General features: G+C 53.3%; 26 protein-coding genes and 3 long non-coding RNA genes across 57 annotated transcripts in view; 14 read left to right on the top strand and 15 right to left on the bottom strand.

Moving 5' to 3' along the window:
- The window catches only part of RCAN3 (RCAN family member 3), a 10885-nt gene extending 10837 nt beyond the window's left edge, over positions 1-48 (bottom strand). The window contains exon 1 of one of the 2 annotated variants that reach the window (XM_068657498.1): positions 1-48. This exon is cut by the window's left edge and continues 111 nt beyond it. The gene's annotated coding sequence lies outside the window, so the exon portion shown is untranslated. The other variant, XM_068657497.1, reaches the window with a different exon arrangement.
- A 1040-nt stretch (positions 49-1088) lies between these two features.
- On the bottom strand, positions 1089-13971 carry NIPAL3 (NIPA like domain containing 3). Of its 2 annotated transcripts, none has more exons than XM_068657490.1 (12): positions 13820-13971; positions 12921-13326; positions 11012-11080; positions 10742-10913; positions 10573-10632; positions 9733-9854; positions 8885-8981; positions 8514-8649; positions 7773-7861; positions 6501-6564; positions 5336-5430; positions 1089-4677 (listed from the first exon to the last, which is right to left on the bottom strand). In XM_068657490.1, the coding sequence occupies exons 2-12, from the start codon at positions 13017-13019 to the stop codon at positions 4478-4480; spliced, it is 1203 nt and encodes a 400-aa protein (XP_068513591.1). In that variant the 5' UTR covers positions 13020-13326; positions 13820-13971; the 3' UTR covers positions 1089-4477. The 2 variants fall into 2 exon arrangements, with proteins under 2 accessions (XP_068513591.1, XP_068513590.1); XM_068657489.1 differs by having other exon boundaries at positions 9733-9878; positions 13820-13970.
- Positions 13972-14095: 124 nt separating this feature from the next.
- STPG1 (sperm tail PG-rich repeat containing 1) lies at positions 14096-26730 on the top strand. Of its 5 annotated transcripts, none has more exons than XM_068657492.1 (8): positions 14096-14189; positions 15001-15104; positions 17278-17379; positions 18157-18330; positions 21015-21126; positions 21822-21987; positions 23433-23623; positions 23715-24750. In XM_068657492.1, the coding sequence occupies exons 1-8, from the start codon at positions 14162-14164 to the stop codon at positions 23762-23764; spliced, it is 927 nt and encodes a 308-aa protein (XP_068513593.1). In that variant the 5' UTR covers positions 14096-14161; the 3' UTR covers positions 23765-24750. The 5 variants fall into 5 exon arrangements, with proteins under 5 accessions (XP_068513593.1, XP_068513596.1, XP_068513597.1 ...); XM_068657491.1 differs by lacking the exon at positions 23715-24750 and adding an exon at positions 26459-26730 and having other exon boundaries at positions 14097-14189; XM_068657495.1 differs by lacking the exons at positions 18157-18330; positions 23715-24750 and adding an exon at positions 26459-26730.
- LOC137842889 (uncharacterized) lies at positions 14719-28355 on the bottom strand. Its single transcript, XR_011089268.1, has 3 exons — positions 28180-28355; positions 16048-16113; positions 14719-15971 (listed from the first exon to the last, which is right to left on the bottom strand). It is a non-coding gene; the product is annotated as an uncharacterized lncRNA (long non-coding RNA).
- A 73-nt stretch (positions 28356-28428) lies between these two features.
- On the bottom strand, positions 28429-56689 carry GRHL3 (grainyhead like transcription factor 3). 3 transcript variants are annotated; one of them, XM_068657941.1, is made up of 16 exons: positions 56505-56689; positions 46315-46501; positions 45548-45609; positions 43644-43980; positions 43269-43348; positions 41811-41964; positions 40883-40994; positions 40088-40182; positions 38165-38323; positions 37451-37529; positions 36901-37034; positions 35995-36029; positions 35184-35272; positions 34954-35039; positions 33734-33798; positions 28429-29924 (listed from the first exon to the last, which is right to left on the bottom strand). In XM_068657941.1, exons 1-16 carry the CDS (start codon positions 56519-56521, stop codon positions 29810-29812), a joined length of 1806 nt encoding a protein of 601 aa, XP_068514042.1. In that variant the 5' UTR covers positions 56522-56689; the 3' UTR covers positions 28429-29809. The 3 variants fall into 3 exon arrangements, with proteins under 3 accessions (XP_068514042.1, XP_068514041.1, XP_068514043.1); XM_068657940.1 differs by lacking the exon at positions 56505-56689 and adding an exon at positions 48544-48667; XM_068657942.1 differs by lacking the exon at positions 56505-56689 and adding an exon at positions 48579-48656.
- Positions 56690-78186: 21497 nt separating this feature from the next.
- Positions 78187-78961, bottom strand: LOC137843156 (uncharacterized). The gene is made up of 2 exons (XR_011089389.1): positions 78790-78961; positions 78187-78421 (listed from the first exon to the last, which is right to left on the bottom strand). It is a non-coding gene; the product is annotated as an uncharacterized lncRNA (long non-coding RNA).
- A 6836-nt stretch (positions 78962-85797) lies between these two features.
- Positions 85798-91130, top strand: IFNLR1 (interferon lambda receptor 1). The gene is made up of 7 exons (XM_068658058.1): positions 85798-86010; positions 86681-86804; positions 87058-87239; positions 87670-87812; positions 88345-88501; positions 89242-89369; positions 89591-91130. Exons 1-7 carry the CDS (start codon positions 85953-85955, stop codon positions 90497-90499), a joined length of 1701 nt encoding a protein of 566 aa, XP_068514159.1. The 5' UTR covers positions 85798-85952; the 3' UTR covers positions 90500-91130.
- Positions 91131-91365: 235 nt separating this feature from the next.
- Positions 91366-96917, bottom strand: LOC137843164 (uncharacterized). Its single transcript, XR_011089390.1, has 3 exons — positions 96474-96917; positions 91943-91990; positions 91366-91505 (listed from the first exon to the last, which is right to left on the bottom strand). It is a non-coding gene; the product is annotated as an uncharacterized lncRNA (long non-coding RNA).
- Positions 93072-99940, top strand: IL22RA1 (interleukin 22 receptor subunit alpha 1). Of its 2 annotated transcripts, XM_068658056.1 has the most exons (7): positions 93074-93281; positions 95456-95588; positions 96284-96465; positions 96927-97111; positions 97580-97715; positions 97949-98070; positions 98436-99940. In XM_068658056.1, exons 1-7 carry the CDS (start codon positions 93239-93241, stop codon positions 99444-99446), a joined length of 1812 nt encoding a protein of 603 aa, XP_068514157.1. In that variant the 5' UTR covers positions 93074-93238; the 3' UTR covers positions 99447-99940. The 2 variants fall into 2 exon arrangements, with proteins under 2 accessions (XP_068514158.1, XP_068514157.1); XM_068658057.1 differs by lacking the exon at positions 96284-96465 and having other exon boundaries at positions 93072-93281.
- A 2540-nt stretch (positions 99941-102480) lies between these two features.
- Positions 102481-129191, top strand: MYOM3 (myomesin 3). Of its 2 annotated transcripts, none has more exons than XM_068658055.1 (37): positions 102481-104519; positions 106592-106718; positions 106880-106954; positions 107651-107810; positions 108052-108209; positions 109013-109108; positions 109535-109623; positions 110805-110849; positions 111051-111191; positions 111769-111930; positions 112215-112356; positions 112449-112648; positions 112980-113033; positions 113362-113489; positions 114365-114548; positions 115439-115613; positions 116253-116374; positions 117043-117230; positions 117406-117532; positions 118046-118224; positions 118301-118415; positions 118633-118789; positions 119141-119250; positions 119748-119792; positions 119922-120058; positions 121687-121831; positions 123045-123104; positions 123790-123857; positions 124146-124256; positions 124883-124970; positions 125301-125339; positions 125762-125867; positions 126676-126839; positions 127460-127496; positions 127622-127644; positions 127735-127790; positions 128484-129191. In XM_068658055.1, exons 2-37 carry the CDS (start codon positions 106612-106614, stop codon positions 128778-128780), a joined length of 4290 nt encoding a protein of 1429 aa, XP_068514156.1. In that variant the 5' UTR covers positions 102481-104519; positions 106592-106611; the 3' UTR covers positions 128781-129191. The 2 variants fall into 2 exon arrangements, with proteins under 2 accessions (XP_068514156.1, XP_068514155.1); XM_068658054.1 differs by lacking the exon at positions 102481-104519 and adding an exon at positions 106361-106470.
- Positions 129192-130632: 1441 nt separating this feature from the next.
- On the top strand, positions 130633-133199 carry LOC137843163 (fatty acid-binding protein, liver). The gene is made up of 4 exons (XM_068658066.1): positions 130633-130791; positions 131787-131959; positions 132253-132342; positions 133089-133199. Exons 1-4 carry the CDS (start codon positions 130725-130727, stop codon positions 133137-133139), a joined length of 381 nt encoding a protein of 126 aa, XP_068514167.1. The 5' UTR covers positions 130633-130724; the 3' UTR covers positions 133140-133199.
- Positions 133200-133875: 676 nt separating this feature from the next.
- On the top strand, positions 133876-144485 carry SRSF10 (serine and arginine rich splicing factor 10). Of its 6 annotated transcripts, XM_068658174.1 has the most exons (7): positions 133881-134171; positions 135823-135929; positions 137616-137717; positions 139384-139546; positions 139855-139908; positions 140080-140181; positions 143275-144485. In XM_068658174.1, exons 1-7 carry the CDS (start codon positions 134107-134109, stop codon positions 143291-143293), a joined length of 612 nt encoding a protein of 203 aa, XP_068514275.1. In that variant the 5' UTR covers positions 133881-134106; the 3' UTR covers positions 143294-144485. The 6 variants fall into 6 exon arrangements, with proteins under 6 accessions (XP_068514273.1, XP_068514272.1, XP_068514275.1 ...); XM_068658172.1 differs by lacking the exon at positions 143275-144485 and having other exon boundaries at positions 133876-134171; positions 139858-139908; positions 140080-142297; XM_068658171.1 differs by lacking the exon at positions 143275-144485 and having other exon boundaries at positions 133879-134171; positions 140080-142297.
- Positions 144486-146247: 1762 nt separating this feature from the next.
- PNRC2 (proline rich nuclear receptor coactivator 2) lies at positions 146248-149065 on the bottom strand. The gene is made up of 3 exons (XM_068658178.1): positions 148893-149065; positions 147946-148151; positions 146248-147172 (listed from the first exon to the last, which is right to left on the bottom strand). Exon 3 carries the CDS (start codon positions 147152-147154, stop codon positions 146729-146731), a length of 426 nt encoding a protein of 141 aa, XP_068514279.1. The 5' UTR covers positions 147155-147172; positions 147946-148151; positions 148893-149065; the 3' UTR covers positions 146248-146728.
- Positions 149066-151516: 2451 nt separating this feature from the next.
- Positions 151517-161512, top strand: FUCA1 (alpha-L-fucosidase 1). Its single transcript, XM_068657500.1, has 10 exons — positions 151517-151962; positions 154574-155694; positions 156430-157129; positions 157552-157686; positions 157918-158055; positions 158726-158831; positions 159059-159259; positions 159466-159653; positions 160486-160585; positions 161260-161512. The coding sequence occupies exons 2-10, from the start codon at positions 154638-154640 to the stop codon at positions 161398-161400; spliced, it is 2766 nt and encodes a 921-aa protein (XP_068513601.1). The 5' UTR covers positions 151517-151962; positions 154574-154637; the 3' UTR covers positions 161401-161512.
- A 295-nt stretch (positions 161513-161807) lies between these two features.
- Positions 161808-165517, top strand: HMGCL (3-hydroxy-3-methylglutaryl-CoA lyase). Of its 2 annotated transcripts, none has more exons than XM_068658063.1 (9): positions 161808-162031; positions 162412-162495; positions 162575-162682; positions 163076-163171; positions 163563-163711; positions 163838-163901; positions 164231-164419; positions 164557-164682; positions 164998-165517. In XM_068658063.1, exons 1-9 carry the CDS (start codon positions 161981-161983, stop codon positions 165097-165099), a joined length of 969 nt encoding a protein of 322 aa, XP_068514164.1. In that variant the 5' UTR covers positions 161808-161980; the 3' UTR covers positions 165100-165517. The 2 variants fall into 2 exon arrangements, with proteins under 2 accessions (XP_068514164.1, XP_068514163.1); XM_068658062.1 differs by lacking the exon at positions 161808-162031 and adding an exon at positions 162046-162202.
- A 301-nt stretch (positions 165518-165818) lies between these two features.
- Positions 165819-168572, top strand: GALE (UDP-galactose-4-epimerase). The gene is made up of 9 exons (XM_068658061.1): positions 165819-166068; positions 166656-166771; positions 167003-167116; positions 167194-167370; positions 167470-167650; positions 167731-167816; positions 167936-168013; positions 168130-168244; positions 168341-168572. Exons 1-9 carry the CDS (start codon positions 165948-165950, stop codon positions 168394-168396), a joined length of 1044 nt encoding a protein of 347 aa, XP_068514162.1. The 5' UTR covers positions 165819-165947; the 3' UTR covers positions 168397-168572.
- A 348-nt stretch (positions 168573-168920) lies between these two features.
- On the bottom strand, positions 168921-173732 carry LYPLA2 (lysophospholipase 2). 2 transcript variants are annotated; one of them, XM_068658064.1, is made up of 10 exons: positions 173655-173732; positions 172844-172949; positions 172428-172459; positions 171842-171907; positions 171642-171689; positions 171390-171460; positions 171224-171297; positions 171033-171134; positions 170722-170898; positions 168921-170628 (listed from the first exon to the last, which is right to left on the bottom strand). In XM_068658064.1, the coding sequence occupies exons 2-10, from the start codon at positions 172919-172921 to the stop codon at positions 170578-170580; spliced, it is 699 nt and encodes a 232-aa protein (XP_068514165.1). In that variant the 5' UTR covers positions 172922-172949; positions 173655-173732; the 3' UTR covers positions 168921-170577. The 2 variants fall into 2 exon arrangements, with proteins under 2 accessions (XP_068514165.1, XP_068514166.1); XM_068658065.1 differs by lacking the exon at positions 173655-173732 and adding an exon at positions 173315-173440.
- PITHD1 (PITH domain containing 1) lies at positions 173544-177070 on the bottom strand. Its single transcript, XM_068657507.1, is given in 8 exon segments — positions 173544-173726; positions 174017-174125; positions 174511-174537; positions 174539-174613; positions 175533-175610; positions 175703-175746; positions 175850-176181; positions 177037-177070. Coding segments are annotated over 8 exon segments (801 nt in total). The 3' UTR covers positions 173544-173624.
- On the bottom strand, positions 176359-185441 carry ELOA (elongin A). Of its 2 annotated transcripts, none has more exons than XM_068657801.1 (11): positions 185278-185441; positions 183968-184024; positions 183291-183409; positions 181266-182475; positions 180262-180376; positions 179737-179892; positions 179403-179500; positions 178958-179138; positions 178388-178499; positions 177966-178117; positions 176359-177393 (listed from the first exon to the last, which is right to left on the bottom strand). In XM_068657801.1, the coding sequence occupies exons 1-11, from the start codon at positions 185347-185349 to the stop codon at positions 177332-177334; spliced, it is 2334 nt and encodes a 777-aa protein (XP_068513902.1). In that variant the 5' UTR covers positions 185350-185441; the 3' UTR covers positions 176359-177331. The 2 variants fall into 2 exon arrangements, with proteins under 2 accessions (XP_068513902.1, XP_068513903.1); XM_068657802.1 differs by having other exon boundaries at positions 179737-179889.
- A 733-nt stretch (positions 185442-186174) lies between these two features.
- On the bottom strand, positions 186175-188800 carry RPL11 (ribosomal protein L11). Its single transcript, XM_068657647.1, has 6 exons — positions 188683-188800; positions 188271-188421; positions 187887-187993; positions 187365-187496; positions 186866-186976; positions 186175-186250 (listed from the first exon to the last, which is right to left on the bottom strand). Exons 1-6 carry the CDS (start codon positions 188686-188688, stop codon positions 186221-186223), a joined length of 537 nt encoding a protein of 178 aa, XP_068513748.1. The 5' UTR covers positions 188689-188800; the 3' UTR covers positions 186175-186220.
- A 482-nt stretch (positions 188801-189282) lies between these two features.
- On the bottom strand, positions 189283-192864 carry LOC137842937 (probable small intestine urate exporter). 3 transcript variants are annotated; one of them, XM_068657643.1, is made up of 11 exons: positions 192686-192864; positions 192429-192583; positions 191989-192222; positions 191824-191911; positions 191625-191711; positions 191147-191387; positions 190798-190871; positions 190491-190623; positions 190261-190408; positions 189829-190107; positions 189283-189341 (listed from the first exon to the last, which is right to left on the bottom strand). In XM_068657643.1, exons 1-9 carry the CDS (start codon positions 192765-192767, stop codon positions 190282-190284), a joined length of 1221 nt encoding a protein of 406 aa, XP_068513744.1. In that variant the 5' UTR covers positions 192768-192864; the 3' UTR covers positions 189283-189341; positions 189829-190107; positions 190261-190281. The 3 variants fall into 3 exon arrangements, with proteins under 3 accessions (XP_068513744.1, XP_068513741.1, XP_068513743.1); XM_068657640.1 differs by having other exon boundaries at positions 190798-190959; positions 191147-191265; positions 192686-192854; XM_068657642.1 differs by having other exon boundaries at positions 189294-189341; positions 189829-189919.
- Positions 192865-193012: 148 nt separating this feature from the next.
- Positions 193013-196979, top strand: PPT1 (palmitoyl-protein thioesterase 1). Its single transcript, XM_068657646.1, has 9 exons — positions 193013-193173; positions 193279-193388; positions 194023-194150; positions 194428-194498; positions 195271-195373; positions 195449-195539; positions 196015-196113; positions 196293-196364; positions 196796-196979. Exons 1-9 carry the CDS (start codon positions 193068-193070, stop codon positions 196916-196918), a joined length of 903 nt encoding a protein of 300 aa, XP_068513747.1. The 5' UTR covers positions 193013-193067; the 3' UTR covers positions 196919-196979.
- Positions 196980-197583: 604 nt separating this feature from the next.
- Positions 197584-207405, bottom strand: CAP1 (cyclase associated actin cytoskeleton regulatory protein 1). Of its 2 annotated transcripts, none has more exons than XM_068657644.1 (13): positions 207249-207405; positions 205068-205179; positions 204768-204868; positions 204178-204255; positions 202536-202679; positions 202343-202428; positions 201704-201809; positions 201420-201597; positions 200567-200754; positions 200238-200361; positions 200053-200135; positions 199359-199502; positions 197584-198993 (listed from the first exon to the last, which is right to left on the bottom strand). In XM_068657644.1, the coding sequence occupies exons 2-13, from the start codon at positions 205159-205161 to the stop codon at positions 198910-198912; spliced, it is 1410 nt and encodes a 469-aa protein (XP_068513745.1). In that variant the 5' UTR covers positions 205162-205179; positions 207249-207405; the 3' UTR covers positions 197584-198909. The 2 variants fall into 2 exon arrangements, with proteins under 2 accessions (XP_068513745.1, XP_068513746.1); XM_068657645.1 differs by lacking the exon at positions 207249-207405 and adding an exon at positions 205420-205442.
- Positions 207406-208709: 1304 nt separating this feature from the next.
- Positions 208710-217324, bottom strand: MFSD2A (MFSD2 lysolipid transporter A, lysophospholipid). Its single transcript, XM_068657777.1, has 14 exons — positions 217169-217324; positions 216893-217015; positions 216364-216488; positions 213278-213401; positions 213081-213159; positions 212317-212627; positions 212144-212234; positions 211459-211580; positions 211250-211333; positions 210451-210534; positions 210086-210198; positions 209778-209921; positions 209395-209571; positions 208710-209143 (listed from the first exon to the last, which is right to left on the bottom strand). The coding sequence occupies exons 1-14, from the start codon at positions 217256-217258 to the stop codon at positions 209086-209088; spliced, it is 1725 nt and encodes a 574-aa protein (XP_068513878.1). The 5' UTR covers positions 217259-217324; the 3' UTR covers positions 208710-209085.
- Positions 217325-222135: 4811 nt separating this feature from the next.
- On the top strand, positions 222136-225836 carry MYCL (MYCL proto-oncogene, bHLH transcription factor). The gene is made up of 2 exons (XM_068657778.1): positions 222136-222808; positions 224235-225836. Exons 1-2 carry the CDS (start codon positions 222304-222306, stop codon positions 224792-224794), a joined length of 1065 nt encoding a protein of 354 aa, XP_068513879.1. The 5' UTR covers positions 222136-222303; the 3' UTR covers positions 224795-225836.
- A 2014-nt stretch (positions 225837-227850) lies between these two features.
- Positions 227851-239936, top strand: TRIT1 (tRNA isopentenyltransferase 1). Of its 2 annotated transcripts, none has more exons than XM_068657855.1 (11): positions 227851-228060; positions 231415-231512; positions 231946-232042; positions 232242-232390; positions 233198-233340; positions 233602-233713; positions 233994-234106; positions 235000-235077; positions 236461-236570; positions 236895-237012; positions 239341-239936. In XM_068657855.1, the coding sequence occupies exons 1-11, from the start codon at positions 227884-227886 to the stop codon at positions 239565-239567; spliced, it is 1422 nt and encodes a 473-aa protein (XP_068513956.1). In that variant the 5' UTR covers positions 227851-227883; the 3' UTR covers positions 239568-239936. The 2 variants fall into 2 exon arrangements, with proteins under 2 accessions (XP_068513956.1, XP_068513955.1); XM_068657854.1 differs by having other exon boundaries at positions 231370-231512.
- A 2355-nt stretch (positions 239937-242291) lies between these two features.
- On the bottom strand, positions 242292-249646 carry LOC137843079 (CYFIP-related Rac1 interactor A-like). Of its 7 annotated transcripts, XM_068657907.1 has the most exons (13): positions 249493-249646; positions 246882-246960; positions 246354-246434; positions 245131-245210; positions 244661-244782; positions 244489-244594; positions 244186-244322; positions 243914-243991; positions 243684-243800; positions 243434-243513; positions 243213-243339; positions 242955-243025; positions 242292-242861 (listed from the first exon to the last, which is right to left on the bottom strand). In XM_068657907.1, exons 4-13 carry the CDS (start codon positions 245201-245203, stop codon positions 242798-242800), a joined length of 975 nt encoding a protein of 324 aa, XP_068514008.1. In that variant the 5' UTR covers positions 245204-245210; positions 246354-246434; positions 246882-246960; positions 249493-249646; the 3' UTR covers positions 242292-242797. The 7 variants fall into 7 exon arrangements, with proteins under 7 accessions (XP_068514008.1, XP_068514013.1, XP_068514010.1 ...); XM_068657912.1 differs by lacking the exon at positions 245131-245210; XM_068657909.1 differs by lacking the exon at positions 246354-246434.
- Positions 249647-250815: 1169 nt separating this feature from the next.
- Positions 250816-254845, top strand: HPCAL4 (hippocalcin like 4). The gene is made up of 4 exons (XM_068657805.1): positions 250816-250932; positions 252623-252792; positions 252937-253152; positions 253374-254845. Exons 2-4 carry the CDS (start codon positions 252631-252633, stop codon positions 253569-253571), a joined length of 576 nt encoding a protein of 191 aa, XP_068513906.1. The 5' UTR covers positions 250816-250932; positions 252623-252630; the 3' UTR covers positions 253572-254845.
- Positions 254846-255603: 758 nt separating this feature from the next.
- On the top strand, positions 255604-266660 carry NT5C1A (5'-nucleotidase, cytosolic IA). The gene is made up of 6 exons (XM_068657804.1): positions 255604-255723; positions 261550-261717; positions 262490-262619; positions 262827-262949; positions 263398-263582; positions 263858-266660. The coding sequence occupies exons 1-6, from the start codon at positions 255619-255621 to the stop codon at positions 264221-264223; spliced, it is 1077 nt and encodes a 358-aa protein (XP_068513905.1). The 5' UTR covers positions 255604-255618; the 3' UTR covers positions 264224-266660.
- Positions 266661-267225: the final 565 nt, after the last annotated feature.

Here is a 267225-nt window from a genome sequence, read left to right as displayed (position 1 = left end):
CCGCGGGAGGGCAGCGGCGCGGGGCGGGAGCGCGCAGGCGTGCGCATCCCCGCGGCTCCCCGGGGAGCTGCGGGGGGGGGGGGCGGCGGTGACCCGGATGGGGGCGGCTCTGCGCATGCGGCAGGGGCCGGGGGGCAGCGGCCGCCGCCTCAGCGCGGTCCAGGGGTCGGGGGGGCCGCGCTCGAGCCCGGGCCCGATCCGGGGTGGCCGGGCGGGAGCGCGCATCGCCCTCAGAAAGCAGCAGAGCCGCCTCCACACACACACACAGAGACAGACAGACAGACAGACAGACACACACACACACCCCCTGTTGAATTCCCCTGACGCGCAGCGAGCAGCTCGGTCCGCCCCTGTGGGTGAGGTGTCGGTGCTACACCACACGCGTGGTTTGGGACCCCAGGAGATGCATTTAACGAGGAGCATCCTGAGGGTTATCTTCTGCATATCCCTCTGGACTAAAACCCAGATGGTGAGTGTTAATTAGGTTGGCAAGCATTCAATTAAGCTACAATGCCAGTATTCTAAATTGATGGCCGTCTATTTCACTTGAGGCCATTTCCTAACAATGCCATTAAGCGTCTGGTACTGCAATCACCCACACCATATCCTGTATCCTGCAGCGTGGTGTTCCCAGCTAGCAGCAGAGGCCTCTGCTGTCTCACAGAAACACGCTCGTGTCTCAGTTTCAGCACTGAGGTGGCAGGCATGCATGAGTCAAGCCAATAACAACGATTTTGTTATTGTGATTTGTCTGATCTCCTCAATCCCTCACTCCTTTATGTTATACTTAGGTCACGTTTTCAAGCTCTTCTCTAAAATATAATGAACAGTAAGATTTCTTGAAAGCCCTCTAAAACCAATATTTCTAAGTAAACACTTAGAGTCATGTAAATTTGCAAGCCTTAGTAGTGCTGCAGCCCCAAAGATCAGTTGTAGCAACCTGCATTTTAATTTTTTTTTTATTTTTTTTTAAAAAAGATGGTACTTTGGATGAACATAGTACCTAGGGTTACAAGCTATTACTGTCTTAACTTTCCTTTACTTACAAACTCATGAAAGCTATAGCAAGAACACTTAGCAGACCAGAATTCTATAGATTTCATAAAGATCTTTTATTAATTTTCCATTTCCAAAGTTCTCACCAAAAAGACAAAATTAAATAGACATGCAACATTGCTTATGAAAAATTAAGCAGTCATCCTAGCTTTACAGTGTTGGACCATAAGATTTATATATACTTTTTAATGTGAACAAGAGAACATCATAAGCAGATCATTTTGTACATTCAGCCAACATTGGAGTTGTAATCCACAGCATAAAGTTATATGCAAGATATGCAGTGAGAACAAAGTAAGTGCTCTGGTGCATTGAAAAGCCACACAGTGTAAAGGCAATAGATGTCAGTTCACATTTGATAAGGAAACTAGGAGAGCGAGCAAGGAGATATTCTCCCAGATTAGTAAAGGGGACAGTCAGCTGATTTCTGTGCTCACTTTTTCAGCTTTTGAGTTTTGAAAAAATGCTGCATATTTGGAAATCTAAGCACACTCCGCTGTTTACAGTGCCCTGCCTCTCTCAGGATCAGTTCTTGATAAACTGAAGCTTTGACATACACATGTTCAAGTGTGCTTTACACCAACTGATCACTTTTCATGCTGCAAGAATAATTAGCATGTGATATGGGCTCCTCTCCTTTAAATCTTCACATGTAGTTTAGCTGTGTTTGCTGCAATCCTGGGCACCATTGTCACCTCAACCCTACAAATACTCTGTTAGAAGTATAGATCTGAGGGTACAAATAGCATCCTAGGAACTCCTACTCATGCCTGCTCAGCAACAGAGCAGCTGTAAAACTGTGCTGGAGAGCAGAAAGTAAGTTCTTCTGAAAGCTTGGAGAATGAGCAAGAAAGGGAGAATATATAAACAATAAAACCCACAAAATCTAAAATTCAAGTATTGAACATAGGCAGCAAGCAGGGGCGAGGTACGCCCTGGCAGTCCTAGCTCCACGCTTACAGTGGCTAACAGACTGGCAAGAATGCAGCTCTCACAACATCAGTGCACCACTGAGGCCGACAGCCCAAGGAACACCTCAGGCTCTGCTGATGTGGCACAGCTGAATGATCTGAAATATTATGATTTACGTGCTCTACAAATAAACTTCACCTCCTTTGAAATCTTTTGTCAGAAAGCTTCGAAAAGCAAGCCTCGCTGAATGTAAAGGTAACTGTCACTATCAGGTAGAATTTCAGGTAGAATTACTGAAACACGCACAAACCAAACAAATGAGACGTGATTACGTAAAACGCAGTAGCAGGGCTCTTGCCTGCAGAGACTGTGAAAGGAAAGAAACAAAGTACCACGGCAGTTTAAAAGTTAAGGTTCTGCCCCCTCACCCAGAGCCTCTGACTGAAAGGTGAGAGAAAGGGAAAGCCTGTATACTTGTACCCTGCCCAGCCAGACTCCGCTGTACTACTGGTTGTAATTAATGAACAGAAGCGGCATGTAAATTCACAAAATCGATTACCGGGGATATAGAGCCAAAGGTAGAAAATCAGTGTCACTGCAACTTCAACGAGATTAATGTACTGGTAATATTAGCCCATTAACATTGTTATCTTACTTAAGCACACAAAGTATTGTGGGCAAAAGAAAAGCTGATCTTTCTTTAGTTTTCGTAAGCTGTGGTGTATGTGATGCCACTGATAAGATTTAAATTGTCAGATATACCAAGCTGGTGAGGAAACTTCACATACAGACATGTACGGCCACTAAGCAACTGCTCTTCGCAGAGGAAGGTGGTGGTGTTTGTTTTAAGCTGCACAAAAACAACAAAGCAGTCTCAAGTATTTCCAAATTAAATTGGTATTCATAGCTGGCAAGGCAAACATGCAAAAGAATAGTTCTGTTGTCATCTACAACAGCAGGAATTGGGAATAGCTATATACAAGTCAGTGGAGCTCTTGGGAATTTTTGGTAGTAGGAACAGAACCTGGCCATGAGTCAATTTAAAAAAAATAAAATAAAAGAAATGCAGAAAGCCACTGTTGCAAGCCCAACATCCTTCCAAGCCCTTTGGAACCAGAGTAAGCACTTAAAAATGCACAAAACACATTCACTATTCATTTCAAATTAAGCCTTCTAAGGTCATTTGGAGATGCTCTTATATGTGTACAGTCCAGGATACACCAAGCAGACTTAAAATTCTGTTTCCAAGTAAAACAACTGCTCTTAGAGAAATGAGGGTATCAAAACATCAAAGTAACTTGCATATGCCAGTAAACCTATGTACTTTGTCCCCTTCACTTGATACGATTCTATGATTCTAAGTTCCCCCCCCTTGTGTCTATTCTCCCTTTGTATCAGTTTACAGCCTTCTCTTGGCAGCTGGAAAGATAAATATTGTGAGTACACAATGCTTCATTATTCTTTCAGTACTGAGTGCTGGACTCTGTATGCTTCTTTCTTCCTCCCAGGTCACTCACAGTATTAGGCCAGTACCTTTCTTATTTTTTAGAAAAAAAGGGACACAAAAGGGCACCCCAACCTACAACACTTAAACTTAGCTTTTTAACACTGCCAAAGGAATGTTGCCTCTTTTAAGCATTTAAGATCACTAGACAAAATTGTAAATCCTGCCTCAACCACAGAGAAAATAAAAATAAAGAATTAGGACCTCTTCAAGAACTACAAAAATATACCCTTTAGTCAGGTTACTATTCTCTTTTCCTCCTTCTTGTACTTCACAATGTTCCTTCTGTACCATTTGATCCAAATTGAAGTTTTTGCTATGAAACCAGAAAACTGGCAAACAATCTTTGTTCTAAACTGCCATATAATCCAGTGGTGCTATAAAAATAATTAATGTGCTCAGTGCATATGTTCAATGGTAGCTAGAGAACAGTTATACCAGAAGTGCCCAAGAAGACAGAGTAAGTTCCACTATTCATGCTTGAAAGTGATTACATTCTATTGCCATGTTAAGGTAGTAGCTTGGTGGTTATGTTAGACACATGAGGATTTACAACTTCTAGAGAGAGACTGATGGTTTTCTGGAGAAGAGATTAAATCTTTCCCTCCTCTCACTGAGAGTAACTCCTGAAAATTTCTATTTGGAGATAAACTCTCTGCCAGCAGGGCTAAAAATTGCACGGTCACTCCTCTTCCCACAGCTCTGCATTTCTACAGCGTCTGTCATCCCATCGGTTTCATAAAGCCACGACACCACAGTCTGCATTTCACACTCCCAGATAGCAGCCTTGAATGGAGAACTGGGATTTTCTTCTTGCTAAGATGACCACTTTCAAATTCACAACTATAGAGAGCTGTTTATTTTAATAATCAGCCTTGAAAGTTAAGTTTGAGACAAGCTTTAAACTATACCAAGGTTGGTTTTACACTTGCTTATGTTTTAACAGGTAAATAAATAAAGGTCATACTTCTGATGATTCAAATCAGTTCCTTGAAGATCAGTCACTCACTCCTTTTTGCTGTGCTCCAGCACCCGGTAGGGTGGAGCAGAAACTCCTCTGGAACCATGTTGCTCCTGCACTATTGGCAACGTAGCTGGAGTATAAATTTCCGGCATGTTGTCATTGTTCTCTAGGGCACCATAGGAAAAGGAAGCTTTGAGGTCAGGCTGAACTGCAATCCCCTTATCATGCACGTTTTGCATGCCTGAAAAGTACAGAGACAGAATAAATGCTTAGGAACAGAAGTGGTGCATTCAATCTACACTATTAAATCTGCAAATTCTATGGTCTCGGAGTTAGCAATATATGTGGCTCATCAGCTCCCTGAGTGTTAAATGAAAGACAGTGTTCTTCTGCTTAGCTCTAAAACAACTAATGAAGAAATAATGCTCAAGTGAATGAGAGATGGCAGTCATTTATCAAATGCTGCATGTCTTTTACACAGATCACCAGAAAGACATTTAGCTGTTACTTCCTAAAAATAAGTTTCTGATCTTTCTGGCCTCTACCTCTTGCCACGTACCTCAGTCATCCCCAGTAATCGGTTCCCCCTGCTTGATGAGAACTGATTTTGAGCATTTGCTTGGGATTGGTTATCTTCCCAGACAGCAGCCACCTAGACAAGACTGTTCTGACACTATCCCTGGTGTCAGAGGACCCAGAAAAAGAGTACTGAAGAGGAACATCTCTTCTCTGCTTCATGAAAAACATGGATGTACCCCTCACATTGCACAATCAACCAAAGAGAATGAAAAAACATAAAACAAAACAGCTGCCTGATATATCAAGATGCTTGAGAAACTGAAGCTTGAATTTCCATTGTGAAGCCCAAGACCAAAGAGACAGCAATAAACCACTGTTACCTGGCATAGCATCCATTGATATGTAAGGTTCAAAGGGTACAGATTTCTTCCTATTTCTTGTGATCAGGAAGACACCTAGAAATGCTATGAGGCACCTGAGGAAAAAAAGACAAGTTCTAGTGAGACAACTGTGAAAAGGGAGAGGAGATAATGTTGCACGTTGATTTTTCTGAAGGCCTATCATATAGCACAGTAAAGAATTCAGAACCGAAAGAGAAAGGTCTATGAAGTCAGAATTACAGGGAACTCCCAGCAGAGTAACCTTCTTTGACAGTATTGAAATTCACCTAGCAATCACAGTTTCACTTCTATAAAAATGCTGAAAAAAGTTCATATTAATTAATTGATCTTAACTAAAAGTAGAAAGCAAGCATATCAAAATTTGATTTGCTTTCATGAAATTTCAGGATTTAACAGCCTGAACTTTCCAATATTTCCCAATTGGTAAACACACAAACAACTGCTGATTGATTTTTACAGTATGTTGACAGAGAATGGCACAGTTCATAATACTGAACTCCAAGATATTGTTTTTTTCCTGCACTAAACGGGAAGACATTTCAGACCATCCCCTGCTTATGGAAAGTTAATCACATCAAATGCTGTATACTAGGACTAAATGCTGAGTTACATAGCGAGTTTTACTGATTATATCTGCATTGTGTGAATGGCCACAACCTAAGAAACAGGGCTCCTGAAGTCCCATAATTCAATGAAGGCTCAGTGCAAAACCTGAAACAGATCCCTTACAGATGGTTGCTTCTAGTTATTTCACTGTTCTTTTAGATTCATAAGCTGCTTGACAGCATTCCAGCTCACCTTACATGGAATGGCTACATTTGGAGGAACAGGCCATATGCCTCAACATCCAGGCTGATCACCATTCAGTCAGTAAAAAGATTTAATAAGGGGCACAGACCTTTTACAGTTATGCATAACCTAGCATGACAGAATTCTTCTACAGCATGCACCATTACTCAGACAAGGCACTGACTCCATGGGCCGCTGTCTGCTCTTACCAGAGAAAGTGTATTCAGTTCATCCTCCTCTCCAGCAGGCCGTGCGTCTCACACACGTACATAAACACATGTAACTTTATAGTTTTTAGATTTATACATCTGAAGAAACACTTTTCAGTTTTCCATCAAGGAACCTTAAGACTTACCCAAGTGCAAACATGCATATATGGAGAACATCTTCGCCCGTGAAGTCCAAGTAGAAAGTTGCTCCTTGAAAAAGAAATAATTCATGCTTTTCTTCCCAGCTAACACGAGCGTTTAGTGCTGCATGACAAGCATTGGTCCCTCCAGAAATCAAGTCATTAAGATTACTATTTATGTTGTCAGCATCTTATTTGTTTATAGTCTTAAAATAGATTAATATGCCCTATTAATATTTCCACTTTAACAGAAGCTGTGTATGTACAAATCTTCACACAGCAACTAGTACAAGTTTTTCGGTATGGGGGTAGGGTAGGAAATAGCACTGGAACTACTGCAGGTCACTATGCAAATCAGCCTGAGTTCTCACCATATAGCAGTGGTTACCATATAAACATATTTCTGACATCTGAACAACAGACTGGATCTCTAACTCCAACAGGAACCCTTGGCCCCAGTCAAGTATACAAAGCCTAAAATTGTAAGATGGCAAGCATCCTTGGCACCCTGGATGTCACAAGGACAAGCAGCCCAGTACACACGTTCTAGCTGTTACTCTTTACAATTCTTATTGATGTAAAGTAAATAAGCTGATGAATCTGAGAGCAGCATATGGCTTCGAACACCCCAGGAAATAAACATTAGCTGAAGAGCAGGCCACAGTCTCTCACGACATTGAAGAAGCGCATTAAAAAGCGATGTGTAACTTAAGGGGGGGAGCTATTGCCCCTATACCCCTAGAAGAGAATTACTAGTTTATGTGGATGGTTCATCTGCTTGACTGCAATGAATGATTTCTCCAGTGTTTTTTTTCCTTCTAGTTTTGCTCATACATCTAGCTACTGAGGACAAGATATTTAAAAGGATATCTTTAGGTTTGAAGTCTAAGGGGGTTTAAAATGCTTATCTTTGTTCATAAAGGTGAAATTTTTCCTGTGTGGGCAAGGGCTGAAATTGGAATAATCTGTACAGCAAGAGAAGTGCCTATACAACTGTGTATCCTAAATACAAACAAGAAAAATCAGGAAGAGAACTGTAACACCTTTTTCCAGAGGAAACAAATACGTTTAACAAAAAGACAGAACTTAACACAGTCTAAATGGGTAATTCACATCTTGGGAGAGGAAAAAGAAATAAAGCCAGCTCCAGAAGAGAGATGACATGAAAATACAAGTCATCATCTTGTGAGTATTCACCTTCCTCAGCTGTGAGAATTATTTTCCAAAATCTCTTGCCCATCTTTTAGAAAGGACCAACACACTGTTTTGTGCAATTACCTGCTGTGATAGCTATTGTTGTGGACAGGATATAGCCGATGCTAGCAATCTGAGACGAGTCATACAGCTGTGAGGCTTGAGCTAAAAACCTGCAATACAATGACAGATGACAGGTTGACTTGGGACAGATACTCAAACTGTGTAGCAGTTACCACAGACTCATATAGTTCTCCTTTCTGGAAGCACCTTTCAAATCAATGGCAAGTAAGTTTATGAAACAGTGTTCTCAATAAACCGGCATCAGCATGCTTTGGAATTAATACAAATGATTGAGGAATAAACCTTCTAGCCATACTCACTAAAGGCAGTGAAATTACTGCCATTGACCTTGAGGCCAGAATGCCACCCAGATTTTGAATAGCTCCTTATCCTTGTTCCTACTGCTCCTACTTTTTAATGTTATCACAAGAACAGAGGGGAAAGAAACAACAGAGCACTGATTTTGGCCTGTGCAAAGATACTCTATTTGATTTGCCACCATTTCAATCATACCACTGTTTTGCAAATACTTTTCTGATGTATAAATTTGGGATCAAAACAACTTGGCCATGTCACTACATGGAAAAGCAAAGAAAAATGCTATCCCAGGCTCCTGTGACATGGGTTTGAGTACAGGTCATAGAAGAGACCAGGAATTCTTCCCGCTAAAATGTGATCAGCATTCTTTAAATGGATAACAAACATTAATTACTGACCCACTAAATCCAACAGTTATAGACAAAGAGAGGGTGAGCATCTTACGTTGCTTGAAAGACTGCTGTAGCAATCATGCACACCAACATAATATAAAATATTGGGTAGTCGAGCTGGAGGTTTCCTTGTATTGAGACAACAATCATGCCAGCCACAGCTTTCACGGTCACAACAGTCATGGAACCTGTGGATGTTTGCAAAAGACAAAGGTGACAATTCAACAATCATTTGCAAAGATCCTAAGCATCACTGTAAAATAGCTTTACCTAATTTGTAGCAAAGTTTCTGGAATAGAGTGATACATTTTATGACATTAATTAGGCCAATAAAATTCCTTACATGCTACAGATACATCACTTTACTGTAGATTAGTGTTTTAAGCCACAGTAGAAAGATATTTTAAGTCCATATCAACTTACCCAGCAAAGCCACAAGCAGGAGAATAACTACAATGTAGTTTGCATTTTTCTCCTTGTAAAAATACAGTAGCAGGCAGAATACGATGATCTCCAAAAGCTACAACAAAACAGAAGAGAGAACATTAGATATTGAGTAAATAGCATTGGCAGCAGATGGGATTCTGAGCCAGTCAAATATCAGAATCATACAACAGGACAAATCAAAGGAAAATGAGGATCTGACACAGTTCCATATCAAATTTAACATGACCATAGATTCTAACGAGACAAGATATTCAGTAGGTTTTTGCAGTACAGGAAACATGGGACATCTTTGACATTGCATTCTAGGTAAAGAAGCAGATCAAATAATCCTGATTTAATATTCACATCACAGATCCCAGCCTACTTTTTATTTTCCTACTTTCTTTAAATGACCCCTACAGCACTCATTTTATTTAACGGCCAAACTTATCTTTATTAAGGAGCAACAGATTGCACAATATTATCAATGAGACAATGATGACTCCAGAGGAAGTCAGCCTAGGAAAAGAACAGATGCAAGCACAATGTTTGGGCACCTCTAGAAAAACTGTTCTCAGCTGCCCTCAACACTGCTGTCACAGGCTGAGGCTGACAAATCAGGGAAAGAGCAAGCTATTTAAAATTTTTAAGTTAAAGATATTTAAATTCTAAGTTGTGCATGCAGGTGTCCACATGCGCTGTGGAAGTGACACTAGCAAAAGCTGAAAACGGTCCATTAGCAAATAAGAAACATTGCTAGTCCCCATAAATAAGAACACTTTAAACAAAACTCCCAAATCAGGCATACAGCAGAAAACTGTCCCACATGTTACGGGCCATCTTACCATATACAACAGAAATGGCCAGCTCACTAAATGCCTAGTGATATTTTCTCCCGTCATCTTCTCATGACTATTAGGTCCAAATGTTATCAGTAGATAAGTTCCAATAATTGCCAAACCACAGCCTACAAAGGATAAAACATAGCGCCCTTTGGCGACCAAAGGACAAAAAAAGGACAGTTAGAGGGTTAGTATGGATGCATGGAACTAACATCGCACATGCGCAGCAGCCATGACATCATGCATATTCCTTCAAATGACTCATTCCTCTGCCATTCATGCCCCACTTTCAAAACTTAGAAGTAAAAATAACCCTAAGCAATATGTGTGGTGTGAGTTGAGAAAAGAACTCATACCAGGACACCTGGTAGCATCTGTGAAACCAACAGAAGTTGTCAGATCTACATCTGGGGCTTGTCATGCCTGCCTACAGCCCATTTTTCAGGAAATAGCAGAATGAATGCCCCAGTTCTGCAAACAGCTGCACACATACAAAATTCATCTGATTCAGTTGTGTGTAAGCTATTACAGAGTCAAGGCCCCTGGCTCCAGCTTCAGCTCAGAGAACTGTGATTCTCAAATTTGCAAACAAACATGATTTCTATGTATTCTGAAAAAAACTATGAAACAGCAAGATAAGGTTCTGAAAGCCTGGCACCAGACATAAACAAAACACAAAAAAAATGAATTTTTAACAAACAGTGGATGAGATGACATTTTTTTTGAAGAGGTACTATAGTTAATGCAGACTTTTCCATCTCTCTGTGACTCTTAGGAGGCCATGCTATGTGCATGATAGCTTGTAAACAGAAGGGAAAAATTAAAAGGAACTGTGGAACTTACTCAAGAAATCCTTGGGCTTCCATTTTTCTTTAATAAATATGATTCCTATGATCGCACTGGCTATAGGAAAAAAAAAGAAAGAGAAACAGGATGATGTACATATTGACCCAGTCACCAGCAGTATCACAGTGCAACACACTCAGACATCAGTCATCTCCTTCTTCCTTACCTATAACAGACACTGCACTGAGAGGCACAATCAGTGAAAGAGGAGCAAAAGCGTAAGAGGAAAACACTCCCAGCTCTCCCAGCACCAGCAGAAACAGTCCACACCACCATGTCTTGGTTTTGAAGTAAGCTCGGGGGTCTTTGGAGCCTGCCAGCCGGATGTGGCTGTATTTCTAGAAAACAGAATAAAGGTACAGAAGCTTTGGCATGCTTGATGCTTTTTAATGCAGGATGCTTGAGGCAGGATCAATATTTGTTTCATGATACCCACCTGAAGGTTGAGTGCAATACTGATAACAAGATGCCCAAAAATAGCTAGTAATGCACCAATCAAGTTCTCCTGTAAAAAAGTAAATACACAGATATTAAATTTACCCACTGGACCTTGAAGAGAGTTCGGGCTTTTTGCACAATCTGGAAGAGAGAACACTTTAAAATCTGTTCCTAGATCAACTGTCAATAAATCATTGTTTATCTTCTCTACATGACCTAAGATAATTCAAGTAACTTCCTTGTGGCTCCGTTCCAAATCTATGAAACTTAAGTGAAAGATAACCCTTCCTCAACTAACACTTTATATGAGAGACAAATTAGCATGCATGTATTCACATTTTTGTGGTTTCTTAGAGGGAAAGGTCGAACTGCTAAACACAACAACCTGTTCACTCCTTCTTCCCTTCAAAAAATCTGTTTTTTAATATCTTTAGCAACACCCTTATGAAATCTGTTTTCATAAGGTTGGCCTGGCATTCAGCAGCATATGGATCAGGAACCTCTGCATTCTGTGGGTCACCTTTCAGTAACTATTTTGCTCTTCTCAACCTATACCACCTGCTGGTTTGGTGAGCAGTTCGGCCCATTTAATGGAGCAGTCAATTATCACAGATTTTATGCTGCTTTTTACATGAACCAGACACTCCAAATTAAAAGGTAACTACTAGCAACTCCTATTAAGTTCTTAGCACATTCCACATAAGCGTTACTAGCTCAGCAGTAATTTTCATAGTCCAGAGACAGAGCTTGAAATAAAAAATGTAAAGCAAGCTGAGTCACAAAGGAAATATACATTAGGAGCAAACAGAAGAGCATGAACTCAAGACAGGCCATTTAACACTTGTGCTCCTTCAACAACTGTCTAGATCTCATTAGATGTCACTAGCACTTTTCATCTCAGTGCAGGTCACCAAGACACAGTGGAGTACTACCTTTGATTGATTTGGGGTAACTGAGCTCACATTTGTATTCCTCTCTTAACTGTAAATTTACAGTTCTTGATTTTAACAATGACTTTAGAGTTTCAAGTTTGTATCAGTGAAACAAAAAGCTTTGTCAGGCTGTGAGAAAGTAAGATTCACCCAAGCAGTTTCATTCAAAAACACAAGATGCTTTCCCCACAAGACAGTAAAGTTGGCCCAAAAACATCACTGTGTGATCACAGAGAAAGCCACAGAAAATTCAGCATGGTTTCTGGGTTCAGTCTGGACGACCGCGAGGAGGAAGCCCTTTCAGCTGAGGCACTGTAAGTAGAGCAGTGTGACTGGCTTCTGGACCGAGAGCTTGCAAGCCTGCGAAAACCTCATGCCAGTCTGACTAATTTTTACAATGCATCTTGGCCTGTGTTCTCAAAGTACTTTTTATAGTGGAAAGAAAAAAAAAGGGGGGGGGGGAAGGAGGGAAAGCCCTTCTCGCAGGGATTTTCCAAGCACCTTCAGAATGATGGATTTGTAGGAGAGTGATTTGGGAACAGTTCCATTTACAGTTGGAGAATAAGGAGGAATTATTGCAACAGGTCCTACCTTGGCTACAGGCTCTGAGAGATCATGGGCTGAAATGTAAGCACTCAGATACTGCAGATGAGAACATCTGGTCTCAATCACTGATGTACAGAATAGTTTGAAGAGTTACCTAGCAAAATTTATTGCTCCTAACCCATTTTAGACAGCTATGTGATCTTTTAACTGCCAATCATTCTTTCTTCACTTTGTCTAGCTCTTTGAGACGTAGGATTTCTTTCTCCCACTGCTTATATACACAGTATATAATACGCTCAGGCCTGCAGGCATGGCTAAATACAAAGCCTGTGCACTTTCTGCAAAAAAAAAATAACCAAAATAAGTGGCATTATCAGCTTACTTGAATAGTTAAGGCCTTCTAGGGGTAGTCTGGGGTAGAAACCTGACCTTGTAAGAAAAGGAGTCTGTGTGTGGCTGCACAGAAACCGCTGCTGTGGCCAGTGGGAGTTGCTGAAGTTGCAGATTTGGACTGTTGCCTCCTTCCATTTTTGTTTACTGAAGTGTTTGGTTTTCAGCCTCTGAGATGCCAGAACTTCTCTTTAAAGAAGAAACTTGGACTCTGCTAGAACCATGTTATCTGGAACTTAGTACCAGTCCTTCTCATCCATCCCGCTTAGCGTGGACAAACGATTACATCCATGAGGCACAAACAAGCTCTCTGTAATCTATCTGTTGCTCTTCTTCCTCCACTGGGCTGCACTGAGATAGAATAGGCACTGCAGGCAGAGGTGGAGATGAACCAATATTTCCAGTGAGTTAGTGGGGGGTAACGTTATATTCCTCCAAGATGAGGCTGAATAAAGGAAAAAAAAGTAAATAAAAGAAGAATCAGGTCAAATGAACTCAACTGTCCAAGAGCTGCAGTGAAATGATGCTGATTCCACAGAAAACTCCCCGGAATCAAACTAACAGCTGCACACAGCAGCAGAGAAGGAGTTTCAATCCCTTCTCAGAGAGTCCCGTGCACAGCAGCTCGCAGAGCCGCCTGCTCACTGCAGCCCACGGGCTGCCTCAGCCCCAGGGGCGCGGTACCCGCCGGCATCTCAACGGGCTCCTCTCAGCAAGCCCCGGCCGTGCTCCGAGCCCCGCTCCTGGTGTCCCTGCTCCCCGCTGCTCGCTCAGCGCCCCGCCAGCACCGTGCCGGGCTCGGCCCGTGCGGCCGGACACCGGGCCCGAGGCAGGGCCGGCGGGGAGGAGGCCGCTCGGAGCCGGGGCAGGGCCGGGCCCTGCCGGGGAGGTGCCCGCGTTCCGCGGAGCCCCGGGCCGGGCCGTGCCCGCGCACTCACCTACTGCCTCCGCGGCCCCATTGCCCGGCCGCCTCGCCCCCACCTCCTGCCCGCGCCCGGCCCCCCCCAGGCCCCGAGGCGGCGGCGGGGGCGCTCCCGGTCCCGGCCGCCAGCGCCACCTTAAGGCGCGTGCGCGAGGGGCCGGCCCCGAGCCACCTTAAGCAGCCGCGCGGAGGGCGGTTCTGAGAGCTCGCCTGCCATTGGGTGCCTGCCGGAGGGCTCGAAGGAACAGGCCCGCCGATTGGAGGAGAGCTGGGCGGGCCGTTGTAACCGTGAGGGGAGGGGGGGGCGGGGGCTTCCCCTGCGCGGTGCCGGTGGCCGCGGGGCGGGGCCGGGTTCGCCATGGGCGGCCGCAGCGGCGGGGCTCGAGGTACAGTGAGGGGGGGGGGGCGCTGCCGAGGCACAGCGAGGCCCCGCTTCCCTCCTGGGGACGCCCGGGCCGGCACCGCGCCCTGCGCCTGGCTCCCGGCACGGCAACCGCCGCCAGGCCGCCACCGTCCCCCCGCCACCCGCCCTCTGTCCCGTCACCACCCGCCTCCAAGCCCGGAGCCCGCCCCGCGGCCCCATCGCCCTCCCTCAGGAGCCCGCACACAGTCACTGAGCTCCCGGCTCAGCACCGTGCACTCTGTCGCTGAGGCACTGCACACCGGTTGTCGCGGAGCCCCCGGTACCGTTCAGCTCCGCAGCGCAGCTCCGTGCGCGGCAGTAACCGCAGCGATCCCGAGGCGATGCAGTGCGGCCGGGCCTGGCCCCGTGCGGCACCACCGCCGTGCAGAGCGGGGCCGCTCGGGGGGCACCAGGCCCCAGCTCGGCCGCACCCCGCGTCCTTGGGCTCTGCCTGCGGGGTCTGACTCCGGAGGGGTCAGTGCCGTGAGGGGGGTGCTGGGTTACCTCAGTAAAGGAGGAAAATCTGCAAAAGGGATCAAACAGCACGGAGTCACCCGTCGAGTCCATTTATCAGCACTAGTGCTTCAACGTGTTTTGTTTTGTTTTGTTTTTTCTTCCCTTTTCTTTTTAAATAAACGCAGAAATGACAGCTGGTTTCTTGGCTTGTACACACCGTTGATGTTAGATGTGCCCTTAAGTTCTACATCCTATTTAAAAAGAAAACTGGTGTTGTAGTTACATTCCTCCTGTATCTTCATATTCAGAATTTTGTTACTATTGGCTGTTCCTTCTAGGTTTCCAGATTTCCTCCAGTCCTTATAAGCACCATGGTAAAGTAATCTCAGACTCAGAAAAGAATGGATTTAATTCTCAATCAAAGCGATTTCAGTATAACCAGGTGAGTAACAAAAATGTTTGAAGTTCATGTCCTCATAATAAAAAACTAAACACTAAACTGCAACTAAAAATATGGCAAATAAGCAACTAAGTCTAGATTACGGTTGTTAAATTTGTTTTTTAATCACAACTCATAACAGTATGAAGTAAATGGTAAAGCAGTGTTACTAATTTAAACCTTAAAATTACTCCACATACATCACCCTTGTCCTTACCATCTTCCTACATCTCTCCCACCCAGCTTTGTCCCTGGTCCCTTTTCCAGTCTTGAACCCTCATGGACACAAACATATATCTTGCACATATTGTGAAATTCAGGAGCAAATTTAAAGAAAGCAGTAGAGTTAACACTTGTATAATGGTAGGAGAATATGACCCCTTCTATCTTCGGACACTCTTCACCCTGATCCCTGATTTGTAGGAATTACATTGGTATATGTTATCTGGCCAGCAGAGGGAAGCAGAAAGATATGTTAAAACCATGCTGTTTTCCCAGCCTGCGCTGTGCAGGGTTTCTTTGCAAGTCTGGCCAACACTCAGAGGTGCCATGGGCCTCCTGGGCTTTCTGGATGCAGCTTTCAAGCTACATCCTCTGCTGGTGGAAAGAGGATGCCCATGGCCCCTGCTGACTGTTTCCTGTGGTCTGGTGACTATGTGGTAACACCAGAACTCTGAAAACTAAGTATATTCTGAATTTCTGAAGCTTTGGGTGCCAGGTATGTAAAGTAGGTAAATCTCGGAAGTATTCGTCTTCTTCCCTCTTTCTTCTTTTGCCTTTGGCATCTTCTCTTTCTTCTCCTTCCTTTGATCTCTTCCTCCTTGCTTGTCTCTCCCATCTCAGTGATATCAGGAACATATTATCTCGGGACTGAATAACAACAATCAAGGACGTAAAGGACAAAAGATGAGGGAAAATGATCAAGGTAGAGAAGTTGCTTAAATACCTTAAGTAGGCGCCATCAGTCTGTCTGGTCAGCTTCCAGGAGTTCCAGATGACCTGATGCTAAGTTCTGAGTAAAAGAGAAGAGGCAGAGTCTTAAGGTAGCTTCACAAAGCACTCCCTTCCCTTTGAGAATTTCCTGCTTGAAGGGCAGAGCAGGCAGGAAGCCAAACCACAAGCTATACAAGGGCTTGGCTGATTCTTTCTTAAGCTTTACCCTAGAGAAAAGTTACTGTGCTAGGTAGGGGAGGGGAAGCATTAGGTCGCTTAATACTAGGCCTTTTTGCAGTTACTGACTTATTTTCTTCCACCAGTGCTTGATTGTGTTCTCTTCAGCACAAGCCATTTTGGAGCACATTCCTTTAGCAGGGTAGTCAGGGATAAATGAAGTTTACCAGTACACGAAGTTTACCCACCTATAATGTAGGCAATGTAGAGAGCTTATTTGCTTCTTAGTACCTGACCTGGAATAATTACCAAGTGAGTTGACCCACTTTTGTAACTGTGCCAGTTTACCACTGTATTCACACAGCCCCACAGGTGCCTGAACACCGGAGTTTGGAAGGCATTTCTGGTGGATTTACCACACAGCTAAATCCTCCCTTATATTCACCAGAATATAGTTCAAAGTATTCAAAGGACACAGAGGTGTGCAGTCACTGTAGCAGGAGGTAAATTTCCAAGGGTGTGTAGATGTCTAATCTCCAATTACTTTCAACAACACTGACGTGGTGATGTGCATGCCAAACCAGAGCTAGATGCAGTGGATGGGAGAAGGGCTCTGTAGTTGGTTCCCTGACACGTGCTGTCCTGGAAGGTGCTAATCACGAACGTGCTGTCAGAGTAGTAACTCCCCTTTATGGGGCAGGGTTGAGCATGGGATTCCATCCAAGCCTCAGCAGGCTGGTCAGCAGGAGCAGCCAAGCCTGGGCAACACCAGGTAATTGAGCTTGCAGATGCAATTTTTTTTTTTATCATCTGCTTTGGAAACCCGCTGCACATTTAATAGCTGGTTCTAGCAAATTGAACCAAACTTGCTTCCCTCAGCACAACCGTCTTCTCCATGGAGCACAATTTGGAGAGCCTCAAGTATGTGGCAGAAAGATGAGGTACTGGGGAAAGGAGCTGTCCCATTAGCATCAGTATGAGCCTATGCCTGTATTTCATTGCCTTTGCCCCAAGAGAGAGGTGATCAATACAGCTTGGTCAATGTGTGTGGTACTTCTCTTGCTAGAGTGAAAATCCAGGCCCAGGATTCTATGATGTCACTCATCAGTCTCCAGAGATCAACAGCCCTTCGTTGTCAAAGAAAGGAACTGGATACTTTCCTTCACTGGTAAGAGGAAGCATTTGATTTCAGACTGATTTCCAAAGCTGCTAAAATCACATAGTCCCTCTGTAGTGACTTCAGTGGACTGTGGATCTGGTCTGTAAGCTACTTTGTTGCCTGTCTGCAGTGTCTATTTAGGGTTGTACTGGGGATGTTTCTAAAATCCAGCCAAGAAGGAAAATCATTTTTCACTGTCATCAGACAGAGTTATAATTAAAGTGGAAGTCCAACGGCTATTCTAAGCTGCTTTTTCATCTTTTGTTCTCTTTTAAATTCAGTTTCCATTGGGGCTGAATTTTTTTCTGCTCAGTCTCACCCAGAGGTGGTCCCTTTTCATCTTGCATGAACCTTTTCAAACCAAATTGGTAGAGCTGTTGTTAACTTACAAAAGTGTAAAGGAGGATACATACACACATGCTTTGTGGACTCATTGAGAGCGTTGTATCAGGCTACCTGAAATGCATAGTTAAAGTGAATAATTTCATGATCTGTTCTCTCTAACAAAAGACTTAAAAAAAAAGAAGTTTCTTTTGCCAGCTGATGAGCATCTGCCCCTCAAAAGAAGAAATCAGCAACGCTTATTACTTGAAAAAGTCATTCTCATTCCCATTTAATCTCACAGAACTTGCAACTGTGAGTGCTGTATACCAAAGTTTCTGCTATTTTAAAATGATAGAGGTGATCTGTCCTTAAAAATTACATTTGGTAAATCCAGGCCTCAGTCATTTCACAATTTCTTTTCAGCTCAGCTACTGACAATTTCCTTTCTCCCTCCCTTTCCAGGTTCCACGCACTGCACACAAGAAAATCTCCAGCTTTCCAGCTGCAAATGCCTATAACATCCTATCACATTTTCAGTCCAGACGAGACTTTAGCATGGGAAACTCCAGTGTGTTTCAACAACCTATTTCTAGGAAGACTGAGAAAATCCCTACTCCAGCCCCCAATCAATACCATGTAAGGAGATTTGGAAGGGAAGACAAGGCAGGCAGCAAGGCACAGCTAACTTAATGCTGGTGAAGTCAGTTTGATGTTCCAGGTGATGCTATGAAGTTCCAGAAAACACAGCAACTAGCTGTAACTGAGCTAGTTCAGGTACAGCTCTCAAGGTAGCTGTAACAGCCCAGAGCTTTGCATTAAACACTTATTCTGTGCCTGATGGCTCTGAGGTCTGTTCCACTGCACTCAGTATTTAAACGAATGAGCACGAACCTAGCTCAGGTATCTCTGCACGATCTGCTATCTCACCTCTGACCATGCTGCAGGTGTACCCCAAGGTGTTGTGAAATGAGCACACGTCAGGCAGTAACTTTTCAATACCAAGGAAGGAAAAATACATCCCTGACCCTGGGATGGTGGCAGCCTCTGCCCTCCTTGCAACATCACTGGCTTTGATACTGGAAGACCCCACCACGTCCCATGAGTTTTCATCCTAGAACTCTAGCCTCTGTTGGTTGGCTACAGGGAACTTCTGCCAAGAAGCTCAAGGCAGGTGAATTCTACATCTTTAACAGGTACTGGGTTTTGAGGTTCAACCTCAGAGCTGGGAATCAGGTTTGAGTATGCTGAACTAATGTAATTGGCTGTGCCCTTCCACTTGCTGTGGAGCTGTGCCAGTTTATATCAGCTGAGGACCTAGCCCTCAGGTTCAGTTCCTGAACCTCCTCCTGATTCACCCTTGTGTAAGTCACTTAACTGTTCCGTGCCTGATGCTCCCCACCCATGCCACAGTGACCAGGCTTCACTGGGGTGTTGCAAGCCTTAGTCCACAGGAATTCAGAGTGTGTTTTGAGATATGGAAGATGATAACAAAACACAAAGTGTTATTAACAACTGTCAGATAGTTTATAATAATACGCACTCAGCTAATGGACTTTTTTGTCCTTTCGGTGTTGTGCTGCTTTAGCCATATTTACTTTTTGATTTTGTTATTCTTTAGGGAGATTTTTTTTTTTTCTGCACAGAATGTCTACATTGCAGCCATTTCCTACTGAACTTTTCCCTTTCAAATCATATTTTGATGCAGGATACATCCACTGTGATTGAGGCAGAACATGTTGACTCTCCGTAACATTTGATGACATCGCATAGCTTTTTAAGGCAGAATGAACACGACACAATTTAATAAGCTTAATAAATTGCTACTCATCAGCTGAGACATCTTAACTGGCTGCATGCATGTTCTTGAAGCAATTCATGCTTTTATAAAGTAATTTGATACAGTTTAAACATCAGCAAAGGTGTCTTAAACAAACATGTCTTGCCTCACAATTTGGGTGTGCAAAGAGCACACGTACAGAGTTACTGAGACTCAGCTGACATGGAGTAATCATGTTCGCTCGTACAACCTATACACTAAGACTGTGAACTTTCTTATGATGACTCACTTCAGCTGAGTATCTGCCCCGGCATGTTCTAGGTTGATTAAACTAGTTTGCAGGCCATAATTATTTTCTATATCATAGTATAATGGATTCACATCATATTATTTTTAACATTGTAAGAATTTGCTTCTGGGAACGGCCTTCTTGAATTAATCACTGACTCATGATTTACTGTAGGAGATACTATCTAACCTACAAGAAGCAGAACAGGAAACTATCTATTTAAAAGATGGCAGTGTCTGATAATTTATGACTATAGACAAAGAGACATCTGAGAAGAAAAGAAGTCCAGATCCTGCTCTCTTTATGCAGCCACTGCTCTTAGGCAAAAAGGAACTTTTGTCTAAGAACTGGAGGATCTGTTTTTAAGGTGGTTACAGATGAAAATTGACAAATGTTCTGGGGAAAATGAGTGAGCAACAAGAAAACAATATCCTAAGTTGTCCTCAAAGCTATCTTCAGCTCTGTGACCAATTCTCTCTTTGAGTGTGAGCTCCTTAGGAGCTGTGAATTAAATGTGTTCCTTTGTATATTCTGTACAAGAGCTGCTGTGTGTACCTGGGCAGCGAGTGTGGCAAATAGCTGACTGCTCCACGAGAGCAGCATGACCTCCTCCCCCAGGGACTTTTGGCACCTCTGTCCAAGTTAATTAGCTTGGGGACTGCTAGCAGTAGAACTGCAGTGCTGCACACCAAGCTTGGTGCAAGCTGCTGGAAGGCACAACCACTCCAGCATTATCTGCAGGCTTGAATGAACTGAAGTGCAGATTCTTCAAGTCGTGCTTAGTTTAAGGCCACTAGCCCACACTGCAGTCCCAGCAGTGACAGCCACAGAGACAGCCCCTATTCACTGCAGCACTTTCCAGGGGCTGTCTTGCAGGTGGCCTTTGGTGTCTTGGCAGTGCCACCTCAAATTCTGGGCTGTCAGCAGCTTGAGCCAAACAAGACACTTAAAGCTGACATTGGAGAAGTCTGGAGATAGCAATTAAAGCCAAAAGCCACATTTTCTGCACGAGTTTCATGTCCTCAGTGTGTGTGTGTAAATGCAACCCTTACATGCTGGACTGTCACAGAGACCTACCTACAATTGGTAAGCACTCTGATATTTTGGTCCTAATTCCGCCTACAGTTGCATCATTAGAATCATTCACGATGGAGACAACTGGATTTTAAATGTGGGTTTTCCTTCGTTGGTAATTACCCACATGTTAGGTCAATTAAAGACATTCACAAGCCCTTTTTCTTTTTTCTGCAACAGACATCTACAGATTTCTGCAAGCAAAGCAACAATGTTTCTGCCCATGCAGTGTTTGTGTCGCGAACCACAAGAGGATTAAATTTGGAAAAAATTGGAAAATGGCCTTCTCCATGTATGTGAGCCTTGAGCTGGAAGAAAGATGTTGCTGGTGATTTTGGTTCTGTTCCGTCAGCGTGCAGAGCACCACTGCACATCAATTCAGGTCACTCTGAGCTTTTCAAGGCATATGAGATTTGAGCAGGTGTCAGAACACCAGTGTGCCTCCCTTCCAAGTGCTATGGCTTGATCTCATTGAGTCTCTGCTGAGACAACATTCCAGAAACCATCCTGACAGTTTTGAGTAGCCTTAAGGAATCACTAAAAACCCTGCAACTCTTGTGTAGATGCCAGAGGTTCCTGGAGAAGCCACATTAGTGTATAATGTACCAAGCTCCATGGTACTCTAGCTGCAAAAGAAGCCTACTCCTGGCCCATAGCCTGTTGAGGTTTAAGACCCAGAACATGAGGGCACATATCATGCAGTTATATCACGTGCAAGTTCTCCTCCTGTTTGATTCTTTAAAATTGCTAATGTCTCCATTTGTGCCTATGCTCAAGACAAAGTTTGGTGTTGCCTTATCAGTGTCCCTCGAAATAAGCTCTGCCCAGGATAGCACTTCTCAAATCCAGAATTGATTTCCCCACACAGTCCTGTTATACCGGTTCTTTTTCCTTCTGTTACATTCACTGACTGTTGCACTCTCATTTCTCAGCACCAGTGTTGCAGCCATGTTTGGTGTTTACATTTCTTTCCTGTTTGTTTTGTAGGTCACTACAACATCAATGATTCCTTCACCAAGGTGTCTCCCAAGGGTATAACATCTTGCTTCAAGTCAAAGACCTCCCACCTGACAAGGACAGACAGAATTACTGCAGAGCCCACAATCTATCAGCCATATAAACCCACCAGGGAAGCAAAGAAAACTCCTTTCAAGTAAGTCCAGCTCTGGAAGACATGCTACTTCCATGCAACATCTGAAACAAGGTCAGACAGCAGAGTGATCCCACAGTATCCCACTATATCACCCGGTCCAATTTGGCCAGTTATTGCCACAGATTTACAGGAACTAGCTCAGAGATGGAAGTGTTACAGAGCATTGCCTTGAAGGGGAGTGTGGGCTGATAACATCCTGGAGCAGTGTATCAGAGGTACCTTTATCATATGATCTCTCAGACATTTACAAACAGTAATTAAATACTGCACCACCCTTATGATGTAGGGGTAATATCTTACCCCCATTTTACAGAGCAAGAAGCCAAAGCACACATGACCTGGAAAAGGTTCCTTCAGCTCTTGTAGCCCAGGCAGGGATTTTAAGCACGAGGCTTTGCTTCTTTTGCATTGCCAGTGCCTAAACTCACCCCCAGAGTAACACTAGGCATAAAGGGTCAAATCCAGGAACCACTGAGCAGGAACACTGAGGGTTGCTCACAGCAGTACAGCATCTCAGACAACCTACGGGGTAAATCGTGGGCATTTTGCTACCCCCTGCTATGGTGGGAAGTAGGGCTGAAAGGAGGCTTAATAAAACTCTCAAGTACTTCCTTCAAGTCAGAACTGCTGTTCCCACCTATCCCATCCTACCACTTGTTTCAAAGGGATTAAAGGCATGAAAGGAAACTCCTTCCCCTTCATATCCTTATGAGAAGGCAAATAAATCTGCCTATCAGCAAATTGTTCAAGTAAATTTATTGTCACCATGCAGTGACTTTGCCTGGCCTAAGATTAAGATCAACAATAAATTCCTGACCATGGAAAAGAATGAGAACATGAGAAGGCCCACAGCACTCCTTACTCAACAGGTGTATCTACTACATCTCTCAGCAGCTGTATCTTTTAGCAGGGGTTTTATATAAAGAGTGGGAAGCTGTAGGCTGAGAGGGAAGCAATGCCAAGTGGCATTTGATAAGGACAGAGGGCTAGAGGGAAGGGCAAATTAAATATGAGGAGAGAAGATTGCCAGTCTGTAACATCAGAAGACACAAAAACACTTCACACCCAGCTGCTGGGGTTAGAGCCTGCGCCCTCTCCTGTTTCAATCAGTGGGAGAGAATGGGAGGAACTCCCAGTTGGAGTTACTTGGCATTGTTGCTTTGCCTTCAGTGCTGGCTTACTCTGGAGCAGCTAGGTCTCTGCAGAAGCTGGACCAGTGACAAGTCCTTGTATTTCACAGTAAATAAAGCAGGCTGACTATAGCATTGAAATTGGACTTTTTTTTTTTTTTTTTTTTTTCCTCCTAGATAATTCCCCAGAGGTTTTGGTTTAGGAGGATTAAGCACTGACCTCTCCTGGGTACCTGGCAGAAACAACAGCTTTTATTTCGTGACAAAACTCCACCACTATGGGACGAGCTTCTTAAGCCTCTTCTCTCTTGACAGACAGAAATTCTGCTTGACACTCTGTGCTCCAGCAATCCCACCTTGTAAAGATCCACCTTTTCCTGGACCTGGGCAGTACAACCTCGTGGATTATGGAGGATCTCTAAAGCAGAATTGCTCAAGTGCTGTGTTTGTCTCAAACACGGAGCGATGGATGGGGGGTGGATCACAGGAAGGGTTCCCCGGACCAGGTAAAAATAAGAATTATTCTGAAGTACTTCTCACTGCTAGAGATGTGAGGCTTACAGATGTGACTAAACAGCACTATTGCCCATTCAACAGGAAGGAAACAAAGCACAGAAATTGGAGAGCCCACCTTCAAAGGCATGTAGACACTTGAAGACACACGCCATTTCTGAAAGGCATTTTACTCAGTAGCACGTGTCACATAGGATCTTTTGGATATTGTGACCGTAGGTTTATGATGACCACCAAGCAGCTAAATCCTTTTTAGATCAGAGCATAGTGTCCCCTGCTACCTTTCGCTGGTCTAGTATTGAAAATCTGGGCTAAATTGATCTCTGTTGCACAATAGCAACGTGGCCAAAGCAGGACTGGAGTCCTGACTACCAGCGCTATAACCAACTTGCTGTTCCATATTTTACAATATTATTTTTTAAAGGCAAGATAGAAAAATTCACGTTTTCAAAGTAAAGGCCATTAAAATATCACCAGCTGTCTGTCAGTGTATTTGACAAACAGGTTCTGTGACTTACAGTGCGTGTGTAAAACTACCACATAATCTCATAATTCTGGCTGTTGGTGCAACACACATTTCACCTGCAACACTTTTCTGTTCAACTGGGAGAGAAGAGCACTTGGAACAGGAGAACAGGAAAGAAACAACATCCTCTTAAGATAGAGAAAGCCTCCATGCCCCATCTAGAGAGTAACGTTATGCAGCACCTCAGCACAGTGTCTTTAGTTTTATAACCCTCCGGCTGTTCTGTCCTCAGAAGGATTTGCCAGAATTTTCCTGATCTAAACTTGAGTAAAACAAGAAAAGAAACGTGCCCAGTAGCTTGTAATCAGGAAACATATGGTGAAGGGGTAGGAGGGACACACTGCCATTGAGGAATGGGTTAAACACGCCAGGCTGACATCCAGCAACATGCATGGGCACAATTGCCACCAGTCTGTCCAGCCAGGACTGGTGGGCCCTGCCTCACCCCTGCCAGCAGTGCTTGCAGTGGGAGCTGTTCCTCAATGGCAAAGGGACAGCTTGCACCAGGAAGCATGCCCAAATTTTGACCCTCTGCCATTAGCGATGATAAAGGAGGCAGATACAGGGACGAATCCTGCTGCAGTCTCCTTGTGCAGAGCAGTTCTTTCATATACAGGCAGGGAGCTAGTCACGGGGCGGAGGTGGAGCTCAGCTCAGCCCTGGTGGAACGTATCCGTTGGCTGATTGTTTCTAGGCATGAATAGCATTAATTTTTTTTTTTCAGTTAAGACTCATACTTCTTGCCCTTTTTATTTCTTCTAAGATTCTGAAGTTCTTCTAGGTGGTTACCAAAGGACTGGAAAAGCAGTCAATAGCAATACTGCTGTTACTTCTGACGTATGAACGTTCCTAGATACAGAATTTGTACCATCCACAGAGAGCAAGAGAACATGCTGGTTGCATTAGTCTCTCCAGGGCCCTTGAGGCAGCACAAACTGGGGTAATGGGCTTTACTGGAGCTCCATCCAGATCATATCCCAGACTTGCAAGGTACTGTGTCAACATGCCAGCTCCCTGAGAGCTGTTCTGCTGACTAAGCTAGGACAAGATCCCCAGCCAGAGTAAATTAGTCTGTCTCAGTTAAAGGTACAGAGCTAGGCCAGTTTATTTACGCTGAAAATCTGGCCCAAAATTACTGAGGATGGTTACCAAGTTAATTAAAGAGGGAGAGAATGTACTACAAATACCTTCTGCAGATGGTGAAGAAATGCCATCTGTCATTTTCATCAGTCCTTCATGCCAAATTGATTAGAAACCTATGCAATACCATGTTAGTGCATGAAAAGAACAAGGATACACCATCATCACATAACCATGCATGCAGTCTTCTCTTTGTTGTTAGGAAAAAACAAACAAACACCACAAGAACAACAACAAAACACACACAGATCTCCTTTCTATCCCAGTCTGAAAAGTGGGGAAGAAAATTCCACAGGATCAAAACTCCAAGTCATGAGATTAGAGGTGACTTAAGCCCTTCCCCACAAGAACACACAGTACGTACAGAAATATTCAGCACTAGACCACAAGGAATAGAACTAAATCAGCTGGTAGCTGATAAAAAGCAACAACTTTAATAAAGGCTGGTTATTCACCAGTTGTTGATGCCTGGGCTTCTTTGGAGCTCAGTGTTTCAGGAAATCTGGGTAGTCCCTTACATAGGAGTCACAGGTAAATTTACAGTCAAGACAACCTTCAACATACTAAAGCTACCCCAAAGTCTATGTACACCAAATGTTAGCACAAAATTTTAATTCTATGGCCAGAGACACTTTACAGAAGATACCAGGACATTCACACAGGCTGAGGATTTTAGTACCTTTCTCATAAATCAGTAATTTTATAGAAATACAAGGAATTTTTCAGGAAAAATGTGAAAAAGCAGAGTGGAGGGGACCCCTCAGTGACTTCATTAAAGCTTTCCACATTGTGAAACAGATGCAAACAGTTTCAGTTTCCTGTGTCTTTGATCCTTTCCGATATCCAACACAGTGCCAGGGAATCTCCAAACGTGATGTGTGGGTGTTTTAACAAAACACAGGATGCTGTTTTGCCCTTCATAGCAATGGAGAATCACACCACACACCAAGATCCTCAGCTGCTTGGTTGATGATGCAAGGAATGAATAAGCATGAATAAAGACATAGAAACCGGGTGTTATTTGTACAGCTGAACAGCAGAGCCCTCCACCCAGCACTGTGGATACCAGAGCTCTTGCAAAATTCAGCTCACACACTGCTATGTTTCTCTCTCTCTCTCTCTATTTTTTTTTTTTCTCATTAATGCATATCTGTCTTTGCAGGTGCTTATTCACCCAGAGCACTTGGGAAGTATTCCTTCATCTACAACTATGATCAGAAGTGGGTCCCAGTGCTGTGAGCAGCGGAACCCAGACACCAGAGCAAAGCTCCTCAAACAGGACTTCTTTCAAACTCTGCAAAGTGCATGCTAACTCACAGTGCTGTCCTCAGCCTGCCGCGGTTGGCTCGCTGATAGTCCAGCAGCTAATTGGTGGTACTTCATGCTGTATAATGGAAGATATTAGCTAAAGCTGACATAAAAGCTTCCAATTTCCTTTGTGTTGAATAATTACTACAATTATTGGGAGTTGCAGAAAAACTCCTCTTGGTGCTATCATCTGATAAACCAAAAAATAGGTGGTGGAAACTGACCATGCCCATAGGAGACATCGCCCTGGCTGGAGAGTCCTTTATTATTGGGGTTGAAATATGTGAGAAAGGGGAATGTGGGCAAATCCTACACCTCTGCTGCGTGCTTGCTCAGGGGATGGACACTTGGGTTTGCCAGCACCAGGCCTTGGTGCAGCTGAAGCACAGTGCCTGCACAGAACGCAGAGCCCAGCGTGGGTGTGCACGCACGTGTGCATAGACACTCTCTGCTGCACACCTGCCAGGTACATTTTACAAGCCAGTCAAGAGTCAGCACAAACCAGCTGCTGACTGTCCAGAGCAGATACTGCTCCAGAGGAAGCTTCTCTCATTTGTCAGTGTAAGGCCTTTGCAAAACACAAGTGGGTTCATACTTTCACACGACCTTTGCTCACTCAGAGGTGAATCGCCTTCATCACTCGTATCTTAATCTTCAAAAGGAACTGGTGGGCTCCGGGCAAAGAGTCAAGAATGCTTTCACATATTTGGGAGCTCTGCTTTACGCAACCTCTACAGCAACTCGCCTTTGCTGGAAGGGATGAACGATACTAAGCCAGTCAGCAAAACACCCACCCTCAGCAGTGGTGGCAGGGGGCGGTGACTGTACCTGCGCTGACGTTGGCATGAATCAACCAGCACTCCCCGCACACGGTGGAGTTACTGTGATTTAAAACCCAGCAAATTCAGGCTAACTCAGGACCTGCACAGGAAGAATTACCCAGTCCTTTGCCTCCTTCTCCTGAGCAGAAAGGGAAGTCATTTGAATGGTGCAGACAAGCTTAGCACCAGCCACGGCAGTTCTCACACTGCAGAACTTAGGAGGGATTTGTCTCTGGGAGTGCTGTATGTTCCCTCTCCCACAAGCAGCCACAAACCTGTGTTCTTCCCTCAGCAGCCAGCACTTACCCATGGGTCAGGCAGTGCCCACCCGCACTCCCCAGGACCAGCCCTGTGCAGACAGCAGCGGCAGGGTGCCCAGCACCAGGAGTCCTGCTGCAGAGATCCCCCTGAGGAGAGCAGAGCTGAGTCCCTGGGCCTGCCTGATGTGTCAGGATGATGAAGGCACCTGTCGGTTTCACAGCCACCTTTACTAAGCACTGGGGAGCTCTCGGTGTGCCTGTTTTTAACTTGAGCTGAAATTCTGCTATAGTAAGACTGTAGGCCCAGACCTGCAGAACTAACACTGAATCAGAGAAATCCTGTTGAAGAAGGAGTTTATGATATGAAGATGAAGGAGTGTAGAGTGCCAGAAGAGATCGTCAAAGGTTGATAAGCCTTCAGACTTATCTGAGTCTCATCTAAGAGGCCCTCCTCATAATGATAACAACAATTAAGTAATCAAAAATTCACCAACCTGACATATTTCAACATTTCAAAATCCCCTTCACAGTGGGAGTAGAGCTTCTCTCTCGTCTGGTTATAGGACTCACATTCATTTCACTTTGATATAGACAGGAAAAGCAGAGGATTGAAGCAGATAAAGAAAGAGGAAAGTCCACAGATCTCAACCATCACAGGATTCATGGGAAAATGGAGGACTCCCCCTTGATATATATATAAATTATTTTTAAACCAAAAAGCAGTTGCAGACAATTTTTAGCACAGGAGACACAGTGGTGGAAGCTTGGTGTTTGAGAGGCAGCAGGTGAGAGGAGTTTGGGCAGCCAGTGCAGCACAGGTGGAGGAAGGTACTCAGCTGGCTACCTGATAACACTGCCGTGCCCAACAGATGGAGGCTGCGCTGCTCCTCCTGTGAGCAGAATTAAAAGGGGCCTTTCTTTGTGACTTGCTTAAAATTTCAGCAGATCTGTGGCAGGTAACCCCTCTGAGTGTTTATCCCTCCATCAAAGGGATGTGCCCAGAACTGCTCAGTCACCTCCACCCACCCGCAGCACCGTGACAGCACGTCTGCAGCAACCAGCACAGAGCTGGGAGGAAAGCCCAGCTGTGGGTCTGCGTGCCTGACGGGAGCTGTTGCTGCAGCTGTACACAGACAGGCAGCATTTGCTGCCTCGCACCCCTTTATGAAGAGGCAGTTTAGGCCGACAGTCTTCTTGAGCTGTTCAACAGCATGTGATGCACAACCAACCTCAAGCCCTTTCTGTGCCTCCAAGGTCACCTCTCTGCCCTGGCTCCTACCCAGCCCTTCCTGAAGGCCTTCCCAACTCAGACCTCCAGAGCTGGGTGAAAACAGTTCACTTTCTGTCTTTGAACCTTTATTATTATGGAATATCCAAAACAACAAATCCAACAACACAGTTACAAAAGGAGTTCACGGAGAAATGTGAAGCAGCCTGTGTTTGAAATGCTCTGTGTCACCGTACTGAGTCAAATATAAAACAATGCATATTTATACATATATAAAATATAAAAGGAACAATACATCAGAAATGTATAAACAAGGGCTATGGAGGCCTTTGTGGTATTTACAATCAGAGACACAGCAGGGTGGGGGGTGTGGGAGCAGGCAGTGTCCGTTCAACAGTGAGTTTTAAATGCATCTGTGAAAGTCTCTGTGGACAGAAAAGGTCAGAGCTGGGCTCAGCTCTGCTGGAAATGGTTTGAAGGTTCTGCATGACTGATGGTTTGGGAGAAAGCCAAAGCCTATGGCTGGATCAGTCATGGGCTAAGGCAAACAGTGAGCAGAGGCAGTCCCCTGCCGCTGCCTGGGTTCTGACAGCCATCTTAGTGTAGCTGCATGTTCCCAGCTGTAAAACAGAAGGTCAGGCCCATTGCCAGAAGAGAATAAAATAAAATAAAATATAAAATAATAATAATAATAATAAACTCAGTAGAGAGAAGTTCCACGTTCACATCAGTAACAGATCTTCCAAGCAGTCTCTGGCCAGGCACCGTGAGGCCGAGTCCCTCCCCAGAGGCAGTGTATTCAAGTAAAGGCAACAAATCGAGGCCCTAGGCTGAGCTCCGTTGGGTCAAACTTGCCGTCTTTGAGAGAAGTCCCAGTAAGTGCTGCCTGCGGCTCTTTATAGCTCCTTGAGGATGACCTGGATCTTGTCTTCTGCTTCCACCATGTCCAAGAGAAAAGCCATATGGTTGCTGTAGTGCTGGATGATGTTGTTGTCCATGTTCACCAGGATCCTACAGGACAGTGAGGATGTCTGGGTCAGACACAGCACGTTGAAAAGCCTTGTTGGAATTTGAGTACTGTGTGCTCAGGGTCCCCACAAAGCCTTGCGGCACGGGGTGGCCCTCCCTGAAATTTCTCCACACAAAGTTTGTGTTAAAAAATCACCCACACCCCCCGTCACTGCTCCGTCAGCGCTGCGTTGCCGCAGGAGCTGGGCCGCTCCCGGCATCACGGCCCCACAGCCTCTGCCTCTCCTGGTCCGGCAAGCTCAGGGCATTGAAACTCCGAAACAACACGAAGAAACATCCTGCAGTGCTTTTTGCAATTCTACCCTCAACATGCCTAGGCCCAGTGTTTGCTACACAGGCAAATTAATCTGGATTACAGGAGGGCGTGAATTTGGAGCAGAACTGCTCACTCCTCACTTCTTGCCTGGGTGTTTTTAGGGGTGCATTATTCTGAACAAGCTGAGACTGCTTTGGAAGCAGATGTAAGTGGTTTGGAATAGGATGCCCTTCTGTTCCAGAACAACCTCCCATGCAGACATGCCCTCAGCATTGCCTGGGAGCCCTTTCCACGAGGAACACACGCAGAGAGCGTGTGGAGCCAGCTGGGCCGGCCGCTGGCAAGTTCCTCCCTGTGCTCTGGGGCACACCTCCAACCCTGCTGCAGATCGTGCAGCTTCTCCGACCTAGGCTCAATCACACGGAGAGATGGGGAGAAGGAAACATTTCAACAGCCGACTTAAACCCAGGACTGCAGTTCTGTGCCAGGCAAGAGCCCTTCGTTATTGCAATGGAAGTAACGGGGCAGTTTTGCATCACCCCACTGTTTTCCCATAAATCAGATGTGAAATTTGTAATTGTTTGGAGGAAACAAAGAGAACAAATTATCTTTCTTTGCAGAAAGCAAATCCCCTCCAGGTTCCTGCTGGGGTCATTAATGGAGCAATAGCATTAATTGTGTAATGCTCCAGAAGCCAAGATTAAAGACAATAAAAACGAAAGATCGAGCATCTAACAGTTTAACCAGCTCAAACACGGGGCCCTGGTGACCCTCTGGGGGTCGCAGCAGCTGGCTGCTCCCCTTCCACCACCGCACGCAGGGGGAGGCTCAGAGCCCTGGCACGGCGCGCCTCGCGTGTGCGGCGGTGCGGGTGGGAGCTCTGCCCTCACACCACATCCACCCGGGTGACATCTCTCACGCACAAAGGCAGACGGCCAAGACGAAGGGAGGCAACTGCACGTTGCTGCCACTGTACCTGACACCGCACTGCCAAACCCCAAGCACACAATGTGCCAGTGATGGGGTCCTGCTCCTCCACCCCCGCAGGAGCCTCTCTTTTCCCCTGGGCCCCAGGAGTCTGGTCTCCGATGGGTGCCTGCAGAGAGGGACAGTGGATCCCCAAGCAGCTCATCACTAAACACCTTGCAACAGAGCAGCTCCAGCCTTCCCTGGCTTAGTGCGGGAAGCCAGAGAAGTCACCTGTGCCTCTTGCTACTGTGCTTCCATCAGATTTCCAAACCACAGAAGATTCAGGGGAGTATTGATTACAAATCTGAGCCCTGTATTGTTTTTTCCAGTCCAGACCTCAACAAGATACTAAATCAGTCATTATTGCTCTTGAGTAACCCTGAGATTAAGTTCATCTGAATGAGGACATCACACTAAGAAAGCCCAGGCTGATAGTAGGTCCTCACCTACTATCAACCCAGGTTGTACCACTGAGATTCACTAATTTAAATCAGATGAAGATCTGTCCCTCAAGCTGTAATTACCAAGAGAAGACTGTTTAGGGTGGAGCAACAGGATAAAATCATTCAAGGGAAAATTAAATCTGGGGGAGCAGGAAGCAGTGTCTGACCCTGCCATCCAGCAGACTGGAGAAAAGTTTGTATTTCCCCCACACTTCAGCAATCCATGGCATCAGGTCCAGCTTTCATTAAACTGTCAAAATATGTTTTGGGTCTAATTCCCAGGTGTTGCCTTTTCTTTTCATGAGATACTTCTTTGCTTCTCCATTCTGTGGAAAAGATGGAAAAGACACCTGCCTGTTTTCCCTCCCAATCATTATTAAACCACATTCACTACTTATCAGATCAAATAATGACCAAAACCAAAGCAAAACAAAGTAAGGGTGGCCTCTCCCCTGAAGCAGTGCCATTTCCTGGTCCACCTGCAAACTCATCAGTGCTTGGATCTCTCTTGCAGTGCTGTGGCTCACAGTCAGCTGGTTCAGAAACCTGATGACAGTCTGATGACCTGTAATGGCCCCATCACAAGCCACCACCACAGCTGACACACCTGAGCTTTGGCTCAGTCCTGAAGTTGGAGACTGCGATAACAAACTGACCACCTTGTCACTCGCAGTTGTTCGTTGAACCCAGGCTCGAGGCACAGTCTGTTGGGAGGTGTATGGGACAACCCCTCTCTTGGGGCCGTCAGTGCTGATCTTTGTCTTTTCCATTTCTAGGGATATCGGATGAGCAGCATCTGACAGTACAAAGGGACCTGAGTTCAGGAGCAGGTGCAAGAGGCTTAAAATTCAGACCACATTTAAGAACTCTCCTGAACTCAGAAAGGTTGCTTGATGGTGGATTTACGGGTGAGGGGACTGTACTGGTTTCCCACTTCAGTGACACCACATCACAGCGTGGAGGAGAAACTCGGGGGGGCCATGCTAGTGAGAACATGGGACTGCACGATGCAGGACCTGTCATCAGCCTTGCTTTTCTGCTTGTCTCTCCCCATGCTCAGAATTTGGACCAAGGCCAGCAACAACAATGAGTTCATCTCCCAGGCTGTCAGTGGTGCTTGCAAAGCCTGATTGTATCACACTTGTTCTGCAAGAAGAACTCTGGATTTAGCTTTATGAAAATAAGCTTGGGAATTTATGAGTCTTTCCCTTTCCATCAGCTGAAGAGAGAATTTTCTGCCAGAGATAGGCATGACCCAGAAGGAATTCATCAGTCCAGAAAACATTTCTGAAAGTAGCACTTTGCTCCACAACAAGACTGCTGCCCTCCACAGAAGACTCAACAGCTGGTCCTCAGCTCATGCAAACCAGCACCGTTCCCTCTCAGCCATGGGAGAGATCCACATGAATCAGTCAATAATAAAGACCACATTGGAATCACTTGAGAAGCCATTCCACATTTACTGCAAACCTCATTTGCCCACTCCCTGCAGAGCTCCACCTGTCTCCTAGCAGCACATGGCAGGTCTCTCAAGCAGGACCTGCATTTCTGTACTTGGCTGCGCAAGAGCCACCTGTGCCTAGGAGGGTCTGATCCACCTCCCAAAGTCAATGTCAAGTTTCCTACTGACCCCCCGGTCTGGGGATTGGATGGCAAAGCTGGGAACAGAGGATCCTTTCCGATTGCCCCTTGTCTCTACTGGGGCTGTCCACACTTTTATTTAGCTCTAAGATCTGTTTCTGAGCCAGGGACACTTAGGCATTTGGTTTGGAGAAGCAAAGATTTATACTTCTCTGATGGCAGTAAGATAAGTTCTCTAAAACCTCAGGCTTTCAGAATGAGACATAAGGGATCACCCATTAAACTACCCAAACAATTCCTCCTTCATCCAGCTTCCTTTCCTTGAGAGACTTTACACTCCAAACATATATAATACAAACAAGCACTATCCCAAATCTTTAAAGCCCTGAAAGATCTAAGTTTTATATGCTCCAAATAGCACAGACCCCACATGACTTGACTTTTTATTATCTTGTTAAAATGCTATTTCAGCCTATGGTAGGATTCCAAAGAGAATGGGGCTTTAGAGGCACAGCATAAAAGCAGATGAGAGATTAGCTTACCCTCTTTTGCATTTTTTGTAGACTTTATAAATGCTTTCTTCAGGCAGCCCATATTTTTCTGAAATCTGTGAGAGAAAACAGGGCAATTTTTTGTACTTGTAAACTGAAATTCCTATGATAAAAACCAAAGATAACACTGAGCTAGGGCTATTCAGCAGCAAAGGATTCCCCCTCATTTTTACTCAAGAAAAAAGTCTGAAGCGATGATCTGAACATGACAATTTGAACATGTTCGTGTCTTGTAATGAGCAGATAGCAGGCTTTAGCTTGGTCTTGGTTCTCTTTCTGATGGCTACTGACAGGCCACGAACCTTGGGAAATAATCTTTGTTTTCGTTCTTTCATTCCCTGGCCTATTTGGGACTGCTGGGCATAGAGAACACAGCTTTTTGTTATATGATGCATCTGAAGGTGAAAGAAAATGCTACAGAAAGCGTTCGTGTCTGCTGTGGATGCATCTGACCGCAGCTACTGCTTAGGTTTTATCTGACCTGCGATGATTTCCTGCAGAGCTCTCCTAGGCAAGTACAGTTACAGTCTTAGGAAGCTTGGGTGGAAGGGGGGTTTTGTAGCCTTTGCACAAGCATTTTCTGTAGAGTTTTTTTGACTCTCTGTGGTGAGGAATGGGGGAAGGAGAAGATGGCAAAGAATCCTCTGAATCTTCTGTGCTGACATTTTTCAAACTCTAATTTTAAAAGTTTGTAAAACCAACAGAGCCTAAAGTGCAGCCATAAAGCCATCCCAAATCTGGGAGATTTATTGTTTGTTTCCTTCCCAGTAATCCCCAAAGAGAGGTAGGTTATCAGGGATGCTGCTGATAATCATCACAGAAATATGCCTGTGTGCTCCTCAAACACAACACAGGGAATTCCAGCACAAAGCCAGAACTGGCTTCAGACTGCACAGATACAGCTAGAGAATGGAAAGGGTGTTTTACAACGGAAAATATGAATGTGCTGTCACAAGAGGAGACTCATATTATGATCTGAAAAAAGCATCTCCCCATAAAGTGTTTTTTTCCCCTCTGGAGCACTAACGACACGTAGCCCGAGCCAGGAGCTGTGTGTCGAATTCACCTGTACTCACAATTTCCATTTCCATTCTCAGAAGAAAGCAGGCATCAGATATAAGCAGTCTTATATCCAGTTTCTTATATGTCAAGTACCAGCACCCTACTATCTGCAGTGTGTTCGTGTGCCACGATTTTTAGAAAACACTTACAGCTGTTCTGAGGCCCTGGAGATCCGGTGTCTTCAACATGAGAGCATCAAACACTTCCTCTGACTCCCTCCGCACATACAACAACACTGAAACAGATAATGCATAGCATCGAATCAGGGCTCTTTTCAGCATGTTTTCGGAGTTATGTGGCTTCATATAATTGAGGATCAAGAGTTACTTTAGTCAAGTGACACACGGCATTCAAGAACAGTTCCCATCCCAAGGCTTACCTCTCTGAGGATCTTCTTCCTTGGTTTGCTTTGGAGGTATCGGGTCAAACTCATCTGTGAATGAGGTACCACTCCGTTTCAAGGGCAGCCTAAGCAAAAGGAACACAATACTCTCAGGAAAACAGAACAATAGTAGCAAACAAAACAATTCCAGCAATTCTACTTTTGATTGAACAACTGATTATTCCAACAAACATCCCACAATTAAATATTGGTTCTGTAATTATGTCAGCAGAGTATCTACCACAGCTGCAACTTCCTGTCTAATGCATAGAGGGAGGTCAGTGAATGTAGGCAGTGGCTTTGGTATCACATCATAAAAAAAAAAAGCCTTTTGCACCTTCATGTCCTTCATGTTCTTGTTCTCTGTTGATATAATGACAGTGGATCAAGCCTACGGTAAATATCTGGTTCTCCCCACTCTAAACACATTGCAAGTGTGATTTCTACTTCATTCCAAATTCTTTTACAGCAGTAACTGCTTCTGGTTATGTGAATCCTTCAGTGATAGTTCTGTGATTTTTTTTTTTTGTCTTTCAAACTTTGTCTCTATAAGAACAGCAGGAGAGTCAGAGACCAGACTCATGTTGGAGTGTGACACTGGCAGGGGAAGAAGTGTATCTGTGTTTCTGCATCCCTTTAGTCCATTCTAAGCCAAGGTTTTTTGACATTCAAGGGCTTCAGGTAGAAACTCTGCTCTGTTATTTTACACCTATAGATATTGTGCTGCCTATAGATATTAAACCACCATAATGTTCCCAAAGCAATAGAGAAGCAGATGGACAGGAAAGGCAAATTGCTGCAAAATTACCTGTTTGAAGAGTTGGGAACAGCAGGAGGGAGCACCTTGAAATGGAAAGGAAACATTGATCTTTTAGCATACACAGTACCACTGGTGAGGGACAACATGGTGACGTTTTAATGCAATTCCCTTCCTCCCAATCCATCCATTTTTCCTTGAAAAGGCAATTAAACATCTATATGTGTTTCTTAGACTAAATAAAAACTGATATAAAGCCCTATCTAGGTTCTCCTCCTCTGTCTAGGACACACTTAAACATGTATCTAGCTACACCAAAAAGCAGATCAAATTTCATCATCTTCTTGGGATCAAGGACCAGCCATTTCTTGGTCAGTTCTTCTATTGCAAACCAAATTCTTCCGGTCCCTTTTTTTGATGTGATATATCAGGAGAGCAGACACTGCAACGGGATGCTAAAGTATTGTCACAGATGGCTTTTCCCCCAGTTTTGACAAACTGAGACATTGTTTTCTGAGGAAATATTGATGAGCTCTGAAGAAGGCTGAGTCTAGGATTTCTCAGGCTCAAGGGCAGATAGATGGGCAGAGGAGAAGTGAGAGATGTCCCACACATGCAGGGACCGATATGGCTGCATTTTCAATAGTTTATTCTCTGCCAATATTTTTCCCACTACTCCAGTCTTCTGTGGAAGTTCCAGATAATGTGTGTAAATCACAGGAATAAAATCTGTCTGGATGGTACCTGGGAAGGTTGTCTTGCCTATCACTGTTGCATGACTATTCAGACCACTCTTGAAAGCTATGAATTCAAATTCACCACATTTCCAACGAAGAGCTGTGGTTTGATTTTCTCTTTTTTACATAACGCAAGTCATGTCTGGGGGACTGATCAGTTTGGAAGTGATGGGGGTGACTGGTTGATGAGGGCAACAAGTTGTTTTTTGAAGGGACTTACCGTGCCACACCTCTGCTGGTTTGAAAAATGGACATTGGGGATAAACAGGACTGGCTGGGTTTCGAGGTCAGTCTCTGGCCTCAGGAACGTGATTTCATTCCCTCTGAAGCCGGAGAGCAAACAGCCTTTCAGACCTACAAATGGAAAGTCCAGTTCATCTCTGTTCAGATGGCTATTTAAGAGGCAACTATATGCAGAGTGGGGAAAGTGCCCGCCCAAGGTCTCCCAGCAGAAATATTAGAAATACCTCCCATCTGTAGATGGGACCCAGCAGACCCAGGCCTTTAGGGTTAGCCCACTGCTGTCTCCCCTGGGAAGGCTCCCTGCCAAGACCCCAAGACAATTCAGAAATGTTGGTTAGTATTGATAAGAGGCTTTGAGACTCTTGGTAGGAGGAGACCAGGCGGGGACCTGGCTGACAAGTTGTTTCTGGATGGTGCTGATTTCGTCAGGTCTGGCAATACCCAGGGAAGGATTTCATGGAAGTTAACGGACAGGCCCACGGGAATTTCAACGTGCTTCAGATCAGGTAACAAACACTAGCACTGACCATTGTTATTGGAGTCCAGGCATTTTCCTTTCCTTCTGAACTGTTTCCGTTCATCATCCCGCATCTTTCTCTCTGCTCCCTGTGGGGAAGATGATGCAAAAATTAGGGCATTGAAAAAATTTAACATAGCATTGGCAATAGAGGGTTTCCTGGCCATCTCTGGGTGGCAAGCACATTGAAGTAAAGGCAGCCTTTATGAAAAATTATCATCTCAGAGACCTGCTACAGACCATCCAGAAAAAGGAGGTAAGTGTGCACTTTCTGATACTTATACATAAAAAATATGTAAAAATAAATGAATAAATAAATAAATAATAATAAATAAATTTTACGAATGAAAATTGTGGACAAAAATAGCTGTGCAAAATGTTTCTGTTGGAAGATATCTGAGGCTGGGGAAGAACCTCTAAGGGAGATTGTCATCTTTTCTGCTTTTTAAAAACTTGTCAGAATTAGACATTAATTATGAGGCACAGTCCTATGTAGGTCTGATATGAAGAAAACTTTCTCAGGACCCTGTTCTGTAAAGGCCTCGGTAGTGCAGACACATCCCAGCTGTCCTATCTCGCTCATCTGAGGGGGCTGAACAATCTCTGTTCTTCAGCTCTGTCTGCTATGCTGCTCTAACCTCCCACCACCTTTCTTTTTATTCTTGTGGAGTCACTGCAGTTTGAAATTTCTCTCAGACAACCTGGTGGAAAAGCAATGTTCTACCTTATCACAGAATATCTTGATCTGGCAGACAGCACGGTGCACCAGCTGGCTGGTTCCATTGCCATAGTCGTAGGTGTCTATCTGGAGGTTCAGTGGGACACCTTTCACTCCTTTCTGGGAGGAGAAGTCGGTGCTCAGGCAATTTACCCCAATAAATACCTGCAAATAGGAACAGATTTGATATAGCTTGTTGGTGCTTAAAACACTAGCCTCAAACAGAAATAAGAACGGGGGATAGGAACAAAAGCAGCTCCTGAGACATGCTTCCAACCCCCCCAGCCTTGGCCATGCACATGGGCTGCTGGTTTCTCACCTACAGGTCCTTTCTAGCTGCACTATCCCACATCACCTATGCCAGCTGTCCAGGAGAAAGAGCTTTGTTGCGTGGACAGCTCACCCTTTATCATACTGCACTGTTACATCCCTGATTGTCTCTGTTAACACTTCAGCTATCCACTCCCATCAGTTCAGGGAAGCTTAGATCAGATGCAAAGTCTGCCTGGGGATATTCTTGCTGATATTTCTGATCTTTCAGTTGAACAAGGGACCCTCAGACAGCAATGCCCTGGAGGAAGGGAGCAAGGCTAGGCTTCAACTCGAGGAATTACAAATCATTGCTGTTAGTTAAATAAATATTCATCCTACGCTGGTCTCCTTTCACTAGAATGGAGTTACCTCCAATGGGAACTTATGAAGAAAAGCTGAGCACAGACATAATTCACACTGTATCTCCACAATGCCAACTCATTTGTGTGACCCCGAAATTTCCCCTGGGCTCTCGGGACAGATCTGCAGCTGGTGAAGCTCACACAGCTCCTTCAGCAGGGCTTTGGCTGAAGATTACAGCCCTGAAAGCTAGTGTCAGATCTAGTCAATACCTGCATATAGAAAAGAAACCACTTATCTGTGGTGTGAAGTTTAATTGCACAAAGAGAGGTAACAGGTGCCACAGACGACCCAAATACCTGATCCACCCCCCCAGCCCTTGCAGGTCTCTGAAGTCTCACCTTCACTAGCCCCAGGCCAGTGCATGTACAGAGTTTCTGCTAAGAGTTAAATCCAGTTTTACTGAGGTACCCCTGAGGGCTTGCCACATACCTGACATATTTCCATTTCTGACAACTTTGCCTTGAAGACATTTGTTAACCTCCTGGGTTGTAAAAGACCAAGGTCGCCTTTGGGCTAAAAGAATGACTTAATGAAATCCCAAAGCAAACCAGAGTTTTCCCAAGCTACCAGTTTCAGAGAGACAGGATTTATGCTTTTCTTTTTTTCTTAGTTCTTTCCTTTTTTTTTTTTTTTTTTTTTTTTTAATATGCTCTTTTCAATTCACACTAGATAGCAAAGCGCTAACAAGAGACTCTGAAGAGATGCAGAAGAGAAAGCAAAGCTCTTCTTTCGCTACACAGGAAAGATGTCAATATAAGCCTTGCAGATTTTAAGGTCAAAAGGGATCTTGTGACCTGCCTGGCTCCCTTCCACATCACACAACTCACAAAAGGGTGGTCAGTCATTTATGCATCAAAATGCTGCCTTGAAAGGAGGGTCTTTGTTCCCTAAGCTGTGGTTTATTCAAATACATTTCACCCACATGTGAGTAGAGCCCTCATCTAGGCTACCTCCTGCAAAGAGTTTTTTTCAGTTATCCATCAGCACTAAAATAACATCTCTGAGTCAGTCTCAGGTGTAGCTAGAATGTTTATTAGCTAATGGCAATGCTTAAACACACACACAAGCACGGTGTCCTTCCCTGCTGTCCTGGCAGACAAACACTACCTGGGGCCAGTGGAATGGCATTGTTTGGATTTGAAACTCTGCCTTTCAGCTGAGAAGCAGGGGGAGCATGGCTGGGCTGTCAGAAAGCAGGCTACAGTTTTGCTGCAGACCACGGCTTCCCACTTCCCATCCACAGGCAGGTTGTACCTTTGCTTCTTCATGGACGTTCCACACAAAGGAGAGCGCGTTGTAGGCTAACTCCTCAATGTTCTGAACCGTGTTGAAGTTTTCTTTGCAGTCAGCTGAAATGCAATGAAGAAGCAGTTTATACTCTGGCTACAAAACTGTTTGCATTCCCTAGGCTTTCCACTCCCCAAATGCCTGCCTCCCACTGACTGACGACTGGATACATTTTAGTGTGCATAACTAAGGCCAGAAATGACTCGAAGGTCCTGGCTGCTGACTGCTGTTTGAGTAGTGATTTTATGCAAAGTCAGCATACATTGGTTCTGAATTCAAACAAACATGTCTTGTTCCGAGCCACGAGGTGCTTGGCATGGTGCTCAGCAAGATGCTGTGCTGCACAGGCAAAACATCTCTCTGGCCCAGCAAAACTCACTGCAAACCCTGTATGCTGGCAGTGAAGGACAAGCAGTACCAAAGCCTTTTCTAGCTCAGATTTCTAGACTTCAAGAGGACATAGGTCACAACTGTAAGAGCCAAAATAGTTTAGCAGCTTCTGTTCCTCTGACTGAGGCTCTTCTTGATGTATCTTGAGCTCCTCACGTATGTCCCTACACTTGGCAAACACCATCTTAAATCCCCATAAGCTCACCAGACAGAAAGGATCTGAAGCCAGCAGACCAGCCTGCTTCTCCCTGATTTCCCCCAGGCCAGATTTTTGAGCTGCAACCATGTTATTGTGTATTGGAAATTCAGTGAACTGGTGCTAGAAGTTATCAACCCCACCCAGCCATCACAGTCTGACAGCCATGCTCATACCAACGTCAATGACTCTCTGCTTGGCCGTGGGCTGGCGGGAGTGCCAGTGCTTCCAGAACTTGAGCTGCTCCGTCGGTATCTTTTCATTGTCAAAAACAATCATCACAACACTCTGAAACACAGTGAGGATATCCCATATCAGTACACACAGCAAGATAATGCTTGGTGCCCTCACTGCCCCTCTCCATCCAGTGCATACGTGCACTGGCCAAGGACAGCTTAGTGCCACTGCTAATGTTTTATTGCTGGGGGACCTAAGGCAGACAGAGGAAGGGACTTGACCATGATCATACAGACAGGCAACCACAGGGCCAAGAGCAGAACCAAGGTGCCCTCTATGCCCCCTGCTTGCAGTGCCTGTGCATTTCCACCAACTCCAAGGCATGCAAGCATCCTGCATTGGGAAATTGTTAGTAATGCTGCAGTAGGTATTAAACTGAGACATTCTAGAAGATCTTTTCCTACTTTCTAGATCTTTTCCTTCTTCCTAGAAGATATTTTCCTAAATGGATTGGGTTGGAAACAACCTTAAAGTTCATCTAGTTCCAATGCCTGTGCCATGGGTAGGGAACCTTCCACTAGATGAGGTTGTTCAAAGTCTCATTCAGCCTGGCCACTTTTAGGGATGGAGCATCCACAACTTCTCTGGGCAACCTTCCCACCAGAGACCGCAGCCAACCATCAGCTAGGGAGGCATGTTGTGCATCTCTGTCCTGACTGAAAGGTTTCAATTGACAGGTAACATGCAAGCTGTTGCTGTGGATCAGAGGATTAGTTTGCTATGAGTGAATCCGTCCCATTCATTACTTTAAGCCAACATGAGCCACAAAGCCATTACTCTTCATGTTCAGGTCTGTTCCCAGGCCAGCACAATTGCTGGATGTCTGATTATAGCATGTGTCAGCAAAATTGTCAGCTTGTCTCTTACCTTCACTTTATTTGAGGACAAGTGTAAACATTTGCTGTCTCCAGCTGTCCGCAGTGTGATGGGGTAGAACTGTCCTTTGTTGAGGTAGGCCATGGGAGAGTCCCCAGATTTTATGTGAATTGCTTTGGGCGACCCCAGAGTGTATTCAAAGTCACTTGTATGGAACAAAGAGAGAATGATGAGTATGATGAATAAGCACGGACTGCTGTTTCACTTCAAAAGCAAAACAAATGCAAGTCTCCATCTTTACAGGCAACAGACACCGCACATGTAGAAGTCTGCCCTACTCCTCATCTCACAGCTGTGGTCAAGCACCTTGCAGCACAGCACATAGTGATCCTTCCAACACCCTGGGGAACAGCACTTATCCAATATCCTCATTTTACCTTTTGTTTTTGTTTCTGCTTAAAAAAAAAACAATACATTATTGTAACCAGTATACTTCTGTGGATGTCACCAACTCTTTTTCCTGCTTCCACCTCCCCAGTGATGCCATCTCTGAAGACAGACTTGGCAACTCCTCTTATCTAGAGCCAGGAGAGCCAGAGAACTTCAGTACAGGAATAAACAGCAAACAGAAAGCCTCTCACTCATGAGTGTGAGCTGATGTCTGTGTGAAAATCCCCACGTCTGGCAGCTGAGTCACTGAGCCAGGTGATTCAGGAGGCAAATAAAAAGTGGGAGGTGGAATAATGCTACCTACTTGGAGATTTGATGTGATATCTAGAGCAGAAAAGCTCTGCCTGAGAGAGGGATGGAAGAGGATGGAATCTCTCTCATGTTTTAGGCATGTAATAAATGTTCACTAACAGTGCTAAACCCTAAGTAAGAACCTATACTTTAGATTAGGAGGAGGCTGTTTTTCACCCTTATCAGCTGACATCCTCATTTTCTTTGTCATTTACCCCCATTCCAAGTAGCTTGTAGAAAGATGGTGCAGCCACCTGGATCTACACAGGAACCATGCAGTGGTCCCAGAAAGGGGATTGTAGCACCCAACAAACCCTCACATGGGAGACCTCAGTGCCACATCTTCACTTGGGCTAAGGTGCTAAGGAGATGTGACCACAGCAGTGAAAACAGTTGGCACTGGATTTACACCAGGTTGGCCAACAGAGTACAATCTGAACCACACTAAAAGCATGAGCTGGCCCAAATCCATCTAGCAGCTTGAATTTAAGACTGGGTTTTATCCCTTTTCAATGAAACATTTCAAATCCTAATCCCTGCTTCAAATTTCACACACTAAAATTCATAAACTTCTGTGTCTAAAATGTCATGGAAGAGCAACTTGCTTCTAAGACACCAGGGACAAGCATGAAAAACTGTGACATCTCTAAGTTTGCTATGGCTCCTGCCAACACTGGTACTGGGGCAAGGAAAGGGCTGCGGTCTTTCCCCAGGAAACATACACAGCCAAGTGCCCTGGAAACCCAAAGGTCATGGACTGGCAGTTACCTCTTAACACTGTCCGTAGCGTAACTCTCAGGGCAAGGTGGCTCCGGCTGGGGTTTGAGGATATCACTGAAGAGAAGCGACTGTAGAAAAGTGGAAACAAAACAGTCAAAACTAGAAACTTAGATTGCTTTGTTGATTCACCTTCTCCAGTCATTACAACAGAGGCCTCTGTTAAAACATGGAGCCTCATTTCAAAGTCTTATCTTACTTCTAAAATCAGTGTAAACCCCCCAGTAATTCAATGCAAATGGCATCAAGCTTGTAATGCAAAAGCAAAGCTCCCACTGACTCCAGCATGAGCAAACCCCAAATTAGAGACAGCGTCACGCAGTACCCCCTGGGCTGCACTGACAGCATGCAACCAACAGCTCTGACCTCCTGGGGATCCTCTTTGAAAGTGCTGTCTGGCTGCCACCTCTGCTGTGCTGGGGCCACAGGGATGGTCTCGAAGAGGGAGTTCAATGAGCTGTTGTCGTATACATCCGCTGGAGGGACCATGTAGGTGTCCGGTGTGGCATCCAGCTTGCTAACACCTGGTGGAAGCATGGCTGGTTTGTGAGGAGTAGGGATGCCTTCAAGATTTAAGCCATTCTTCTTCTGCGGCTCACAATATTCTTGGGTCATGGAAGTGTTTTCAGACAAGAGCTTCATGAGATGGGCTGAGCCATCAAAGGATGCGATCTCTGGGTCGTATTCCATTCCATGGCAGTGCCTGGTGGAAAAAGGATCCCGTCTCAAACCAGGGAAGAGGGTGGACGACCCCAGCAAGATGCAAATGCCTTAACGCACTGCTGGGAAGCAAACTGCACAGCCTAGCTGCCAGCTGACCTTGAGTCAGCAGCGTACATCTCCTGCTTGATACAGGAGACCTGACAGGCCCAAGGGTCTCCACTCACTCACACACCTCTCAGTGCAATCAGCAAGAGCCAGAGGTGCTCAGCAGATAAAGGATGATCACACAGAATCAGAAAACATGTTTTAGACGTTGTTAGGAGCTGCAGATCCAGGGCCTACATCCATCACTTCTTTATTTAGACTATTAAACACTCAGAGCAGCAGGGAAGATACAGAATATAACTGCTATGTGGTCTTTTCAGGGCTCATTGGCAATGAATTTATTTTATTTTTTAAGAAAGCTGACTTGCACTAGTTCACACAACTCCAGAAACTTAGGAGGCAAAACTCCCACAGATCATGAGATGAGTGAAAGGTTGCAATATTAGAAATGAGATGTATGGCTCAAGCTTCAAATCAGAAGAGACCAAGTATAGGAGCTATCAGGTGATAAAGACATGGACAAAATGCATTCCTGCCGCACACACAAACCATCCCTTGGTGCAGCATCCCAAGAACTGGTCCCTTCTGCAGCAGTGACTGTGATCCTGCTGGCTCTGCAGCCCTTGCTCGGGTGGGAAGAGGTGGTTTATTGCCCCTGTTACCATGCTCAGAAAACAAACCAATCCCCACGTTATCAACCCCACACCTCTTGGCAGCATGAGCTTTCCTAAGGGAAATAAAGCTGATTGCGTAGCTCCCACCCACTCTGCTTTGAGACCTTCACCTTCAGGTATATGGTGAAATCTATGTAGTTAATAAAAAAACATTCCACTGCTATAAATACTGTTCAGAATGCAGTGGCCTTTCAGAGAGGAGAAAACAGCTTAACTCGGCCTACTTATGAAGAAGAAATGAAGTATCTTTTAAGAGGCTTATTCTGTCAGATAGTTACAAACAGACAACCAGAAAAGGTTGCCAAAGTATACAGCATCCAGGAAGAGGAACTGAACTCATAGTGGCAAATGAGCTATTAATTTCATAGTTAATTATCTGAAAACCTCAAAGGACAAATGGGAGTCACTGGAAGAGAATCCTGGGAGACTAGAAGCAATTGGAACAGAAACCCCTATCAGCCCAGTGAACAGAAGAGAACTTTGTCATTCCCCTCTCACTGCCAATGCTTACTCCCTTTCCCCTTTCCAACTGGAACAAAATAGGAAATAAATTCTTTAAATAAATTCTTTAGCTACTGCAAATCAGTGCAACTACTCTGAACACAGCTAGACAGATCCTCAGTTGTGTAAATGGGTGTAGCTCAATTTATACCTGCTTGGGATTTGGCCTAAAGAATTTTAATATATGTCTCAGGGTTAATAACCTCCACTGTTGCTGGTAATAACACCGTGCTTTGATGTTTATTTTATGCAAGCTAAAAGACCCATCATGCATGCAAGCAGCTGCAGGAGAATTAGACTGCTATAGAGAGCAAAAATGAAGCTAACCTCTTTCCTAGTTCATTGCGTCCCATCATACCAGACGGAAGAATCCTCTTCTCCTTTGGGACCTAGAACAAGGCAGAACAAAGAGTTTGTTTATTGTTAGATTTTATTCATGGAAAGCAGAAGCAAAATTAGCCTTGTCTGTGTGGCAAGTGAAGTCTCATAGATAAAACACTGCGTGAATAATAAACACTGGGCGAGGACACGGGAGACCTGGGCTCTCCTGCTGGTTCTACCACGGACTCCCAAGGTAACTTTAGGCAAGCCACACCATCTTGTCCTGGGAATGACTTTTGAAAACACCCAGCTGAATAGGAACATCAGTCTTACTGGTTTCAATTAGGTGTAAATCCTGCCCACGTTTCACTAAGCCCCATCCTGCAGCAGCACTGGAAAAAAATTAAGCTGCTAGGGTCTGCAAAGCACATTGTTGTTTTAACTTCATGTCTCTCAAAGCATACCTATTTCTTACAAGAAAGCTGTCATGTAAAAAGAACACCAGCCTGAGACTCAAGACACCCAGTTTCAGTCTTCCACCCTGTTCTGGTTTCGTTCTACAGTGCGAGGCTCTTTCATGCCTCAGTTTTCCATCTGTGCACTGGGGATAATAGTGGCACTCTATGCCTGTGGGCATTATACAGGGATCACTGTACGAACAACAAAGAGTTCAGGAGGTGGGTACTCTCCTCAGGTGGCTCAGCGTGTTTTACCTTCACACTTGTCCTCTGGGACAGACTCCCCCAAGACAGCCAGCCCCAATAGGAACATACCATGTAGTAGTCATAGAGGAGGCTCAGGGCAGCCACGCTGTCATCGTCTCCATTCACCCTCATCATCGCCTTGGTGGCTGCAGTCAGGGGGTTCTCCAGGTAGGTTTTCCAGGCTTCATCTTCATTGGTGTAGGAGAACTTCTGGAAGTTCATGGTGTCATTCTTCATCAGGCGCACAGATCTAAAACTAAGCCAGACGGAGGAAGCAAGGGATGAAGAATACTAATTTTCCACTGAAATTTCCATGCCACCCAGCTGAACACATGAAGGGCTTCCCAAAGGCACTGCTGGAGTGGAGAAGGGCTGCGTTCCTGGTGCTTAACTCCCAGCCTCATTGGGACTCCTAATCCTGCCTGTAGCTATTGTCAAAAATAGGCCAGAGTGTCTCTGGCGGGCTGCACAGAGGCAGATGTACTTCTGCATCCCTCCTCCTGCCCCAAGGATGAAAAAAAAAAACCACCTCAACATCTGCGATTGCTCCCCCCATACACACATGTACTGGCCAGCCAGAGCACGTGCTGTCAGGGTGGGATGCTGCTCAGTGACCTGGATGCAATACGATCAGGAAACTTTGTAAAATTGTTCTGTGAACTTTGAGGTAAAGGCCAGTGCAGACCACAAAATATCACCCAGCGTTCAGAGAACTTGACCCACCCAGAAGAAAACAAAACTCATTTTTCTTTGCTGTTTATGGGTTTAAAATTTAGCTCCATTCTAAGTTGTTGGTTTTTTTTGTTTTGTTTTTCAATCATCAGTAAATGATTTCACTTTGAGGGAAGTAGACAGGCAAATCACAACATCCTTCCACTAAAACTACATGACAGACGGATGGGACTACATGTGCTGAGAAGCAACGTACAAAAAAATGTCCTGCCTCTTCTCTCTACTGGTACTTTCTCTGGGTCTCTCCATCTTATATTAATAAACTGTCAGGTACATAATTACCCAAATATTGGTCATCTTTCCCTTTCCCCCAGCAAATCCTACTAGCAGGCAGCACAGAAGTGCTTCCACACATCCCCTGGGTGCTCCGTGCTGCAGGTTCACCCCGCTCAGGAGAGGCTGAATCAGGGCTGTGCTCCTGTCACGTCCATCAGCCACGTGTACACGGTGTCACCACCACAGCTCACTGCACTCACCATAAGAAAACAAACAAGCTTTGCAGTCAGAAATGACTTTTTCATCAAATGGAAACTTTCAGGAATGGTAAAATCTTTTTTTTTTTTTTTTTGTTAGTGGAAGAGGCTTAGAAAAATAAGAAGTAAAATGGCTTTAAATCTTCAAAGTTGCCAAGAGCAGAAAGTTTTCAATTGCTAAATTTTCTATGGGAAGGCAAAGAAAATGCACAGGAATTCAGGTAATGAGCATTGCACTTCAATGTCATTTTTATAAGGAATAAGATGTTTCCATTACCTTACTCTCCATACGTTTGTAATGAGGCCTGGGCTTGAATTTTAAGTGAATCACTTGGAGAACAATAATTTATCTTGAAAGGAATTTGGCATCTCTGAAACTCCCAATTACTGCCAACCAGGATAGGCACTGCCAGCCCGTTTAGTGTGAGCCGACAGAGTGAAGAGCCAGGTGCTCAGCAGATGCTCATGGGCTGGAAACTGGAGGGGTGCAGACGTGACCCTGACGTCCTCCCTGAGAGCCCAGCTAAGGCAGCCTGGCTCCTGCACAGTAAGCCAGTAAGGGCACCCCATTCCCACTGGTTTCAGTGCTCACTGGCGGCAGGGGCCTGGGCTCAGGCTGGCAGAGAGAGCAGCAGCTTCCTGGTGGCAGGTCTGTCCCCTGCCAGCTCCCATCGCGCCCCGGAATAACGGCGATGCTGAGCTCGCTCCTCTTCTCCCTCGCACGCCGTGATGATGCGCTAGCACCGGTTTCACCTCATGCATGAAACTTCACCAGGTGTTTTGTGAGTTTCGTTGTCTTTAGCATTTCTCACGCAGCCCTCCCTCCCCTTCAGTGCCGCTGCTGTCTCCAAGGCGAGCAATCGGCATGACTCAGATTTCACTGCTGTCGACTTGGCGATGGGCTGTTCAGTCCTGTCTGGACAGGAATCCTCACCCATTCTCAATCCGATCTTCTCAAGGAAGAATAGGCAGCAACAGAGCTTGCTCTCAGGGTGAGACTCCACTCCTATCACTTGTAATCAACATAGATAAACACACCATGGTAGGATGTAGCAACAAAGCATTCAGGAGCTTAAAAAAGCACAGATATTACCAGGAAAAATGATTTGGAGCTTTCTTCTCCCTCACCCAAGCTCTCAACCAAGGCACTCCTTGTTCTGCGACTCCATTCTGCCTCCCTGCTTTGTCTGTCCGGCGTGGCACAACCACCATAAGCGTGAGCTGCTTTAGGATTTTATCACCTTGTCTACACTTTGGAGGCAGAGGAGCATGGGTGGGGGAGCTCGAGATCACAACCACTTGCAGCTGTGTCCAGCTTACAAAGAATACAAGCTTGAACGGTGCCATAGGAACCTACATCTTATTTCCACATGTGATTTCTGGCTTTGCTGGGTAGCCCTGGCTATGATGCTTGTAGACATTGATACCTCATCCCTGCCCACCTCATGCCTTTTCTAGGAGAAACTGTCTCTGTAGCAGAGGTGGCACAACAGAAAACCCACCCTACCCGAAATCTGTTAAATTAAAGGTGCTTTCTTAAAGCCCCAATGCATGCACTAAACTGGAGGAGACCTAGAACGTGAGCACATGTTGCCTTATGTTACTCCCATTACAGAAGCAGCAAACTCCAGCAGAAAGAAGGGACTGGAAAAGCCCCTGGAAGCCAGGGGGGCAACAGCCCAGCCAACACAGTGGCTCCTGCCATGCTCTGGCAACTGCATCGGTCCCAGGGAGCTTGCACTGATTCACCCAGCTGGGGACCTGGACCAAGTTGACATTATGGGCATCCTCTTTATTCCACTTTGTTTCTTCCATATGAGTTCATATGATACCTAACAGTCACTGAAATTAATTTGTGTAGAGCCAACTATCGTCTCAGACAGAACCCTGCAGCTGGGGCAGTTCTGCAGATGAGACCCACCACAGACCCCATCCCACCTTACTTTTCCAGAGCAGACTGCTCTGACCTTATTCCAAAGAACCAACAGGGTTAGCCAGTGCCTAAAGAAAGAGGGTGATGTGAGGAGATCAGCAGGTATGATGACACGTTTAGAGGCACCTTTTTGACATCAGATGCACATCAGTTCATGCAGCCACAGCATGCCATCACGTTGCTTTGTTTCTACGCCCTACCTCCAACTCAGCATTAGCAATCTACGCAAAGTAGAGACACAGGAAAGATCTGGATCCAAATCCAGATCCAAACACATGTGAACTTCACTTTCATCACTCCCTGTGATGCTTCTTCCATGCGGTTACACCATGTTTGTCCACTGCAAACTGCTCTGTTTGGCAAAACAAACGTTCCTTGGACAGGCAGTTGCCTTGGTGCAGCAGTGCAGACAAAGCGCGGATCGGCTGGTGAAACACAAACACATGGGCCCAGCGGCCGCCCTTCTTGTGTGCACAGACTCACCCCGCTGGGGCCTCGGGGTCATGCGCAAAGCAGGGCATGATTTTGGGAAGGGAGCAGTCTATTTGTTTCCAAACAGTTTAGAATTTGACATAAGGTGATACCAGCCTCCTTTCCATGCTCCATCCCACCCAATCCGTGTTTCCCCAATTTATCTGTCAAGTCTACCATAACAGTGGCCTCCTGATTATGAATAAACACTCAAGGTTATGCTGAAACAGGAGAATATGCCCAAAGGGTCCAGGTGGGGAGATCAGCCAAGCAGGAAAGAAACACTTGTATTCCTTTTGCCTTTTATTGGGTTTCAGTGGGTGGTTTTGCTGGCCTTTAAGCTTTGTGTTGCTTGTCTTTGTTCTCTCCCCATAACTGATTAGGTTGCAACCTAAATATTGGCCATGCCAGATGCTGATGGCTACAGGGAAACATCAAGTTGTCAAAGGAACGGGGAACCCATGGCAACCAGTAGCAGGAATTCCAAGCCTCCTAACAGAGACCCTAGCCCACAGGACTTCAGACATATCCCAGGCCATGCACACGGGGGCTATTATTAGCCCTGGTTTTGTGCATTGCACTCACCTCCCTAATGAGATAACCCTGATGCTCCCCAAGAGTCTCTCATCAGTAGATCCCTGCTACACCTGGGAGAGCAGGACAAAAGCATCAGCATTTACTATATCTGCTTTCTCAGGGTGGAGATGTTAGCCTGTACATCAGGCCCCCTTGCAGAGGAAGAACAACATCCCATCGAACAGCCTAGTTTATAAATCCAAGCTTCTGAGCTATATTCTGATTTTTACTCTATCTTCACAAGTTTAATAAAAGCATATCTAAAGACAATGCGGCCGTACAACTATCTGCATGTGTACTGTCACAGTCGGGCAAAAATCCAGAGAGAGACAGAGCCAGGACAGCAAAACAAAGAAACACACAGACTAACGATGAGAAATGTCGCCTAGACGCCAAGTACAATACAGTGTCGATTCACAGCTGTGAAAGCCCTAAGAGACCTTGAATCTCAGGGCCCTGACCTCCCCTGCCTACAGGCCTGAAGTATTTTCACTGGCAACTGGGTGAAAATGCACCCTGGGCCACTGGATTTCTTCAGGGGCATTTCACCTGCAGGATCGGCCTCTGGCAGTGCAGCACTGAGCCTGGCACCACAGCCAGATGTCTCCTAGCCATCCCTCAGCTCTGTTTCACGCACAGACAGTGGGACAGGGGGAAGGCGCCGTGTCTCGTGGGCAGACACTGGGGGCCGAGAGCCCTGCCCAGCTCCAGGATGCAGCCCCCTCCCCAGCTCGCCCGTGGAGCTGAAGCCACTTGGAGCGGTTTGCAACCTGAGCCCACAGACAAACCTGCCAGGAGCCGGTATGCCCGAGTGACTTGCCAGGAACAAACCATAAATCCTAGATCCAAACTCAAAGTTCTTCCATTTTTCACCAGCTTAACTCCATGCTTTTGGAGCTATTTACTATCACAGGAGGAGAAACAGAGGAACGGGAACTGACATTACAACGACTTGTCCAAGGATGCTCAGTGAAGGTGAAGGAACAGGACTAGATCCGAATCTCTGCTATAAACCTCACAAGCACTGGACTGGTTCCTGCCTTGCTAGCCTGAAGGGTTCCACCGACGATTCGGTGTTGAATGATGCTGGGGGGACACCAGCTGGTATTGTTTTACCTGATAACATCATCCTTGAGCTATCCACCCACACAATCATATTTCACAAATGATTCGTGTTTTAGTGCCTTTCCTGCCTAACATAACAAATTACAGCACAGAATCAGTTTGCAGTTCAGGAATTGCAACTACTTTTTTTTTTTTTTTCAGGAGCTGCTTTGTGATGTCTGATGCTTCAGTTTTGAGGCGCCCGAGTTTCAGGGTGATCTGCCTTCAAAGGGAGAACACAACAAACAGGCCCTGAACAAGGGCCTCTGAGTGAACGTCTGCTGTCACCTGGCATGTCTGAAACACAGCTTCTACTCTCTTATTTTCCCTGTAGACAGATAAGGAGACACCTTGTGTGTACATGTATTCATGAACACAAACCTTCCCCTCCACCAACACCTAACACACACGCACACACTGTATTGAAGCTCCCAGTCCCTCCAACACTGTGAGAAGGCTTACAAATGACAAGGAGGGCTTCATAACTTGGAGAATTGGCTGCTTCCAGTTATTGCTTTTGTTTTCAGTGCTTACAGATTTCCTTCCAGAGCTTCCACATCCAACAACCTAGCTACTGGCTATTTTACTTCTTAATTCTCATCTGCTCACCTCACTCCAAGAGCTGTGACTTTTAAGAAATAATAAATAAATACAAATCACAGCTTTACAAGACTTGGATGAAAAAACCCAATGGTAGCAATAAAGTAATATGCAATCTTTTGAGACAAAGTTTGTTTTCTCCTGCTCTTCAGGTAATCAGGTTTTAATGTAGCAATTACGTGTTGTTTGCACTGTAGCAGGGCCTAGGATCCCAGACAGAGAACAGAGCCCAGTTTTACTCAAGCTTCTGTACTTCCCTCGTCGCATCCTGACAGAGGATCCTGCAGTTACACACTTAATAATGGGGCTGTCTCCTGGAGTTACATTTTCCTGTCTGATGCTCAGCACTCACTTCAGAATGCAGTAAGAGCAGAGACTAATATTAAGCATACCAAAAATTTGCTTTTTAGAGTTACATGTTGAGTCTCAGGCCTCCTTCGTGTTCTGAGAGCAAACAGGACAGTTCAGTCCACCCATTTTAGGCTGGGCTGTGCTGGGCTCTTCCTGCTGACTGCAAACTCAGTCAGCTAACAAACTTGGCACCTGGACTGCAGCTGGGTGAAGGTGGGTGAGATGAGTTCTCCAGTGAGTTGCCCAAGAGGATACAGGAAGCGTGTGTCAGGGCAGGAGAGCTGCCACAAGCCTCACCTGATGCACCTCGCTCCCCTGCCCACCTCCTTGCCTGATGTCTGGCAGCAGACGAACCTTCTTCAGCTGCACTCTGATCTCTCTGCAAACCTGGGGAGAGGCAGCCCAGGTCGGCTCTCCCCATTTGCTTTTCCCTTTCTTCCTATCCTTGAGGGACTTTTCAGGCTGGCCAGTTCTCACTCAGCTGGCAAGATCTCCTGTAATGTGCTTGGCCACAAGAGTACCCTCTGAACATATGTCCCCAAGGCCAGGCAAGCCTTTCACTTTGCTATTTAATCAAAAAAGTTCATGATGTGTTTTGAACAATGCTTTTGCCAAACAAGGATGCTTCATTCCATTCTAGGTATAAGCCCATTAAATAATGCATTTCTTGAGAGTAAGCATCACAGCTCAGATGCTTGGCAAAGACAGAATAAAGAGAAGAAACAAAAACTTAATACAGTAGGTGGCTGGCACCTGGGAGCCAAGTATCTTGGTAAATGACCCCTGCCCCTTTCCTCTGAATACTTCTGGTTATGAACAAGGACCACTTTGGATCATATGTTTCACAGTGTCTAACACCTTGCTACTCTCACCCATAACCACAGCCACCAGCCAGAAAAACGTAACACCTAGAGGAATAACAACAAACAAGCCATCACATTGTCTTATCTTCTGAGCCTTTGAAACTTGGGTATTAGCAACAGAGTTTCAGCCAGAACATAATCAGATGTTAACTCAGTTCCCGGTTAATGGACTTTTCGGCTGTTGCCTTCGCCATCCTTGAGCACACTACGGGAGGACCCGAGGCACAGATCGGGAGCGGTCTCTGCCAGTCAGCTGAAGCGAAGCGCTCGCAGGTGCAGGTCCGTGTAAGTGCATTTCCGGATAAACACTTTGTGCTGATCAACAGCTCGAACGCCAGACTGGACAAGTGGGAGCAGATCCCCATCACTGTAACTGTCTTTGTTCAACAAATTTCATTGGAGTTATGTTGGTGTACCAATCAATTGAAAATGTGACCCAAAGCATCAAAGCAGAGATACTATGTAAATGTTGATTTATCTCTGCTTTGAGTCTAGAGTTTATTCAGAGAGCTTTTACTTCTTTGTTTTGAATTGCATAGCAGCTATTTGGTTGTTGTTTCTTTAATTTACAAATCTCTCTTTCTCTTTATATAATTAAAAAATAAAGAAAGAAAAAAACACATCTCCCTTGAAAGTGTACATTGCTTCAGCACGGTTATCCCGTGTGTGCTTTACTGCCAGGATTTTATAAAAGGGCTTTAACTTTTCATTCACCAGGAGCATAACTCAAGTTTTAATAACACACCTTATGCATGACAAAAATTTGCTTCTGGCGATCATGGTTTCGACCACAAAACCACAACTGGGAGTAACTCCTGGTTAACTCCTTCAAGCCCACGCATTGCAGCATTAGACATAAGTTCAATATAGAAGACTATGGAAATTATCAGTTAGAATATTTTATAATAGGCAAAACATCTCATTCTCTCATGCCGTGCTAGCCTCTTCCCAGTCCTTTCTGAGAAATTAAAGTTGCAAAGGGAAAGATGAGAGATGGTTCTCCCTGTCATTTTGGGTGACAGCACCAGTCCTCAGGGATACCACAGGTTCCTGACAGTCGGCTACATCTGGGCACACGCACAGCTCAGCTCGTTGTGGGGGCTGCGTAAAAGAGCCTCATCTCTGCCAGACGGACAGACAGGCACTGCTGCCCTTACCAGATCCTCTGAAACTGTCCCCAGAGCCCTTCCCTTCCACTGGTGTCCACAAAGCTGCCCCTGTACGACTTTGGCCCAGGTGTTCAGAGGTGAACAACGACTGTGCCAGCCCCATGGCCCAGCAGCTCTTACAGTGCTCGTCTTCCCCCCAGTGCTTCCTGCCCACCGAGGCACAGCACCCAAAACTGCCCAAACCTGGTGGCTGGGCCTTTGGCATCCTGCTCCCTGGTCAGCAGAGCTTTGCAGTGAGGCCCTTCAGGACATTTGTGCTCACGATTTCTTCCTGGGAGAGCTCGCAGGTACCTGCCCCACAGTGCAGCACCAGCACACGCTGCCTGCAGGGCCCACCTGTCTGCAGGGCCCACTTGTTTGCACTTCCCAGACAAATTTTCCCCAGCTGTGGACTACTGAACTAAAGCGGGGTTTTCAGAGATCTGTGAATGTGTCTGTGGGCTCAATCTGGACTGACATTGCAGAGCCTTTTACCTGCCGAGGTAACCAAAGCTCCATGCAGATCTGTGCTAAGGACTGCAAGCAGATAGCAACCTCTGCATCTTTATCAGTCTCTGGCACTGAGATCTGAATCACAAAAGGGATGCTACTCCCATCAGGTCCCCCTTTCTCATGTGAAAGGCACAGGGGTTAACAGTCCGTTAGAAAGAGAAGAGTCAAGCAACCATGTAATTCATCAGGTAACATAATGCCCCAGTCCGTAATTAGTAATACATCAATCTAATGCTGCAATGCTCTGTGTACACACAGAAACGCTCTTTAGCATTTTGAGAGTAAACCACATGGCCTGACTCTAAGTTTAAAAAACACCAACTATAAATTACTCAAAGAGTTCAAAGGTGAAAATTTAAGTCACTGATTCTTAATCGATCCAAGCATACGGATCCCAGTATTTACATAAAATAATAATCGGTGCTGCACCTTTTCAGGGCTCTCAGTTATTAAGAGATTAGCTGTCACAACACCTCCGTCAGGCTTGTAAACATATACAGGTACGTGCTTTTTCTTTCAAAATAAACCTTCTGAAGCACTGTATCTGTACCCAGATATACACATATCTGTGTGTATATTTTTAATAAATTTTATTATTAATACATTTCTTGATTTATTTCATATGGGGCTACATAACTAGATAGCTTTCTAAGACTAGATTGACAGCAGCATTCACTAATTTTCTATATCACAGTTCAATATACCACCAGCCTTTAGCACATCATGTCATGCTATTATGACATTCCTTTGCTTGTATTCCAGAGGTGCAAGGCATGCTAGGCAAATGCATAACCATCAGTATCCAAAGTCCAAAATATTTTGGAGGTCCCAAGATAAGAGGGAAGAGTTATACAGAATCAGCAAAATGTTAAATGCTTTTCCTTGATTTCAAAAAATATATATATAAAAATAATAAAAGATCAAAATAAATGAGTACAATCAGTTACAGTTTGTAACAATTCTATTACTTGATAGAATAATGTGAATCCATTCACTTTAATGTGCTCCCCTCTCTTATGTCCTTACCTCCCCCCCCCCCAAAAAAAAAATATTAAAAAATGCTAGAAACTCATCCAAAACTAGTAAATACTTTGGAAGGTATTCTCTACAAAAAAAAAAAAAAACAACAACATAAGATCACTGTAGCATAAGTTAGATTTTGTTGGACTGAGGCAGAACAGAGTTGCCTCTAGACAAAAACCTAAAGTGTTAAGTTTTAGTCTGGGGGAAAAAAAAATAAAAAAATCATGATTTAAAAAACTCTCTTAAATAACAACAATCTGAAGCAATTTCTCTTAAGAGCAGCAACAGGTTAGCGAGGGACAGAAAGGCTGAAAAAAGTTCCCGTCCGTTTTTTCACTTCCATTTGCTAACAGCTGGACAGATTAACCCGAGGAGTCCAGTTCATTCAGACCTAAAGTCCTTAACCAAGCCTGAGAAAAAGCCCTCAGACTACACGCAGGGGGACCAGGTAAATAAAGCAACCTCTACTTACTCGAGTTCGTTAGACATATTTCCCCAAGTTTCCAAATCTTTGCGGACGGTAAATTCTGACGACTTCTCCCTGCTAGTACCTGCTAAGCACAGACATTGCCTGCGAAGCGCAGTGTTTGATTTATGTCGAGGTTTCGCGTGCAGGTATTTTGCTGACAGGTAGGCTGGCGGCGCGGCGCGGATTGGCTGCGGGCACAGGTGCCGTGGGACAGGTACACCTAGACAGGTGCAGCCCGTAACCCTCTGCGTGCCGGCTCGCGAGGCTGGAGGAGGGCGGGGACGAGGGAGAAGCCCCCAGGGGAAAGAAGATGCGATAAAGAAAGGAGTGGATTCGGTTATTCATCTCTGTGATAATTAGTTTCAGTTTGGTGGACGTGTTCCATGTGCTGCAATGCCAAAGAGCTGTCATTTTTCGGAATCTGGGGGCTGATTTGTCCTTTGCTGTTTCTTTATATATAAATATACAGACAAAAATGCATACATATATATACAGGAATAAATTAAGGAAGAAGAAAAGCCTCTTTGTTTCCTCTCATTCCTAAATAGTAATTGTACCTACAGACTAAGCTTCTCTTTGCTTTTTCTCACCTTCTCTTAGCAGCTCACTCCAGGAAGTTTGTGCAGGTTTGTGTTTTTTTTTTTTTCTTAAGAATTAATTTTAAAAATACAGATTGTTAGATGCCAAGACATGCAGGGAAGCCACTGACTCAGGGGATCTTTTCCATTACAGTGGATACATACAGAGCAGGTTGTGGGAGAACCCTTCTCCGTACACCCGCACACGCTGTCCTGCCTTCACAGCTCGGACGGGAACGATGCAGAGAGGAGCCCGGACACACGCCATTTGGGAACTGTCTGCAGGAATACCACTCAGGCAATAACTCTGGAGCAACTCACCTGCAAGGGGTGAAAAGATTTATGCAATAGAACAAAACTCATCATGGATTCAAGCGCTCCTGTTGGACGGTTTCTGTCATCCGTGTTGCAATGAGGAGGCAAAGGATGGGCCCAGCGGGTGACTCACGTTGACTCGATTTGGAAGGCAGGAGAGGATTTTACGAGACAAGTTGATACAAGCCTTAAAACAAAGGGAAAAAGAAAGGCTTCCACCACTCATTCTCATCCCCCATCACTCTGTCTCACTGAATCTGTCCCACTTGGTGCCCGGCACCAGCAGATGAATACAGGAGAGGAGAACACTTCTAAGTCTTCAGCTCCCCCAGCTTGGTGGCAAATGGCCTTCCCAGCCCGCTCAGGCAGGCGTAAGGCATGTCTGCACAGGCAGACGTGGAGAGAGCATAATAATTTGGGTACAACACCCTTCAAGCACACCTATACGACTCCTGGCCTTACACCAGCTCCAAGTGCAGCCAGACGGACCCTGGTGCTGCTGGGGCCTGCTGTGGGCCCCGGCCCCGCCGCGCCACCCGGGCAGCCAGGGCCCACATCCAGGGAACGAAAGCCAAAGGTGTGGAGAGCACTGGTTGCCAAAGCCTTCAACAGGGGGTAGTGCAATACCCAAAGGCCAGCTGAATGAGGGCTGAATCAAAGCCAATCTAAGCCAGAATCAAAAACCTTGGCAAGTTCATGAAAATTGGGGCTGTAGACCTGGGTACTTGTCCTTTACTTGGATCTAGCCAGGGAGTATTCCACTGGCTCTGGGTAGTGCAAAGAGGTGCAACATCCCCTTAGGGGACCTCCAAGTTTCTTCAAGCCTTTTAGAGAGATTTACCAGATTCCAGCAACAAAAGTGAAGGAGGGGAAAACTGAGCTGAGCCAGACCAGGCAGGGGGATGGCAGGGCACGGGATTCTGACCTCCCTGAGAAAAAAACTGTGTCAAAGAAGAAAGGGAGAAATGTGTCTGACAAAGCTGACACGCTTTGCCTTAGTGAAAGGTGCCCTGTGGGCCTCAGCACGACCATGACTAGGTCAAATCCATGTCCGGATGGAAACGTTCAGGCGTTCAGACTCTGCTTTGTGCATAACAGCACGGATGATACCGTCTGCTGCTCTGCGACAGGGGACAGGAGGACAATGAAATCACCAGACGCCTGCAGGATCCCGAAGCTAAGCCCTTTAAACAGCTGATGAAAGAGCCAGGGAGCCCTGCTCCTGCCTCAGGGGATGTAAGCCCACCCTGCTGCACTTGCAGCTCTCTTGCCATGGCTCAGATGGAAGCAGGGGCAAGCAGGAGCCGTCTGGGCTTAGTGGGCTCTGGGAACTGCCTGCCAGTCAGCAGTGAGGCTGCGTGCCCTGTCTGGCACCACTGTTGCTGGAGTCTGCTGGAGAAGCCACAGGGTTCCTTGGGAAGCTGGGATGGACTGGCAGAAGGGACAAAAGCACAGATTCTCCTTTGAAAAAATTCAGTGGGGCTCCAAAACGGCAGCTGCGACTGTCTCTCTTAGTTTTCCTGCCTCTGTTTTTAAGCGTTAAGTTTCTCCTTTCCTTTGCTGCCACTGACCCAGAACATCATCTGTTTCCTGCAAGGAGCTTACTGCAATGGCAGACAGGGAAACTTTGCTAGCTAGGCACATGCGTGCTCATTCTCGCATGCAGTCTTATTTCTTATGCAATTAGCTATGCACCTACCCAAAGCACCAAGGCGCTCTCCCAGCCTCCAGGAGTTACGGCGCTTCGTTAAAATGGCTCACACCAAAAACATCCCCTTTGTGTCAGCACCACACGTCTATCTGTACAGCAATGCCGGCTGGGCTTTGCTCTCGGGTACTTTTCTGAGGCCAGGTGAAACGTTACCACCACCATTCCCACAGAGGGACCCCCACAGCCGCCCCCCAGCCAGGGTTACCCCACTACCGGCTGTGGAGGATGGCACCGGGCAAGGGGTTGGTGCCCAGGGGGAGGCAGGGACAGGCGCCTGCCAGCTCCTGCCTGGCCCCTGCCATCCTCTTGGGCACCATGGTGTTCTTCTGATAATGTGTGCTTCATGGCACCTGACAGGCTTCCAGGCCTGGACGCCTAGACAATCCCTTTGACTATGATTTCAGTATTTTTAATTATTTTTTCTTTTTTTTTATTTTTTTTTTTTATACCCCACCCTCCAAGAGTATCTGGTGAGGGGGTGGGATAGAAGAAGGAGACCAAGAGATACATTCTCTATGCACAAAACCCTCCCACTTCCCTTCCACTCCCCTGTTAAATATACCTTGGAACAAAAGCTCTTTATGATGCTCTAAAAATAAAGCATGAAGCAGTCAAGACAAACTGCAAAGTTTAAAAGAGAGGGCCAAATTCTGCTCACAGCTACACCCTCTCTAAGGCAACAGGGTTGCATTTGTGTTTGGATTGTTAAATCCTCTTTAAACATCCATGGGCAAGCTGTGATTAGCTGCATTTCATCAGCAATAGATCAGCAGCTCGATGACTGAGGACAGCATCACTCACCAGGTCTCCAGCGCTTGCCCTCAGATGCCGCTGCTGTGCCAGGAGCCAGCTGGGTCTGCGTCTGCAGGAGCAGCCCGAGGCGCGGTGCAGCCCCGTGACATGCCACCCTGATGGTCCTATTTCACCCTCCACCACCAATTCGCAGTGTGACCTTGGATAAGTCATTTCACACTTCCTGTTCCCAGTCTGGCTTCTTTTCCATGTAACATGCAAGTAACCTCAAAGCAAGGGCTCTTATCCCTTGGGATACATGGCTTTTCCCACCGACAGCTGTCAAATATCCTTCCCAGTTGTCCCGCAATGTGCCAGGAGTTTCAGCTGTGCTTGACCAAATGCTATTAAAATACTTCAACAATTAATACGCAGTAAGTGGAAGCAGCCTGAAGCAGGTTAAAGTGAGCTGTTCTCCAAAGGAGATGTGGCTTCTTCAGGTGCTTTTCCAAGGAAAACATAGCTTGCGCCATAAGTGTTTTTATAAACCTTTGATATCCAGACCAGACAGTGCTACCCAGTGAGGCTCCTGCCTCCTAGATCCTTTTTCTAAAGAAGCCAGAAGAAAAAACTGAACCAGAACTTCCTTGGGCTGCAAGCCTGGGTCTGGCAGGACAGCCCTTTTGCTGTTTGTACAACACATAGCACAACAGTGGCCATGAAAAGCCACTTTGTAGTGCTATTGTCATAGCAATAATGAGGAAAAGTACAAAAAGAATTCAATTTTCTGAAGTGAGTGAGAGAGATGAACCCCTCGCTGACCCTTCCCAGCAGCTCTTTCCCAGTTAGGTGAACACCAGTATCTGCAGGGTGTCCGGGAAGCTGGCTGGCCCTGCTGGGTTCCCATACCACTGAACAATACGACCCAAAGCTCACATGTCTTTTTAACAGAGCCAGGCCAGGTTGTTATTACCTGTTGTAGCCCACGGGGCTATAGGACAATTCCTGTTGTCTTTATCTAGTTCTACCAGTTTTTACACAGTGACAAGTTTGGGTTGCAAACAACTGACCCAACGAAGAGTCTTCAGGGCAGCCACCTTCAGATTAAATAAACAAACATGACCCACAGTCTCAGCCTGCTTCTCTTAACTTCACTTTTTCTCACTTACGGAAGGCTCTGAGTGCTTGGCAAATGCATTGCTGAGTGGCTCTGAGGACAAAAGAGTCAGGATTTTAGTCCCGGCAGGACCACAGTTCATGACAGATCAGTGTTCAGGCTGGTCATATTAGAATCATCCAAGCACATTGCAAATTTTAATTGTTTTTCACTTCTGTTCTGTACCCGTCCTTACTCAATCAGTCATGGCACCCTGGTACAGGGGGTGTTTAGGGACCGCCACAACTGGCACACAGCAGCGGTCATCCTGCCTTTCTCCATCTCAGCATTTTGGCAGGAGCTGACTTTCCCACAATACACTGAGAAGGCAGCTGTTGAACCTGATTATTTACAGAGAAAAGGAAGAAGAAGTTGGCTCTGCAATCTTGATTTGACTCTAAAATTGTCCCTGGAGTTGAGATTCCCGTGCTTAGATCCCAGCCCTGGTTCAGAGCCACCTTCCGCTCCCGAAGCATTCAAATAAAAAGGCAAACGTGGAGGGAGGGGAAAAGTAGTGAGGCTGGGCAGGGGCTTGGTACATCAACTGTGGGAACTGAATCTCATTTCCACTGAGAAAACTGGAAACCCCTGCCAAAGGGCCTGCGTGAGTCACTGAGCTATCGTCTCGCTGGCTGGTGCTGTGCAGGTAGCACAGCACAGTTCTGAGCAGCTTCGTGTGGGAGAAGCACCTGGTACCTGGAGCTCTGTTCTCAGATATTTACAGGCAGGGAGGGATTCCCCTTTGAAAATCTCTAGCAAACAAGCCCAGTGTTGGCCCTGCTCCCTCCCCAAGGGCTCTAGTTTTGTCATGCTAACACACGGACATCAAAGGGAAAAGAGCCCCCCTTGCAAAACACCGGAGCCCACCACTGCCTGTCGGTGCTACAGCAAAGCCCAAGCAAAGCTGGTAGTGCTGAAGCCTCCCGTAAAAATGATAGTTCTGGGCTGGCAAAAGGAAAAATGTGAGTTTTCAGACTATCTTATAGTGCAAGCACAGTTCAGAGGAGCTGCTGCAGGATGCCATCTTCGTTTAACAGCACGAGTCAGTCAGGGGCTCTCTGGCTCCTCTTTGGTGCCCAACACCACTTTGGTGCCCACAGGGAGAAACGCTGAGGGGAAAGCTTCATGAGGGCCCTTGGGCCCAGCCTCCTCAGTGCCCAGCCCCTCTCCATCCACACAACAGCCGCATCCAGCTCTGGATGAATCTGTGACCTGGCAGGGACGAAGGGAATCCCAGCCAGGTGTCCTCACCTGCCAGCGCCGATGTGCTGCAGCCCTTGTCCTGCTGACGCCTCTGTCAAAGGAGCAAAGGCTGCAGGGCTCCTGGGCTCCTTCTTGTCTTTCCCCATCAGAGCTACAGTATGTGAGAAGGGGCATGGCATCTTGGAGAAACCCTGAAACTCAGCCAGCATGGTGGAGATAGACTCCTTATGGCTCTGAAAACTAGGAGAGAGAAAAACAGGCACCCATCTACTCCACCCTCTAGTACTGGGCAAGGTCTCTGCTTCTAGCTGGTACCTGTCTATTATATTTGATACCAAGTAAAGGCCCACTTAATTCTGACATGCTGCACCTGCTCAAATTGTACTTTTCCTGGCTAGGCCATAATCCAACATCTAAGGTGAAAAACCTTTCCATCTTAAATGAAACCTAAACTCATATCATACCAGTGCATCTCCCTCTCAGACAACAAATCTAACCAAACCTCATATGAATTTATTAGATCCTTTCTAAATTGTCCAGCGTCTGGTAATCCACAAGCCTTCCTACACAGCAAACCCAGCAGATGAGATTGCTTTCAGTCTGCCTCTGTAGGGGTGGGACTCCCTTCCCAGGGCAGGAGGCTGTGGGGGGATTAACAGAAAGTTCATTGCAAGGTACCAGTTGTCCCATGGAGTGGAAAAGTATCAGGTAGTTTTGCAACATTTAAAGAGATGCACCAAGATTACCTTGGGTGGCAGTTAGCACACAGGGGCTGCTGGCCCTCAGGGGCTTGGGGATTTTCCTTCCCCATAGAAGATGCCTGCTGCAAGAAGCACATACCTATTACAAAACAAACTGCCGCTTTAGCTTTTCTAAATCACTCAATCTTGTTTTACTTCAGGATCTGAGGATCAGCCTCTCTTCTAAGCTGATGCTGCCGTATTTTCCCATAAATACTGCAGAGCACCCAGATACCAGGCACTGATGGCCAGGTAGGCTTCTTGGGAACGGCGAATACGATTTACCTGCAAACCTCTGATGCTGGTTTGAGCAGCATCAGCCCTCATCACTGATATTCAGGGAGGACCTGTTGCCATAGCTCATACCTGAGGCAGCTGAATAGAAGCGGAGACCAAAGCGCTGCTGGCTGCACATCGGTGTGCCTGAGCTTTGCCTCGCACAACCTCTGTGCCTGTTCCAGCGGGAGGCCTGTCTGGGCAGTCCTGTGCTTGGACAGATGCCACCCTGGGCTCTCATGGGATTTGGAGCCATGACCGTACAGCAAGTAATTTGATGCAAGTCTTAGAAAAATTTGCCTACCCTGAGTGTCTAGTCACCCACGCAAACCACTAGTGGAGATGTGACTTATAGCAATGCATTTTTACCCCAGTTTGAAACAAGATCAAACAAACTACTGCGCCAGTGTAAGCCGTGTCTCTGCTGGAGCCGGAACTGGAACTTGTGGCCCAAACCCAAGCACAGCCGAGTCCTAGAAAGGCACAGAAAGGAAGTTACAATTTTATCTGGACCTGAAGGATTTATAGCATGACAGCAAGACCTTTCCCTGTGAGGTCCTACTGTAGCTTGTCGCTGATGAGGTCAGCACTTGCCACTCTGATTTTCAGCATAGAACAAAATCATTTTAGGACAAACTAGAAAGACTCAATTTGGGCCAGTCCTGGGAGAAGCCGTGTTCTGAGCTCAGTTGAGAGTTAAAGCTGAAGGCTGGGTGCAGATGAGGGATGCCAAATGGTAGCCTTGTATGGGAGAGCAGCCGATTAGAAAACCTACGATTCAAATGTATTTTCCAAATCTTGAATAAAGTCAAACAGACGAGACTCAAGGCTCCTGCCTGGCCTACCTGCCTCTCCATTTGGGTTCTTGCACTTGCAGGGGCTCAGCAGGCAGGCAGGGGAGGGCTTGCTCCTTGCCTCAGGTCTGCCCTGCCTTTGTGCTCTGGCCGATGGGACTACTTGTGTTCACTACTTCTCCATCTCAGCCATGCTTTGGAAAGAACTGGGGGACCAAAGATAGGGAAGACAACCCAAGCCAAGGAGCCCTCCTTGCATTCAGCTACTTAATCCCAGCACACCAGAGGATACCTAGGGGATCCCAGTGATCTGGGGAGCAGCACTGAACCCCACGTACAGGCAAGGGCCAAACGGGGTAGCACAGGGCCGCCGTGAGCCTTCCCAAGGGAGGTTTTCTATGGCTTTGGACTCTGGATTGTTCTTTTCCTCCACACAAGGAAAATCTGCCCATTGCAGAGCCTCACAAGGGGAACTGGCATTGGGTAGTAGCGTGCAGGCAAGGGCCTCTGGAGACTGCTCCCCCTTGGCCCGAGCATGACATTTGGCTGATGTTGGTACAGAGCCCATCCCTGCAGCATCAGATCCTCTCTCCCTGTGAACTTCCGTGTCCTACAGACCCCAGGCAGCTCCCCTGGGTAGCATGAACCCAAATCAAATTCTGGCCATTTGCTGCCTGAGGTCAAGCCATAAAACGAACAATCCAAAATTGCCCCGAAAGGCAGATGTACTAATTAGAGAAACCTTGGGTGGCAGTTCTGAGTACGATGCTTTTAATAACTGCAGGGATGTTGAGAAGCAAATAAATTATATGATGAAAGTCTACCAGGCTGCAGAACCCAGATATGTAATAAGCAAGACTGGCACCAGGACCGAAATTTTGCCCCCTGGGCTTGGCATTTCGTCTGATTGCCTTTCCAGATGAGAAGGGATCTGGAGCTTCCGGTCCTGCCGACTCCTTGGCAAAAGGTGTTTCTCAACAAGCACCTGGGGAATCATCCTGGGGAGGCTGGGATTAGAGAGCCAGAACTCACTGGCATTCCGGGAAACACAGCCAGGTTTTCACCAGAAAAAGGTGATCAAGGTTTCTCTCATGAGTTTTGCACTTAAGGTGGGCATATGCCATATGGAAACGTCAGATGCGCTTAATACTGCCAAAATTGAGCTGGTTGGATAAAACCTTCAGCTCTATTCGTTGCCAACACACAGCTTCAGGGGTCTGGACTGCTCCTGGTGCTCCGATCTCCCCGCACACACCACAGCGCCAGCCTCACCCACCCAGTGCTATGGTGAATCTGGAGAAGTCTCCCACCGCTGGCACTGACGCGCCTTTCCCTCACAACATGGCACAGTGCAAAAGTCCCCATGAAGGCAGAGACAGAGACTTTGCCTGAAAGCAAAGCCCCCCCCACCTCTGGACTCCGCTTCACCAGCTGTGACCAGCAGCGAATACCACTCCTGCTGACGGTGCGAGGCCGGCTGCAAGCGTTCACCCGGCCCTCGCCCAGCGCTGCCCGAGAAAGGAGGACACCAGCATACCTCTACGAGCTTCCATTCACTCGCAGGCTGCTACATGTCCCAGACAAGCCACACACAGTTATTTTCAGTGGCAATTAAAGGCTAGCTCTCGTTTCAAGGGCTGGACAAAGAAATTGCAGGAAGAGCTGCCCTGACCCAGCAGCCATTATGTCAATGAATACGCAGGATTGAGAGGTGCTGACACTCACCCTGGCTCCAATTCACTTCTAATTCTGCTGGCTTGAAACCCTGCAGGAGTAACATGGGGAGCTTGTAGCCATTGCATGGGGATTTGGGAGCAGCACCTGTTCCAGAAATAATCATCCCAGCAGGAGGAAAGCTCCTCTCTGCTGGTCTCGGACTATTTACATTTTTGACCCTGTCTCAGCATAATAATAGTGCACTTTGTCAATCTTGCACAAAACCTCGCTGGGCTCTGTGGCTGGTTTGTCCTAACTCCTCTGTGGCTCTATTATGATTTTTCAAAGACCTCCCATAAGGGTTAAATGACCTCACATTAGTGCTAATTTGGGACTAAATTTCCTATTCAGCACATAACAAAGCGATTGTTGTTTACCCAAGCCCCATAAAGTGACAGGGACCACACACAACCTACCTGCCCCTGACAAAAGCCCACCTCGGCCCCTCTGCGTGTTGCCATCTCGCAGGGGGCACACAGGAGGATGGAATGGGAGCGGCTGTTGGAAAATCGCCCCCCGGCCTGTGCCCAGAGCACAACAGGTAGAATTAAGCACCGACAGAGGAACCTGAAGCAGCTCAGCTGTCATCCCCAGCACGACTGCAGTGGCAAGAGACAGCGGCCACCCCTCCCGCTCCCCTGCGTGGCCTAATTGCAACCTGCTGAGTCACAGAGCCATGGAACTTGGCTGCTTCATTCCTTGGCTGCTTTCCTTCTCCACAGGCTCCTTGTGAAGTGAAGTTAACTCATATTAATTTGATGCCAATAAGTGACCCTGCACAGCTAATAAATTAAATGTCTTGTTGACGCTGCTTCTGGGAAAGGAAAGGCTCAGTGGAATGAGAGTGGGGTGCGGGCTGGCTGCACGGCCCGTCGCCACAAAGCGCTCATCCCGTCCCATCACCTCTCCATAGTTAATGGCAGCGCAAAGTAGGGCAGGCTGAACATAAGCACAAACCGTGACTGATGTTCTCAAGCACAGAGCTAGACAGCAAATTGGTGTCATGGAGTGGGATGGCCGATTTTGCCCTGCTGTGGGGCAGCAAGACCAGACACCCTGCCAGCGCTCTCTTGGTGCATCATCCCGCCTCAACAGCACAGGATGGCTGCTGTTTAGCCATATACTCACCCTCTTACCGTTGCAATTAAATAAGGTCAAAAAAAAAAAAAAAGAACACAAACATGTTATTGGCTGAGTGAGTAAACATTTCAGACTCTTTTGCAATCATTAATGATAGTACAAGGGGTGTGTGAACTTCCTGCACACTGTACTACAGTTCATTCTGAATTCACCGATGCAATTAGGGTGTCTTTTAAGCAAGAGCTGAAATTCGCCTAGATTGATTTAACGAGTATAATTTCCTCCTCGGAACTGCTGGAAATTAATCATCACTTCTCCAAGCTCCATCTGGAATTCACTCCGTCAGCATAACACACAGCTATAGTGGTGGCATCCAAAGCGAAACGCATGCTGACTACCTGCTTGTTGACTTTGCTCAAGTATTTCCTATACATAGAATGGGAAATATCTCAAACATGCAGCAAAGACAACTATCCCAGCATGGCGCGTGCTGATTTTTTTCTCTAGTGAAAACCATCACATAGACAGCAAACCCAATTCTCTTCTTGCTCTTGCTAGTTTGTATTGAGGCAACTGTTCCAGCTTAATTGGATTGACTCTAATTTGCAGTAAGTGAAAGTGACAGAAGAAATTGATGGAATATTTTAAAAATAAATACCCTTAACAAGTTATATTTGTAAGAAGCTGCATTCACACAGAAAAATGTCCATTTGTGCATACAAATCAGGTAACTAGCCACCTGATTCCCCCTTTTCATGGTTACCTGCGCAATATGGGTGTCCAGGTGTAGGATTTGGGCAGCTCAGGGAGAAGTGAATGCTGCTGAGGATGCACAGGACAGAATTATCTGGACTCCTATAATTCTCTTCTTTCCTGCCCATCTCAAGCTCAGTGAAAATCTACAGATGGAGTCAGACAGAGGAAAGCAAGGGATAGGGAATTTCACAGTACATAGAGACACCGCTTAAGTGAGTAGCAGCTAAAAGATCAGAATGCTCCAGAAAGAAAACTGTTTTGTTTATTAAAACAATTAATATAGCTTAAAAGGAAGAACAGTGAAGTAGGTGTGAATGAACTGCCCTTCTCAAAACTGAGGTGTGGCTGCTCCGGAGGTTTTCCCAGCATTTTGGTGTCTTTTGATGTAAACCACAGAAACTAAAGTATATGAATTAAAATCAGACCTCCTTAAAATTCACTAGTTCCAGGATTATTCTCGGGAGCTGACCCATCCCTAGACTACCCCACAGGTGTACAGTCACAAAGGAACTCACATGAAAGTTTGAACAAGTCTTTGTTGACTTCTTCCAGCCAGTGTTGACCTATTTCTAGCTATCAGAAGTTTTCAACATTTTTTGACAAGAATCTCTACAAATTTCCCATTATTCTGTATATTAAATACAGAGTTCAAACCAACCAACAGCTTCCTTTTCTCAGTCACCATCTGCAGGCTCACCAGAAGTTATACAAGTCTCCTAGGAGTCTGTGGCTAAAACGAAATGATTCCTGTCCCTTTAATTGCTTCCCCAGCACATATCGTACCCTTCACTCAGCTTCTTAGGAAAAGCCAGGATTTACACCAACGTGTTTTTGCTCCAGCAAGTTAGTTCTGCCACAGAAAGCTGCATATTGGAAGTACTCTACAGGGACCATCTAATTAAAGCTAACAGCATCCCTGGGAGATGTATAAACCCAGATGATTATATCTATCGATAGCTGGGGAAAACAGAATGAAAGGTGAAGCATCTTGCCCAAGAGTACAGCGTGAGAGTGCAGCAGAGCCAAGATAACAAGCACTATTGGTTCCTGCCACACTGTTTGCAGATTCTGGTTGGGACTAGGAAAAAAATAGCTCCTAAAATCTTCCTCATGCTAAGTTTCTGCCCCTCTTTGGAGCGAGGGCGGATGGAAATTAAATGAAAATATCTGTTCTTAGAAGACTTCCATCCAGTTTTGCAAATAAACAGATGAGCAGCCACACAGTGAGGGGAAAAAGATAACTAGTTGGGCACCGGGATGCAGGAAGGTGTAAAATAAATAAATAAATAAATAAATAAATAAATAAAAACACACTTCAAGGATGGCAAAATGGATGTGTAGAGATGGAATTATGGACAATCCTAATAGGAGAAAGGAGGGTTTGAACTTCCTGTGAAAAAGAAAAACCACAAACAAGCCTGGGAGATTCTCAGAGCCATGGGGAAAGGAGAGGCGGGGTAAAACTGCACAAAGCAGGAAACTGCCACAGAAAACTTTGAGCTTTAAAAGTCTTCTCTTTTATCTAGAGAGCTTTGGGGTAAGAATGGAGCAAGAGGGAGTAATAAGCATAGGTGCTAATTGCACAGAGCATCTCCATGGAGCTTTAGATTAAAGACTCCAGCACCTCAGGGGGTGAAGGAATCTGTTGATCTTGGAGACAGTATGTGGGGCAGGCAGCTGCACCCTTTGTTACTAACCTGCCTCCCTTCCCCATCTGATCATGTAAATGCGAGCTACAAATGCTGGAGTTTACAGCATGCAACATCTGAGTTGGGATCTCTGAAGAGACAGGGATGGATTTATTTACATGTTCCGAGTTATCTCTGCAAACCATCTAACAGGGGCCCCTTCACATTTGTAGCATCCTGATGAAAGTAAAAACATTGTACCCAAGTACTTCTGTTTGTGCTTCTGGCACTAAAGACAGAAAGGACGGGCTGTCTGCCTGCTGTACACCCCCTTAGCACTAGGATTTGTTATAGTCTGCTCCTATGAAGCCTGGTGCGTCTCTGGCAATGAATACGTGCGTTTTTCAGAGGAAAACCAGGCTCAGATTCACTCCGACTCACCCGGTGTGTGTCAGTGCAGCCTCAGATCTCCCCCAGGTGCCAGCCCAGCACGGCTGTGACCTGGCCTCTGCAGCGAGGCTGCGCTACACCAGGCAGGGGGCTGGGTGCCAGGCAAGGGCTCCCCACGTCCCCGCCACCTCAGGGAGAAGGACTTCTTCCCCTGCCAGGCAGGGGGGAATGAAGCCGGTGCCCGGCAGCCAGGATCAGCACAGCATCAGCCAGAGCCCGGAGGAAGGCAGATGGAGGACAGCCACCCCTCTGCCAGCAGCAAAGAGGGAAACGACAAGAAACAAAGCCTCGTGTGCTGCAGGGGCAGAAGTGCTTCACCTTCACAAGATTGTCAAAATTGTCACCTTCACAAGATCCATCTTCACATGATTGTCTTAATGTTTCATGGCTATTTGCTGTTTGCTTTCATATAGACACAGAGTCGGCAAACCTTTTATTTTGGAAAAATCCATTTCATCTGAAAAAAAAAAAAATATATCATTCTTGCTAACTGAAAAAATAAAATCTGGAACCACAGAACAAATAAAACTAATTGAGCCCCAGCATTTCTGCAGTGCACTTCCTGACTTTTGGATGTGTAAGGCTCATTTAAAGACCAACAACGACAGGTGGAGATACAGTCAAATTTCCTTGGCAAGTGCTGTGGACAGAGCGTTCAGGGAGCTCTCAGCAGGGCTGCACGGCTCATGGTGGGCACTGCAAAAGCCGCACCCTTGGCCAGCAGAGCCATGGGGATGGGCAAAGCAAGCAGCTCCTGCACTGCCCCAAAGCCGTGACTCCTCCTGTTCCTGTGCGTCTCTTCTCGGACCTGGTAGTGCTAAGGCCAGCCCCAGGCAGCGAGCTCCATCCTACGAGGCACTGAGCACCCTCGGCCAGAGACTGTGGGAAACAGCGGGCTCTGCGTAAAATTACAGGGCAGCACATGGCGGGCTCCTAAAGGAAATAGCTGCGTCCAGCGCATTGCAGAGCAGAGGAATTTGCAGCCGCAGGAAGACAACTGAGACAAACAACGCTGACTGGGTTTCATACTGGGGCTGGAAAATTTTATGACTGCAAATAACACTGGCAGTCATATAAGCCAAAAGAAAAAAAAAAATAGGGGTAATGAAACCTCCTGCTTTAGGGCATGTGCTGGTGGCCTCTAGGGACAACAGAGGAATTTTTCTTCCCATGCACAGCATTGCTCAAGTAGCTGGGTGCATTCTGTAGGGGTTTCACCATCCGTGGAAATACCACGCATTGGCTGCTGATGGTAAAAAAAGATACTGCACTGGACAGGTCACTGGCTTGATTTGGTAAGGATACAGAACGCATAAGCAGGCAACAGCATTATAATGAAATAAAAAGGACATCAGAGGTGAGTCCAGCTCTGGGACCCTAAAGAATCAACAGGGATGCTTTCCAAGGACCAGAGAGAGACAGATCAGACACAGAAAAAAGGAAAGGGGTATGCCAAACCACTGTGTTTTGGCTCTGAGCTGCAGCAGACTATCCAGTGCCATTATACAGGCAAGTGTAATAATACTTCAGTGGAAGTGATTTTAAAATTTCCACATTTGCTGGCTAAAGACTGGGCAGCAAAATCTGTGGTTCTTTCTGGGTTCCCCTTCCCCCTGAACACTGCCAATCTGTCCATGCAGAAGGAAGTTTGCTGGAATGTTCCAAAACGTAGTTATCTCTAGTGGGCAAAACTGTCTCCTAATTGTCAGTCTACTTTGACTCAGGACCACTTTAAATTCACCGATTACAATTTCAATATTGTGCTCTCTCTGAAACAGTTCTCGTTGTCCTAGTGTTTGGACACGCAAGCACACACACAAGTGCACACACACACACGTGCTTTCTGAGGATGCCTCCCATTGCACAGCGGGAGAACGATGGGCTGCACAGTCCTGAAGTGGTACAAAGCTGAGCTTCCCGGGAATCTTATTCCCAGACCTAAATTTGTTTGATGCCACTTTGCAATCTCACTCCCAGCACCCCCGTAACGAGTAGCCTGCAAACCCAGACTACAGGACCCCGGGTCTAGCAAATGGGCACCACAGCATCCCGAGCCCCGTAACACTGCCAGCAGCACTGAGGGCACTGAGATACAGAGGCGTTAGGTGGTTTTATGGCCAAAGCCTGGCAGATTTCCCCCCGGGGCCCCCAGCTGTTTGCTCTGCTGGTCATCATTCCTGTCAGGCTAGTTCAGTGCCTATTCCTTTACTCTTAGTGGATTAAGGGGCGGTTGAGCAGTTATTTTCTCCTGCTTTGTTGCTTGGAGATGGGCCTGCAGAGGGGAATGAGTTACCTCAGATAAATATATTAAAATGTCACTCTGGAAATTACCTGGAAACCCCAGTCTCTCCAGGAAAACAGTATGAATGGCAAAAGAAAGTGCCGCTGAAGGCATCTACCATCATTCACGTGTATAGATCAGCATGGATATTATTTTTCTTCCCAGTAATTAATTTCAGTGTATTATTAATTGTAATAACTAGCAATTTCTAATGAATACCCTGGGCCTCATTGAAATCCGGGCACTTAGCTGTCACAATTAAAGTAACTGTAGTATTCCCTGATCAGCGGGCTCAGGCCTTGAGTAAAACTGCACCCAGAGCGCTTACAGCCCAGAGGGAGTGAGGTGCCTGCAGTGTTAACCCAGCACGTTAACGGGGGCTCTGCTGCAGTTTCCTACAGGATTTTGAGGAAAACTCCTTTCCTCCATCTCGTCCGTGACACCAGTCCTGAACTGCAAGTTTACTTGGAGGTTAGCCTGTTAAAAATACAGGGATGGTTCAGATATTTAGATAATTGGATCCACAACATGGTATCTGCTGAGAGAAAAAAAAAAAAAAAAAAAAAAGCCAACATCTCAGCATTGCTAAACATTGCTAAAATGTCTCCCAAAAAAGACCCAAGTCAGCTTCTAGGTGAGTTAAAGTCAGCACATGCCCTTGGCATATCGGGCAACAATTACACCAGCTGAGAGCTTAATACAGACGCACACAGTGACAGCAACATGAATGTTTGTCATTTCCTCTGCACAACTACACCAATTAGAAACAAAGCACTGGATTGCTACATGTGCCATTAACCTTATACTTCTCACATTACAAGCACATTATAATCAAATATAAAAACACACGTATTGATTACAGCATGGATATCTTAGTCACTGTCCTGAACAAAATAAAATCTGAAAAAAAAATATAATCAAAGAAAAACGTTTTTCAAATGAGAAGCAAAAATCCCACACGGACATAATCCTGACACATCCTGCTGCATCTGTACTCTCTTGGATGGGGACTGCCCTCTGTTCTCAGCTGGTCCAGCACTTAGCCCAGGAGGTCCTGGGATCACACACACTACTACAATAGCAATTAAGTTTCCCATTAAGATACACATACCTTATTATCAAGAGATAATAGTCACCATTACTAGCAAAACACTCAAGGGCAAGTCAGTAAATTATAAATTGTTTTATTTGATTTTACCATTTCCTTAAAAGAACATATTTTGAGAAGGATATCAAGGCTGTAAGAGCCAAAACAGTTAAAAAGATGAGTAATTTTCAAGTCAGAGTTCAGGACATGATGTGACACTGAAGTACCCTTCTCTACGTAGCAGAAATCCTGACACGAAGTGAAGAGCAGAACTGCCAATTTCAAGATTTCCCAGCATGTTTAACCAAGGCAGGATTTGCAGCAAGAGGCATTATTCAGTACGGCTCCTGCTGAGGGCAGTGGAACCAGGATTTCACAGTGTGCTTAAGCAAGGCAAGATTTGTAGTGAAAGGTGTTATCTTTAGTAAACCAGCTGCTGCAGCTGAAAAAAAACAAAGATGCTTTTGGGAGCAATATCCTCAAGCACACCTCTAGACATGATTCAGAAACAACAAATTTCAAGCTACAACCTGGCCAAAAACTCTGTCTTTAAGTTTAACTAGATCATTCTCATCAATTAGAAAAACTGAGAGAAAAAACGGTTAATATTTGTAGCAAGTTTTTGCTTGTTGGCACAAGTTCCCATGATGCTAATAAGGCTGATGGACTTCCAGGCTCAAATGACTTCAGATTCGGTTGGCTCAGGGTATGGACAGAGGTTCAGGATGGCTCGCGCCCATCCCCATAAATACAGCCCAAGCCATGGGCACTTATTTACTTAGTCATTTCCTTGCTGTGACATGATCACAATTTACAGATCATGTAAGGAGGTGTAATGTTATCACCCAGCAATGTTTTTTCAATGAAAATTTTTGGTTCTGGACTATGACCCAACTAAATGGTTTAGAACAACAGGTGAATCTCAGGATCTTGCTGTCGTAACCTTCCTCCTCCCCACGGAGTCTCCTCCCCTTTGTTTACTGCAATTCCTTCTTGTAGTGGTTGCACTTGGGCTGAGAGATCCCGCCAGCCAGCCTTTGTTCAGACTGCGACGCACAAACAGCCATTTGCATGCAGTGGGAGCCTGGCCTGACCCAGGCCTCACTCAGAGCGGTGGGACCAGGACTACACACATTTACATACATGTAAATTCTGCCATTTGCTGTGCAAAAATATCCTGTCTCTGAGATACGGGAAAATATAGTTCTGAGTCAGAACTGATGCTATCTTTCCAGTCAAGATTAGAGTCTAAATTGTGCAATCCCGTTTAGCTCACAGTATCAGTTGCTATGCAAAAGACGGTGTTTCATACAGAGGTGTGGTCTTCCAAGCATTGCAACAAACACAGACCGCAGCTGGCTTGCCATTTAGATCCAATACAGTTGGAAAGCACGGCCATTCAGGTCTGATCCTAAAAGACGCTGATTATTCCTCATAAATCGTCGACTGACCTTATGTCATGGTGAAATTAATGGGATTAAAAGGTTTTGAATGCCTGCGAAGAATCTAAAGAAAGGAGATAAAAAAAAAAAAAAAAAAAAGAAAAGAAAAGCCTTCTTTCCCACAGGAAACTTCCATCACTGTTGTATTTTCCCTAAGGACGTTTCTGTAGCTGTCACTAAAAATTACTGCTGTCAGCCGTAATGCATCAGCACAAACCGGAGGGCTGGGCTTTGGTGGTCTGAAAGGCTATGCACAGCGCAGTTGTTTTTAACCACCACCTCACCTTAGCTCCAGTGAACATATTTATTATGCAATAAATCCAATTTTGTCTGGAGCAAAAATGACGTTGGGCAGAAAAATTGTGTGTTGTTTTCACAAGTGCATGCCTGATGCCTAGTCAGGGCTGAGAGAGACATTTCACTCGCGTAATGCGAGCAGCTGCTGAAGCAGAGGTGAGGGAACTGCATCAAAGGTACGTGATAGGGAAGCAAGTGTAGATGAATGCCAAAACCCTTTGAAGCCCTGAAATAGCAAAACTGTCTCCCATCAGAGCCCCAAAACAAAGGCCTTACAAGTTCAGTAGCAAAAGAAACAAGCCTAAAACAGATTCCCTCTATAGAATGAAATAACCCCCTAGAAAACTACACTACCAATAAAAAGCTATCGAAAATGTCTACTGGGAACAGTTTCTCCCTGCAGATAACTTGTCCCTCCTGCTCTTAATGAATTCACTTGCAATTTTGACATGCTTTTATTACAGTGGCACTCAACACCCTATAATCCCGGCATGCTAGGTGCTGTTCAGAGATGGTCTTTGTCCCAGGGAACATGACGTAGCTCTTAAAAAGGCTGTGATAGAGGCTGCTAATTATTCATTGTTTGCACAGGGAATAAAAAAGGTTTATATGGAACTAACGTAGGGTAAGTGTAAGTATCATTAGCTGTAATTATAGTAACTGCCTCTATGATCCTCCTCTGTTATATTTGAGGCAGACTTCATTTCATAACTACAGGTTTGTCTGCTAAAAATCCTCTTTCACAACAGGCAGCTCATTGCAAGCTGCTTTCATGAATCCTGCTGCTCCGGTGGAGCTGTCATGCAGCACCGAGTGGTTGTCTTCAGGCAGAGACCAGAGGAAAGCCATAGCACAGCTGGGTGCTATGCTCCTTCCCAAAGGCGCCCACCAAGGTCTTTGCACAGAGAGGTCTGAGAGCAGAAACCTGTGGGTTGTCAAATCATCGCAGGGACAGCACAGTGGAAAGCCCTGGCTCCTACTTTTAATGCAGGCAAAATTCCATCTCACTTCGAACTAGCATTCAGTGGGGGCCAGAGGTGGGCAAAAGGTCTCCTGCCCCAGCAGTTCCTGGGGTAAGGGCGGAATTAAATGGGATGCAGAGGGCATGGGCTGCTGGCAGGCACCGGGCTCTCCTGCAGCTCAAGAAGCACCTGAGCTCATGGGGAGCATCACCACTACCCATGGTAGTGGTTTCCTCTCCGTGCCTAAAGAAAGCCAGGAGAACCACGGCTGAAGCAAATTTTGATCCCCGTTGAGAAAACGCAGTGGTGAGAGCGCTCTGCTCAGCTGTGCTCGCTGCCGAACCCACGCAGCGCTCGGGGCGGGTCTGTTTGTTTGGGCCACAGGAACAGCAAACAGGAGAGGAGCGACCGCGGCCGCATCCTCATCACGCCCACGCGCCCATGAGTGGCCTTCTTTCTGGCTAATGAAGTGAGGATTAATTAGAGGAGGTAATGGGCTTCCACGGACAGCATTGTCAAGTGCTGCTTACTGCTGTTTGTTGATGCAGGCAGGCATTTTGTAATCCCTCACATTGTTTAGCAGTGACTACAGGAAACAGGCAGAAAAGACACTCAGCTTTCCTGAGTTCAAGGCCCTTATACAGATCCTTTAGGAGTTACAGTTGATGCTGCATAGCACTGAGCAATACAAACGTACCATTGATCCTTGGATAATTTGACAATAACTTGACAAAAGACAAAGTTACTCTCCTGGAGCTGAAATAACTCTCACCTCCCTGGCTAACCCACCTGGATTGAGGACGCACTCCCCAGTCTTGTAACTCAGAACAAACATGAGGAGGATTAAACTGCCCCACTTCTGTGTTTGGGCTAAGCAGAACTCAGGGCAGGGATCTAATGTTGTCTTTGTGTGTAGAAACACAACACAAAAATAACTGAAACACTGAGTCCTGTTTTTTCCCCTTAGGTCCTTTCAAGAAGGGTTAGCAATTCACCCACCTACTGCAGATGTGGGGCCCCTTTAAAAGCTCCCCCAGGACCGCATTTGCTGCCCAGCAGGAAAGATGACGCATTAGATTTCATTTCATTTTCCCAAGACGTGACATTTTTGTTGGCTCATGTAAGGGGAAAGTATCTCATGCCTTGCTAAAGATCTTCGCATGCATGAGCACACCTCAGGGCAAAGCCCGAGCCGTTCCCAACAGATGCTGTGAGAGGGTGGGAGACGAGGCAGACAAAGAGTCACTTCTCCCCGCTGTAAAGAACCTGCTTGGAGGAGGCGTGCTGGGAAGGAGGGTCTCTGTGCCGTGAGCCAGACCCGTGGTGGCTACTGGCAGCCAGGCAAGAGGCGTTTGGACCTCCTGGGGGAGGTGGGCACGGCGCAGCTTGGGCTCCCCGGGCTGCGGTGCTGCACCACAGGCTGGTTTCCACCATCACTTTCACTCCTGTATCAGCGATGTCAGCAGAGGTGAGAGCTCCACCCCACCTCTTCTGGTGCACATCCCACCCAAGCTGGCTGTAATCATAGGAAACAAGAGGGAAGAGGGAAAGCAAGCTGTGCTCAGGGACACCTCTTGCTCAGAGCCATGAGAGCTCCATGAGGAGAATGCAGCTCAGACAAACCTGAGGCTGATGCCTTTCTGCTAGACCGTGCTGCCTCCTGCTCAGTCATCAGGATTCACAGCATAAACAGCTTTGTTTCTTCTCTCTCAGCACACTTCCTTGGCTCTGTCACAACCATACTGAGACATCTGTGGACTGAAGTTAGTGCCTGTACAGGTTTCCCTCAAGCCTGGTCATAAAGGTTACGTGTCACCACACCTGCCTCACCTGATAGTTGAACACTAGACACAGCCTGCACCATCCTGCAAAGAGGACTCTGTGTAAGAAACGTGTATTTTTAATGCAAACACATTCTTAGGGGCACAAAGGCTCCTGGTGAAGACACTTCCTCATTGCTGGGTACACGCGCCCAGCTGCCATTAGTACTGAAGAGAAATAGCAAGCCTGGGAAGAGCCATCCTCTAGGGTGGAGGCTCATCCTTGCAGCAGGCCACCAGAGGAGATTTTAGGCTAATTCTCAAGGATTAAGAGCTCTTGTTTCAAATCACTAGCACTGGATGTTTCCAGTTCAGCTGCAAACTCATAAAATCACTTCAGAAAGTGAAACCAGGGAACATGAGTACCACAAGAACCAGAAACACGTGCAAGTCCCACCTCAGCCTTGGCAATGCTGAGGCTCTCAGTTAACTGAACTCTTGAGCAATTTTTTTTTATTTTTTTTGTCTCTGACCATTCCCAGATTGGTTTCTTACAACACGAAAGCCAACTGACTGACTTTCTTTCAACTTATCTGATAGAGTTAAAAGAAAACTCCCCGGCGATGCCACTGCATCACAAGACAGGCTTTGATCATCCAAAGCTGCCAACGCACCTCAAAGTGTGCTAAACATATGCGACTCGGCTGACTACATCTGTCTGTTTCTATCAAGTGTAAATGCAAGCAAGCCACCTGCTCCTCAGGCCACTGCAAGGGAGAAATGGCCTGGGTTTGGGGTTCCTGGTTTCTCCATGAGGTTTGTCACAGAGGAACGCAGGAGCTCTTTGTGTTGAGCATGTCACACAGCTGGGGTAAGCAAAGGCCAGGTGGAAGTGCGTTTCTGAGCAAGTTTTCAGCAGGAACTGACCTTTCCAATGTGGTTCTGAATGGAGAAACCTGCCAGCAACAAGAAAGTAAGAACCTTCAACAGCTCCCTCAGGATTTGGGTGCTTGTCTCAGCTCAGAGGAGGTTCAGCTCCTCAGACCGCAGGTGCTACCAGTCCATGCTGGTGATCTGGGCTGTGCCATATCAGGGATGTGCCCCTCCACCCCCTGCATACATCTCTCTGCATGCAAAGATCCTCCCAGATGAAAATGGCTCTAACTCTGCTCAGCTCAAAAATCAGAGCACAGATTTTGGGCTCAGCTTTTAAAGATTATGATTAGGAAAGGAAATACAGACAAGTGCTGGAGTAGGGACACACTGCTGATGAAATGCTAGGATACTTCTACACAAGCTACGTGGAGAGATTACAGAAATTTACTTTTCAGTAAAAAAGTGACCCATTTCCAGTAGTCTTTTGTTTCCTGCTGGTGGTTCAGGACTCTTCCCAGATCTTGTTTGGCACACAAGACACCACAGCCACCTCATCCCCTGCCCGCTGGGCATGTGATTCTGGCTTTGTAGGTTATCTGGGGTGGGGTGGGGAGGAAGCAGGGGAAAGGAATGACGGGGCACAGCGCAGATGATTCTCATTAATTTTGGAAGGAGTTATAAAAAGTAAGCATTAAAGTGTATCCTAAATACAAGGATTCAGCTGATTGAGAACTCATCTGCTTCTATCTCTTGGGTAATCGTGAATGCAGTTCTGCTGTGTCACTTCAAAGGCTCAGCACAGCTGGGAGGGTTTTCATCAAAGCTTCTGCATGTCTGGGGGAGGTTTTCCCCCCCATGAATATACATCACTGGAGGCTCATTTTCCCAGCTTTTCCCATGCCTCTCTCTGATTGATCCTCATTTCATTCAGATGAGCTCTTCCTCTCTGGATGGCTAAAGGGCAAGAGACAGCTCTCTCCAAAGCTTTCCCACTCGCCTGGATGCCTCTCCGAAGCTTTTCCTCCCATCAGAGTGGGGGAGGGAGGGAGCTGTTCAGACAAGAGATTGAGCCTTTAAATTAAATTCTTGTCATCTGAGGGCTGGGCCTGATAGCAGCGGGGGTGGGAAGCATATTCTCCCAGTATCGGGACTCTGGCCAGATCCTCATCTGGTGTAAATGTGTTCTGGGGGACTGATCTCAGCAGTCATGTCATCAGAACTACGAGTCTTAAAACACTCCCTGCTCCCTGCCCCTCTCTGCAAGGCAGCAGCTCGCTGGGTGAAACCAGCATCATCCTCTGTGAGCCCGCTCCGCAGAGTACGTGAGCTCCGCAGACAAGGAACGCTGGCTGAAATTGCTCAATTCCCCTCTTTTTCAGAGGGGAGGGAGGGCTGGGCAGCTTGGTGGAATTTCAAACACTCAGCCACCCTCAACCAGGCTGGGATTTCACAAGAGCCCAGACCCTGTGTGCACCCAGCACGTGTGAAGCGCTGGTGGAAATGTGGGCCCCTGTCCGGATCTCAGACAGGAGCTCAGCCCTCCTGGAAATTCTGGGCCCAGTGCCACTGAGTTACAGCACGTCTCCTGGCTGGTGGCCAGCGCGGAGAGCCTGAACCTCACCCTGGCTCTTCCACCCTCCACCTGCTCGCTGTGTGTCCCCCTGGGCCAAAGTGACCCCAGGGTCCAGCCGCGCAGGGCACTGCCAGGTGATGGGAAGCACACCCTTACGCCGCTGTAAAGCTGCCTGGTTTGATTGACATCATGTCGCTGCTGTTTGGTTTGGTTTAACAAAAAGATGTCACAAATCTCCTCTGCAGTGACCCGTGGAAAGGTGACAGGCCCTGGAAATCCTGTCCTGCACACAGCTGCAGCCTGTAAGCCTCCCTGCACAGCAGCAGCCTCCCCGGAGAGGTATTCACAGCCAGGTCAGTTGTGCTGGCCCTGCATGTGACTGGGACACTTCTTCCCCCCAGACAGGGATGGGGTTTTCCCGCACCAGTCCCCCGAATGGTTAATTGGATCTTGAATGCTTTATCGCTTCTTTCACTGGGGTGTGTGGTTGCATCTACTTTGACACAAGCCCCTTTCTGAATTGCAAGTTGGCAACAATAAAAGGGAGAAGTCTTTAATTAGTTATCTGGCTAATTAACTTTTACGGCACTGTATAGCTTTGGCATCCAAATACTGCAATGCAAAACATTGCAAACATTCAAACAGCGGCTCCCTCCCCACCAGGAAGCACAGATGCTGCCACTCGTGGCTGCCGGGGAGCATCTCGCAGAAGAGGGCACCTCTCACGGCGCCGTGCTCCTCAGACTCCCGCACATCCCCTTCTGCCCCAGCTCACCTTCTGATGGTGTTCAAGTTAGAGACACAGAACATACACAGCTTCCCCATGTCATATTCCCCCACCCAGCATGTGCACTCCCTCTACTCCTGGGTGAAATACACCCAAGACTTTTGTATTTCCTGCTTGAAAGGGCTACGTTGAGATAGATCCCTGCATCCCCCTGCCAGGCAGGGGAAGAGTTTCACAACCAGGGCCAACGTACTGGCATCCTGCCGTCCTGAGCCCACAGAGAAACCTCTCAAATTAGGCAGGGTGCCATCACGGCACACAGTAAGGAAATGCTCCCAAAGAGGGACAAGCTCTGAAGCCTGTGGGATGACCCCCAAGAGCACAGTTTGGCTCAGAGAGTACAACAGACAGGTTGCCAGAATTAAGTCTCTCTCTCTGTTGGAACATGCAGGGTCCCCACCGCTTTTCCCACGCTGATCGGTGAGAGCTAGGGGTTTCGGGAGGCACGGTGCCCCCGGGAGGTTCCCGTGTTGTTATATCTGCACCTTGTGGGCTAGCACATGTTTTACTCTGTGTGCACTGGAGTTTCGCCGTTACTGCATGTCCAGGCAAGCTCCCTAACTGCTTTCAGCATGAATAAAAAGGCACTGTAAAGGGGAAAGGACAGGTTTCAAGAAACACGAGAGAAGAAGCATAAAAGTCTATTGACTCGAGTCCACTGGCTACCAGCATCATCCCACACCGCTGCCCCACTGCTCAGGGAGGCAGAAAGGATGGGAGAGGTCTGACTTCAGGCTGGGGCCCAAAATAAGCTTATTGTAGTTTGGACTTTAACTGAGATCCACGTAACTGCTCTGTTGAATGCACCTGTGGCAGAAGAGTAGCACCAGGTCCAACCAAGGGGACAGGGACGAGCCGTTGCCCCTGCCAGTCGCTGCGGGACGTGGGCGATCAGCGGACTGGCACCTGACGGAACTGCTGCACTTGCTCAAGAGGCAAGTGGTTGCCTTTAACGTTACACAGCTGCCCAGGGAGGGTTGTGTCAGGAGTGTTTCAGTAAAGCAGCGCTGTGTTTGCACACCACAGGGCTGCAAACAAAAAGCAGGTCACCGGGAAGGTAACGACGAAGTCAGCTCAGAGCAGCAGCATGAGTAACCACTGCTACAGGAGAGGGCAAACCCCTCTTGACATTCCTTAAACATGCACCCGAGACTCTTCTGCGTGTTCATTTGCTGTGAACAAACAAACAAACCTGTTGGAGAGAATGATTTCACTGCGTGAGCACAGGGGTTTTGCCTTACTCAGCAGAGGCTCCTCTTTGCTGAGGAAGAAAATAATCTCTGCAGATGTGCACCTGCCAGATGATAAAGCAGGTAGGATGGACGAGATCCCTGCTACAGGAGAAGAGATGAGAGGAAGGTTGTCCCCTCCGGGTACAGGCACGCACCTTACCAGCTCTCTCTGAAACAGGGGAAGACCCGTCCGAAACCAAGCATGGTTTGGGCAGCTTCCCTCCCAAGCGGTGTGGGTGAAGCCCCCACTTTCCCCCAGATCAGCCCTGGCCCATCCAGCCTGAGCTCCTGCATTCTGCTGGGACCACTCTGAAGTTGTCTCCTCCCTCGGTGCCACCGCAGCACCCGCTCTGCCCGACTGCAGCGCTAACGGTACGGAGGCTCACACGGGAGGGCAGCCTGCTGGCCCAGCACTGCTGCTGCCTCCCCACGTCTGAGGCAGCGCTCTCCTCAGGCAGCTCCTGAGGCCTCGCCTGACCTCCCCTAGGACCCACTGCAGGACGGCAGTGTAAGGGGCTGGGACACGAGCCCAGGATTTACACAAGGGTTGGCCTCCAGGGTCCAGCTCGTTACAGGATCACTGTACTCCCCTTACCCTGCAGGAACAGACTGTCAGGTGCTTGTGAGCCTTGTATCTGGAGCTCTATCAGCTCTGGCTACTGTGTACAGGAAAGGCCCTGAGTTCCTTTAAAAACCCTGCCCTAGGAAAAAAAAATAAAAAAAATCATGAAATGATTCATAGCACTTGTATGGGGAACATTTTAAGGTTTTGTTTTTGCTTTTGCTTTTCAATCTAAGTCTTTTCAGACTTGGGTTAAAAAACAAATCAAGCCCATTCTCTTATTTTCTCCTGATGACAGGTTCCCCAGATGCCTGTCTGGGTCAGGGGGACACTGCTGCATGCTATTATTTGGCATTGCTCAGCCTTGTGGACTTTTTAACCTCTTAATTACCAACAGCAAATTGTTCTTTCTAAGCACAAAAAGGAAAACACTTCCTGAGCTGAAGTTCAAGTATCCCCAGTTCCAGGTCAGAGCTGAGCCTTCAACAAAAAGGTTTTCCAGGGATGAGCGAGAAGGTTCAAGTTCACCCAGCTAGCTCAATGAAGACAGGACCAGGCTTGCTGCTAGAGCTCCTTGCCACTGACAGTCTCTGGCTGTCACTTCACATCTCTCCTTCTCTCAGTGCACCCCATGCCAAAGCCACAGCTGCAGCCACTCGGGGGGGCTGGGGCTGTTCCCGTGCCTCGTGCTCCTGATGCTTTGAACGCCTTTGCTGCAGAGCCTCCTGCAGAACTGCCAACGAGCTGGATGCTGTCAGAGGGAGCGAGGTGCCGGCACCTCAGCTGCTAACGAAGAAATGCCATGTGGGGCCAGGGCTGCTCCATAAGCCACGAGCAGGGAGCTCAGCCGCAGGAGCAACGCAGCCAGCAGCGTTTGCAGCATCACGCCCTGAGCGAAGCAGAGACGTTAATTAAACAGCAGGGAAGGAAAAGACCATTTAAAGAGCTTTGAGTCTGAATGACTAAAGGTCTTAGTCACCCATTTACCAGGTTCTCAGCCAAAATCTCCTCTTAAAATAATTTTTATCTGGATCATGTTCCCTTGAAAAATTTGTCAAATCACCCAGCAAGAACCACAGGGAAATGTCACTCAGATTGCCTGCGATTTCCAGTGTCCAGCGTGTCTGTGACAACCGCACCTCCCTGCTGGCAACATTCTCTTAGCCTGAGTGCTCTCACCTAGCACAAGGCAATGACAGCTGGAAGAGAAGAATATTTCAGAAGGAAACAAAAACCAAGTGGGGAAGACACCATGCAGAAGCTGCTCAGAAGGTTGGTTCATGTTTGAAGAAATACTGAAAACATTCCCCCAGTCCTTCAGCGTGGTGGTGCTGGAAATGTGCGAGCACCTCCGAAATGTCCGGTGTGCTGCGAGTGGTGGCAGGTCACCGCCTGCTCCCTGCTCTGAGCTGCGGTTGAGCAATGTTCCTTCATTTTCGCGGCTTGGGTCCCGTGGTGCCACCGCGGCGCGGAGCTGAGAGGCAGCGACACCTCGCGGCACGGCCCCCCCGCGACACGAGACCTGTCGCGACAGACAGCCCCGGTCTCAGGGCAGGCACCCCCCGGAGCGGGGCCGGCCCCGGGTCGCCCCCCGTTTGTTCGTTTTTTTTTTTTATCAGAACCTGGTAAGAAAAGAAAAGAGAAAAGAAAAGAAAAGAAAAGAAAAGAAAAGAAAAGAAAAGAAAAGAAAAGAAAAGAAAAGAAAAGAAAAGAAAAGAAAAGAAAAGAAAAGAAAAGAAAAGAAAAGAAAAGAAAAGAAAAGAAAAGAAAAGAAAAGAAAAGAAAAGAAAAGAAAAAAGAAAAGAAAGAGGCTGCCAGTGTTGTAGGGTTTTGTGTGTATGTGCGAGAAAGAGAAATTTCATATAAAGTAAACAGAGGTAGCAAAAAAGCCAATGAACAAGAAAACTACAGTTGCAGAGGCCTGTGCTATGAAGAATCAGATTTTTGGAGAAAGTTGTGATCAAAGAAACTTGTAGCAGAAACTTGTAGCAGGGTCTCCTCCTATGGCTTGAATCATAGTGTGCTCGGGGAAATGAGGCATTTGGTTCCTCCCTGGTAAATATACACGTACCAGCTTCCACCAGTACAAACCCCAGCTCCATCAGCCGCTCTCCCACTTGGTACCCAGAACCTGACAGCCACAGGGGATGGCGTGAGGCCACCTGCTGGGCTTGGGGAGCCTCCCATCTGGGGAAGACCCAGAAAAGCCCATCTTCTCTGTGCTGCTGTTATCTTCTGTGCAGTAACATCATTTTTCCTTTCCTTTCCCCACAGCACAGGCCTGGAGGTGGCTGTGATGGGAGCAGTCTGGCTAACCAAGCAGCACACACGGTCGGGCTGGTTCCCTGCTCTCACTGCGCACAGGATGCAGCAGCACAGCACGTCCAAGCACATGGCCCTGCACACACTGTACTCAGTGGTGTAGCTCACAGCTGGACCAGGACCTCTCCTGCTGTGTTTCTGACATGCACCGAACAAAACTGCTGTCTCCATGACTTTGCAGGTGGAAGATGTGTGAGGCTGTACCAGCAGCAACTCAGGAACTCGGCTTTGCTCCAGGAGAGCTCTGGAGTTTAAAGGTGTTGTTGAAAATACAAATACCTCAAGAGTTTCATAGCTGCAAATGCCAAGGCCAGCAGCGGACAGGCTCATCGATTTGGAAGTGCAGGAGCCAGGAACCATCTGTGTGTTGGCACAGTCCTGACAACTGGTCCTGATCTTGACTGATAATTTGGGGGTGATGACAAATAATTGGTAAGTGATAACTGAATTAAAACGACAGCAGCACTGGCATCCAACAAAACACAGCCTTTATCAAAGGGATCCTCATCCTTTCGTTCCCCCATACTGTGTATGGGGCAGATCCCTGCCCCAGTTCTGCACTTTGCTTTCCCCACTGTAAAGTGGAGTAAATCTATAACTTGTAAAAAATAGCCTTAACCTCATAACATAAATTGAGAGAAAATCCTTGGCTTCTTATAAACACAAGACTAACATAGTATCACACACTACTGCTTACTGTTTTTATTATTGCTAGGTTATTATCAGATATTTCATGCAATAAAACCTTATTTGATTTCTATTAATATTTGATGGCCAAACAAGCAAATTCCAAAGGTCAATTTTCTTATGAAGTGCCTCACAAGGGAAGGCTAGCACCGTGTTCCTTTTGCACACAGCCTGTGACAGAGAGATCAGGTAAGTTACACGGGAGGGCGTTGTACCGCAATCTTTACAACATTTTTGCTTTCATCAAAAGCAGCTTCACCCCTGCTCCCTTCTTGGCTCGCTGTGCAGTCCTGTACGTGGGTTGTACCAGGAAGTGAGGCTGCGTGCTTCGGTGCAGTTAATTAACTACATGCTCTTCCACAAGTCATACAACTTAATACAGGAAAAAAGATGATGAAAAGGTAGCAAGAAAAGAAATATATTACAAGTGGAAAAGTTCTGCTTCAGCATGTCTGCTTGGAGGATCAGAGTCCTGGTAGCACTGTGCTTCCTGCGGCAGCCGAGAGGTACGGTACTGCTGGCTTTGTTACTTGCATTTCGCCATGCTATGGGGCTTTGCTTGGCAGAGGAAAGACACACAGAGAAGTTTTAAGCAGTGAGAGTGGGAATGACCCACATCAAGTAAAATATTCTGCTGTAAAGAAATGGCAATTCAAAATCTGTCTACAGAACACGTCTCGTTGAAGAGTAGCGATGTATTTACCTGCCGCAAACCATTAGTGCCAGAAAGCACCCCGGCAAGCCTGCGTGCTGCGTCTTGCTGTACTTGTACCAGTCTGCCTTGGGAGAACCGGGCCTGAGTGCTGGGACCCAGTTGTGTCTGCCTCGTCTAGGGGCTCGGAGGTGGGAGCACAAGGGAGTCAGGCTGGAACTTGTGGGGTTGTAAACTGGATCGCAGGGAAATCCGGTGCGACCATGGGGAAAGCTGCTAAAATTATAGAATTGGATGGGTTTCCCACACTTAGGTCCTAATTCTGAAAGCTGTTGAGATGAAGACATTTTATGAGAGATGAGGAAAACACAACTACGACACAGACATACCTGTTTCCAAAACCAGTTTACAGTTAAAAATTGAGCTGCTTAGAACAATTTTGAAATCACCTTGATCAAAAACAGGTGATATTTCCTATCCCCAGAGCCCTGCTTAATCATTACATAATTGTCCCTTTCAATTAGGTCATATTCAGCTTCCCCCTCCTCAGAATGTTACATTACTGTCAAAAGATTTTGACATGATTTTGACATGGACTCCAGGAGAAGGATCTCCACCAGATGTGGCATACACTGTGAGGTATGAAAGGTAAGTGCTTACAGAGGATGTCTCATCGAAAGTATGGCACGATGCAAACATCTGTGGATGTACGTTTAGCAATGGCATTACTATCAGTGACCTGACTGCATTCTTTCATCAAAACCACTCCTTATCTGTCTGGAAAGTGCTCTGAACTCTGAGCAAGATCTGGTGTCTTTCCTGCAAAACACTTCCTTCTCTTGCTCTATGAAGTACAACAAATCAGCATGCTTAATATTGTGATGTTTGTTTCTTCTTTCAGCCAGGAACGCATGGACAAATGGATAAAGGTTCGTCATTGTAGAAATATCCACAGTACCTCTTGCAACCTGACTTGTGTACTTCCAAACTTCTTCATTAAATTCCGGGCTCGAGTAAAAGCTGTTTCTGGAAAACTCCAGTCGCCATGGGTAGAATCCCAGTTCAAGGAATACTATTTGGATGGTGAGTGCCTGTTGGGTTACAGCCTGGCTGAAAGGACACCCCAACAACAGTGCTTGCTTGAGCAAATCAGTTAAACCACATACAGCAGAAAGACAAAGAATAAGAGGCAGCTTTATGAATGCCGGATTTGAGAGTGCACAAACAACAAGCCACAATGATTTGAAAATAAAGTTTGTAGCAGGTATCAGAATTTGTTTCATCAGTGCTGTAGGTAAACAAGCTGGTTTCAAGCTCTCCACAGTGGAAAGACAGCACCAGTGGGGGTATATTAAATCAATTTTTTAAAAAAAGGTATTCCTTTGCCTTCTTTTTTCCTTCATGTCCATCACAGGATGTTAGCTAGAAGTTTAGATCAATCACATAAAATATTACTTCTGTGAAATTATGATGTAAGCAAGCACTATTCTTATGTCTGATTGATCATTTACAGTGGAACTGGCTCCCCCAGTGCTAAATGTGAACGTACAGGAGAACGTACTCCATGTGAATGCCACCTTCCCTTTGGCCACCTGTGTGGAGAGTTTCTCCTGGATGTATGACTTGAACCTTTGGGAAGCTGGATCTGAAGACAAGGTCAGTACAAGTGGCATTTCTTAGATGAAGTGGAGGAATGATGCCCAGCTGAATTGAAATGGCTGCAAAATACTAGGCAGAGAGTGACTGGATCCAGGGCCTAGAGAAACTGAAATGGTCAAACCGGAGTCGAACTAAAGCCAGAGAAGAAATGAGTGCATTACAGTCAGCATCCTTATTTTATCAGTAGCTCCCTCTCTTATTCTATTCCTATTTTTATCAGAGAAAATGTGGTGGTGAGGCTACACCACAGTCAGCATAATAGAGAAATATCTGAGGTTTAAAACAGCGAGTTCAGGTACTGCTAACAGTGTAGCTGTGGCAGCAAAGAACATAACCCACCTGAAATCCCACCCAAGAAACCATAAGGCCTAGGAGAGATGCTTGCTTTTTGTAGCGAGTGCCACTCCACACACCCAACCACTGGAGCCATGCAACATAATGAAGAGAATCATAGGCTCAAAAAGTAGAGAAGCAGCATCTGAATAATGAATCATCTTTCTAACCATCTGTTCTTTTTGTTTCTAAACAGAAGCAATACGAAAGTATCTTTAGGAAGAATACAGTGACTATCGACACCACTGCGCTTAGAGGCAACTACTGCTTGAGTGCCAGATCCTCCTTCCAAAGCATTGGCTTCAAGTACAGCAAATTCTCCCAACCAGTGTGCATGCTTTTAAACCGTAAAGGTATGTCCCAAGGAAGGATGTGTTAAGATGTCAAATGGGAGTAGGGCTAAGTCAAAGATTTCCATCAAATCTAGCTTTTCAACAACAACAACAAAGCCTTCCAGTTAAACAGATTGGTTGGATTTTCTGGTGAAAGGTGACTGCTTTCTATAGAAATGTTTTCGTTAAAAAATTCCACCTCTAATGTATTTCCAGAAAATCTTGAAATATTATACTCGAGTTATGGTCACGCTGAAATTTTGGGAATTTTCAAATTTCTCCAAAAAAAAAAAATAATTAATAAAGTCTCATTTTTGACCTGCTCTAAGTAAGGCACTGGCTGGTATCAACATTCATTTCTATCTGTGACTCTGGCTTAGAGGCTGGTCTTAGGCCAATCTGTTATCTTAATTTGTAAAATAAGGCTCTCGAGCCATAAGATTTTCTGAGACTTCTAAAAGAAAAGCTAAGCATAAGAGCCCATTATTTAAATTTACCATCACTTTAATTTGCTTAAAATGCTATCAACTGAAAAAAAAAATTAGTAACATTGCTATGAAGATGATGCCAGAAGTGACCTACAGGTTCCAGCATCCAAAGCTCTGACCTTAGTGAAATAACCAGTTTCTCCTCAGAGATTATGGAGAAAATGAAGCTACTTTTGATAGCATGCTCTGGTAAAAGATTAGACTCAGCCTGTTTATGTTGAAAGAAAAAAAAAAATAACAAAGAATAAAGGAGATTATTTTGCTCTTTTTCAGCAGTGGAATGGAAGCTCCCATACTCTACCATGATCCCCGTGTTTGTCTTCTCCGTCCTTCTGGCAAGTGCCTTCATCGCCTGGCTGCTGAAACAAGACGCGAAGCACAAGAAGCTGCCTCGTGCTTTGGTATGGCCCAGAGGCTGGGCTGCCGCCCGACTTGATGTCTGGCTGATTTTTGGAGGGTGGCTGGGGAGGAGTGGAGGAGCTGCACGTGTGCCACATTTCTCAGTTCTGCATTCAGACATACCGTTATAAGGCAGCTTTGGTTCTGGCATCTCCTATGTCCAAACTTCTCTTCAAAAAGCACCACCAACTCTCTGATCTGTCTTGTTTCTTTTCCCTGGTAGGATTTATCTAATTTTAAAGTTGCTGGACTACCCTTTCACCGTGAGCTCCGTGAGGAGTTCCTCGTGGATTCTCTGACCTGCACAGAGCAGCCAGTGTCACAAGGGAAGAAAAACAGAACGTCACCAAGAAACAACCCACCATGTGTGGCTTCTCTTCTGTCGTCATCGTCATCAGAAGAGGAGGAGGAAGATGAAGAAGACAGCAGGACTTTCATCCCATACACTGAAATGCGTCACTTTCCAAAGCGATGTCTGAAGTACCAGGCGTCCAGAACTGCTGGGCCAGAAACAGGCACGGCCTCCACATCTGGCGGCCTCTCCGTGGACAGCGGATCTGTGCTGGACTTCACGGCCTCGGGTTTCTCTTTCTTTCCAGTGAGACAGAATGAAGTGGACACCTCAGGATCCCATGGAAGTGAACAGGCATCCCTTCCTCACAGCTCCTCTTTGGGAAGAATATCCCTCACTGACGTGAGATTCCCAGGGCCCGAGGAACATGAACAGCACGATACAGACCCGGAGGACTGCCTGGAAATGCCCCCCCTCCAAATACCGCTGAGCAGGATTTGTGACAGCCTTCCAGCTGACGAGCACTGCCTGCACTGGAAGCATCAGCTCGTCACCACGTGTCACCAGGAACCACTAGCTGATCTGCCCGTCCACGTCAGGGAGAAGTCACAGCTCAGTGTGGATCCCAGCATGGAGCAACTCATCTGCTTTCAGACCTTACAGGTGGCAGAAGATGAAGGTATTGCAAGTGACTGTGACAGTGATCATTTTATAGAAGGGACACCTCCTGCACCCACAGTACTAAGTGATGCATTTGGAACTTCAAATATGGAGGGAAAATATAATCAGGAGTTTAAATTAAAAGGCTATCAGCACACACATTACATGGGAAGAAGCTAGAGTACCCTTCAAGTTCTGTGGTGTGCCTGGAAAGTGGCAGAGAGCTCCAGATACCTGGGCAAGGGTACCTAGACGAGAGCAAGGACAAATAACTGTCGGTGCTGTGTTTATTTATTTATTTATTTATTTGTCTACACAGAGTTTTTTCTATTGATGTCCGGCCTATCAAGGATACGGCTTTAGGGACAGAGGAGGTGTGTTTTTACTGCAACGTAACTAATGGGCATTCCCCGTGCCTCTGTACAATACAGATGTGAGACAGCATTGAAACCACGGCACAAGGCAGGCTGTCTGAACCCAGCCCGGGTGAGGCATGTGTGGTACCTCGTGGAGCTATCACACAGCTAACACACAGCGCCCTGTGCTCACTTGAGAGCAAGATAACTTTTACATGTGAGTTAGGAAAGGCAAAAACGTTTCTGAGATGGCAAAAACATAACCCTGTGTGAAACCATCTGGTGGGTTCTGAAAATGCCGCGTGTTGTGCCCGCATGTTGGTTTGAACCAGGATGAAAACACCGAACATAACATTTGCTTCTGTATAATGCACAACTGCTCTCCTGCTTGGCTGGAAGCACCTTACAGAGACATTTAGCAACCTTTGCTCCTTATGGGATGAAAAGATCTCCCTCTCAATCTACAGAGATCACCTTCTGTGTTTCAGTGGAGTGAACTGAAGTCAAAGTGAGAAATGTGCAGCATGTTTGTTTATTTATTTTGCTTTTTTATACAAATGTATATATATGTACTGATTGCACCTGCTGTGCAGAATGAGAGCTGCTGCATGCAGAGGAAATAATATTTTCATAGATAACTCCGTGTGTGTGTGTGTTTATGTTTCCCAGAACTGCAAAGGGTGACTGCAGCTCATCTTAAAAAGCATATTTGAAAGCAGGACCCCATCATGGGCGTCCCATTTCTACTGCTTTTGTACGAGTGAAGTTCTGTGAAACTTCTTGGCCAGGTCTCCGTCTGGGTCACTGAATGACCAGGAGCGTGGCTGTCTCTGTAAGCAAAGAATCAAATTGGAAGTCCACCTACAAAAGTCACAGGAGGGACAGGACCACTCCTGACATTGATACTGACTTTTGCAGAGTATTTTTCATGTGCACCCTTCACATCCCACAGAAACATATTTTCCCATTTTTTTCCCCAGTAAAAGGAGGAAAGCAAAGCATTTACAGAAAGAGGGAGTCACACAATAGCCATTCCCTGCATTCAGAGAGAGTTGTCTCAGATGAGGGAAGGGTGTTGATTGGGGCTATTAATATTGACATCTTTAGAGAATTGGGAGAAAAACACCAGAAAGAGGTAGGGGGTTATATGAGGTGTTGGGTACTGCTTTGAAGAGGAAAGCAAGACACACTAAGATCCCAAATTAAAAATAAAAAGGGAGGTGGTAGAAAAGATTAATCAACCAGAATTCTCCTTTTTTTTCTTAACCCGTTTCTCCCAGAGTATCCCTAGGTACATCCTGTACTGTAATGCCTCCTGTCAATTTAGAAAGAGATAGATCATCCAAATATAATTACCACCCATTTTCTTGTGCAATCAAGAAAACCCCCTAGGCTTTGGTTTCCAGGAAGCTCAGAAGTTGTGTAACCTCTACAAAATGATTTGGACATGTCACAGCTCTGCGAACAGGGCCCGTGACCAGTTCTTGGTCTTGTCCAGGTCTTCTCAGGATGGAAGCTGGGGAGAAGGCTGCAGGCAGGAGAGCTGTACTGGTGGGGGCAGCATCCCACTCCTAGAGCTTTCACCAGGACTTGAGACCTGCTTTCCACTGGAAAGGGACGAGGGGCAGCCAGAGCTGCCTCTGCTCGAGCAGTCATTCCGTATCCTCCATCCTGCTCGGTGCCTGTAGCTGTGTGACAAGGAAAGCTCCCCATTCTCATCAAGAGATATGATCCAGTCCTCCAAAAATCTGGCCATTGCTCATCTAAGCAGCCACTAAAATTAACTGTAGGTCTACAACTGCCTCTGAGAAAAGCTATGGAGCAACTGGGGTCAGATATGCTCCTGCTGCAGAAAGGTGACCTCCCCTTTCCTATGCCACGTGAAGAACCTCTGCAGCCACCTGGCAGTGCGCAGGCCCTGGCACACCTGAGGAGCTTGTGCTCTGCCCAGGGCTGAGCGTTAGTCAGTTGGCTCCCACCCATGCCCAGCACGAACAATAGAAGAGCTTAAAAACTAATGATCTGCCCGACTCTCATCTTAACAAAATACCCAAAGGTATTTCTTGAGGAAATAGGTGTGTTTTTTTGCAGCAGTTATCAAATCAGCTACGAGCACGGCACTAAATATTAACTTCTAGAGTTCCAAACAGTCAAAGCTATCCAACCAGAAAAGCAAACCCCCAAACTGAGAAACCTCAGTGAGGGCTTTTAGGCAGGAAGCTCTTTATCAGGAAAATGGCATTTGGCTCTCTTTCAAGAAAAACCCGGGGATTTTCTAAGCCTCTGGCTCGTGCACCTTTGTACAGTTAGGTGTGTATGCTCAGAGGGGGTGAGGTGTTCCTGTTGTCACTCTGCTGTTCTCTCTCCTGTGCTTACACATGCGCACAGGTCTTCAGCTGGTGATCTCAGATGAGAATGCAGGCGGGATAGCAGCTCCGCAGCCTGTTACTGGGCAACAAATCCAACTCAGCCTCACAAGCAAGAATTTAGTTGTTGTAAAAGGTGATTCATCTGCACACAGGATCCACTGCCTGCTCTCCCAGCCCGGCTTGCTTAGCTATTCATGAAGAAATTTCTGATCGTCTTGGCTGTGTGTTCAGTGGTCGGTAAGTTCTGACTTCTTTCCTATCACTGACCGCGGGTGTTTCAGTTTGGGCATGTAGTATGGGAAGCAGCTCACTCATTTGTCCTGAAACAAGACCTAGAGAATGAGCTGTTGTTTGGGGTTGTTCAAAAGCTCTCTCCTTTTAATATTTTCAAAGTATTGTTGGTGTGCTCAGTGCTTTAAGGATTAGTAGGGAGAAGAAATGATTCCCTCAACCCGAAGTGTTTGCCACTGGCTTAATGCAACCCAAATCCTACAGGAGTAAAGGATATTCTCTGACTTCGGGGATTTTGGATCACCCCCTGTGTCTTACGCAGAGGCACACAATCAGCCCTAATTTTAAAAGGGGTACAAACAAATAATATATCCCTAAAAGCCATTCAATCCTAAACCAAATGTGGCAAACCCACTCCTGGGTGAATCAAGCATAAACTTGCTATGTTTTCGAATGACAGCTTCTCAGCAGGGACCCTTAGCATTCATCTGCTTCTGCTTTGCTTTTCTGAGGATGTGTCTATGACCTTACACAGTAGGGAAGGTGCCTACAGAAACTTCTGAAGCAGGGGGACTTTCACACCGAAATATCGTGGTTCTTCCTGTCCACGCTGATTGTGCTTGTGTTACACTGGTTTGCATAACCACGTTTTAGTATGGATAAATGTGGGAAGATGGAGATTTCCTACATCTGATACGATCGGGGTACTGGTGACTCGGTCTCAAGGTGACCAGACAGGGAAACCCACCCGCTTTGTGCCGCCAAAGGAGGAGGCTGTGCTCAGCTAGTGTTTGGAGTAGACCTGAGCCTATTTCTGTGTTGCTTCCCTGCCAAAATGACTTACCCAACAAGACTGATAACTGGATCTGTGTCTTTCTGACTAATTCTCCTCCAGTACAGCACAATAGGTCAAACTGCTGCCACACAGTTCTCCATGGAAGCAGCTGGAGGGAAAGCTTGGGGAAGATCCAGGGACTGGATCAGATTCTGAGGGTTACTGCCCGAGGTGCTGTGAATCAGCCTTGAGGAAATGTGGCACTGTGTGTTCTGCTTACAGGAGGGACCCCAAAGTCTCCAGGACACTGCAGCAGCTGCTCATAGCCCGGTGCTGCAGGTGGATCACGGTGGCGTTCTGCTCTGCCGAGGGCATGTTTGCCAGGGCAAGGGACATTTCAGCTTCGTAAATCTAGAGCCCATCCTCTGTGGGAAGAGGCAGGCAACTTGGTCTGCAGGGAGCTGGGAGCTGTTTGCCCTTACCCTGGCACACCCAGATCAGAGTCCAGGTCTCAGGTCTGTCGAGTGTCGCTCTGCACAGGCAGTCTCCATCCCATAAAACATGGACCATGAGCGGCTAATGGCCATCGCCTCTGCAGTGATGTGAGACTGATCCAAACACACTACTTCCCTGAGTCTGGGCAGAAGTGGTGGCATTCACAGATTTGAATCTAGCTTGGAAACCGGTTATTGTTCCTAGTTTTCCAGCCATTTAACTGCTTTAAAAGAAACCTGATAAGAAAATCCTGGATTCTCTTTCTGAGTCTTAGTTTTTGAGGCTCTTCTGTAAAAATTCCTGACACAGATTCCTTTGGGATGAGTCAACAATCTGCAAAGCCTACATGGTGATGTGTGCGTGATCTGAGTTCCTGTTTTGTTCAAGCTTCTGCTCTGCAGCCCCTCTCTAGTGACCTGGAAGTGGCGTGCGTGCTGTTCAGCCTGCAGAAGGGAAGGCTCCAGGGTCCTCACTGCGACCTTTCAGCACTTAAAGGACGCTTATAAAAAAGATGGAGAGTGACTCTTTGCTCAATCAGATAATGGCTGGACAAAGGAGAATGGTTTTAAACTAAAAGATGGGAGATTTAGACCAGAGATTAGGAGGAAATTCTTCACTCAGAGGGCAGTGAGGCACTGGAACAGGTTTCCCAGAGAGGTTGTGGCTGCCCCATCCCTGGAGGTGTTCAAGGCCAGGTTGGATGAGGCCCTGGGCAACCTGATCTAGTGGGTGGCATCCCTGCCCATGGCAGGGGGGTTGGAACTGGACGACCTTTGAGGTCCCTTCCAACCCAAGACATTCTGTGATATGATTCTGTTCACCAAATGGCTGAGCAGTGCTGGATCCATGCTCACCTGAGGGCTGAGATGCCAGAATATGCATTTTAATACCAGTTTCTTTGCTACCCTAGGCATTGCGACTACAGAGAGGTCATCATGTCTGAAACGTGCAGCATTTTCTTCTACAAACTTTGAGAACATCCTGACATGGGAAACTGAAGCAGATATTCCCCCTGGCACCGTATATGATGTCCAGTATAAGCAGTATGTGAAATTTGCTTCTTTTTGGAATACTGTTGATCTTGTGGCCACTGTTCTGAGTAGATTTTGCTGTTTCTGCTGCTTGTCTTGCTTTCATGGAAATGGTTCTGCTTAGGCAAGAACTCAGTAAAGGACAGGATTATTTAAACTGGTGGATGATGCTTAGTTAAGCAAATACTTTTACACCATGGGTTGCCCGTTTTACTCCATTACAGAGCTTTGTCTTCAGCAACTTACTTCTCTCTATTCTGCAGTTTCCTCACCTGTAAATACAGGTAATAGCAATTGCCTTCCTCCAGGTCAGTCACTGGAGCTAAAAGAAATCAGACCAGTGCTACACAATAGCTTTGTTGCATTTGGGTAGTTTGCGAAGTCAGCAATGAATTTGCATGCAGTCATTCAGTGCCAGACTGAGCAAAAAACCCCGGAGTCACCGACTGCAGGACGCTCTTGTGTGTGCCTTGAAAGGAGCTGCACTTCCTCAAAGCCTTATCCACACAGAAACACCAGTGGGAGTGGATTAAGGGCTATAGGCCAGGGGAGGTTTCTCTGCCTTTTCATTCCCAGCCACTTGTTAATCGCAATAATTAATTTAAAAACTACTAGTAGTTGGCAGAGCAGCCTGTCTGGATCATTCCGGAGGATTGTACTGCATCTGCTATACCAATCAGACTAAAAACTATTTTGTCCTGTCTAAGGTATGGAGAGAAAGCCTGGCTTAACAAGCGTGAGTGCCAGAACATCACACAGCCCTTCTGCAATCTCACTCGTGAAACAGAAAACTTCACCGAGCACTACTACGCCCGGGTGAGGGCCACTGGCCAGAACTACTGCTCCTCCAGCTGGGTGCGCTCAGAAAGATTTGAACCCAGAAAAGAGAGTACGTACCTCTGCTGAAATCCACTACATCCTGCTTGCTGGGGATTCATCTCTACTCTCACTGATGTTTAGGACAGTGTTTTCTCTAATTCTAGTATTGCGAGACTCTGTGCTTGCTAGGATGGGAGTGAAAGCTTTCCAGTCCTGAAGAAGGCTTGCTGTTGGGCAAAGAGACAAGTGAGCAAATGGGCAGGGCCAGCCCTGAGGTCTGACGCAGAGTGCAATTAGAGAAGGGGAAAACACTGGCTAAACGGGGCAGAACCCTGAGGAAAGGCATTATCCCCCTTTTCCTGATTTTTCTGTGGTCAACAAAATGCAGCCCAAATACTTTTTTGATAGGCATAATCACAGGCATAATCATTTACAGTCAGTCTGCTGTGTGCATAAGATGTGTATAAAACACTCTGATAACATATTAGCTTTAATCTTAACAATTGACACTTCCTGTTCTGTCTTTTCTAGCTGTTATTGGAGCACCAGAATTAGAGTATGTTCCTTATGTACGGTCCATAAAGTTTCTTATACGGCCCCCCTATACTCCGCTGAGAGGTGAGGATGGCCACCAGCTAACCATAGAGGACATTTATAGCAAATTTGGTCCTGTTGATTATCACTTAACACTGTTCAACCAACGGACACACCAAAAGGTAAAGTACAACCTCAGGCCACTAGCCACTGACTTTTGTAAATCACATTTTGCATAAGGTGGAGAAGGACATCAGAACTGGTACATGATAGAGGAGGTTTCTGATGCACAAGGGAAAGAAACTGTGTCTTTGACTTTCAGCAGACAAGAGAAACTTTAAGCATTCCTCTAAAATTTTGGAAATGAAACTAAAGTCCACCACATTACAGTATCAGTAACAAAAAGTAAAGCTGACAGTGACGGAAAAATAAAGCGACATAGTTCAAGTAGGAATGAAGTGAAATGCAAAAATTAAATACAATAATAGTAGAAAGGAAATTGTGTATTTAGAGTTCCATATATACAGAATTATTACAGTCCTGTAGCACGCTATTAGTAACTTAAATATGCTGAATTCTGCAATCTGAGTTGAGGAAATTGTATGCATTTTATCTTTCTAAAATGTAGCATTTTCCTTTATTTTAAATAGTGGATAAAGAATGAGCACAACAAAGAATTTGAAGTTATCAACTTGGACCCAGACACGGAGTATAATGGAACAGTGTACATACACTTCCGTGAGAGAAGCAGCAAATCCCAAGTATTTTGGGTGAAAACTCTACCAGGTGAGGCTGTTAACTCTGCTCAGCTAAAAGTCTACCTAGGCTACTGGGTGCACAAAAGAGGCCAGTTTTAACTGGTGCTAAATATCATGTCTTTACTAAACATTCTGAAGCAATGCAAAGTTTCCTAATTTAAAAATCGAGTCCTATGAGATCATTTAGATGATGCCATGCATTTTTTCCAACCCAACGCTCTGAAGCTACATTTTCACTTTGTTCTTTTCCTCACTAACCAGACACCACTTGGCTTCTCTACTGCTTTGTTGCACTCGGATTCTGTGCCGGGCTGGTGTTTGCTGCAATTAGCTACGTGATCTATAAATACGTCAAGCAGCACAGTGCACAGCCTATGTCTTTGGTAAGTGTTCTTAAACCATTGCAGCAGAACTTTAAACCGCTCAGGACCATGCAAATGCACCTGAAAACAGCACTAACTGAGGAGGATGAATGTGCATGCGAGGGCATTGTCTAGGCATTCACTGCAGACTGCTGGCAGTTTTAATTTGGTCATCCTTACACACACAGAGAAAATTTCTTGCGGGGAGTTGTAATGTAAGACACCAAAGATGCCTGCAGATTTGAAGGATCTTGGTTATTCTAACAAATGAAATAAATTGTTTATATTGTTCCTAAAGAAGAGCAAGGCTTTTAATTTTTTAAGAATCTAAAGCAAAGTCGCAGACTTCTTGTTAATAGCTCATGTTTGTCTGTCTATTTCAACAGGACTTCAGAGGGATTTCATCATTCCAGCCTCTGACACTGACGGTGGAGCATATTATAAAGCCCATCAATTTATCCAAACCTTCGCTTCTCATCCCTGAAGTGCAGTTAGCGCAGATCAGCCAGCATCTGGACAGAGCCCTGGAGCCACCACGACCTCTGTGCCCACCAGAAGCTACCTACCAGCAGCAGGCTGACGTGCAGGCATCCCAGCTGCCTGCTGAGCCACCCTGCCCGGCAAGCACAAGTCCTGCTTACGCTCCCCAGAGAGCCGAGCAAAGCGTCTCCAGCCTCCCCCTGACCTACGGGGTGTGTGTCGACAGCACGGACCATGTCGACAAGAACAGTTTGCACCCAAAGCAGGTGCTAAAGGAAGTTTCTCCAGATAGCTTTGCTGCTGTGAAGCTTGTAAACCAGGTGCTGGGCAAAAACTGCAGCCACTGGAGTTATAAAGAACAGAGGCCAAACGTGGCCCTGTGGGGCAGCAGTGACGTGGGGGACCCAGCTCTCGTGCAGCAGAGCCCTGGGCAAACGCAGCAGCTGCTGTTGCAGACTGATGGGACTGAAAATAAAGTGCACGCACCCCAGCTGGCGCTGTCTTTGGTGGGACAAGGAGGATGCTATAGACAGCAGACAGCAGAACTGCCGCTGTTGTTGTCTTCGGTGACGGTTGATGGGGACCAGGCTTCAGAGGACGAATCTCTGCCATCTCCATCAGCAGCTCTCCTCCTCTCGGTCAGTACTGACAACAGCTTCCCTGGGGAGAGCAACACGGAGTGGTGGATGTCATCAGGTTCAGTGTCACATCCTGAAAATAAATTTTACTTCCTAGAAACTCAAGAAACACAGAATTTAACAGCAGCAAAGGATCTTAGCTGCACTAAACTGGATAATGTTCTGTCCCAGGACACTATCTCAGACCGGGGCAATGGCTTTTCTCTCACTACACTGTTCAAAGACCTGAACCTGAAAGTACTGTGGGATCAAGAAGATGAAAACGCAGAATTTTATTAAGAAAAGCTAATAATATCAAAATCCAGATTCTGTTTGCTTACATAACATAGTAACATATCCTGAAAATACTACAAGGCAAATAAACATAGCTAATCTCGGATGTATTGTAACAGGGCACTGAGCTGTTCCCACTATTGTTCTCTCATGGGCTCTGGTACCTCACTAATATTATTACTCCCTGGTATGCTATGATACTGTATCTTAGCACTTAATTAGTACATCTTCACTCTGTGGATATTCTTCAGACTGGTTATGAATTGGACTACTTTCAAGCTGAGTTAGGATTCAAGTTCAAATTCCAGATTCAGTTTCCTGAAATCTTGGCTAAGTTCACAATAGAAACTGTATTTGTTCTTTACCAACACCAAACAGCCAGGTCCAAAATATGCCCATGCTTTGAAGAAATTAAAGTGCAGATGTATGCAAAGCTAAAAGAATTCAAACAATGTGGTACAGTAAAAAAATGAAATATATATTTGTGTTCTACCCTTGTATATACATGTATGATTCTTGCAAAGCTACTTCCATAGAATGGACTTTGCCTTTAAAGCAGTCATTGAAACTGTGGTAATAGCTCCTGATGCAGCAGTTCTGAGAAACTAAATGCCCTCTATTCTGCTCTTTAATGATTGTAGAAAGATGAAAACTTTCGTCTGTACAGCAAAATGATGCAGTCTTGGCCCAGCCCTGACATATTTTTCAACTGCTGCTGCTTTCTTTCTCATGAAATAGTCACCCATTCTCTTCTTCCTTAGAAATCCCCAGGGACAAAGCAGCGAGGCTCACACTCCACATAGGCAGGAACACAAGGATTTACACCAGTCTCAGTTCAGCCCCATGAACCCTGAATGAATACTGAGTGCATTACTCTCTAATCTACCACGGAGACCAGGGAGGTGTTGAGCTGCTTCCTCCCATCCTTCCCTGGCACTACCAGCGAGGAACATGCTCCGTGTGAATGATGGAGAGGAATCTACAACTGCAGAGGTCTCCTCTACCTCTGTTACCAGCACAGCCACCTCTAGGGCTGAAATGAAGTGAAACCAACATAAGCTGACAGCCAAATTCCTTTAGGGCTGCAGCTTTGCCAAAAGCAAGCTAAATGGTATTTACCTGGGGGACAGAGATGGCAATTGTTTTTCATTAAGAGGAGAGTGCAGTTCAGCCTGTCGATTTCCACTGGTGCAGTGAATAAGTGCACGTGTCTGATGACCTCAGGTTTTCACAACTGAAACCACATGTAAGAATAAGCCAGGTTTTGAATAGTACGGGGAAGTACTCACTGGAAGCACTCCCTGAGCACTGACCAGAAGCAAAAACTCAGCTGTTCTCACCACGAGTGCACTTAGGTGTTTTCTCAGTCTGGGGAAGCTGAGGCCAAAGGTTAAATTCCACTCTCTTGGTATGATTTTGCAAATAAACTGTAGCTTTATGAAGTAAAGGGGTTTTGATGATTCAACCCAGGATTAAAGAACTAACCGTAAGAATGGCAGACTTCACAGGTAAAGATTCAGGCCCTAACTCCAGCATCAGTAACAAACAAAGCACTGTGGCCATGTCATATGAGGCCAAGAGATGAAATGAGGGATGTGGTAAGAGACACGTAGCAGTTGCAGGAGCTGCAGCAGCCCAGCTCTGTGGCTTCCAGGCCGTGCGAGGCCCGGTCCCATCCTGCCCCACTAACTGCCCCCTGGAGAGGCGGCATTTCAAGGCCATGATGCCAGGGCCTTTATTCAGGGTTGCCGTAGGCTACGTATCCTGTGTCAACAACATTCCCAGTGATGCTACTCAGGGAATAACCAAATGCCACAGCACCAATATTTTGGCTCGTGTTGTGAAACCCAATCCTTGGTGCAGCATCAGTATGGGCAGCACAGTGTGGAAACGAAGGGGGCCTTAGAGCATTTGAAGATACTGCTAAAAAATACAGTATTTGTTACTTAACAACCTTCTCCAATCTCCCTGCAGCCCTCACCACAGGACCTGATCATGTCACAGCCCAAAACGACCAAACGTGTCGTTTTGGTGCCTCAAGAGGAGACATGCAGCTAAGGCAGTGAAACCTAGGACTGGAGTTTTAGACTTAATGTAGGTGCCTAAATATGCAAAGCATGCCGCAGCAGGATGTCAGTCTCTTCTTCAGGCACTTAAATACCTTAAAAGCTCCATTGCCTTTGACTATACAAGTTGATAAAGGCTGCGTATGGCAGAATGGTCTAAAGCCTCACAGCCTAGCTCTCTCCTGTCCTCATCTGTTCTACCCCTACAGCATGAGCAAGGAATGTGGTCAAGAGAGGCACTCTCTGCACCATGTCGTAAGGAGGTGACCTCCTACAGCAATATTCTCAACTTCCTGCCATGACCATGGCTACGTCAATATTTATCTTTTAGGCCTTGCTGTACTAAGCAGGAGGAGATTGCTTCTTGTCTCATGAGTCACCTCTTGGTTTTAAGAGGAAGATCATATTTTCTAAAACCATTTCTTTTTGGAAAAGCTTGGAAAAAGATGTTGATGCTATTTAGCTTTACTGCAGCTGCACAAGCAAAGTGCTCATCCATCCCCCACCAACACACACTGACCTTATTGCCTTCCACTTCACTGCTTTTCATAATCAAATTGATGGCCTTGTTTGTTTCAAAGTGCATCGCAGCAAACAGCTATAGCAGGATCTAATTATCTCCCTCTCATTCGGTGTAAGAACATTTCCAGATAAGCAGCATGATTTCAACATTGTCTCAAAGGTCATCCCGTGCAAGCCATCTGTACCAACCAAGAGACTGCTCCTCATTCATCTTGACGTTTCCAGACAGCGGTGCTGATAGCCCGAGATAACAAAACAGAGAACTGCCTTAGGACAAAGATCGTGCCTGCTCCTAGGCAGATGTCACGATGATGACAGGTGAGCGCTGCAGCTCCAGTTGTCACAAGGACATCGGCGCAGCAGGTGGCTGCTGTAACCCTAGAGCCACGCGTTGCTCTTTGTCTTCTCAGCTAAATCTGGGAGCTGTCACTTTGCCGTTCCCCAAGCCCTGCTCGTAGCTCACCAGGGAGCTTGCACAGGGGTAAACGCGTCGCTGCGGGGTGAGGCTCGCTTTTTCCCCTGTTACCTGTTTTGGCTTTTGGGGCTGTACTGGTGGAAGACCATCTGAAATCATGGGTGATTTTTTAACATGTTCTTTGAGGAAAACCTTGCTGAAGGAACAAATGGGGAGCTCCGCATTCTGGAGACGGGATGAAGCAGAGTTGAGGGGCAGCTTTTAAAGCACCGGGACCCCGACAGAGCAGACTTTACAGCTTGTCTCCAGCATCACGGTGGCCACGCAGTCCTGCTGCTGGAGATGGGAGGTACGGTGCAGCAGAACTGCGTGAAGGAGCCTGCACCACAGACGGATCTCGGTGCTAAGCAGTGGCCTTATGCTTGCACATTCAGAGGATGAAAGACATCCATGCATGTCTTTTCAGACTGAGACAATGAGAGAAGTGAGACATGAAGACAAGAGATTTTTCTAAGAAAAAGGTAACAAAGCGGTCAAAGGTTTGAAACAGCTTCCATATGAGGAGAGCATGACCAGTCTTTTCTCCTTAAAACACATAACAGAGGGTTGATATGACAAGGATGAAAGAAATTATTAATGTTAAGCAGAACAGGCCATACTTACCCATTTCTTCTCATAATACCAAATTCAGGAAAGCTCCCAAATGGCCATGCAATGGTTAAAAACCAATGAGAAAAGTGTTCCTTCGTTTTGACAGCTTCGTTTATACCAAAATGTGCTCAGCTGTTCCTGCCCAGGAATATCTGTTTACTGCTTTATTTGGATGTCTGAGGCAGCCACCAAATAAACTTTTCCCACAGAAGCCCTTGTTCCAGTGCCAATCCTGCTGGAGTTCAGCTTTGCTTCCTTTGGATGGTGAAGCAAACACAGGTGGATCCTACTGATACAATCAGGGTGACTCAAAACCTTGCCAGATGTGATGTTGGGACTCGTTTCCACAAAGTCTTGTGAAGACCAGAATCATTACACTAATTAACAGGGATGGGTCTATTAGCAGCAATAAAGCACGGTGGGTGCTCAGCTCAGAAAAAGCTACAGGCCTCTGTCAAGAGACAGGGCATTGAGCTGAACAGACCTGCAGCTACACCCTGTACAGCAATGTTATTTTTTACAGATCCTCTTTACTGTGATTCTGTGATTCTGGCCACTCGGCGAAGCCCACTGCTGGTGCACTGCCCTCTCATCTAATCAGATGCAGAACACCTGGCTAACAAACTGGCACTGCAAGCCTTCCTTTCTCCTGATATCACAGAAAATACCACCCGCTGCTCACATTGCTGAGAAGGGTTTATTCCAAGTGCTGAAACTGCAAGCCGATCATAAACACGTGGAAAAGCAGCAGCCTCTGTTCTTTTACCCTACTCCAGCCTCCCAGATACTGCCGTGGGCAGCTGGATGTGTAAGCTCACTGTTGTGGTAGCATTGAGCCCTCCTTTGCCTGTAAAAAGGAACATAAAATAATCACAGCCAACCTAAACACATGAACTGTTGTTAGCTCTGATCTAATTATACACTGACATAATTTGCCTGCAGTTGGCATTCACTAAAGTGATGTCAAAATAAATGATTTCAGTCCATTACGCAGCAATGGCAATGTTGACCCAAGGGAAAATCCTGGAGGAGGTTAAAACATTCATTATTCATTTTAGCTGCTTCATGAATGTCTATCCTAAGGAAGCAGAGGATAATACAATGCTCTGATGCCTGAATTTTGGAGGCACCTGTCTTTCCTTATACTATTTGGCAATGGCAATTATTTGGCCAAACAAAAAAGAGTTTGTGATTAGTTGTCACTGCAGTGCACGGCTCAAGCAGTGTAACCCCCGCATGGGTCTCCCCATTGTCACTGCGATGGCATGGTAGGATGCTATATTTAAGGCTCGAGGATGGGCACTCAAACATGGGGAACATTCTTTTGGGGAGAGTCATTCTTAGTGTCGTCAACAGGGAAAAGGAAACGCTCCTTTGTCCTTTCTCTTGCATGAGGACAGGCACTCTCACTGTAGTCTTCACAGGGTGAGTTTGTTTATCTGTAAATAAGCTACTGTTTATAGCAAGATTTTAAAAGATCTTTATAGCAGCATCAGCTATTTTGTATGATCACTTTGTTTGTATTGCACCTCAGAGACAGACTGTGCTTTGTGATTGTATCTGCTTTAGAGAGTCTTTACTGTTTTTTGTGTTGTTCTTATGAAAATATTTTTTTCTCACAAGTGTCTATTCTGTTTATTGATCTGTTCAGAAAAAAATGCATACATCTGGATTGAAAAGTGTAAGCGTTTGTAGATCAGAACTCTGTATCTTCGTAACAAACACCAGATTATAGAGCACTGAAAATTTTCCAGGGAATAATTGAATGTAGTGTATATTAATCATGATTTTGGAACAGTAACTATTCATGAACGTAGAAACAGAGACCTGATGCCCAGTAGTCATTGTACAGCTGCAATAGTCGGAAGAGAGTAGTATTCTAGGAAATTAAAAAGATATTTTTTCCACACAGATGTTTTATTTTCACTTTTTATATTTGCAAATGCTTCTTTGTTTCATCCAAAGTTAGCATCTACTGAGGAAATCTGTATTTTCATATGCATTTGGGAATATTTTGCATTTACCATAACTCTGCTTTTCCATACAACTCTGCTTTTCCATGGACAGTTTCTATGCGATTTGTTTACATTAACAGAAAATCACACTCCTGGAAAAAGTTGTCAGGGGTGTATTTTTAATTGTTTAAGGGTTAGAAAGCAATAAAACTTAAATATATTGAAAAATTTGTCAAGAGAAAATTTCAACAATAGAGCGTGAGCAAAGGAAAGATTTACAAGTATGTTTGAATGAATATTATTCAGCAATGATTACACTTCCAAAGAGCCAATGCGCTTTCATAAAGTAACATAAGCTCCTAGAACTTGAAAATCTGTGCAGTTTACAGAATGTGCTGTTGATTTCCAAACCTCTTGCAAGACATAAGGAGGTACGGGGGAATACCCTGTTAAAAATCACTTCTGATTAATGCCCACTCATTCTCCAGTGCCTAAAAGCAGTACACTTTATTCCCAGAAGGGGGGCTGCAGCAACAGCACGGTCCTTTAGCAGCTAATGCTGGAGGTGGAAGGCAGCCAAGAGCTGCTGCTTGCTCCCCACGTTTCACCTGCAAGAGGGGGATCTCTCTGGGCAGGCTTCTCCACTCCCGCTGGGGAGGGTCCTGCTGTTTACTGAGCAACTCCGTTACGGCTAGTGTTTGAAGGATGCTAGCTTTCTTCACAATTTACCAACTTTTTACAAGATCTAAGAAGAATCTGGAGGCACTCAGAGGACTGGATAAAGCATTATCCCATGGAAGTATTGACTGGAACTGCCAGCAGCTTAAGATACACAGATGGGATATTTGGAGTGAAGAATTGCTCTGTGTCTGCAAAAGATCAGTTTCAGAAAACCCACTTGAATTTTCCAGTTGTCACAGACACCAAGCAATTCCCACACAGCAGCCTGTGATGCAGCAGTGCTGCCTTACCCAACCCCTGGCACATCCAGGCAAGGTCAGAACATGGTGCAACTGCAATCTGGATGTCAGGTCACGGGCTATCTGGCATCGGATACCCCTGTAATAGTTTCTAGACTGAAAATCTGCTTATTTTCTAAACTTTTCCTCTGTATCTCACTATCTAATGTCCCATATCTTATTTTATCCCTGATCTTCTATGTCCCTCTGATCTCCCTTCTCATGATGCTCCTCATTTGCCTGCATGCTATATTGGGGGTCTGATCTAATGGAACACCCTGGAAGATCCAGCAGCTTTAGAGCATCAGCCTTTGGAAAACAAATCTGCCCATAAAATGTTGCCTGCCTTCTGTTCTGTTACAACCTCAGCTGCCTATAAAGACTTATTAATTTGATCATCTGATTCCATTTTTCACTGAACCATCACAAAACAAACTTCTTTCATAGTTCAAATGCCAGAAGGTAGTATTACATGAACTTTCTTTCATGGTCCTTGAACATCAAAGCAAAGCAAGGATTTAACGGTAACTGAAAGCAATACTGTTAAGCTTTGAAAGCCACTTTCTGTTTTACTCTATTCCAGCAAGAAAGTTCATTTCCAGCATGGGAAGTCGAACCTTTTTCCACCACAGAGAGGAGGAGCAAAAGGAGGAAAGGAAACAGAGCTTGCAAATGACCTCCACAACTAGAAAGAAAAGGTTCAAAACCAGGTAAGCCACACAGACAGGGATAGTTCGAGCAAATCCTGTCCAGACAGGACTTTCTACAGCATCACACTCAGTACCAAACACTCACAGATTTGTTGAATGTTGAATTTCTGAAATTATGGACATTTGTCTGGATTCTTTTTATGTGTGTCTGCCTCTGGAAGTGAGGAAGAAGAGACGTTCAGCCTTTCAGAGTTATCCATAGCAGCTGCCCTTGCACTGACCTCCGAGATACCACAGTAAGTCAGAAATCATTATAACTCAAATACAAGCATTGTATCGCCTTTGTATAGGGGTCACAGGTTCCAACTCATTTCATTGGAATCAAAAAGACCAGGTTCAATCAAGAGTTCTTCCTTTAAAAAAAAAAAAAAAAAAAAAAAGACCTCTACAAAAATGCAAAAAAAAACTAAATTACATTGCCTTGGAACCTGTGATGATGAGCCCTCATAAGCCAGGGCTTAAGAGAAACTATATTTCATAGGAATAAATTTAAGATATGGAGTCAGATTAATATCTGTATCTGTATTAATATCTGTATATGTATTAATATTAATGGTAACAGAGGAACTCACCCCTCTTTCCAGAAAATCTCGGCAGCGATCCTGCTGTCCATCCTTCTGTGAAGGCTGAACAACCTACGTAGTGAGCAACACCCCTCTTCTCTAATCCTTCTGCCAATTCCCCATGTGGGATTAAAAGTGGTCAAATAGTGGATTCCCTTCTTGAGTTATTATACTATTATCTCTCGTGGTAGCACTGTTCGCTTTTATGACACACGATTGCCTGTCATCATACCCCATTGTAAATAAAAACCGATGTTTCTGTCCTTAATACTTGTTTGGATTTAAACAAAACTATGTACTATAAAACAATGCAAAAATAAATATAAAGCATTATCCTAAAATTTGTTGGCTTTTAATATACTCTTGCAGAGATCACAAGCTAAGAAGAGAAGCTGCCATCCTAGAGCTTGAGCAGAGGGGGCAAAAGAGGGTTCGGTTTGGAAATGAGATGGAAAAGCTGGAAAAGGAGGTTATTAGGAACTGCAGGCTGCTGCGTGTGAGAGCTGACCGGAAGGCCCTTCGGAGGAAGGTCAGAAAAGATGTCTCTATTGGTAGCAGAAATGCCAACAGGGCTGTAATTGCCAACACGAAGTAGCATTCTGGAGAAGATCCTAAACAGGTGTTGGGACAACCCCTACACCATCAGCAATAAGGACAAGGCCTTATACTCCTGCCCCTGAAGCGTTATTGTACATGTCCCTTGTGTAAGACTTTGTGTAATTGGAAATAATCCCTTTCCATTGCCTTTATTTATTCTATCTTTGTCACAGGCTGTAGAGAAGGCACAGATGGAGAAGGACTACATCGAGCTGCGTTCTGGGCGCCCACCTATGTTCTGGATCCCCCTCCGGGTACACGCTGTGTGGGAGAGGATGGAAGTGACGCTGGCGTGCACAGTCCTGGCTTCGCCACCACCACAGGTTACCTGGTATGTCCGCTGATACCAACAACTCGTCCTGCCCGCGTGGTTGACAAAGTGTGTGCATTTCAGGGGCAGCTGGAGGAGCGACATCTGGGTCCTCACAGAAGGGAGGAAGGGAGAGCTTAAGGATCACAGAAAATACTTTCGGTTTAGGTCCCTTCTTCAGTTTGACTGTTAGGACTGGTACAGACGTGAGGTATTTAGTGGGCCCTGAAGACAGTCGGCAGTCCTGTGGGGCTCCTTTGGGATGGGACTGATGTCCACATTGACCTCCCTGCTTCCCTTGGTGCTCGGAAACCAGAATCTCCTGCCAGCACTCATTCACCCCGCACACGCACACCAGCAAGTCTTGGCTACCTTGGATACCACGCAAGTTCTGGCTTTGATGCCATCAGTCCTACACTTTGTGAAAACTAAACCAACTCTTTTACTTGCTCAGCCCTGCTTATTTATCAGCATGCAGGAGAGGAAGCGTTATGTACCAGGCCTGCCGGCAGTGTTCACCGTTAATAACAGAAGGACAGAAATAAATGAAAGATTGCCTCAGAAAACAATTGGCAGAGTGTTCTTTGATCAGTTTGTTAAAGTGATTGACCATTCCTCCCATGGAAGCTTTGAAGCATGCAAACCTTTGGATTACTGCTGACTTCACAGGCAGCCAACTGCAAGAGGCTGCCTAAGCACTCGTCTACTCCTCTGTACCTCTGTCGTGTTTGACTGTCACTAATTTTAAAATAAGGTGTTAATTTTACCAGCCAGTATCTTCATCCCTTCCTCAGCACCTTTGTGTCACCTTTGTGTTCAACTAGGTATAAAAACGGAGTCCCTATCGATCTTCGCCTAGCCCCGGCAGGAAAATACAAGATAAAAAACAAGTTTGGGATGTTGACCCTGCAGATCAGCAGGTAATGGATATACTCTTGTTTGTGAGGTGTTTTTTTCAGTTGAGTAAGACCTGTTTGCCTGAAACATCCACTCTGTGTATGCTAAACAAAAAAGGATAATTCTTCTGGCATCTGACTCTGCTTGACTTTAGTGTGTTGTACTTGCACTAAGCCTTTGCTATCAGTGAGTGATATCAACGGTTCAGAAGGTTTAAATTTTTTTACAGAAATCTCATAGCGTTCTACAGGTCTTTTGCTTGCTCATGATGTGAAATCTTCTGCTTATTAAAAAAAAAAAAAAATATATATATATATATATATAAGTAATATCCACAATCAAAAGGAAAGACGCTTTCTTGATGAAAAGCAACTATCTGCTTCTAACTGTTGTCCTGTAAAGTATGAATAATGACTGAAACCTTAAATGAAGGGGAAATATTTTTTCAGATGCTCCATGGAAGATTCTGCTGAATATAGTGTCGAAATTAAGAATCAGTACGGCGAGGCTTACTCATTTGCTACAGTGCTTGTCAGGAGTAAGTAGAAAATGTTTTTTAGTTTTAAATTTTCAAATCCTTGAAATTCTTCAAAATAGTTTCAATTCTATATGATAAATCAATTAAAAAAAAAAAAAAGCACTCTGGAAAAACAGAGAAAGAAGTGAGAACTCTGTCAATAAGATAGGAAAATTCCTCTCATTTATTAGTGAGGGAAAAGCATGGCTAAATAAACTAATTTTTAGCAACCACCAATCAATATGTAATGGCTCTTAAAACAACTTCCCTTTCTCCGTCACTTTTGATCTCAGGCAAAATCTTTCAGATTCCATATGGACACAGCTGTCTTTCTACTGTGCTGAAATTGTACTAAATTTAGAAACTCTTTTTTTTTTTTTTCTGGACTGATCTAAAACAGCCAAACATACTCAATGACTACAATACATAACAGGATTCGAAGGAGTGTCTTGCATTTCTAAAATTAAGAAAGAAATTGGTTAACACTTGCTGTGACTTTCATGTGGATCTGTTGGTGCAATACTGCATGGAATACCGTACCCCTCTCTCAAATCAGTAACCACCAGGAGCAAATACAGCAACTGGCATAGACTGTCTGGAGACTGGCACAAGCCAAATTCAGATGTGATGAAAAAAGTAAACCACTGCTACTTAAAAATTGAAATTATATAAAGCTTTAAGAAATATGCAATGAAGTCTCAAAGGATCATAGTTTAGCTGCTCATACTTCCTCTCTCTATATAAACACATATAGATAAAAATTTTGTCATTAAAAAAAAAAATAGACCTACAGAATTGCAGACAACTAAATGCCAGTGGGACTGAGAGTCCAGGGAGCGATTTACATGGTAACAGATGAATAGGAGGTGAAGAGGTTTGCTTTGGAGACCTCACAGGTCATGTCATGAGAGGTGTCTGGCTGAATGAACTGCAAACCCAGGGGTCTTTTTTTGGTTTAGATAGTGTATTTGTTGGTGGTGCTGTAATATATTGGCTCTGTCATGGGTTATTTTATTATCATCTTTACTCTTTGCATGCTGTATTTTGATCACATCTGAATACCATTTGGAGATGCATATGCACACAGAAGAATGTGACTCAAGAATTTTATTTTAAAATGTGCTGATATCGTTGTACACATCTGAGGGGAAGATAAACACTGGCATGAAATTTCCTAAAGGTATTTCCTTTTTGTCTTACAGAGTATTATGGTAAAGAGTCGGGATTTGATTCAGAAATATACAGAAGTAAGTAAATGGCTATTACTCTTATTTCTTTGACTTATATCCTGAAGCAAGCTGGCTTTTCTGAGCTATAGTTTTTCCTATTAGCTTGACTGCAAATGAAAAGTGCAAGGCTCAGATACCACTCTTATTATAATAAAAAAAATACAAGAAAGAAGACTCTGTGAAGTCTTGCTCATGCTGAATTTTATTTTAATTTCATAGGATCCCTTATCGCCAGAGAGGCAGATTTTGCCTTTTCAATGAAACCATTATTTTCAAGAGAAAAGGAGCCATTCACCCTTTCCTGTTACTTCTCCTCTGATTTACTTGAACATCAGCAAGACATTGCCTGGTTCAGAGATGGTTTGTATTCAATAGCTAAGCTCATGTAAGCTTGTATACATATACACATCTCAATATACCATTTAATTTCGCAGCTGTGATCTAATGTTTACAGAAGAGAATTAGAATTCTGAATTCATGAGCTGCTCTCAGCTCTTCTCAAGCTATAGGTGCTATTATTTACTTGGCATGCTTTCCTCACTTGTAAAAGGGTGACAGCACTACAATGGTTTGGAGGTAATGACTTATTTCTGCTTGTAAGAATAGTTTAAGAGCCCTAGTTCTATATAGTGGTAGCTCAAAGTGTTTGCTGTTAAGTCACTGAAAAGACGGAGAAAAAAAAACTCAGGATAAGGTCCACTCTTTCTGCGCTGTGTTTTGTGTACAAAGAGAACACAGAGGGACAGCCACCAAGTAGGATCAGAGTCCAGGACTGTATCTCAGACGCACAACAATCATAGCAGCAGAATTGTCTCGCAGACTCCTTTCTTGCTCTGTTTTGTTGTTATTTTTGGTTTTGTTTTCACATTTGGAAATACAGTGATCCTGACTCCACTAGTTCAAGTGGAGATCCTTTACCCCTTTTCATGCTTCACAGGTGAGTTGCTGCAGAACTCAGAATGTCATAAATTAAAGTACCAAGACCGGGAAGCTTCTGTGACAGTGTCATGTGCTCACAAAGAAGACGAGGGATTTTACACTATCCGCGTCCCCTCACTGGATGGATATAAGGAGCAGACCACTTACGTGTTTGTTAGAGGTATTATCAGGATGCTGTCCTACTTGGAACAAAAAGCTCCTTTCCTGATACCTTGGCATAAAGGATTTCACAGCCTCATTCTCAAGAAAACGTGTCCCAATTATGTGCATGGGTACAATTAATAGAATGTCCAAATCCTGTTTTGAGTTGTGATTAAGGTTCTAGAAAATATGACTTGCACTACTGAGATGTAGGCCCTTTCACACTTAAAATCAAGTTACTGAGGACAAGTTTTAGTACAGAGGAGAAAAAACCTTGACCACCGTAACTTGCTGTTTCCACAGACGCTGCAGCAGAAACGCCTGGTGCACCCGGATCCCCGCTCAACGTGAAATGCCATGATGTAAATAAAGATTGCTTGATTCTTTCTTGGGTAGCACCCAGTGATAATGGAGGAAGCCCAATCCTTGGATATTTTATTGAAAGGTCTGTATGTTGGCCATCTCAGAGCAGGAAAGCTCATCGTTGTGTTGTGGACAAAGACCCGCAGGAACCCCACGGGCTGTGTTCCTTTCCAGGTGTGTTGCTGGGTCGGAGGAGTGGGTCCCGTGCAATGACAGGCCTGTGAAAACCTGCAGATACCCGGTCCTGGGCCTCACTGAAGGACAGACATACCAGTTCCGAGTAAAGGCTGTCAATAAAGCCGGCATCAGTCATCCTTCAAAAGCCAGCGCTCCAGTTACGACGTATGACCCCAGCAAGGACAAGAGAGTGACAGGTACGCTCTGAAACCAGGAGCATGTGCTCTGCAGGTACAGTGTGAGGCTGCAGCTATAAATGAATGCAGTTTGTCCAGATTCGCCCCATTCTCACAAACCTCATTGCAACATACTGCCGTGCTGTGCGTTTGCTGAACCCACCTCAGTACTGTTCTGCAACAGAAAAGATCAACCACTCTTGGGACGTTTCATTAAATGTGTGATGAAATGTATACAACTATGCATATAATTGAATTACACGGTCTGACCTGTCTTTTCTGGCAAGCTCCAAGCATTTTGACACAGTTCTGTATCTCTTACTGGATAACACTGTCCTGTTTAACATTCCAGTTATTCCATATGACGAAGGCAGGAAGATAGAAATTTTCAAGGATGACCTGGAAGGTATGTTCACATTTATACTGAGCCATTGTCTCAGAGAGAAATGATTGTTATAGAGCAACAAGATCAGTACTAACATGACTCAGGACATGGTAAAACATAACTGCAAGCCGCACAAGGAATGGAAAGCACCCTCTCTAACGTCTAATCTAAATCTCCTCTCTTTTAGTTTAAAACCATTCCCCCTCATCCAGTCATTATCTGACTGAGCAAAGTCTCTTCTTCTATACTAAAAAAATCTTACTTTAAAGTGGGAAAACATAATCTGTTTTAAAAGAACACTTTTCTGCTACATTATAACTAAAGCATATTCTATTCTGACTTCCCATAGGACACATTAAAGTTCCTTTGCCACCCACCAACGTTCACGCAAGTGAGGTCAGAGAAGATTATGTGGCTTTGGCCTGGGATGAACCAGACCCAAGAGGCAGAGAGCCACTGAATTACTACGTGGAAAAGGTAGGAAAACATTATCACATGGAAGGGAAACTGCTGCTACTCCTGAACAGAACTGTTTATTTCTCACGTGGCCTATAGCACAGGCCAATATTTATTGACATTTATTAACTGTGAATAACTGCTGGTGGATGCTTACAGTAGTCAGAGAAAATAATTTGTCACCGCTTCTAAGGGAGAGGTTTCCTCCCATCTTAAAAAAATAAAATAATCATGTTTCTCCTAAAAACCTTGGCACAAAGTAGAAGAAGGGAGGCAAAGGAGCTGAATTGCCCTGCTATCCTGGAAATGTGCTCAGTCCCTTACTGGGGTGAGACGCCCCGAAAGGCCGCTCTAAGGGGAAGCTGCCTCTGCTTCGCCAGCACTGCTCACTGCGCAGGGGACTGCAGAACTTTCTCAGCCTCTCTCCAGCTCCACAGCTTACTAGAGCCATGATCCTGACTCTGACACCAACTTACATAGCAATAATTAGCAAAGAATAAATTAGTGAGTTTTACACCATACAGTGGTAGCGGAGTTGTAACAGGACTGTTCCTGCCCTGTGGGCCCCTAGGAGGGGAAGAGCCGTGAAGAACTGCACAGTAGTTCACTTTACTGTTCCCCTCTAACCCCTTTGCTAATTAATTAGTATCTCCTACCGATTTCCTTCTATATGTATTCATTTCCCACCTGCTGTACCATTTCTGTTGCAAAGGGGCCCTCTGTTGCCATGGAAGAAAAGTTTGAGTTTATCAACAAGAAGTATATCATCTATATTTTGGTGTTGGTTGGTTGTTTGGTTGGTTGTTTTAATACTTTCCTATAAAGATTGACTTTGTTATTCCTCAGAAGGGTTTTAAACTTTCACAAGTTGAAAATCATCACCTTTTTCCTTACAGTCAATTGTAGGCAGCAACTCCTGGCAAATGGTTAATCTGGATACGCCAGTTAATTCCCCAAGATTTGCACTCTTTGATCTTGTTAAGGGAAAATCATACTGCTTCCGCGTGCGATCCGTTAACAAGTACGGAATCAGTGAGCCATCCCTGCCCAGTGAACCCATAACTGCTGGAGCCAAACTGGGTAATTATTTCACTAATGTGCACTACACTAATGATATGGAAAAGGAGATGTACTATGAAATTCATGTGTGGGTTCCCCCTGCCTCCACCCTGCTTCCTTTAAATTTCATGTTATATTATTACACAGCAGTTGCTTTGATAGCAGGAAATCTCTTAATGCCTTAAATGCTTGTTTAATTACTTTGCAGTTGGTCAGTGCAGTGTAAATCTAACCAAGCAATGATGGGAGAATTACATTTAATTAAGTAAGGGACAGTTGAAGCCTGTGTTTAATCCAAGTATGCTTCCAGCACTCAAAAAAAAAAAAAAAAAAAAAAAAAAAAAAAAAAAAAAAACAGGCCCGTGTCAGAAGGAACGATACAGCTGTGCTTGCTGAAGGAGCCTGTCTTGGGGGCTTCAGAGAAAGGAGCAGTCCCTGAAGGGCTGACTTGTTCTGTTTCCTTACCAGGAATAACATGACAACAGTAAGAGACGCAAAGACTCATGCACATGTTTCCATTACACAGAGAGGACTATCTCTTTCTCTTATATTTTATTTATCCTCATATTAAAGCTGCCCTGGTGTTCATTAATGCTGTCCTTTTCGTCAAGAGTGAAGCAGGTCCCGTTTCACAGTGGAGTCATGTGAGAGTTAATATATGAGTCTCGTTTGCACGCTGATTCAGAGGTTACGTAGGTGTACATGAGTATGAGGAATCACAAACCCAAACATAAACACTTGGGCTGTAGACCAGGACAATGTCTATGGTATTTTGCTCTGATTTGAAAGTGAAGCTCTGGAAAAGATGAATACCTAATACAGCTCAACTCACTTATGAAAACCTTTGAATTTATAAGTTTTTTACTTATAAACTATAAACTATTTTTCTGTTTTCATTTTTTCTTTTGTAGCTACTCTGCCACCACCTTCTCAGGTTTTAGCTTTCAGAGACACCAAGACATCTGTTGTTTTGCAGTGGGATAAGTTAAAGGATGGTCTGGAGCCTCTTGGCTACTACATATATTGTCGGGAAACTGGGACAGAAGGATGGCAAACCGTCAATAATAAGCCTGTGACATGTAACGAGTGAGTTCAGTTGTTATACTGCACTGAGAGAAGACAGGGTGCCAGCTCGGATTCCTCTGTGTATGGCTGGAGTCGTATTTCAGATAAAAAAAGAACTTCCTTCTCTGCACACACAGGCACGCACACACGCAAACACCACGTCCTCTTTTAGCATGAAGTATTGCTCACATGCTGAAATGCCCAGTCTTACTTTTACATCCAAAGCCAGACTGACAGCAAGGTCTGTGTGCATCTGCAGGCTCTGGGTCTGCAGAAGACAGACCCTGTGGCATGACCAGCAGAACCACATTCCATTTTTCTGCCTGCTTTCCAGAGAGTAAGTTGGTGTCACTCACACAGGGGATTCAGAAAACCTCTCTAACTGTGGGGGCCACATGTCAACCAAAAAGTCCATGAGAAGCCCTATTTATTTTACTGGCAGTGCCAGGCAGCAGCACTGCACCTCTCGGTGTCTGATCTGTACTTACTGTCTGATTTATTGGTAGCCGTTTTATGTGGCACAGTGCTCTTTAATCTGTAACGGCAAATCATGGCTTTGCAAGGAACATTGCCTTATTAAAATATATTGCTGTCTGTTCAGAGGACTGTTTACCTGGACTCTGAAGAGTCAGATACAAACACTGTAATTTTCTCTCCTAGATTTACTGTGCCTGGGCTGCAGCCTGGAAAGGAGTATGTCTTCTGTGTGAAATCTGTCAGCGAGGCAGGACTAAGCGAAAGCTCACCAGAGACGGATCCTATCGTTGTCAGGCCAGCTATTGGTAAATAGTATATACATACACACAAAAAATAAACCCCTCCAAGACGTATCTATCATACATAGCTATTGTGACACACAGTGGTAATAACAGTGAGCAGATAAGCAAACAAAAGCAAGAGGAATGGATTTTCTTGCACCCCCCTGGTTCTGTTACTAATTATAGATGTCAGGGGTGGGCAAAGTTAATTAGCATTTTGACAAAGCAGTGTGTTAACGCTTACAGTATTCATTTGGTACTGGTACAAGTGAACGTTTTAAGTGCAGTTTTACTGGTGTCTTGAAATCAGCAATGTGAATTTCTCCAGAGCAATCACAAAGACCTACCCACCACGTTAAGACAGGAGCCGACCCTCAGCCCTCACCTTTATACCAACTCACTGTGTGCATCTTTCCTAACAGACAAAACATAAAGCGACATGCAAGAAATGCCCTGAAACATTTCCATGACTTTTCTTGTGGCATCTGAATAGGAATCCGCTCACTTCTCAATCCTTTTACGCTGTAAAAGTGGTATTAAGGGGCCTTAATATAAATAGCGTCACATCTGCTCTGCACACACAGGGCTGTCCTCTCCCTGCTTTGCCCAATGCGTACACCTCCTTCCCCAGTCCCCAGACCCCAAGCCCGCACTGAACACCGCCATCCTTCCTCCTTCCCTTTGCTGTGCAGCCCGGCCGTCCGCGCCCCGCGGGTTCGTGCTGCTGAGCTGTGGGAAGAGCGAGATGACCATCGGCTGGAAGCCCCCGAAGCGCCGAGGAGGAACAAAGCTTCTGGGCTACTTCCTAGACCAGCACGATACGTCTGAACTCGACTGGCATGAAGTCAACATTCAGCCAATTCCCCAGCGAGTTTACACGGTATGAATTTCAGATATAACACTGAGCTTCCTCACGCGTAGTGGGAACCATAGCTCCAACACGAGATGAGCTGCTTTTCCTCTACTTCCCCTAGTCCAGAACTTTCCCCATGCCTCATAAGAGTGCTACCATGCAAGGCCATGCCAATAACCTCTTTGTGCTTCTGAACCCAAAGGTTGGCAACCTCAAGGAAGGGCACCTCTATGAATTCCGGGCTTGTGCAGTGAACATGGCTGGTGTTGGGGAAGTGTCTGAACCCAGCGACGCGTTCAAGTGTGAGGAATGGACAATGCCAGAACCAGGTACTGCTCACAAAAAGGACAGGCAGAAGAGTATCACCAGCTACACCAGGTATCACCAGCTACACCAGGTATCTTCTCACTCTTCTGTGACTCCGAGGGACTTCTGAAGACAAAATCTGTACACGGCTGGGTCCCGGTGTACAGATGCACACAACCACTTCTGGGGACCTTCTGATTCAGATGTAGCATATTATTTCTGCATTACACACGTCTAGCATCAAGGTATTTTTAATAATATTGTTTCCAGAGAATGAAGAATCTGGATCAAATACCCTAACATCTTTGTATATTACACCAGAGCACATAACATCAAACCAGCTGATGTATGCTTTTTTTTTCCCTACAACCTATGTTTCTAGAACCTGTATGGTTGAATAGCATAGAAAGCACCACCTGTGGGCCCACTATTCACTTGTTAACAAAAAGCTTTGCTTTCTGATCTCAAACTCAAACGATGTGCACCTGCTTGCATTTCTAACATTATTGCTTGACAGCACACTCTTCTCCGGACAGGCCCTCCTTATGACGTGAAGTTCACAGAAGTAAGAGACTCGTCCCTGATGCTACACTGGCAAGCCCCGCTGTACACAGGCGCAGGTCCAGTTACAGGGTACTACGTGGATGTGTGTGAGGAAGGGTCAGAGGAATGGAAGCAAATAAACAAGCAGCCCGTAGCCACCACCCACATGAAGGTCTGTATGTGCACTTACTATCCAGATGTCGCTTCTCATTCAGCTTTATGTTAATTCCTGTCCCTGGTTCCTACAGGTTTCAGATCTAGAGACAGGGAAATGCTTTATTTTCCGAGTAAGAGCACTGAACAAGGCTGGAATTGGGCCCCCTTCGCTCCCCTCGGATCCTGTGGTGGCTAAAACCAAGCCTGGTATGAAACTGAAGTGGTGAGATTTTAAATATTAGCTACATGTTCCATAGCAAGAAAAAGCCTGAGTCAAAATAAAGATTAGCAAATTAATCTGCCCAAATGAAATTACTCTAGCTGTACACTCTCTGGCCTTTAAGCCAGATGTCCAGATGTTACCTCTTTTGGTAAGGGATGTTTTGCGGTGTTATTTTTTCCTTTGTTTGCTTTTGTCATACAGGCACAAATGAAATCGAACTTGGGGTTGATGAAGAGGGTCTCATTTATATGGCTTTTGAAGCTCCTGAAAAGAATGACTCTTCTGAATTTATCTGGTCAAAGGACTATGAAGGACCACCAGATGCTGACAGAGTTCGGACTGAAGAGAAGGGCAATAAGTGAGTATATTATGCACACTGAGAAAATGAATTGTGGACTGTGGAATAAAGAATGCCTTAAACACAGAGAAAAATGTGAGGGCAAAGGTTTCCCTCTCCTCCCAATATACAAGTAAACTGCTGAACTTCTGCAAATCTCCCCGATTCCCAGCTCTGCTGTCTATGGAATGGGGCAGGCAGGGAAATGGTCAGGTCACAGAAGGGAAACAACATCCCTTATATTGTTCATGCTTTTGCCTTGCTTCTCAGTGTCACATACATGTGATGTTCCACATGTATCAAATGTATTGTATTCTTTTACAAAAAGCATAAATTTTAAACAAAATATTTTTCTCTATTATTACTTTCAAGATCTAAGCTTATACTGACAAACCCATCAGAAAAGGACTTGGGGGTATATTCAGTGGAGGTCACAGATGTAGATGAAGATATCTCTGCCAGCTGCACTTTAACAAAAGAAGGTAAAAACTGATAATTAACAAGCACCAAAATCTAATGTGCCATAATTTTCTAGTATTGAGATGTTTGGAGGAAAGCTTCTCCTAGAGGAATAGTAAGTGACTGATGTCACTTAATGATAGGGGTATCATTAGAAAGATGTTTCTCATTCCCTGAAGGCCGAAGGGCAGTTTCTTTTCCAGTCCCCTACAAAAAGATACCATAGTCCTGGAAGGTCATTTTTCCATTAGAGTTCAGATTTCACACACAGCTACACTATCACAGTTATTTAAATCTTTAAAATATTTCTCAAGTTGATAGAACCAACGTTCTGTTTGGACATAACTAAGAACTGTCTTCACCACCACTTCAGGCCCTCCCTGCTATGGAATGTTTTGTACTTATTATCTTCTTCTTGACGTAAAGAAAGTTCATTGATAAATTAAGCCCAATTTATATAATGATTTTGATTTGGCCTAGTTGTACTAGTCTAAATGATTTCTTATTCTTTGCATTTCAGACCTGGACAAGTTACTGAAACGTAGCCATGAAATCAGGAACCCGTGTAAGTTGAACCAGGCTGAGGCCAGTACCATATATACAGATTCTGAAAGGGGAACTCTGGCATAATCCTGGCTGAGCCAAGTTCTGTGGTTTATATATGAATTCCCCTTGGTGGTTCTTTGTTTTCCAGTGATAAAGCTGATATCTGGGTGGAACGTTGATGTTCTGGAGAAAGGAGAAGTGCGGCTGTGGCTGGAGGTTGAAAAGCTGTCACCAAACGCAGAACTGCATTTAATCTTCAATGAGAAGGAGCTTAAAAGTACTCCAGTACGTTTGGGTATTTTTAATTCTGACTTACTTTCCCCTTGCTGAACAGGGAAGTCGACCAACTGGGCACGTCCCACATTTTCTAAATTACCATCAGACATTTTGATGTGTGCTTTTGGGAGGCTCTGTGCCTTGATTTCCCACTGTGCATAAGCAGAAAGCCAACTGTCTGCTTCTCAAGCTGTCTGGCCTTAGTACCACACACAGCCACAGGACTGACGCTCAGTTAAAGGCAGGGCAGTCCTCCTCAGTGCTACAGCCAGCAGAAACCTCAGTGGTAAGATGCAGAGAACACCTTCTCCTTAGCCAGCATTCCTCCCACCGTGAGAAGCTGCCTCTGCCAACCGTGCTGCAGCAGATTTCCCTTTTACACATGGATTTCCCAACAAAGCCCAGCCATGTCCCATTCATCTGATACTAGATGCACCTGTGCAGGACTGAGAGCTTTCTCTTAGTGAACAATCTGAACTCATTTAAGAGGATGGTAAAGAAATATACCATCTCTGACAATGAGGCAGGATATTTTTTCTTCTATTTTAACAAGCAAAGCTGCAAGGTATCCACCCTCTCTCTTTGAACTGCATACAGATAATGAATTCTAAGAGCAGATGAAAGTGATTTATTTCTCTGGAAATAACTGGAAATAACACTGCATCACATGTTACAATACACTCCTACCTTCTGATATATTTTTTTAAAAGAGTTCTAGCCTCTTCCTTGTCTTCCCATATCAAGTTAATATTTTAACATTTAAAAAGCATTTGGAATGACAGGAGCAGAGTGGAGAACAGTTGAGAATGAAGAACAGCATAAATCATGTGCCTGTCAGTTAAAATGCAGTGTAGCAATGCCAAGATAACAAAAAAGCAAAACAAAACAAAAAACCACCACAGATACAACAAAGGGATAGGAGTACGCCAAAGAATTTCAGAGCTTTTATTGCAATGGTTCCTGGTTTTGGGGGGAGGGCTGTTTTTTTAAAGCAATGTGTAGTGAATTTATTGAAGACTTTTGCCTATTATAAGAACTGTCTTTTCTACACTGGAGAACTGACATAGCAATGCGTGATTACAAAGTGTTTGCCAGGCTCTTTGTAACAATAATATTTGCCTAGAGCAAACAAGGAGGTGAGGCCTAAGGATGGTATTTACATTTAAGGTATTTACATGTAAGTGTCTGGCAGGTTTCGGGGTGTGTGTGTAAAAGATTCAGTAGTGGTTGCACGGTGTCAGAGGGTGGCAATATTACTTATAATTGCCCAAATATGTGATTACTTGCATTATACTAAAAATCATAGAGATCCTGGCAAGGTGAAAACTCTGTAATACGCAACAAGAAAGAATGCATTGTGTCGTGTGGTTCTAACAGAAACTTCCTCCCGGAGAAAAGTTCTGCTGCATGCAATTCTGCTATGCCTAAGTGCACAAGCAAAGAATAGATGAATCACAGAACACAGAATACCAGAGTGCAGTGGCCTCATTACACCTGTAGGATGAGGGAAATATATGAGGATATAATGGGACTCTGATGTCTGAGTGTCTTGTGAAAGATGTGCCAGGATCTAGCCTTCGAACTGCTCCTCTGTGGAAAAGCTATTTAATTTATCATATTTGCTTTGTTTTACACAGACACATAAAATAAACTTTGTCAAAGGAAAAGGTCTGGTAGAACTGATAATCCAGAATTTCTGTGATGATGATAAAGGAATGTACACAGCCCAGCTGCAAGATGGAAAAGCTAAAAATCAATTCACCCTAGTTCTTTTGGATGAACGTAAGTGGAAATTCAGTATCAAATATAGACTGCCATGCTGAGTGGAAATTTTTCAAGGCACTCAAGTATTTCTGACAGCTATACTGGCACACTGGGAATGTGGAGAACAAATTTTAGCATACATTTAAAGTCAATTGTGTAAGAAATAATCTGTATTTCTCTTCTCTTTAACATAAATTGAAGCTTTTAGTCTTACAGATAGGGTCCCTGATGATAAAAATGATCTGCTAAAGTAAAACATCCAGTGAATCTAGTTTAGTTATTGTTTCCAAATGTCTTACATTATTATCTTGCTATGTCAAACTGCCTGTATCTTGGCAGCAAACTGTATGGCAAGTATTATGATACGTACCTATTTATTTCAGGACAGGATCAGGTTGAAAATTCAGCGTATTTAACAGCTGGTCAGTTGCATCAAACCAAATGCGATAAAGAAACTAGTGTCGATTGTAATGAAGGCAAGTCCAAGCAACAAAGATAAACATGAAACATGCAGGGTCCTTGTACGTGCTAGTACAGAGAGACTCTTCAATAAATTACAAATAGGAAGCAACGAGATTAGCATTCAAATTCTTCCCCATACACTCTCTATCTCCATCTTGCAAACAGTTTGATGATTTCAAGCGACCTTACAAAGCTTCCACATTCTGCGAACAGAAAGTGTCTGTACAAATGTCACGTCCGCTTGACTCCCTGTACAACCAGACTCTCGTGGGGTGATCCAGCACACGTTAAGTTCAGAATAGAAAATGAGCTTGACTTGTGCTCTGTAAGTGCACATTTTTCTTTACTGATGATGAAAGAAGTAGAGAAACCTCAAGTTGCATATAGTTGTCTAAAAGTGAGGTAAATTTTATGCTCTCTGCCTTCCTTTGTGTTTCCTACTTTTAAAACATTTTAATTTCAGGGTTTCTAGCCTACATTTTTGTATGGTCAAAAGTCCTATTTCATTTCCTAAATGCCTAATGCTCAGGTCTCCAAAGACCCTTCTGTTCGTGACGATAAATATCACAGAGTCAGCAACCAGTACAATCAAGAAAAGGATGGTACTGATCTGCTCAAGGTTCTGTGAGGCCAGAGGTAACTGGTACTAGAGAAGCCTTATAAACATCTATCACAGCTCTTATGATAGCACCCTTTGCAAACAGAAATCTCTAGTGTTATACTAAGAAACAGGTGCTTTTGTTGACTTTGACAATTACTGTTCTTACAGGCTTTGCTAAAGTCGCAGAGGAGGCTGATGCAAAACGGAGAGAATGGAAGAAAAAGCAGGGTAAGATAAGCTGAAGGTTAATGACTTACCAGAGGAGAAAACAAGGTTCTCTAGACATGTTTAAAAAGATCATGCATCCCACTTTCACTTTATCCCCCATCTTACATTCATGGATAAGAAAGTTTAAAAAACAGTTTCAGAGAAAAAAAATATTACAGTTGGGAGGACGATCATCCCCTTCCAACTGGGATACAAGCATCCACCAGCAGCTGCCATACCAGGGAGGGCTAGGAGCACAGTTGCCTGTCTTCAGAGATGCACAGGATAAGTTTAAGCTGTGTATAAAGCAACTTTCCCCTCAGTTTACCCCTACAGGAATATTCAGGAAGAAAAATTAGACAGTGTACAACTTGTCTATTTTGTTGCACTTCACTCAGAAAATCTCTCTCATATCCCACACTGACTGCATGCAAAGCTGTCATTCAGTAAAGGCATCCTAGGCATCAACACTAACATCATTTTAAGGTATGATTCCTCAACAAACATAAGATCTGTTGCCTTAGGACATTACAAGAGCAGCAAAAATTGTGTGCTGTGAACTGGTGCCTGGTGTATGCAAAACTAAAAAGCGTGAAACTCTCCCAACGAGCACCACTGCTGGGATTCGCCACTAGATGGGGGCATTTCTGCAGCTAGTTAGGAGCCGTGGAACTGTGCAGCAAAAAACATTTATTTTCTTTTATAGGCCCGTATTTTATAGAGAATTTGAGATGGAAGGTTACCGAGAGCTGTGAAGTACTCCTTACCTGCAAGGTACGTACGTCTTTGTGATGCAACTGCACAGCCTGAATTCCTTTAGCATTCAATTTTATGTGCGAAATTTAAGGGATGGGAACAAACAATGCTCCTTTAAATGGTTATTTGCAGACCAATGAAGGGTAAGAGATAGTATATCTTGGACAGAATTTTCAATAAAGAAGGAAGTTTCCAGAATTCTTACACCAACCCTGTAATGCAAGTGATGTTTTGCATCAGGGCATGTTGACATTCAGAAATAAAATACACTTGAGAACCTGACTTCTAAACCTTGACTTTAAACAGGCAACGAACCTGAGAAAGGACACCAGCTTCCAGTGGTTCTTCAATAAGAAGGCACGAACAGGCGGCGTGTTTGATCCACAGACTGGGATAGGAACTCTTTGTGTTAAAAAGGTGAAAAACATAAAAGCAACTCAGCAGCACTGGCAGTCACGTCAACGTGCAAACATAGGGTTATCTTACACGTAACGCTCAATTTGTGTTTTGGGTAGTGCCCACTAAATGAAAGAAGAATTAATGCTATAGCCAGCTGAATTAGAAGTTAGATGTGTTTAGCAGTGAGTGGCTGTGAAAAGTTTAAGTGTGGGCTCTGCAGGTTTTCTGAGCAAGATTTGTTGCCCATTCTGGAGACAAACTTTAGTCAAAGAAAAAAAAAAGTTACTGTGCTCATTACTGAAATGACTGAATGAAATTTAAGGCTTAACCTGCAGAGAAGGCCAGACACGCCGAGCTAATGCCCGCTGTAGTCTCAACTCTGCCTCAGGGGACTACAGCTGAGGAAAGGCAGCGTGGTGGTGCAGAGTTCTGGTGCGATCTCTGCACGGCTAACCTGAATCCCACTTTCCTCTTTTGCCATCCTTTCTGATCAGTCCAGCCTCAGTCCAGGGAAGACGAAAATCTCAGCTCTCTGCCTTTTCCAAATCCTGCCTTATTTCAATAATATGTGAAGATTCCATTGTCCTTTTTTGTTGTTGTTTTGTCCTGTTTTATTATTATCTATGTACATACTTATTTGACAGATAACCAAAGCAGATGAGGGCCAGTACAAAGCACTTGTTTCAGATGACCGAGGAGAAGACTACACCCAACTTGATCTCACAAAAGGATGTAAGAGAACCTTGTATATGGCAATATTACACATCCACACACCTGCCTGGATTCATTTTGGATCTAAAAACAAATTTCATAACTTGCTACCACGTCTTTAACTGCAGATGTTGAGTGCTAAGGAAGATAGGAGCATCTAAATACAGTAAAAAATGCTCAGCATCTAAAAATAAACAAACTGATGACAAAACCCCCATACCCAGTAAGCTTTGCAACAGAAGAAGACAAAGAATAACTGATATATCCTAAACATAATGAAATTAAGTTAGTAGATCAGATGTGATCTGCTAAGTAGTGCATGGTTAGTTAAATATCGTTATGTCTTTGCAGCCTTTGAAGACCTCCTGAAGGAGCTGTGCAGGATCAGTGGTACGTCCCTTTCTCCTCAGCTGGTACAGTGATTACAGCAGGGGGAAAAGGTGGGATGCCACAATCGGGGCAAACAGCTCACCAGGGCAATATTTACCACCTCGGGTACAACACGGCCCATTGCATATTCCTTTGGCATCAAAAGCACCTTTAAAGTGTCAGTGGGGATGGTCAGTACGTGTGCCCAGGGACATAAAACCCTCTGCACTTACAAATTATTCCTGTGACCTTTACGTGCCAGCAGCCTGCTCCTTGTCACAGCGCTTGCTATGTGAATTTGGGCAAGTTGAACGTTCAGCTAGCCACATTCTCCAGAGAGAAATGTTAATATGTTGCTTGGGATTTTGTTTGCATAGCACGTAAAATTACACGGATATTCTTGGATGTCCTCCTCAATTTCAGTTTTTCAATTATACTACCAGCTCTTTCTGCTTCACCTCTGAAAATTCAGCCTACTGAAGAAGGCATCAAAATCTACACGGATGTCAAGTACTACACAGACTACATGAAAACAACCTGGTATCACAAGTAAGTCCCCAAAAGACATTTGCAAGGCTTGTGGGGGTACTGTTGCTTGTTTATCATAAAAATGTTGCTTGTTTATCATAAAAATTAAGCATCTTAGGCCTGAATCCTTATTTTCTAAGGCAATGGGAGATTTATCAGGGTAAAGACTGAGAACCACAACTCTCTCTGAAATCTGAATCATGTCTGGGAATTCCAAAATAAACAAGTCGTGCTATTTTTATCTTAGCATTGCATAAATATTTACAAGTGGTCATCTTTACTAGAATAATAATTTAAGGTACCGCTCAGTTACAGCCACCTTGGTTACAAACAGGAAAGGAATCTGTCATTTTTTCCCAAGTCCTTTACGTCAACTATCCTACACTTCCATAATCCATATTACCCCACTGTGAGTAACAAATATTCCCAAATGTTACAACATTCTTTCCAAACATGAATTAATTTAGCCTCGTAACATCTTGGTCAAATAGAGAAATGCCTTTTTATTACACATCTCCTACAGACATGTTAAAAATTGGCCTCCTTGTATGATGCTTAAGGGCTAAACGTATATGATGCCTACATCCTACTTAATCTCGTCCATAAGAATCAGGAGGTCTATTGTAGGGTTTGTAGAGCTTTGGCAAACTGCCCAAACACAGAGATAGATGCCCAGTGAGATTTTCAAGTGAGTGAGTCCGTAACTCTCCATGAAATGTGCAGTGAGGTCCTGACTCCCACCTTCTTGTTCTAACTGGTTTAGGACTAATCACTCTAATTTATGCAGCTCTGCTAAATAGTATTGAAATTATATAATTTGTTTGCTTAGGGAGAAGCAAGTGGAAAGTCGTGACAGACTGAAAGCTGGGAGCACGATGAATCAGATCTGGCTTCACATCCTGAACCCCACAGATGCAGATAAGGGAAAATACGTCCTGGAGTTATTTGATGGGAATGACACTCACAAGCTGTCAACGGACTTGTCTGGGCAAGGTAAACTGAGTCAACAGCACGGCCATGGGAATCAGATCTACCTGAGCTGCTCTCCAGGATTCCTTCAAACCATTGGCAGCAATTCCTCTCTCTTGTGTTTGAGCTGGAGGTTTGGTTCCATGACAACATGCTACGAAACTGGGGTCAGAAAGACAATGAACTGCCCATAAAAGTCAAAGGAAACCTGAGGAGAGGCGAATGGAGCAGCAGAAGGGACCCAAGTCTTTAGGGCACCTTGCTGCCAGAGCATAAGGAGCTGCAGGGGGAAGGATGAGTGGGAGGACAGCTGCTCCCGGGACATGCGGGGTTCCCCCGAGGCTGCCAGAGCTTACAGGCAGCACCCTGGAAAAGAGAACATTGCTTCACGTTTACAAAGGCTTTTCCAAACAGTCCAAAGGATTCTTTTCCTTCTGAGGAAAGGGAATATCAGGCTCCACTTATTTCAGTACTTTATAAGTACATTCTTATTTCCTTAAGGCATATATAATGTATAAGTGATAGTTAATTAGATGTAGCTGTGCACACAAATACCTGCATTTCCAAACACGATGCATTATATTAAACCTACTGTCGGAAGAAATAAACAGCAACTTTCCCTAAAAACATTTCTTTCCTTGCAGCCTTTGAAGATGCCCTGGCTGAGCACAGAAGGCTAAAGTAAGTTTCTGCCTAACTATTTTCACAGCCAAACTGATCTATTTCAGGTGTCATATTCTATACTGAGAATACAAGGCCTAATAAATAAAACCTCTATAATTTTATCTCTCTCTCTTCATTTTCAGAGAAGCAGCAGTAGCAGAAAAGTGTAAGTAAATGAATTTCCTTCCTTCTGCCAAACACAGCCAAGTGGTACACTGATAAGTAAAACTAAAAGGTCGTATTTGCTTATTCCCAGGTCGTGCCAGAGTTGTTCAAGGTCTGCCAGATGTTGCCACCATCATGGAGGACAAGGTAATATTGAGTAACTGTCCGTGTAACTGGGCCTTGCACAGACACGAGAAGCACTGCTGGGAGAAGGCTCCTGCTGTCTCCCTCCTGTACAGTTCCAGGAGCTTTCCAGAACTACTGCTGAAGGAGCAAAGTGGTACCCTCTGTGCCACCTGTGTCAGTCCCATTTGCTGTTGATTTGCTTCCGAATGTGCATGTGCTTCTGCACTTACAGGTGCTTTCCCTGGCACAGAATCTTCTGCCAGGTCACAGGTGTGACAGATGCTTTCTAGGTCTGTTTCCCAGTTAGATCCTTTCTGTTGTCTTCCCATAAAATACAACTAGACCAGGGGCTAAGTGCTGAACCTGATTTTTCCCATCATATAAACTTGATACCTACATTTCTGGGTCACATTCCCCTTTACTACTACACAGGCAAAATAAGTAACAAGTCTGTAAAGTAATTGCAAATTCACCATGTGTCTATTTAAGTGCCACTTTGTGGTGTAAGAAAGTTGTAAAAAGACAGCAGCACAAATATTAGTCAGGCCCCGTGAACTTAGGTTAATCCTGATTATCCTGGAAGATATCAGGAAAAGCAAATGAACAGTCCTGGAATCTCACCTACTAAAAACCTTGATTTTTATTTTTCTTAATCTCACATCAGTGAATTTCTTTGCTCAATTACATGTTTGTAATCTCTCTGTTTTACAACAGACCCTGTGTTTAACTTGCTGTGTATCTGGAGATCCTTACCCAGAAATCACTTGGTTCAAAAATGAGAAGGTTATCGTCTTTAAAGATCGTTACAAAATGGATGTGAAGGGGACAGTTGTCACAATTACCATAGAGAAAGTCTGCAATGAAGACACAGGAAAATACAGCATCTATGTCAAGAACAAATACGGCTCTGAAACAGGGCAGGTTACTATCAGTGTCTATAAGCATGGAGAGATACCAGTAGGAACAGATGAAAAGACCCAGGTGGAAACTGTAATGAGAAAGCCTAAATGAATTAGGCAACTATATCTCATTGAAATTAAAAGGAATTTGACTCCTTTGGATTCACTCGAATGTCTCCACCCTAAAATTCAGTCTCGTATCTCCATTTTTATTTCAGTATTATTTTAGTATTTTTATTTTGATGGTTGCTAGAAAACAATTCTCACTTGTGTGTGGGTGCATGCACACACTTGCATGCTCACTTTACAGAGAAAACTCTTTCCTGCCAAATTCTGTTGTGTGGGAAATTCCAGAGGATTCATGTGCATGAAAACTAGGCCTTTAGGAGAGGGTTTTTTGTTCTTGTTTTGTGGGTGTTTTTTTTTGTTGTTTTTGTTTTTGTATTAAATCCTCGTGTGATTATCTTGTAGCTGAGAAATGTTTATGTCTATATTATTAAACTTATAACCTGAGTGACACCTTTGCACTGTCATCAGTACATCCATTTTAAAATGAGTTAGAAGTAAGAATTTTCGTAAGTACTGTGTGAAAGTCTTGAAGTATTCGCCTTCACAGACTTAAGCCATACGGGAAGAAAACAAGGCCTGGTGCTTCACAGAGGAACACGTTCAGCTTCTCTCTGCACTGACACGCAGCAATACGCTTACACAGGAGGATTGAGTGAAAGTCCACAAAGTTGGACCCAGATCCTTCCATCCTCCAGCACGCCTATATTCTTTAGAATTAAACATTTTTATGTTTATTAGTTACGTGGACTGTTACGAATGCAGAAGAAAGTTTGGGCTCTCAAATGCTCTAAAGCAATATCTACACTCCCAGCTCCTACCAGTAAAACCATGTCTGGGAGAGAGAAAGACTGACTGTATTCCTGACAGAGCCATACAGCTACAGTCATTTATTCAGCAAATAGATCAGAAGTAGAGCACAAGTTTTCTTAGAGCCTCAGATGCTGTCTGCTAATCAGAATTAGAAGTAAAATAGGCTTGAACATAACCATTTCCTACACTAAGGGCAACTGGCTCTTCGTGTCTGAATTCTTATTTGAATTCTTATTACTGATCCGTATAGAGTAACAAAAGTTAACTTAGAAAGGTCAGCTACCCCTGGGATATAGGCTCTATTTGAATTAAGCAATATAATTGCAAGACACACAATCTAGTGAATGCCTTCCAAAATCAACAACCATTCTTGCACAGACAGCAAGGAATATCACTCACTGTCTATAATGACTGAAGAATTCTTGGTGCAGTTGGTGAGAAGAAAAGTAACACATTCCATTTACTCCTTTAATTTCAGTCTCTAAGCAATGTTCCATATTTTATTTTACCTTTAATTTTCTATGTATGCAATGACTTAAAAAAAAAAAAAAAAACTACATTTAATACAGATTTAGATGCACGTTACTGACATCTACTGGACAAAGTCATAACTGACTGTCCCACCCCAACGAGACTCCCTGCCATCCAGTGACTGGAGGACCATAATTTTGGAATAAATAGTTGTGGGTTTTATTCCCACCTTGTAAGTTCCAAGTGCCTGTAGTACAGAATATTGTGATGATTAGGAGGTTCCTACCCTACGACAGTAGTTACCTCACATCTATTTTACATTATGCCATTTTATCTGAAGAATTCTATCTAAACCACAGAAAATGCATTTAATTTAGAAGCTGTGAACAAAAAGAAAACAAATTAATCGATGTAACACTTTACAACAATTATGAATAATTACCTGAGTTCAGTGACCCACAATAAACAGTACATCCCAGAAGGGTCGGTCAAGGTAGAACTTTGTAGAAAGCAGAATGAACTAGAGGTTATGATCATTAAGAACAAATAAACGATTAATAATTGTTACTTCACTGTTAATAATTAGCTGATCATCTCACAGTTTGGGCTGGCCTTACCCTTTCCATAAATAGCATCTGAGTGACCAGGGGAAGCCCTCATTTTCCTGTTAGCATCACAGCCCCCACACTGCGTTGTATCTTCCACAATGGCATTCAGTGGAACCTGGCAGGTCTATGCTCAAGAGAACTATGAAGAGTTTCTGAAAGCTCTTGGTAAGTGTCAAGTTACTTCTGAAACAATTTCCTTGATTTGCAACACATGTTTTGCATGGCATCTTTTATTACAGTATTTCTATGTGCTTGTTTTTTTTTTTTTTTTTTCTTTTGTTTTTGTGGCAAACTACAAACTACTCCCTATCAGGTAAGTCTATTTGATTTGAAAATGAAAAGAAGCAATCTAAACACCAGTCCCTCATTAAAAAAGAGGTATATCAGAAAAAGACTTATTTTGGTTAACACATAATTTTACAAATACATTTCACTAGAATCAATTTGTCAATGACATACAGATTTCCAATGTGCTTTAGCAGAGGGGGCACTTTCCCTAGCATTACTGATTAATGTATGTGATAGCTGTTTCATAATCTAGAAAGAATTGACTTCGTAGTTATGATTTCATAGGTGCCAGCGTTAATAAAAATGCACTTATCCTCTTGACAGTCTTGGCAAAAAGATTCACATGTTTTTAAAAGTAAGAGATGTTCAGTAGAAAAAACTCAGATACAGTTGACAAGCCTAGCTCTGCAGTGTGATGCCTACAGCATTTTTTTCTGCTAAAGATGACACCTTCAAGTCATGCTAGAGACACCCTGTTAAGGTAGTTTGAGGTACCTGCACTGTTGCAGCTCCAGCCAGCCAGATAACCGTCATCTCCAGCGTCCCTGGAAAGAGATGAGGGAAACTGAATAACACACATAGTGTTAGTCACAGAGAAATGTCATGCTGTGAGGAGCCATTCCTGAAAGAAACAAAACATTGTCACACAGTATTAATCACTACAGTATCTAAATCTGCACAGACTAGATGGAATGGAACAGCATGTCCATCGAGAAGTGAGGAATCCAAAACAGGATTTGCCTTTTACCTTGGACATCATTTTCTGTCATTGGTTTGTACCTTCTGCACCTTGATCAGAGAAAAGAATTGGCTATTTCATATTGATGCACTACGTCATAACAGAAAAAGTAACTTTTTTGCCTTTTTCACAGCACTGTCAGAAGATATTATCAAAGTCGCTAGAGATATTAAGCCTGTTGTTGAAATACAGCAAAAAGGAGATGACTTTGTGGTGACGTCAAAAACACCCAAGCAATCTGTAACTAACTCATTTACACTTGGAAAAGAAGCTGACATTACTACTATGGATGGCAAAAAGCTAAAGGTAACAAATTTCAGGAACAAGTGCATCTCTATTCATCTTTATACTTCACTTTCTGTGCATGAGTGAAGCCTGTTTGTATCACTTCCGTTACCAAAAAAAAAACATGCATACATCTATCATTTCAACAAACATAAGTGTTTCTTTTAAAACTCTTATTAAAATACTGTGATCTCCTGCTTAAATTAGCAGATGTAATTATGAAGCATCGGTATCATCTGCATTGATTTCCTATCTATGTCTAATTTAATTTCATTAAATCTTCAATTTTTTATGTTTTCTATCTGCTTCAACAGTGCACGGTGAACCTAGTAAATGGGAAGCTTGTGTGCAAATCAGATAAATTCTCTCATGAACAAGAAGTTAAAGGAAATGAAATGGTGGAGGTAAGTGTTAGAAAATAACGGTGCATTAAAGGAATGCTGAAGGGAAAACATTCTGTGTTGATTAGCTCTTAAGCATGGGCTCAACACATTTAAAAAAAAAATGCTGGCCCCCAAACTGCTTTATTACTTGCAGAATTCCTCGCAGATGCTTTTGAGAACTATTATCCTGGGAACAATTCTAAGCACTGGAGAGTGAAAGGCTTTAGCTGGGGAGCATTAGGTAGAAAGACTGCTTATAAATTCCTGTAGATGACAATACAGTTGGTCCACCGACATTTCTTCAAAGTCCTTTACTAAGTTCTAGATGATTTATCACTGACAAAGAGCTTTTCTCTGTAGAGTTAAGCTCATCAAATTACCCAAGCAGACCTTTTTAGAAAAGACTACTAGCAGCATGCGAGCTGACTACGTGAAGGTTATGTCTTTTGGACACGCAACTTCCTAAGATCGATTTGAGTGTTTCAAACTACTTTTCAAAAACTAAGCAAAACACGTGGCAAAATAACACATCGCTCTTTGGGATGGTGGGTTTCTGTTCTGGGAAGCCTGTCTTTCCTGCACTATATACTATATACTTTGTTATACCTGTACTTATAGGCAGGCACTGAGACTTCTCCTAGGCTCTGTGGAATATTCTTGTGGAATAAGATGGATTTATAAATGAAATACAGAAACTTCTAGTCACGTAGCTATAAATTGGCATCCTAAAGCCCAAATGAAAAGCAAGTTGTGTTTGTCCCCTACAGACTATAACTGTTGGTGGAGTAACGCTCGTCAGAAGAAGCAAGAGAGTGTAAACGCCGATCACCTTCCTCGTGACACCTCTACCCACCCAAAATAAAGTGCCCTTTCCGTAAGGCCTGCTCTTTGCTATCTGCACATTGCGCTGCGGCCGGCCCGTCCTCACCAACCCCTCCCCGTCCTGCCACGAGCCCCCAGCCCCTCCGTCAGCACCCCGCCGAGCCCGGGCCCTGCTGGGGGTGAGGGCAGCGGGGAGATGAACGTTTCCTCCCTCCTCAGGCACTGACTGAACGCGTTCGGCTCCCACTGCCGTGTTTACACCGTGTGGGGACAGGGACAGGGGCGCTGTGAGGGCTCAGTGTGTCACGGCTGTGAGGGAGGGGCTGCGGCAGCGCACAGAGGGGCAAACAAAGCCGAGGCGCTCCGTGCGCGGGGGCAGGGGCACATTTTGACAACACAGCCCCAAAATCCCCGAATCTCAGCCCAAACACAGGGGGACCGCGGGGGGCAGGGCCGTCCCCTCAGGGCTGGGCGGGGCCGGCTCCTCAGAGTGGGGCGGGGCCAAGTCATGGGGGCGGGGCCAGGTCATGGGGGCGTGGTCGTCTCGTAGGGGCGGGGCCTCAGCCCCCGCCCCGCCGCCGCCAGCAGGGCCGCGCGCGCTTCCCCCCGTTTGGGCGGGAAAAGCCAGCCGCCGCCGGGGCGGAGCGAGGCGCATGCGCGGGGCGGGCGGGGCCGCTCCCGCTCTGGCCGTTCCGCGCGTGCGCGCGGGCGCCCGGCGGGCCCAGGCGGCATGCGCAGTGCGGGCGGGGCCGCTTTTGGCGCCGGCGGCCCCTTCCCTCGCGCGCCGCGCCTCGCGCCGAGCTCTCGCCGGAAGCCCCGCGGGAAGTCTCGCGAGAGGCGGGCGGGCGGGCGGCGGCGGCGCTGCGTGCAGCTCGCAGGGGTCGCCTCAGCCGCTCGGCTCCCCGCAGCGCCCGGGCCCTGCCGCTCGCCGCCCCCCCCCGCCGCGCCGCCGCCGCCGCCGCCATGTCGCGCTACCTGCGGCCCCCCAACACCTCGCTCTTCGTGCGGAACGTGGCCGACGACACCCGGTGAGGGGGGGCGGGCGCGGGGCCGCGCGGGCTGCGGCGGGCGGGCTAGGCCGCGGGGCGGGATGTGAGGGGAGGGGGGGGCGGGGAGGGGACGGGACGGGACCCGCGGCCCCCGCCCGCCGCGCTCCGTGCTCGGCCCCTGCGAACAAAGCTGGGAGCGAGCCCCCGGCGGGGGGGGGGAGGCCGGGCGGGTGGCCCCGGGTGGCCGCGTGGCCGCCGCCGTCCCCGCGGCCGTGGGCGCCGCTCGCCGCCCGCCCCCTGCCCCGGCTCGCGGCTCAACGAACGGAGCGGCCCGGGGCGGGGACCTGTAACGAATCGGGACAGTCAGAGAGCCCGCACTGCCGGGTTCGGTGCTGGGATGTTCCCGGTAAGCTGCTGGGCCTCTCTGTTCGCCCCTGCAGTTTATCGGCTCCCCTCCGCGTTTGTTACTGCCCGTGGGGCATCCCCAGAGCGCCGCGGTCCGGAGCGGCCGCACGAGTTGGAGCTGCTGCGGAGGGGCCTGCGGGGCCGCGGTGCTTACCATGAGAGCCCCAGTTCTTAAACCTGCTGCTTGCACCAAAGGTGTTCGGCAAATAACAACAGCGAAGGCATAGTGGAAAGAACTAGGAACCATGTAATGATTAAAAATATAAATAGCCTCAAGTTAAAAGTGGTGTTTCTTGGGTCAGTTCTCATTCAGTGCCAGGAGAACTTTTCCTTACGGGCAGAGTCAGGGAAGACTTTCAAACTTTGTTTAAAAACAGCGTGCCTCCCATTCAGGCTTTAAGCTTCAGTGAAATGGTGCGTTCTTTTTAGAGATGGTCTCGTTGGGGGATCCTGAAGCTGGTTGTTTCAGTTGCCTTCTGCAGTCACTGACTATGAACAGCATGGATTTTTTCCTAACGGATGAGAAACATCAGTAACTCTTCACTGTCACATAAATAACATAATGCATCAGTCTCCCTCATATGGGTTATTGTCCTAAAATGGCACGGGAATAGATATGTAAAGAAGCTGAAGTAACTAAGAAACCTTCCCAGTGAAGAGACGGGAGTTATTCCAAGTGCAGTTACGGATCTGGGGAAGGGTTTTGCACTCCACTCTCTAAAGCCGCATCTTCGGAACAGCTGACCTGAGGGCATGAGTGGTTGCTCACTCGGTTCTGTTCTGTTTGAAGTGGTTGTGAGTATTGATAATCCTATGGAAATCACTTTGTGCCACTGAACTATTATTAAGCTTTTTCTTTGGATGGTACAAGTAATGTTTACGTGCTGTAAAATCCACGTTAATAGGTTATGCCATGCTTAACTCTTAGATCCTTCTTTGGACTTTCTGCCCATCTTCGCACTGAACTTGCTGATGTCTGTCACTTCTCATCTCAGTTTGCACTTCTATTACTGAGTTATGCTGAACACAGGACTGAAAATAACAGGGTCACCTCAAGCATCCTGAGGCTTGACAGTGTCTTAGGAAAGCCCGGTGTGTTGCTTAACAACGAATGATTAAAACACTTCCCCCCCTGAATATATTTTTACATGCGTTCTGTACCAGGAGCTTCCAAAAAGATGGGTGGTCATACTGGGGGTAGATTTTTATTTTTTTTAATTTACTTAGCAGATGTTTCTTAACACCTTTAATAGTGAGAAGACATGAGATATTTGTGATATTCTAGGTCTGAAGACTTGCGCCGTGAGTTTGGTCGTTACGGGCCTATAGTTGATGTATACGTTCCACTTGACTTCTACACTCGTCGTCCCAGAGGATTTGCTTATGTTCAATATCCTTTCTTCAGATGGCTGATTAGTGAGGGGTGTTGAAGTTTGAAATTCAAGTTTGTGTAAGAGGTAACAAATCTAAATGAAAAAGCAGTTTACTTCTGTGTTGTATCTGATAAGTGTCTTCTGTTGTGGTGTCTCATTATTTTTGAAGATTAACTTATCTGCCATTTGCTTTGCCTTTTTGCAAAACTTAAATCAAGTCCAGTAATATAAAAGCTTGCTTATGTCTCTGAAATTGATATGATGTGATTTAAATGAAAATTTATCGCTGATTCAGAATTGTCTACCAAGTTTTTATTATAACTGCTATGTAAGTAAACTTGTGCGTAGCAAACTGTGGCTAGTATTCATTGTTAATTTAACAAATGGGAACTGCAATCAATCAAAAGCAGATTGTATAAAAAATGAGGTGAACTTCTTTCTTTAATATTGTCCCCTAATTTGCTGTCCTCTGTTGTTGCCTCAGAGTGTAAAGCTGTACAGTAATGGCGACCCCAAAGAGAAAGCATGAAAGAACCTTTAGAGTAGAGTTCAACAATTGAGGCAAGTAGACAAGCCAAAGACCTCTTAAGGATCAGGCTTGAAGAGAAGGGACAGTTTGGGAAAAGAAAAAATACAGAAAAGCTGGAAGAAGGACAAGCCATAATGGGAGACAAAGCTTCGCTTTATCTGCAAAAGGGGGAAAAGGTTGTTTTTCAAAGTTAAAGATAAAGCCATCTGTCATTTTTGGCCAAGCATCTCATGACAAGTCCTTCTGACAAGCCCTTAAAGAGTTAAAGGTCAAGATGAAGTTGAATGGTGGCCAAGATTAAAGGAGTCATACCTGATGTATCCTACAGAATAACAGTTTTTCTTCTGTTTGTCACGTAAGCAGTAATTTGAATGATTCTGGTTTAGTCCGTTGACAAAACCTGTAATATTTCTCTGGTGGGTACTGTTGTAACTGTGGTCTTGACTGAAAATGCGTTCGTTTTGGTTTATCCAGATGCGTGTTCCTACAGTTTGTGTTCTGCACAGATGATGCTGATCATGAGCGGAGTGGCTATCAGGAGGAAGGCAATTCATTCTTCCAGACCACGTTGCTAGAAGTTGTGTGAATTGAAGTAGTGATCAATCGCACAGACCAAAATTAGTAATGATCGTGTTACTGAGCTTTGGGCCTGATTGGTAGAGCAGTTGGTAGTTCTGTTACATGCTTTTATCTCAGGCTGCTGGAAGTCTGTATATATGTCCTTGGTATTATGTAACTTGAACCTAAAAATCAACTGGTGGCTAAAAAGAAAAGCTTCCTCACAATTCTAAAATGAATAGACATGTATCGATTTGCTTCCTGTTAGCATGCCTACCAATTTAAGAACTATTTTCTTCCATAAAGTGGATGTAGTGCAGAGAACTGAATAACCATTAACAAATAATATATCTTGGGAAGGATTCTCTTTCTTCCTTACAAGTGGATATTGCATAGCAATTGCTTGCTGATGGATAAGTCCATGGCCATATTGTGAGGGTTTTTTTTTATTGTAGTTCTCAATCATTGGTGGCTAATTTAAAAATTGCTACAGTGTGGGCTAGTATGAACAAAATAGCCAGAAATAATGGGCTGCAAAACTAGAAGATATCTGACTTTTTTTTGAATACCAAATCTGTAAACTACTCAAATTCCCAAGTACCTTAACACTCACCACATTTGAAGATGTCCGCGATGCAGAAGATGCTCTTCATAATTTGGACCGAAAGTGGATTTGTGGTCGACAGATAGAAATCCAGTTTGCGCAGGGTGATCGGAAGAGTAAGTGCCTCCTCGTGCCTATTTCATCAGGATGTGTTTAGTGCCAGATGACATTACACGTGTTAGTAATTGCTGGGAAAAGTTTCTACTTGCATATAAATAGTGTGTAGATGGTTTTGCTTTTTATCCAATAACTGTTATAGAATCATAAGATGGTTTGGATTTAAAAGGACCTTATTAACGTCTTTCGTTTTAATTAAAAACAGATAACTAAGCACAGCAGTCAACGCAGTATGATTCTTGCTAGCTGAAGATACTTAACTCTCTGTGCAGCTTTGTCAAGCTATTTTGCAGGAACATACTGTCAAAAACTCCCTGTCAAAATGAGTAGCTCAATTGTAATGTGTTGTGATGTTTATATTGTGTTGAAGTGTGTTCGTGATTCTTTGACGTTTCCCAGTGCAGTCCAGTTTCCAGGATTGAGGTAATGTCTTCATTTTCATTTGGCTTCAGGATATTTAAAAAAAAAAAAAAAAAGACAAGGTATCTCATTTCAACTTGGAAGAGAAGTCTTATTTTCTGAAGTTAATTGTAAAGGCAGTTTACATCTTTTATCTGTTATTCATGTATGTATTCTTAATATAGAGATAGATACATATATTTACCAAAAGCGTGTTTGTTTTTTATATAACAGATACCTGTTGGTCTAAAACAGGACTATGATATTCATGTTCAGCTCAGGAATAAGAGTGCCATAAAGATCTTTCAGTTAAAACTATCAAGGTAGTCCTTGAACGTACCATTTCAACTTTTATTGAACTCAGTGGAAATCATGCTCTGAAGAAGAAACTTCTGTCCTATATGTAAACACTGGGATTTCTTTTAAGTTTCTAAACAAAAAAATAATTAAATCTACTTTCCTGTTGTCAACTGGAACAGTTCAAACATAAAAACTGTAGCTGATAGGGCAGGTAATGTTTATTATAGCATGATGTATTTAAAATACATTGACCGTGGCTTTTGCAATTGAATGAAAATCAGATTTAATACAGACAAAAGAAAAGCTGTGCTGCTTTGAGAAAATAGAAGACTTCTAATTTAATTAATACTGATTATTTTAATATTCAAGCTACAGAGTGAATGTGCAGTGTTGTATAGGGAAGAGGGCTACTTTTAGAATCCAGCTCCTTTGTGTGGCATCGATTGCTGCCTCGGTATAAGTTGGCTTTCAATAATTAAAGAAGGCTGGGTCAAGTGTAATGCATGGCACTGTGTAGTCAAAAAAACGGGTGTTTAACTCACTGGTAGCTGCCACTTAAGGAAATTCAGGAATGCTAGAATGTTTCAGTCGTGGGTTTGGTTTGTCAGGTGGCCTCAAATCAGTTCAGTCAAGTCTGTGTTCTGGCGGTGTGGAGCACTGCTCTCTTGCTGTTTTTGATGGGTTTTGTTCTGGTTTGAGTTCGGTGGATGTTTTGTGTTTTTTTGTTTGTTTTTCCCCTCTTAGGTTGATAATACTCACAAAGCTGCAGCATTTAAAGCAGCAAAATCCAAGTGCTGTACAGCATTCTCATCTATTTTTTCCTGTTCCTTTTACAATCATCTTTTCTAGACACGTGAATGAGGATTTTTACTAAACATAAAGTGTATATGAATAGCATTAGTACTGTCGTTCAAGGGAAAATAGGGTACTATAACTTGAAACTTTAAATATTGCTATTTTTTACAGCACCAAATCAAATGAAAGCCAAGGAAGGGAGAAACCTATACAGTTCTTCTCGTTACGATGACTATGACAGATACAGGCGATCCAGAAGTCGGAGTTACGAAAGGAGACGATCTAGGAGTCGTTCTTTTGATTACAGCTATAGAAGATCATATAGTCCCAGAAAGTAAGTGCAGTGTGTGTTCAGCTTCAACTACACGGCAGTCTGTTGGAGGAGAACCAACACACTGAATATTATATTAAATAATCATTAAAATTTTAATATTCTTTTTCTATATTCCCTTTGTAAATTGCTTGTGGGAGTTGCACACTTGCATGCTACATCAAATCAGAATAATTGAATGAAATTATTTTCTGCTTCATTGAAGAATAACTAAAAGCAAATGCACATTTCAAAAAATATATATTAATCACTTGCATGCATACATACATAGGTATTTGTCACCGTTTACTTTTTCTGATATACCTTTCTAGCAGTAGACCTACTGGAAGACCTCGTCGTAGCAGGAGCCATTCGGACAATGATAGGTAAAATAATTTTTACACCATTTAAATTGAAAACTAGAGCACTGTATTCCTTTAACTGTAGGTTTAAAAAAAGTTTCTCCTGCAAAAAATGGTAAACAATTTTTAATGTACTAGATGTCTAAGAATAGTGTTTTTACATTCAAATCTCCTCTCTCCCCTTTATTCTGATAGGTTCAAACACCGCAATCGATCTTTTTCAAGATCTAAGTCCAATTCAAGATCACGATCCAAGTCACAGCCCAAGAAAGAAATGAAGGCTAAATCACGGTCTAGGTCTGCATCTCACACCAAATCTAGAGGCACCTCTAAAACAGATTCTAAAACACACTATAAGTCCAGCTCAAGATATGAAAAGGAGTCGAGAAAAAAAGAACCAGCTAGATCCAAATCACAGTCAAGATCACATTCTAGATCTAGGTCAAAATCCAGATCAAGGTCTTGGACTAGTCCCAAGTCCAGTGGCCACTAACTGTATCCATGTTGGTTTTAGGCATGTAAGATTCATTTACACACAGTTCAGTTTACTTAAATTATCAGGAATACAATGTTGCAACAGTGCTAAAACAACAACAAGAAAAAACTTTTTGTCAGTTTTCCCTGTAGCAGACAATGGTTAAAATTGAAACAGTGTTGAGAAGCCACTGAGACAGAGGGGGAGAGAGAGAGGGAGAGAGAGAGAGAGAAAGAATGTCCTGGTTACATGTTATGGGCAGCTACTGAATTGATTGTGGTGTCTCTATGTATATTTTTGTAAAGATTTGCATTTTTAATGCTTAGATATTGGTGATGACTTGATTGATCGTAATTTGCAACATTGTCCTATTGAAAATGTCCTACCCGTAGAAATTGGTACCAGTTGTGCTGAACAGTTAAACCAACTGTTTAACTTGTTCTTTAATGCTGAACTTTGTGGTGAAATGGAAAACTGGACAGCTGTAGTGCAACACTGACTGCTGTGAAATGCAGACTGGTAATTTTATGTTTCCATTGTTCAAAGGCAGGTTTCTGTGTTCTCCATGCCCAGTGACACAAGTAGGTTGGTAAATGGAGCTCTGTGGAGAGAGATTTTTGAAATTTCTCTTCAACCCTGCCATCTGGAGAGATGGTACTAACGTTGCATAGACTACACAAGGAGAGAGTTAGTCTGGGAAGCTCGTTCAGAGAGCGTGCAGTGTTGTGACTTGTCAGCATAGAGGCTTCACTGCTTTGGGCCTGGCTGCTAAGCGTGTAAGGGGGGAAAAACACCTCGAAATGGAAAATTAAATTCAGATTTCAGCAAATGACAGAGCAACTAAATATTAGGTTGTGTGTACATTTTAAGCAGTTTTTGTATCTATTCTAAATTTTAGTGAGCAGTTAACCATGAAATTGCTTAGTTTTCCTGCTGTTAGATACAAGTAGATTGTTTCAAGTTGTGTGTGTACAGTATATAAGAACTAAACTTCTATGCCAATGACTCCTGTGGTTAGTTGGTGTATTCATAGGTATAAAGCTGTAGCCATCTCTCTTCTTGGGTAACAAAGGCTTGCTTTTACACATCAAGAAGTATTTAGTTGAGCAAGTCTAAATCACTTCTTCCTCAGAATGACTAGTGGACTGGTTACAAGGTTTCGTTTTACTTAAGAACAAGTGTTTAAAGTTGGATATGAACAAGAGCTGCATCTCTAGATATTTAGTTTCACTAATACAGTATATTTAGTAAATTGAATGTGAAAAATAACAAAACCAGTGTGTAATCTTACCAGTATTTCTCTAGAAGGCAAGATATTTTGTTATGAAAATGGCTTTTGGCATTTTTTTCTATTTACCTTCAAAAGCCAGCATCAAACACCTAGTGTTCTGTGCTGTCTGTGTAGTAGCATATAATGACATTGATTTTAAAAAGTTCCTTTTTAGAGAAATGTTTTAGGGTTTGGTTCTAGTGTGTTCAGCAGGGCCTTTGAAGAAATGCAGATGGCTTTTAAATATTAGCAGTGGAACGTGCTTAGGGAATTGATTCTAGGAACCTTTGTACGTTTGATAGTATTTCTAACTTTTTTCTTTACTGTTTGCAGTTAATGTTCATGTTCTGCTATGCAATCATTTATATGCACGTTCCTTTAATTTTGTAGACTTTCCTGGATGTATAGTTTAAAAACAGCATAAAGTCTATTTAAAACTGTAGCAGTAGTGTGCAGCTCTAGCAGAGGAAAGTTGTGGGATTAAACTTTGTATTTCCTTTCTTATAGAGGCTTCTAAAAAGGTATTTTTATATGTTCTTTTTAACAAATATTGTGTACTACCTTTAAAACATCAATGTTTTGATCAAAATAACTAAAGACCCAGCTTATTTTCTGCTTGCTGTAAATTTAGCAAACATGCTGTAATAAAAAAATGAAGGAAATGCTGATCCACTGGAATTATTGTAGCTTTAGAATTTGACTCCAGAGCATGGTTAGGCATAGAGCTATGCATCCCTTACGGAGTAAAATCCTTACTATGGTATTTCAGTAAAGTCAGGAATTTGTTTGATGTCTGAATAAATATTTCATATTTTTAAAGGGGTGTTAGACAAAATAAGAACAACAAGCAAATGTTTCAGTCTAATATATTGACGTTTCTTTTTCCATTAACTTCCATTATTGCTGGATGAACTTCCCTATGGTTATAATTCAGATGTTAACAGACAGGTTATGAATTACTAGAAGTCAATGATTGAAGATTCATTTAGAATCAAATTTCTAGTAACAGCTCATCATTTTACACGCTGCCTAAAAAAGTGCCAGCAATGGTTCTCTACAAAGTTGTAAAACTTTGACATTTAGAACTCGAGTTGCCTCTTGGCACCTGTGGTACATACAGCTAGTCCTTCTTGAGCCACTGAATAAAACAATTCTGAGGAACACTTAAATGCTTTGGTAAGCCCACTCTTACGTTTCCGAAGCTGAGCTGTGATTTTCTTGTAGCTGTGCATAGAAGTGTCTTGTAACAGCAGAAAACCCACACTCTTTAGGCTTCTGTGAATTAATACAGTCTTCGGAACTAAAATTCCACTTATAAGTGGTCCACCGATCTCTTGGGAGTGTGTGGTAATGCTTTAGTCAGCAACCTGCAGGGGGTTGCTGTAATCAGGGTTCCCATGTTAGTCCAGCCAGAACTGCAGCTGGATCGGTGGGGAGGAAGAACATCTTTGTGGTCCAGGCTGAGGTTCTGATTTGTGACTGAAGAGTAACAGTGACATACCTTAACTATTGTGTCAGCATGTCCTTATATTGTGTGCCTCAACATTTGTGTATAGCACAGTTTATTTTTTGTTTTAAAAATCCAATTCATTGCAAGTATAATGTAGTATCTGACAGTTCTGATGGTTCTTTCTTTCTCTCCCAGAGGTAGGACTAAACTTTGACTTGACTTGTGTATATGAACAAGCCAGAAAAGCCGAACACAAACCCACGATGTTTCAAGAGTGCATGAATAAAGATGTTGTCCTAGTTCTTGCTCCCATGGAAAAATTGTGAAGAAGCTGTTCTGTGGGCCTTTCAGTTGGGGACGAGTTAGCAGGATGTGGCCAAAAGGGCAGGGAATGTTTACGCATTCACGCAAGTCAAGCCACAGCCCATCTAGATAACATCTCCCTTCCTTGATGCAGGTATCCTGTGCCTGCTCTAAAACAGCAGTAGCCTGTCTTGTGCAAGCTACCCGCAGGTTATGCACAGCTGGAATGCAAGAACATAAGCAGGCTACAAAAGATCATGTATAGGCATCTTTCTTTTGGAGTCTCAAGAATGGTGGGAATTATGTTTTTCTGTGGTAAACTAGATTTTGTCATTCCTGCAAAATTTGTAGAATTGAAGTAGTATGTACAAATTCTGCTGAAAGTAATGCTGTGCTCCAAAGTGTCTGCAGCGTATTGATTTATCTCAGCAGTAATAGAAGGCTCTATTGGAACTTCTTTTTCACTAAAAGTCCACACACCCAACTGATAATTAAAAATCTTAAATTTAGTGGTTAAGTAGCTGGGTGTTTAAATTAGGGACTATGATAGACTGGTCTCTGAAAGCTAAATGTTATCCTTTCTGTCTTCTAAAGATGTTTAAATGTACAGTATAATGGCTTTATTCAAAGTGGAAATCTTCAATTTAAATGTTATTTTGAGCTCTGCTCTTGGAAAGAGCTTTTTCTTTTTCCTTGTTTAGTCTGGGGTAACAGCTTGAAGTCTGTTCAGAGAAGGGTAATTGGATTGATACACATTGCAGCACTGCTACGTAATTTTTGGCAGGAATGTTGCAGATAGCATTTTTGAAATACAAAGGAATAAATTTACACATTTTTAGGACATAATCACCCATTAATAATTGCTGGTTTTCTCCATTTATCTTGTAACTTGCTTAAAAAGTTTGTAGTCCATTGCTATAATAATTGTCTACAGATGCTCTTACTGATGAGACTATTATAGGAAGGGAAGACTATGTACCCTGTAGTGTGTTTGATCAAAAGATGCTGTTTTATTCATACACATCCTTTCTTCTTGAGTTTTGTGTTCCATCTGTGCAAATAACCCTGTGAATTGGGAATAAAATGTACAAGTTTTGACTATATCTTGAGAGCACCTTCTGACTTAATTAATACAGCTGTAGTCTGTTGCAGATTGTCAACCAAGCACTGAAATAACCAAGGGTGTTTCCTCTAGCTCAGAGGGCTTGAGCCAGTGACTGGAGGCAGCAGAGCAGGACTGCAGCTGTACTCAGCTGTGCCTCAGTTGCACTCTCAGAGTAGCGCCTCTTGCTCCTGAGTGTAGCTTTCCTGGGCAGTAATTCTCAAGCCTGTTGCTTGCCAATTGCTGGCAGGAATGGATGAGAGGCCTGGCACTGAAGAAACCTCCTTCATTGTTAAGTAATTTCCAGGTTCTTCAGACAGTCATAGCCTAAAGAGACACATGGAACGCTCACCTGGGGTTTCTAAGGTTGCTGATGCTTTTTGCAATCCTCTTGGTTGGGGCCGCTTACCAGTAAGAGTGGTGGCATTGGGTACATTAATTGGTATTCTTAAACGTCAGTGCTTTATAGAGCTCTTTGAATGCCAGAACAATGCAATCCCATTTCTCCACTACCATCTGAAAATAAAGGCTTGGGAGGGTGGGGGAAGAAGAATTTATTTATTTAATTTTTTGTTACCAATTTGTACATACACAGTAATTGACAATTTGAAATAGAGCATACACAATCTAACTGGGATACAGCTCTTACACTGGTGAAGGTCCAGGTCACAAAGTTTAAAGACTGCCAATGAAAGAATAGATTTGTAAACATTCAACCAGCTGCCAATACATTTTGAATGCATAGGAAAACATCTTCAGTAACATTTCACGATCTGCAGAGCTCCCTTTCAAACTAAACCACTTTCTGGATTGTTGCAGAACCTCAGACTATCACAGTTCAGTTTATTTCTATTACAAGATCAACTGAATTGTGACAGCACTGAAATCTGCATGTTGACATTCAAACTTCACAAGTTTTAGTAATTACTATTACAAAATGTTGTAGCATTAACTTTAGAAATTAACGTTTTAACAGTACCTTAATATTTTAAACATTTTTTTTAACGTTTTAACAGTACTTCTCCTATGCATTCAAAAATCAGTATCTGAAAAGTGAGCTTTTTTAATTTTACTACAAAACTAAAAATAAGCCTCTTTAGCACTGAGTTACTTTAAAGATGAGCTCACAACAAAATAAAATGTATGCATTCACTGTGTATCAAGTGAAGAAATGTCCTTTTACAGTTTGTATTTCTTTTTAACAAAATATTTTTTTTTTAAATCAGGCCATGTACTCAGCATGGTCATCTTACATTCAGTGGTTTTATACTAAAAATACTTCTGTGCAGGAAAGCCCAGCATAAATTTACATATGCTACAACGTTTTACATTTATTTACATGGCTCTTTTTTCCCTATGAGAACATCTTATACCTGCCACAAGATACGGCAACTGAAAGCAATTGTTAAGGACAACCCATTGAAGACTCACTTAAGAATTGCTCCAGCTTTTTCACAATTAGAAAATGATACAAAAACATATTTTAGAACTTAGCAGTGCAATCAGTATGAACAATTTTTTTTGGACTTTTTTGGCAGTCATCTGGCAAAGCAAAGTATGTTCCTAATTGGCACAGTCTGACTCGAGATTCCAATGAAGTACAGCTACAGCTGGAGAGAGACTGAAATACACATCTGCTACTTGTGTTCTTCCATCTTTTTGAGAACATGCTTGAGATTCCTAGATCTAAATTTCAGTCACAGGCTTGAGTGCCAAATAAAGCTCACAGGTATTACTGAAAGAACAATAATCACCAGTACTAGTAGTTATTTTCACTCCCCTCTGCTAGGAAATTCTGCTCTGCAGTTTTAACTAGCAAATTTGACACAAGTCTGAATGGCAAAATACCTGACTAAAGCTTTCAGTGCATTTTTTTTTTTTCAGTTAATGCTGCATTAAGTTAGGTACAAGCTGGTTTTCTAATGCCCTAAACAAAAAGGAGTCGTAATTCCAATTTTGGGAGACAGTCCCATTTACAGTAAATGTAATAAATGTGACAGCTCGGGATTTGGTTAAAGTGATTCTAGGGAAAATGCCTATTGCAGAGCACTTAACTTTTGAGGTAAAACACTAGAATAATGTAAACTTCCCTACCCAGTCCCTTCCGTTGCAACTAACTATATGTAACAAGAACATCTAATTCTGCTTACCTGTGCCTCTACATTTACAAATAACTATTCTCAAATGTGAAACCTTGTAAATTTAAATAACTTTAAATAACTTTAAAATACGAAGATTTCCATCTCAAGCCTGGACTTTAAGTAATGTTTTAAGCTGAAATGTCATCATTTCTTTATCAGAAGGTTTAAAAGAAACAGGTACCCAGTGACTTGGTGGCTTGGGAAGAACACTTGGTGAGGGTGGCTCACTAAACTTTGCTCCAGCATAGTTCTGATTGGTCTGAGGAGTGAAAAACAGGTTACGATTTGATAAATTAGGACTCCGATTTTGATTTTTGGGGAAATGAGCATTGTTCTTTCCCCCTTTCTGCATGGCCTGCCATGCACCAGATGATGAATTGCATCCATGTCCTCTTTCTTTCTTCATGTGGTTCATCTTCATTTGCGAATTCTGGTCTTTACTCTTCTGCCTGTTTTTAAGTTGTTGATGATTCTTGGTAATATTTCTGGACTGGGGAGCTGGAATGTTGAATCTCTCTCCACCACCCATCTTCAACTTAAATGTCACCTGCAAAAAAAGCAAGGAAAAGTTTGGATTTTTGTTTTTCAAAACTGATAAATTTTAAGGAAAAAAAACAAACTACAGTGTAGCACATCTTCCCAGCGGAAGACACCAAGTGGCTACAAGGGCTTGTCTTGACAATTCTGCTGCTACCAGCTGACCAGCACATGGTGAATCAAACCTTCAGGAACTCTGTACACCAGTTCCCTTCGGCAGCACTTGCAGACCACCTGGCTATGGAAAAACTGCTTTCAGACAGCGCAGCTGAACATAACGCTGCTTTTCTCCACAGCAGGAGATGCTGCTGGGAGAATGTGAAAGAAACATTGCTCACAAAACACAGCAGCAGATGTAAGGCGCTGGTGTCAAATACTGAAGACATTCAAACCAAGCTTTTGTTGTACCTGAAGATCTGAATGCAGTCTGCACGGATAAAGCCACTCCCCGGTCTTTCTGGTAAATCCAAGAGAGACCGTGATGACTCCTGATACTCACTTAGGCATTACACAGCAAACCACAGCAAGGTGATGAAATCGCAGCAAGGAAGGGGGGAAATCCACTTCCCAAACAACTTCTTCTGGAGGGAGATGGGGGCAGTAGTGTAGAGGGTAGTGTACAGAGACAGACTTGAGCGTGCTTGGGGAAGACAGATAGAAAACAAGCTCAAATGGAAAGCAGCCGGTCAGAACTGGACTTGTGAAGCAGACAGACAGATATCACACATGGCACCTTCATGCTGACTCTCCTACAACATACTATTTCCTCCAAGCCCCATTTACCTTTCAGTGGCTTTCTCAGATTCCACACCGTCCAACTCTTGCCCCCTTTCTTGCTTCCAAGCCTGAAAAAGTAGGTGGTGCCTTTCACTGGACTCCTTCCTTTGGCTAGGAATAGAAGTTTTCATGGGATGATCTGCTGTATTCAGCCAGGGAGCCGAGCCCAACATCGGATTCTCGGCACTGAAGCTCCAAGGGAAGAAGTCCAACTGCATAAATGAGAAAGGAGTTGGTATCAGATTAGGAGAAAACTGTTTTCCCTGGTGAAAGTTATCAAAAGCAGCTGAAATTCACAGAATTAACAGTCAGTTGCACCTTCATTGTTAAAGCTGACCATATGTTTAAAACATTTGTTTATTTAAAAAAAAAAACACAGTAATATTCATCTATGTAAGTTAACCTCACCATTGTGCTTCACATCCCCCAGAAAACAGCATTTCAATCACGCTCTAGGTATCTGCTAATAAATATTAAGGGGAGGCAAGCAGTAACCTTACCCTCTTCCTGGTATGTGCGGAAAAACAAAAAAAAAAAAGTGAAGTACAACGAAAACCACTTGGGGATGAAATCCTTGTGGGCCAGCCCTTCCGCATGGCTCGAGGGGAAAGGAACCCCCGGAACGCCCGGCCCCGGCCCCCTGCAGCCCCCCCCCGGCCTCTCCCCGCGCTGTTTCCCGGTTTCGGCCCCCACCCGGCTCCCCGCCGGCCCCGCCGTTACCTCCCCTCCCGCTCATCCCACACGCCCCGCAGGCCCCGCCGCCCCCCGCTGCCGTGTGGCTACCCGGGGCCTCGGGCAGCCCCGCGGGAAGGGGGCACCTCCCCCGCCCCCCCCCGCTCCCCCGGACCCCGGTGCCGCCGGTCCCGGCGCTCCCCGGCCCGGCCGCGGCCCCGCGGCGCACACAACATGGCGGCTGCAGCGCCCGGCCCAGCCGCGCCGCCCCCGGCCCTTACCGACTTCTGTCCGCCTCGTCCGCGCACACCGCGGGCCTCTCGGAACCGCCTCCTCCGCTCGCCCGCCGCCACGTCCCGGTCCCGTCCCGTCCGGTCCCGTCCCGACCCGCCCCCCCCAGCAGCGCCGCTCCGCCGGCCCGGCCGCTGCTCGCTCTGCCACACAAAATGGCGGCCGCGGCCCTGCGCCTCGCCCTGCTCCCCCCGCCCCTCCCGCCCCTCCCGCGCCAGCCAATGGCAGCGCGCGACGTCCGCCCTCAGCCAATGCGGGCCCCGCCCCGCCCGTTGCCGGGGCGACGGGGGCAGAGGGGAGCCGGGCGGGGCGGGGCGGGGCGGGGCGGGGCGGGGCGGGGCCCCCGTTTGAATCCCCCCGCCGCGGGGCAGGGCGGGAGCTGAGGGCGCCTCACGGGGCGGCCCCGGGGTTCACCACACGGCCCCTCAGAAGGGGTTTGGGGGATTTTCAGTGTCAAAAACAGCAAAAACCGTCACAAAAGCTCCCCCGGGGGCGGAACAGGCGGATGAATCATTTGTTGTGTTCCCGGCGAGCCATTGCCCCGGTTTCACCCCACGGGTGACAGCTGCCGCTGGCGCTTGGCTTTAAAAGTGCCCCAAAAAGAAGAGATCTGGGGGTTGTGAAGCGTCCGGTGACACACCTGGAACCGGGCCATGTCCCCGTCGGTATCACCTGAGGCAAACGTTAACCAGGGTGACAACCTAAGGGGTTGGTTTGTTTGTTTGTTTTTTCGTGTGGGAATTGCTCAGTTTATCTTTTCTTAAAATTCCACATGAAAATATTAAACACGGGGGAACGTTTACAATACCCTGTATTCTATTTGGGCAGAGGACCTTTGGTTCTCAAAGCAATTCACAGGAACTTGATGGGTATTTGAATTTCTCCAGAGAGCTATTGGGAGGTACAAGGCAAGCAGCCCAACAAACGAAACCTTTTACTCCAATAGCTCAAAGCTCCTTGTGAGTTTTTAAGGAAAGCAGAGGCAGGATACCTAAAGGTACTTTCTGTATAAGCTGCTGTGGATGTGACCCAGGTCCATGTCCAGCACTACCCGAGCCCCCGAGCAGCAGCACCGCGCACACCCCGCTCGCTGAAGCCCTGAGGTTTGGTGCCCAGGGAGGTTAAAAAGGCTGCTCTGAAGCAGCTTCGTGATGGCTTGGTGTTGGAGCTTTGTACAGGCACAGCCAGGGGTGCCCCCCAGGTCCCACCCGTCCCGCTCGCTGCCTGACAGCTCCCTGCCGAAACCCACACCGGCAGCGAGTCACCAAGGCCCGGAGAGGCCCCGGCCCGGTTAAATCAATCCGGCTCTCACGTCCCATCAGCAGGAAAAGCGTTCTCACCCCCAGCCCACCTCACAACACACACACAGGTGGTTCTCAGCGCAGGCTCTGCTTGCATGGCCAGAGCAGAGAAGCCACACCACTCGTGTGAGCCACAACACGCAGAAGGCAGTAATTTGGTTTTTCCTCTAAGCGTTTCCTCTCGGGGTGCAGCACGAAGCCACCCCATCTCTCTGACCCCTTATCAGTGCTAGCGCTGCCTCTCCCCCCAGCCATGAGCCACTCTTCGTTTCCCACATTTGGCACACACCAGATTCTGAGAAATAAAAACCTGTGGTGCTCCACAAGCAGCTGGGCTGCTGAGCCGGACCCAGCTCACAGCCCCACGGCAGCACCGGGGCCCGCGGGGGGCCGTGCGGTGCCCCCCAGCCCCCCAGCTCCGTGGGCAGAGGGTGCAGGCAAACAAATCGCCCTGGGGCTGCGAGGAGTGGGAAGCTCGCTGTGGAACAGCAATAATCTCCTTCCAGTCACCCTGAAGAGCGCTGTGCGACCCTAAGCGGCCTCTTGTGCTGGGGCAGCGCCCCCCCCCCCAGGCTGCTGGAGCTGCGCTGCCCCCACGGCTCTGCCTCGGGGAGTCCCTGCGGCCCCCGAGCGGGGGTCAGGAGCCCGGGGCCGCTCCAAGGAGCCCTGAGCGCTGCTGGGGGCAGAAAGGGACGGGCCGGGGGGCCGGGGGGGCCGGAGGGGCCCGGGGGGGGCCGGAGGGAACCGGTGCTCCCCGCTCCGCCGGGCGGGGGCAGCCGAGCGCCGCGGAGTGCGCCCGGGGCTGCGGGGGGCGCGGGGGCGGCCGGGGCCGGGGCTCGCCCTCCGCAGCCGGGGGGGGTCCGGAGGGGTCCGGGGGGGTCCCCCGGGGGTCCGCGGGCCGTGGCGGTGCGGCGGAGCCCGGTTCCTCGCCCTGGCGTTTGCAGAGAGAAAACCCTCCCGGAGCGCATCCCGGCGGCGGGCACGGAGCAGCGGCTGTGACCCGGGGGGGCTCCGGCTGCCGGTGGGGCCGGGCCCGCGGCTTCCCGAGCCTGCCCGCAGCCCCGCGCACCCACACGCACACCGCCTGTGCCATGTCTGCTTCCAGGCTCTCGTCCTTCCCCTCCTCTCCCACCTTCCCTTAGAAATCAGGGCAAGATGCTGGAAGTCGCTCTCCTCAGAGAATGTGCACAGAGACCCGGGGGCTGAGCAAACGGGGGCCGCGAGGTGCTGCCAGGCACAGGCAGAACACCAGACCCAGAGGGAAGTGGGAAGGAAAGAAACACACACACACCAACAGGGTGAGAGAGAGAGAGCAAGAAACCAGACCCAGGGTTTGCACTGATGGATTCGCAGCCCGGGGGGATCAGAGGGGATGGTGCCCAGGAGCCCAGATGAAACCAGAAGCGATGTGATGGGAGGGGGAAGCAGGCACCGTCCGCAGCTGCACGAGCTGCCCTGGGAGCCCGAGGGTGGGAAGCCCCCGGCCGTCTGCAGCCGAGGCGTAGGCGTGAGGAGGTGAGTGGCTGCACTCGCTGCCCCAAGGGACATCCTGCAGCCCAGGATCCTCTTTCTCACGGTGACAGGCACCCTACCTGGGAGCCCGCAGCGCTGACGCACGCACGCAGCCTGGGGAGGCTCTGCCACCGAGGGCTTGTCGGGGAGATTCCCGCTGATACCGGGGCTGAACCGCGGTGCCATGCACAACACAGAGCGCAAAAATGGTTTTTGGATGAATGCTTTCTTAACAAGAACAAGGAAGGTAAGTGTTTAAACAGCGGGTTGCAGACTGACTCTTTAGAGCTGGTTTTAGGACACGTTCACATTGGCTATGCCAGAGGCTTGCCTCCCAAATCTGAGTCTGGTTCTGAGCTCCTGGGCTGAGCGCTCAGCGCTGGCTGGTGGTGGTGGCTCCGCGCAGGGTGGTTTCAGCAGGGCAGCAGCAGCTTTGCCATGCTTGGTGCCGGTGCTGGCACTCGTGTCATTGCTCTGCGGCCGTGCACCTGTGTGCTTTGAACGCTGTCACTGTGCAGTCACACGTGAACAAATCGTGACTCTGAAAACAAAGCAAATAGTCCTCGGTGCGGCACCTGAGCCAGAGAGTTCCTGGCTTCAGGCAGGGAGCTGTGGGCATTGCTCGGTGCGGGCAGAGGGACAAGCCAGGGTGAGCAGCTACCGTGCCAAAACTTCTCCTGCAACTAAAACAAGAAATTGTATACAAGTGGGAATATTTGTAAAGCAAACAATAGTTTGCTTTTTCAGCAAGTGAAATGTGAAAGAAATTAATTTCAAAGGTTTTCATATAAATCACTTCACTTGTTCATACGATGTGAGTGCTGCATTTTGTTGTATAAGACCAACTCTCTCAGAAATACTGGTGATGGAAAAAGGGCCAGACCGCACAAGGAGATGGGCTCTTGGCTCGGCCATGTTCTGAGGTCGTGGAGCCCCTGCCAGCGAGCAGACCTTGTGCTGGAGCAAAGCCCTGTGCTTTCCCTCGCAGACACGGGAGCTCAGACAGAAGTGCAGAGCCTCGTCCTTGTCATTCAGCCTGAGACACAACAGATGTGGGAAGAGGAGGTCCGGGCTGCGGGGCTGGTTGCTACGAGCCCAGCACAGTACCTGCGTTTTGAACCTAGGGGCTTATCTGCATTATGTCAGCTCAGCGGCAGAGCTGTGCAGGACAGGCAGAGCAGGAGTTGGTTTGCTGTTACAACCAAATTCCCTCCCTAAGCGCCGTGACACGAGGGGCAGCATTTTGCTCTCCTTCCATCCCTTGCCTACCGTTCGCTTGTTTCCAAGCTCCTCGCTGTGTTCTTTGGACACTGAATAAGTGCAGAGGCTGGGAGCTTAATGTAGTCCTGGGAGTGCTGGCTGCAGTGAACCGGTGGCACGGTGATGCCGGAGTTTGCTTAATTAAGAGCTGTCCTGGTTTGGATGCTGGGGTTTGGCCGGGGGAGTTTGGGGTACTCGGGGAGGCAGCTGCTGCCCCGGTGAGCCCCGAGATACATCGCAGTGCCTCTGGCTGTGCAGCATCCCTCTGGTGCTCAGGTTTAACACCAGCAGCTACTAATTACTGCTGCACTTGTAACGTTTCCGAGAAGAGCTGCAGGAAGCAGGAGCGCTGGGTTGGAGTGCAACATCTCTGCTCCCGTGCGATTGCCCCATGGCAGGGCCTGACGTAAGCACGGGGAGGCTTGCTGCAACGCAGGGCGACACGGCAGCCCAAAGTCCAGGCCCCCCCTGCTCCGATGTGCCAAGAGATGCACATCAGGACTGAAATGTTCCGGCTGCAACGTGCGACCGAAGGCCCTGCAGCCGCTGATGTCCAAGCCCTGACGTGCGAGGCTGGGCTCTTCTGAGCAAGCCCCAGGCAGCCTCGCAGGGGTTTGCAGCACAGGAACAGCGGTGGCGGTCAGGGACCGGCTAACCAAGGGGAAGGAAGTAGCAAAAACACCACACCTGGCGCTCCGCTGCGCTGCAGGCAGGGTTTTCCAGCACGGTGGTCATTCGCTGGTGGTTGTAGCCTCCAGGGGCGGCTGCCGTCACTGCTGAACCCCGGACACCACGCGGAGCAGCCGCAGGCGGTCGGTCACCGGTGCCTGGAGCCCGGCAGCCGCTGTCCCACGGCCGGCCCGCGCTGCCTCGCACTGTTTGGACATTTTCCCTTCTGAAAGAGCCGAGGGCAGGCAGTGACGGTGCCTTTTCTGCCTTGGGAGGAGGGGAACACTGCCAGCGCGGTGCTGTCCTCCAGCAGTGGCAACTCCTGGCCCCTTGGCCTGGATTTGGGATCCTGGCTGCGGGAAGGCAGCCGGGTGCTGTTGGGGTTTCTGTCCCGAGGGCTTTTACACTGCCGGGGTAGGAGCTGGCAGCACATCAGCACACAGCACCCCGCGCTGCTAACCAGGCAGTGGCAGCGTGTCCCATAGCCACCTCCTCACCCGCTCTAACCCACTCGGGGTGACCTCATTCCCCTGTTGTGTGTGGCAGTGGGCAGTGCCCCTCATCCTCCCCCAGCCTGTCCCGGCCACAGCCCAGCACCACCGGGAGCCCCTTCCTGCCAGCCCCGAGCCCTGGAGCCTCGCTCAGAGCTGGCCCAGGGCACTGGCAGCTCTCAGCACCACCGCCTGCCTCCTGCGGTGAGGAGACAGATGCAGTGCCCAGAGCCGTGGTGGCTGCACCCAGTGGGACAAAGCCCAAATCTCAGCTGGGAACGGCTGGAAGTCATCTCCCACATTTGGTCTGGGGACCTGAAAGTATCTTGCACCAGGCTCTTCTCCTGCATAAACAGAGGGATATCACTGGGGGCTGAGCTTATTGCTCGTTGTGCTCCTGTAGGTGTTGTCCCTCACCTTGCCCTTGGTCTTTTCCAGAGCACCTGAAGTGCAGAAGGAAGCTGAAACGCTCCCTGCAAGCTCCTGGCTCCAGCTGACTACAATGGATATCTGTAAAACATTTGAAAACGCCTCCAAATGCAGTGTGAACGGCACACCCATGGAGTGCTTCATGGTCCTCAGCACCCAGGCACAGAAGATAAGCATCGCCACGCTTTGCGGCCTCTTTGGGACGCTGTGCATTTTTGAGAACTCTGTGGTGCTGTACCTGATCTTCTCCTCCCCTGGGACCAGGAGGAAGCCTTCCTACATCTTTATCAGCAGCCTGGCCTTGGCTGACCTCCTGGCCAGCATCATCTTTGTCAGCAGTTTTGTTAACTTCCACGTCCTTAATGGAACCGATTCCTCTAAAGAGCTGTTCCTGCTGAAGCTGGGAGGGGTGAACACGTCCTTCACAGCCTCCCTGAGCAGCCTGCTGCTGACAGCCCTGGACCGCTACGTCTCCATCAGCCGGCCCTCCGAATACAAGCTCCTTGTGACGAGGAAGAGAGCGTGGGCAGCCCTGGGGGTGCTGTGGGCGATGTGCGTGACCACCGCCTCCCTGCCCATCCTGGGCTGGAACTGCTGCACGCTCAACTCCACCTGCTCCGAGCTGTTCCCCTTTGTGGATGACAACTACCTGTCCAGCTGGGTCTGCCTCGTCATGGCCCTGCTGGGGTGCATCGTCTACGCCTACGCGCACGTGCTGTGGAGGGCTCACCAGCACGTGGCCTACATGGGGAAGCACCAGGCGCAGGTGGGAAAGCAGAACAGCAGGATGAGGATGGACGTCATGCTGGCCAAGACCCTCGTCATGGTGCTGACCGTCCTTGTGCTGTGCTGGTCGCCCGTCCTCATTCTCATGATCTACAGCATCTTCGCCAAGCTTACCAATCACCTGCGCAAGGTGTTTGCCTTCTGCAGCACTCTCTGCCTGCTCAATTCCATGGTGAACCCCATCATTTATGCCCTGCGGAGCAAGGAGCTGTTCTCCTCCCTCAGGGCGGTCTTTTTCCGCTTCAAGAGGCGGCTGAGGGGCACAGATGACAGCCCAGAAGGGGACAGTGGCCACAAGTCCTCCGTGGCAGAGACCGTCTGCGAGGATGACGTGCACGTAACGTAGGGAGGCAGCGGTGGGAAGTCAGCGCTCAGGCTGGGGGGAGCCTCTGCATCATTTTTCTTTTGGATTGCTTTTCTTTTCTCTTCTTATGGAGGTCCTGGGGGGTGCCTGGCATGGCCCCAGCTCCCGCTGATGTTATTCTGGGACACTGGGACATGAAGTGCCCGGACTGCCAGTCCCCGGGCTGCTGGTGCCGCGTTACGGTGAGAGCAGCGAGGCAGTGGGTAACGCCAGACCCCAAAACAGCAAATCCAGGTGTTTGGTGGCAGCTCGTCCTGCCCGGCCCCCAGTCTGTCCACCAGTAGCCTCCTAACCCATTTTTCTTACATTCAGTGATATCTCCCTTGAAATGTAGCTGTATTCGGGTGCAACACTCCGCACACCTCCAGGTTCTCCAGCGGTCCCCAGCCACCACAAACACCTCTGAGCGTCCCGTGGGTGATTTGTCCAAGTGCCACCAGCAAAGCACTCACAGCACCTCGCTGGGAGCCCAGCAGCTGTGGAAACAGCCTCGTGTGCTGTGCTGGGGCACTCGGTGGTAGCAGCACGGTGACAAGAGGTGGCAAAAAGTGACAAAAGGTGGCAAAAGGTGACAAGAGGCCTCGGTGTCCCGGCAGAGGCAGGAGGGAACAGCGGGCTCGGGGACTGTCCATGAAGTCGTGACACGTTTCCTGCAGGCAGCTGACGAAGCCGACCTGTGCCTCGCAGCGTTGGAAGTTGTGTGATTAAACCTGAGACCCTGCCCGAGCCCTGCAGCCTCGTCCCAACCTCCCCGAGCTGCGGCGCGGAGCCCCGGGGGCTTCCACCCGGCAGGAGGAGCCGGGGGAGGCCCGGGCCGGCTCCTCGAGGCGCAGCCGGGGCCGCGGAACCGCCGGGGCCGCCACCGGGCCGGGCCCAGCCCCGGGGCCGTTGGGCTCTGCCCGGGGGGCGAGGGGCTCGCGGCCGGGCCGAGGAGGGGGCGCGCTGAGGGGGCCGGGCCGAGAATTGAAGAGGAGGGAAGCGAAGGAAGGGGACGGGAAGGGGAAGGGGAAGGCGGCCGCCACCCCGCGGCCGGCCGCCGCCTCGGAGCCGCGTCCCGGGGCGGGGATGGGGATGGCGGCGGGGCCGCTGCTGTGGCTGGCGGCGGCGCTGGGCCCGGCGGCGGCCGCGGGGCGCTACAGCCCCGACTGGGGCAGCCTGGACGCGAGGCCGCTGCCCGCCTGGTTCGACCGGGCCAAGGTGGGGGTGTTCGTGCACTGGGGGGTCTTCTCCGTGCCCGCCTGGGGCTCCGAGTGGTTCTGGTGGCACTGGCGGGGCGAGCACCGCGCCGACTACGAGCGCTTCGTGAGGCAGCGCTACCCGCCCCGCACCGACTACACCGACTTCGCCCCCCGCTTCACGGCGCACGACTTCCAGCCCCGCCGCTGGGCACGGCTCTTCCAGCGGGCAGGGGCCAGGTCAGCGCCGGCACCGGCTGCGGGCCATGAGGGGATGGGGCCGGGGCTGGGGGGCCCTGAGGGGATGGGGGCTGTGTCTGGGGGTCCCCGAGGGGGTGGGGGCTGTGTCTGAACACCCTGAGGGGACGGGGGGCCCAGAGCAGCACCCGGGCAGGTCATGCCCAGGGTGCGGAGGCGTTGGCCGCTCTGACTTGCAAAGTTCCGTTGTTCGGCCTTTTCCAGCATCACAATCCATTTAAAACATCTCCTGTTCTTGTCGTTTCTCCTACATCTTAAGGGCAATGAAAGGGACTTGTAAAGAGCACTCCTCACAGCACGGTTATTCCGTCCCTTGCCTGTATAGGTATCAGATTTGCCAGTGAGGCCTGGAAATGTCTGAGATAGCTCCTTTGTCACCGTGATCAGCTGCCATTTCCCCCCAGGTACGTGGTGCTGACCACGAAGCATCATGAAGGCTTCACCAACTGGGGGTCACCCGTGTCCTGGAACTGGAATTCTGTGGATACGGGGCCCCACCGTGACCTTGTGGGAGAGCTGGGACAAGCCCTCAGGGAGAGGTAGAGCCAAGCTTTGCTGTTCTTGTCGTCTGTCTGCACTGAATTCTCATGGCTGTTCTCAGCAAACAGCTGAAAATGATATGTTTAATATGAAAACAGTGCTTGCAAAGTCATGAAACTGAAATAATATTGACGGTAATTATTCTTACTGCCACTATATCATATATCTGCCACTGGTTCTCAGTCCTTACTGCCAGACTAACTCTTTCCTCTCTGTTTTCTATTCTTCAGCAACATACGCTACGGACTGTATCATTCTCTGTTAGAGTGGTTTAATCCACTCTACCTAGCTGACAAAGAAAGTGGCTTCAAGACCCAGAACTTCGTTTTGAAGAAGACAATGCCAGAACTTTATGATCTTGTCCTAAAGTAAGAGCTGTAACCAGTCAGGATTCAAGAGCATTTCCTGGTTTCCGTTCTGTAGAGAAAGTTGCAAAGTGGATGCGGAGAAGATTGTTGACAAATGTTAGTTTTTGCCAAGGCAAATCTATTTACTTAGCAGCGATGATTTGAGGTAATTAGAAAAAGGGTTCACATTTGCTCTTTGTCAGTCTGACTTACAGTAAGGTAGGGGCAAATTTTTGTGCAAGAGAAATGCCCTTTCATACTACCTTTTTGCAGAGTAGCTTTGGAAGTGGAGCAAGCTATTTGTTAGAGTAGGAGAGCGATTTCACTGTGAATTTACATCCTTGCTTTGCTTCCCCATGCTGATTAGAATACCCGGCTTGGACACCTGTTGCTCACAGTACCCATTGTACCAAGTAGAGAACGTGCCTCATAATTGCCTTTGAGATGCACTCTTCTCGTTTTGGAAGAATTGCATCCTGTACTTTGAGCTGTGATTATCTTTCTTTGCTGCTGCAAGAGCTTCACTTAAAGCTTTTTCTGAAGCAGGAAGTGATAGCATGAACCTCCTGGTAATGTCAGACAATAGGAAGTGAAAGCAGACTCCAGAGGCAAGAAACACCGTGCTGTGACACGCTTCCTTTGGGGTAGGAGCAAATAAGGCGTTCTGAAGTGATGTTCATCTCTCTGTCAGGTATAAACCAGATTTGATTTGGTCAGATGGAGACTGGGAAGCTCCGGACTCGTACTGGAATTCTACCTCTTTCCTTGCCTGGCTTTACAATGACAGTCCTGTCAAGGTACTTCTTTCAGCTGCCTGTGGTATTCCATAGGTATGGAAGGTCTGGCAGCAGTGAGATATTCTGGAGGATCCTCTCTCACTCTCTCTTGATTACTTATGCACGTGTGTATGTTAAGTACTTAGGCTCCTAGCTTAGATGCCTAAAGTAACTTGGGAGGGATAAAGGCAAACTGGAACATCCAAGACAAAACATTCTTCCTGCTGAGTTGTGTTTCCTTCTTCTAGGACACTGTTGTTGTGAACGACCGTTGGTGTAATAACTGCTCTTGCCACCATGGAGGCTACTACAATTGTGCTGACAAATACAAACCAGGGAGCTTGCCAGCTCACAAATGGGAGATGTGCTCCTCCATTGACAAGCTTTCCTGGGGCTATCGGAGCAACATGCACATTGATGAGTTAATGGATGAAGCAAGTATCATCGAGGTAAGAAACCTGAAATTAAAATCGCGGGTGCAGGGAAGTCACTGAGAATTGCAGATTTTCTTCATCCTGTTACAGAAGGAGTTGTCGTGTTTCGTACAAGCAGGTAGAGATAAAGGAGTGCTGGAGGAGGACAAAGCACTCCTCAGGTTTCTGTGCTGTCAGAAGTGAAGATAATTCAGTTTGTTACCTTTGTTTATCTGCCACAGGAGCTAGTGAAAACTGTGAGTTTTGGAGGCAACTACCTTCTCAATGTGGGCCCGACAAAGGAAGGAGTGATAGCTCCCATCTTCGAAGAAAGGCTTCTGGCCCTCGGGAGGTGGCTGGACACTAACGGGGAGGCAATTTATGAATCGAAGCCATGGAGAGTACAGGTGGAGGACACAGGCACTGTCTGGTAAGGACTGCATTGCTCAGGACCATCCTGCAGCTGCTCCAGCTCGGGTTACAGAAGCTGGGCTTTCTTTATTGGTCATTAAACTTGGCACTTGCTGAAGCATTGCCATCAGGTGCAGATGGCTTTTAGGTAATGTCCTGCAGCTGGGGTGCGTGCTTACTGCCCCAGGGTTACTGCCCCAGGGTGTTACCTAAGAAATATCTTGCATGGAAAGAAAAGGATGAAAATCAGGGCTACAGCCATCTTACGTGATTTTACAAAACAATTGTTCCCTTGAAAAAATTGTTGCTGTCAGGACTGTTTAAGTAGTGCTCGTGGCTAGCTGGAATTGCACAAATGTGGTTTGTTTAAATGCATGTAGTCCGTAAATGCAGTGATATTTGCTTTTAGGTTGTTATATAATAGTACTGCGTACTGTTACCCAACTGTTGTGCTTGCTGAGAAGAGCACAGTGAGCGAATCAAGAGCCAGAGGTGCTACAGAACAGAGCTGTTAGTTCTGAGTGTGCTCAAGTGTGTTCAGCCTAGAAATGCAGAGCAATGAAAAGATCAGCACACGACAGCACGTCTGCTCTGCTGACCTCAGTCTGATGAAAGGACAGAAGACACTCGCTTTTAGGAAACGTGCGTGGACTTTGTTTAGGTTTCATCAGCCAGTGCTTGCTGGCTAAGTGTTGGGTTCAAAGCGACAGATTTTGGAACGAGGGGAAAGTAGGTGACCCCTGCATGGTGCCAGGAGGTGAGCTGCTTTTCTCGTGCTGTGGGGAAAGGTCAGGCTTGTTGGGCTCTCTCCCCTGCAGACTTTTCACCTAGCTGAACTCTTGCTCTCCTAGGTACACTTCTAAGGGACCAGTTGTCTATGCCATTTTTCTGGCCTGGCCTCAGGACAACGTGCTGCAGCTGTCCTCACCCATTCCATCCCCAACCACACAAGTAAGGAACCTGAGGAAACAAGAGAGTGCACTTTGAGAGCCCTTCTTGGGAAGGTGTGGGGTGGGAAGGCCCAGCCTGACTTCATTGGGGGACTGGGGAGAACATGGCACGTGGCATCCCTTACTCCTTGCTCTGGGATGGCTTCACACAGATTCTTGCAGCATCCCGGGTCATGCAGGGTTTGTCACTGTTCAGCACGGAGCAGTGGGTAGGACCGGGCAGGAGAGGCTTGTGCCCTGCCATGGAACAGGTAGGAACACCTCTCCCCTTCGGGAGATGAGGTCAGTGAGAAGCCTCACACATAGCAGGGATCACGGGCATTACATCCCCGATTGGGATCGGGTACACTGACCCCTGAGCTGTGAGTGTGGGAGTGACGCAAATACCGGGGTGCCCTTTGCCCTAGACAAACAGAGGTGAAGCCTCGCAGGTGAAAGAAAAAAAAAACACAACACAACACCCAAAACCAAACAAACTCCAGTCAAAGGTTTGGCCCCCAAACACCCTTCGCGTTGCCTTTGTACACAGTGAGCGACGGGTGGCAATGTGCAGGCTGCTTCTAACACATGGGGAGTGTGACACGGCCTGAACCGTGCGCTGGGGGTACCGGGGTGACCAAATGGGGAGCGCCTGTGGGGGTCCCAGCTGAGTGTGTGCCCTGCCCTTCTCTGCAGGTGTCGATGTTGGGTTTTGCAGGGGCTCTGCAGTGGCAGAAGGCCCCGGGTAAAGGACTGCTCGTAACGCTGCCGCCCCTGCCCCCATCTCCCCTATCCACACAGCCAGGCTGGGCCCTCAGGCTCCAGGGGGTGCAGTGACGGCCGCGTCCTGCCCGCGGCTCCCCCCCGCCTGCCTTTTGGGTTAAGTCTAAGCTGTTTTTTCATTCACTGTTGAATAAATTGCTTTTCTCTGGAGAAAATTGCTCTTCTACCTGCTCTGTCAGTCTGTCTGTCAGTCCATCAGTCTGTCTGTCAGTCTGTCTGTCACTCTGCCTGGGCTGCCTTCTGCAGCGTGCTGCTGGCGGGGGGCAGCGGGCGGGGATCAGGGGGGGCTGTCGGGTTGCAGCCGAGCCCCCCCGGCAGCTGCCAGGGCCCCGCCGCCGTGCCCGCTCCGGGGGGGCCGAGCCGTGGCGGGGGAGGGCGGGCGCGGGGTGGGCGCAGCGGGGCCGCTGCCCGGGCGGGGGGGCGGGGGCCGTGGCCGTGCAAACACGGGGCTGTTTGCTCAGCGCCGCCGGCACCGGGGCCGCCTATAAAGGGGCGGCTGCGGGCGGCGGGGGCAGACCGGGAGCGGCACGGCCGGACCCCGAGCACACGGCGGCGGCGGCAGCAGCCACAGCGGGTCCCGGCTCCCAGCCCCCAGCCCTCCCGTTCTCCGGCCCCGTTCTCCGCTGCCCCCCCCATGCCGCTCTGCCCGGTGCCGCCGCCGCCCCGCGAGGCCGCCCGGGGCCAGGTACGGGCGGGGCGGGGCTGGGAGGGGCGGGGGGAGCGGAGCGCGCCGCCGCCACGTGACCGCCCCGCCCCCCGCGCTGGGACACGTGACGGCGCGGTCACGTGGGGGGCGGCAACCATGGCGGCGGCGCGGAGACTGCTGCTGCCCCGATGGGCAGGGGCCGTGCGGCCGGTGCGGGGCGGGGGCGGCACCGGGACCGGGACCGGGAACGGGACAGGGAATGGGAACCGGAACGGGACTGGGACAGGCACAGGGGAGTGGGACGGGGACCGGGGATCTGGAACCGGGAGGGAGGGGGACAGGGACCGGGCACCGGGACCGGGACGGGGACGAGCCCCGGGGCCCCGCTCCGCTCACGCCGCTCCCGTCCCTGCCCCCAGATCAGCGCCGCGGCCGCCGGCGCCCTCCCGGCTCGTGTGAAGGTGGTGGAGGTCGGGCCCCGCGACGGGCTGCAGAACGAGCAGGTAACGGCGGGCACCGGGCACGGGGCTGACCCCCCCCGGGGCTGACCCCCCCCCCCGTTAACCCCCCGTTTGCCCGCAGAGCATCGTGCCCACGGCGGTGAAGATCGGGCTGATCGACATGCTGTCACACACCGGGCTGCCGGTCATCGAGGCCACCAGCTTCGTGTCACCGCGCTGGGTGCCCCAGGTCAGTGCCCCGGGGCGGTGGCAGCGCGGGGAGCAGGCACCCCCCACCCCCCGGGCCTTCAGCACCGCATCTTGTGACAAGAAAGGAGCAGAAAAGCCAGACAAAGGCTTAAAAACACCAAAAAAATGTGGTGTTGTGCCCCTTCCCTTTGCTCCCAGGGGAGCAGCGCAGGCTCTCACACAGCCGTGTGTTGACCCTGGCCGTGCCGGTGGCTGCCCTTTGGCCCGTCCAAGTGCGCAGTGCTGTGGGCTCGCTAGAGGCCAAATTCCCCCCGTTCTGCTTATCGCTGTTCCCGTTCTTAAAAAATGAATTTCAGAAAGTGTTTTCTAACCTGTGCAAGTGGCTGATGAGCGTGTTGACACTGTTAGAAATCTGTCGGCGTTCCCTTTGCAGATGGCCGACCACACTGAAGTCATGCAGGGGATCAAGAAGTTGCCTGGTGTCAGTTACCCCGTGCTGACCCCGAACCTGAAAGGATTTCAGGCAGCGGTAAGAGCTCACAGCGTTACCGCTGGCAGCGTCCTGTGCAGGACTCCCTGTGCAGGAACGTTTCAGCCGGGGTGGAGGCTGGGCAGCCCCTTGCATTCCTGTAGGCAGCAGTTTCATCTTACAGTTCCTTGAGCAAGGAATTGCTCCGCTGGGGAACTAGAAACCTGTTGGCTGTGGTAGAGGATACCTCAGGAGGTTTTCCTTGAAGTCATTGTAAAAACCACGCTGTCTCGTGTGTTTGGTGTGGAACGAGCTGAGGAAAGAATTAGGTTGTCCAGGGAAGAACTGGGAGGAAAAAACAATTTTATAAAATGGGAGAACTTCAGCGCTGGTCGTGCTGGTCACTTCTCTTGAAGATAAATTGTCTCACTTTACTGCTTTCTGCTGGCAGGTGGCAGCAGGGGCCAAGGAGGTGTCCATCTTTGGAGCAGCATCTGAGCTCTTCACCAAGAAGAACATCAACTGCTCCATAGAGGAGAGCCTGGAGAGGTTCAGCGAAGTGATGAGCGCTGCACGAGCTGCCAGCATTCCCGTCCGGGGGTGAGGAGTCCCGCTGTGCATTGAGAGCCCAAAATGCTTCACAGTTTGTGCTGCATGTGGCCATGAGGCTTGTGTAATCTCACTTCAGTTCTCTGGTTAAAAGTTACTTTTTTTTTTTAACTACAGATATGTTTCCTGTGTCCTTGGGTGTCCCTATGAAGGGAAGATTTCTGCAGCTAAAGTTGCAGAGGTGAGCTGATAAATCGAACCAGAACTTCCGTGAGAGTTTTGACTCTGTTATAAAGACGTGGATGGGACCCTGGGGGCTGGGGAACGCACTGAGCCATTTAACCAAAGACGGGAGGAAGCTGTGAACGCCCCCAGTCTGTGCTGCCACACAGAAGGGTGGCCTGGCTGATGCGGACGGGGGATTCCGGGAGGTGGACCCGGAGTGTGCAGTTCCCAGAGGAACTTCAGCTGTTGTGCTCCAGAGGAGCATGCTCTGCACGGTGGGCATCCAGCGTGGGGGAAAGTCACAACAAAGCTGCCCTCTCAGTACGAGTCTCGGCTTTGGGACAGGTCTCCAAGAAGATGTACTCGATGGGGTGCTACGAGATCTCCCTCGGTGACACCATTGGCATCGGGACCCCGGGGAGCATGAGGGAGATGCTGACGGCGGTCATGAAGGAGGTGCCAGTGGGGGCTCTCGCTGTCCACTGCCATGATACCTACGGGCAGGCTCTTGCCAACATCTTGGTAGCACTTCAGGTAAGCTCCTCACCTTGCAGCATTGCATCCTCCCTCAGGATTCTTCTGTGCTTGCTTCTGAGCCAGAGGATTCAGGAGCAGGACTGTGATTTGCCCTTTAGTCGAGGGGAGTTTCCTGAGAATGGTTTTGCCTGCAGATGGGTGTGAGCGTGGTCGATGCTTCTGTTGCTGGTCTTGGAGGCTGCCCCTATGCCAAGGGAGCATCAGGAAACGTTGCTACAGAGGACTTGGTGTACATGCTGAACGGCCTGGGCATCCACACGGTAAGCGAGGGCCTCTTGCGGGGCAGCTCTTGGGGTTGGATCGGGGCTGCAGAGCCCGGCCCGGAGAGCCCCAGTGCCGGAGGTGCAGGCTCTGGGCCGGCTGTGCCACGGCAGCCCCCCAATGCAGGGGGTGCATCCTGGCCCCTTTCCCATGCTGTGCCATCTGATCTGTCAGACTCACAGTGAGGGCCTCGCCTTGGCGCCCTGCAGCCTCCCTCGGGTCCTGCTGCTCTGTCCCAGCGGTGCCAGTCCTTACTGGGCAGCGTCAGGGGGCAGCGCTGGCACCAACCCCCTGCTGTCCCTTGTTCCCTGAAGGGTGTGGACCTGCAGAAGCTGATGGACACGGGAACGTTCATTTGCAACGCGCTCAACAGGAGAACCAACTCCAAGGTGTCCCAGGCGTCCTGCAGGCTGTGAGGCGGGACCCGGCGTGGCCCCGGAGCCGGCCGAGCCTCCCGTGTGTGCCGCTACCTCTCCTCCGTGTGCCTTGGACTCAGCAGAGAGCAGCCGCTGGGCGCTGCGACGGAACGGGCACGGGCACGGGCACGGACATGGACATGGGCACGGGCACTGCCCCGCTGCGCCCTCAGCACGCCCGGTGGGCAGGGACGGCCCCGCCCTGCCTCAGGGGGAGAACGGGGCCCAGGGCCCGGCCCCGGGCGGCCTCCGGTGCCCGCAGCGCGGGGCCGAGCCCTGCTGAGGCGCCTCCGGGCCCGGGCCCCCCGCGGCCTCCCTCAGGCTGTACGGGAAGGACCGGGGGGGTTGGGGCAGGGCCCCGCTGTGCGCGGTGTTTGCGGCAATAAAAAGCCCCGGGATCCCCGCGGGGCCGCCCCCGGCCCGGCTCCCGCTGCTGCTCTCTGAGGGGGGGGGGCGGGACCGGGGCTCCGCGGCCGTTTCCGGTTCCGGCCGCCAGGGGGCGCTGCGGGGCCTCGCTGCCACCGCCGGGCTGGGGCCGCCGCGCATGCGCAACCCGTGGCGGTGCCACGTTGCCATGGAGAGCGGGGGGGGAGGGGGGCGGCCGGGCCTTAAAGGGGCCGCGCCCGGCACCGGGACGGGAACGGGGAAGGGGAACGGGACGGGGCTGGCCCCGGGGGGCTCCCGGGGGGCTCCCGGGGGGCTCAGAGGGGGTTGGGGAGGGGCGGGGGGGTACCGTGCAGCGCCGTGGGTGGCCCCGCTCCGCCCCCGGCCCCGCCCCGCTCGGTGCCGGTGGGGTCGGGACGTGGCGGCCCCGCCCCAGGCCCAGCCCCAGCCCCAGCCCCGCGGCCATGGCGGGCCCCGTGCTGGTCACCGGCGGCGCCGGCTTCATCGGCAGCCACTGCGTGCTGCAACTCGCACAGGCGGGGTACGAGCCCGTGGTGGTGGACAACCTGCACAACGCCATCGCAGGTGCGGCGCGGGCCGGGACCCCGGCACCCCCCGGGACCCCCCGGTTCCTCTCCGGTTCCTCCCCGGTCCTCCCCGGTTCCCCCCCGTTGCCCTCCCCCCCCATCACCTCTCCGCCGTTTCCCCCGGTACCCCCCCGTGTTACCTCCTCTCCCCGTCACCCCCCCCGTTACCTTCCCGTTACCCCCGGTACCCCCCCGGTACCCCCGTTACCCCCCCGTCCCCCCCCATGCCCCCGTGTTACCTCCCCCCACTGTTCCCCCCGTTACCCCCACTCCTCCTCAGGACCCCCCCGTTACCCTCTGTTACCCCGTTACCTTCCCGTTACCTTCCCGTTACCTTCCCGTTACCCCCCCATTAACCCCCCCATTATCCCCCATTACCCCCCAATTACTCCCCCGCTACCCCCCCATTACCCCATTACCACCCTGTGCCCCCCCCATCCCCCCGTTACCTCCCCGTTCCCCCCCCCAGTACCCCTCTGCTACCCCATTCCCTTCCCATTACCCCCCCATTACCCCCTCCATTATCCCCCCGTTACAATATTCCCCCCCCCATCGCCCCCCCCCGTTACCTCCCGCCCCCCCCAGGCCCGGACGGGGTCCCCGAGAGCCTTCGCCGCGTGCAGGTCCTGTCCCGCCGCCCCATCACCTTCCAGCAGCTCGATGTCACCGACGGGGCCGCGCTGCAGGAGCTCTTCAGCAAGGTGGGGCCGGGGTGCGGGGGGCTCAGGGGGCTCGGGGGGCTGCGGGCACCAAACGGCCCCCGGGACTGCTGGGGGAGGCTCCGGGGGGGGGCACCGGGTGGCTGCTGCCTCGGGGGGGGCTTTGTCCCGGTGGGGCAGACCCCTCCCCGCATCCCCCAGCCCTGGGGCCACAGTGGGACCCCCCCTGGGGGCTGCCCCACGGCCCTCAGGCGGTGCCTCCCCCCCCCCCAGCACCGCTTCTCGGCCGTGGTGCATTTCGCGGGGCTGAAGGCCGTGGGCGAGTCGGTGCAGCAGCCGCTGGAGTATTACCGGGTGAACCTCACCGGCACCATCCGCCTGCTGGAGGTGAGCGGGGGCAGCGCCACGTGGCCGGGCCGGGCGCGGGGCCGGCAGCCTCAGCAGCGGCCGGTGCCCCCCCGCAGGCCATGAAAGCTCACGGCGTGAAGAACATCGTGTTCAGCAGCTCCGCCACCGTCTACGGGGACCCCAAGTACCTGCCCCTGGATGAGAACCACCCGGTGGGGGGCTGCACCAACCCCTACGGCAAATCCAAGTACTTCATCGAGGAGATGATTCGGGACCTCTGCAAGGCAGACAAGGTGAGGGGCTGCTGCAGGGAGCCCGGGGCTGCGACCTGGGGGGTTTCTACCCCAAAAGGGGCTGCCCGGAGACCTGCAGCCCCATCTGTGCTCCCCCAGGCCTGGAACGCCGTGATCCTGCGCTACTTCAACCCGATCGGTGCCCATGAGTCCGGCATGATCGGGGAGGATCCTCAGGGCATCCCCAACAACCTCATGCCCTACGTGGCGCAGGTGGCAGTGGGGCGCCGCGAGTTCCTGAGCGTCTTTGGGAACGACTACGAGACCATCGACGGGACCGGTGTGTCCCCGTGGGGGGGGGTGGGGGCAGAGCCAACCCCTCCCGGGGCAGAGCCTCGCGCTCACCGCCTGTCCCGGCAGGTGTCCGGGATTACATCCACGTCGTGGATTTGGCCAAGGGCCATATCGCCGCGCTGCAGAAGCTGAAGGAGAACTGCGGCTGCAAGGTACTGGCAGCAGGGCTGGGCCTGGGCCAGGCTCCTGGCCCTGGGTGAGAGGAGAGGGGCCCGGCCCCCCCTGGCCCCCCCAGCGGGAGCTGATGAGCCCCCCCCCGTCCTCCTGCCAGGTCTACAACCTCGGCACCGGCACCGGCTACTCGGTGCTGCAGATGGTCCGCGCCATGGAGAAAGCCTCGGGGAGGGAGGTAAGGGCTGAGCGCAGCCTGGGGGGCTCCCTCGCCACCCCCAGCCCCCCCCTGCCTGCAGCAGTGCCCCCCCTGCGGAGCCCCCGGCCCCACGGCGCTGCTGTCCCTCCCTGCAGATCAAGTACAAGATCACGGCCCGGCGGGAGGGCGACGTGGCCTCGTGCTACGCCAACCCCGAGCTGGCCGAGCGCGAGCTGGGCTGGAAGGCGGCCTTTGGGCTGGACAAGATGTGTAAGAGCCCCCCCCCCCCCCCCTCACTGCGCCCCCCCTCCCCACTGCACGGTGCCCCCCTCCCCATCTCTCACTGCCTCTCTCCCCCCGGTGCAGGTGAGGACCTGTGGCGGTGGCAGCTGCAGAACCCCACGGGCTTCAGCAAGAACTGAGCCCTGCCGCGGGGCTCCCCCAGCCCGGCTGCGGGTCCTGCCCCCCCCCAAATGCCCCACACCTGGGGCGGGGGGGCAGGAGCGGCCGCGGGCTCCCCCCTTCCTCCTCCTCCTCCTCCTCCAGCCCCGGGGCCCTGCCGGCTGCCGGGGGCCTCCCCGTCCTCCTCCTGCCCTCCCCTGTGGTGTTGGGGACCAACTCTCGCCTCCCGGGTGCTGTGGTGGGGCCCAAGGAGCCCCTGCCCACGGCCGGGGGGGCTCCGGGGGCTCCTTCTCCTTCTGCAGGAATCACGGTGCCAAAGGGATGAGGCTGAGCTCTGCGGGCAAATCCGGATCCTATTTATTAGGGCAGCGGCCAGCCCGGCGTGCTGCCCCTTCGATTAATAACTTATGGTAAATTATGAGTCCAGCTTTTGATTTGTTGCTAAATAAACTTTCTTACTTTCTGAGGCAGCTCGGTGCCGGGGGGCACGGGGGGAGCGGCGGGAGGGGTACCGAGAGGGCGCGGGGGACAAAGGGCACGGAGCTGGGAGAGGTTTCTGGTTTATTGAACCGTGTCTGACGCTGTGGAACACACACAAAAACCCCAAACATGTACAAGGAAGACAAGGAGGAGAGGGGGGAAAAAAAAAAGGGGGGGGGCAGGAGGGGAGAAGAAAGCGGTGGTGAGAAATGGAGGAGCCGCCCCCCTCCCGTGGTCCCAGCACGGCTCCTGGTCCCAGGTGGGTTTTGGGGGGGGGGAGCTGTGGTCCCGTCCCTGCCAGCCCCTCGCTGCCCCCCCCCGGGGCTGCAGCAGCTCCACACAAAGCCGAGGAGGCGCCAGCCCCCAGCCCCCAGCCCCAGCACGGGGAGGGGCCGCGCTCCCCCCGCTGCCAGCAGCAGCTTTGCTGGTTTGAGACTTCCCCAGGGAAACGAAGCCCAAAACAACCCAGGAAATTGGGGGGGGGATTGCTTCGCACCTCCCGGGTGGGGAGGGCAGAACTGGAGCCCCCCCACAGCCCTCACCCCCCCGGGAGGTGCCTGCCTGGTCCTGACAGGGCCCGGGCATCACCCCCCAGAGCTGGGGGGCACAGCAGAGCCGCAGCCCCCAGCCCCAGGGGGCTTTTTTCTCTTTTTATTTTTGTTAAAAGACATTTCCAGCTCCAGCCCCGCGGGGCCCAGCGGTGCCGTGGGCTCAGCCCAGGGAGGGGAGGTGAGAGGAGAGGTGAGGGGCAGCACTGCTCAGCAGCGAGAGGGAGGGCAGGGGGCAGCCGGGAGCCCCCCCAAGGGCTGCCACGGCCCCCCAGCCCGGGCGGCCGCTCCCAGCCAGCTGGGTGAGGGGCTCGGCCCCGGGCAGCCCCTGATTGTTCGTGGGGAGCCAACGGGGCCACGGCCTCGGCCCGGGCATGGGGCAGCCCCCGGGGAGGGCTGGGAGCCGTGGCCAGGAGCCCCCCCTCGCCTCTCCCCTGCCCCCAGCCAGCCCGGCTGCGAGGGGAAGGAGAAGGAGAAGTAGCAGCAAGAGAGGGCAGGGAGCTGGCCGGGGGCACCGAGCTGGGCACAGGGAGGGGGAGAAGCCCCCAGACCCCCCCTGGGCTGAGGAGAAGATTGTAAAAGCAACGAGAGGAGGAGGAGGAGGAGGGAGGTGATTATCTGCAGGGCTGCAGGGTGAGCCCGGGGCAGTGTGCGTGTGCGACAGGGCCGGGGCCGGAGCCCCCCAGACACCCCCCTGCCAGCCCGGGGCAGGGCCTCTCCCTGGGCCTGGGGGCGCTGGCAGGGGAGTCCCGGGTTCCTGAGCTCTGACCGAAAACCCGCGGAGTCACCTGAGCGAGGCCGAGGGCAGAGGAGGAGCCCCCGAGGGTGCCCGGCCCTGCCCCGTGCCCCCGCTGCCCCTAACACTGGTACAAAAGAAAACAAATAACAAAAAAATCTCACCCGGCCCCTGCCCGGCAGTGCCTGAACGGGAACCCCCCCCCCCCGACACCACCGGCAGTGAGAGGAGCAGAGGGGAGGCCACGGGAACCGCACCTCAAAGAGCTCCGGGCTCGGCGGGGAGGGACGGGCACCCCCGGGCACCAGGAGCGGGGCCGGGGGGCTCGGGGGGGTGCCGGGGGGGGGGCCATGGCTTCCGTGTGCAGCGGTCGGGTCCCGGGGGGCAGAGCAGTGGCCTCGGCGGCCTCCCCTGCGACCGGGCTGGGGCGGCTCCGCTCAGATCCGGGGCAGCAGCTTCTCGATGAACTCCTTCACCGCCAGCATCTCCTGCGAGCGCACAGCCCGGGCTGGGGGCTGCCGGGGGCCTTCCCCCACCCCCGGCAGCCCCCTCCCGCCCCCTCCCCTCCCCTGGGCACTGACCTGCGGGCAGGAGCTGTGCATCACCCCGGGGTAGGTTTTGAACTGCACCTTGGCGGGGGTGACGACGGATTTCAGCTTCTCGGCCGTGAGGGCCCCGAAGCGCACGGGGATCATGGGGTCCAGCTCCCCGTGGCACTGCAGGATGGCGATGTCCTTGTTCACCCCGCTGCTCGCCGCCTGCCGCCGGGGGGGAGAGAAGGAGAGAGGGGATGGGACAGAGCCCCCGCTGCAGGCAGCACCCACCTCCAGCTCCGGAGAGCTGAGGGGAGCCCCCACACCCCAAAACAGAGCCGGGGGGGCAGTGCGGGTACCTGCGGGAAGGCTTTGTGCAGAGGGAGCCAGCAGCTGAGCGCCACGATGCCGGCCAGCTGGTGCTGGCAGGTGAGCGCCGTGTAGAGGGACAGCGCGCCGCCCTGCAGTGGGACGGGGGTGTCAGTGACCCCCCAGGGCTCCAGGAAGGGGGGAGGAGGGGGCCGAGCTCCCCCCCCGCAGACCCACTCACCTGCGAGAAGCCCCCCAGGATGATGCGGTTGGCTGGGATCCCGTTCTTCATCTCGTGCTCGATGATTGCTTTAACTGGGCAAGGCAGAGAGATACAGGAGAGGTACATGGGGGAGGTGCTGAGGGGCACCCCGCTGCTCCCCGCTCCCCCCCCCCAAACCTCTTACTGTTTTCTGCAGCTTTCTTGATCCCAGCTTCATCCTCGGGCGCGTCCGGAGTCAGACCCATCAGGTCAAACCTGGGGGGAGCAGTGGGGTCAGCCCCGAACCCAGCCACCAGCACGGGGCAGGAGGGAGCTGGGGCTCTGCCCTTCCCAGTCCCTGCAGGAGGCTGGGTTTCAGCTCTTCAGTCCCATCCCTCACTTCCCCAAACACCCCCAAAAGCTCCTTCCCGCCCCGGGAGACCCCCCCAGCACTGACCAGGAGGGCATCACCATCTTCATGTTGAGGGTCACGGGGATCCGGGGCCTGCAGGGACAGAAGTTGGGGGGGGTCAGCTCTAAGGTCAGAGAAACAAACGGGGGCAGGGGCCGCAGGACATCTGCCCAGGGGCTGCAGGGAGCACCCGCAGGTCCCTGGGGGATCCCCCAGGCCCCCCGAGCCCCTGGCCAAGCACTCACGCGTGCGGGCAGATGTATTTCACGTAGGGGAGGCGGATGGAGGAGAGAGCATCGGCCCAGCTGTGCCTGGGGGGAGAGAGAGGAGGAGGGAGATCAGGGCCGGCCTGAGCACTCTGGAGGACACTGGCGAATTTGAGGGGTCTCCCCCAGGACAGCTTTTCTCCAAGGCTGCCAACGCCCGGCCCTGACACTGCTGTAGTGGCTCCAACCCCCCACAACAGCCTGGAGCCCCCAGGAGCCCCCAGCCCAGCCCTCAGCAGCAGGGCAGAGGCAGAGGGGCTGCCACCAGCGAGGGAGGAGCGGGGAGAACCCCCCCGTGCAGGGAGCAGCCTTTTGGTCCTGCCAGCCCCCAGCCCTCCCAGGGACAGGAACACCACAGAGTTATCTGCTCGCCCTAACGGGCACAGAAAGTCCCCACGGGGGCTGCCGGCGTCGTAAATGTTCCAGCTGAGTGCAGGCAGCTGCTGGGCAGAGGGTCCCCGTTAGGGACCGGGTCAGAGCCCCGTTAGGGATCGGTTGGGCTGCAGAGGCTGAGATCAGAGCCCTGGCCCCGAGCTGCCCCCGTCCCACCCCCAGCAGCACTCACCCCGTGTCTCCCAGGCCGTGTAGGAAAATGACCTGAAAATTAAGCAGAAAAACAAAATGAGCTGGCGTGCCGGGAGAGAGGCAGGGGTGCTGCAGGATGTGGCAAAAGGCCACGCAGTCACTAATTAGCAGAGGCTCAGGCAGCAATTAGCCGGAGCTGCTGACACGTCCGGGCAGCTCTGAGCCTTACGGGCGGAACTGGCACAGCAGCACCAGCACCGCGCCCCCCCCCCCGCCCACCCCAACCCCACAGAGCCCCTCCTCCAGTGCCCCCAGTGCCCCCAGTGCTGCCTCTGCACTGGGCCGGGCCCCAGCTCCCACCCAGGGTCGGCCGCCCCCTCCCCACTCCCCCCGGGCCCCTCTCGGCAGCTCCCGGAGGCTCCGGGCCCCCCCCCCCCCCCGCAGCGCCCCGCTCACCGCGGCCGTCTCCCGCTCTGCCCCGGAGACAGTGACGGCGTCGGCGAGCAGGGGGACAGACATGTTGTTGCCGCACATACACCGAGACGCGCGGCCACACCGGCACCTGCGGGACGGGGCCGGGGCCGCGGCTGAGGCCGGGGAACGGCCCCGGGACGGCCCCGCTCCGGCCGCGCCCCCCGCAGCACGGCCCCGAGCCCCGGAGCCTCCCCCCCGCTCCTGGCCGGGCCCCGGCAGCGCCGCCCCCCCCGTGCCCCCCCCCGCCCCCCGTTCCTTCCTCCCCCCGCCCCGGGCTCCCCGGTCCCGGCAGGGCCCAGCCCCGGGGGGGGCCCAGCCCGGCCCTGCCGCAGCTCCCGGCCCCGCTCGGGGCGCCCCGGGCCCGTTGTGGGGGGGATGGGGTAGGGGGTGGGGAGGGGGCAGCGCCGCTCCCGTGCCCGCCGCCCCCCGGTGCCCCCCCCCCGCCCCCCGCACCTCGGCCCGGGCCCCGCCGCGCTCCCGGCTTCGCCGCCGCGCTCCCACCGGAACTTCCGCCCGCAGCGCGGCGGAAATGACGCACCCACCCCCCCTGGGCGCGGCCATCTTGGCCCCCGGGCCCCGCCCCCGGCCGGCACCGGGACCCCCCCCCCCCGGTCCCCTGCCCCTGCCCCCCCCCCCCCTCCCGGCCACCGCCGCGCGCGGGAGACGAGGCCACAGCGGCGGCTCCGAGCCCGGTTCCTTTATTGGCAGCGAGGGGGGGGCGGCACCGGGGCCGGTACCGGGCCCCCACCCCCCACCCCGGCCGCTAGGAGATGAGGTGCGCCTGGGGGGTGACCTGCTGCAGCCGGTGGTCGGCAGGGTTGGGCGCCGCCTCGTAGCTGCAGATCGTCACCTCCTGCCGGGCCGCCTGCGGGGACACGGCCGGGAGGCACCGACACACCGGGCACACCGGCACCCAGCGCTGCCCCCCCCGCCTCCCCCATCCGCTGCCCACCCCCGGCCTGCACCCCTCACCGTGCCCCCCGCCCCCTCCTCAGCCAGAGCCCGCTGTGACTTCAAGCTCCCCCTTACACCAGGAGCCCCCTTACGGCTCCCCCCTTACCCCAGTGATCCCATTAAAGCTCCCCCCTTACCCAGTGACCCCCTTAAGGCTCCCCCCTTACACCCCAAGCCCAGCCCAGCCCTGCCCGCACCTACCTCTGTCCACTCTCCCTTGAGGCCTATATAAAATATTTTTGTTGTCTCTGCCCCGAAGTTCTTTGGGAAGTGGATGGAGAGGTGGCTCACGCTGGAGAACCGGGCAACTCTGCGAGGAAAAAGCGGCCTGAAAAGCTCTGCCTGCAGGTACGGGCACAGGCACAAGCACAGTACGGGCACAGGCACAGTGCCGTGTGCTGTGCTACCGCCTCCTCCCAGTGTGAGGCCCTGGCCCCAGCAGGGCTCTGAGCATCACTCCTAAAACATCCAAGTCAGACCTGGGGGCAAATGAGGGAGGGGGCAGGAGGAGGGAGCAGCTTCCCCCATCCTTGGGGTGCGCAGGTGTCACCCCGGGCAGCGATGAGCTGTCACTGGGGGCAGGACACCGGGGCAGTTCTGCAAGGGAGGGAACTGCCCCCGCTGACACTTTGCTGAAGCCCAGCGACTCGGCAGCGGGCTGCAAGGGGGCAACACCCGCCCGCCCCGCCCCGTACTTGGTGGGGTACTCCAGCTCGCCGTGGGGTCCGGTTCAGGCTGAACATCTGGTCCGGTTCCCTGCCTGCATCATCGAAGGACATGTGAGGAATGTTCTTGAACCTGGGAAGAGAGGAAGGAAGGCCAGGAAGTTATTAAGTGCACATCGACTAATTGGTTTCCTCCCCGTTCATTAGCACTACCCGGACTCTTCTCAGCAGTAACCGCGGACTTGCTCTGCCTACTACAGGAGAAATTACCAACGCCACCACGATGCATCATCATGTTCCAGAACACTCACTGCCCTGCAGAAATACCCAGCTAGAGAGCGAGGAGCAAGTGAGGAGACGCAGATGTCCAGCACACGCGGGAACGTGAAGGAGCCCAGGCTCTGGTACGGGGGCAGCGGCCGCCCCAGTACGGGGCTGGGCACCAGTTCCTGCTCCTCAGCTGGTAGCGAGTTACAGCTGAGCGCAGCGGGGGCATTTTTGGTCGTTACAAAGGAGTAAAAGAGACCCAGAGCAGGACCAGGAGCCTCTTGCTCCGTTCCCATGTGCAAAACAAGCCCTGATGGCGCTTCACATCCATGTTCGTGGCATAGTGAGGGCAACGACTTGACAGTGGTGGCTCCCCCCCCACCCCAAGCAAGAACGGCATGCTCAGTGCTCGTTCATAGGGAAAAACAAGCAGCAGTGAGGAGCCCCCCCCTGCAGGAACTGAGGCAGGGCTGCAGGGCTGGGCAGAGCCCCGCAGGCCTCACCTGGGGCAGGACACTGCCACCGCCCTCCCTCCTGCAGCACGACCCTTCCCCTCCCCGGCCCATTCACCCTCCTGCAGCCCAGCAGCTGGTCCCCTTGGGGCACGCAGGCAGCGTTACGCCTATTGATTTATAACGTTATGCCCATTGATTTCTAATCCCAATTAACGCTCCATTTCTCAAGCGATGCTCAGCGAGCAGGCCGCAGTCGCCCCGTGCAGGTCCTGGCTCCGTTCTCAGTCCCCCCGTGCCGGGGGGCTCCCTGGCAGCGCCCACCCCACTTACAGCCGCATCTCCGCCGGGTGCGAGCCGTCGTCCTCGCCCATGACGATGACGCCCTTCAGCTTGACGCTGCCGGTGAACCTGGGGGGAGACGCGGGGGGGGACTCGGCGCTGCCCCCCCGTGCCCCCCACCCTGCCCCTGCCCGGCCCGGTCCTGCCGGGCCCGCACTCACGGCACGTTGAAGAGCAGCTCCGCGTCCTCATCGCTCTCCACGAACTGCGGGGACAGGAGCGGGGCGGGGGGGGGCTCACACCGGGACCCTCACACCGGGACCCGGGCACGGCGCAGCCCCGGGCCCCCCCTCCCGGCCCGGCCGCACCTTGTCGCGGTCTCCGCGCTCCTCCCATGCGCGGAAGACGAGGGCCCCGCTGCCGTCGCGCCGCTCGTTGAGGCAGTGCAGGCGCTGCCGGTCGATCCGCAGGTGCAGCCCCCAGACCTCGCCCCCCGCCCCAACGCCCCCCGCCCCGCAGCAGCAGCAGCGCCCGGGGCCGTGCGCGGGGACCCTGCGCCATGGCCACGCCCCGCCCACAACAAGCCCCGCCCACCCCTCCACGCCCCGCCCACCCCCAAAGCCCCGCCCACTCCAATTTCCCCGCCCCCCTCCCGAGGCGCCCGCCCCCTCCCTCCCCCCCCCCACCCCCGGGGTCGGGGCTGGGGCCGGGAGCAGAGGCACCCCCCTCACCCCCCCCCCCCCCCCCCCCCCCCGTTCCCCACCTCCAGCCCCCCCCAGCGGGGCTCGGTTCAAAGGCTGAGCCCCCCCAGCCCCTCGCTGCTCCCAGGGGCTGTAAGCGCCAGCTCCCACCCTGACAATGAATCCTGCCCAGTCCACACAGAAAACAAGATAAATTTATTCCTTCTTTCATTAAAAGAGGCAAACAATGCCTGCGGTAATATTTTAAAAACATTTTCAGTTCCAGAGGCAGACAAAGTCCACTCCCTCCAAATTAAAAAAGTTAAAATGTTCATCGGTGCACAGAGATTTCTCCCCAGCCCCTCCAGGTTTTATTCCCGGCAGCCGGCAGGAGACGACAGCAGCAGAGGAGGAGCCCCGGGGGCTGCCGGCCCCCCGCACAGCACCGGGAGCTCTGTACGAGATCTACAGGACCAGCAGAGAGAAGGTGGAGAGCTACGAGTTTATTAAGATATACGATCAGAGAGCAAAGCTCGGGACTTGATGCGCTTGCCAAAGGAGCGATGAGCAAAGGGCCACCAGTGCCACCAGTGCCACCAGTGCCACCTGTCCCGGAGAGCCGGGGGCAGCCGGGGCCCCTGCAGGTACGGGGCCGCGGGGAAAGGCCCCAGGGAGAGGCTCCCCGCGGCTCCCAGCGCCCACCGGCCGATTCCTGCCCGCTGGCCAGGGAGGGCGGCCCTTGGACTGGGGCGGGAGGGGGGAGACTACTGGAGCAACATAAATAGTACCGGTGGGCTAGGGGGGCAAGGGATTAATTAAAACCTTTTCATAATTTATTAAGAGGTTAAATAGTAAATAGTCTCTGGATTTCCCACTCTCAGCAGGTGCCAAGACTTCACATTTTCTCATGTCTGGAGATTCTGTACACCCTTCTTTTGACAGAAGACAAGGCCAGAAACGGGATGTCAGGGAGAAGGGAAGTGGGCTTGACACAGAGGAAGGGACAAGAATAAAAGATAAAATACTGTGCTGTCATCTTGTGCAGATCGAAGCCTCTCCCAGCAGCTGCAGCCTCCGCAGAGTTCAAGGGACCTGGGCTGTTCGGGTACCTGCTTCCCCTTCAGTGCCACTTCCCCACGAGAGGGAATTTCCCAGCTCTGCGCTGCAAACTTATCTCCGAGAGAATCTATTTTTAAAAGCTTTGATAGTCTTTGCCATCATGGGTGCAATTTCTGCAAAAGAGAAGAAAAGGAAACCGATGTTAAAGCGGACGTGAGGCGTGCAGCGCTGTGCCCTGATGGCTCCCATCCTATTTTTGGGTCTCAGACCCAGGAGGGCTCACGCTGCTTTCTGCACCGCGGCAACAGAGCCTTGGTTAAACTCGCTGCTGCCTTCCCAGAGGAGCGGCACCACAATATCCTTATTACAAAGAGCTGCATGGACACAAAGCACAGGGGAACGTGCGGGCTCCTGGCTCGCTGGGACCCGTAGGGACAGGTTGATGCAGCCCTGGGGGCAAGCAGGTGAGTAAGGCGCACACACGCGGGAGCATCGGCTTCCTTAGGTACTGCCAGGACTTCTGGAGAGCCCAAAAGCAAACCCAAACCTCCACACCCTGACTCCAGCTGTTTCCCCACGCTTCTTGTGAATGAAGTTTGAACAGGCTTCACCCTGCTCCCCCTCGTGGAGAGGGGAGGCTCCCAGCACCAACCCCTGGGCACAGCCTGCACCTCTCTGCAGCAGCTTCCCGCATGCCTAAGGGAGGAGCTGCAGACACCAGGGACGTCCCGTGGCTGGTACTCACTCTTCACTGGTGGCTTCCTGGGGTCGTAGGAGGAGAAGGTGCTCCCTGACGACGGGACAGAATGGGCACTGCTGGTGCTGGGCCCGTCGTAGGACTGCTCCTCGCTCACACGAGCGTGGCTTTTGCCAGAGGTGTAGAAGACTGGCTTTATTCTGAAACGCAGAGAAAGGACATTTCAGTGGAGGTGTTCCTGGGATTTGCTGCAGCTGTTCAGACACCAGCCCCACGGCTGCTACAGCGTGGAGCCAGCACCAACCAGGACCTCAGCCCTTCCCAGCAAGAAAGAGGCTGTTACAGTCACAAGCTTACTGCAGAAGGATCCCCCAAACACACAATTTCCTTTCTTGCCAAGAGGCAGGGGCTCAGGGGGAAGCTGGCAGAAGCCCAGAGGAGAAAAGGCCCCGAAACTGGGAAACACTCACTTGGTCTTCTCCGGCACAAGAGCCCCTCCGGTTCCAAACTTCTCCTGTCGTCTCCGCACGTCCCGAGGTGGCTTCACCGTGGAGTTCACAAAGGCCATTTTGGCCACTCTACCTACGGGGGTCCAGAAGGAAACAGTGCTGAGATCCAGCCTGACACAAAGGAGGCTCTTTGGTGTCTGTCTTACTGCAGCGGGCTCCCAGCACCTTTCCCCAGCTCGTCCATCCCCAAGCTCAGCTCAGAGCCTCCTCCTCAGGTCTGCACCCTTGCAGTCACACTGCCTGCTGTGACGGGTCAGACCGAGGAGGCCACTCGTTCTCATTCTGTTCATCAAAACAAATTTGTCCTTGCTGTAAAACACTGCCCTGCCCACCCTGCCCTGCCCACACCATGGGAGAGCTCTGGAGCCTAAGCCATTAAGCAAGGGCTGCCACATGTTGGACAGGAGTTAAGCAACTCCTGACTTGGACTAGATTCAAAGCAGCCACCCTGAGAGACCTTCCCCACAAAGGACCCCCCAGCAGCATTCCCAGGCACCCGGCTGTTCCCCAGGCCCTCCAGCCCCACGCCACCTTTGGGCTTGTTGGCGTGAGCTGAGCCGATGTTCCGTGCCAGCATGAGCAGCCGCTGCTCTCGTGCGTCGTGCAGGCGGAGGTACATCTCCCGCCAGGACTCAAACTCCTCTGGCTTCTCGTTCTTGAAGTCTCGGAGACAGTGATTGTGCCACAGCTGATCCGTATCCTCGATGAGAACCTGAAACACACCCACAGGTAACCCGGGATCCTTCCTGACACCTCCGCTTCCCTGTCTCCGCCACCCCTCCCCTCCCTCAGCACCACTGCAGCACCACAGCAGGCGGGGGGCTTGGGGCCAGCCCGCAGCAGATGGCGAATCTGGGAAGTTGTGACTCGAGCAGAATTCACACTTATGGAGCACGTTGTTCTTTGCCATTCTGCTACCACAGACAGAACAGCTCGTCCGCGTGTCAGCATCCCTGCCCCAGGCCAAGGCACTCACATGATTGCATTCCTCGATGCGGTACAGTTGCTCTGGGGTGCATCTCTCCAACACTGGCTCCAGCACGGAGAAGGGGACACCACCCACTTCATAGATAGCTAGAGAGAAGCAAGACGCACACAGTATTTATCCCGCTCCTTCCTTGCCAAGGAAAGGGCTCGATACCCTGAAACACAGCAGAAAAGCCAGCAGCGCTGCACGCTGCCACCCAGCACGGGGGGAGGGAAAAGGAACTGCAGGTGTGACACACGCGAGGCACCGGGACTTCAGTGGGGAGCGAGGGCAGGGTGTGTGCAGGGCAGGGTGAGGAGCACAGAGCAGGAACCATACTCACAGTCGATGTTGTTGCTGAGGACCCTGATGCACTGCTCGTGCAGAGTCATCATCTTCGGGAGGTAGGCGGTTTTGGAGCCCGAGTACACCTGCATCTTCGAATTCAGCCGCCGGCCCGTAAAGCCCGCCTCGCTCTCCTCCACTGGCGAGGACACTGCTGGAAGGAGCAAGGCTCGGGGTGAGGAGGGCTCAGAGGAACGAAGCTCCCACCCCGATGAACGGCACAGGGGACGAGCCAGAGCCAGCCAGAAGCAGACTGGGGCCTAACAAGGACCGGGTCCTCCAGGAGCCCTGCCACCAGTTCAGGGAGAGCGAGGCCAAATCCCCAGGAAGGGTCAGCAAACACCTCCCTGAGGTGGTCGGGCAGGGGGAGCAGAGGAGCTCTGAAGGCCCCTCTGAGGCGTTCGACTGCTCCAGCCCAGGCTCCGGGCATCAGACAGGGCACCGGACCCAGCACGAGCCGAGCCCAGCTGCCACCCTCCCCCTGCCTGCAGCCCGTCCCAAACCCATTTTCCTCCCAGCGTACCTTTCCTTTTCGTCTGGGAGCAGGTGATGGACTCGATTGAGGGGAGAGGGCGGTAGTTGGCCTGGATGGGGGGCAGCGGGATGTCCGGCAGCGTTGGCACCACGTCTATGAGGATCTGGGAGGAGAGGATGGACACGCAGTAAGCTGTGAGCATCAGGCCTTGCACACCAGCAGGACCCGCACTCAGTTCGGTGCCCCAGGTCAGCACGGAGCTGCTCGGCTGGCTCCAGGGAGCAGCCCGCACGGGCTGTGCTTCTGCCACATCGCTGTGACTGCCTGCACTGCCACACGGAGCCAAAATGCAGGACGGGAACCACCCCTCTGGTAACAGCCTCACCAGCTGAATTCAGCACTGAAGGACTCTGACGAGAGCCCTGGTCAGATTCACGATGCGAAGGTTAAAAAAAACACAACAGAAACACAGAAGAGAAGCTGCCAAAAGCTCCTGACCCAATCACTCGCTCACCTGTCCCGTCTCTTTCCTTCCTCCTCCCCTTCTGCAGAAGGTTCAGCAGTGACGGAGGGGGGGGAACCTCACGCACCAGGGGAAAAGCTGGAGCCTCTGCACTGAGTGCTTGTTAGAGCGAACAGCAAGGGAGGATTGTAAAACGCTGCTAAGATTAACACTTCTGGAGGAGTTTACTCCAAAAAGTTTCAAAGTTGAGTAAAAAGGTTAAGTAGTACTGGTTTTACGCTCTAAGCCGTGCTTCTATACACAGCCTTGGCATCCAGGAGGCAAGGAACACAGAATCACACCTTTGTCAGGTTCTCACACAGGGTCAGGCTTCTAGAACCAGCTGCACTGTAACACCAATTCTCCCATTTCTTCGGACCAACAGATTTAGTTAACAAAACTGCAGCACTGACCAAGATAACACAAACTGACAGTTTGAGCCCGATGCACGACGCTGCCCAGCACCTCGGGGGGAGATAACGAGCCCCAGACGGCAGAGGGCCGAGGACAGCCGACCCCCCCCTCACTCTGGGACCCTTCTGAGCCTTACCCTGTTGGGTTTAGGAGCCTCTGGTTGTTTCTTCTCTGCCTTTTTCTCACTCGTCCGTTTGTGGCTTGGACTCTTCCGACTCGAGCTCTTGGTACTGGCTTTGGATCCGTTCTGTTTGCTGTGCCCTTGGTCTTTCTCCCCGGCTGGCACGGAGGGCTTGGCCACTTTCTTTTTCTTTTTCTGGGGCTGGTCGTAACTGAGGTACGACTCAAAGGACATCGTGGGTTGTTCAAACTCATCCTCCACTTCCCCTTCCCCAAAACTTGAGGAAAAGCCCACAGATTTTTTGTCCGCCTCAGAGGCTTTGTGCTTCCCCTCGGAAGTTTTTAAGCTCCCAGAACCCCCCTTCTCCTTCACCCTGTTTGAGGAGTCACTCTCAGCTTTCCGTTTCTCCCGCTCTCTGCTCGATGTCTCCAGGCCTGGCTTGGATTTTTCCACCTTGCTTTTCTCGGGGTCCTGATGCTTTCTCTTCTTCACGTGGTTGTCCGGGGACTCCTCCAGGTGCGGCTGCACGTGCAGCTTCTCTTTCCTGGAGGAGCTGCTTTCTCGGCCCTTCTCCTTCCTGGTGCCGTCCGACGTCCTCTGCTTCTCCTTGCTGCACCCCGCCACGGGGCTCTCTCGGAGCTGCTCTTTAAAGCCAGCCTTGTGCAACCTTTCAGGGCTGAAGGCAGAGGTCCTGTCCTCCAGCCGGCCGTCGAGTCGCTGCTTCTCCTTGTGAGAAGCCTTGTGCTCTTTGTTCCGACTCACGCTCCCTTTGTCGTGGAACTCCCCAGGGTTCCTCTCTCGGCCTCCCCCAAGCTTCTCCTGAAAGCCGTGGCCTTTCCCAGCCTTCTGATGAAATCCCACAGGTTCTTCCTGCTCCTCGGAGCCGTACGGGTCTGTGTCCATGTCCTGAGGGCTCTCGCTGGGCGCAGGAGACACAGCGTGCCCATAGTCTGAGTACTCTTGATCTGAAGAGAGCACTGGGGAAGATCTGCTCCATCCCTTATCCTCCTGGCTGCTATAGTCATAAGTCTCGTGGGCCCTCTCAGGCCCCGAATACCTTTTGGACTTCTTTTCCCTGTGGTCTGGGCTATAGGACTGGCTGCAGGAGGGCTGGAAAGGCTCTGAATAGTCCTGGTCATGTTCCTCATCCTCCCTGGGGGAAGGTTCTCGTTTTTTCCTTGAGCTGTTCCTCTCGTAGTCACGGTCTTCAGAATCCAGGTTATTCCTAAAGGGACGGGAGAACAAACGAGTGAGGGAAAGGTCTCAGTGTGAACAAAAAGAGCTACACCACGGACAGCAGGGCTGGGAATCTGTTCTAGGAGACTAAAATTGGGTTTGGCACTTCTGTGGCAGGAGCATTACCAACTGTCCCTGTCACGGCAGGGCTCAGGGCTTTAGGAACTACACGTCTGGAGCAGGAGCTGGGGAAGCACTTCTATTAGGGCCAGAGACAAACGTGCAGGAGACCTCTCAGCACCCCCACAGCCCTGGCTGCACGCACAGAGCACGGCCTCCAGGTCACCAGTGAAAGCCTGCAGGGACACCGGAGCCGCCCAAGCCACCGTAACCGGCTCTTTATCAGCCACACAACGATCCCACTGCAGCTTTCAGCACGGCTTTGTTACCGCGGCGTGGCTGCTGGCCTCAGCTTTCCTTTTCCATGGGATTCGGGCACACAGCAGCCTTCTCCCAGAGCCAGCCGCTGCCCTGGGCCTGGAACTCCCTCCCCTCTCCTGGGCACGGCGAAGCGGGCAGGGAGCTGACTGCACCTCCTGCCCCAGTGAGGGCCTCTCTCGGCCTCCGCCGTTAATCTCCCCATCAAACTGCTCCCACGTGAAATTGGGGCCCTGCCTTCACCCCGAGCTGCAGCTGCCAGAACCCAGCGCCCCGTGGCTGCCGCGGGCAGGAGCTGTACCCCAAGCCCAGGCAGAAGGGCCCGCAGAGCTCGCACACTACAAGCTGTTCCAGAGCAGTTCATAACCTCCACTGCAAAGCCTCCACAGAGCTCCCCCGTCGAGCCAACGGAGCGGGCTCACCCACCTGTCCGCCTCCTGGGGGACCGGCACCAGCTTCTTCCACCTGGCCACCAGGTTCTTGGCGAAGTCTCCCACCAGCTCGTGTTTCCGCAGGCCGTTCACCGTCTTCCCCACGCCCGTCTCCTTCAGAGAGAGCCAAGACGTGAATTCACCCCGGCACAACCCATCCTCACCTCTGCTGAGCGTCCTCCCAAGCGCTACCCATCCCCGCGAGGCAGAACCGAGCTTCCCTGCAGGAGCAGCACAGGCAGCACGCAACGCGTTACGGTTTCGGCAGACATTGTACACTTTACTACAGTTCTGTAAAGAAAACAAGTCTGCCTCAATCAAACGCTCATGACTTCGTTTAATAAGCTACCTTCCTATTTCCCGTAACTGTTTGAAGGCATCGATGCTTCCAGGGCCTGGCAGCTCCTACCAGTGACTGGAGTGGCACGGAGTTAGGGACTGCTCTGCCCCCCACACCCCAATCAGGCATTAAACTTTTGGGAGACCAGAACCACGCCCTGCCCCCTGCAGCCCCGCACTCGCTTTGTGCCTGGCATCCTGAGAACCCGAGCAGCAGCAGCTCTGGGACCCCGTGGTGCAGCAGGAGGCTCGTGCAGCACGCCCTGCTCCAGGAGCGCAGCTACCGGCACCCGGCAGGCACGGTGAGAGCAGGAGGGGTTTCACAGCTCTTACCACGAGGATATCAACCGTGATGGGCAGCTCCGACAGCCTCTTCAGACTTTTCAGCAGCTGCAGAGACAAGAAGGGAAGGGTTCAGGCTTGTCACAGAGCCACAAACTGTGATGGGAACGGAATAAAGCCACTGCCTCCGTGTCAGTGCCGAGCTCTCACACCTGCACCACGAGTGCTCACACAGCTGGGAGCTGGCAGAGCTCTCGGCCAGGCTGCAAACCTGGGGCTGCCGCAGGAAACCCGGCTCCTGGTGCCTGCATCGCCCGTATGGCACCGAGCTGACGGCCGTGACACCGGACCTGCCCTGGCACCGTGCAGGAGCCTGGCCCGGCAGCACCAGGCAGGGACGGGGCTGGGAGCAGCGCTCACCCAGCGCAGCAAATCCTCGGCTGCAGGCGCACGAGGCCCCCAAAGGGAGCCGTGAGGGTGCTGCAGAGCCGAGCTGCCTCCCGCTGCCTGCCCACGGGCACAGCCCTGCCCGCAGCTGCACTCACACCAAGCCCCATGCCCAGCTGGGCAGTGCAGCCCCTGCAGCTGGGAGGCAAAACGCAGCACAGCTGGCAGCTCACCGCACACGAGGGGCTCCGAAACCCAGCGCGGGGTAAAGCTCCGCTCAATCAGCCAAAAACTGGAGCTGTGAAAACTTCACGCAGTTACTCCCAGCTCTGACACAGCTTTACGCTGGGCACATCGGTTCCTCCCTCCAGCAGCCGCTCAGCCCCCGGCACTCCTCTCACAGGGGCCGGTCCCCAACCCCCCCCCCCCCCCCTCCTGCCCGTGCAGCCTCTGCCCCCCCCCCCGCCGCCCCGCGGCACCGCCCCGCTGTGGGCAGAATCCACCCCGGGTAACCCCAGCCCCCCGGGCACCCCCTCGGAGCCGCGCTGGCAGCGCCCGGCGGCGCTTCCCCAGCTCTGTGCGTTCTTTTCCCCCACAGACCCCGCTCGGCACCGGGCACAGCTCCGGCAGCGCCGCGGGAGAGCTTCGGGAGGCCGGGACCGGGCCGGGCCGGGCCCCCCCGGGCTCGGACGGGCCCGGGGGCACCGGGGGGGGCCGGGGGGCGGCCGTCCCGGCCCCACGGCTCGCAGGGTCCCAGGGGCGGCCGCGGGGCACCGGGAGCGGGGCTCCGGGAGGGGCCCAGCAGCACCCCCGGGGCCTCCCGGGACCCCCCCCTCGCCGGGGCCCGGCCCCGCTCCGCCCGGGGCCGCCGCCTCCCGCGGCCCCCGGCCCCGCCGCGCCCCGGGCTCGGCCCCGCCGCCCCCCCGGGTCACCGCCCGCCGCCCCCGGCCCCCCCCGGCCCCCTCCCCCGGCACCTTCTTGGGCTCGGAGCTCCCCGCGAGCCGCGACTGCAGCCGGCCCACGACTTCCAGCACCGACTCCGCCATGTTGACTGCTGGCCGGGCCGCGGCGCCGGAAGCGGCTTCACCGCCCGCTCGCCACACGGCGCCTCCCGGCCGCCGCCGCCATCTTGGGTGCGGGCGGGGAAGCGGAAGTGGCGTCGCGCTGCCCGGCGGCGGCGGCCATGGCGGCTGAGGGCAGAGCCGCCACGGCGCCATCTTGGGGCCTGGCGCCACGGTGGGGGCTGGCGGCGGGCGGGGAGAGCCCGGCCCCGGCCCCGCCCCCAACAGCGCCGAGGGGCGGGGCCTGGGCACGGGGGTTGCTGGGGCCAGGGTGGGTCCCGGAGCTGCCGCCCCCATCCCACGGGGCCCCTCCTGCCCCCCCCGGGTCCTGTGCAGGGCCCGCAGGCAGCTCTGCCCCCCCGCTCCCCCCACACCCCTCCTGCACGGGGCTTTTACCAAATTTTCTTCTTTCTCCGTGGTTTTGTGGAGGCCTCTGAGCATCTGGGGGAGCACACGGTGCCCCCCCCGCTGTGCCCAACCTCAAACCCCCGCGGGGTGCTCGGTTACCCCATGCGTTGGGGCTGAGGCCACTGCCAAACGTCAGACCGGGATCTAGGAACACTCCAGAGCTGGATGGGTTTTTTTTTTTAGTCAATTTTCTCCCCTTTTACCTTTCTCGGGGCATTTCTCTGCAGTGCCCGTGCCGCAGGGCAGTACAGCAGCAGAGACCACATCTAGTAGAAGCCCAAAAACCGGGAGGCTCCCTCAAGCACTCAGTGTCGCAGTCCCCCCCTTGTCCTGCTGCCCTTTCAGTGCACGTCCCAGCAGCTTCCCAGGTCAGAAGAGCCCCCACAAAGCGCACACCAGGAGTTTGGGAGTTATAAAACTTTATTTGCTTTTTGGTAACAGGAGCTCTTCATTTGCCGGGAAGGATGATGCCATCGTACTGCGAGGAAAGGAGAAAGAACCACGTGAGGCAGGGAGAGGCACAGCACCCCCGGGAAAAATGGGCACCAGCCTCACCCCAAGCAGGCAGCCTCAAGGTTCAGCACCAGCTCTCCCCCCTGAGCTAACCGCCCCGCTGTGAGTTTCTCAGGGGGGGTTTTGTTCAGAAGAGCACTGAGGTCAGAGGTGGCTCTGAGCAGAATTAACTCAGCCCCGTTACAGCTCCTCATCTGGTGGCTCAGCAGGAGCGGGCTGGGGTCCCCCTCTGCAGGGCAGGACCAGCGCAGGTCGGAGCAGCGTGGCTCATGAAGAGCTACCACACCAGCTGCTCTCCCCTTCCACCTCTTCAAAAAAAGGAAAAAAGCCACCAGCGGCCCATTTCCACAAATCTCAATCTTCTAGCATCCCCCACTCACGATCCAGGCAGGGAGAGCTGCGGGCAGCCAAACCCCAGTGCGGGTTTTATTGGGTTGCTCCATCCGAATCATTCAGCAGCGATTAACGCCCTGCCCAGAGCCTCGCTGCACCCCTTCCGCAGGGAAAGGCAGAGCAGCCACGCGTTTTGCTGACACTCGCTGGGATCTCTCGGGCTGAAAGCCACGAGGCCGGGCCCTACCTTCTGCTGGAACCAGCGCATGGCTTCCTCCTTCCCGATCCTGTGCTTGGCTCCGATGTTGCCGGTTCTGCGCTTCTTGTCAGCGATGCTGAAACCGGGCCTGCCCAGCACCTGCCAGGAGAGCAGCGGCACCACGTCATTCTGGCATTGATTTGCTTCATTAACACAAACAGTGCTAGGAAGGAAGCCCAGAGCTCCCAAACCTGCAACATCTCGCTCTCTGGGTCATGTTCAGGACATAAAGCATCATCTTCCTTCCCCAGCCCCAACGTAAACTGAAGTGTGAGGAACTCCGAGCAGGCAGCTGAGCCCATGGGGGCAGCTCCTCAGCCGGACAGCCCCACACAGACACGGCTAACCCAACGGGAGCGGGGCAGACGCGCTGCTCCACACCCACAGGGCTAACAATCCAGCAGCGTTAACAAGAGCCAACTGCCAGCCCAGGTTCCTTCAGCAGCTTTCACACAAACCCAATGAACACAAAGTGGGGAATACGCACCACGTAGAAGTCCAAGCCGTAGATACCGATACTGGGATCGTATTTGATGCCCAGGTCGATGTGCTCCTGTATGCCAAAGCCAAAGTTCCCAGTGTCTGAGAAGTTGTTTTTTCTCAACTCATATTCTCGCACCTGAAACACGCGTTACCGGTCAGCGTTTTGTTATTGACTGCAGACAAGTCCTGCATGTTCTAACTGCTACCGGACCCACAACTTGCTTACGTGCTGTTAAGCCTTCACCCCCAAGATTTTTATCCCACAGCCTGCTCAGGAAGCACAGCAGCAGACAGAATCTCCACAGATAACAGCAACTGCACCAACCCGCTCTTAAATAAGGAAGGAACAACAGCCAAGCAGAGAACAACGCAAACGCAGCAGCCTGGGGATCAGAGATGCCACCTCGACCCTTAAATCCACAACTGACCCGTAACCAGACCAGCTGCAGCATTTCAAAGCCTCTTTTCAGCCGATAACAGTTTGTTTTGTTCTTTCACAACCCAAAGACCCGGCCCCACTGCTCACCTTTAACCCCTTCTCCAGAATCTCCTCTGCTTTGGCCCCACGAACCGTGCAGTGAACGGCAATCTTCTCGTTCCTCCTGATGCCGAAGGACCTGACGGTGTACCGCGCTGCGGGCAGCAACAACCACACTCAGAGGCTGCTCCGAGAATCCCCACCCGGGGACTCGGAGCTGGCTCACAGGCACCTGCGGGATTACTTAGAAGCAAAAAGCCCCACGAGAACGGGAAATCCTGTGCGACGGGGGCAGAGCTGCAGCCACCCCCGGCCTGCCGGGCACAGCCCCCACCTGCCCGGCCCCCAGCTCGCCCCGGCAGGCCTGGGAGCGGGGCTCCCCTCCCGGCTCAGCCCCCCCCGCCGTGGCGGCGCCCCCCGGTGCCCGCTCACCCTTGGAGAAGACGGGGGTCTGCCCGGTCAGCTGCTCCAGCACCTTGGCGGCGCGGGTGAGGCGGTCGCCGCTCTCCCCGACGCAGATGTTGAGGCACAGCTTGCGGATGCGCAGCTCGCGCATGGGGTTCTCCTTCTCACCCTGGTCTTGCTACGGAGAAACGGCGCCGGGGTCAGGCCGGGCACCGGCACCGGGCACCGGGCACAGGGCCCGGCCGCTCCCCGCCCCCGCGGCCTACCCATGGCGGCCGGCCCCGCGGGGCGCCCCGCCGGCCCCTTCCCTCCCCGCTCCCTCCCCGCGGCTCCCCCCGCTCCCTCCCGTCGGGCGGCGGCGCGGAGAGGCCCCGCCGAGTGCGGATGGCGGCGGATGGCGGCTGCCGGCCCGGCCCGGCCCGCAGCGGCCGCTACTCACCGCCATGGCGGAGGCGGGGAAGAGGCGGACCCCGCCCCGCCGCGGGGCCTTATGGGGCGGCAGCGCCCCCTGGCGGCCGGAGGCCGGCCCCGCCCCGCGCCCCCTCCCCCCCCCCGGGCTCGTTGCCCGGCAACCGCGCGCCCCCGCCGCCATTTCGTGAGGCGGTGGCGCGGGGACGCGCCCCGGGAGGGGGCCCGGAGGGTCCCGGGGGAGCTGGGGGAGTCCCGCAGGGTCCTGGGGGGCTCCGGGGGGGTCCCGCAGGGTTCTGGGGGCGCTTTGTGGCCCCCCCCAGCACCCTCCTACCCCGCGGGGCCGCCGGGATCCTCAGGACCTGGCACTGGGCACCCCCCCCCCCAGCAGGGCACCCGCACCCCCCCCAGAGAAGGGACCCGCACGCCCCCACCCCGTGTTGTTGTGGAGAAAATTTATTGTGTGGCCGTGACAAAGCACTAACACCCCCGCCCTGTCCCCCCGCCGCCCCCCACCCCTCTCTCCGGCCCCCCCGGCAGCCCCCCAGCGGGCGGCCCTGCTGGCTCTGGGGGCTCCCCCCCAGCCCAGGGCTGCAGGCTGCCGCTGCCAAACGCCGCGTAGAAGACGAGGCCGAAGACGTTGAGGGCTGCAGCCACGATGAAGGTGTTCCTCCAGCCGGCACGGGGATCCTGGGGGAGCCCAAAAAAGCCCCGATGCCATCACCCCACTGTCACCTCCCCACAGCGACCACCCAGCGGCTGCCCCCCAGACGGCCGGCACCACGCTCAGCTCCATCCCTGCTGCCACCGACACCACAGCGCAGGGCGTACACAGAGCCGCTGCCTGTGGACACATCTCCTGCAGCTCCTGCCTCGGCAGCTTTGGAAACATCGTGTGCCGGGCTGGATTTAGGGAGCGTTCCTGCTCGGCGCAGAGCTCTCCCCTCACCCCATCCCTGAATACACCCGGACGGGGCCATGTGGGGCCGTTCTGCCTGCCTGACTCATCCCACGTCCCCATAACGGGGCTCTGGCTTGCAGGGGGCTGCGGGGTGTGTGTGTGCTGTGAGGGGGCTGGCTGGGGCTAAATTCTGATGCAGTGCAAAGGAAGCAGGCTGTGAGAGCAAAGCTGCGCTTTCTTCCAGGGATATGCCTGTGGGTGGTAGCCCCAAATTACCTGGCTGACGAGAAGCCCAACTGCAGTAGGTGCAATAATCCCTGAGATTATGCCAAGGGTATTTGTGACTCCTAGCAGGAACCCTGCGTACCTGGAGGGAGGAAGCAAAGATTTCCTGAGCGGGGCAGAGAAGAAACTGGAAAGAGGAGCAGGTGCTGCCAGCCCCTTCCCTGCAGTGAACAAGGCCACCGAGATCCTCAGCCAGCAGAAACATCTTTAAACTCATCTGCATGAGCAGCGCCTGCCAGCATGAGCAACGCTAACATCTTCCTTGCAAGTCTGGGGGATTTTAAGCCATTATTTTACTCCCTGGCTTACAAAGTGACTCGCTGCAGGAGATGAGGGGAGCAAGGAGGAGCTGCAGAAGCTTTGGGGGACTGGGCACAGGCAGAACACAAAGCCAGGGAGGGGACGAAGGACAGCCCCGTTTACCTGGGGGCTATATCGATGTGGTTAATGTTGATGCCTGCCCCTGTCATGCTGATTATCGTCAACGCCAGCGTTAGGAGGACCACGGCAGCCGTGGAGCTGCAGCCGATGTAAGGCACAGCCACCAGGAAGATGGAGGGGAGCAGCATCCCTGGAGAGAAGGGAACATGTTTTATTATGTGCCACATGGGCACGTTGGGAAGGCTGCACAGCAGATGAAAGCCTGTTCCTACCCAGTGCTGAGAAGAGCTTCCTGACAGCTGCTGTTCCGAGCACCCGCCGGGCCAGGAGGAAATCGGCCAGCAGCCCCGCCAGGATGTGCCCCAGCCCGTTCCCAATGTAGGGCAGGGAGGAGAGGAGCCCGTTCTGCACAGCAGGAAGCAAAGCAACACAGCCAGGGGCTCGGAGGCTGCGGCACTGCTGGTCCCAGAGCCACAGGTCCTCGGGAAGAAATATCCCTGAGGAAACTACGTATTTCCAGCCTAGGGAGCAACCAAGGCCCATGGCTGCTGCGGAGACCAGCCTCAGGGCAGCACTCACCTCGCTGAGGTCGAAGTGGAGGACGCTGCTCATGAACGTGGGCATGGAGGTGAGCAGCATGTAGAACAACCAGTCTGTGCAGAAGCAGGCAATGGCAATCGCCCAAAGAGGCAGCGACTTGGCCATGGCCCCGAGTGGGAGGGAGAGGCCATGAGAGCTGCCCTGGAAGGACAGCCATCACTCAGGGCTTCCCCTCCTCCCGTCCCCTACAGGCGGGCTGCCCAGGCTCTCCTCGGCCTCTCCACCTGCTGCTGAGGCTGGGACCAGCTCTGGCTGTGTGCGAAGCCCAGCAGCACCACAGCAGTCCCCTTACCGGTGTCTGCAGTGTGCCCAAAGGGTCTGCGTGTACCTGGTGAGCCAGCGACGCCACGATGTACTCCCGCTCCCCGGCACTGATCCATGGGTGACTCGCGGGGTCCTCGTACACGAGGAGGAACCAGCAGAGGCACCAGGCACAGCCCACGCCACCTGTGGGGAGCGGGGCTCTCGGTGGGTACGATGAAGCAGAGCTGAGCGCCGCTGGGGGAGGCTGGTGTCAGTGAAACAGGGCGCAAAGGATGGAAAGGGACAAACTCCCCCGAACCCACTGCCTGTGGTGGAAGGGGCTGGCTCAGTGGCACGATGGGTTCCGCATGTTTCCTTACAGAACCCCAGCAAAAAGGGCTTCATCCTGGCCTGGCGGGTGAGAGGGGAGCCTGGGGTTGTGTGGGAGGTCAAAGGGAGAGGCTGGTCCTACAGGGCTCAGGGGGGAAGCCCTGGGAGCTCTGCCTGCAAATGCCCTGCGGCGGGGCTGGAAGAGGGACAGGGTGTGGTGGGTCACCACTCACCAAAGATGTAGAAGACGAGAGGCCAGCCCAGGCTCTGGCAGATGAATCCAGCCACGAGAAGAGCAGAGAAAGTTCCAAAAGTGCATCCTAGGGACCAGACACCAGAAAAGGTGTTTTAAAGGGGCTTTAAAAAGGGAAGAAGGGGGTGAGGGAAGGGCCTGCGCTGACTGAATTGGTTGGGAACGTCCTCACGCCTTACCAGCATCAGCGATATTCATGAGCCAGCTGCGTTCCAGCGGAGGGGCCCACTTTGCCCAGAGCGTGTACTGGGCTGGAAATATCACCCCCTGCAACAGAGAACGGGGAGCGTGCAGGGAAGGGGCACGGGGAGCGGCACCAAGGGCCGACCAGCGCCGCGACCGACCTGCGCCAAGCCCAGCAGCGCCTGCAGCCCCACGAGGAAACCCGCGCCGAGCTCCGCAGCTCGCGGCACGAGCAGGGTGAGGGCGGAGGACAGCAGCAGCCCGCTGCCCAGCACCAGCTTCCCCCCGAGGAGCCCCGCGCCGTAGCCGCCCAGCGCCTGCGTGAGGCCGTAGCCGTAGAAGAAGGAGCTGAGGACGATCCCCTGGGTCTCGGCGCTCCAGTTGTAGGCAGGGGCCTGGCGAGGACGAGGAGCAGGAGTCGGGCAGGGCTCTCCTTGCCGGGCACGGACGGTGCCGGGAGGGAGAAGCCAGCACGAAGCCAGCCCCAAGGCCACCGAGGCCACCGCACGAGGCTTCCCTCAGCTGCTCCCGAGCCTGCCCTGAAGCACGGCCGTGCCGCGGCGGGGGGGTCCGGCTGCTCCCTGGCCGCCCCCGCTCCCACCTGAGGCAGCCGCGGGCCGGGGGCGCTGCGGTTGGCGCTGGGGGGGCCGCCGGTGATGGCGATGATGGCGATGCTGAGCGCGGCTCGCAGCGCGTACGCCACGAGCAGGGAGCCGTGAGCCAGCAGGGCCAGGGAGCAGCGCGCCGAGCACAGCCCTGCGGGGAGCCGGCGTCACCGGGGGGCACCGGGACACCGGGACGGCACCGGGACCCCCCTGGCTCCCCCCGGCCCCTTCCCCCCGGGGCTGCCGGCCGTACCGGAGCTGGGGGGCGGCGGCGGCCGGGGGAGGAGGGGGGAGGCCTCGTGCGGGGTCTCCGCGCTCCCCCCGGGCCGCTCCATGCTCCCGGTGCTCCCGGTGCTCCCGGTGCCCCCCCCGCGGCGCTCCGGGCTCCGCGCCCCCGGGCGGGGCGGGGCGGGGCTGGGGGCGGGGCTGGGGCCGGGAGCTGCCACGTGCAGCCGCTGCAGGCCCCGCCCACCGGCACAGGCCCCGCCCTCGATCCGCTCAGGCCCCGCCCACCCGCTCAAACCCCGCCCCATCGTTAAGCCCCGCCCATCCCCTCAGGCCACGCCCCCGCTCTGCTCAGACCCCGCCCACCGCCGCATGACCAGCGCGGTGCGCGTGTCACGTGATCATTCAAGATGGCGGCGCTCGGTGCGGCGGTGCCGCTGCTGCTGGGGCTGGGCCTGGGCCTGGGCCTGGGCCTGGGCCACGCGGCCCCGCCCGTGGTGCTGTGGCACGGCATGGGTGGGTGGGCACGGCGCGGGGGGGTGGGCACGGCACCGGGACGGCACGGGGGGGTGGGCACGGCACCGGGCCGAGCCGTGCCGTGACAGCGCCGTTCCCTTGCAGGTGACAGCTGCTGCAACCCCCGCAGCATGGGCTACATCCGCGGGCTGCTGCAGCGCCGCCTGCCCGGCACCTACGTGCTGTCCCTGCGCATCGGCGCCTCGGTCCTGCAGGTAGCGAGGGGGGGTCTGGGGGTGGGAACAGGCCGAGACCCGGCCCCGGGGGGGGCCGCAGGGGAGGCCCGGTAATTGTTGGTAATTGGGTACCCCCGGTAATTGGGTGCCTCGCGAGGGAACCGGCCCGATTGGAACCGGCCCAGGCAGTGCAGGGCGTGGGGCCCCGGTTACAGCCTGGTCCCGGCACCCGTCTGATCCCAAGGGGCTCACTGCACAGCTCCAGTGTGACAGACACAGGCTGCTGCTGCACCTCTGTGTCCGTTCTGCGGAGCCTTGCTAAATTCCTTTACGTGGTCTGTCAGAATAAGGAGCAGTGTGTGCTATTCACTGGGACCTGGAAGGGGCAGGTGGGGGTTGATCTGTACATAACGTGTGTAAAACACGATCTGAAGGAACTGAAATTGGGAAGAAGTCTGGGGAAGTGCCCCTGCTCTGGAGGAGGCAGTTTTGCAGGCAGAGCAGGAAGAACGCTGTGCTGATGGGAAGTCTCAGGGCCTGAATTCCGTTTCCATCATCCTGTGAAGGTGAAGGGCTCTTTCACAAGTGGAGCTTTTAGTGCTCAGTTTGCAGAAATGAAAATAACCTAAGCCATGGTAAAGATACCAGCTGTGCTTCCTCATCTGGCTGCCAGGACGTGGAGAACAGCTTCTTCATGAACGCCAACGACCAAGTGAGGGAGGTGTGCAGGCAGCTCGCCGCGGACCCTCACCTGAAAGGAGGCTACAACGCCATCGGCTTCTCCCAAGGAGGGCAGTTCCTGTAAGCTGACATTTCTGTTCTGCCTCCAGTGATGGAGTTTGGGGGGGGGGGGGGGGTTCGGTTTTGATTTTGAATTCTCCTGAACTACTGAGCAGATGTAGATGGACAAATCCCTTCCTAAAGGCAGGAGCCCTCTAAAGGAGGGGAGGCTCCAGGAGGAGACTGCAGCAAGGCGTGATTCTCCAGGCAGACATGGCCGGGGTGCCTGAGCCCACGCTGAGCAGTGATCCTGGCCGGGGTGCTCGCGGCGCTGACTCGGCTCCTCCTTTCTCCGCAGGAGGGCGGTGGCCCAGAGGTGTCCTTCCCCTCCCATGCTCAATCTGATCTCCGTTGGGGGGCAGCACCAAGGTAGCGTCCTCTTACCCTGTCTGCTGGGGGGGGGGGGGCTCTTGTTGGCAGCAGGGGCGAGGTGTGTGACCTCCTCCTGAGAAACAGCCCTCCGGAATCAGGCTGTGCCTTTGCTCTCCAAACACGGTGGCCGCCTTTGGCTCAGTCGTTGCCTTCTGGCTTGACTGGCGATGAGCAGGGACGTTTGTAAGGAGGTGACTGCTCAGGAGGATTCCCACACGCTTTGGAAGCGCGTGGGGTTAGTTGTGCCTGGAGAAATGTCTGGGTACGCAGTGAAGCCTTGGTGCCCCTAAACCTGCTGGGTCTCGGGGTATTCCAAAACTGGCACGTGCAAGGCTGAAGCCCTGGGGAAGGGCAGCGTGAGGTGTATTTAGGGAGTGTGCAGGTAAGGGTAGCTGGGGATAGATTTCGTGTGGTCCCTGGGATGTTCCATGGCTTGGGTCTGTTTCTCTGTAGCGTGGGGTGGGGGTGTTGTAGGGAACCATCCCCACACACCCAGGGAAGGCGCGAGGCGAGCTGGAGAACATTCTGCCCCCCTGCATGCCCCCAGCCTCCAGAGCAATAACCTCAGCCCAAGAACATCAGCCACTGCCTCTGCTCGTTAGTGCCCGGGGCAGGAGGGCTGTCTAACGAGATCGGGGGATTAACGGCCTCCTGATCCCCTGCTAATTCCTGCCACCCCTCCGTAAGAGGCCGGTTCTTTACCAGCCGGGGGGATTAAGGGATTGCAGCCCGGCTCAGCGGGCTGTTACGTGATGTCCCCGTCCCCCAGGCGTGTTCGGCTTTCCGCGCTGCCCCGGGGAGAGCTCCCACATCTGCGACTGGATCCGCAAGACGCTGGATCTGGGCGCCTACACGCCGGCTGTGCAGGAGCAGTGAGTACGCTCGTTGGGCTGCAGGGGCGTGAGAAGCTCCGGGTTCCTGGTCTGATCTCTGCTTTCTCTTCCCAGTTTGGTGCAGGCGGAGTACTGGCACGACCCTTTGAGGGAGGAGGACTACAGGAAGAGCAGCATCTTCTTGGCTGACATTAACCAGGAGAGGGTACGCAGCTGCCCCGTGCGTTAATCCCAGCAGGGCAGCAGCAGCAGCGAGCTCCTTGGTGTTCTGCATGGAGTTCAGAGGGAGCGTTTTTTGCCCTGCACCCCAGGAGTGTACACAGTGTGTGCCCTGGCAGCTTTGTGACAGAAACCAGAGCCAGAGCAGCTCCTGGCACTGCTGGCTGGGAGGATGCACCAAGTGCCCGGCCCACCTGGCACCTTTCTCGGGGCGACCCCTCGCCCTCCCCTGGCAGGCAGCAGGGCACCGGCCCCTTCTTACAGCCTGGGGACGGGGCTGAACGCCACGAGCAGAGCAGAGGCAGAGCACAGCACAGCACAGCACCTCCCTGCCTCCCGGGCTGGTGCAGGCTGGGACTCCCTTCGCTGCTGCAGCGCGGTTGGAGCGGGCAGGTTCCTCGCTGCTGTCCCTCGCGGGGGCTGCTCGGTGACTCGGGCCCTTCTGTGCTGCTCTCACTCAGGGCATCAATGAGACGTACAAGAAGAACCTGATGGCTCTGAAGAGGTTTGTGATGGTGAAATTTCTCAACGACACGATGGTCGACCCGCCGATCTCTGAGGTGAGGCAGCAGGGCGGGGCGGCTGCTTTCAGGCGGGTTTTGGTTCTTGCTTGCTCAGCTCTGCTCTGCCCTTTGGTGGCAGAGCTCTGAGGGGCAGGCTGAGCGCAGAGGAAGCCAGGAAGTCCATTTTGCCTTCCGGGAGCCCTTTGGTGACCGTTCCCCTCTGTTTCTCCTGGCAGTGGTTTGGGTTTTACAAAAGCGGCCAAGCCAAGGAGACAATTCCGCTGAGGGAGACGCCGCTGTACACAGAGGTAGGTTCTGCTGGGGCAGAGCTTTCTGCAGGTGCCACTCGATTCCCCAGGAACGGTGTCCCCAGGGCCTCCAGGAGCTCTGAACCCCCCAGTCCTGCTCCTCTCACATCTCCGCTGATCCTGGGGCACGGCCTCCCCTTGCCAGGAGCCGTTTCTCTCCAGGCCAGTCCCTGGTGGTGGTTTCACACCTGGCTCAAGCTCCCTTTCCACATGTTTAATGGGCTTGGCTCCTTTTTCAAGCCTTGTTGTAAACCAGAAGTGACCTTTTCCCCTCTCTGAGGAGAAACTTTAAGCTCAGAGGCGGAAGCTGCTCCAGCCGGCCAGCCCCTCGTGCTGCAGCAGCAGCCTGTGGCCGGCAGCGCTGCTCCCTGAGGGGCTCCCCAGCTGCTGCTGCAGCCCTCAGGACGCTCTCAGCCCATTTCTCTTTTCAGGACCGCCTCGGGCTGCAGGAGATGGACAAAGCCGGGAAGCTGCTGTTCCTGGGGGTGGAGGGGGAGCACCTGCAGTTCTCGGAGCAATGGTTCTGTGCCACCATCCTCCCCTTCCTCCAGTGAGCCTGGGGGGAGGCACCACGGGGGAGCACCCTGGGGGGCTCCCTGTAGTTAATGCAGCTGCTGCTGTGCACGAGCACTGCTGGACAAGGCTGCAGGGAGATGGGGGAAGGGGTGGGGGTGGGGGAAATGAGTCTCAGGGTTGAGCCCCGCACTGCTGCTGAAGCACTCCGTGCCCCAACCAGAGCAGTGGTCGGACTGGGCAGGTGGTGATGGGGAGAGAACCGAGCTGCTTGAGAGGTTTAAGTCCCAGCTCCCTGCTCCTCTCCAGAAGCACTGTCAGTATTAACCAGGCACTAGTGCAGGAATGCAGCCCCTCCTGAGGGGAGAACCCAACACATGTGGCCGTACACAGTCAGGCTGGGGAAAGAGACCACATTTATGGGTTCTGGGGAAAGGGGAGTTTTAAGTGGGTATTAACAGCTTGAACCATTTTCAACTAATGGCTTCTTTTATGCACTTTTGTACGACTGAAATCAATAAAGAACTTTACTTCTAACCACCTGACACAAGAGGTGCAGTGTGACAACTGCTGCCCTGAGTCAAGGAGAGCTGAGGAAAGGCCGGGACCCCCCGGGGCAACCCAGGCAGGGCCGGGCAGCAAGGGAGGGGCATTGCATCCCCCCGAGTCCTGTTCTGCCTCCAAGAAGAGCAAGCAGGAGACACTGTAATGAGCAAGTTGGCATTAACTTTATTCTATCTTCTGTATAATCTTAAGTACATAAGAAAGGTTTTTATTTTTCACAAGCCTCAGGAGAAGACGAGTACAAGTCACAGGACAGTCTTAAAATAAAAAATTGCATATTTTTTTTGTAAGTTTTGTCCTAGAGAAAAAGAACATTGACACTTTACCAAGGAAATGCATTTACGATATGCTTATGCCACCCGAGGCATTGGAAAAATGAAGGTCAAAGCACGTGCAGCTCCCTTTGTGGGTCAGTACAGTACTGTGGGGTGGATCCATCACTCTGCTCCAGGGCCCTGGAACAGAGGCTGCGAGCTTCCACCAACGGAAAGAGCCAAGCAAGGGGGAAGGGGAGGCTGGGGGGAGTCACGCAGTGGTGACTGATTGCAGAGGAGGAGGAGAGCGATGAACCGTGATCCAACCTGGGTGCGGGTAACACTGCACTACTGACCTGGAATGGAGGAGACCCTGCCCCTGCAGGAGGGGCCGGGATCGGAACCGTCCTGGAACGCTGAACCTGAGTCCAGCTGCTCCCAGCAGGAAGCCCTGGGGTAAAGATTCCCTTGAGGGTGGAGGGCTCACGGGAAGAGGTGAGAGCTCAGCTCCAAGCTACCAGCCAGACTGCCGGGGGGGAAAACTGCAGCGGCTCCACCGCAGCCTTCCTGTGGCACTGGTGAATAAAAAGCCTCCTGTCATGGCACAGTCAGAAACGCACTGAGCTAGTAGGAATGATGAAAGGGAAACCAAGGTAGAATGCTATGGCCCAAGTCCTCAGCCTTTGGTCCAACAAAGCCATTGCCATGTCCTGTAATGCCACTGATGAGTAGGTAGGGCTGGAAGCAGCAGCTTCCAGGAGCTTCAGACACTTGCAATGGCAACCGCGTACTTCTGGACCCCAACAGACAAGAGTATTTGTTAAAAAGGGGACAACACTCCTCTCTCACGTGAACAGTTTGCTTAAAGGCAATACAAAAATTAAAACAAAACCCGAACAACACTCTGAAAGCCAACCGCCAGTACTGGCTGTGAAGTTCACCCAAAATCTGACACGATCAATTGGTGCAGTTAGATCAGACGAGGGGAGGGGGGAAATACACCTTCCTGCTAATAGATGTGGACAATAACTGACCCGCCACCTGTACCACATCCCAGCCAGAGGTATCTCAGTGACGGCAGGTAGCTGTGTCTCTCGGGTAGAAGAGAAGCAGTTTGAGAGCAGAAAGGTACAAGAAATCTAAGAGAATCATCTGAAAGCAGATTTGTCCCACAGCAGGGCCAGGGGAGGGCGTGAGCCTTGGAGCCGTTCTGCTTAGCCAGCAATTTCCGTCACAGTGGTAACCAGCTTCTGACCGTTCCACACCGTCTTGAACTGTTCTGGGACAGGGAATTCAGTCTGGAGGGTGAAAACAGAAATCTGTGGTCACGCATCTCCTTTGGGACCGAAACTAGCAGCCGGTCCCACTGTTTTAGGCACTTCTATGTCTATGCCACATCCCCTCCTGCACCAAACGCTTCCTGTTCTGCCCCCCAGGGATCTTGAGGCAGGGGAAACTCTCACCAAACAGCAGGAGTCCCAGCGTACAGACAAACAGCTTGATTTGCTATTTTAGCCTCCAATCACCATCCACAACCCCCCAAGGCTAGAACTGTACCTCCAGACCTCACTGCAGCTGCTATTCCCCTCAGGTCTCAAAGCGTCACGCCTTCCCCCTCCTCTAGCAGCCCCCCATCCCCAGCGAGTGCACAAATAACACTTACAAAGTCACCGCCCTCCGTGGGAATAAGGACGTTCATCTCCGATGACTTGGCACTGACGATTTCGCAGTCTAGGGAGTTCTTGCTCAGGTACACGTGGCAGCCGTCGGTTTTGTTGATGGAGATTGTTGGCACTTTACCCATTACCTAGCGGCAAACAAAGCAGCAGTGAGAGGAGCACCAGCAGGAAGTGGGCAGCCACATTTTTCTTTTTGCAGCGGTTTTCAAGGCAAGAGGTCTGACTCCAGTTCCCCACCAGCGTCACACTGAGCTCAAGTACCCACACTTCTGGCAGTAACCCAGGGTTATTTCTTGTTCTGGTCTTTTAAGAACAAAACCAAAGGAAAGGCTGGGCAAGCTGCCCATCCCAAATCAGATACCAAAACTGGAATCAGAACACATTCATTCTCCTGCTCGCCTCCTACTCTGGCAGCCAGATCCTGCTGCCTGCCTCACAGAGACAGATCTTTTATTTAGATCCCTGAAGCAGCTCATTGAGACAAATCTCAGCCCTTTTCCCGAGGGCTGGGCAGGCTCAGCTGCAGAGCAGGAGGACAGAAGGCGTTTCATGAGCCTTCTCCACAGGTGCATATTCCTGTTCTGGAAATTCAGCTACCGAGAGCAGCAGATGCTACCAGAGCCCTGCTGTGCAGTGCAGCATCACTCCCCGGGCAGAGAGCAGGACGCAGATGCTCACCTGAACTTTAACGTCCCTGCTGTTTATGATCTCTACGATGCCCACCACGTCATCGAACACCAGACCTAGCTTCTTGCAGTTATCTGCAAAGACAAGACAGAGCAGCTCACAAAAAGGTTGGGGAGATTCAGCCTTCTGCAAACAGACCAGCACGGAGCAGCAGTTTTCAGGGTTGCTCTGCTTACCAAGGGTGATGGAGTTGATCTTGCCTTTGATTTGGAGTGTACTATTCGTGCACTTGAAGACGTAAGCTACTTGCTTCAGTTCTGTATCGCTGATTACCAGGTTAGTGGCATTCTCATGGTTTTCCTGAAAAGGAGAGGAAAATGTGCTTTATTTTTAGAAGAGACCAATTCATCCATAAGCACAGCAGGGTAGTGGAGCCCTTTTAAAAGGGAATTCATTGCATGCAACAGCAGGCTGATGAATCTTACACAAAAGGTCTTCAGGAGCCCCCTTCCCTGCTGTAAGCTCCCATCCCTCCCACCCGCACATACCGATGCCTGGCACTCACCACTCTCCACTTTTTGCCCTCTAATTCTAGCAATGCAGGTTGCTTCGGAGAGGCTTTTTGGGAAGGATTAGCACTACAGGCTGGTTTGGGAGCAGTGAAAGGTTTGGGTCCGCTTCTTATGGGACCTCCTTGGTTCTTCAGTGCTGGATTCTTGTGGGTCTTCATGTCATCTGAAACATGTCTTAAGCCTGCAAAAGAAATCAAGCCTGAGCTCCAGCTCTCCACTGGTAGCGCAGTTTCCCAAACACCCGAGATCAGTAAGCAGCATGACGACATTTTTCAGATGCCAGATAAATTCTTGAGTTTGGGCCTAAGCTGAGCCCAGCCACGAGTGACAAGTGAAAGAGGAAGCCAGAAACCCTGAGGCACGTTGATGAGGACGTTGTGTGGGACCAGAAGGCCCCCTGCTGTTCCACTCTGCAGCTGGAAGAAGCCTTGAGCCAAGCAGCTCACCTGTACCACATCTGTCCTGATGCCAGCCAGGCAGCACACCAAGGGGAGGTTTGTGCAGATGTGAGGTGTGAAACTGCACCTTTGGTGCTGGACACAGGACAGGTATGCAACTGGAGAGCCCCCCCCATCCCAAATAGCAATTAATCTCTTGCTTCCCTTGACAGATGAGGCTGAGAACAACTCAGCCGGGCTCCCTTTGTCCTTGTGAGTTGCCTCAGGGCCGCTCCTGGCTCCCAGCCTTCCACTCAGAGCAGATGGCCTTTTGTTTTCAGCCTCCCTCCCAGATGCAGGTGTGTTCAGGGCCAGCAGCAAAACAGGGATCCGAAAGGCCAGCCTGGTCGGACCCGCAGCACAGCAATGTCCTGCTGGTGGCTGCCCTGCCCTGCCCTGCACCACTCACCAGCCGTGATGCCTTCCCCCCGGTTGATCTGGGCGAAGAGCGCTGAGCGGGAGGCAGAGTCGTCGCTGCTGGAGCCCGTGGGGGCAGGAGCAGGAGGGGGAGGAGGGCCCGGGGGGGGCGGCGCAGCCCCTGCGGGGGGAGCGGATGGCGCTTTAGCCCCTTCTGTTGCTACAGGACCCTGAAAGAGGCCAGCAAGAGGAAAGGCCGTTGCACAAGCTCCACGTCTGCTGCAATAACCACGCAACAGCTGCCCGGGGAGCCCTGCAGACGCAGGCAGCACTTACTGTTTTGCTCCAGGTCAGCCCCGTGGTGTGATACTCTTTGATGTAGGCCTGCAGCTCTGTCCAGATACTCAGGTAAGCTTTCACCCAGTCCACTTGCTTTTTATCTCTAGGATGCAAGGAGATCGTGAGGAGGCAGCAGGCGCGTTTACCATCAGAACCCACGGGCTATACAGGGATCTTTACATCCCTCCCTCCCGGGCTGCAGGCAGGACCCAGCTGGGCTGGCACAGATACCTCACACCTGAGCACTGAGTTCCAGCTTCAGGATTAATCTCGCACCTGCAGGCAGGAGGCCAGAGGCCTGGCTCTGCACTGTGGCGTATTTTAATTGAGGGCTCTGGTAATCCTAACGAGACTGCCCCGAGCTCACTGCCCTGGGGAGCAGCTCAGCCACCAGACGATGCTGAGGCAAGAAGAGCAGTACGGCTGCTGCTGAGATTCCAGCTGCAACGTGAACACAAGGAATCTTGGCCCTAAGGATCAGGAGAGAACCGCTGAAGGAGGCTTTATGAACACACCCTGCCCTTAAAGCAAGAGGAATGGATTGAAGCCCGAGGCAGCTGTGGTTAGGTACTGCAGTGAACCCCATACACCCCGTAGCTGTTTCAGTGATGTCTGTAAGAGAAAAGGAGAACTTACACATCCTTGTACTCCTTAAGGATCCGGTTGGTATAAAACATGGCAGCATCAGTCATTTCTTTTACGTAAGGACCAGGCTTCGGAGCCTAAAGAAGAACGAAGACGTTGGCACCAAGCAGCTGAGGGGGCTGGCTCAGCAGGGAGCCACTCTTCCCACCCGCCCCAGGAGAGCAGCTCCCAGCGCAGCCCTTACCATGGCCACCCAGCCCAGCGCCGGGATGCTCTCGCTGACTGCCGACAAGTGGTTGAACAGTTTGCTACCACGGTTCTTCTCCCTGAAATTCTGCACCGCCTGGATTTGCTCCGAAATCGGCTTCAGAAGTGCCGAGAACACATTCTGCACAAGAGGGACAACAATTAAGAACATCAGTGCTGCTCTGGAGCAGTTCCACATGTTCACAGGCGGCCCAGCCGGGCTGCTGGTCATTCAGAGGAAGACTCCAGCTGGGCCACGGTGCTGCCACGGCTCCTGCCCAGGCCTGGCCCTCCCCTGAGCCCAGCGTGGTCCCAGGACCCAGCCCCTCCAGGGCTGAAGTCACAGCTCCCAGCTGGGTTGGCACCATGGGAGAACGCCAAGAACTGTGACTCATGTGCAATCCAAGAAACACTGACAAAGCTCGTTAGTAACAAGGACAGAAATAGCATTTGCCTTCCTGTATTCTTTTCTTCTAAGACAGTTTGTCAAATTTTCCCTCTCCTTCCTAAGCCCTTAGAGCAGGGGGTGCTCTGCAGGCAGTTTGAGACCTGCAGCCTGCATTAGTCAGAGTCACAGGAGATTCTCCACAAACCTCTCAGGCCAGACTTCAGGATCCAAATTACTTCTCAAGTCGATCCAAGCCTTTAATATTTGAACGGTAAGAATTGTTTACATGCTGTTCACTCAGAATGATGAATGTGAGTGCTCAGAAGTCTTTTGAAGGCAAACAGCTACATGTTTCCAGAGCTGCCTTTTAGGCGACTTTTCTTTCCTTTAAGATCAGGAAGTGTCCTTGCGGTGGCAGCAGTGAGGGCCAAATTTGGGCAAAACTTGCTTTGTGAGCTTCGACTTCCTCTTTGCTATCTGTCGTGCTGCTCAGATGAAAACACAGAGAGGTCCCAGGAACCCTTGGCCAGGCTACACTTTGAGCAGCTTTAACTAGCTCCAGCCTAGCACCACTACCAAGTGATCAAGAAGCCGTAACTGAGCCAGGCAATGACTGCAGAGAAAAGCAAGGTGGGATCCTGCAGCTCATGGAGAAACAATTCCCAGCAGGGAAAAGCCAACGCAGGCAGAATCAGAGGCTTGGTCACACATCCTGCTGAGGTGGCAGCCTAGGGCAGTGTTAAATTATTTGCTGAGGACAAACCAACCCTAGAAGCCTGGCTGTCATCCAGACACCGTTAGAGAGACAGGAGCCTGTTCTGCTTCAGGAGCTTCACACCTCAAAGTCTGTGAGTGCCACAGAACGAGCAGCACCTCTCAGACCCCGCTGGCTCCTGCCTGCTCTGCATCCTAGGGAGCAGAGATTGCCCGGTGCCAGGTGGAATCTGAGAGGGATGGAAGCTGCGAGGTGATGTTCCCAAACTGCTCTGACAGACAGAGCCTCGTGCTTTAATGGCTGGGAAACGCCAGTTCTGCAGCTCTCAGCAGCAGTCTCTGGAATCCTGCCCAGCACTGGGCGAGCACCCACAGCAGTTCACACCTTCAGCAAATGCCGCATGGATCCAGGCATCTCCGAGCCTCTGGTTCCTCTTTTGGAGCAACCAAAATGCCCCAGATCACCCTCAAACCGCAGCCACCCCCTGCTCCCAGGTAGGGGCACCCAAGTTTCCTGAGGAAGTGATTTCCCACTTACCTCTGCTGGCTGCTGGTGCTGCGATGCCGTCACCAGCACAGACCTCTCGCTCATCAAGCCTGCGTGAACCATCTCAGCCTGAGAACAAAGAAACGTGACAGAGCTTCCCTCGTACCCAGCCTAACACCAGCAATCACTTGAGCTCCTGCTGCCCCTCGCTCCTTGCCTACAGGGAAGAGGCTGTGCTGATCCCGGACCCCGGGCACACCGGGCACGTGAGGTTAGCAGCCAGCAGTGCAGAGCTGCCACCATTAACCCCACACACATCACGCTGCTGGGCCAGATCGTTCTTCTGGCCTCTGGATTTCTGGTAGTGAAGGCACGTGTGATGTGTCTGTCTGACAGCAGCACGTCCTGGAGGCACCTCTCAGGGAGCGCTAAGGGGAATTCAGCAGCGGTGGCTGGGCAGCGTGCAGGCTGCCTACAAGCACACACCAAGGCCTGCAAGGAGAGGGCCGGGTGCCCAACTCCCCGAGGGTTATTGGCATCCCTCAACACAGCGCTAAAAGAATGCGGGCACGGACAGCAAACCCAGCCCCAAGGGGCAAGCAGCAAGGTCAGAGTGGAGGGAGAAGAGAGCGATTCCTTACGTGCTTCTGCACATCCCCGCCAACTTCTTTGCTGATCTTCATGTACTCAGCCACTGGGCCGGCCAGAAGGGCATCGAACGCCTGCACGTACTGAGCCACGCCTGCGGGGAGGGACACAGAGCACGGGCATCACCATGTGGGTATTACCACAGCCTGGGGAGGGGGCAGCAGACCCCCCCAACACGCAGTGAGCGCAGCAGGGGAAGCGCTGCACCTGCAGGAAGTTCTCCTCTCCGGCAGCAGCCGCAGCCCCGCTGCACTCGCGCGCTCCCCCCGTGCAGCAGCCACGCGGTGCCTTACCCTGGGAGGAGCCATCTCCGCACATGCCGGGGCCTTGGCACACCGTCTCCAGGCGCTGCACGGCCTTCTCCAGCCGCTCCACCAGCCTCTCCATGCCTGCTCTGTCCACGACCTGCAGGCACACAATGTGTTCGCATCTTCCAGCAGCAGGAGAGCCGCGTGCCCGGTGTTTGTCAGCTGCCTGCTACTAGCTCTGCCAGCCCCAGAAGGGATCCCACCCGGCCCCGAGCCCCGGTGACGCAGCGGGGCGTTGGCAGGGCTGTTTGGCCGTGAGCAGCCATGCACGCGGCCGTTTGGTGTTGCTGCAGGCGCTCCGTAAAGGCCACATCCTCCCCGTCCCACTGCTCGTTACCCTTATAAGGCTGCGGGAGCTCGGAGCTGACACCGCGCAGGGAAACAAAGGTCTGCGCCCAGCCTCCCGCAGCTGCTTTCTGGGCAAAGCCCCGGTTGTGAGCGCCCAGCAAATCACACAGCAGCGCTCCGCTGGGAGGAGCCCGGGGCTCTGCGGGGCCGAGGTGCTTTCATTCTGCAAAGGAGCCTGCAGGGACCTCCCGGAGCCTCCCCGGGGTGTTTGTAGCCCCGGCACTGCTCGGCACGCACCGAGATGTGCTGCCCCTGCTCGGCCTCCCCGCCACCAGCCGGGGGATCCGAACCAAGCAGGAAAGCTGCTTGGGCACAAGGAGCTGAGAGCAGCAATCCCTCACGAGCTGTGCCCGTGGCTCTCGCTGCTGCTTGGCTTTTCCTCCCAAGCCCCCTCAGCCCAGCCGGGCGTTAGGCACGAGCGGCACCAAAGGAGCCGTTCTCAGCCCTGCCCGCCCACGGCAGCAGCGAGGCTCTGGGGGAAGGCTCCGGGGGGAAGGCTCTGAGGGAAGGCTCTGCTTCCCTGCCCTGCACGGAACTGGGCAGCAGCAGCTTCCAGGAGCTGCGAGCTCGGAGGGGCCGGACCTCGTGGGCGGCCGCCCGTGCGATCAGCAGCAATGAAAGCCTCTTTTTTTGGCTCCGCACAGTGTAGAAACCCCGACCGCAGGATCGTCAGCGCTCTGCTGCAGCCGGGGACGCATCCGGAGCGGGGCCCACGTCCACAACGGGAGCGCAGCCAAGAGCAGGGCTCTGCCCCCCCCCCCCCCACTCACTAAAGGAGGCATTTTGTCCTCAAAGAGCCGCCCACTGGGGAAGCTCCCGCATGCCCCCGGAGCACGGCGGGGCACGGGGCGCTCCCCGGGGCCATGGGGAAGGCCAGCGGGGCGCAGGGAGCTGCTTTCTGCTCTGCTGATCCCTGCCGGGCTCTAATCTAATCAGCCCCGGGGCTGGTCACGAGCTGCACACCGCGGGGGGGGGGGTTACAGCGAGCACAACGCCCAGCGCAGGGCAGTTCCCTTGGGAGAGGGGCTGCCGTGAGACCGGGATTGCCGTGAGCGCAGCCCCGGGGCCGGCCGTGCGATCGGTGTCTTCAGAAGAGGAAGCGACCCTGCAGCCCCCGGCTCCTTCCCCCACCCCCCCACGCGTCCTTCCTGGGCCCCCGGGGGTTCCCCTGGCGGAAGCAGCGAGCCCAGGGCTGGGTGCGAGCCTGCTGCCGCCCGGGGGATTCATCTCTGGTTAACGGGCAGCACCGGGACGAGGTGCCAGGAGAGTCACCGGGAAAACGGGCACCGGGGGCAGGGCAGTGCCGGGCCCGCAGCTGACACCAGCCCCGCTCCCCCCCGCCTCGCCCTCCCCGCGCTCTTTGCCCCGCTCCCAGCTGCGGACCCCGCCCGGGCGGAGCAGGAAGGGGCCGGGGCCGGGCCGGAGCCCCGCTGACGCCGCCAACCGGGGCCTGCGACCCGGGACCGGCACCGAGCGGGGAAAAAAATCACAGCACGGGCACCGGGCGGCTCCAAGGCCGGGCGGTCTGCAGGGGGGGGGACCCGTTAAATGTCCCCGGTGCAGCTCCGAGGCCGAGCTGCCCCCAGGGCTGCTGCCGCCGCCCGCACCGACCCCGTCGGGCCCCGGGGCCGCCCCCCCGCTCCCCGCGGAGGCGCTGCCGGGGGCGAGGCGGGGCCCGGCCGCCGCCCCCGGGCCCAGGAGGGGCTCGGCGCCCCCCCGGACACTGCTACGGCCCCGGGGATCCGCCCCGCTCCGCGCCCGCCGCCGGGGCCTGCTCGGGGCCTGCCCGGGGCTCTCCCCCCGCCCCCCCCCGCTCACCTCCCGCCGCTGCCGCTCCGCCGCCGCCGCCGCCCAGCGCCCCCCTCGCCCGCCGCTTCCGGCCCCCGCCCCGCGCGCCGGAAGTGCGCACGGCCCGGCGCGGCGCGAGCGGAGGGGCGGGGCCTCGGCGGTCCGCGCCTCGCCATTGGCGGGTGGGGGCGAGGGGCGGGGCCGGGGGGCGGGGCTTCAGTTTGGGGGCGGGGCCTCGGGGCGGTGGCGGCAGGGCCGGGCCCGGCCTGCGGGGGGCGCTCGCGGCCGCCTCCCCCCAGCCCAGCCCCGGCCCCGGGGGCGCTGCCCGGGGGTGCCCGCGGTGCTCACGGCCCGGCGGGGGCTTGGCCTCGGGGCTGGGGAGCTGCCAGGGCTCGGTGCTGGCACCTCCCGGGGCCGTTTTGTTCCTCCCCATCCATTTTCTTACAAGCCCCGGGAGGAGGAGGCTCAGCCAGGAATGTCCGGGCCCGGGTTCAGGCTCGGGATGCTTTCGGTCCTTTCAGCTGGCTGCAAAAATACTAAAAAAAAAAAATCCCGAGCAGAAACTCCTCGAGAATCCCACAGAGACAGAACACAGGAGGCAAAGAACGGCGTGTCCCTGCTTTCTGTCAGAACACCCGGAATGAGCAAAGCAGCGGCGATTTTTCAAACCCCCGGGGACGGTGGCACCGCGCAGCCCCCGCCAGCAGCCGCGCCAAGGGGCAGCTCGGCTCCGCGCACACCCGGCTGGGGCCCTGGAGCCTCCCCTGGTTCCCTGGGACCTGTCCCCTCCAGCTCCTTCCCCTGGCCCAGGCCCCCTTTCAGCACCCCCAGCCCTGTCGCCCTTTCCCTCTTTCACAGCCCCGGCTCCGTCCCGGTACCCAGAAGTGGAAGGAATCCCAAGCCCCGAGCCCCAGGGCCCTGCGGAGGGACTTGGGCGCTGACCCCACTCGTTCCCCGTTGGTGCCACACGTCTCAAGGCAACAGCCCCGGCACCCAGCTCCCAGCTGTCCTCACCCAGCCCTGCTGGGCCCTTCCCTGCCCCTGCTGCGGGGACGGCGGGGCTGGGATTTCTGCTTGGAGAGGGGAATGTGAGAGCAAGGTATAAATACCCACAGCGATCAGTGCCGGGGAGGAAGTGTTGGATGTCACCCGCAGGCCCTGCTCCCCGCTCCCCAGCTGCTTCCAGCCCCAGGTTCCCGATCCCGCAGCCAGCACTTTGATATCATCCCTCCCTCCGCCCCCCTTCCCTCCTGAAAGAGGGAAAATAATAGGGCCTTTGTTGGGCTGCTCGGCCAGGCACCACGCAAGGAGCTACAGGGGGGCAAGGGGCTGCCGGGCACAGCCACCGACCCCAATCCCTGCACCGGGACCCGGCTGGGGCTGACACCCCCAGAACAGCAGCCAGACCCCTCCCCACAGCCTGCAGCCTCCCCCCCGGTTTGTGTGAACCCATATTAACAGCCCCTGGAGTTCAGATTCTGCACAGACACGTACAAATAGAAACCAGTTTAATATTTACATCATTAAGTTAATTCAGCTCCATAAAAAACAAACAGTTTTCTAAATTAGTGTCGTATGTACAGACAGCAGAGGTGAGCCCACGTCCTCGGCGCGGTCACACCGACAGTGTAATGTACACCAACCATCCCCCGGCCGCGGCCCCGCGCCGCCCCGTGCCCCCCGGGACCGGGGCTGTCCCTTGGGACCAGCACCATCCGTGGGACCAGCACCGTCTGTGGGGCAGGGGAGCCCCCCGGGGTCTCTGTGTAATGTACACTACCGGCTCTCTGCGGGCCCAGGCCCAGACGGGCGCAGAGCTGGCGGGGCCGCGGGTGCCCCGCGTGGCTCTGGTGTCACCACGGTGCCGTCACACGACGCTGGGTAGCTCTGTGTTGTCCGACTCGGAGCTGCTGTTGCTCTCCTCCCTGTGGGGAGAAATCGTGGGGATGGGGGCGTGAAGCAAGGCCTGGCGCTGCCTCACGGCCCCGTGCAGCCCTTCACAAGCGGGGCGGGCGCCGCGCTGGTCCGAGCCCTTCACGCCACCTCTCTGGAGGCCAGGATTGGGAGAGGCAGCGCTGCTCACCCCACCGCCCACGGCTCCCGGAGCATTCCCGACCAGTCCGGGCCTGATCCTGCCCCCGCACGCCCCACACCGGGTCCCGGAGCCGCCGCTCACCTCAGGTCCTGCAGGGCTTTCTTGTTCTCCATCCGCTTCTCCTCGTTGATGGGGTACAGGCTGAAGAGGAGCAGGCCCAGCAGGATCAGGCCCACGGGCGCGGCCGACACCAGCATCTTCAGCGTGATGTTGACCTCGTTGGGCTGGGAGCAGCCCCGGGTCTGGTACCCTGCGAAGCTGTGCACAAAGGGGTCTTCAGGAAGAAGGCTTGCAGGAGGCAGCCTGCTCCCTGCGGGGAGCTCCGTGGGATTTAAGCACCCCAACACACACACACACCCCCCCGACACACACACAGCCCCGACACACACACACACCTCAGGGATCGGGGACCCCTGGGTGGGGGCACGAGACCGACCTCCCTGCCCCTTGGCACAAGAACTCACTCGAGGCTGAGCGTGGAGATGCCCAGGGAGACCCCCGAGGTGAATTTGGTGAAGAAGACGTAGAAGGAGAAGAAGATGGCTTCGTGGCCGCGGGACTCGGGGTGCTGCAGCTTGAAGTCGTCTACGACATCCGGGAGCATGGACCTGCGCAGGGCAGGGTGCTGAGCACAGCGCTCCGCCCGTCCCTGCCGGGAGCATCTCCCTCCAAGACCCCCCCTCTGGGGCTGAAACCGTCCCCAAATCCCCCCGAGGACCGGGGAGCGCCTGCCCTGCTCCTGGCACAGAGCAGCACCGGGACCCACACTCACCAGGGCAGCAGGAAGGTGGCCGCCACGCTGATCCCGGCCGCCACGGCCACGATGTAGGTGACGATGAGGTTACGGGGCAGGGTAACCACCAGGATGAGGAAGGGGATGGCAGGCTGCGGGGGGGGGACAGATCCCAGGTCAGCCTCCATAGCACCCGGCCCAGGCACGGCCAAGGAGCAGCGGTGCTGCCGGAGCCTGCAGCCACCTCCACCGGCCTCAGCCCCGTCCGTGACAGCACGGGACAAGGGGCAGGCACTGGGATGGGGTGGCCGCAGCCCCTGCCCAGCTCTGACCCCCCCAGGAGGGTCGCAGCGCTGCTCGCCCACGGGGAGAGGCTGCAGCCGTGCTGGAGGGCGCCCACTCACCGTGATGCCCGCGTAGACAGCAGTCTTCTTCCCGTAGCGGGTGAGGAACCACTGCCAGAAGGGGATGGTCAAGGTGGCCGAGAGCTACAGAAGAGGGGCCGGGGGGTCACCCGCAGGCCTGGGTCCCCCTAGGGGCACAGCTCCCAGGCCCACCCCCACCCAGCACCCCAGGTTCCAGGTGCTGGCACGTGGCTGCACCGCCTGCTCCGTGCTCACCCCATCCCTCACCCCATCCCTCGCCTGCCCCACGCAGGGTCAGGAGAGCCGGGGATTGGCATGGGCACGAGGCCAGCACCAGCCCGCAGGGACGGGCGAGGGCTCGGCTGATCCCGGGCGTGGGAAGGGGCCCGACCCGGCCACCGCCGCGCGCACGGCGTGGCCAGGAGCCAGGTCCTGCAGGGCTCTGGCACCTCGCACCTCCCCACCCCACGGGGCCAGGAGGGTGGAAAGGGCTCCGGGGAGCTGCTGTGCCCCGTCCTGGCACCAGCACCGAGCTCCTGTTCTCAGGCGGGGGGGGAAGGGAGATAAGTGGCCAGATTCGGACAAAAGGCCCCCACGGCTCCTGTTCTCCCCATCTCTGGCCGCCTTCATGCGGGAACAAAGGCGGTGCTGTTCCTGCCAGCCAGCACGGCCTTCGCAGGACGCTCGGCGGCTCCTTCTCCCTCCCCTGCTCCCGGGGGACCTTCGGTCGCTGTCCCCGCAGCCCCCGGCCTCCCTCCCCGTGCCAGCCCCCGGGGAGATGCTGGATGCCACCGCGGACACCGCCCCAGCCGGGGGGCTCCGGGGGGAGCGTACGCACCATGATGACCAGGAGAATGTTCTGGAACTCGTTGCGGAAGCCCAGGGTGTAGGTGCAGAAGAGGGCAAAGTTGCCCTCCAGCAGCTGCAAAGGAGGCGCAGAGCGGTCAGGGGGAGACCCCCGGCCCCGAGCAGAGCCCAGCGGCTGCTCCCCGACCAAATCCCCGGCCCACTGGGCTCCTGCTGCCCCCTGAGCCCCGCGGCGCTCACCATGAAGGCCAGCGAGGTGAAGAGGAAGCCGGTGATGAGCTTGATGTAGGCGCCGTGGTTCATCACCAGCTTCAGCCCCCGGAAGAAGGAGACGGGCTCGTCCGACTGCAGCTCGGAGGACTCTGGGGAGCGGAGCAAGCCCAGCGTTAGACCCACGGGCACGGCACCCTGGGGTGCAGCACCCCGAGCCCACAGAGCACCCCACGTGGCTGAGTTCCCTGCAATATGGGAAGGGACCCCCCGCCCTCACACAGGGTCCCTCGGCCCCAGGGGGCGTGGGGTGGCCGGGCTGATTTGCCCAGGACAAGCAGCAGGCGCAGAGCAGAGGCATGGCAGGAACAAAGTTCTGGACTTTGGACCCCACCTCACTCGGGGATGCCCCAGCTGGCACCAGCGACCTTGGCCAGCTGAAGCTGTGCGAGATAAGGTTTATCTGCCAGCACACAGAGCGAAGTCCTCGGGGCCGCGCTGCAACACGCCGGGGATGCTCTGTGCTCCTGCCCGCAGCGCTGCCACTCTGCAGAGCCTCCCCAGGTCTCCTGGCAGACCCCAGCGCTGCCTGTCCCCCCCCCCCTGGGGCCGAGGGACCCTGGATGAGAGGCTCCAGGCTTTGCCTCTCGTGCCGGGTCAGTGCAGACGCCCTCCTCCAGGAGCCCCGTGCCTCCCCGCACCCCTGCAGCCTCACCTCTCTTCTCCCGCACGCCCACCGACAGGATGATGGCGCAGAGGATGTAGAGCCCCCCGATGACCCCCGCGGCGACCATGTAGGCGTTCCTCTGCGCAAGAAGGGGAGCGGTGAGGGGGGGCTCGTGCCGGCAGCCGGCACTGCCCGGGAGCAGGGCAGGGCCCTGGGCTCACCATGTCCGTCAGCGAGCCGCTGTAGTGCGTCATGTTCACGTCCCCCATGGAGGCCGAGGCGTTGCTCTCACTGATGAAGATGGGGCTCTGGATGCAGGGGGTGACCACGTTGTCCATGGAGGCTGAGGCGTTGCTCTCACTGAGGAAGACGGGGCTCTGGATGCAGGGGGTGACCACGTCCCCCATGGAGGCCGAGGAGTTGCTCTCACTGGCGAAGAGGGGGCTCTGGATGCAGGGGGTGACCACCTGGCCCACGATCTGGCCCTGGATGGCAGTGCCCAGCACAGTGCCCAGCACCTCCACCGTCATGCCTGGGGGGAGGCAGCGGGACTGAGCGCAGGGCTCCCAGTCCCCCCCAGCTGCCCCCTCCCCAATTTGCTGCCCCGTGCCAGCAGGGCCGAGCCAGCACAGCGCTCCTGCAGCCCCATCCAAACCCAAGGGAAAGGCCCCGCGTGTGCAGGGCGGGAGAGCAGCTGCTGGGAAACTGAGGCAGGGAGGTGAAGCAGGGCCCGGCTCTGCCACGGGGCAGAGCAGCAGGAAAATCTCAGGGGCTCGGGGCTGCCGCCCCCTGCTCCGGGCACTCGGCTGCGAGCAGGAGGAGCTGGGACAGGGGAGCGGGGAGAGCTGGAGCAGCCCTGGGTGATGCTGGTCCCCCCCAGACCTCGGGGTGGGGGTGCGATAAGGGAGCCCTGCCAGCTCCTGGCTGAGGGCAGCCCCCAGCAGCTGCCCCCCGGGCACGGTGGGGAGGGGAAGGAAATGCTTACGGTAAGCGGTGGCCGAGTCCCTCTCGCTCTGCTCCCTGCTGATGAACATGGTGAGCGCCGAGTAGGGCACATGGAAGCACTGCGGCGGCACGGGGACAGCTCAGGGCAGGAGCGGGGGGCACCGCGGGGCTCAGCGGGGGGCAGGGGGTGTCCTCCGTGTGCCCCGTCCGCTCCGGCAGGCGCAGAGCCCGACTCACCGTCACCAGGGTCTGGAAGAGGCAGTAGAAGACGAGGTACCACAGCACCTGGCCCCTGGAGATGTCCGGCACGAACCAGATGAGGAAGTAGGAGATGACAGCGAACGGCGTGGAGAAGATGATCCTTGGGGAGGACACAGCGTCAGCCTCACCAGCGCACGGCAAACCCATCAGCCCAGCCCCCCCAACTGCTGCACCAACAGTGGGGGCTCGGGCACCTGATTTTGGGGGTCCCCGGGCAGCCCCCCCCACTCTAACCCGTGGTAGGAGGCGGGTGCCAGGGGGTGACACAGCCCGGCTGCGGGCAGCACCCTGGGTCCCAGGGGCTGGGAGGGGAAGGGGCTGACTCAGACTTCCAGGGAAGAGCAGCCAGTGCCAGGGCAGCCTCCCCCCCGCAGCTCCTGCCCTCGGCTTCCAGCCCGGCCCCGGCCCTCCCCACAGGCAGCGGGACAGAATCGCCTCCTGCTGCCCGCAGGGCTGGGGGCCCTGAGCCCGCGTCCCCCCCGTCACCCCATTGCCCTGGACGGGGCGAGCAGCGGGCTGCCTCCTCCCTCCTTGCAAAGTGCAGCTGGGGCTCGCGGGGGATTGCTCAAGCACCGAGCTTTTGGCAGCCCTGGCGGGGCAGCCAGCGGGGGGGTGGCAGCGAGAAGCCACCCGGAGCATCCCACAGCCCCCGTCCTGCTGCAGCCCAGATGGGGAAGGCTCGGGGAAAGCTCCCGGGTCCCCCGGCGCTGGGGTGGGAGGAATCCCTCCTCCTCCTCCTGAGGAACTGATCCAAGCCTTGGGGCCGCGTCCAGATCGGTTTAGGAGGCCGGTTTTGCTCGCGGATTTGCCAGCACCCTGTGCCCCACAAACTGCTGAAGGGAGGCTGTGTCCAAGCATTAAGCCAGCAGATGCGGGACAGGGCTGTGTGAGGTCAGGGCTCTCCCTCGTACAGGCAGATCTTTCCACCCCGCTGACGTACGGGACGCAAAGTTTAAATTTAAAGCTGGAGGGGGTGTGGGGGGGTGGTGCGAAACCAAATCTCCATGGATGGAGAGCAGGCACAGGACCCGACAGGACCCAACACATGCACATTTTTTTACGTGCACGTCACCCTTGGGGGGAGGACAGGGGCGAAGCAGCCCCAGCCACACCTCTCCCGCGCTCAGCAGCCATGGGGAGGGTCTCGGTGAGTCACCCCACACGTGGGAACCACGTCACGGCTGCCACGCTGCCGGCGGGCGCACGGCCCTGAGCCCCCACGGGACCTCCCGGTGGGCCCCCAGCGCCGGGACCAGGGCGCTGAGCCCCGGCTGAGCCCCGGAGGGCGCGGGGGCGAGTGACTGCGAGTTACCCCTGGCCGGGCTGGGTGGCTCGGAGGAGGCAGCCCCGGCGTGTTCGCCCGCTCATTGGCCGCGTGTGATGGCGTGTTCCTTTGTGGTGCTCGCACGCCGCCCCTTTGCCGCCCCTTTCTTGGCGCTTAACCGCTTAACCGTTTGTAAACGAGGAGCGGGGAGCTGGCAGGGGGTCAAAGCTGACGGGAAAACTCTGAGGTCACCTCCACGTCAAGGGAAAGTTTGGTCACCAGGAAGCCGGGGAGGGGGTCGGGGAGCAGGAAAAGGCACCGGGAATGGGGCAGGGGAGGGCAAAGCCGGGAGATGAGCTTCCGGCAGGAAACACGATGAGAAAACTTCTGAAGAAAGCTGCAGGGCTGGGAGGCGATCAAGGCTCGCTCTCCATCTTGAGCAGCCCCGTGCCTTGAGCCAGAGCCACCGGCACCCGGCCGGGCTCAGCCTCACCGGGCAGCCCAGCAGGACACCGGGCAGGAAACCCGCCCCGGGTCACACCGAGGGTTTGGGGACAGGCAGCAGCCTCTGAGGCCGTCCCACAGCCATGTCCCACAGCACCACGCTCCTGGCTTCACACACAGGGAAACTGAGGCAGGGCTGCGGCCAGGGCGGCCCCATTCCCACACGGCTGGGGGACCCCAAACCCACCCGGCTGGGGGCAGCTCAGCCCCATCCGGGTCAGCCTCAGCCCCGACCACCACCTGCACGCTCCTCGCCCAGCTCCGCCGAGGGGCCCGGCGCTCAGCGAAGGCTCTGGCTAATTTTAACGAGGCGAGAGCCATTTGGAGGAATGCGGCGGCTCCGTCCCCACCCCCTCCTTGAGATTAGGGAGCGCGGAGCCGCGGCCGAGCGCGGCTATCCTGCACGCCCAGCCCCGCGCTAATCTCCGGCCCCAGACCCGTGCGGCTGGGGGGAAGCTATTTCGGGCCATGCGCCCAGCCTGCCTCCAACAACAGCCGGCACCGCTGCCCGGAGCTATTCCTGGGAGCCCTGGAAGCAGAGGGTATAATCTGCGGGGGAAAGGGCTCCAATTGCACCCCCCGTGCCCAGCCCCTTCGCTGCGCTGGATCTCGGCGATCCCGCGGGCGTTATTTCGGCCCGGGACGTGCCACCAGGTCCGCACTCGGGCAGTAGTGCCCTGCAGCCCTGCTCCTGCTCCTGGGGACCGCAACGCTCGCTGTCCCGCACAGGGCAGGTGTTTGGGGACATCCTGCCTCGTCCCACGCACAGTCCCTTTGGGGCTTTGTGAACACGACCCCCCCTTAGCCCCCTGTTAGCTCCCAGTGGTGGTGTGAGCACCCACGTGCAGACACCGGGGCCAGACCACTGCTGTTCCTGCTGGAGCCGCGTCCTCGTGACCATCAGCTGGTGCCCCAGCACCCCACGTCGGCACACACACCCCTGTCCCTCCTCCCCGCGGCCACGATGCCACCTGCTCTGCTGGCAACGTGTCCCTGCCACCGGGCACGGGTCGGTGGCTGCCACACGAGCCAAGCCCAGCGCCCGAGCACGGCACCGGGGCAGCCCCAGGGGGCTGGAGCAGCTCCAGGAGTAGTGGAACAGAGGAAAACCCCGTGCAGCTCATATGGGGCCGGGGGGGATATCAGGGCACAGCAACCCCCCGCTGCTGGCAGCACCTCGGGCTCTGTGGGGCACTCGGCACCCCACCGGGGCGAGGGGGCTGCGGGCAGGGGCTGCCCCACACGGACCTGGCGGCGCTGGGCAGGGGCAGCGGGCGCTGCAGGGGGCTCTTACCAGGGCATGAGGCGGCCGAAGCGGGTCCATGGGGTTTTGCTGATGAAGAAGCCCACCAAGGGGTCCGTGATGGCGTCCCAGGCTCGCCCCACGAACAGGATGATGGAGGCATAGAAGGGGTCCAGCTGCAGGGACGAGTTCCTGCGTGAGGGCAGAGCCCCCGGGCTGCCCCCACCGAGCTCCGAGACCCCCCCGGCCGCCCCCCTGTGGGACCCGGTGGCCGTTGGGGAGCAGGGTCACATCCCGGGGCCTCCGTCCCTCCCCCCGTGGGGCCGGGGGCACCGATGTGGGCCCTCCCCGCTCCCACAGCCCCGTGGTGGGTCCCAGCAGCTGCTACTGGGGCTCCCAGACCCCCCCCTCCCCACTGGTCCCGCAGCTCCCCGGGGGCCGTGTCCCGGGCCCAGCCCGGGGAAACTGAGGCACGGGGCGGCCGCGGGCGGGACCGGGACCGGACCGGGACCGGGACTGGGACCGGGACCGCTCGCCCCCAGCCCCCCGCAGCCCCCCGCAGCCCCCAGCCCCCCCGTACCTGCGCCACGTCCAGGAGGTAGATCTGCAGGAAGAAGCCGAGCGCGCAGCCCGTGGTCTGGTACGGGGCCCCCCCGACGGCGTAGCACAGCTTGCTGCACACCGACAGCCGCTCCCGGCACTCCTGCAACGCGGAGGGGTCAGCGGCACCGGCACCGGCACCGGCACCGGACGGGAGGGACGGGACGGGAGGGACGGGGAAGGGAGGAAGGGACGGGGAGGGAAGGAAGGGACAGGGACGGGACCCCCGGCCGGGGGTCGCGGGGAAGGGGCTCACCCTGCGGCGGGGCTGGCGGCGGGAGGGCGCCAGGAGCCCCGCGGCGGCCACCGCGACCCCGGCCCGCTCCGCGCCGCCGCCCCCGGCCATGCCGAGAGCGATGAATGGAGCCCGGCCCCCCCGCCCGGCCGGCTTCTACCGCGACCGCCCCGCCCCGGCCCTGCCTCCAACTCCTCCTCCTCCTCCTCCTCCTCCTCCTCCTCCTCCTCCTCCTCCTCCTCCTCCTCCTCCTCCTCCAGCCCCCAGTCCCCTCCTGCTGCCCCCCCCCGCTCAGCCCCTGTGCCCCCCTTTGTCCCCGTCCCTTGCAGGGGTTGCCCCTCAGAAGCCCCCTCCAGCTCGAATTGCCCCGAATTCGGCGTTTTGTAAGGAAACGGCGGAAACAAGAGGGGAAATGGTGCTGTGGGGGCGCTTCAGGAGCACCGGGACGAAGCCCCCGTGCAGACACAGGCACTCACTTAAATAAGGTGCCCTCCTCCCAAACCAGCAAGTGTGATCCGGGACCCCGATTTTGCCATGAAGCCCCAAGTTCGTTAATTCTCTTAAAAAGCCAGTTCCTGGAGTGGCCTGGCTGTGAGGAACTTGGCTTTGTGGTTTGTTTGTTTAAAACACTTTCAGACATCGAGAGCTCCAGAAGCAGCCTTGGCACTGGGAGCCCCAGCAGCAGGCACCAGGAGCCCCGGGGGGCTGCGGTGTCCCACGAGGGGAAGGCCGAGGGCAGGGGCTCAGACGTGGCCTCTGGTGGCCCCTTCCAAAAAACCAAAGTGCCGGCGCCGTGTCACCTCTGTGGCAGCTGCCAGCCCTGCTCTGCTCAGGCCATCCGGGTCCAAAGATCGCACCGAGCCGCGCCATGGGATGGGGCCACGCAGCAGAGCCGGCGTGGCACCCAGAGCAGCACCCAAGGTGACACCCGGCACAGCACCCAGCGTGGCACCTGGCACAGCACCCAGTGTGGCACCCAGAGCAGCACACAGCACAGCAGCACCATGGCCTGAGCAATGCCAGGGGTGCTCTGCTCCCCGGCCGTGTGTAAGCAGGGATCTGCTGTGGGGGCATCAGCCAGGATCTGCAGTACCCCGCTCCGTGCCTCAGTTTCCCTCACCACAGCGCCTTTTGGGGGAGCACAGGGCACTCACGGGGGGCCTGGAGGGGCCGAGCACTCCCAACACTTTCGGCATTCCTGTCCTTGAGCTAAGTGCCGGAGAACAATGAGCGGCCCTTTTGTGGGGGATTGCCAGGTGGGCGCAGCCCTGCCTCGTGTCTGAAGCAGGAGAGGCAGAAAGAGCAGGATTTCCCGGGATTAGGAGGATTTTCTCCCGCACAATATCTGGGAGGGGGGATGTTGAACCTTCCTCCCAGGCTGATGCTCCGGGGAATCCTCACAACAATAAAGGAGCTGCCGAGGGCCAGCCCTGAGGAATGTGGCTGCAGCAGGGACAGGGACGGGGATGGGGATGGGGATGGGGACAGGGATGGGGATGGGGACAAGGATGGGGCTGAGGGCTGCTCTGCCGGGTGCTGGCTCTGCCACCACGCCTGCCGCCCTGCCTGCGTGTGTCACGGGTCTGGCACGGCTCAGAGCCGGGCTGAGCAAGTGTGAGCACACCCGAAACCAGACAGGGACAGGATGGGACAGGGGACAGGGGACAGGAAGAGCGGCTGGGGACAGACGCAGCAAGCCTGGAGCCACTCGGGGGGCACAGGCTGCTGCTGGCAGTGGCACCGCTCCCCTGCTTGGGCACAGCCCAGCCAAACTGTGAAGCACCCCCAAGCTCGGGGCACCTCTTGGCGTGGGGCAGGGTGTGCCATGGGCATGGTGTGTCCTGGGGGGGCAAAGAGGTGCCAGGGCCGGGGCTGAGGCCGTGTTTCCTCCATGCTCACTGAACTTTGCTGCCTGCAGGTTTTAGGGCGCGTTGCTGTGCCCCAGCCCCAGCTCCCCGGGGCTCTGAGCGCTGGCCCCGTGCAGCCAGGCCGTGTTTCATGGGCTGTGTTTTGTGGTGCTCCTGCACCCCGCAGGGCCTCAGACAGGCGTTTCGCAAGGGCCTGGCCAGCCCCCACAGCCACGGGGACAAAGGGGATGTGGTGCACGGCAGCACGCAGCTCTCGTCCTGCGCTGCCCAAACCTCTCCCGCAGGACCCGGGGAGCGTGTCGCAACCCTGGGGGGACAGGAGGGGGCTGGGGGTGCACGTTAGCAGGGGGCTCGCAGCCTCACCGCCCCTGGGGAGCCCCATGGGGACAGCAGGGTGGCTCAAAGGCTGCTTCAGGATGGGGCTGGCCAGAGGCAGAGCCCGGAGCTCAGGGTGCCCACTGGGGTGCCCCGTGGGGAAGTGCTGCTGTCCAGAGCTTCAAAGTCCAGCCCTGCTGTCAGCGGGGATCCAAAGGGCACCGAGGACCTGGGAATTGCCTCGTGTCGCACGCTGGAGCCGTGCCAGCTGCTGGCTGGGCTGCAGCAGCCCCCAAAGAGCCGTGCCAGCCCAGGGCAGCGTGGTGAGAAGCCAGCACAGCCCGTGGCAGCTCCTGACCCTGCTGGATGCCCCGGAGCGCCCGCCCGCCCGCCCGCCCCTGTTTGCACAGCTGGCACAGGGCTGGCGCCACGAGAAGCTCTCAGATTGTGTTTGCTGAGCACCTGGTGAGGCCGGGCTCAAAGGGCTGCGTGGCCCCTCCAGCCCCTCTCCAGCGGTGCTTCCGCACCCTCAAAGCATCCGCAGCTCCTTGAAGCTGGGCCGAGCTCCTGCCGCGCCCTGGGAAAACCTGGAGAGGTCCCGAGGCCACCGGGGAGGGGAAGGAGATGGGAGGGGGACGGAGACGTGGCCGTGAGCTGTAGGACGGAGGAGCCTTGCTGGTGCCTCCAGGCAGTGCCAGCTCTGTCCCCAGCCCTGAGTCCCCATCCCCAGCTCGTCCCCGTGGCACAGGGGCAGGAGGAGGCTCCGCAGCCCCCTGGCAGCTCAGTGCCTGCTGAAGGAGATGTGTTTAGGAGAGGAAGGGGGGGCTTCCCCTGCGCTCCCTGGGCTGTGCAGGGCCTGTGGGGGGAATCGGGATGCTCAGGGCTGCTCTGCATGGGTGGGAGGGCACATGGGGTGCTGGGGCCATCACGGGGACCCCATAGCACAGTGTGTGGGGTCTCTCCCTCTGCCAGCCCCCTCCTGCCAGGCTCAGCACCCCCTTGCTGTGCCGGCCAGGTGCTTGGGGCTGGCCAAGCTTTGTAGGTGCAGCTGCACCCCAACCCAGCCTGGAAGGGGCCGGGGCAGCTCTGGGGCATCGCCCATGCTTGGGGCAGTGGGACAGGCACCAGCCCTGTGCCCGCTGCAGGCCCTGCTCCCCGCCTCCCCCCGGCTGTCCCCCGGTTTGGCAGCGGGAGCAGTGCGTAGCCCCCGAGACCCTGCTCCTGCTCAGCTGGGGGCACCCAGAGCCCGAGCTGGGAGCTGGGGCTGGGCTCTGAGGGCTGGAGCTGGGCTCTGGGGGCTGGAGCCGAGCCCCGATCCCGGCAGGTGGCGCCCGGCGCCCGCCGCTGGCGGCTGCTGAGCCCCGAGGGGACGGGACGGGACGGGGCGGGCCGGGACGGGGAGGGATGGGGAGGGATGGGGAGGTCCGTGTGGGGTTGGCCTGGGCTGTACTGGCTGATGCCGACCTGTGCTGGACCACTGTGGTCTATTCTGGGCAGCGCTGAGCTCTGCCGGTCCGTTCCGGGCTGTACCGGGCCACGCAGGACAACGCGGGGCCGCACTTGGGCTGGTCTCACTGGTCCGTGCTGGTCCTGGACAGGGGCGATGGCTCCCTGTGGGGCCAGGGATGCAGCCAGGGACGCGTCCCCAGCCCCACGGCTCCTAGCGGTGCTGGCTGGGACCGATCCTGCAGCCCTGACACCCCTGGGTGCTGAGCAGGGCACTGCCAGCCGCCCCCTGCATGGGACTGGGTCCAGTGGGGCTGGGACGCTGCTGGGACACGGGGCGGTGGGGGAGTGCTGGGGGGAGCTGCTCATCCCAGGCTGTGCGGTGACACCTGTGACAATGCCGCTGTCGTTTCGTGGTGCTCGTAGCCCTTTCTAGAAGGATTTCGGTGCTGGAGAGGCACAAACTGGGGGAGCTGCACGTGGAGAGAGCTCTGCTGCACCCTGCGCAGCCCCTGGCTCCCGGCTCTGTGCCCCCCCTGCTGCCGGCGGGGATGTCCCCAGGAGGCAGAGAGTGCCCAGCGCTGCCTCTGTGCCCACACCACGTCCCTCAGGTTCCAGCAGAGCCGATCTCCGCGGCTCCCAGTGACAGTTTTCTGGCATTCCCGTGTCCCCCCCCCCTCATTATTTTGGCCTCCTCTCTGTGGGAGCTGGTGGCGAAGCTCCCGGCTCAGCCTGCACAGGTACGAGGTGGGCAGGAAGGGGCCCCCGGGGCTGCCCGGCAGCGGGCGAAGCCTCCCACGACTTGTCCCCAGCTCCGGGTTGGTGGCAGGGCTGCACGCCCCCCCCCCGGCCCGGGTGCCCCCAGCCCCGGTGTTCCCTGCAGGGATCCCAGCTCCGCAGTGCTGGTAAGGGGGGTCCCCAAACCCCAACCTCTCCCGGGGCCGGGAGGGGAGCTGCACTCAGCGGGACAGCCCCGGCCCCCCCCAGCGCCCCGCAGCCCGCCCGGTGCTGCCCGGTGCAGCTCATTGCCCCGGGGGGGTCCATGGGATGCAGGAGCCCCGCGGCTCGCGGTGATGCTCTCTCTCCCCTCAGGCCCGCCCTGCTCCATTGCCACGCCCCGCGCCGCGATTTGGTTGGGAATCGTGCAAATTTAGGTCCAGGGCAAGAATCGGACCCCCAGCGAGCTGCTCCCGGCCCCGCCGCACCGGGGGCTCCGCCGCGCCCCGCGCCCGGGGAAACTGAGGCACGGCCGCCGGGGGGGGCGGGGGGCGAGCGGCGGGGCCACGCCCCTTATGCAAATCTGAGCGCGGTGATTGGACGAGGGGCGGGGCCGCCGGCCGCAGACAGGCTATAAGAGAGGGGGGGAACAATGCCCCGCCGTCCCGGCTCGGTGCCCGCTGCCGGCGCCGCCGCCGCCACCCGCAGCGCCGGGCGAGCTGGGTGCGGGGGGGCCGCCCCCGGCCTGAGCTGGGCTGGGGGAGCCCCGGGGGTGCCCCCGTTCCGCCCCCCCCCCCCCCCCATGCCGAGATGGAGCGGGACCCGTCCCCGCACTACTTCTACGACCACGATGCCGGGGAGGATTTCCACCGCTCCACGGCGCCCAGCGAGGACATCTGGAAGAAGTTCGAGCTCGTCCCCACGCCCCCCCGCTCGCCCCTGGGCTCCCCCGGCGATAAAGGCTGGGGAGGGGGCGCGGAGGAGCGGGCGGGTGGCCCGGCACGGCACGGCCCGGCCGCCGAGGAGCCCGAGTACCTGCTCGGCCCCGGCCCCATCTTCGGCAACCTGAGCGCCTTCATCCTGCGGGACTGCATGTGGAGCGGCTTCTCGGCCCGGGAGCGCCTGGAGAAGGCCATGACGGAGAAACTCGCCCCGGGCCCGCCCAGGGCGGCCCCCCACAAACCCTCCTTCGGCCAGGATTTGGGCTTCAGCAGCTCGGTGAGCGACTGCGTGGACCCCGCCGCCGTCTTCCTCTGCCCGCTGGCTGACAGCAAGGTCCCCGCATCCTCGGGATCCGAGGGGCAGAGCGAATCCGGTAAGGAGCGGGGCGCGGCGCTCCCCCCGCACCCACGGGGGGCCTCCCGCGGGGCAGCGCCTTCGGGGGGGCTGCGGGCGAGCCCCGGGCCCGGCTCCCCCCACGCGGGGCCCTTCGGCCGCTCCCCTGCCCGGGGGCTCCCGCTCGGCGGCTCCGTGCCCCCCCCGCAGGCGGCTCCCCCCGGGCCCCCGCTCGCCGTCCCCGCTGGCAAGGGGCGAGCTCACGCCTCGCTCGGGAAAGTTTTCCCCGGCCCTGCGGGGGGGCTCTGCTGCCGGTGGGAGCCGCCGCAGCCCCCCCCCCGGGCCAAAAGGCGAGGCAGCCCCGGGCTGCTCCGGGGCGGGCGGGACCTCCCCGACGGCTGCGGCACCCCCGGGGCTGTGCGGGGCCCCCAGCTCTGAGTTTCCTACGCCCCCTCCCGAGGCCGGGGGGGGGATGCGCACTGGTCCTGTTCCGCCCCCCCCCGCCGTTAGCCGCCCGGTAGCGCGGCCCCGCCGTGCCGTGACCCCGTTAAGAAATCTGCCGGCGGCGGCGCCCCGCGCGGGGCGGGCACTAATGGCATTAGGGGCCCGCGGGCCGTAAGCGGGTCGGCTCTAAGAGGCTTAGCCCGGCCCGGCGGGGGCAGGGGCCGGGGGCGCGGGGGTCCCGGGGGTCCCGGTGCCGGGGGTCCCGGCCCGGCCTCGCCACGTGGGCGCCGAACAAAAAGCAACAGCGTGCGAACAATGCCCGCTGATGGGCGGGCGCGGGGGCCAATGGGGGGCCAGCGGGGTGGGGCCGGCACCGCCGGGCAGCCAATGGGAGCCGCCAGGGGGCGGGGCCTCGCGGCCCGACTTTTATTAATGGGAATGGGGGGCACGGGGGCGCGCACGTGGCGGGGCCGCGCGGGGACGGGTTGGGGGACTGGGGGTGCTCGGGCCTCGCCGCTGCCCCCTCCCCAAGGGCTCCCCTTGGCTCCCTGGGGGCTTGGCCCCGGCTACGAGGGGGCTCGCGGCTTGGGAGGGCCCCGGGGGGGGTCACAGGAGCCGGGGGAACAAAGGGCAGCGCTGCCCCCACGGCCCCGACGGGATGGGGGGGCCTCAGAGCGGGCTGCTCATGGGGTTAGAGCCTGTCCTGGCCCCCAGCATCCCACTGACCCCTCCCGCGGGTGGGCTCGGGCACTTCTCGCCTGTTGCTGCTTTGCACGCGCTGCTCCTGGTGCAGAAGCGAGGCCCCAGCCTGGGCTCGGGGTCTGGGTGCAGGGATGTGCAGGGAAATCCTCCGGTGTGGGGGCACTGCGAGAGCATCCGAGTTGTGCAATCCCTGCCAGAGGTCATGGGATGCTTTTGCAGAGCATCGCTGAATTTTGGTGGGGTGGGTGGATGGTGCTCTGCGGAGCCCACAAGGGGCTCCCAACTCACGGGGATTTCTTTGCCGTGTCCGTTCTGAGCAGAAGGCGAGGAGATCGACGTGGTGACGGTGGAGAAGAGGCAGTCGCTCAGCCTGAGGCAGCCGGTCACCATCACGCTGCGTGCCGACCCCTTGGACCCCTGCATGAAACGCTTCCACATCTCCATCCACCAGCAGCAGCACAACTACGCCGCCCGCTCGCCGCCGGACGCCTGTCCCCAGCCGGAGCCACCCCGGCAGGACGAGGAGGAGCCGCTCAGCACCACGGAGCCGACCCCTCCTGGCACGCTGCCCGAGCCCGGCTTGCCGAAAGCCGGCACCAGCCCCGGCTCCGACAGCGAGGACGTGGCCAAGAGGAAAAACCACAACTACCTGGAGCGCAAGCGGCGCAACGACCTCCGCTCGCGCTTCCTGGCGCTGCGGGACCAGGTGCCCGGGCTGGCCAGCTGCCCCAAGACGCCCAAGGTGGTGATCCTGAGCAAGTCCTCCGAGTACCTGCAGTCGCTCATCAGTGCCGAGAGGAGGATGGCGGCCGAGAAGCAGCAGCTGCGGCTGCAGCAGAGCCAGCTGCTCAGACGGATTGCTCACCTCAAGGGGCACTAGCACGAACCCGCCCCCACCCCGGCCCTCGCACCAGCCCCGCGTCCCTCTCAATTTGCACATTTTTGATTTTTGGTTAGCTGTCGAACTCTCGCTCCTGGGGGCAGGAGCGCATGGTGGCCGCTGCACAAGGGGCGGCTGCGGCGCTGCTGGTGGAGGTGGGGCCCCCCCGGGGCACTCCCCCTGCCAGAGGCTGCCTGTGGGCACTGGGAGCTGGGAGACGTCTCCTGGTGAAGCTTCCTCGAGTGACTTCTCTGATTCAGAGGCTTCACTGTTCCACCTCGCTGGCAGCCCCTGGCTGCTGGTCACTAACAGCCCTGCTGGGAGCTGCACCAGGCCCCCACCCTGCCTAAACACCCCAAAGCACCACAATCTGCTTCGGTGGGTCCCAGCATGTTCAGGTGGATCCCAGCGGGATGTGACCCGCTCTGAGCAGTGTCCCAGCCATCATCCCCTTGCTCGTGGCGTGCCCGTGGCTCGGCTGGACCGTACCTCACTCTCCTACCACTTGGTGCAGTAGCTTGTCTTGGATTTTTGTGTTCTAGAACCTGCTGCTGTAACTGCGAGTCTTATACTGGAGGCTGTGTTTTTATACTGTATTTTTGTACCACTTTTTGAGAAGTATTGGTAAAGAGTTTGCTTTTTATATATATATAAAAAACTTTTTTGGAGGGGTGGGGGGCTCCTGCTGTCGGGGAAGGCTCCGTCCTGCTGCACTTTATGGAGATCAGGAAGGGGCTCATTCCTGCTGGACCCTTGAGCCGAGTCCTGGCAGGGGCTGCTTCCCACCTTGCAGCTCTCCATCCCACCCTCTTGCAATAACCGGGGTTTTTCCTCGTTTCCCCCCATCCTTGTGAGCACCCCCTGGCCAGCAGCGGCTTAAAATCCCTGGCTGTGCCTGACGGGGGGGCACCCCGGGGTGCTGGCAGGGACGGCCCCGCCGGGTCCCGCTGACCTGCTGAGAACCGTTAGAGTTAACACTGTGGTCGGATTTAGCACTTTCTTCATTACCTCACACTTCATAAATAAATAAGTTGCAAAGACAGCCTGGGTTGGCTTTTTCCGTGCAGGTGGCTGCGGGTTTCCATGCATTGTGCTGGGGGGGGTGCTGTGCTGCAGGGGGTCCCGCTGCTCACCCACACAAACCCACAGAGGGGTTTGCACCAGGGCTCGGCAGCCCCGCTGAGATGTGTCCCGGCTTTCTCCTGGCTATTGAAATGAGTGGCTGTGGTGGTGGGGCTGGGGTGACGAAACACCTGGCTTTTTTCCTCCTTTTAAGTGGGTTTAGCCTGCGCTGGGCTCGGGGGCCTTGCTGTAACCGTACACCCCTCTAATGGGCTCGGGGCCGGCTTGGTGCTCGCTGCTGGGGCTGCGTAACCCTAGAGGTGAGCCGGGAGGGGAAGGCGACCCCCTCGCTTCCAGGGGCCTGGGAGAACTTCGTACAGCTGGATCTGCCGAGTGGGTGAAATTATATATATGTGTGTGTGTGTGCTCCCCCCTTCCCTGGGCTCCATGCTTCGGGGTTTTATTCATGCTGGCGGCAAAAGTCTTGCTCTAAGTGCAGGAGGGACCCGGGATCCTGTTACCGCTGAGATGTCGGGAAGGTTGCTGCAGGAGCCGCGGTCCCCCAGGGGAAACCAGCCCTAAAACGCAGCGGTTCTGCACAGCAGCTCGTGGGTGCCCGCTCCCTTCGCTTCCTGCGATGTTTCACGCTCTCTGCGCGTTGCATCGTGCCATGTCAGAGCGTGTTAGAGCTGTACTGAAAGGTGCTCGTGGGAGCTGCAGCTTCAGCACCGAGCAGGGTGACCTAAATCTGACACCTCGCCCGTGAGCAGGAAACAAAGCCCCGATGTACCCGGCCCTTCAGTTCCGTGGTGTGCGCTGCGACTCGCAGCCCGGTGCCTTGTTTCGGCTCCAGGTCACCCACCCAGTGAGGTTTTCAGAAAGCTTTGCTTTTTCTGTTCATGCTGAAGGCACGCAGGATGGTTAAAGTGGTTTTTTTTGGAGGTGATGTGCAGATCCCGTGCCTGAGCTGAGACCATCAGCAATGGGAAGCTGCTCCCAGACGGGATGGAGGAGCAGTTTTGGTTTTACCCAAACCTTTGAGTTCTCCTGCTCAAAGTACATGTCTATATTTACCCCAAACTCCCCTGGTTACTAGAGCAGAGGTCTCTTCTCACATTGTCACGGTCAGAAAGCCGACAACGTGCTGTCAGGTGCACAAAGGAACTCAGCCTTTTCGTCCTCCCTTGCCTGCAGGTGGCTGTGGCCATCACAGCTCGCACTGCCCGGGATTTTTTGCCATACCCACACAGCGCCCTGCTCACACTGCTCACACTCAGACCCCGCAGCACCCCCGCGGGGCCGTGCCCGCCTTCGTGCCCATCCTGGCAAATTTTTGGGGCAGCTTCTCAAGGCGCCAACACCCGCGGTGCCTGCGAGGGGGGTGACAGCTGTGTCCCTGTCCTGTCCCAGGGCAGAGGATGCTGCCCAAATTCCCCCCCGCTGCCTCGGCGACGCATCCCTGCCTCCCCGGCCCCTGTTGCCATGGGGACAGCCGCCCCCTCCGCATCTCTCCGTGTTGCCGTGGCGACCAGTTCTGCCTCTCGGTTGCCAGGCCAGCGGGCTCCTCTGTCGCTATGGCAACAGCCCCATCTCCCCTGCCCTGTCGCCACGGCAGCAGCATCCTTCCCCTTGCCTTGTTGCTATGGCAATAGCATCCTTCCCCTCTCCCCGTTGCCATGGCAATAGCATCCTTCTCCTCCTGCCCTGTTGCTATGGCAGCAGCATCCTTCCCTTCGCTCCGTTGCCACGGTAATAGCATCCTTCCCCCCTCCCCGTTACTATGGCAACCTCACCCCCCGTTTCCATGGCAATAGCATCCTTCCCCCCCCAGTTGCCCCCCGCCCGGGGCAGAGCCCGAAAGGGGCCGGGAGCGGGCAGCGGCCGGAGCCCCGGGCAGGAACGGGGCAGGGCCGGGCCCCGGGGCGGTGCAGGGCCTCAGGGCCGCCCTCCTTCCCCGTCCTTCCCCGTCCTTCCCCGTCCTTCCCCGTCCTCCCCCGGCCCGCCCCCGGTCCCGCCCGCCCGTTCCTATGGCAGCCCGGGCTATGGCGGCGGCGGCGGCCGCGTTGTGCTCGGGCCGGGCTCCGCCGGGCCCTCCGCGGCCGCTCGTGGTGATCCTGGGCGCTACCGGCACCGGCAAATCGGCGCTGGCCGTGCAGCTGGGGCTGCGCCTGGGCGGAGAGATCGTCAGCGCCGACTCCATGCAGGTACCGGGGCCCCGAGCCCGGTGTCGCTGGGGACGGTGCCGGGGATGCTCCGGGAGCGCGGCTGCTGGGTCCCGGGAGGGGGGTTTGGGGGGCTTGGGGGGTTTTGGGGGGGTTTGGGGGGAGTTAGCAGCGTGTTTTGCCGGCAGGGGGATGGGAGATGCAGTTTTTTTTGGGGAAAAGCAGGCAAAAGTGTTGTGATTTTAACTCGGGAATAAAAACTGCCCCGTGCTGCTCGGTGGGGCTGGCAGTGGGTCTGTGCGACGGGACAGCACGTGGGGGTGGGTGGGGGTTTGATGCAGCTGCCAAAGGTCAATCCTCATTTCCCCATTCACTCAGCAAAGGGATGTCAGCAAAATATGGAAAATAATATTAAAATATTATCACAACCTGCAGCTTGCCAGGGACGTGGCCTGCAGCCCCCCTTCCCTGCGCGTGGCCCTGGGAGGTGGTCCAGGCACCATCCCCGGAGGTCTTTAACAGACACCTAGATGTAGAGCAGGGAGCTGAGCCTCAGTGTTTTGGCTCTAATTGCTTTCGGATTTAAGAGCTTCATCATAAAATGTGGAGTTCAGCCATCGTGGGGATTGTGTTACTGTTTTAGCAATGTGTTTTCCTTCCTAATCAACGCTTTTATTATTATTTTTCTCTGATGGGAGCACTTGGGCCTGCTGTGGTGCCGGGATGCCCGCTGTGTTCCGGGGCAGCTCTGCTGGGACCACGAGGCTCGTGCTGCTCCCCGAGCTCTGTGGAGGTGGCGGGGGCTGGAGGCATGCCGTGGGCCCTCGTTTCATGCCCCTGGACTCTTTGAAGCGTGTGTGTTGTGCTCTGGTTGTTTCGGAGCCCTCTGTGGGAACGCAGGCACTGGGAGGCCTCTGTCTGCAGGCGCCCCGTGGCCCCCAGGCCGAGTGGCTCTCGTCCTTCCCTGTTAATCTCCCCCTGGTGTGACTGCGCAGCGAGAGCCGAGCAGCCCCTGGGATCTTCCTGCCTCCTGCGTGGCCTCGGCCAGCCCCCGGCTGCCTGTGGGCACGGCCACAAGCAGCACACCACGCCGTGCCACCCCCACTGCGCCCCACTGACCCCCGTGCCCTGCTCATGCGGCCACAGCAGCCAGCTGGGTCTGCCTCCCGGCCGGCTTTATTCCTGAGGAAGAAGTCTCAGTGCTGCACATCCCCGAGCTGGCACCAGCGTCCTCGCAGAGGAGTCGTGGGGCGAAGGAACCCCACTGCTCACTCCCAGCCGACAGCTGCCCCCGACCAAGTTGCCCTGAGCCCCTCTGTGTGTTCGTGGCTGTGCCCCGCAGGGGTCTGACAGACGCTGGCAGTGTCTGGGGGCAGCTGCTCGGGCTGGCACAGCCGGCAGGGCACCCTCCGTCTCCAGGGTGCCTTCGTCAGCACCGTGGGTCACCGTGGTGAAGTTCCAGACTTAGCCGCTGCCTGCATGCGGCCCTGGTTAATCTGCTGGCCCCTTAATCTCTCTTTTTGCCCTTTCTGGTGCCGGTTGTCATCCCAGGAGCTCCCTGCAGCAGCAAGCCGCTCCCCGGCAGGGTGCATCCAGCCTCGCTTCCTGGTGAGAGCACAGCAGTCGCAGTGCCACTGTGCTGGAGGGTCCCGTCCCTTCCCGGTCCCACTGTCCCGTCCAGGTGTCACCCTCGGAGCGCTGATGAGGTCCTCTGGAGGCTGCTGTGTGCACTGGGTGTGTTTGTCAGTCAGTGTGTCACCTCGGGACATCTTAAGGGCTTTGGCGAAAGCTCTGCTGACAGCTTCCTCCTGGCAGGGCGCAGAGAAAGGGGCGAACCTTGCCTCCCGTTCACCCCAGGACGTGCTTTGGGGCCTTCCTCTGGTCCCTGGCCAGCTGGGCCGTCCCTGGGCCCTCGTGGTGCTGTGGGGTTGGCGTGGCCACGTTGTGGGGTCCCTGCTGCGCACCCTCCGCATGGCGCGGGGCCCTCGGTGGCAGAGGTGGGAGGGCACCACCAGGGCTAAGTATCTTTAGCCCTCAGCCTGCGCGCAGTGGCTCAGAGGGCTGCTGCTCCGGGCTGCTGCTAATCTGTTTGGGGCCTTAGGAAGCACCGAGAGCTTATCTGGGCTGCTCGCTGGAAATAGAAGCGGGCAGCAGGAGGGAGGAGGGCTCGGAGCGCGGCCCGGCCAGCTGGGGGAAGGCTGTGCGCGGGAGTGAAGGCTGCCTTTGTTCCCTCCCGGCCCACACAGACACCACATTCCTCCTCCTCTTGTTTCCAGACGTCCAGGGAGGCTCTCGGTGTTTAATCTCCAGGGGAACCTTGGGGGATTTGAGCACGAAGTGTAAGCCCCAGCCCTGCCCGCGCGGTTAGGGGTGCGCATCGGCTGCGACTGCAGGCAGCAGGAGCTGGGGTGCTGGGAGAGCTGGGGTGCTGGGGTGCTGGCCCAGCTGGGGCAGGAAGGCACCGAGCCAAAGCTCGTGGGGTTCAAAGGCTTTGGATCGGGATTTTGGTGTCTGCTGGGGACCTGGGCTGGATGGGCAGGTGATGGCCAGGCTGCAGGCAGCCCCGGGGTGTGTTGGCACGGAGCTGCCTCCCGGCCCCTGGAGCCAGCCGGGTGTCTGCAGGGCAGAAAGAGGAGCATTTCCCTGCCCTCCCGCTCCCCCCTCGCTTCCTGCCCCCGGGGCAGCCTTTCTCCAGGACAGTCGAGGCTGCGGTGGGAGAGGCAGGGAGGGAGCGGCCGCAGGCTGAGCCGCCCCAGCTCGTGAGACGGCTGCGAGCAGGGCTCGGGCTTCCCTGCCCCAGTAACCCCAGTTCATCCCAGCCGCCGCTCCTCGCCTCCTGCCCGGATCACCTCTGCCTCACCTCAGCCTTCTGCCGGGGACCGGGGGTGGCGGCGGGTGGGGGCCGCGCTGCAGCTGGGGGCTTGGCAGCTCTTCAGGGGGATCAGGGGGAAATTTGCTCCTGGGCGATGGAGGAGGCAATGGCTGCGGCTGTTTGCAGGCCTTTCTCCCCACACCCGGTTTGTCCCAGGCCGGGAGCTGCCCACGTCCTCCCTGTGCCTGGCACCTCAGGTCTCGGTGTGAGGCAGGGTCCGGGCTCCATCCCTGTCTGTTGATGTTTTGTCAACTCGGCCAAGCACCAGACGAGGCATCCCGGCCCTGGCAGGAGCTGGCTGGGTTCCCTCTGCCCTGCGGGGAGGGGGCTCCTGCTGCCTCCTGTGCCGCTCCTCGGAGATCTTGTGGGGCTGGGGGCAGTGAGGGCAGGCCGGGGTTGGGCCTGGGGGAAGGAGCAGGGCCAGGGGGCTTCGTGGGACGCGCACACAGAGGTGGGCAATGGGCTCTTCTCTTCCCCAGGTGTACAAGGGCCTGGACATCATCACAAACAAGGTTTCTCCGCAGGAGCAGCAGCTCTGCAGGCACCACATGATCAGCTTCGTGGATCCCCTCGTCTCCAACTACACGGTGGTGGATTTCAGGGACAGGGCCGTGCCTCTGATATCCTTCCAGCTGTGGGCTGCCTGGCCCGGCAGATTCAGGCTTCCCTCCTCCACAGACAGCCCTGGGAGAGAGCTCGGTGTTTGCCCCGGCCCTGGGCTCCTCAGGGGAGCCAACTTGTTTCCAGAGGACGCTTCTGGCAAGGGGGGCTCTGAGCTTCTTGCAGCCCTGGGCAGTCCCCTCGCTGCGCCCAGCTGTGCTGAGCCGGGTGCTGCCCTCCCTGGTGGTCCCTGCATGTCCCTGAGACTTGGTGGCACGGGTGGGGGATGAGGGCGAGCCACGGCCCTGCTCTGCAGCCTCAGAGGCTCTGTGGGCTGGGGGGTGGGGGTCTGGGCCCCAATGTCGTGGGGTGGCCACAGGGGTCAGGCCCAGCAGGCGCTGCCTGCAGCCCTCCGCACCCTGCGCCTCTGCTTGTGCTCCCTGACTGCGGCACATCGAGGACATCTTCGCCCGAGACAAGATCCCGATCGTTGTGGGAGGAACCAACTACTACATCGAGGCCTTGCTCTGGAAGGTCCTCGTCAGCACCAAGGTACCGAGCTGGGGCTGCCAGAGCCCTGGGAAGGGGGGAGCCTGCTGCTGGGCATGGTGCTCCTGTGCCAAAGGGGGCAGGGAAAGCCAGAGGCTCCTCTTGCACCCCTGGGGGTTGTCCTGGGGGTCTGAGGGCTCTCCTGGGGGCTGGCAGGCCTGCAGGTGAGCGGCTGTGCTCAGGGCTGCCCGGTGCCCTGCAGGAGAAGGCCAGCTCAGCCCCCAGCCCGGCCCCCGACAGGAAGGAGGAGCTGGAGCAGTTGGACGTTGTGGAGCTCCACCGCCGCCTGAGCCGGGTGGACCCCGAGATGGCAGCCAAGCTGCACCCCCACGACAAGCGCAAAGTGGCCAGGTGAGCCCGGTGTGCTCAGCACAGCACCCGTCCCGAGGGAGCTGCGTGCCTGGGCACATGGCAGGAGGGGCTCTGCCATCCCAGGTGGGTGCCCCGAGCCTGCTGGGGACCTCGCAGCACTGCTCTCAGACCCTCGGCCCTGCTGCCCCCAGCCCGAGCTGCCCTTGGGGTGCAGCACCCCATGCACGGCGGGGCTGCTCCCCAGCAGCAGGGTTTATCTGGAGCTATTTAAGGAGCAAGCTGCCGTGCTGGCTCAGTCACATACCTGAGCTGTGTGGGAACAGCAGGGCAGCAAGACCAGGCTTGCTGCTTCCTCGGGCCCATCCCGGCCGAGCCCTGGCCTGGGGGGAGCAGAACGCCGCCCACCCCGTTCGCACGGTGGGTGCGGGGGGACGGGGAGGGCTGGGGCACGCCGTGCACCTTCCTCCACCCCCCTGGCAGGGCTGGGGCTGGGCTGGGGTGAAGCTTCGCAGCCTCCCGCAGCGCTGGGCCCTTCCCCGCAGCCCTGCCTGGGAAGGGAAGGGCTGGAGCCAGGGGCCCGTCCCCTGCAGGGTTTGTGCCGCTGCCAGGCAGGAGGGGGTGGCTGCGCTCTGGGCTCCTGGGGTGCCATCGCCGTGCCCCCGGGACCTGGGTGTGCTCAGGGTGCCGGGCACGGGAGGGGGCAGAAACCTGCCCTCCCCCCCACATGAGAGGGCTGGATCGCAGCGGGTGTCTGCGGTTCCTTGTGCTGCAGCCCCCGGGGCTGCTAGGGGAATGGGAACGCTCGTCCTCACCCAGCCTCTGAGCTCTGTCTGTCTCTGCTTGCAGGAGCCTCCAAGTGTTTGAAGAGACAGGGATCCCCCACAGTGAAATCCTGCACCGGCAGCAGGAGGAGGAAGGTGGAGGACCCCTGGGGGGGCCCCTGAAATACCCAAATTCTTGTATCTTGTGGCTCCATGCAGATCAGGCAGGTGAGGGTGGGCTGTGCACAGCCCCTGGCTGAGTGGGCGCAGCGATGGGGGCGAGGGCTGGCTCCCTGCTCCTGCCCCAGCCTCCTCCCTGCACGAGGCAGCAATTCCTTGGCACCAGCAGCAGTGGCAGGGGAGTCGCTCCCCCCGTCTGCTGGGCTCTGCCTTCCTCGGCTGGGCTGGGGGTGCCAAAGGCCCGGCTCTGGGCCCCCCGAGGTCACAGCTCAACACCTCCTGCCTTCCTCCTCCTCCTCCTCCTCCCAGCTCTGGACCGGCGGCTGGAGCAGCGTGTGGACGACATGCTGGCTGCAGGGCTGCTGGAGGAGCTGCGGGACTTCCACCGCCGCTACAACCAACAGAAGGTGGCCGAAAACCGGTGGGTGAGACCCCAGCTCCCCCTGCTCCCAGTCCCCCCTCCCTGCCTGGGGAGGTTTGCAGCAGCCAGCTCCTCTCCCTGGCCTTCCCTGCCCGTCCTTAGCCCAGGGCTGGCCGAACTGCAGCCCCCTGCTGGGGCTCAGCTCTGGATTTAGTTTTCTCGGGCTTCCTCCAGACCAGAGCTGGGCGGCACGCAGGGATCCCGGCTGTTTCTGGAGGGCTGAGATCTCCCCATCCTGAAGGAGACGGCCCTAACCCCTGCCTGTTGCCTTGCTCTCCAGCCAGGATTACCAGCACGGCATCTTCCAGTCCATCGGCTTCAAGGAGTTCCACGAGTACCTCGTCAGCGAAGGCAGCTGCTCGCCCGAGACCAGTGCCCTGCTGCTGCAGAGAGGTGGGAGCAGTGCCCCGTGTGCCCCCCGTCCCCCTGCCCCACACGGAGCCGAGCTCAAACCCGGGGCAGGTCCCATGGGGGCTGAGCTGCACCTTCCTGCACACAATATGTGCTTTGAGGCCCGAGGGGCAGGGGCTGCAGTGCCCCAGAGCACCCCTGAGCACCCCCAGAGCAATTCCTGCCTCCTGCCCCACTGGGGGAGCTGCGATCTGGAGCAGCAGTAACGTGGGTGAGGGGATCCCGGCTGGGCAGTGACTGCTGGGGAGAAGAAATGAAACAGAGCTCAGAAAGTCCAGGCAGACCCTGCTGTTAGGGGAGGAGGGAGCTGCTCCGCTCAGCACGGTCCTGGGCAGCGTCAGGCCGTTGGGGAGGGTTCGGTGCCAAGTGGAGCTGGAGGCCGAGGAAACCATGGATGTGATAAAGGGCTTGAAAACAAGTCTGGTGCAGAGGGGGCTTGTTGTGTCTGCAAACAGGGAGATTACAGAGGGATACGATAAGTCCGGCACTAAATATTGAAAGGCTGCACAGTGGGAAACCGTCCTCTGGGCCTGCTGCAAACACAACGAGGAGTCCTGGGCTCGGTCTGGGCAGAGAAGTGTTCCCATGAGGTGTCAGGAGAACTGTGCAGCCCTCAGAGGTTGTCCTTGTCCATCCCTTTTGGGCTGCCCCTGCTCTGTCCGGCAGGGTTTGGTGGCCTTGCTGTGACTGCTGCTCGCTGCTGGCTTGGGGACCTCCCAGCTGGCACCACAAACCCTTCCCTCACACCAGCACGGTGCCCCCAGAACAAACCTTCCTTTCGTGTGCTCCCCCCGTGCCGGATCCAGCAGCCTCTTCTCGCCCTGCTCGTGGAGCTGTGCCCAACTCCGGGCTTTTTGCTTCCTCTGTTTTCCAAGGGATCCAGGCCCTGAAGCAGGTGACCAAGAGATACGCCCGGAGGCAGAACAAATGGGTCCGCAACCGCTTCCTGAGACGTGAGTGCTCTGCCCCCGCGCTGCCTCGCCACCTCTGTCCTCACATCTTCCTCCTGGCCGTGTGCTGTGCGCGTTCACCTCACCCCAGGACGCTCACAGAGCCAGCTCCTTCCCCCTGGCTGCTACCCCTGGGTGCTCATCAAGGGAGGAATTTCCCCTCCCAAGAACAAAGCAAGCAAACGCTCAGCCCCGGGCCCAGGTGACGATGGCCGCAGTGTCCCTGCAGCCTCCCCCTGATGGCTCCCAAGGGGCTGGGGGGGTGCCCAGCAGCACCCAACACGCTCGCCCCCTGCACAGCCGAAAAGCCCAGCTGGCCTCTGCCCTGGGATTAGGAGCAGGAGTCCCTGGGCTGCTCCGGGCCCCGCTGGCTGCGGTGGCAGGGAGCCAGCAGGACTGCCCTGCCCCAGCCCCAGCCTTGGAGCAGGGCCAGCAGCAGCAGCTGGGAGCCGGGCACTTGTTGAAAGCTGCTCGGTGGGGGCAAAACAACAACAACAACATGAAAAAAAAAAAAAAAGGCGGGGGGGAACTCGAGTCAAAAGACAGGCTTTGATCTGGGTGCAAAAGCTTTCCGGCAGCCGTGTGCTTGGTGGCTGTGGCTCACCTTCCTGGTGGCAGGTGTGCTGCAGATCGGCACTGTCAGGAGCCTGGTGGTGGTGCCAGCAATAAAGGCAGCACCTGCTGGGGCCGGCACGCGGCCCCTTTGATGGCTTTGTCCCTGCGGGGCTGATTGCTGCGGGCAGGGGAGCCGTGGTGGGGCGGCGACATCGCTGGTGGGAGCTGGTGCTCCCCATCTGCAGCCTCCTCACCTCGTGGGGCTGCAGCCAGCACCCCACAGCATCGTGCTGGGCTTGGGGGGACCAGAGGGGTGGCTCTGAAGCTGTCTGGGCAGGTGGAAGCACTGGTAAAGCACTGCTGTGTCCTGCTGCTGTGAGCTGAGTGCATTGGCTCTTGCAGGCAGCTCCAGCTCTGAGCTGTGAGCTGATCAGGAGCCTGCACCAGCAGATCCCCACTCAGGCTCCATGGCTGCACCTCCTTGTCAGCACGGCTTTGCTTCATGCCTGGATCTAGCTTTTGATCTTCTGCAGCCTGCAGTGCGCTGCAGTAACGCTGAAGCGTTTGCTCGGCGTGCTCTGATGTTGTAACGCTGTCCTGAAGGCAGGCAGCCGTGCAGATGCTCGCCCTAGGTCGTAGCTGTTCTCACCGTTTGCCCACGAGCTGAGGTCTCTGCTAATTCTGGCTCCAGAAAGGCTGCTGTGCCCTTCTGAGTGCTCGATGCCAGAACAGATCCCCTGTGGCACAGCGCAGACCCCTGGGGACCCTGCTGCTGGGGGTGCCGGGGGTGCTGGGTGTCGCTGGCTGCCACCCGTCGTTGTCTCCCTGCAGGTCCCGGCCCCAACGTGCCCCCGGTGTATGGCCTGGAGGTGTCTGATCACTTGCGGTGGGAGGAGGATGTGCTGAAACCTGCTCTGGAGATCGTTGAGAGCTTCATCCAGGTACAGGATAGCCAGAGCTAACGTGTGAGCTGTGGCTGGGGAGCCCGTACTTTGCTCCAGGCCCTGTAACTCAGCTCCCACAATTGGGGCTGTCTGTGTGCGTGTCCAGCCCTGGGCTTTGGTTACCTGCAGTGACCGTGGTGAAGCTGAGAATTTCTCCTAATGCTCAGTACTCCACTTGTCCTGCGTGGTAAAACTGCAGCCCCTGTCCCGCTGCCTTGGTGTCTGAGCACAGAAAATTCAGCCCAAATCCTATCCAAAGTGAGCGCAGCCACAGCGAGTCCTCTCCATGGCAAGTTATTTGGGGTGTTATTTAACCCACAGGGACGTCAGCCCCCGGCGGAGCCTGTAAGGATGGAGTTCGATGCGAACGAGGACAAACGGCGTCACCGCGTGTGCGAGCTCTGCAGCAGGGTCATCATCGGGGACCGGGAGTGGGCAGGTAGGGCCCAGCGGGGGGAGGAAGGCTCAGGCTGTGCCCAGGCTCTCTGCAGAGCAGGGCAGCTTCCTTGGCTGCCTGTGCCCGGCCGGCCGACCCTCGGCGCGTGATCTTGGGCTTTCAAGGACTGTTTACAGCCCGGCTGTGAAAGCAGACATTTGGAAGCCCGGGGGGGGGGAGCAGGAGCTGTGCCACAGCAGCCATCTGCCGGGCTGCCCCCCTTCCCCGGCTGCCAGCCTGCCAGACGCGGGGGGCTCGGCGCAGCATCAAACCTCCAAGCTGCCCGTGTTTAGTCTGGGCTGCTGGTCCCTTTCGGCACTTCAGACACTTTGTCAAAAGGCAGGGAACAAATTTATTCCCCCTAAAACGTTGTTGCGTAAAGCGGAAGTTTCTTGATGTTTTTAATAGCTCAGTTACGCTCCAATATTTCCTATTTGTGTATTCTTCCTATTTGTGTGTTTTTCAAAAAGAAAAAAAGTATTCCTAGCTGTAATGGCAATAGGAAAGGATTTTCTATTTTCAATAGACTTACTTTTAAAAGAGCTCAGTTGGAATCAGATTAACTCAGTGAATTTATCTGCACTGCGAGGCTCATGCTGAGAACCAGGAACAAAAAGCAGCCGAGAGGCTGGCAGCAGAAATGAACCTGGTAAATCTCCGCGTGCTGCCCAAGTGCAGAGACAATGCACAGAGAAACTGTGCCCAGGCTTTGAACGAGCCGTTTATCCCAATCGATCTGGGGAGCTGCCGAAAGCAGCTGGGAGGTGGCTCAGAGCAGGGAGCTCGTTACAGCGAGAGCAGTTTAATTGCTGTTGCCAGTCTCGGCTGTGTTAGCTCCAAGGTGCTCCGAAGAAGCTCTGCCTGCTCCACAACCGGGGGCTGTGGAAGCGGTCAGGATCCCTGCAGCCTGCCAGCTCCACAGGGTTTTTGTCAGAGCTGGAACTCCTCAGGGTACCCCAAACTCCACAGCAGTGACTGCCGGCCCCCTGGGGATGTTGTTCCAGGTCCGGTGCGAGGACACCTTTCTGAGCCCACCCCAGCTGGGTGTTCTCTAGATCTTGCTGAATTTGGCTCAAATCTTCAGAAGGCAGGAGAAAAAGGGCCCCAAACCTGGGTGTAACTGCAAAATGTGAGAGCTCAGAGGGAAGTGAAAACAGCAGTGGGGGCTGAGTCAGTCTGCAATCTGGTCTGCTTCCCTAGGACAAGTTACAGATAGTTCTGGGAACTGCTTCCCAGTCCCTCGCTGGCTCTGGAAGGTTTTTACATTTTATCTAACTTTGCAATTTGTATGGACTTCAAAGAGCACGCCTCCCCAGGCACCAGCTGAAATCAGTGCTTTTTGCAGCCGCTGCAAGCTTTGGAGTTGCTTGCAACAAATTGCAAGAGGTGAGACTTCATTTCAGGCTGGGGTGACCCTACAGCGCTGTGATAAAGCAGCAGCTTTGCATGTCATTGCAGCCTGTGGCAGAAAAGGACTGCAAAGCACCTCGGGGCCTCGATTCGGCAAACACATCCCCTCGTTTAATTAAGGCCCTGCTTGGAAAGTTTGCTCTTTAATTGCTGCTCTGATCTCTTGGAAACAGCAAAACCGCCCTGCTAGGATGTTACATGGGTCTGCTTAGACAAAGCGTCTTCTGTTTAGATAACGCCAGCGATACGGGAGGTTTTGCTGCCCGTAACTCTGTGATTTTAAGCAGAAACGCAGCTCTCTCTCCCCCGGTGTGTCAGTACAAGCTGCTTCCCCGGGGTCACGCCTCTGTTCCCTCGGAGCCCCGGTAGCTGCGAGCCGTGCCCTGCAGCCATGCAGAAGCTGGGCTGTGCTCCGGGCACCGTGGCTGTGCTGGGTGCAGGTTATCCCCGTGCTGCGGCGCAGGCGGCTGGGCTGGGCTTACAAATGATCCTGGCGGCGCTCCACGGGCTGGGGGTGAGTTGCACAACCTCGCCTGCATCCTGCAAGGTGCCGCCCGTTGGGTAACACTCGCCTTTCTTCTCTGCTCCCGGCGCTTGGGTCTCAGCTCGGAGGTGCTGGGGTGTTGAACCCTGGCGGTTTGGAGCTTTCTGTGTACAGACCCCGGGCGTTTGTCCCTCTCCCAGTCCTTCCTCTGCTCGTGACAAGGCTTGAAAGGGTTGTTCCCTTCAGTGCCCTGATTATTGGGCCTGGAAGTTCCCTGAGAAACAGCCAGGGCAGGGCTGGGGAGTTCATTTTTTTGTGGGAATGGCCTTGAGTGGGAGAACGGGAACGGAGGGTGCTCTGTACCCACTGGAGCTCGGTTCGGGCGTTCCCTTCTCCACGCTCCCCAGAGCTAAATGCTTGTTTGCCTCTTCCCCCAGCTCACACGCGATCCAAATCCCACCTGCACCATCTGAAGAAGAGCAGGAAGCTGGAGGCTGCCAGCCGTGCTGCAGGGGGGGACGCTGAGGGCACCGAGACCTCCGTCGAGGAGCGCAGCGTGCCTGTGCCACGGGCATGGAGCCGGGACAGCGAGGAGGCACCGGGCCCCGGGTGGGCTCAGCCCGAGCGAGCTGAGACACTGCGGGGGGATGAGGCGGGTGTGTGAGTGACAAAGGGACAACCCGAGGCTGTGTCCAAACCTCTCACGTGGCCTTGTCCTGCTGTGTTTCTGTGCTTCTGCACCTGGAAAAGGCTGGGCCGGGGGCAAGGCTGCGGGGAGCGTCCTCCCGTGCCCAGCGTTAACTCCTGCCCGAATCGCAGCGTTGTCCTTGGGGGGGTCGAGCCTCTCCCGCTGGCATGCGGACGTGCTGTTCTCAGGGACACAAACACCCTGCACTCCCCCGGCTTGGCCAGGAGTGCAGCTCAGGGGCTGAGTGAGTTCTTACTGCCTTTACTGTGGAGAGGAGATTTTTTTGCTTTTATATGGAAATAAAGCCGCAAGATGATGGCGGGTTCCCCTGCCTGTTAAAAAGTTCAGCTTTCTTGCTCTCTATTTTCAGCCGGCCCCGGTTCCCTGCTCCAGGCACACATGGGGCAGGATGCCCAGCCCTGGCCCCTTCTCCCAGTCACCTTTCCTGCAGCTCCTGGAGGAGCCGAGCAGATGTTCCCAGCTCGGCGGAGGCCGGGCGCTCCGTATGCACGTAGCAGGTGCAGAAAGAGCTGGCACCTGTTAAACAGGAATTGGGAATGATCTCATCGGGTTTGCAACAGATGAGGCTGTCCTAGTTAGAGCTGAATTCCCGGGGGTTTACACTGTGGTTTGGCAGTGGGAACTGGCCCTGCATTTGAATCCCTGCTGCTGAGCAGCGCATTCCTTGTGCCGCGGGGCTGTCTCGGCGTTGTTCCTGGAGGACGCGAGCGCCGTCGGCACCACCTCGCTCCCCAAGGGGCCGCTCTGGTGAAAGCCACGAGGGCCCTTTCCAGGACGTGTGGAATTCTTCTGGCAAGAGCAATCACGATGGTCCCTCCTGGGGATGGGAGAGCACAGATTTCTCCTTCAGCTGCTCACGAATCACCACGAGGCAAGGAGACCTCTCAGCCCGCGAGGGAAGGGGCTGCGGGCAGAGCTGCTGCCGCGCTCTCTCTGGGGATTAGGTTTGGCCTCAGGCTCGTGTTCCCCAGCGCTGGATTATTTCTGTAATGGGGCAGCTGCCTGGGGCCACTTGATACGTGTGTGTTGGCAGCTCAGACCGGAGGGGACTTTGAGTTTGCTGTTCTCTGCCAGCATTGTGCAGAGCCAGGCACCGCGATGGTGTCGCTGGGTCTGTGCAGCAGCTGAGCCCCTTCTCCAGCCCAGATTTTTTTGCCATTCACCCTGACTCAAGTGCATGTGGACGTGGGCTCAGCCCGGCTCTGGAGCAGGTCACAGTGAGGGACGTGGCGTGGAACCAGGCTCCTGTGTCCTGCAGGGACGAGATGCCCGGGGGGCTGGGTGCGAGGCCCCGTTCACTGCTGAGACGTCTCCCCAGCCCCGGCGGGATCGTGGAGGCAGCTCTGAGTGAGGGGGGGGCATTATCCTGCCTGGCTCCTGAGTGTGCTCAGCACATGGTGCTGTTAGGAGGGAATTTAATATCCGTAAGTGTTTCAATATGAACTTGGTTGTCCCTGCAGATAAATGTTGTTTCCCCACCACATCAGCTTCCAGTCTCTGTTCTGTTTGTGAGCCTGCTCCAAAGGGATGCTCTGCTGCCTCCATGGCCGGGGGGGGGGTGTCTGCTGGGCCTCCCCCTGCCCTGCCCTGCAGGGTGCCTCCGTGGGGAGGCCTCAGCTCAGGGCCCGTGCCCAAACTCCATGAAGGGACTGCCTGCAGCCACCCCCAGCAGCTCCGTGCCGCTGCTGGGCTCTGGGCCCTGCTGAGGTCGGTGTGGTTTTGGGTTTCGGGCTGCCGCTAGGCCCCTGCTTTGGGACTGGGGAACTGGGGACCGGCCCCGCTCCATCTGCCCGCCGCTAATCCCCAGACAAACGCAGCTCCTCCATCTGTGCAGCCGGAGCCGCCCAGCCCATCACACCAGCCACTTAATCTAAATGGCTTTGGCCAAAGATAAGGTCATTAATTACAGCGGGATTAGAAGGCCTGCGGGCCTGGCGTGGTGTGGCGGGGCTCCCCCCTGCAGCCTCTGCCCAGCCGGGCCCAGCGCTGAGCACGAGGGCTCGTGGGGGGGGCAGAGCTGGGCCCTGGGGGTGCTGGCACCCGGGTGATGGGGTTTGGGGTTTTTTGGGGGTCCCCGGCCACCAGCAGAGCTCGGTGCCAGGTGTGGGGGTGGCGGGGCCCGATCCTGTCCCCATTGCCCTGCAGGGACCGGGGGGGGCGCGGGGTCGGGGCTGGGGGGAGGGGCGGGCTGGGGGGGCCGTGTCGCAAGAGCCTAAAAATAAAAGCGCCGTTGGCCGAGGTTGTGCAACAGCGGGGGGGCGGGGGGGGTCCTGCGCTGTCATCCCCAGGGCTCGGGGAGGGGTCCCGGGGGGGGACACCCGGGGGGGTTCCTGCAGCAGCCCCCGAGGCGGTGGCTGGCCCGCGGGGGGGGCCGGTGCCACTGAGGGGGCCGCGGGGGGATCCCCCCCGATCCCCCGTCCTGAAGCCGCCGGGGCCCTCCCGCGGTGGGGCCGTCCCGTGTTGGGGGGGGGGGGGCACCGTGTGGCTGTGTGCGGTGTCACAGGGCCACCTGCCGGCAGGGACAGCCCCGGCAGCTGGGGGGGGGACCCTGGGGAGCAGCCCCCCCCGGCGGCCCCGGGGCACCAGCAGAGACCGGGGGGGGGACGGGGATGGGGACGGGGACGGGGACGGGACCTGCCCGGGACGGGACGCACCAGAGACGGCCCCGCTCCGGCCACGAACGGGTTAAATGCCATTTTATTTCACACCCAAAAAAAAAAGAGAAAAAGAAAAGAAATGTACAAAAGAAGAGGTGAGTGGCGACTGAATTCCTCGGGACATCGCCCGGGTGGGGCCGAGCCGCAGCAATGCCCGCGCCCCACGATGGGGGGGGACGGGGACGGATGGGGGCGACTCCGGCCCCGAGCCCCCTCCCCAAAACGAGTCCCAGCCCCATCGCTGTGCCCCCCCCGGGCCGCATCCTGCCCGGCCCCAGCACCCCCAGCCCGGGCTCCCCGGGCGCTGTGTCCCCGCGGTGCCACCCGCAGCCTGTGCCCAGAAGCGGCTGCTGATATGGGGGGGCCAGGAGGGGGGGGCGGGAGGCTGTGGGGGTGTCCTCGGGCCGTTTGGGTTTAATTTTACGTTTCCGTGTGTTTATTCTGTCCCTTTCCCCCTGTACAGACGAGCACTATGGTCATGGGCGTAGATAACTCGGTGACGTGCGCTGGGGGCCGCGGGCACCGCGCTCACTGCAGCAGGGCCCGGACCTGCTTGGATGTGGTGTCGTCGTTGAGGTGCCGGGTGGTGTACCTGCGGGTTGGCGACGGTCACCTTGGGGGGCCCAAACCGCTCCCCCCGCAGCCCCCGGAGCCGTGTCCCCGTGTCCCCCGGCCCCCCGCTCACCTCAGCGCGTTCAGGAGCCCCTCGGTGCTGGTGGAGGGCTGCTCCTTCAGGACCTTGATGCACCCCTTCATCTGGCACAGAGCGAGAGAGGCAGTGAGGGGAGGTGCCCTCGGCCCCCCCAGGGGGGACAAATTCCCCTTGAGCAGCCCAGGGATGTCCCCAGGGGGCCTCCATCAGGAGGGACCCCACAGGCATCATGGCTGTGTTGGGAGGAGCGGGGTGGCCGCGGCACCCCCCAGGCTCCCCACGGCCACTCACGTCGATTTTGGAGGTCTTGGCGAAGGCCCCCACGGGGTGGACGTGGTCGTAGAGGATGATGACGCCGACCATCACCCGCATGCAGAAGAGGAGGGTCTCGGTGTTGGTGAAGCGGCTGCGGTACTCCCTGCGCCACGGGAGGGGCTGGGTGAGCCTGGGGGGGGGGGGGGGGGCACACGGGGACACCAGCACCGAAACCAAAATGCCCCCGGGGTACTCACGGGGTCTCCAGCATCACCCTGCAGACGCAGGCCATGGTGCTCAGGCAGTCGGTCGTGTCCTCGATCGGGAGGGTCTTGTTCTGAAACCAGGCAGGACCCCGGGGCTGTCACCCTCACAGCTCCCAGGGGGGGCACAGCCCGGCCCCCCAGCCCAGCCTGGTCCCCGCATGGAGCTGGAGCAGGAGAGGGGGGCTCGGCCCCACTGCTTTGAGCCTTCTGCCCCCCCTGCGGCCCCCCCAGCCCCGCTCACCTCCGAGACGAACTTGGTGGTGGCGTTGCTGAGGGTTTTGAGCATGGGGGTGGCCTCGGCGTAGAAGAGGGACATCCTGTTGGCCATCTCGTTGTTCACCTCGCTCTCCGCATCCAGCTGCAGGGGACGGGGGGAGATGGGGCTGCACCCGCTGCCCCCAGCCCAGCCGCCCCCAGCCCTGTGCTCCACTTTGGGAAGGCAACTCCCGGGGGGGGGCACCGGTCTCTCACCTGCAGGTTGTTGATGCGATTTCGGCTGATGGTCCTTCTGTAGTAGCTGAAGTCGTTCTGGATGGCGGGGTTGGTCATCTGCGGAGGGGGGGCCACGTTAGGGGCTGGGGCTGTCTTGGCATCCCCGGGCTGAGCCCCGTGGTCTGGGGGCAGCAGCGGCCACCCCCCAGCCCTCAGATCTTGGCACAGTGCAGAAAATCAGCTGCAGTGCCTCGGGGCTGGGCGTGGGGACACCGGGGGACCCGCAGCCCGCGCGGGGGGCACGGGGGTACCTTGAGCTCGTCGAAGCTGAGGGTGAAGTGCAGGATCTCAGCAAACTGCTTGGCCAGGGCCTGCTCCCGCTCCAGGTGCTGCGTGGGGGCATACGGGGGGCTGGTGAGGGCCTCCAGCAGGCTCCGCAGGGCGTTCTCTGCGGACAAAGCACCACCAGTCACCACCCCAGCTCCGGCTGGGGAAACTGAGGCACGGGGCAGGGCACCTCCTGGACGGGGACCCCCGGAGTTGCTCGTTGTGGGGGGGGGCACAGGATGCAGGAGGGGGTGCAGGGGGTGGGAACGGGGGCTCAGGACCCTCACCGAGCCGCAGGGAGAACTCGTAGAAGCGCTTCAGCTTGGCGACCAGGGGGCACACGGCGCTCCAGGCCCTCTCCTGCAGCCGCAGGTCCCCGGGGTTCTGGATGGCCTGCGGGAGGGCGGCGGGGTCACCCCGAGCCGTGGGGTGGGCGGTGGGCAGGGGGGCAGCACCCACCTCTCGGATCTCCTGCCCGGCGCCCGTGTAGGACTGCAGCTCGGCCAGGACGCCCTGCGCCTCCTCCAGCACGGCGTTCACCTGGTTCCACACCGCCGTCTCGGCCTCCGTCGGCTGCGCATCTGCAGGGCAGCGCCCCGGGGAGAGAAACCCGGAGGGCTCTGAGCGGGGCCCGGGCAGCCAGAGCCCTGCCAGCCTGCACACCGGGTGCCCAGGGCCCCCCCGGCGGCCCCCAGCCCCGGGCTGAGCCCCCTGGGCTGCGGGGGAGAGGGGCAGAGCGATAGCTCCCGGCCCTGGGTCCGCCCCGGCGGCTGCAGCCCCCTCCCCGGGGAGCCCCTGGGACAGTGGGGAGGGGGAGGACGTCTGGGATGGGCGCGATGCGATGGGCGACGGGGACGGGAACTCAAAATGGCGTGGATGTGGAACTCAGAGCAAGTAAAACGAAAAGGAAAATAAAAATCCCATCTCACTTTCAAAGTCAAGGAAAAAATTAGGGCCTTGGTCAAGCTCGTTATAAGTCAACACTTTAAGAAGGTTCCCCATGTGAAACCTGCAAGAGAAGAAACAAGAGGAAAAAAGCATGGTGGTGAGGTGGGGCTCGGGGAAGAGGTGCTGGGCTGCGGGCGGCGGCGGCGAGAGCCCCGTCCTCCCCGCCAGCACCGGGGGCTCGAGGTGCTCCCGGGGACCCCGCGGAGCTCCCGGCCCCGGCGGCAGCCTCTTCCCCCCGATGGAGATGGGCGCTGCGGATGGGGTGATGGAGAGGAAGGAGCGAAGGGAGGACAGAGCTGCCGGGCTCCGGCGAGGAGGGCGATGCGGTGCCGAGTCCCATGGTCGTGGCTGCAGGTGGCTCCCCTCTGGCTGCGGAGCTGACCCCAAAAACGGGGGTCCTGGGGAGCACCCACAGCCCCGTCCCCCTGGGGTTGGGGGGGGCTGGAGAGGGCTGGGGGTGGTCGCGGGCTGCACGCACCCAAAGGACCCGCCGGGAGCTGGGCAGGTCCCGTGCCTCGGGTCTGGGGTGGCTGCAGGGCCCCAGCCCCCCGGTCCCCGTGGCTATTTTGGGATGTGCCGGTGCTGGGGACGTGCAGCGAGCTGCACACACCCTCTCCCCGCCGGGCCGGGGCTGGTGGTTGCTGCTGCACTATTTTTACACCCCTCGCTCTTGCTCTGAGCTGTAGCCCTGGAGGAAGGAGGGGGAGAGGCAGGAAGGGGGGCCATGGAGCTGCACCGAGCCAGGCACCCCCATGTGCAGCCTGCAGCCACCCCAGGCCACGCGCCCCTGGCCCAGTTAGCCCTGGGCCACCTTGGGTTGGGGTCCCCAAGCCCCATCCCATGGGTGCAGGCTGCCACCAACACCCCGCAGCCTGGTGGGCAGCACGGATCCGTCCTGTCCCCCTCCTGTCCCCAGCCCCGCACTGTCCCCGCCGTGGAGGTGGTGGGGACGTGCCATACGGCCACCCGGTGCCACCAGCTGAAATGGCAACAGGCAATAGGGCCGCTTGGGCCAGGTCCTGTTGCTGGGATGTCCCCTGCACCCCTGCCACTTGCTGGGGACGTGTCCCCATGCAGGACCCACGGGGAGCGAGTGGGGACACAGGGCTGCTCGGGGACACTGCGCCCGTCCCCATCTTCTGGGGAGCAGCCACCACAGTGGCCCTGGTCCCCTCCCCACGCCCGCCCTGCTCACGGGACTTACTTTCAAAATCCAGGAAAAAATGAGGACAGTTTTCTAAATCTTTGCCCAATACCTTTATCAGGTTGCCCATGGCCAGCAGACCTGAGCGAGAGAAACAAACAGAGTGGAACAGCACCGGCACCGGCTGCTGGACACCCCGGACCCCCCGAGCCCCCCGCCGCCAACGGCACCTACCTGCACCCACCCTGCCGGGCCCCACGTCCCCCCCGGCCCCCGCTGCACCCTCCCGGCTGCGAGGCTGCGGAAACGGGGCCGCCGTCCCGGCACCGCTCTGCTTTCTATTTCTCGAGGCGGGGAGGGAAGCGGGGCGCGGGCTCGCGAGCGTCGCGCTTCCTGTGGGTGCCGCTGGCCGCGCCGCCCCCGCCGAGGCGCCCGGCCCCCAGCCCGCCAGGACCAGGGGACTCCGTGGGTGACCCCATGTCCCTGTGTGATGGGGTGGGATTTCTGCCCCACAGAGCCGGGCTGGGGGCCTGGCACCCACATTGGCACCTCCCGCCCACCCCCACGGCCGCGGCCCCAGGTCCTTACCTTGGTGCCCGGTGCGGTGGCTACGGCAGGAGCAGGGGCTGTGCCACGCGCCTGGATCACTTCATGGGCCAGCAGGGACCTGCGGGGGGAGGCGCGAGGTCAGGACCCCCCCGGGCAGCCCCCACCCATGGCCCACCAGGCGGGGAGGTGCCGTGGGACGCCGGCTGGCAGCCATGGGGGCGGTTGGCATTGGAGGCGCGTGGCCCTTCCCGGCGGCCCCGCACGGCGCTCCGCCAGCCGTCACCTCATTTGCCTCCGGTATTTGTTCCTTGCCAGCAGCCGGTGGTTTTGGAAGCCGTCCAGCGCTTCCTAGAGGTGCGGGTGAGCTCCACCACTTCTCCAAGCTCACCAGGCACGGGCCGAGCATCCCCAGCCCCCCGCGCCCCTCATGGTGACCCCACGGCTCGGGGACAGTTTGGGGACACCCTAGGGTGCGGGGCAGGCACCCTGGGGCCGGGCCATCGCCCGCCTTGGGGGAGCCAAGAGATGTCAGCGATGACTTTCCCCGTGCTGCTGGTTGGGTTTGCTCTTTTCCACGCGTTGCACGAGGGTTGCTTTATGCTGCTGCTGAGCTGCACCCCAAATCCTGCGGGTGCTGGGATGCCGCCCCCATCCCCTGAGCCCCCCGGTTCCAGCACCGTGCGGGTGCCTGGGGTGGCTCAGCCCCCATGCAGGGCGCGGGGCTCCCCCCACCCAGCCTCCAGCTGTGCAAAAGCAGCCGCACCAAGCCCTAAGGGGGGGCTGGCACTGGGGGTCCAGGGTTTGGGTTGGGTTCTGATCCCGTGCTGTCAGCGGGCTCTGGGAAGCAGCACTGGGATTCGGCAGGTTGTAATTAATCGCTTGGGTCTAATTAATGCGGCTGGGGAGGGGGGAGCTGGAGGAGACCACGGCAGAGGGGTGGATGTGGCTGCGGCCCCCCCAGCCCAGCACCCCCTGCTCAGCCCCACCACAGCCCCACAGCAGCGACACTGATGGCTCTGCCTTCCTCCTCCTCCTCCTCCTCCTCCTCCTCCTCCTCCTCCCCCCGGTAGGCGCTGGCCGCATGCTCAGCACGGGGTAGAGCACCCACGGCCGGCTCTGAGGGCCAGAGCCCATTTTCCTCTGGAGGAAACCAATTTCTGCCTGCTGGCACCTCGTGCTCGAGCACAACCCGAGGCCTTGCCGGGAGCTTCCCGCGGCCTCGCCTCCTGCCCGCTGCCGGCAGGGCTCTGCGCGGGGCGCTGGGGGCAGCGCTGCGCCCCCCCTGCCTCAGTTTCCCCCCCGGCAGCCGGTGCCCGTGCCCACAGAGCCCCCCAGGGCGCTGCCCCCGGGGTTTGTCCCGCCGGGTGCTGGGGTGTTTTTTGGGGGGGTGCTGGGCCCTGTAGGGTGGGGCTGGGGGGGTCTGCAGCCCCCAGGGCAGGCGGGCAGGCAGGAGGCTCCCACCCGCGCTGCTCAGGCATTTGCATAAATTCTGTTATCGGCATCCTCTGCCCGCACCGAGCTCGTCCTTGACAGGCGGAGAGCAGCCGGGGCTGGGGTTTGTCACCGCCGCATCCTGGCGGTGCCCAGGGAGGGGCACGGACGGGTCCCCGCGGCCCCTGCCATGGGGACACCGGGCGCGAGGCCTGGCGTGGGGCTGGGTGCTGGGGGGGACAGGGACGGCCGCAGCCCCCCAGCCCCGTGCCGGGGGTTGGGGACGCGTGGCAGTGCCAGGGCTGTGTCCCCGCGGGCTGTCCCCATGTCCCTGCGAGGTTGGGGGCTCAGCGCCAGGTTTGTGCCGTGCCCTCACCCCCTGCCCACACCCCGCAGTGCCCCCCCCGGGCCGGCTGCCCCTCACCACGAGGCTGCCCCGAGGGCACCGCGTGCCCCAAACCCACCGGGATGGACCCCTCCTGGGGGGCTGCCCCGAGGGGACCGCGCACCCCAAACCCACCAGGACGGACCCCCCCCCCCCCCGGGGGCTGCCCCGAGGGGCGCTGATGGAGAGCGGGGCAGGGCTGGGGGCAGCGGGGAGCCCCCGGCCACACCCGGGGTGGCCCCAGGTTCCCTCCCGGCCCCTCCCCACACCCCAGGAGCCCCCTGCCCCGGGGGGGGGCGTCCCGCTTTGCCCGGGTGGCCCCAGGCAGGGCCTGATCCTGCCCCCCCCCCAAACCCCTCCGCGCCCTGCCCATCACCGGGGGGCAGCGATGCTCCGGATCCGGCCACCGGGGCCGTCCCCACCCGCGGGCTCGGTTCGGGGCCGTGCCGGGGGTCGCTTCCCCGAGCCCCCCCTTCCCCAGCCGGGTGCCACCGCCGAGCCCCCCCCCCTCCCACCCCCCCTTCGCCCCCCGCCCATCCCCGCCGCAGCCGCAGCCGTGCCCGGCGGCTTCACCCTGGGGCGCCCCACGGCGGGGGGGGGGGGCCCGGCGAGCCCCCAGGGTGGGGCCGAGCCCCCCCCCGCCTTGAGGACCCCTCAGGACCGAGCCCCCCCCTCCCCCCCCAGCGGTGCGGGGCCTCGCTGCGGCCGTTTTCCCGCAGGGCTCCCGCGGCAGCCCGGTGGTGGTGGTGGTGGGGGGGTGATGCTGGGGGGGGGCTGCTCCCAGCCGCCCCCCCTCCCCCGGCCCCGCTCCCCCCGGGCCCCCCCCGTGCTCACCGTGGCGGCGCGGGCGGGCGGCGGCCGTGCGGTGCCTCCGGTGCTCCCGCAGCGCCGTGCCGGGGGGGGGGCCGCCCGCCGCCTGCGTGCGAGCCCTGCGCCAGCTGCCGCTGCACCACAAAGCCCCCCATGGCCCCCGGCCCCCCCACGCCACCGGGGACGGTGACGTCTCGAGTGCGAGGAGCCGGGGACGTTTAACCCGCTGCGTGCCGGCAGCAGCACCGCTGGGGCCTGCCCGGGCTGCGGGGGGGGGGGGGGGGGCTGTGAATTTGGGGAGGGGGGAACGGGGAGCCCCCACGTTCGATGCTGCTGCCCGTGCATCGCTCCCGCTCCCCCCCCTCCCCCCCCCACCGGTCCCTTCCCGGGGGGCAGCGGCACCGCCCCAGCGCCGAGACCCCGCAGCGGGGCCGGGCGGGGGTTGGGGGGCGGTGGGGCCGGGGGGGAGGGCGATGCTGCCGGGCCGGGGACCCCCAGCGCGGGGTGTGCCCACCCTGACACCTCAAACCTCCCCTTCCCAGGCCAGTGCTGGGCATCGGGGGGGGCTCAGCGAGAGGCCCCCCGGTGCCCCTGCCCCCAGCCCCAGCGACCCCACGGGTGCAGTTTTTTTTTTTGGGGGGGGTCACCCCGCCCTGCCCGCGGGGCCCGATCCGGCTGCGGCCGAGGTGCGCTGGAACAGCCCCGAGCACCGGGAAAAGGGGGGGGGATTCTGTGGGGTCGCGTACCCCATGGCGCACACACATCCCCCGAGGGCACGGCCCCCCCCGAGGGCTGAGCCCCCCCCCCCGGGCCGTGCCGGTGCCGCCCGCAGCCGCTGGGGGAAGCTGCAGCCCTTCGCATCCACCGCCGGGGCCGGACGGGGGGGGGCTTGAGGGGCCCGGGAGGCACCGGGCAGTGGAGGGGGGGGGACACGCGGGGTCCGGGGGGGTCGCTGCGGCAGCGGGGAGCGGGAGCGGCCCCCCCCGGGCTGCCCGGTGTCGGCCCCCCCGGGTGCCGCAGCCCCCGTCCCCGGGGCGTCCCATGGGTGCCCCCCACTCCCCGCCCCTCCCGGCCCGTGCCGAGGGGCCAAATCCTGCCCCCCCCCCGGTGGGGATCCGGCCCCGGGCACACCAGGGGAGCTGCATCTGGCCGCGGGGGGGTCCCAGTCCCCCAGCCCTGCCTGCGGCCAGCACCCCCCGGCGGCCCAGACCCGCCCCCCCCAGCACCCCAGTTCCAGTTTCTCCTCCCAGCATCCCAGTACGCCCCCCCCAGTAACCCACCCCACCGCCCCCCCCGCTGATTGACAGCTCTCCCGGCCAATGGGTGGGCGATGCCGTGGGGGGGGGCGGGCGACCCGCGGCTACAAGAGGGGCGGGAGCGGCGCGGGGCAGGGCCGGGGGCTGCAGCGCGGCCCCTCCGGTACCGGCACCGGCTCCGCTCCTGCCCGGCGCCGCCGCCCGCCAGGTAAGGGCCGTGGGGGCCGGGAGCCGCCCCCCCGGGGCGGGACGGGGCTGCCGTCGGGGCCGGGAGCCGCTCCCCCCCCCCCCCCCGCCGTCGGGACCCGGTGTCGGGCAGGCGGCGCGGAGCAGCGCTGCCCCCGGACCCGGCTCCGGGGGGTGTCGGGGCCGGAGCCTCCCCCGGGGGGTAGCCAAGCACCCCCCCGAGTGCCGCTGCCCCAGCCCGGCCGCCCCGTCCATCCCCAGGGCCCCGAGCCCTGCTCCCTCCTTGGGGTGAGGCTGGGGGGGGCACAGCCCCCTGGGTGCCCTGCGCTGCCGGGGTGCCGGCCTGGGGGGCGTCCTTAGCGGCCCCCTTAGGGCTCCTCTTCTGGGACCAGTGGCCACGGTGGTACCGGTACGGTAAGAGGGGGTTGGGTTGGGTCAGGGGTGCCAGGGTCCTTCTGGCCCCAGCTGCTGCCCCCAGGCTGGCACGGTGTGTGCGGGGTCCTGTGCGGGGTGGGTGCTCGGGGGCTGTGGCCCCACAGGAGCCTTTGTGCCCTGGGCTCTTCGGGGGCTTCACCTGCAGGATAAGGAGCTCCTGGAAAAGCTCCTGGAAAAGGTTCTCCTCGGTGTTCCCTCCTGGGAAAAGGAGCCTCCCGCAGCTCTTGTGTGGCTGAGAGGGCACCGGGGGGGCCGTGAGCATGGCACATCCTAGGGATTAATTGGTCCCTGGGGCTGGGCTGCGGTGCCAGGAGCCGTGCCGGGGGGCTCTGGGGAAGCGCTGAGCTCCGTGGGCGTCTGGACGCTTCCTGGGCTCTGGCTGCCGAGGGCTGGTGGGTTCAGCGCTGCCGCGGGCGGTGACAGATGCTGGTGGGATGCTGGGCAGGAAACAGCCTCAGCTGCTGCGAGCGGGGCTGGCGGCGAAGGCGAGGAGCCTGCATCGTGCTGGGGGGGGGGTTCTGCCCATCCCAGGGCACCCCCAGGTCCCGCAAGCCCACGTGGCCAGGAAATCCCATGTGCAAAGGGCAACAACGGGGCTTGGTCGGGCTCCAGGTGAACTTCTCCTCAACTTTATGGAGAGAGGAGCTCCGGGAGCGCTCCCCAAACCATCTGCTGCTCGGGCTGAGCGGCGCCGGCAGCCAAGGCTGCGTGGGAGCGGGCACGGCGCGTTTCGGAGCCGCTCCGCCTGCTGCCCACGCACCCATGGGCTCGGCAGCGCCCTGCTGCACCGCGGGCAGCCCCAGGGATGGGGGGCGAGGCTGCGGAGCTGCCCCTCACCGCGGGTCGGGCACCAGCGGGGTGCTGCAGGCTGCATGGTGCTGGTGAGGTTTTGTCCTTGCTTTGGTGCCACAGCAGGGACATGTCCCCACCCCTGTGCCCCTCTCCTGGTGTGCAGAGACTTGTGTTGTCGTTGTCCCATCCTTAGAGGGGGTGTCTGGCTGTTGTGACCTGGTGGAGCACGTGAGGAGCTATTCTGGGTGTTCAGTGCCCTCTGAGCATCTCCCTGCAGCCTGAGGGGACTGGAGGTGATGCCGTGGCCGTGCTGGGGGCTGCTGTTGGGCAGCTCCTGCAGCAAGGACCACAGCTGAGTGTCGGTGCTGAGCCCAGCCCTGGTGCTGCGGTCACTGGTGTGAAATTGGGCAGGGAGCAGGCAGATGGGGCAGTGCAGGGCCCAGGATCACGGCCGGCACGCAGGAGCCCCGCGTTTCCCCCGCCAGGCGCAGCCATGGGCAAGCACAGCAGCAAGCTGGCCCCGGAGATGCTGGATGACCTGGTGAGGAGCACGGAGTTCAGCGAGCAGGAGCTGAAGCAGTGGTACAAGGGCTTCCTGAAGGACTGCCCCACCGGCATCCTCAACCTGGAGGAGTTCCAGCAGCTCTACATCAAGGTGGGCTTGGGCTGGGGGCTGCGCGCTGCCGGCGGGGCTGGAGCACCCTGACCCTGCCGGGGCAAGGGCGCAGCTCCCTGCGGAGCAGCCTCTGCGCCGAGCTCCCCTCCCCGTTTCGATCTCTCTCTCCTCTCCTCCCCGCAGTTCTTTCCCTACGGAGATGCCTCCAAGTTTGCCCAGCACGCTTTCCGCACCTTTGACAAGAACGGCGACGGGACCATCGATTTCCGGGAGTTCATCTGTGCCCTGTCTGTCACCTCCAGGGGGACCTTTGAGCAGAAACTCAACTGGGCCTTTGAGATGTACGACCTGGACGGGGATGGGATGATCACACGCCTGGAGATGCTGGAGATCATTGAGGTACTGGGGCTCAAATAAGTGGGGGTAGCTTGCGTTGTTCCAGGCTTTTCACGGGCATTGGGCCCACCAAAGAATGGGTTTTCCTGTCCAAAACCTTGTCTGAAACGCCCATGGGTGTATCCGTGCAGGGCACAGAGAGGCAGCCGTCCTGCCCCTGCCTTGTCCTGGCACCTTGTGCCCCCCCCAACGCTCCCCCCCTGGTGCTCTGCTCCTCTCTGCAGGCCATTTACAAGATGGTGGGGACTGTGATCATGATGCGCATGAACCAAGACGGGCTGACGCCCCAGCAGCGCGTTGACAAGATCTTCACCAAGATGGACAAGGACAAGGACGACCAGATCTCCCTGGAGGAGTTCAAGGAGGCAGCGAAGAGCGACCCCTCCATCGTCCTCCTCCTGCAGTGCGACATGCAGAAGTAGGGTCCCGAGGGCTCACAGCTGGACGGGCTGCAGCCACCCCAGCTCCCCGTGACAGTTTCCACCCCATTTTCTGCTGTGCCCGCTTGGCCCCAGCTGTGACCCACGCTGTCCCCGCTGCCACCCTTCTGCCTCCACTCCTGGCCACCTTGGTGGCTGCATCTCTCCCTCAATGGGCAGAGCCTGGGCACCGCTGGCTTGGGGTGCCCCCAGAGCAGACCTCTCCAAGCAGACCTCTCCCAGCCTGGAGCTGGACTCCCTGAGGCTGGCGGTGAGGTCCCAGCTCCCTGGGCCAGTCGCCCCCATGCCCCTGCTGCTCGCTGCCTGCTGTCCCCACTGCTCTGCCCGGCCCCATTCCTGATCCCACCTGAGAGCAGCGCTGACCCCATCGCTCGTGGTGCCTCCAGGGAGGCTGAGGGCTCCGGGTCCTGTCCCTGCTCTCTCCTTTGCTGGCAGCTCCCCGTGGGGCTGTCTGGGGGCTCGGGGCTGGCCCCAGGGAGCTGCAGCCCCCATTTCTTTGTCCAGCTTTAGCTTTGCTGCCTCTGCTTCTGCTGCTGGGAATGGCCAGGGCTGGTGAGGGGACTTCAGAAAGAGCAGAAGTGTCCAGATCCACCCTTGGACACTGCCAGTGTCTGATCCCAGAAGCCACCTTCCATCCCATCGCCTGTGGGAGCTGGTGGGGACAGTGGGGGACCTCCAAAACTGCCCTGGTGGTGTTTGGGGTGCCTGTGGAGTTTCTGGCCTTTCTGAGCAGTGAAGCGGTGCCTGCTCCTGCTGTTCCAGCCTGCTGCCTCCGTCCCTCCTGCCCAGGGCAGGGATGTTGTCAGGGTGTTCGGTCTGCACGTCGTGGTGTTGATGTCTGTAATGTCCGTTAGGAGGCTGTGGACTTGGTATCTATTTTTTTAATGGAGAAATAAAATGTCCCCCGTGTGTGGTGTTCCCCTGAATGGTTACTGGGAGTCCATGCCACCCAGGAGATGGAGAGGTCCTTGGGCAGCGGGGGGGGGTCTGCCTGGAGAACCATGAAGATGGATGGAAAGGTCACCCCTCAGCTGTGCTGGCTGCTTTGGGGAAGGGAATGATGTTACCCTGCAGGACATGGGTAGGAACAGGCAGCCCTGGCCCTGAGCTGGGTCTCTCTTGTCCCCCAGGAGCTGCACCCTGGCTGCCCCTTTATTTGGGGGCACTGCTGGGGGAGCTGCTGGCAGTGCCCTGAGCCCATCCCGGTGCCATCACCCCCGGGACCTGCTGTTGCTGCTCGTCTCTCCCACCCCCATCCTCCCAGCACATTTCTCTCCTCTGGCCTTTCTTCTCCATCAGCAACCTGCAGAGATGGGGCCGGTTGCTGAGGAGCTCACACCAACGGTAAATGTCTCTCCGTGGTTAATGGGCTGGGTTTGGCTCCTGCTGTGCCTGCAGCCACACGGCTGCACCACGGTGCCACCCCCGAGGAAGCTCCGGTATTTGCTGGGGAGACCCGCGAGGGCCCTGGGGACACGGAGCGTGCCGCGGGCACGGGGCGAGGCTGCGCTCCCCGACGGGCGGCCCCGAGGGCTGGGCGCGGAGCCCCCGGCCGAGCGCTGAGCCCAGCGGATCACCGGCACCGGCTGTGGGGTCGGTGGTGCCCCCAGGCAGGGGAACGGCTGCGGGGGGGCTGGGGCCGGCCTCGGGGATCTCCCCCGGGGGGGTCCTCGGCTCCTGCGGCCGGTGAAGAGCCCCGGGCTCGGCGTGGAGCCTCGGTGAGCACCCGGGCACCCGCACCGGGCACCGGCAGCGCCCCCCGGTGCGCGCCCCGGTGCCACCTCTCGCCCCTCCGCGCCCCCCCCCCAGCCCCGTCCCTGACCGCCCGGGGGCTGCCGGTGCCCCGGGGCGGCTGCGGGGCGCCCCCGCCCGGCCGTTACCGGGGACCGGGGGGGGGTGCGGGGAGGCGGCGGCGGCGGGCCCGGTGCCGAAGAGGTTAACCCGGTGGGTTGGAGCCCGGAGCTCCGCGGGCCGCCCTGTTATAAAGCGCCCCGCCGGCAGCGCCCGGTGCGCACGGAGCCGCCGCGCCATGGAGCCGCCGGGCACCGCCGGGGCACCGGGCGCGGCGGGGCGGCCCTGGGAGGACGCCAAGGCTTTCTACGACAACCTCGCTCCCAAGAAGAAACCCAAATCGGTGAGAGCCCCGGGATGCGCCCCCACCGCCGAGGTGGCCCCCAGCCCGGGGAGGGAGCCTCCGGCCCGGGGAGGGGGGTGGCTGCCCGGTACCCCCCGGGTGCGGTGCTCCCCCCGGGTGCTGTGCTCCCCCTGCATGCCCCATCTCCTCCGGCCCCCTCTCCCCTCCAGGTCCCCCTCCGAGTGCCCCATCTCCTCCAGGTCCCCTTCTGAGCACCCCCCCTTCCTCCAGGTCCCCTGTGGTCCTTGGGTCCCTGTCTCCTCCCGGTGCCCTGGGCTCCACCTGTGTCTCTCCGGTTTTCCTTTGGTCCCCTCCCAGGGGGTCATCTCCTTACGGGTCCTGGGGGAAGCCCTGGGTGTCTCCAGGTGCCCCCCCTCCTTCGCGGCATCCCTGCGTTGCCCCTGGCTGCCTGAGGTCTCTCCAGAGCCCCCGACCCCCCGGGTTCCTGCACGTCCCCGGACTGTCCCTGTGTCCCCCCAGGGCTGAGATGTCCTTGTGGAGCTGCTCGGTGCCTGCGAGCTGCCTGTCCCCTGCACCCAGCTGGTGGCCAGGGTCAGGAGGTGGCCCTGGCACAGCAGGGGGACAGCCCGGAGCACGAATCCCTGCCTGGGGGCGCTGGTGCCACCCCGGTGGGCTCCCCCGCTCTGGGAGATTAGAGCAAAGCCTGCGTTATCTAACCAGAGCTGAGCCCTGCTGCGTTTAAAAATGGGAGCTCTGGAAGCTCTGCTGTGTCTCAGAATAGCCGTGGCAGCGCTGTGCTGGCAGCCTGGCGAGGCGGCCGCCGGCTGGCCCTGGCCCCGCTGCCTGCGAGCTGCGGGCACCGGAGCGGGGGCACTGCTGGGGCCGCTGCCACGGGACCTGGGGCACGCAGGGCCTGTGGTGGTGAGGCTCCTGGGGGGGGACCCCCAGATAGGGGAGCTGGCCAGGAGGCCGCTCTGCAGCCCCCAAGTGGGGGCACCCCCTGCTTCCCCGCGGGGGACCCCTGGTCCGTGCTGTCACCTCGCCTTGCCCGTGGGACAGGGGCAGCCTGGTGTTGGGGGGGGATGCAGCTCATTGTCTGCCACCCCACGCTCTCAGCCTCCTGCAGGCTTTTGCCTGAGCTCCTCCTCAGCCTCTCCTGGCAGCACGCTCGGTGCCCACCGTGCCCGTCTCTGCCGTGCGTGTGGGGAAACTGAGGCACGGGGCATGGCGTGGCAAACCAGGGGCAGAGCCAGGATCCAGGCGCTCAGGCCCCGAGGTTGGGCTGTGCCCCCCATCCATGCGGGGCAGGGGCCGATGCCCGCACCCTTCCCCGTGTCAGGCTGCGTCCCCGTGCCCGCGGCCGGGCAGCTCGGCCGCCCTCGCACACAGCTGGGCTGCACAGCCCTGCCAGGCAGCTGTCGTGCCCCGTGATGGATGGCTGCTGAGCACTTTTCTGCATTATAAATAATGTGTTCTGAAAACTCAGAAACATCCCAGCCATTGCCCTGAACTTTAATCTGATCCTGAGCAGGGGGCTCGCAGCTCCCAGGGCTTCCTTGTGCCTGCGGGAAATGAGGTTTGCTGCCGGCCGCCTGTGCCCTTGCGGGTGCTGCTGGGTCTGTCTGTCCTCGGCTGCGTCTGTCTGTCCTGCTGCTCCCTGCAGGTGGGCTGGCAGGAGGCAGGGTGATTTGGGGCACGTTTTTGGGAGCACGTTCCTGGCTGGGGAATGGGCTAACACAGCATCCCCGGAGCCTGGGGGGCTCCCTGCTTTGCAGGGGTCTCTGCTCTTCCCGCGCCCTGGCTCCCGCGCCTGCTCCAGCCTCGCTCCTGCCAGCTGGGGGAGGTCAGCAGGGAGCCTTGTCACCCTTCAGCAATGTGGAAAATGTCCCCCAGCATCTCCAGTGACACCGTGTGGGGAGGAGAGGCCAGGCTGGTGGCAGCTGTGCTTTGCTGCTCCCCTTCTCCGGGTGCCCCTCGTCCCCTGCCCCACCAGTCCCCTGTGCCCACGGGGACCCGTCCGGCTCAGTGGGGTGCCTCCTGTGCTGGGCTCTCTGTAGGTGTTGGTGCAGTGACTTTTGGGACGCTTTAGCTTGCAAGGAGACCTGTGCTTGACCCCAGCTTCCCTTTTGTGTTCAAGTTTCACACCAGAATTCACCTCCAAGCCTTGAATTTCACCACAAGGTCTTCTGCAGGAGCCAGCCCGGAGCCAGCAGCATCGCTCCAGGGTTCTGGGTGGAGGGAGGTGTGTCCGTGTGTCCCGCAGGACCAGGATCAGCCCCAGGCGGTGCAGAATTACTGCTGCACCTGCTGCAGGCTGGGTCTGCCTGGCCTCGGGGGGTGCCAGCGGGAGCTGCCGGTGTTGGGGGCACGGGGGGCACCTGGGGTGGGAGGGCACGGCTCCGCTGCGTGGCCTGGGAACGTGCGGGATTTCCAAATGTCTGCCTCTAATCCCTGGGGGGGCCGCTTGGGATTTACGTGCGATTAGGAGGGCGATTTAAAGGCCTGCCAGCTGTTGGGGCTGCGGAGGAAAACGTGGCGTTTCCGCTCACTGCAGGACACACCTTTACATCTAAACTGAAGCGTTTGGGCTGGGTTTGGTGATTTGAGGAGCTGGAGCGTGTTGGGAGGTCACCTATGTCTGGGGTGGGGTTTGGACCTTGAGGCTGTGCCAAGGGCTGGGCTGTCGGCACGGGTCCCTCCTGTCTGGGCTGAGCCCAGAGATGCACCCGGGGTTATGATGAGACCTTCCCCCCCCGCATCCTGCTCACACCTCTGTTAAACACCTCAATCATCTCTTGGGGGAGCTTCAGGACAGGGCTGGATGTGGCTTCCCATGGGAAGGGAAGAAGGGAGAGGAGCCGACCCTGAATCCCCAGGCACAGTTTCAGCTGGATTCGGCTGAGCAGAGCCCCACGGCCGCTTCCTGGGGGTTTTGTGGGGCACTGGGCTGCAGCAGCTTTGGCTGACCTTGGGTGCTGCTCCGAGGGCACTTGGGGTGCCCAAACCTGCTGGAGCTGGAGGCTTTGTTGGGAGGGGGCCCTGTGCAGGCTCCACGAGCCTCGTGGGACTAAACGTAGCCCAGCAAGGGCTGTGGGATGCGCACGCTTTCTATTAAAATGAAGGGTGTTTTCTCCCAGAACTGTGGAGTTTCACAGGCAAAATGGGGGTTGTTGGGTTGTTCACAGAGCTCTGGTGGAGGAGTTGAGGTGCTGTGGTTCCCATAGTGCCGTGACTTCCTAAAAGCCACTTCTCGAGCGTGGTAATGACCATCTGCAGTACCAGCGGGGATGGAGATGCATCCAAACAACCTGGAGGAGGGAACGCTTCCAAATGAAATCTCCATTTCAAAGCAATGTCAGAATGCATCCCCCCTCCCTGCAGAGCAGAATTGCCTTGTTCCCGAGCAGTCAGCGTTTCCCAGAGCGCAGCAGGGCTGCCGGGGCTGCGAGCTGTGCCGGTGCCTGGCCGAGGCTTTCCTGCAGAAAGTGCTCAAAGGGGCAAAGCCTCCGCGGCGGGCGCAAGCAGGATCCGGCAGGTCCCGTTCCCAAAGGCTTCCCGCAGGCGGCTGGGGCTCCGGCAGCCCACGCCGGGGCAGAGGAAGGCCCCGAGCTCACGGTTATTTTTATTGCTGTGTTTATTACCTCTTAAATTAACCTCCTGGAGGCTTGTGCCTTTAAATGGCAGGGAAGGGACCTTGAGCAGCCGGCTGCCGTTGCGCAAGGTGCCTGCGCTCTTGGCCCCGCCGCTGCAAGGTGTGTGCAGCCTGGTGCAGCTTCGGGCCGGGCACCCGGGGGCCCTGCACACACATCCAGCCCCCCAGCACGCCTGGGTGCTGTGTGTGCCGCTGGGCTGCTGTCGGTGCTGGGCTGGCAGGGCAGGAGGTGCTGCGCTGCCACCGGGAGCAAACCTCTCCTTACCCGGAGACACCGTGTGGAGCGGCCGTGCTCCTTGCTGAAGGCTAATGGCCGGATGCCCCAAAGCCTTTAGAGGTAATTAATATTAATATTTTCAGGTAATAAATGGGCCATGACACCGGAGTTATTAATTAATGAGGCAGAGTGCTGAGATTTGGCCCATAATCAGTTAATAGCTAACACCCACCAGGCAGCTGAGTGTGCGGTGGGGTTGAGACGCTCCTGGGGGTGATGCTGCTGCTGCTGCTCCACTCCCACGTGTGCTTGGATAACCCTGCGTGTCTGGGGGTTGTTCAGAGAATCACAGATCATTCAGGTTGGAAGAGACCTCTAAGATCATCTAGTCCAACCTTTAACCCAGCGCTGACAAGTCAACCACTAGACCATGCCCCTGAGTTCTGCATCCACCTGTTTCTTGAAGACCCCCAGGGATGGTGGCGGCTACTGCAGGGCTGCAAAACCTTTTTGGTACAGAAACTTCTCCTGATATCCAACCTAAAAGCTGGGGGGGAAAAAGTCTGCTTTGAGGGAAAAAAAAGAACAACAAATGCCTCTTTCCCAAAAGAGCTGGTTCAAAAGGGGATTTTATTTCTCTACAAGAGTCCCTCTGGTCACAGCGATGTTCTCAGGCTGAGCTAAGCTGTATCTGGTCCTAATCGCCCACTGCTTAATCTGCTTGCTGGGGATTTTGGGTACCGATGCGGCTTCGGAGAGGCGTCAACCACGCTGCAGGGCTGGCCCCGGGCGCTGCCGGTGGGGTGGTGCAGTGCTGGGAATGGCACGGGGGCTGCTGTGAGTCACTGCTGGGCGCGTCTGTGCCGGGCAGGATCGGCAGAGCCAGCGTGGGGCAGAGCGAGCCCCGGGGCAGGCCCAGCCCTGCGGGGAGAGAAGGTCCCCAGTGCGGATGGGGCAGCTCGTCCTTGCCAGGCTGCTGTTGTCGCAAAGCCCAGCCCTCCGCAGGGTGGGAGCCTGAACTTTGGAGCACCTGGGTGTGCGGAGCGGGCTGGAGAAGGCACCCTCCGCCTCCGGGCAAGTGGCATCGCTGGGGGATTACTCACAGGCAATGTGCTGCGTGATCCTGGAAATCACGGAGGAGCTGAGGGCGAGGTGTTTCCGCAGTGCTGACGGCCTGGATTTCACGGGCTCCCTCTGGGGATGCCCCCGAGCACCCCGAGCCGCTCCCAGCAGCGGGGCTGCCTCTGCTGCCCTCCTGTCCTGGGATCCGCTCTGCTGGCAGAGGGGATTTTTCTTGGCCATCAGCAATGAGCTGGCTTTCAGACTGCAGGTGGTGATGGGGATTAACGCCCTCCCAGGGGAGAGGGAGGACCGGCAAGGGTCAAGAGGAGCCTGACTTTTGTGGTGTCCCCCTCCGGCTGCCAAGTCCCACCGACGGCCCCTTGTTGACTTTGGTGGATGCTGGATCAGGTGCACGAGCATTAATAATAATGACTCATAAATCATGGCTCGCACCACCTGTTTGTCGTGTTTCCGCCCACAATAACTATATCGGGTGTGTTTACACGCTCAGCTGGCATGGGCTGTTTGTCACATCTGGACGGCAGCACGGGACTGCGGGTCTGGCCGAGCCGCAGCGGGTGGCTTTTCCTGGCAGGAGGGAAAAAGCCACACAAATTCCTTCTTCACGGGGTCAAGTGGTTCTCCTGGGGCGGTGCCGTGGGTCTGGACGTGTCCCAGGAGCATTTGGCCATGTGAGAGCTTGAACACGGGGCAAGCCTCAGAAAAGGGGCCTTGGGTATCCGAATGTGTGGGGACAGCGCGTCAGGGTGCACGCAGGGCTTCTCCCCTGGGGCAGGGCAGGATGCGGGGGCAGCTGCCTGGTCAGTGCAGCCACCCCAAAGAGTCTGGGCTGTCCTGGTGGGGGCTGGCCGCTGCCTCCAAGCAGGGGGGCCACCAGTGGGGCTGCCCCCCCAGTCTCACCCTTTGCACGCAGCCAAAGCCCGAGAATGCCATCACCATCGCGGTGTCGTCGCGGGCGCTTTTCCGCATGGAGGAGGAGCAGAAGATTTACAACGAGCAGGGGGTGGAGGCCTACGTGAAATACCAGCTGGACCATGAGAACGAGCCCTTCCTCCCCGGGGCTGCCTTCCCCTTCGTCAAGGTGAGCGCCCACCCACCCACGCTGAACCCCACCCACGAGTTTTGGGGCGAGGGGGCACCGCGGGGCGCTGCACACGCAGAAGGGATGGGAAATGAGGGACGTACCCAGACAGAAAGCAGTGCGGATAAACCTGGCGAGGATGTGCTGCTTCCAGGGCTGGGGGAATGCTGAGGGTTCCAGATTGGCCAACGAGCCCGAGAATTGAAGAAATCATCTCTTTGGATCATATCTAAAGCTTCCATTTAGGGAATTTTCATCTCGCTCTCTGACAATAAAATTGGCTGAATTTAGTCCTGCTGCACAGTTGGCCAGTTTCTAATTTTGACATGTCAAAATGAGGCATTTCAAATTTTAAATATGTTTTCCAATTTCTGCCCTGGTTTTGCTGGGTTTGGTGCAGTTTCTTCTGCTGGCCCTCACTGGAGCCATCTCTGACCTTTTCCCAATGAATAAGCAAATCTCCTTGGTGGGGAGAGACTGACTCCCATCCTGACTGCTTGAGAAGCCCTTCTCTGTAACTGAGCTGATGCAATCTCAGCTCCTATCAGAAACTTGAAGCCTGTTTCAGGCAGTGGAAGGGTGGCTGTGTGATTTATTTTTTTTCCCCAGTGCAGCCCCTTTTTTCCCAGCTGAAGCTGCTCACTGATGTCCGTGTGGCTCAGGGCGCAGCTGGGGCAGGTCCCCGGTTTTGGTGACCAGGAGTTGTGCTCGGTGAGGAGGGTGGCAGGGCTGTGCCCGGGGCTCGCTGACCCTCCTGTCCCCGGTGCTGCAGGCGCTGGAAGCGGTGAACACGCAGCTGCGCGAGCTCTACCCCGACAGCGAGGAGCTCTTCGACATCGTCCTCATGACCAACAACCACGCGCAGGTCGGGGTGCGGCTGATCAACAGCATCAACCACTACGGTGAGCTCAGCACAAAGCATCCTCGTGCAGGTGCTGCCAGCTTTTGGGGGGGTGTTGTGGCTGAGCAGCGGGTTAGGGAGATGCTTGCTCCCGTCTCTTCCACCAAAACGCGTGCTGAGCCCGCTCCTCCCAATCTTCCTGGGCTCTGAGTGGAAGCTGGCACTTTTTGGGGCTGCCGGGCTCACCCCGCTGTCCACCTGCCCTCAGATCTGTTCATCGAGAGGTTCTGCATGACGGGAGGGAACAGCCCCATCTGTTACCTCAAGGCTTACCACACCAACCTCTACCTCTCCTCCGACGCCGAGAAAGTGAGTGGGGCCATTGAAGAGGGTGAGTCTGGGGTCCAGCCTGGGGGTTGGGGGGGGATGCCCAGAGCCCACAGGGGTCGGTGCCAGGAGCGATAACTCCGGTGTGCCCGTGTCGATGTGCAGGTGGGGTGGCTTGCACCACGTCCCGTCAAGGATGGGATGTCCTTGATGCTCCAAAGAGCCTCCAGTTTCCATGGGGATAAGGCTTTCCTTGGGCTCCACAGCTCTTCTGGTGCAAAGGCGCTGTCTTCCCCCTTTAATTCTTGCATGCAAAGTGAGCACTGTCATTTCAGTTCTTGTTTTCTCTGTGAGAGGTCTCAGGGCCGAGCTGCAGGCGCTGTTTGGTGCGTGCATTTCCTCCCTGTGTTTGCTTGCAGCCTGCTGTGTTTTGCTCTGCTCCTCAACAGACGAGCGGTGTGGCTGGATCCTTGGGTAGGTGCCACCTCTCACCGTGCGCTTCGTGTCCCCAGGGATTGCCGCAGCCACCATCTTCAGCCCCAGCAAAGACCTGGAGGTGTCGGAGAACCAGCTGCGGGTGGCGTTCGATGGTGATGCTGTGCTCTTCTCGGATGAGTCGGAGCAGATCGTGAAGGCTCACGGCCTGGATATGTTCTTTGAGCATGAAAAGGCTCACGAGAACAAGCCTCTGGCACAGGTAGCGCTGGGCGTCCTGGCACGGTGCAGCCAGAAAAGGCTCCAGGGGAGAGGCAGCCCGCAGGGACGGCTGCACCATGGGGAGTGCGATGGGGCTGGGGGGCTGGCACTGCCAGGCTGGGGCCATGGGATGGCTCTGGCTGCCCCTCGGTGCCACTTCTGAGGGGCTGTGGGGACAAGGGCTTGGAAAGCGCGCCCAGCCCCAGTGGGACTGGGTGCCAGGAGCAGGGGTCGGCACGGTGGTCTCGGAGTGACGGCTGCCCCTTGCTCCGGCAGGGACCCCTGAAGGGCTTCCTGGAGGCCCTGGGGAAGCTGCAGAAGAAGTTCTACTCCAAGGGGCTGAGGATGGAGTGTCCCATCCGCACCTACCTGGTGACAGCCCGCAGCGCCGCCAGCTCGGGAGCCCGGGCCCTAAAGACTCTGCGCAGCTGGGGCCTGGAGACGGACGAGGCGCTGTTCCTGGCCGGGGCTCCCAAGGGGCCGCTGCTGAAGAAGATCCGGCCCCACATCTTCTTCGACGACCAGATGTTCCACGTGGAGGGTGCCAAGGAGATGGGCACCGTCGCTGCCCACGTCCCCTACGGCGTCGCCCAGAAGCACAAGCGGCCGGCGCAGGAGAAGCAGCCCCAGAACAGCAAGTAGGGAACAGCACGCGCGGAGCTGGGCCGATCCTGGTGGGAGCCCGGTGCAGGAGGAGGAGGAGGAGGAGGAGGAGGAGGCTGCCGCAGCCTCCTTCAGCCTCGGTGTTTTTGCGGTGTCCTGACGTTGTCCCCTTCCCTCGTGCTGCCTCCCGCCAGGCGCTTCCCCCTTCATCCGCACTTGCTTCTCTCGAGGACGGGTCTTGGTTTTTGTGCGCTGCTCAGGCCGGGCAGGTTTCACCTTACTGACCCTTCTTCAAACCCCGGGTGATTTCCAAAAGTTTTGATTTAAAGAGCCAATGTTCAGGGTGAGCTGTTGAACTGGAAAGTTAGGAACACACACACAAAAAAACACCTTCCGTGCAGCTTTGGAGCAAAATGCCGTCCCTTTGCACTAAAGTGAACCCCTAACTTTGTTCCCTTGCTGGGAAACCCAAGGGAGAGCTGGCACCTGCTCCCCAAGGAGAAAACCTCTCACATCTTTGTCCTCCCACCAAGGTTTTGTCAGCTGCACAGTTTTTCTTTCATACACTGGAATTCGGAAAAATAGAAACAAACACATATTAAAAAAACAAAACAACAAACATTTATCTGCTTGGAGCTTTGGGCCAGTGTGCCATGGGCCCAGGTTTTTAAATGTTGGTTCCATGGCTGGATGAGTTGGTACTAAAAAAACCATCTCAGTAAGACATCCAAAGCCCAGCTCTTGCATGTGCCTTCCAGGGTCTGCAGACACAAGCCCAGGGCTTGAGTTAAGGTAAAAGCGGGCCCCAACATATTAGGGGCATCATTTGAAATCCATTTAGATAAATCTGCAGAGAATTTCAGCCTTGGGGGTTTAATTAAAGGATTTTTTCCCCTCTCTAAGCTGAGCCCGTAGGAATTGGCAATCTTTTTCTCCTCAGCTTCTTAAAACCTCTAGTGTTTCCTAAAATAGACACCTCTGCTCGTGATGCTGTGAGAAAGAACCAAATCTCTGATTAAAAATCAGGAAGAGAAACCAATTGGAGTGCTGCTCCAAAATCCCTGTGAAAACCACACTGACATTACTGCACAAAGCCATGTCCCGAAGGACACACTCAGGATGAAAATGTAAAGAATACCACTGCTGTGTTTTGCTTTATTATTAATATTATTTTTAATTCTTCAAGGCAGAGCATGCCACGGTTGGGCACAAAGGGTGCCCATGGGTATCAGATGGTATTTTCAGTTGCTTCCAACTTTGCAAATGCCAGTTCCATGGGCTGAAGTTTTCCCAGGTATTTGTCTGTCCCTGGCTTGACTTTGCTTCAGCTAAAAGCTCAGCCTTTCCCAGCCGTGAGGCTGGAGTGGTTATTGCGCTTCTGACAAATGCCCCAACAAGCTAACGATGCCCTCATCGGCCCTGCAGACTGTTTTCTCATTGCACTAAATCCTGCTCTAGCAGTGAAAAACAAATTGCACTTTTCCACTCCCCAACTCCTTCACCTTGACAGACTGTTATTTGTCACACCTGGGTGACAAACGCCTCAGAGGAAGGTCTGAGATCCAAACAAAAAGAAGGCTTGAAAGAAATGAGTATTGCAGTAACACATCTGTTAATGTACAGGTCTATAAAAAGGTCCTTTTTTTTTTTTTTTTTTTTTTTTTTTTTTTAATGTGAACCCCAGATACTGGGATCTGAGCGGTATCTCGCAGCCCTTTTTGGCAGAGGCGGGGGATAACAGCCTGGCCTCCCAGTAAACATTTCCAAGGTGTTTCCTGAAGATCCCATTTTGGAAGCCTGGCCAAGCTCAGCTCGCAGAGGCTCCTGCCAGACCGGGAGGTGACGTTGCGAGGGGAACGGCATCACCAGTGAGCCCTCGGGAGGCAAGGCTGATGGGATGGGATGGGATGGGATGGGATGGGATGGGATGGGATGGGATGGGATGGGATGGGATGGGATGGGATGGGAGCTGGACACGAGCCCGAGGGCAGCAGCACAGTGTGGGCAGCTGTGTTAGGGACTCTGTTTAGGGTCTGCCTGCTGCCAGGGCAGCTCGGGGGACATGGGGCTCGGGAAACGCTCCCCAGGTGAGACGAGCCCCCTTTGCACCTCCTGCATCCCTCCTGCACTGGAAGGATTTTAGGATTTTCCCTTCCCACGATGGCTGCTCCGTTTGCTTTCACCCGTGTGGCTTCCGACGTGTTTTTTCTCCTCCACCACTGACCGGCGGGCGTGGGTTTGCTGCTTGTGTCCTGTCCTCGTGTGCCCGTCCGTGCCGCCTGCCAGGGCTGGCTGTGTCTGAGCGCCCGTGCGGCCGTGCCTTTTGTTCCGCGCTGGCCACCAAATGGACTTCCCTGCTGCATGTCACTGCTGCGAGTTTCACCTCATTGTTCTCCAGTGTTTCTTCTTGTAAACGAACTGCCATGATAATGAAACCCCTTTGGGTGTTTTTCTGTAATAAACTGTGTTGGTCCCAGCCCGACTTCATTGCCGTTCTCACAATGGGGATTTTGGCTCCCTGGTGCAGGCAGCAAGAGTCTGGGGTCCCTGCTTGGGACCTCCCAGGCTTTATGGTGGAGGGATGGGGGTGATTAGAGGAAAAAGGGCCTTTGGGGACTTAAGGGATTTCAGAAAATGTAACAAAAGCAGCTACCTGGGAGCTGGAGAGTGGTGGGAGAGAGAGGTGGGATTCCAAGGCAGAGATGTGCTGTGAAACCTCCCTCTGCTCCGTGAACGGGCTTTTATTGAAACCAGGACTGGTGATGAAGTCCTGGATAAAAATACAATTTGGCAGAAGACTTTTGTCAACTTGATCTTCTCCCAGCCAACAGGTGGGAGGCAGCAAAAGCTTTTTAGAAGAGATTTATTGCTGCTGAAGTACCGGGTTTATCCGAACAGCGACACTGCAGTTCTGGTGTTGGCTCCTCCCCGCCAATAAAGAGAACAGATGGGTTAAGGGGAAGCAACAAATTCTCCATCCCTCGCCAAATATAGCTGAGGAATGTCCATAGGCCCCAGGGCAGCATCTCTGCATGGCCCTC

The sequence above is a fragment of the Anas acuta genome, chromosome 21 (genome assembly GCF_963932015.1).
Source record: "Anas acuta chromosome 21, bAnaAcu1.1, whole genome shotgun sequence".
NCBI classification, from domain to species: Eukaryota; Metazoa; Chordata; class Aves; order Anseriformes; family Anatidae; genus Anas; species Anas acuta.
The sequence above is the reverse complement of the archived record's forward strand: the minus strand, read 5'-3'. Positions and strand labels throughout refer to the sequence as shown.

Excerpts from the sequence above, each read along its gene's own strand:
- GALE (XM_068658061.1), top strand. The coding sequence starts at position 165,948 with ATGGCGGGCCCCGTGCTGGTCACCGGCGGCGCCGGCTTCATCGGCAGC. Across the intron at positions 167,651-167,730 it reads CGAGACCATCGACGGGACCG|GTGTCCGGGATTACATCCAC; the intron begins GTGTGTCCCCGT and ends CTGTCCCGGCAG. Across the intron at positions 168,014-168,129 it reads AGAAAGCCTCGGGGAGGGAG|ATCAAGTACAAGATCACGGC; the intron begins GTAAGGGCTGAG and ends CCCTCCCTGCAG.
- MYCL (XM_068657778.1), top strand. The coding sequence starts at position 222,304 with ATGGAGCGGGACCCGTCCCCGCACTACTTCTACGACCACGATGCCGGG. Across the intron at positions 222,809-224,234 it reads CGAGGGGCAGAGCGAATCCG|AAGGCGAGGAGATCGACGTG; the intron begins GTAAGGAGCGGG and ends CGTTCTGAGCAG.
- STPG1 (XM_068657491.1), top strand. The coding sequence starts at position 14,162 with ATGGGCGGCCGCAGCGGCGGGGCTCGAG. Across the intron at positions 14,190-15,000 it reads CCGCAGCGGCGGGGCTCGAG|GTTTCCAGATTTCCTCCAGT; the intron begins GTACAGTGAGGG and ends TGTTCCTTCTAG. Across the intron at positions 18,331-21,014 it reads CAGCCCCCAATCAATACCAT|ACATCTACAGATTTCTGCAA; the intron begins GTAAGGAGATTT and ends TTTCTGCAACAG.
- NIPAL3 (XM_068657489.1), bottom strand. The coding sequence starts at position 13,019 with ATGGAAGGAGGCAACAGTCCAAATCTGCAACTTCAGCAACTCCCACTG. Across the intron at positions 11,081-12,920 it reads CAGACTCCTTTTCTTACAAG|GAGAACTTGATTGGTGCATT; the intron begins GTCAGGTTTCTA and ends ACTTTTTTACAG. Across the intron at positions 10,633-10,741 it reads CAGTGCAGTGTCTGTTATAG|CCAGTGCGATCATAGGAATC; the intron begins GTAAGGAAGAAG and ends TTTTTCCTATAG.
- SRSF10 (XM_068658171.1), top strand. The coding sequence starts at position 134,107 with ATGTCGCGCTACCTGCGGCCCCCCAACACCTCGCTCTTCGTGCGGAAC. Across the intron at positions 135,930-137,615 it reads AGGATTTGCTTATGTTCAAT|TTGAAGATGTCCGCGATGCA; the intron begins ATCCTTTCTTCA and ends CACTCACCACAT. Across the intron at positions 139,547-139,854 it reads AGATCATATAGTCCCAGAAA|CAGTAGACCTACTGGAAGAC; the intron begins GTAAGTGCAGTG and ends ATACCTTTCTAG.
- FUCA1 (XM_068657500.1), top strand. The coding sequence starts at position 154,638 with ATGGATATCTGTAAAACATTTGAAAACGCCTCCAAATGCAGTGTGAAC. Across the intron at positions 155,695-156,429 it reads GGATGACGTGCACGTAACGT|ACCCTGCCCGAGCCCTGCAG; the intron begins AGGGAGGCAGCG and ends ATTAAACCTGAG. Across the intron at positions 160,586-161,259 it reads TTCCATCCCCAACCACACAA|GTGTCGATGTTGGGTTTTGC; the intron begins GTAAGGAACCTG and ends CCTTCTCTGCAG.
- CAP1 (XM_068657644.1), bottom strand. The coding sequence starts at position 205,161 with ATGGAGAGGCTGGTGGAGCGGCTGGAGAAGGCCGTGCAGCGCCTGGAG. Across the intron at positions 201,810-202,342 it reads CTTAAGGAGTACAAGGATGT|AGATAAAAAGCAAGTGGACT; the intron begins GTAAGTTCTCCT and ends CTTGCATCCTAG. Across the intron at positions 200,136-200,237 it reads GATCAACTCCATCACCCTTG|ATAACTGCAAGAAGCTAGGT; the intron begins GTAAGCAGAGCA and ends TTGTCTTTGCAG.
- TRIT1 (XM_068657854.1), top strand. The coding sequence starts at position 227,884 with ATGGCAGCCCGGGCTATGGCGGCGGCGGCGGCCGCGTTGTGCTCGGGC. Across the intron at positions 231,513-231,945 it reads GACAGGGCCGTGCCTCTGAT|CGAGGACATCTTCGCCCGAG; the intron begins ATCCTTCCAGCT and ends ACTGCGGCACAT. Across the intron at positions 236,571-236,894 it reads TCGTTGAGAGCTTCATCCAG|GGACGTCAGCCCCCGGCGGA; the intron begins GTACAGGATAGC and ends TTTAACCCACAG.
- NT5C1A (XM_068657804.1), top strand. The coding sequence starts at position 255,619 with ATGGAGCCGCCGGGCACCGCCGGGGCACCGGGCGCGGCGGGGCGGCCC. Across the intron at positions 255,724-261,549 it reads CCAAGAAGAAACCCAAATCG|CCAAAGCCCGAGAATGCCAT; the intron begins GTGAGAGCCCCG and ends CTTTGCACGCAG. Across the intron at positions 262,950-263,397 it reads GAGTGGGGCCATTGAAGAGG|GGATTGCCGCAGCCACCATC; the intron begins GTGAGTCTGGGG and ends TCGTGTCCCCAG.
- MYOM3 (XM_068658054.1), top strand. Across the intron at positions 113,490-114,364 it reads TGAATTACTACGTGGAAAAG|TCAATTGTAGGCAGCAACTC; the intron begins GTAGGAAAACAT and ends TTTTCCTTACAG. Across the intron at positions 119,793-119,921 it reads CCATGAAATCAGGAACCCGT|TGATAAAGCTGATATCTGGG; the intron begins GTAAGTTGAACC and ends TTTGTTTTCCAG.
- HMGCL (XM_068658062.1), top strand. The coding sequence starts at position 162,149 with ATGGCGGCGGCGCGGAGACTGCTGCTGCCCCGATGGGCAGGGGCCGTG. Across the intron at positions 162,496-162,574 it reads ACGGGCTGCAGAACGAGCAG|AGCATCGTGCCCACGGCGGT; the intron begins GTAACGGCGGGC and ends GTTTGCCCGCAG. Across the intron at positions 164,683-164,997 it reads ACGGCCTGGGCATCCACACG|GGTGTGGACCTGCAGAAGCT; the intron begins GTAAGCGAGGGC and ends TGTTCCCTGAAG.
- LYPLA2 (XM_068658064.1), bottom strand. The coding sequence starts at position 172,921 with ATGTGCGGCAACAACATGTCTGTCCCCCTGCTCGCCGACGCCGTCACT. Across the intron at positions 171,461-171,641 it reads AAGATGGTGATGCCCTCCTG|GTTTGACCTGATGGGTCTGA; the intron begins GTCAGTGCTGGG and ends TGCTCCCCCCAG. Across the intron at positions 170,629-170,721 it reads TGCACAGCTCCTGCCCGCAG|GAGATGCTGGCGGTGAAGGA; the intron begins GTCAGTGCCCAG and ends GTGCGCTCGCAG.
- PNRC2 (XM_068658178.1), bottom strand. The coding sequence starts at position 147,154 with ATGGGTGGTGGAGAGAGATTCAACATTCCAGCTCCCCAGTCCAGAAAT.
- MFSD2A (XM_068657777.1), bottom strand. The coding sequence starts at position 217,258 with ATGGCCGGGGGCGGCGGCGCGGAGCGGGCCGGGGTCGCGGTGGCCGCC. Across the intron at positions 212,628-213,080 it reads GGACTCGGCCACCGCTTACC|GCATGACGGTGGAGGTGCTG; the intron begins GTAAGCATTTCC and ends GCCTCCCCCCAG. Across the intron at positions 210,535-211,249 it reads ACATTCTCCTGGTCATCATG|CTCTCGGCCACCTTGACCAT; the intron begins GTGCGTACGCTC and ends CCTCTTCTGTAG.
- IL22RA1 (XM_068658056.1), top strand. The coding sequence starts at position 93,239 with ATGAAGAAATTTCTGATCGTCTTGGCTGTGTGTTCAGTGGTCG. Across the intron at positions 95,589-96,283 it reads TATGATGTCCAGTATAAGCA|GTATGGAGAGAAAGCCTGGC; the intron begins GTATGTGAAATT and ends GTCCTGTCTAAG. Across the intron at positions 97,112-97,579 it reads ACCAACGGACACACCAAAAG|TGGATAAAGAATGAGCACAA; the intron begins GTAAAGTACAAC and ends TATTTTAAATAG.
- LOC137843163 (XM_068658066.1), top strand. The coding sequence starts at position 130,725 with ATGGCATTCAGTGGAACCTGGCAGGTCTATGCTCAAGAGAACTATGAA. Across the intron at positions 130,792-131,786 it reads AGAGTTTCTGAAAGCTCTTG|CACTGTCAGAAGATATTATC; the intron begins GTAAGTGTCAAG and ends CCTTTTTCACAG. Across the intron at positions 132,343-133,088 it reads AAGGAAATGAAATGGTGGAG|ACTATAACTGTTGGTGGAGT; the intron begins GTAAGTGTTAGA and ends TGTCCCCTACAG.
- LOC137842937 (XM_068657640.1), bottom strand. The coding sequence starts at position 192,767 with ATGGAGCGGCCCGGGGGGAGCGCGGAGACCCCGCACGAGGCCTCCCCC. Across the intron at positions 191,266-191,624 it reads TCTCGTCTTCTACATCTTTG|GTGGCGTGGGCTGTGCCTGG; the intron begins GTGAGTGGTGAC and ends CGCTCCCCACAG. Across the intron at positions 190,960-191,146 it reads TGGCGTCGCTGGCTCACCAG|GGCAGCTCTCATGGCCTCTC; the intron begins GTACACGCAGAC and ends CTGTCCTTCCAG.
- PPT1 (XM_068657646.1), top strand. The coding sequence starts at position 193,068 with ATGGCGGCGCTCGGTGCGGCGGTGCCGCTGCTGCTGGGGCTGGGCCTG. Across the intron at positions 194,151-194,427 it reads TCCCAAGGAGGGCAGTTCCT|GAGGGCGGTGGCCCAGAGGT; the intron begins GTAAGCTGACAT and ends CTTTCTCCGCAG. Across the intron at positions 194,499-195,270 it reads CGTTGGGGGGCAGCACCAAG|GCGTGTTCGGCTTTCCGCGC; the intron begins GTAGCGTCCTCT and ends CCCGTCCCCCAG.
- ELOA (XM_068657801.1), bottom strand. The coding sequence starts at position 185,349 with ATGGCGGAGTCGGTGCTGGAAGTCGTGGGCCGGCTGCAGTCGCGGCTC. Across the intron at positions 182,476-183,290 it reads GTCCCCCAGGAGGCGGACAG|GAATAACCTGGATTCTGAAG; the intron begins GTGGGTGAGCCC and ends CCGTCCCTTTAG. Across the intron at positions 177,394-177,965 it reads CAGGAAGCCACCAGTGAAGA|AAATTGCACCCATGATGGCA; the intron begins GTGAGTACCAGC and ends TCTCTTTTGCAG.
- IFNLR1 (XM_068658058.1), top strand. The coding sequence starts at position 85,953 with ATGTCTGCTTGGAGGATCAGAGTCCTGGTAGCACTGTGCTTCCTGCGG. Across the intron at positions 86,011-86,680 it reads CTTCCTGCGGCAGCCGAGAG|GTCATATTCAGCTTCCCCCT; the intron begins GTACGGTACTGC and ends CCTTTCAATTAG. Across the intron at positions 88,502-89,241 it reads CATGCTTTTAAACCGTAAAG|CAGTGGAATGGAAGCTCCCA; the intron begins GTATGTCCCAAG and ends GCTCTTTTTCAG.
- RPL11 (XM_068657647.1), bottom strand. Across the intron at positions 187,497-187,886 it reads TTCTGGAGAAGGGGTTAAAG|GTGCGAGAATATGAGTTGAG; the intron begins GTGAGCAGTGGG and ends CGCGTGTTTCAG. Across the intron at positions 186,251-186,865 it reads TGCGCTGGTTCCAGCAGAAG|TACGATGGCATCATCCTTCC; the intron begins GTAGGGCCCGGC and ends CTTTCCTCGCAG.
- GRHL3 (XM_068657940.1), bottom strand. The coding sequence starts at position 48,662 with ATGGTGGTTGTGCCACGCCGGACAGACAAAGCAGGGAGGCAGAATGGA. Across the intron at positions 46,502-48,543 it reads GCTCCAAATCATTTTTCCTG|TTTTAGATCTGTGCGCCTGA; the intron begins GTAATATCTGTG and ends CGTCTGGCTTAG. Across the intron at positions 37,035-37,450 it reads CCTGGACTCCAATAACAATG|GTCTGAAAGGCTGTTTGCTC; the intron begins GTCAGTGCTAGT and ends TTCCATTTGTAG.
- HPCAL4 (XM_068657805.1), top strand. The coding sequence starts at position 252,631 with ATGGGCAAGCACAGCAGCAAGCTGGCCCCGGAGATGCTGGATGACCTG. Across the intron at positions 252,793-252,936 it reads TCCAGCAGCTCTACATCAAG|TTCTTTCCCTACGGAGATGC; the intron begins GTGGGCTTGGGC and ends TCCTCCCCGCAG. Across the intron at positions 253,153-253,373 it reads AGATGCTGGAGATCATTGAG|GCCATTTACAAGATGGTGGG; the intron begins GTACTGGGGCTC and ends TCCTCTCTGCAG.
- LOC137843079 (XM_068657907.1), bottom strand. The coding sequence starts at position 245,203 with ATGGGGAACCTTCTTAAAGTGTTGACTTATAACGAGCTTGACCAAGGC. Across the intron at positions 244,595-244,660 it reads CCGGGCAGGAGATCCGAGAG|GCCATCCAGAACCCCGGGGA; the intron begins GTGGGTGCTGCC and ends GCCCTCCCGCAG. Across the intron at positions 244,323-244,488 it reads CGAGTTCTCCCTGCGGCTCG|AGAACGCCCTGCGGAGCCTG; the intron begins GTGAGGGTCCTG and ends CTTTGTCCGCAG.